The 288,358-nt window shown below is 37.7% G+C and overlaps 1 protein-coding gene across 1 annotated transcript; it reads right to left on the bottom strand.

Moving 5' to 3' along the window:
* Window positions 1-112,744: 112,744 nt before the first annotated feature.
* Window positions 112,745-247,958, bottom strand: PDGFC (platelet derived growth factor C). The gene is made up of 6 exons (XM_074865085.1): window positions 247,608-247,958; window positions 168,895-169,090; window positions 150,346-150,526; window positions 120,255-120,462; window positions 115,095-115,312; window positions 112,745-114,397 (listed from the first exon to the last, which is right to left on the bottom strand). The coding sequence occupies exons 1-6, from the start codon at window positions 247,723-247,725 to the stop codon at window positions 114,281-114,283; spliced, it is 1,038 nt and encodes a 345-aa protein (XP_074721186.1). The 5' UTR covers window positions 247,726-247,958; the 3' UTR covers window positions 112,745-114,280.
* Window positions 247,959-288,358: the final 40,400 nt, after the last annotated feature.

Below are 288,358 nucleotides of genomic sequence, written 5' to 3'. Positions count from 1 at the left end.
GTAACTGTCCTTCTGTCATTCAAATAGTTTTCATAGCTCAAGTGAACCATAAAAGACAGACCTCTTACATGATCCGCAGTGTAACTTTGATTGATTTACATGGTTGAGTCATTGATCTGACTTACAGTTACTTGAGGCTTGATGTACAACAATGAACGGAGAATAATTGAACTGAAGGCAGTGGAACTGTTATAACAATAGATATGGACGACTAATGAAGTCCAGGAAACCAGAATGCATCAAAACTTTGAAAAACATAAGGCTGAACAAAATTCTCTTGGATAAGAATTCGGCCAAACTGTTCCTCTAAGACTCTTGTGTGGCCACAGCCAAAGAAATGGTAATTTTTGCCTTAGTCATGAGTTTATAGTGTGGTACTTTTAATGCTAAATATATAGAGAGATATTTAGCATATATATATATCTATCTCATATATGTAAGAGTAGTTTTGTATAATGTATTGTGCTATTATAGCAGAAAGTTTAATCCTGACCAGGACTGGCAGACTCAAAGATGGATTCACAATAGATTATCTTTTTTCCTCCTCTAAAGATTTTGATCGAATGTCAAATTTTCAATCACTAACAAACCACTTCTTTGATTATTTAAAATTTGGAAAATAGAACAGGACTGGCAGAAACTGATTTTAGTGAGGGGATGCAGTATTCTTAACAAACATCTGAGATGTTACCTTTTTCCCTTGTGTGTTTCCTTGTATATAAATAAATTTAACTGATCATCACCATATTTTTAATCTACGGTTTTATAGACATTGTCTGTATTTCAATTAAGGGATTAGAGGAATATGAAAGACTCTCTTCTGGAATGTTCCCAAATTTTATTGTATCACAAAGTGCTTAAGTGTAATGTTTCCATATGTTTTGTAGCATTTTGCATCTTAAATAACCTGAATGATAATCAGCCATTGCCGTGATATCATTGCTTCATGACTCATTTCCTATAAGTGAAACTGTGACCAGGTGGTAATTTATTTAAAGAAAAATACTGTTAAGCTCTCAATTCAGTCATGTCCTGAGAATGTATTAAATTCATTCTTCTTGCATATACCTACATACCTGCTTAATATAATGTATTCTTAAATCATGCCTGGGGTTTTTTTTGTGGTTTACATTAAAAATTCACCAAAGCTATAGGCTTTTTAAGCCCATAGTCTCTTTTAACTAGTGAGTTATGTGTATTACTCTTTAGAGAACAGTGTATTTTTTTTATTTTTTTTTTTTATTTAAAGGCCACAAGACCTAATTTTAAAAGTTTCTTGTGCAGTTTCTTGTGAGCCATTGCAGTTTTTTGCTCCATTTCCAGGAAAACAACTTCAATAAATGTCAGTTGTAGAATGCCATGACATGTAATGACACTGCTGTAGCAAAGTTTGTAGATTTGTCACTCTTGCCTTAGACCATTGTCGCCAAAAATACCTGGTGAAAAAAAAATCCAGTGTGGTTTTCAATCCTGTTGTGTCTTTTGGAGACCATGCCTAATTCTTCTCTCTAATATGTTAAGATAAATGAAGACTGAACTGATCAGTGTCATAGCTGTAACAGTGTTGCCCTTGTTGAAGAAGAAAGGCTTTTGCCTGAGAATTGTGATAGTTCAGCATTGGGTACTTATTCCACAACAGTGGCTTTTGGTTGTTGTGTTTTGTTTTGGGTTTGTGGAGGGTGGGGTGGTGTTTTTGTTTGTTTTTTGAGAAGCCTCTGCTGTACTGATGCATCTAGGGTAGGATTCATAATAATCAGCATGATTCCTACGTGATGACTGATGTTCTTAGAACTTAATGTAAAAATTTTAGCTAGAGCAATACTAAGCCACATATTAGCAGTTTCCATGTGCACTTAGAATGTAACATTCAGTAGTTTTCAAAATGTAAATGGTGTTGTATTTTTGCATGGGATTTTCAGTTTGGGATACTTCAGCCTTGTTAATTGCACTGGATCTTCCATCATATATTAGTCATCCTCAGTGTATTAAAACCTTTAGAGGCACTATGACAGTACCTCAAGTTGATGTTTAGTGTGATTATTTGAAATGAGTCCTGAAAATGAAATTTGAGTAAAAATTATGACTTTTAAAAGTCTCATTTTGAGAAACTCATGAAAGAAAAATTGTCATTGAAAATAATTTTTAAAATGACAGAATTCTTGTCAGACAGGTGCACTTTATTGCCAAGTCATAAGATTTTCTTACCAGGAGGAAATATTTCTTTTCACTTAAGAAGTGAAGGGAGACAGTCCTGCAGGTATTCCTATTTCCTCTTTCATAGAATATCCATGGGGAATAAAGCCATGTCTGTCCACGGTGACACAGAACTTCCTGGGATCTGCAAAAATATGCCAATTTCTTGTATTTTCTTTCCCTTTTAGGGCCCTCATCTTGGCTTTAATAAAAGGCCAAAGCACCATGCTAAAGCTAATATCCTAATATCCTAAGGATATAAGGATATAAAGCTAATATCCTAAGGAATCAGAAATTTTGTTCTATTTGGAAATGTTATGACATCTTGTTGCTGTGTTGTAGCATTTTGAAAAAAAAAAAACAACACTACTTTAATGAGTAAAATATCACAAAGCTTAAGTAGAAGTTCATGATGTGTAGGCCACTTCTGACTTTTAAAAGGCAACACTGATCTTTATGGAAAAATGAATGAATAGGTAAGAACTTTGCTTCAATTTCATGTCCTGACAGTGAAAAGAGCTCCATGTGCATGGAAACTTCAGTGAATATCACTCCTTGTCAGGGTTTGCCAAAACATTTCTAAACATGTTCTAAATGTACTTGGCAACTTCTACTGAGAATTTGTAACAAGACTGAAGCAAGAATTTTTTAAAATTAAGTCAACCTTGACATACAGTTGGCACATCATGGAGAAAATGTATCAGAGCTCTGGATTAGTAATTTTCTACAGAGAAAAGGTAGATTTAAGGTTTCACAGATCCAGCTTTGAGAAGACCCAAATATGCATTTTCATATTAATTCAACCTGATTAAGATGATTGGTATGCACAAGCTTACCTAAGGTAAGAACATGCCCTTATATCATCAGGGAAATTATTTGTGGAGGCAGCTTGTTTTATTCAGTAATAACCAGCTTTTCTATATCGAACCATGTCAACAACCAGGAGTTCCTTCTATCTCTGTGTATTCAACATTGTATTCCCTTTTGTGCCTTCTCAAAAATAAAAGTCCAGCATCAGTCACTTGGAACAAATCTTAGTGATTTCTATTTGGTGCAAGCAGTGCAAACATGGATCATGTTTACTCTGACCTGTTGTGTATTCTGAAGTTACATATGAATGACTTAAGGATCAATTTGATCATTCAAGAGTTCATCAAAGGAACTAATGACTACAGCCACCATTTAGATATCCCCAACTGCCTCAGAATAGTTGCTGAGACATCCATCTAGTGCTGCTATGCATGAATTTCGGTGCCTTCATTGTGGTCTACTAATAACCAAGTGACAAACTGTTTAAGTAATGCTTTTGCCTCTGATCTTGGAAGAGGAGCTTTCACAATGTGTCCGTGCCTCATACTTTCAGGGAGGTGGAAGTGACAAGAGGTAATGGCCTCAAATTGCGCCAGGGAAGGTTTAGACTGGATATTAGGAAGCATTTCTTTACAGAACGGGTTGTTAGGCGTTGGAATGGGCTGCCCAGGGAGGTGGTGGAGTCCCCATCCCTGGAGGTGTTTAAGAGTCGGGTCAACACAGCGCTGAGGGATCTGGTGTAGTTGGGAACTGTCAGTGTTAGTTAATGGTTGGACTGGATGATCTTCAAGGTCTTTTCCAACCTAGATGATTCTGTGATTCTGTGACAGTGAACAGAACAGTGAATCCTTTTGATAGATGAAGAGGAAAAGGGGGAGTTTGTCCTGCTGCAGAGGGCCTGGTTAGAATATTTACCAGTGTTCTGGGATATCAATATTCCATCTCTGAAGCTATTCTAAAATTAAGAGTATTGGCTACTCTTGGTGCAGGTTGTAGAAAAGCATAAATGTAAGTATGTTTTAGTTTATGTATATCAATGCTACCACCTTACTTCGTGCCAAGCTGGTGATCAGCCTCTGGGGTTCCCACTGCATCTGTTTCAGGGATTTTTTTTTTTTTTTAATTTTTAAATATATATATATATATATATGTATGTGGACAGTCTCCTCCCTTAGTTTTATGGGCAGCTGTAGCACTTCTGTAGTGCCTGAAAAGTCTGTTAGGTACCTAAGATGCCAAAAAACTGTATGTTACAATATGAAGTATTGTATTACTTAAGGCTATAGACCCTGTCTCAGGGAAACAACCTTTTGATCCCAATAGAGCTTTTGGTAAAGCTGAGTTGGAGCTTTGTTACCCATCTTTTTGAGGTACTTAGAATAAGGCAAGACACTCTTTTTTTCTGAAGCTACTGAAAATTTTTCTGCTCAGTAGGACTCTGTGTACCTGTTACAGACCTGCTGAGCTAGTCAGGCCTCAGATGCCAACCAGGAGCTAATCTGGTGTGTTGTATCAAACCTGAAAAGGGACTCTCCAGGCCTCACAAAGGAATTTGAGAGATGTTACACGTTGGCATAGCTGAAGGCTGAAAGCAAAATTCACTCACAGTCCAGCCCAGATCACAGTTAGCTGTTTGAACGGCCCCTGTCCTAGAATCCTATGCTTAATTTGTACTAAGTTTTGCTTTTCTCATTAGTCCTCAGGATTTATGCCAGCAATAACAGCCAAAAGATTTTGCCTCCAATAGCTAGTTTGGATTATGCATTTATTTGCCAGCTGAGCATCCCATTATTACAGTTTACCCCTCCCCCATTGTGTTTTTAGCCTATCTGCAAATGTCACAGTTACTCCATTTCTTCTACTGTGGAAAAATGAGCATAATGTAAGGCTGGTTTTCCTGACCTTCCTAATCATGGCTTCACATGATTTTTCCCTGTAGAGTTGCCATGGTAACACTGGTCCTTTTAAAATTGATAGTTGCATTTACTAATAGTTGCTATTTATGCGGTCATTTGAGATGCTAGTAGAGAGGAAACAAGTACATTCACTAAATAAAACCTTATTTGCACAATCCACATGCTCAATAGAACTTTGTTTCCTATATTACTAACATTTATTGTGTCTTGTAATTTTCCATTTGACTTACTCTGTTAATTTGTTAAAAGCCAGTTTCTTCAGCTTTTTTTCACATCCTTGTTTCCAGAGCACTAGCAATTCAAATGCTGTATGAAGTTTCTGTTCTGTTTCTGCCACAGAAGGCACACAATCCACTTCACCTTTTCTTTTATAATTGGATTTGTAAATGAGTATAAATTTAAAGGACTTTCTCACAGTGCAGTAACAACCATGTGCTTACCCAGTAGCAAAATTTTGATAAAGCTTACTACTAAAGTAATTAATAGTTTAAAAAAAGGTAATGCCTTGAGATCTGTTCAACAAACAAAACATATGGTATTAATTTCTAGTTTACTTGTAGGAATGGGTGATACTGGAAAATAATCTAGAACAAGAATGTAGAATGAAGAATTAATATTCTTGTCATCTCCACAAATGAATGTGAAGTTTTCAAATTGTATAATGTACCATGGTAGAGGGATTTTAATACTTGGTATCTATTTACTTGAGGGTCAGCCTTGCGCAACTTAGATGTCTCTTGTCCTTGGACTCTTCACAGAAATGTGTATAAATAGCTGCCTGCAATGTTTACAGTAACTATGTATGGCAGTCGCATTCATGTGGAGTAAGGGAGGGCTTTCTGCTGCAGATTTACTACAACTGTTTCTCAGACCTTGAGAACTTCTCCTTTGTTATCCCTACTTGACTCATTTGTCTCCCCCCCCCCCCCAATTAAAATAGGTTGTTTTGTTGGTTTTAATAAAGTATTGTAAGCGCAATGTGATCAGCTCAGCATGGAATAAGAAAAGCATATGCCAGTAGGCAAAATAGAGGCAGATCTTCATTGCATACTATCAGTGATGGGGGTTTATGCCTCTTGGAATTACAAATGAGATTATGAACTTGTTAGTAAAAATATTTTAAAGGGCAGGAAATAGTGAGTGTACAAATTAGAAAATGGGTTCCAGCCAAAGGTGATCATATAAGACAAGACATGGAAGTAAATGTTGAGAGAGGAAGACAGGAAAATGAAGGGAAGGAAATGTTTTCTTGAATTCATAAATCTAAAGAACTGATACTGAATCATCCTGTAATGTATCAAAATACATTGATCTCATGTCTCTGTAACAAAATATTTTGGATTTTGGCATGAAACTACTTAAAAGCAAAATCATGCTGAAAAGCAGTAACGGCCAGAGGGAATTCTTTAAAACAAAGTACATGAATGAATATATGAGCCAGAGTCACACAACAGTGAATGCCAAGACTAACTATTACTGTGTCTGTCAAGTTGGGGAATGTAAATATCATGCCAAAAATGGAAGAAACCTTCACAAAGGAGTAAGAAATTTCACTGTTGTCAGAGCTACACAGAAGTTCATTTAGATACATCACAAAGTTGCACCAGGATAATTAGTGGTGAGAATTTATAAAATATGAAAGTTGTGACTATAGAGGAAAATAAATAATCACCTGAGAAGAAGGCCTAAAAGCAATCTAATGAGCAAGCAACTAAACAACAGTAGAGATTTTACCTGGGATGTTTGCTACAAAAGACATCTTACAGTTCATTTCTCAGTTACCTGGAAGTTAGAATGAGTTCAGAACACAGCAGGGATGTGACTGGTTTGAGTTTTGCATTTGCCTGCCTCTAGTGGGTTTGGGGATGGTGCTTACCTCTGCTTTCACACATTCACTTCTGGAACCTGGAAGTCTGTGTTGGGATTTGGGGAGGAGGGCAGGAGGGTTGTGCATATGTGTGTGTGACTTTTCTCCTCTAAAATACAGACTTCTGAAATTCACAGAGGAGGACTGGGAGAGATGGAAAGGTAGAACTTAAAATAACACGCAGGTAGCATTTCTGTCGCATGAAACAAATTTTATTCCACAGCAGGCTTAGTGTTGATGCAGAAAAGAAACCACCATTCAGAAATACTACTATTGAGACCTTCTTGATTCTTTGCAGGATTGCTCAACCTCCTCAAATCAGGTTGTTAGTCCACAATCATACCTCATTTAACCCTAATACAGTGTGTATATATATATATATATGAAGCTGTATAAAGATGGTAGCACATGTGTAATGCGGGAGTAAATACGATAGTCTAAAATACCATGCTGTGTGATTAGCCTTTCAATATCTTATATCTGGTTGATATTGTGAACTGTTGTTTTCCCACACCTGAGCCTAGTATGTTTAAATCATAATTTGACTTAACACAGAAATCTAGCATGAGGGAGCAGGTGGAAGAGGGAGCAAAAAAAATGTAGCAGTACATTGGCAATTAGTATTTATACTTCCCAGTTAATAATGAGTTTTTATTCTTCAGTGAACAAAAAGCAAGTGAAATTAGAAACAAATGAAAAGCATTTAAAACTTTTCAACTGTGCAACATGACTGCATCCACTGAGGAACAAGATCAAAGGAGGTGCTTGGACTAGTCTCTCTCTGAAGGCTGCTCAGTCCCAGCCTTGCTTGTTGGAACACAGAGCTTTGAATCCCAGCTCAGCTCTGGCAGCTGGCAGCAGTTTATACGGCTGCGTTTTAACCCTCCATCTGCCTTCCCAGTGCTATCTTTGGTCTGGCTCCATGGTATCTCAAGGATTAGCTGCGTGCATGCTCCAACAGCTTTGCATGTCTCTTGGCAATATCTAGCTTTAAACTTAATACAGTGGGAGGTCATTCTTCCCATTGCTATGCTTCTTATTTGTTTAGATTTCATTCAGTCGCTGGATCTGCCGCAAGCTTTGAATTCTTGCGTACTTGGTTGGCTAGTAAGTGCACGTGTGTAATTTACTGATAAGTGACACATTTTTGTCATTGTTTCCAGGCTGGTATAGTTGTTACGCTTGCCTTGTGTGTGCAGTTTTGTGTTCAGTGGTAATCTCTTTCAGATGTTGTATGCTAATGTAACTTAATAAACTATTACTTCAGACAAAGTACCTGAATAATTTCATTATGCTTGTATAAATAAACATCTTTGTTGTTTTAACCCTTATCTTTCTAAGCGGAGATGTTAAGGCATAGTTGAGATAAGAACGCAGTAAACCAGTTTCCAGGACTCAGCATCATAATGGCTAGATACATACCCACCACCTTCATTACACTGGTGCCCGGTGACGGTAATGGTGCAAGGGTCACCAAATGAAGCACAGAGTTGCCATTGCCTTAAGGATTTCCATTGTGTAAGGATGTCTGGGAAGCTTTATTTACTTGGCTTTGCACTTACTGGAGGAAAAAAAAAGATATTTCTCAACAGGAAAAAGGGCAATTGTCTTCTGTGATATCCCTAGGTACTATAAAGAGGCTTATGGCATCACCAGGAATTTTGACTCTGATCTGAGAAATAAAATGAGACAAATGGAAACTGACAAGCAATCAATATTCCCTTTTTGTTTCACTTGCCAAAAGTCCTAAAAATCTAACACCAAAAATCTGTGCTGCAGTGCTCTTGCTTGTTTCCCTTAAAATAGTTCATTTCTTATTATTCTTTAGAAAATATTATCATATCATTTTTGGCTAGGCTATTACTGAAGAAAATCTCTGCTCTGACTCATATGATGCTTAAGCAGAACAAAATAAGTGGCAAAAAGCTCTTAACTCTTACTGATGTTCAGTCACCAATTAACTTTCTAGAGCATGATGCCTTGTTTGACATTCGAGGATTTATTGAAACATTGTTACTGTTTTACTTTGTTCAAAGTTTTTTTAAGCACAACAATGTATGTCTCTACTTTGGATTTCTTCATCCTATAACTTAAAACTAAATAAATGCATTTTAGTCTTGTAACTTTTAAGAATAAACTAATCTCCCTGCCTTGGAATAGCAGTTTATGCCTTAATCCTGAACCTGCACAGTCATACTTTGGAAATGCCAGTCACCTAGTGCTCACCGGTTTCAGAATGAAACACAGAATAAAACAAAAAATTTCATTTTGAGAACTCTGAAACCATTAGTTTTTACTTCTATACAGTTGTATAGAAAAAAGAAAAATTGTCCAAAACACTGTGTATTACTTACTCAAACTGTGTATGTATATTTGAATTTTACGCAGGGTTTTCCTGTGTTTTGCAGATTCCTATGAAGAATTTCCAGCTGATACCTGGCTGTAACAGTGATGGCTCCTACCCCTGAGACCAAGGAGCAAGGCTGGAGGGCCAGAAGAAGGCCTTGCTGTTCGTTTTTGTGGCCACCGGGTGTCATCCTAGGAGCAGACTTTGGCCCGCCTGGGAGCACTACTATGGCAGCAATACTGGAGGCTTCACACGGTAAGTTGCCTTGCACCAAATCAGCCTGTAAAGCAATGATTATTCACCTTTTCTATCTTTTTTTTTTTTTTTTTAAGAAAATAATTATTCTAAAGGATAAACAGTATTATTGCTTTCCATTTCTGCATTCAGAATGTGAAACGCTGGAATGTAGCATAAAATACTGAGGGAGTTAAAGGTTTTTGTGTTAAGATGTTCTGTAAATGCTACATATGCAGCTTTGGAAACTTTTGCATCTAGACATCAAATTTGCATAAGCTTAAACACAGCATTTCTGAAGATGTTAATAACTATTTTTAATAATTACTTGATTAGTAGTTGGTTTGAATTTGTACGTAACTGACATTTTACAATTAAAGTGTGGAAAGAATGGGGAAGCAGAATGATTTCTAACAGAACCAAGTAAACTCTTTCCAGGTGGGTTTCTTCCTAACTCATGTCCAACAAAGAGGAAGTCATAGAAAAGACCCACAGCACCATGTAAAGCACCAGTATGGGCTTAGCTTGGTGTTACACTGAACAAAACTTACTGAATTCAGTGTTTAACATATCTTGCTGGTCTTGTTTTAAACAATTTTTATGAGGGGTTTGTGTGGGAGAATCAGCAAGTAGGTGCACTGAATACATTCAAGAACAGGAATAGGGGCATGAAAAAAGCATGTGAAGGAGATGAAAGGTTTAATGAAGTGGAGCAAGGTCCATAGTACATGAAGCGATAAGGAGAGATTTTGGTAGAGCAGAGATTTATGGAGCCTTAAAAGTGAAGATGTGAAGCCTGACCTTAAAGGGGAAGGGCACTGTAAGAAAACTGAGATGCAAGCAGGAGTAACAGTAAGGATTTTGGAGAGCACTTTCAACATACTGAAATGAGAGAGAAAAAAGGGATTTTTGTCCAATTACGTGTATGGTTATCTTCAGCTTAGCATATTTGCGTCTTTAAGTGATAAAATACCACTAAATTGGAAGCATTGGTGTCAATCCAGATAAATTAATCTGGACACCTATGCAGAATGCTACTAAGTTGCTGAGAAATTATTCAAGAAAACTGGGAACAGGCTGATAGTGAAGCTTCACAAGTAACATATACCAGAATCTAAGATAGTCCTGGAATTCTTGTTCCATGTGATGCTTAAAAAATAATTACACATACCATATGTAATGGTAATTCTCATTTGTTCCATTGCCATCCAACCCTCAACAAAGACACTTGATGTTTAAATTTTAAATACATTTGTGTGTATACATATAAATATATATATTTAAATGGTGTTTCTCCTAAATGGCACATGGAGAACTGTCAGCGCCATCTCGACCTACAGAATACCCAGAACCTACCAGGGAGCAGATACATTAGGACTTCCTGCTAAGCTGAGAGCAAGTTTTGTGGTGTGTTTATATGATGCAGGGTTTTTTGGGGTTGGGTGGAGGGGAGCAGACACATTTGTCCTGTTTGTGAAGGCTGATGCTTCTCCTGCCATCTTAGAGCTGGAATATTTCTCATATTTAGAATTCCCAAATGAAGAATGTTCATTAAGAGGACAAGCTGCAAAAACTGGCAGGATAAATAATGAAGAAATCGTTCATGGTTCTTGTTTTCTATGCTTCTGAACAGTCTCAGCCTGGCTTACTCATAACTTGGGAACCTTTTTTTCTTGACTGTATGGGAATCCTGTCATGAATGTCGTCCTTACAACTATTGATGTAAAAATTTTTTTGAAGCAGTTGGACAACTTGTGTTTATCAGATAGATGAAATACAAACTTTGTTTTCATTGGGTCAGACACAGGAACACTTAATTTTTTGTTATTCCACTATGGTTGCATTTCTAGTAGTGTCAGAACTTGAAAACTTGCTTCTTTTCAAACCAATAGCTGTTTCAAAGACTGTCACATCTACTGCCAGTAAGCTTTCTTGTGAAGGTAATTCCATGAAGAATATAGTCAGGCCTCTCAAAAGATTTGGGCTTTACCTGAGCTGTTTTTACATTAGGAAATTAGTCCTTTTTAAATGCCACATAAAGTTGTGCCCTTGTTGTTCTGTGTGGTACGGTCGACACGCTGGAGGGAAGGGATGTGCCATCCAGAGGGACCTGGACAGGCTTGAGAGGTGGGGCCATGCAAAACTCATGAAGTTCAACAAGGCCAAGTGCAAGGCCCTGCACATGGGTCGGGGTAATCCCAAGCACAAATACAGGCTGGGAGATGAGTGGATTGAGAGCAGCTCTGTGGAGAAGGACTTGGGGGTATTAGTAGATGGAAAATTGACCATGAGCCAGCAATGTGCGCTCACAGCCCAGAAAGCCAGCCATATCCTGGGCTGCATCAAGAGAAGTGTGGCCAGAAGGTCAAGGGAGAGGATTCTTTCCCTTCACTCTTGTGAGACCCACCTGCAGTGCTGTGTCCAGCTCTGAGGCCCCCAACATAAGAAGAACATGAACCTGCTCAAGACAGTCCAGAGGAGGCAAAGATGATCGGGGGCTGGAGCACCTCCCCTGTGAGGACAGGTGAGAGAGTTGGGGTTGTTCAGCCCAGATAAGAGAAAGCTTCAGGGAGACCTTATAGCAGCCTTCCAGTACTTAAAGGGCACCTACAGGAAAAATGGGGAAGGACACTTTATCAGGGAGTGTAAGGATAGGATGAGGGGTAATGGTTTTAAACTGAAAGAGGATAGATTTAGGTTAGGTATAAGGAAGAAATTCTTTATTGTGAGAGTGGTGAGACACTGGAACAGGTTTCCCAGAGAAGTTGTAGATGCCCCTTCCTTGGAAGTGTTCAAGGCCAGGTTGGACAGGGCTTTGAGCAACCTTGTCTAGTGGAAGGTGTCCCTGCCCACTCCGGGGGACAATGCAGGGGAGTTGGAACTGGATGATCGTTAAGGTCGCTTTCAACCCAAACCATTCTATGATTCTGTGATGATTGTCTCTACCATGCTGTCTGAGCATCTGCTAGTATTAGGTTAATTAAGGTGACAGGTCTCTCACATGATGCTTTCCTTTCTCTTCCCTCTTGCCCCTCAAATTTTTCTCCAGGAAGAGAATGCTGTATATTATGTGCTGTATGTATGGTTGAAAGGGCTTTTATACACATGCTACTGTGCAGGTGTTAGAGACAGCAAAGCCAAACTAGTGTGCAAGTTCAGTTCAGAAGAGACATGCCTTGCAGTAGTTGCTCACATGAGGAAATGCCGGTTTTTTAATTTGGGCTGGAATCTGCTTTCTGAGGGGTTTGTCCGTTTTCTGTGTTAGGCTTTTGATGACTTGGAAGAAAAAGTCAGGAGACTTGAATCCAGCTGGACGATAGGGTATCTCCTAACAACTGAAAATAGCCAAACTGTTAAATGTACAAGTTAAGCAGGAGCATAATGTCAGTGAAACCTGAGAGATAGTAGGTTGAATCAGCCAAGTGTGGCTGAGCAGTTTAAAACTCAATGGTACAGCACTGTGCTACCAACTCCTCTAAATCCTTTCCTGTGCATGATAGCATATTCTTCTGCTTCAACTAGCTGATTTTAATTAAGAGCTAAGTCATTCAAGTATTGCTTTGGCAAAAGTTAATATGATCAGAGATTGTGAATGATCTTACTGTTGTTATTTTTCACGTTTTAGTGCTCTATTAAAAACCATTTTCTGTCATTTCTAATCACTGCTTTAAAGATTGTCACTTCTATTGCCAATAAGCTTGCTTACTGGAATAATACCATGAAGAAAATATAAGCCATGTCCATTCAGTGGCTAGATGTAGATATCGGAGGTGGATTTCAGACTTTAAAATAAATGGTGTTGTTCCCATTCCTAAAAGGGCCCTTAACGTTTTAGTGTGTTCTTCTGGATGCGTGCCACCTGTTTGGGAATGAAAGTTATGTCATTTGTCAGCTTCGTTTTGCCTGGGGTTATAATAATATGCAGTTCACGTAGAACCGTTGGTATGTCTCTCAACCACCTTTTCTTTGCAGCAGAGTATTTATTGATTTATACCTGCCTGAGGGAGCTTCTTCCCAGAAGCTGTCACTGGTGGTACAAGTCCCACCCGGGCTCTTTACAGGCTGATCCTTGACAGGAAACACTCCTTAGCCCCTGGATGCTGTTAAGAACCTCAGTTTTCTTCTGATTCATCTCCCATCTTCCTCCTCCTCTTCCCTACCCTAGCTCTACACAGGCTTAACAGTGAAACAAGAGTGTCTATTTAGCAAGCATTTACAATCAGGATTTTAGGTAAAGGATTGGAAACAAAGATACATGTAAAAAGCTTTAAGATAGGATTGTGTTTTATAGCTCAGATCTGTAGCTGTCTAGTTTGCTTAACCTACTTTCTACCCCAGCATCAGTGCTAGGAATTCAGTGTGTAGTGACACCGTATTTCCCAAATGCTGCAGTCACTTCTGAATTTCCTTCCAGTGACTCTTGCCTTGGTGGTAAATTTTAGGAAAGAGATGAACTGTCATGAAGAACAATGACACCTAAAAGTAGAAAAGCTGGGTACTTTATAGAGATTTCTGCTACCTTAACTGATACCCAGTTTATTGGGACCTCAATGAAGCACTTCTTTTGACTGGATAGTTTGGTTTCTTAAGAGCCACTCATGTTTTAGCCAGTTGGAGGGATTGCACAGCGGCTCTTGGCTTTGACTTTCTACACTTAATAGTTTCATTTATATTAAATGTCGCCACACACATATTCTATGAAGTCTGTGATTTCTAAACAATCACCAAATTTGTCTTGTAGTGCACATGATCCTATTGACACAGATAACTGATCTAGCCACATACTGTTTGGCTTAGGTGTATCTGTGAGATCAGGTCTTGATTTGTGCAAGTGTGTTCCCAATGTGTCATCTTAATCCTGTATTGGAGACAAAGTTTTGATTTTATTTTTATATCTTTTATAAGAAGTTACAATAAACAGTTTGGGGGCTTGCATGAGATCTAATTATACTATTGGGTTCTTAACGAGACAGAAAAATAGTATGTTGCATACAGCTAGTAATTACTGGGAGACTCAGAAGATATATTTGAAAAAGATCTAGTGGTAACTGCTTAAAATATTGCAGCTGCTGCAGAGTTTGCTTTTAATGTTAGGTTGGGTATATATTCATACAGAGTACATCTAGTTACCAAGTCTGACTTAACTAGTAGTTGTCTTGTTTGTAATGTTGAGCAATCAAAAAAATACCACGACTTCCTGTTTTTTAGTTTGGAACTTGGGTTCTCTTTCTTTTTAAAGGAATTTTTCTGGAATATCTAAGAACTACAGGGATTGAATGTATTGTCTTGAGCTCAGTACTACCAAGCTGAGTTTCACCACCTGTGCATTCTACCCTTTCAATGTGGAACGTGTTTAGAAGAGGGGGAAAAAAGAGAGATCATAGTTTGCCAGAAGAGAATATTCTCCCCAAATGTCTGCCTATATAGAGTCACGTAGAGAGAAACATGGGCTGCTTCTGCAGTGATATCATCCTCTTCTTGGATATTTAGGTACCACAAAGACCACAGAATAAGGGAGGGAGTCTACACAGGCCCCGTTATGACTGAATTGCCAGGTTTAGACCAAGTTTCTTCTCAGGAGCACTGGAAAGTGAGTTTTACCTTCTAGCTCCAAAAAACTTTCTTGTTTTCATTTTGGTAGTATGATTCTAAGTTGAGAACCTTCAGCTGTGCATGCATGGCCTGATCTCTTCTTAAAATACAGAAGTTTGTATGTCTTCCTCAGTCGGAGAAAACTCTATTTGCTGTTGTTTACTGTTGCATGGGATGGGATGTTCTTGGTAATCCAGTCTGGTGCACTGTTTCAAGTATTAGCCATCTTTAACTCTGCTCAAATTTGTCTAAAGAAGAGAGGATGTGACTTGAAGCATGAAAATGCTGGAATCCAGCAATAACCACTTGTGCTTATTTGGAAAACAAGAAGTAGATTTGTTCCGTCCTTTTGCCCTTTTTTGGGGTGTCAGCCATAGATCAATCAAGTAAGATAGATTAAATCAAAGTAAGAGCTGGAACTTAAAGTTAAAATTGAGTTATTCCTCCTTCCACCAGCTCAGAAGACAATACTTGGGTCATGTAACAGCACTAAAGCATGGAACTTTGTACTTTTTGGGAAAATGGTATTCGGTGAAAGTCTTTGTCTCCCTTCAGGTATAAATTAACTATGTTAGCTAATGAACATAGGCAACAAAGTTCTATTCAGATAGTATATAAAATAGCTGCATTTACTAATAATAATAGTGTGTAAATATCTCCAACAATTAACCAAGATATGAAAATATCTCTAGTTTAAATATTACTTTGTGTGGTCTTAGTTCACTCCAGCTCTCTCCAAGGCTTTTACTTCTATCTCCAGCAAACACCCAGAATCAATATGCACTGTGATATCATCAGATCTGCACTTCCAACACAGAAACTTAATGGTGACCTGATATGATTATAGCAATAATAACAGATCAGCATGCTTCACAGTAGCGCAATTCATGTCTTTTATGATTTATTTTGCCCTAATCCCACTAAGTGTGTGCAATATTTGTAGAGAGCTACTGAGTGACTGGAAGGCAACAAGTTCAGTTACATGTAGCTCCCATTTTGGAATTGATTTAGCTCTCTGGAGATGTTAAGTGAAGCTTTATTAAGGGTAGATACAAATCCCCTTTGACTTAAGGGTTGATTGTTTAGCAACATAGAAATTGAGTGGTACTTGTTTTATGTTCCAGAAGGTTACAGATTCTTAATTATTTTGTAACACTACCTTTTTCTGTCACTTTATTGAAATAGCTACTCTATTTCATTATCCTTATAGGTCTAGAGTTTCAGATGAACTGTTTCACCGACTGACTTTTCTCAAAAATCTGTAAAATCGTACTAGTTCTTTTGGCTTTGACAGTTTATGTAACAATCATGGCACACCCACAAGGTCAGCTATAATTCTTTGGAAATGAGGCCAGGAACATTCCTTTAAATTGCGTTCTAGCAGTGTACAAAGAAACATTATGTCCTTATATCAAATGTTTCAATTAGACAAGACTTGATTTCTGAGGCTCTGGTTGGAAATCATCACAATTTATGTGGCTGAGGTGTGGAGAGCCTAAATCTGATTCTAGAACCAGATGTTTTTAGCAGACCACCAATTTTTAAACTTCAGATGCAAACCAATAATGTAACATATATGGGAGTGAGGGTGGAGGAGAACTCCCTCAAACCTTATGTAAAAAGGTAGCTGGAATTGATGATGTTGAAATAGTGAAACAAATATACAATTAAATGGAATTGATCAAGATTTCTTCATTGAACCTGTTTCTTTATTGAAGTCACCACTTGTATATTAGAATAGAAATTCGGCCTGTAGGTTTTTGTATGCACTGCCATTTTGGGAAGCTCTCTGAGACTTAAGGTGCAACCACACACATTTTGGATTTCCCCCCCCCCGCCCCCCGCTGTGATCACTTGTGACTGAGACAAAATGTGTTCTTTAACATCATTGATTGTTCTAGCAAACAATAATAAGCTAGGTATTGCTTTCTTCCATCTAATTTGTATCTGTGTTTAAAATGCTTTTTCTGGTTGAGGACTAGGTCATATCGCTGCTAAAATTCTAAGTCTTTGCTGAAGGAACCCCCAAATCAATGTTTTGGGAGAATAAGGGTGAAGGAGTGGGTACGCTTTAAAGTATTTTGTTGGGGGAGAGGGTAGATGCAGAGAGGGAGCAGAATTATTACCCCTTCTCTCTAGAAAGCTATTAATTTTTCAAACAGCATGATGCATGCTTTGACTTCCTATGTATAGACTCTAGTAAAACCGAAAAGAAACCCACAGAGTTGTCTTTTACAATACAGAATTAATCTTTGGGACTTCCCAACGAGGCCAAGAACTTATTTTTGTTTCTTTGGAAGGAACTAAATAGATAATTCTGTGGATGAAACTTCTATGAGTATATTGGAATAAAACCTGGTTTGATTTAGATGGATATAGAAACATGAATACCCCCTAGTCAGTGTAAGCTTGATTTTATTTTATTTTTTTTTCTGCAAGTAGTTTCTAGGACTGGTTAAAGAAACCTATGAATGACAGTTTCAGATATGGGGAATCTAGAGTTCAGTGACTTATGGCTCTCAGAATAAAATGCAGCTTTCTACAGTAGTCGCATTTCAGTGTAGTAAAATGTGGAACACTGAGTTTTTCTATAGCTATTGCAAACATTTGATGGGGTGGCTGGCTTGTTCATGCAAACCACAATACCAGCTGCATAGAATGATATTGACACTTGTGTAGGGACAGGTAAAAACATTTGTTATGTTTTGCACTTGTACACAAATACCACACTATGCATAAAAATTTAAAAAGCTAAAATTCTCCCCGGGTTAAGTCCCACTCTGTGTTAGTATAGGTGTGTCCTTTTACAAGCCAATCTTTAGTGCTTTGATTGTTGTATTCTTAAAAGGCAAACACTACTCCCTTTGGAGGCAGTTTCATAATCAATAGACTTCATTACAGGCAATGTTTTCCCTTACTTTGTTCATTTTATTAACCCTAAATGACTCTTGCAATCTCTCAGGAATCTAATCCTAACTCTGTTTGGATCACTCCTGTCCCCAGCCCCCACCCTTACCCCACGTACTTCAGAGATACTACACAATGCCTCCTAGCAAAAACTTTCAGGAATTAACTTCTCTTTGCACTGCTGAGCAAAGAGTGCACATAATTATTCATCTGATATACCTTCCAAAACTTTTTTTTTAATTACTTTTCTTCCTATTCTGTTTTACCACCTGGTCCCATTAAGAACAAAATTAGAACTAATTTTATTTCAAATGTTTGGGAAATCAGAATGGGGTGCAAGTCTAGGTTTGGAGAGTGCAATAAACATACAGCTGTGAAGGATGTTAAACTTCCAGTTGCCTTCCTAACCAGCACTTAAAAGCTCTTTGAGATGAGAGGGATATACAGGTTAAACTGATGCAACATAGTGGAATATACAAATTAACCTTTTTCTTTTATATACTTTATCTGCATAAATTGATGGAATAGGTCCTTTTACAAGTACAAGATTAACAGGTGGTGATCCCCTATCAGTGTGAAGTTAGAGATTTTAATTTTTTCCTCAAGAGTGCAGTAAACAGGGCATGGTATACAAGGATTAGCTTAACCTGGTATGTCTCCATTTATGAAAGGTCCTTCAAAGGAAAATCCTGATGTAGTTTGACATAAAAATGCTGTCAGCAAGAAGTGGGTTAAGCAATTTACTTTCCAATTAGAATATATTTATTGCTTACATGGGCCAAAATATTTGCAGAAACATGTTGAAACTCTTGTTCTTTTTCTAACTTGCCTTAAAATCATATCTCGGTATAATCTTATTCACAGCTTCTTTTCTTTAATAGTATTTTTTTCAGTCCATTTAAACCAAAAGCTATTATATCTTTTCTGATGGTGGGAAAGCTTTCTATGGTAGAGTACAGCTAAAAACAGAAACTGAAATGCTTGAATGTTCACCAAGATGGAACAAATTATTGGCATCTTTTTCTTTTGCAATTAGAATGTAAATATCAAACCTTGTGAGAGGTGAGTGTATAAGAAAATTAAAAAGCAGATTTCTTTCATTTTACTTGCTTCTGATCAGGTCAGAAAATGGCATAAGCTTTTCGTTGTCTGGCAGAGTAGGACAAAAAACAGTGAATGAACCTGAACAATTACTGATGATGTCTGAAACATTGTATAGTTACCACAGACCTATCATGGCATTGTTCCAGAAAAGGGCAAGCAGTTGTCTTATCCAGCACTACCAAACAGGGCCAAAGCCTTTAAACTCTGCCCCTTGAAAGCAGATTTTACAGTTTTTAACATAATAGTGATTTGTGGTTCTTGTAACTCTTTATATCATCACAAAAGCAAAATTTAATACTACAGAGGAATTAAAATAAACCCTCCATGCTCTTGCCATATCCTGAACTATTCGTATCCCTGGACCTGAAAGGATGAGCACACAAGATTCTGCCTACAGTGTGCGGTGCCCACAGGTTATGAGTATTTAGTAAGAACCATGCCTATTTCATACTTTACTGCTTTCTAATGAAAAAGATAAAATTCTATGAGCATAACTATAGCAGCATGATAACGAGGAGAGTACTATGGCTACCAAGTTCCTATTGTACAATAAACCAATATTTACTGCTAATTTCAAAGTTTCCCTCTTGCTTAGAAATATGCATAAGCCTCATCTTGCTCAGTTATTTGCAGATTGTTTCATTGGGCAGGAAAGTAAAACAGTTAAAATATGCCCTTAATGTGGGATTTCATACTTAGGCCATTATTCCAAAAAGTCACTGGTAAATTTTCCTTCAAAGACCAATCTGCCCCTCAGCGACTGAAACCAAACAAAAGTCAGTCAAGATCCTGTAGTAAGCTGTGTGTATTAATCCTGTTCATAAGCTTGTATAAAATATGATTCAGTATGTATGCTCCCATGAAATACATGATTAATTGTGTGGAAAGCCTTCACCCTGAAATCTGAACACTGCTGTGTGATGCAGGAAAGAGCATTTTATCTCACTGTGGGCTAATGATTTATTTAGAGCTTGGTGAAACATCTGTTTGAGGACAGCAGATGACCACGGCTCGTACAGCCATGGGATATTAGCATTTCTAAGGAGGTGGAAGCAGTTTTATATTCCAAAGAAGAATTTAAACTGTTTCATGAATTAAATAACTGGTACCAGTTTTAGGTAGGTATCTCTCTTTCCTAATGGAGCCCTGTGGGAGAACTTGGGCTTTTGAAAACAGACGACAAAAAGAGAGGTGGGGAGGTTGGGGGGGTGAAGTATTTGTGACCAAAATAGGATTCTGTTTGCTGCCAGAAAACTTGAAGACAAAGATCTTACAGTACGGGGGATTGAGTTTACATGATTGAAAAACATCATAGCAGCTTTACAGCTCAGTACCACAATGTGAGAGAAGTCCCTGGGCTGTGATCCAAAAATCTTAGCATGATTTTTTTTTTTTTTAATACCCTTGGTTTACCTGCCTTTGTAATACATTGTATATGTTTTGGATTGCTAATGGATAGTTTATTCTTTATCTAAGCCTTTTATGTAAGGTCCCTTCAGAGTAAGTGTAGCGCACATGATTCTATTCTACTGGATGAGACAATTAAAAAAACAGGATAGTTGGGTAACTTTTATAGAGATCTGCAAAAATTGTGAACTCCTTTGTGAAGCTGAACGTACAGGTATGGAAGTTTATAAATACATCCATGTAGGAGACATTTGTGGTGACCAGAAATATACTTGGCATAAAACAAGCCAATGGGGAGAACAACAAAATGTTTTTCACATCTGTTTTGCAAGAACTAGGAAAGATATTTTTGTTATTGTAGGGTTTTTTGTTTGTATGCGTGTGTGTTTGTTTTCAACTTTCAGTTTGATATCACAAAGGAGAAATACTGCCTTTGCCAGACTATTATTTTTTCTAGACTCTTCCCTTACAGCTAATCCATAAGTGTGAGTTCCAGAAGGGACAATTATGATTTATTTCTTCTTGGCACAAGCATTGTGACTGTCATGCAAGTCTCCTGGAGACTGCAGCTGAACACTTCTCTAAGGTTTATACTGCTTCTAGCTTGTAATTATTAAGGTCCAAAGGGAATAGGGCACTCAACTACAAGCTATTTCTATAACATGTACCTCCTCTAGACCACTTCGACAACCTGAATTTCAGCTCTATAGCCTACCATTCTAATTGGATGCTTCATCTTTCAAAGTGAGATGATAAATATTGTAGTTTTAATGTATAGCACTTCTGATTGTCCTGCTTTTCAGTAGCCTGTTCTATTCCAGCTGAGAGAGGAAGGAAAAAAAAAAAAACCAAACAAATTTGAACAGCCATGTTTGCAGTCCATTCCTATTGTATTAAATAAATCCTGTTTTGAAGATTATTTAATTATCATAATCACTGGTGACACTAGAAATGCAAACAAGTGCTCTGGGAAAGCTGGTGAATGAGTTGCGATTAGAGAAGTTTATCAGTTTGGGATTTTTTTTCGCTTCTGTGTACCTTATGTTAAACTGATTGTATGATTCTATAATCACACAAAATATTTTTTGTTTGAATTCTCTGTGAATATCAAGTATTTGTACTACCAGGATATTGTCTTAATATCTCTATGTAGTCTGAATCACTGGTAAACTGTCAGACTGAATATTCAAAATATGTATCATAAAAGAACAGAGTGGACCTACATATTGGAATTTTACACACCTATATCTCATCTCTCTCAGCAAACTGTTCCCATTTAACTCTCATGATATATACTCCCCCTTGCAGCATCATGTGGTATGTGCACATTGTATATTTTCTCAGGAAAATATCTGAAAATAATTCTGCAATTGCAAGCTGAGAATATGCCATTCACCCTCTGCCTTCTACATCTCAATTTTCCCTCGATTGCCAGAGTCATCTCTGTTGTCACTACGAGCAATGCATTGATTTTTCCCTTCAGATCAATTATTACACCACTTCTACAGTAAAAAGAGAGGATGAGTCTGTGCATTTGCTAGGAGTTGGGGCTCCAAGATTTATATCAATATAAGATAGAAGAAGCTATATTTCTGGGAGAGGGCAGAGCAGCAGGAGCTGCTATAATAGTTAAAAAGAAGTAAGTTATGTACTCCTACCAGTGCTAACTTCAAGAGGTAAGCCAATAAAAAGCAGAGCCCTGGCTCTGGATGCAGAAGACATGCACCTGACACAGGAATTTCTGCCAGCAGCACAATTTGGTTTTCCTATGTAGTCAGGAAGTCAAGCAGCTGCTTTATGATTACCTTGAGCACACATGCTCTAAGGGAGCAGCTACTGTTGGTTCTTTCAGGTATGTCCAAGTAGGAAAAGTCAGTACTTGGGCCTCTGTGTAGACAACCTGTAGATTTGCTGTGACTTACTGTACATTTTCTGCTTTTAAGATAAATGCTGAACCCCAGAGCAGTGTACAAACTTTGAAAAATAGTTGCATAATAAACTTAGTACTCCCTGTAGGCCTAGGCAGTACAGTATCTATTCTTGAGTTTCCTTTTTTCAGATTCATAGTGGATTGTTTAGGTTTGGTTCTTACATTCAATAAATTATCCAGGCTAGTGGTTGCTGCAGCTGTCAGTCCACTCTGCCCTGACAGATATGAAAGCAGAGCTCTTGAACTTTACATATTCAACTGCATCAAAGGAGTTCTCACTATGCCAAGCTGTGTAAGACGTGATTTTACATATAATGTATTAAAAAAAAATGGTTCTATCATTCTTTCTTCTCTCTATTATTAATTTTATCTGTTTTTATCAAGGATTAGCAAAATACAGACCTGGAAAGTATAGAATACTGTCTACTGTTTTGAAAAGATTCCCTCTGAGAAGAATACTTTAGAATTTCTCCACAGCCTATAAAACCTACATAAAATCATAAATTTTCTTTGGCAATCTTTCATTTTAACTGAAGGAAAGTAAACTAAAGATAATTTAAATTGAAAAAAAAAAAAAGAAAATGGTGGCCTCATGGGGTTTAATGGAGAAAGCAGATTATAAAGCTTGCTTTGGATCAGCTAAAATAGATTTCCTGACTGTTCCTAAACGGTTGTCTACTTGCATTCCTTTTTGAGAATTTTTTGCCTTGTTCCAGATTGGATATTGCATATTCATAGGACTATTTTAAAAAGCAGAGATGATTTAGAAATTTTTGCCTTGCAGAAACAGTCATAATTGGTTCCTTTCTCCCTCAGTTACTTACCGTTTTTTTTTTTTCTTTTTTTAACTCTTAGGTGGCTAAGCTGCCAAGAGTATGCACATTACACATCCTGATTCTGGGTTTTGATAAACCAGACTGTAAGTTGGTAAATCTCTTCTCTGCAGTGAGAATCTAGATCTATAGGGAACAGAGAATTGAGCCTAGGCATATCGTATTCCAGGTAGTGTCTTAGGTACCCAGCTGTAAACATTCTTTGTTACCTGTCTCTTTGAGGAGACTCCAGCTAGCTTTGATATGTCTGGGTATGAGGAATACCCCCAGTAAGAAAGGCAGAGGAACACCTCATTTGTGAATCTCATCCAAACCCGCACAGATGCAGCCTGAAGGGGGTTCAAGGTAGTCTGAACTGTGGGGCACTGGCAGAACCTCATCAGCTCCTCTGTGGTTAGATGGCATGTTGCTCTTCATGAAGGTCTTTGATGCCTGCATGGTAGAATCAGACCCCATGAGACAGAAGTAGGTGCCTGGTATCTGCTGAGGATCTAAGCCTTGACATCTGTATAAGAATAATATTTGTGGCAGCGCAAACTGTATGTACAATCTGATACAGATTAAGTGGTAAAATTTATTGAAGGGTCTTGACAGACATGTTAGGGTGTATTCATCATGTGCTTCAGTTCTATTGGAAAATGTTAAATGTATCTTGTCAAGACGTGCATCTCTATTTGGTTCCATCCCTCTTCTGAAGTTTTGAATTTTTCATGTTACTGCAATCTGGATTTGCACTAATGTTACCTGGTAAGCAGATAATTCCCAAAAGGTAGACTGCAAGTGTAGATGAATATTGAAAGACTGAACCTATGTAAATGTGAATTCTTCAGGAAGTGACTGACCCAGGAAAGTTCAAACCTAATTCTTGACCTGAATTAAGACCTCTTTCTGTTGAAGCCCATGGGGGACTGCTCCCACGTTCTCCATTGCTACTTCTGCTGTGCCATTTAGTTTTCCTAATACATTGTTAGTGATTGACATTGTAGAACTATCCTCTCCCCTTATCTATTCATAGTGCTCTGCTGGCATACATTTTTCTTTTAAAAATGGTGTTGATCTGCTGATAACGTGCTAGGTCTGTCAGTACTGCAGGAACTACAGGCTATGCTAAGTCTGACAGTACTGTTTAAAGTCAGGACTTCAAACTCTGTAGTCTCAAACAGTTCACTACTTCCCTTTTTATCTCCATATACTCCTCTTTACTTCTTTTCTGGTGTGTTTCTTAATAAATGGAGTCCTCACCTTGACTGCGCGGGAACTGAATCAGTCACAGGAGAATATGCACTAAAATCAGTTTTTAGACAGAAACATCAAGAAGTGAAAGGATGTTGTAAGCTCTGCACGGTAAAAGAAAGCTGAAGACATCTTTTACAGTCAGCAAACTTGGTAGTGAAGTTGGAGGAAATCCCCAAAGAGAATGTAATGGGAAAGGTAACTGGAAACAGAATAGTGAAAGAAGCTGATAGGAGAGGCTGGAAGTCCCCTGACTCAAAACAGTTAGTCAAAAAGTATTTAAAACAATAAAAAATACCAAAAAAAACATGGACTGCAAGTAATAAGGGGAATTTGTTGTCAGTTTGCCATGTAATTCTGGGCTTATTTGTCTTCTTCATGTGATGAATCTGCTCCATTCAACTTTATCAAGTTGAAAATTTGGAGGATTTCATTTAATTTCCCAGAAAATGAAATTGTATTGGAGATTTCACAGCAGTTCTGAAGTTATTAAACTGGTTTCAAAATGAGAACCAGTTAGATTTTGTTTCAAAAAGGAGCACGGGAAAAGGCAGACCCTTTTAAATAGTCTCTGCTACAAGCATTTCTTAAAACTGTAAAGAGCTAGCTAGATCCTGGAACTGAGAAAGGAAAAGGGCACATTTGAAAGGTGTTTCTCCACCTCTCATGTGGATAGACCGTATTTCGTCATCCTTGGAGTCACTGTAATAGGAGATCTGTTTCTGGAGAGGAGTATGAGATATGGAAGAACAGGACAGGCAAATCAGCCTCTTGGAAAAGAAATATCAGCAGTGAAGGGAGAACAATTGACATCATCATTTCACTTAGACTCCAAGCTTGCTAGCTTCTTCAATTGTGTAAAAACTTCCGGGATTATGGTTAAAATTACTGAATATACTTGCATAGGGCTAGCTAAAACATCACCCCATCTTGCCAAGACCCATGTTATAAAGTAGCAGATGCAGTACTAGAAATGAAAGAAAGAGTAATTAAGGTTATGTAAGGGTGAGAAATGCAGACTCCACACAGGCAGCAGCTGCTAATTGTGGCAGTCATGTAGGACAGTGGTCTGAGAGATGGCTGTGTAGCCATTTCTGAATTAGGTTACCCTTTGGAGAGGATGTTTTGGATGGGTTTGAGTGTGCTATATCATATCTTTGGATCTGTGGCATGACAAGTTCTAAAGGGAATATGTCATTACAGAAGAACTAATATTTTTTTTTATATACCTACATAGCATACTGTAAGATTCTGATCTTTTATCAGCAGAGGTAACCCTAGTAGTGCTCAAGATTCTGAACACAAGCAAGGAAAATTGATTTACCAGACATTCTGAAAATAGGAGAAAATGACAGTGATGATACATGTTGCTGCAGGATGCTACAGCATAAGTTTTCACAGGTCCTTTAAAAACCCAAGCACAGGGCATTTCTTTGGTATCCCTAACGTTAAAAGATTTAAAGTAAGATTAACACTGGTGGGTTGCAGTACTACTGCATAGTTAGTTCTGAGCATAAACTACAACTTCCTCAAGCCAATACACAAAACCAGAGTTTTTAATCTTATGCCTTTAGGCCTTGTATAGGAATAGAAACTGGCAAAGTCAGTTTTTCCACGACTGAATCAATGTCTTCACTTGGAAAGTCTGCCTCATTCATATTCTGAGTAAATTGTGGTTACATCATATACTATACCAGTGTCTGTTTTTGTCAGTTCAGTAATATAAGTACCAGCATCGAAATGTGTAGTTGAGTATGAAGATCTGCAAGGTAGAGACCTATGAGGTAGGCTTTTTCTGCATCTTATTGCATATGCCAGACTATTTCCTACAATCTGTACAATTACATTTTTCTGAAAAGAAGGTAGTAGAAAAAAAAGTCTAAATCTGCATTTAAACTTACAATTGCGTAAGATATAGATATCAAAGATCTTTATTAGCAGTAGCCAGTTCTTGCTCAACTTGTTAAATCTATGCACTGTGACCTCTGAAGTCAGTTTGCTCATGTCCCTCCTTCCCTCCCTGGCACCTAGCTACCTGTTCAGTCTTGCTTGGGACAGGTTTTTCAGATGGAGCTGTAACTTTAACCACTTCCACTGAGACTGGACATATCAGGGAGTGAATTTTTCTTGAATCCTGGTGCTTTCCATGCTGTGGAGTGCACTGTGCCTGGAGTGGATCAGAAAAGCTGTAGCACTTGGCTGCTGGATGTGTAGCCAAAAAGAAAAGGAATTTGCTAGTAATAGTGCCTGAAATCTGTTAATTGAAGAGAATAAATACATAATGAAGAATCCAGGAAGGTAAGTGATTGTTGAAGCTTGTTAATGTATAGGAAATAAGAAATGATGTAACATAAATAGCAGTGCTGAGGGAAAAGTCTTATGAGCAGAGTTCATTTGAGAAGCTTTATGCCTTATACTCACAGAAATTAAAATAAATTTGTGTAGAGTACAAAATACTTACACTTAGCGATTCAGTCACACCTGAAGTCTTCTTAATATGAATCAATCATGGTGACCTAATACTTAGTATTTCTAAGTCACAAAGCACACTGTATATCTGTAGAGGAACAGTTGTTCAGCAAAAAGAAATATGTAGATAACACAGGTCTAGAAAAATGTTTTATTCTGTTCTTAATATATGGGTGATCAGATAAAAGGCTTTTTAATCAGAAATGTTAGAGGTTGTACTACTTTTATCTATTTAAAAATGAAAACAACAGAATAACCTGTTGCTAGGCAACATCATGCAATAAGTTAAAAGTTGGCAAAAATAATTACTACAAAAGATGTGACTAAGCATGCTGTGTATGAGGCCTGTCCTGAGCCGCTTTAGCTGACTCTCATAAAACACAAATTTAACCATGGAAGTATTTAGTGTGCATTTGGGCAACACTTACACAATAATTGGTCCTGAAAATTCTTCTTGCTAATGAGTTTTATGTCACTTGATGTGGTTGTGTCTGTATTTTAATATCCTCTGTGCTTTAGGACATCCTGGATGTACCAAAGTAATGCTGACAAATCAGATTATTCAACTGTTAAGTTTTCCTTGTGATCCCTGCTTCTCCATTATGGCTTACATTATCACAGTACTTCTAATTTAAGCTCTCACATTTGTTTAGAGGGGAATGAGATTGCAGAAATATTGCTGTCTTAAATTATATAGCCCAGAGGTAAGGAAAATAAGCATGGGATAAAGCAGGATCTAAAGCACGCAACCACTACTGCTAATTGTTTCTATATAAATAGCAGAAGATGGGCATGGGTTATTGGAGGCGTCACAAGGTAACTGTGAGGACAGCTGCTTAATTGTTGTTAAATACATTGAAGATTCTAAAGTAAAGAAATGTTTGAAAATGTTCAACAGATTTGGAGGGGGGCAGTTTTTTTTTTTTTCTTCAGATAGAAAGAGAAAGGACGATACCATCCAAGTAAAATAGTCCCACCATATGTGTAAAAGAAAGAGAGAAAAGGGGATTTTTATAGTTTCCCATTTTAAAGCAATATTACAGATTAGGCTACCAAGTCTCTTGTAGTGACTGTATAAGTGTTTGGCACAAAACACAGCTAACCAAATAACTATCAGAACATAATTTCAGTGTGTGCTATTAAATATGAGTAAGTATGCTTGAGGGCAGCTCAGAACTCATTTTCACTAGTATTAGCAAGAGCTTACAGAATACAGTAACAGAAACAACACTAGAAAAAGGGACATCTTCCTAGGATAAGAAGGTTTGTAAGGAGTCAGTGCTGGAAACAGAGCGCTTTCCTCTTCTGCCTTTGCCCCCATTTGGCTGGAGGGTTTTGCCAAAACAATTAAGATAGTAACAGGGAACTCTTTACTAGCCCAGCAAAACGTTTATCTTGAGATTTAGAGTCAGCTAAAGTGGTAGTTGACCATAGGGTCTCTATCAAGCTCATATTCCTGTGATTATTCTGCCTGGTAGCCATGTACTGTCACTGCTTACAACCTAAACCATTGCAATGAGTGAAAATGGCTAAAATGTATAAAAGAAAAAACACAAAACCAAAACCAACTCTTTCTGTAAAGCCTGACTATAAATGACTTGCAGTTGAAAGTAGTAGAGGATCCTACATAGAGCCAGCACTAGCTGGTGTATTAGTGCAGGATACTGATACATAAGCTAGAGCAACTGCGAAGCCAGTAGCTGATACTGATCCTACCAAAGCCCAAGTGAGTTCAGCATTAGAGCTTCTCTTCCATTACCACTACTGCCAGCCCCGCAGGTGATCTTTTTGCATCATGAAATTACTGAATTAAGAAAGAGAAAGTAGAGCTACTTCTGTGTGCTGTATAATTACAGTATTTCTATCACAGGATGTGCTAGAGCTGCAAAAATGTTGTAGTAAAACTGAGGGGCAACCTCATTGCTCTCTACAGCTTCCTGAGGAGGGGAAGTGGAGAGGGAGGTGCTGATCTCCCTGGAATCCAATGACAGGATGTGTGGGAATGGTTCAAATCTGCACCAGGGGAGGTTTAGACTGGACATTAGGAAGCAGTTCTTTACCAAGAGGGGGGTCAAGCACTGCAAAAGGCTTCCTAGAGAGCTGGTTGATATCCCCAGCCTGTCAGTGTTTAAAAGGCATTTGGACAATGCCCTTAACAACATGCTTTAACTTTTGGTCAGCCCGGAATTGGTCAGGTAGTTAGACTAGATGATCATTGTAGGTCTCTTCCAACTGAAATAGTCTGTTCTATTCTATTCTAAACTGGGTAAGGAAAAGGGTGTGTCTATGCAATGCTGTAGATGACACTGTCACATGCAGTGATAATCAGGAAGAATGGAAGGGCACCCGCCCAGAGAGCAAGAAGATCAAAAGATCCTCACTAAGTAGCCTAGGCCAACTAGCTTTCCCACCAATAGACTGTTGCTTCTGCATGATGCAGGAAGCAGGATTCCAGAATCTTAGTGCAGGTTGGATGCAAACTATTGAAAAATTCCCAGAGAACAATCTGGTCTGGACCTTTATCAAAGCAAACATGCAGAAGCTGATATTTTGCAAGCTTTCATTGATCTGACAAAAGCACTGGATGTGGTAAGTTGCTATGGTCTTTGCAGCCTCACAGAAAGTCCTTATCTGTTTAAGAAAATTACAGTAGACGTTAGAACTGCTTCATATAATAAAAAATTAAGTTCAACAGAATGATACTTTCCATAGAACAACTCAAAGAGTACATCTTAGAACTAGTCTTGTTCATGCCATTCAGTAAAGTGATGTATATGATCACTGCGATCTTAAAATGAGCATTTGGATTTTTGAAATTCAGGACTGTCACTTATTCTCTCCAGATAGTCTAGTGGGTCTAAAAAAGCTAAATGGGCCAGATAAGAATTCTTGATTACAGCTACACATGGGTTATCCACTCCAATTTCTGATTTACAACTGTTGGGACAGAAATGTATTCTTCTACAGACAGCTTTTGATTTGGCCCTCAGATGAAAAATTAGGGCTGCTTGAGGGAACAACAACAACAAAAAAAGTGTCTGTTGCCCCCTGAACTGAACTCCTCGTTTGAGAGCTGCTTAGTTTTGGGATGCTTCTGAGTGATAGTGAATGCCAACTGAGAAATGGACTCTGAGAAGGCCACCATCACTAACAGGCACTTTCAAGAAAATAGTATCACAGAATCAACTAGGTTGGAAAGGACCTTGAAGATCATCTAGTCCAACCATTAACCTAGCACTGCCAGTTCCCATCTACACCATATCTCTCAGCGCCATGTCGACCCTACTCTTAAACACCTCCAGGGATGGGGACTCCACCACCTCCCTGGGCAGCCCATTCCACTGCCTAATAACCCGTTCTGTAAAGAAATACTTCCGGACATCTAGTCTAAACCTTCCCTGGCGCAACTTGAGGCCATTCCCTCTTGTCCTATCACTTGTTACTTGGTTAAAGAGACTCATCCCCAGCTCTCTGCAACCTCCTTGCAAGTAGTTGTAGAGGGCGATGAGGTCTCCCCTCAGCCTCCTCTTCTCCAGGCTAAACAACCCCAGTTCCCTCAGCCGCTCCTCATACGTAGTTTGGCATCAGGCTCTCCACCAGGTGTATTAAGGTTTTGTGCTTTTTTTGTCATGCAGGGTAAGTCTTTAGAAGCTGGACAGAAGATAGGTCTGTGGACTAGAGGAGTTCTGCTATAGACACCAGCTTTCCCTACTCTGGAGGACCCTGTGATAAGTTGATCACTGGCAGTGTTCTGAATGTATGTTCACCAAGGCATTCTGAGTAAAGTCCAGCTGTGACAGGCCAGAGGTATTATCCATTTGATCTAAATATGAGCACCCCGTTCCTGTGTGGTGAGCTCAAATGGGGTTACAGGAAGTACAGTTACTGCCTGAGGGGCTTCTGAGGCTGTAAACATGCTCCTGTCTGCTTGCAACATAGTGCCTGACTCTTCAAGATCTCAGCCACGTGTAACAGTACAGGTAGGCTGCCATTTTGAGGGAAGACACAGGTCTATCCAAACTCTTTGGCTGGAAAAGCATTCAAGTCAAAGGATGTACCTGGCAGCAACAGCACATTGGCACACATACTGACTGGCAGTGTAGATCATTTACTACCTGTGGGTCTGTGTGCACCCCTAGCCTTGATTCACCTATGCCTCATAACACTGCCGTCCTCAGCTTTGAGGAATTTGCACTAGTGACACCAAGAATGATGTTAAATGTTATATTGTCTCTAATGTTAAACTTATATCGTACTGTAAATAATGAGCTTTTGACTGCTTGAGTCAGAGGTGAACCTGTCAAAACCACATTTGCTTACAATCTAAACAGGATTAAAGTTCTGTGCTCCCACATGCACACACAGAAATTTCAGAGGTGGAAAAGAAATGTGAAAATGAGATGAAATTAAAGAGGATTCTCTGATGGATGTGGGTGTGGCTGTTTTGAGAGTTTAGTGACCTGAATTATTCATTTTTCCTCACATCAGGACAACAGAACAACACACACACTTACTTTAATATGGTAATTGGCAGCATGAATAATTAAGTTAAACTGACAGTGAATGTAAATGTGTGTTAAGATTATACTGTGTAAGGCAGACCCAGGATGTTCATTTTATGTGGACAATTGTCTGCAGGAAAGGGGCAGTATGAGGTGATTCAACAGCATCAGTGTTTTTGAAGTGTTACAGCCAAAGCTTGCCTGTCTGAGACCTAGGTCTCACAAAAATTACTTTGCCTCCCCAGCTGCATTTCTTTATAGCAGTATAAATCCCGAGAATGTCCTTTTATACCTTAGACTTTTTTTTCCCTGTGCTTACAGCTTAAAACATCTTAAATTTTACATAGCGCTCTCTAATAGAATGAGATTTAAATCCTCCTACTAATTCTAATATTAATACTTTTATGCATACATTAATATCGTGTAATATGAATGTGAAACGATGCACAGCATTGTTCAAACAGGAGAAAAGTTACGGTCCGTACCTTCAGGCATTTATAATCTTTGGGCCTCTTCCCTCCTGAAACAAAGAGAAGTTCTACAGTTGTCTGTAAAAGATGCAGGACTAGATTCTAAATCATCTTACAAAGCATTAAGGCTCTATTAAAGAAATGTACTTTCACTAAGGAGCTGAAGAAAAAGCTGCCAGTCTAACTTATTCCGTATAACCAAGAGGGTGATTAAATGTTCCAAGTATGCAGAAGTCAAATGTCCCATTTCTGCTTTAAATCTTTTCCTTTTATAGGCTGTGGGTTATACTCCCTGCTTTGAAAACCTGTGCTGTTTAGGAACAAGAATTTATTTACAGTTTTAAAAACTTGCAACTAATCTTGGATGAATAGTCTAAATTAACCTTTGGCAGAGAAGTTGTAATTTCTAAGCCAACACATAACTGCATTTTGCATTAGTTCGGGAATATTGGGTACTTTGAGGGGTTAAGAAAGAAATATTTTCCATGATTCATATCTCTCTTAGCTTGAAAAGTCAACAACTCAGTTCCAATGTAGCCAAAAGGGTTTTTCAGTCCAGAATGTATCGTTGCTTGCAATTAATTTGGGTTCTTGCAGTTAGGGTTTTGTATCACAATGCATTAATGCATGAAAGCAGCTGCACAATGAGTAGTGCCACATGCTTGAACTAAAAATAATCTGTGTATATTGTTGCTGCACAAACAGTTGTATATTTTGGTCACTGAAGATAATCTCCGTGTTAGAACAGTGGAGAGGCATATGGCAGAATCAGATGCTTATTGTAGAATGGTGAGGGGACGTTTGCGTGTGCCTGCTTGTGCCACATAACTACACCCCGTCCTTTTCTGTCTTAGCAAGGATGCTGAGTCCTATTATTTAAATTCATGAAAAAGCACAACAAAACTTTTAGTGATAAATATACTTAGGCAAATGGAAACAACTTCTATTTTCCCTGAAATAAGGATTTTGGAACTTAGACAACTGACGTGGTGCTTTAGGGAGGGGGAAAAAAGTCTTATGCTAGTTTAGAATTAATTCTGTCTTGCAGACATATCTATGAGGGAAACAATAAAAAGCCCAACTGAAAATGGTATGCCTTCCAACTTGCTGAGCTCAATTCTTCTTCCACTTACAGGTCAGTGTTTTGTGGCCTCACTGAAGACTCTGTGCCTTTCAAGAAACTCCAGAAAATTAAATCTGATCCCCATCCTGCTAAGGTACATAGAGTGGCTTCCCAATGGATGACTCCTCATCCAAATTTAGAGTAACCTTTGGGTCTCAAAAGCACTTGCTTCTACTTCCAGCCTTGCACCTTAATCTCTGCTCTCCATTCTAAAGTAAATTGTACAGAGGAAGAGTTAAAGATTATGTCTAAGTTTTTCTTTTGTTCCTATGTGAAACCAGTTCTGTGGCCTACATCTCCTACTATGTGCAATAGTAGCTCTCCAGTGCAATATTGCACTACACTAGAGCCCAGGTCTTCATACATGCTGGGAACTGCTGGTGAAGTGCGACATAATGGAGCAGATAATACCAATTTCCATTAGAAGATAGCAGGGCTCCTAACTATCACCGCTTAATAGCCACTGACATCTTAGGTGTGTTGTCTGTCTTTATTTTCTAAGCTTCAGTACAGTGCAATGTGTTTAACTGTCAACAGCCACAACTGACCGGCTTTGGTTGCTGCCACTTGCAACCTTTCAGCTGGGACCAATGTCTCCAGTCAACAAGATTGGATTATAAATTGCCAGCGGAAATGATGAAGCTCCGTTCCTGCAAGTAAGTCTTGATCTCATCTGATGGGATGCAGTTGCAGGTGGTTGTTGATTACCAAGTGAAACCCATACAGTATGTGCCCTGTCTGAAAATAACAGAGTGGTCATATGGTTGAAAAAACATACCCAGTTATAGTACTAGCAGATAATTTATAATAGAGCGTATTATAATTGTGGTTTATAAACCAGGCGCTTAAACCATTTACCTATCATTATGTAAATGTCTAGTGTTTTCAGTAGTTCTCTTATGTCTGTTATATAGGTTAATGATGATATATTATCGAGCTGATATATGTACTTGCTGGTTGTCTTTCTTCCAAAATGAAACAGCAATTGCATACTGACAGTGGAGAAAGGGGGGCTGGGATCATGCAGCTGAGCACGCAGAAAAGGCAGAAGAGTCAGAGAAGTGTTCAGGTCCCCATTAGGAAGAAGCCAAGAGAGGGAGTTTAAGTCCAGAGGATTAGCTATAAAGAGACTTTGATTTGTGATTAAAGAAACTGACCGCTGTTGCATCTATTCCTGAGAAAATGGGATATGAAAATGGATATGTTCTCTCAAATTACAGCTAAACTTAACTACTTCTAAAAGTGAAGAACTTGACTATTGACTGAACCAGAAAGAGTGATGGTATTTGAGTACTACTTTTTTTTTTTTATTTCAAACATAGTTTCTGCTTTTAACTGTGTGTGCCTTTGTCCCTTTTCTTTTTCTTTTTTTTTTTGTTTTGAGAGTGAGATAATAGTAATATGTGCTGATGGAAGAACTCGCAATGTACAAGGACTTCCACTCTATATTCGCAGGCAAGTAGATGCAGTTCTGGCATCTCATTTGTGCTCACTAGACCTATACTGACAGTAAACAAACAAAAAAACCTGTGTGCTAGCAAAGTTTTTATTTGTAATTTTGCCAAGATGTGCTTGTTTGTGCACTCTCTCTGTGCCAAGATTTTCAATAACAATGGCGTTAAAATGTACCCTCTTCTCCTTTCTGTTATAACTACTAAGCTCATTTATTTTTCTTTAAATTGGCTATTTTAGAAATGCTGTTATCAGTTAAAACAGCTTCTTTTTTTTCTAGAATAATAGCATAGCTGTTTGTGTAAACCAAAAGTTCAGACTACAAAAAGCTGTTGTGATGTGGAGCTAGAGAAAAAGATACGCTACTTTCATATTATATTAAAGACTTCTACATTTCTCCCTCTCTTTACCACAGTAATTTGTTTGGACTAATTTTAATGTACTGTTTTGCCCTAGAAATTTCCAGGTTCTGAATTCTGGATTTTTTTTTGAGAAACTGCCTAAAGCCAGCATCCCTGTACCTAAGATTTCTTTCTTAAACTTTATTTTATAGCACATGAACAAGGGACCTAAAATATTCATAAGCACAGAAAAAGGATTAGGATTCTTCAAGAATATCTAGGACTGCACATTATGTGTCTTCCAAGAAAATAAGTGGTAACTATAAACCCCTGAGAACGTCTTTATTGATTTATATAGAAAGTTTAACAACTAACCCCTAGGCTTCAAAGCCTACCTTCAAACCCATGTACACTGTGGGCAGTGCTCTGGAAGGTTTGGTGACTAAAATGGAATCCAAATGTTTAGGTTTCAAAGCAGGCATCTAAATGCAGCCAGTTAATAAGCTGCATCATTATTTTTTTGCATCTAATCCTTCCCTTCTCCTAGGTTTAAGTGTCTCTCTTTTCACTCAGAATCCACAGTCTAGAACCCTCTCTTTGTAGATGATGGAAAGAATGGAAATCAGGTTTTGTATATAAAAACCTTCTTGACTAGGCTGCCTGTCCAGCAGGTGGGGGAATTTCCTTCTAAGCCTGAAGAGTGACTGAACCAGAAGGATACAGTCTATCTTGGAAAGGGGGCACTATTTTTCTTTTGAAAGCTGTCCCAGGCTTCAGGGTATGAAAAAAAAATGCATCGTTCAGTAAACCCGAGGGTAAGCATCAGAACGTATGTGACAATTTATTAGTTTATTGGTTGTTATCTGTCTGGGATTGAGAATACCCCAACTATGTCAGCATTTCATATTAAATAGTAGCTAAAGTACTATATTTAGTGTTGGGAGCTGGAACTGAAAACTAGTGCTTGCACCATTACCATTCCTGGATGACAATTTATCACTTTGTTTCCATTGCTTACTGTTCCTCAGGCTGTATGCATCTAACATTCACTGTTGCAAAGACACTCCACCTCAACAGCAGAAACAGAATATCCTCCACCTATCCTCATTTTTGCACAAGAGCTGTGGTCTGACCACAGACACCAAATCAAACTTTCAGGGTCTTACATTTGGGGAAAACTTATTTGTCAATCCCGAGCCACCTCGTACATGGAATAATCAAGCAGGTTTGGAGCTCAGTCAGTATATTGATGCTTTAGGCTAGTCTCAATTATGGGATATTTTTAGTCATCATTTTAGCTTTGCTAGTAAAAAAAATAAAGGCGTGTGTTCACTTCTAATTGCTTAAACATATTAGTTACTCTTTTTACATCTCTACTGTTTTCACTGCCTTGGACTTCAATGTCTATATGCTATCATTTAATGTGCTCTTTTTCTTCCTTCTTTTCCCCTATCCTTGGGAAACTCAGCCCTTAGAAAATGAGATGCATCTGTGAAACTTTCAAAAGCTAAGATTCAGACAAAAACTTTGAAGGGGAAGGCTAAGGACGAAGGCATTTAAGGTTCCAAGATAAAACAGAGTAATACAGGGTTTTGAAAAATTTCCCGTTTGGATTCAAACACCTAAATTTCATTTCATGCTCATGTTAGGCACCTAAGTCAGTCTTGCTTTTTCCTTTCATTTTAAACAAGCCTATTGAGTCCAGACATTGTAATGCTCATGATTTTGTGTGTACTTGAGAATTGTTTAGGGATAGTTACTGTACCCAGTTGAGATAAGGCTGAAATGCATTCCCACACAACGGCATGTGTTGTCTTTCTGTAGATGCACTCTGTAAAGTAGCATAAGGAACAGGAATGAAGATGATGGGAGAGCTGAGGCAGAAAAAGGTATGAGAAAAGGGGGCTCTGGGCCTTTACCTTCTCTGTTTAAGGTGTCAGAAAGAGCATGTGTCATTTATTCATCAAGATTAGGTTTGTTTTTCAGTTTTACAAATATAATCTACAGAAGTGGTCCTTGTACAGGTAACAACCATTCCTTTTGTTAGTGCTCATGAAAACATCACAATGACCACTGTGAAATGTGGGAGATAATTAGCAGCCTATCAAATAAACACAAAACAAAAAAATAAATGGAGCTCTGACCTGCTGGTTCATTTACACTTTCAGAAAGCTGTAGCTTTCTCATAAAAATGTGTACTGTTCATACTGATTTGCACTAAAATGATGTTCATGTAGCTCAACTGCAGCACGAGACATTTCTCTCCCATAAGAAAATGTAGATACCTAAATCCAGAACTGAGTCTGTAACTTGGCTGCTACAGACTAACACTTATTCCCTCATGATATGCAGTAATGTGGCTGGGGAAGTATTAGCTAATTGAGAGCTTTCTGAAAAAGGAGCTGTGGCAAGAAGCAGAGGTGTGAGAAATCACAAGACAGCAATGGAAGTCATTGGCCAAAGCCCACTAGAAGAGAGGAGACTGAGTGATCAAAGAGGAGCTCCCAGAAAGCTGTGAGTACAGTCCTGCATCCTGTGCTGAACAGGAACGCTTAGGCAGTGTGCTGCAAGCTCCTGGTGAATTAAACAAGCGGTACTGGAACAAGAGAGACAAATAATGCAGACGTCAAAGTAAGCAGTTCTGCTGTGTACTGGCACTATTAAAATATGATGCAAAGAGTTGGAAATGGAAGACTGTTCAAACCAGTGTATCAGTGCCAGAGATACTTGTTTGTATCCCACTTCAGGAACTTAGGAAAAAAAAGACTGGAAAGCAGCGTATGTAAAGAAAGAGAAAAGGGGTGAGTTTAAAAGGCACAGAACTATTTAATTTTTTTTGCACTTAAAAAGTTTAATAAACAATGGGCACCATGTGATCAACCTGTGAATATGAGCTGAAGCTCCTCTCTGCATTTAGATAAGACATGCTAAAAAAAAAAAAAGTGGATCTGCTGTGTCTGAACCACCTAGAAATGATGCTTAGGAGTATGAATTTGACCAAGAAGTAGGAAAACTAGTCTTCTAAATCATGAAAAAGTCTGGCTAGGTGAAATAGGACACTAAAGATCAATCTCGATTTCACAATGGCAAATAACTGCTTAATCAATAGCATGGAAGGCTGTTAATTGTGTGTGTTTGTTCAAGTGAAATAAATTATTTGCAGGCAATGGGTTTGCAGTAAACAAGTTTGTTTCTATGCACAAACAAATGAGAAGAGCATTCTTCGCAGCAGCTCTTCACAGAGGACAGTTTGGGGGGGGTTGTTTTGTTTATTTGTTTTTTTCCACTAGCAGTCCTAAAGGGATCTAAACATAGTGTGGATCTGAATCAAAAATGGTTTCTTCTCAGTTTGTTGAATTGACAAGCTGCAAACAATTTACAAAAAAAAAGGCATTTTAAATCTAAAATATAAACTAGTCAATCTAGTGAAACCTGGTTTGTGAAAAAGGGATGAAAGCAAACATGGAGTTCCATAAGGAATATATACGGGGAAGAACAGAATTGTGTAGACTAATTAGGAAAAAGTAACTGCAAATGAATTATATAGTAGTACTAGAGTATTAATGGTTTGTTTAGTTTAAAACTTGAAAAGATTAGTGCTTTGTACAAAAACACTAGTGGCTTTCTCCTGAGATACCTTGTGGCCTGAGCATGGTTTCAGTTAGCCTAGATTGTGCCCATCCCTTCCTGGGGGCTGGCAACATGTACTGCTCCCTTTTCCTTGCTCATGTTCTCTACCGATGGCACTTCTGAACTCCAGGCTGCTAGGTTCAAATGATGTGTTACAAGGGTAACAGGATAAAGGGTCTGTTTGTTCCTTTTTGTATTTGGAAAAGCAGAATGAGAAAAATGTGAAAATATCTGGAAAGTCTATTTTATGTTTAATATAGCTTCTGTCATTCTTAGAAAATAAGTACCCATATCTGATAAGAATATTGTACTTAAAATGCAAGTTGAGTTTATCCCAGTTTTGAAGTGCTGTTTCCACTTAGTGTAGTCTGCAAAGCTAGAAAAAAATAAATAGGACCAAGTTAACACGAAAAAAAAAATTACTTAGCTAACAGAGATGAAGACTGTTGTAGGGGGTCAGGTCGGTGTTGTTTTGAGCCATTAGCAGAAACTGGTGTTTTCAAAGATGATGTAAGTTAGTCCTCCTCCATGTTTAGAAATCAGTATAATGTAGGTCAGGTGCAGATTTCTTCTTCCTGTTTCCTCACCAACGTACAAAGAGAAGGGCAGTGGATTGAACAGGTCTGTAAAAGCAGCATTCTGTTGGCCAGAACAGCTCATATGATACTGTGCATTCCTCCAGTTAAGTGTAGCTGACAAGTCAGTTCTGAATACTAAAGTCAACATCTTCTGTGCTTTTGGGGATATGCAGCTATGGTGAAAGTGCTGCTGCAAGTTTTTAAACTAATTTCTATTTTGCTTTGGAAAAAGTATATGGCTCAGAAATGCAGTTTTGGTGTCAAAGAGCTAGGCAAGTGCAAAATAATTATTCTTCATAATAGGTACAGCCTTTCTATGTATTATTGTGTATTAAATTATTAGTAAAATAAGTGGTAATTAACCATTAATATTCCAAATGCTAGTTGGCTTACAAATTTAGGTCTGGCAAATGGATTTGGAAGTGACAAGGTAACACACACCTAAAGAAGCCTGGGCACTGAATTTAGTAGTAGAGGTTGTTGCATCCCAGTCTTCACTGCAATTCCCTGTGGCTTACCCATGTAGGTACTCTTAATATTCTGATTTGCTGTCCACAAGAGAGTACAGAGGAACACAATTCTAACCTTTTATTCTGAAGTCCTTTTTGTAAATATAGCTAATCAATTCTTAGTATTAATGATACATAAATATGTTGTGAAAGTATGTATTATTTCATGTTAACTCCATTCTCAGTATTGTACTGAACAACGTGCTAACTTTGTGTAGCAAAAGGCAAGATGAAGGTAGGTCTCCTGCAAGGTCTTCCTTTTACAGAAGTACACTTCAACAGCTGGAGCTATTTTACATAGGATTTGAACAACAGTAAATAAAAGACAGACTAGAGATGCTGTTAAAGCCTTATTCACAACAGGAACTCAGTTTACCACCAATTTTATGATCTGTCTGCCACTGTCTAAGCTTTCAGAAGACCAGAAGGGGCAGGGTTTTTGGATTGAGAGGCTAGATAACTATAATGCTTGGAGAGTCTGAATATTTCACAGCCACTAGGAAGTATAATCCTTAATCCCTCTAGAAATCTTGTCCCAAAAATTGAATGCAGCTATCAGGTCCCCTAACATGGGAATAGGGTCTCCTCTTCTTCCCCCTCCAAAGATGCCTGAGCTACCACCCTCTTGTCAGCTTTGTAAGACTCTGAACATAAAACACCCGCACACAAGTAATTACTGAAGGGTTTAAGTCAGTCACACAGAGCTAAGGTATCCACTAGAAACAGAACAGGACCCATGTACTCGTCTCAGACCACTGCTCCCACATGGATTTGGTCTGAGAAATACACACCTCTGCTGGTGGGTGTGGAGGGCATCTGAGCAGGCTGGTGATGGACACCGGCAGGAACTCACACTAGAAAGCAGGTAAGTCTAATTTCAGGCCCTGAATGTATGTACTGATACATCTAAATCCCTTTTTGTATATAACTGTATTCTGCAGCCTGCAGACACAGTAAGTTGCCTGTCACCATCCACTCAAATGATTTCTCATATTTGTTTTCTTCACTGTGATTGAAGCATCAGCATTCTACTAGTACAATTTGAAAATCAAGTCTCATTTTCAAGTTTAAACATTATAAATCCTCTCATCTTCTTCCTAGTCAGAGAAAAATGCATTTCTTACTCAAGCAATATTTTAGGAACCTGAATTCATTCACATATCCTAGTTCATTTTATTAACTGAGTATTATCGCAGCAGTAGTAAAAAGAAAAAGCAGGATAAAGGCATTTACATAGGTTATTATAACATGTTTTGTTAATGGAAAGCTCCTGTATGAAACTGAGAAGCTTAAAACATTTTTAGTATAAAAAGCTGTGGAACTGCAAAATTGAGTAGAAAAGAACTTGCAGAAATATATACCATAGATTTTGTGTTACAACTACCATGCATCAACTAACACTTCATGCAGCATTTCCTTCATCATTTAATTACGGATGTTGGTTACATATACACTCAACTCTGGGCAATGCTACAAAACATAAACTTGATGTTACTTTTTTTTTTTAAAAAAATAAAGCCAACTTAGTGATCAGAACCTATAAATAGTATTTCACACATTAAAATGCAAGCAAATTATGTGCTTTGGCTTATGTATACTTCTCCAAAAAGGATGGGATTAACAAGGAAAAAGAGAGGATGAACAACTTTGTGACTGACATAGTAACTCATTTGGGAGAATAGTTTATCCAATATCAATTTAACAGGAGGAGCCCAGACTAGCATCTGTAATATCTTAGCTCCCACTTGCACCTTTCCTGGGGCTATACATATGTGTGCATTTACTGTTGAATGCTCTGGCCCTATATGCTATAACATCAACCTGGGGTCTACTCCTTCCTTTGGTTTGCCACTAAAATGAACTTTGCTCATCCCTTTCTGAAGTGGGAGAAATGAGAAATCCTCATTGAGAAGGTAAAAGTGGAGCAGTTCAAAGTGGGTAATTATTATACCTAACAATAGTTGCTTTTTTTTTTTTTTTTTTTAAATATCCACACTGATATTGAAATACAAAGCCCAGGTTATTCAAATGAGACTAAAAGGTAGAGGAAGCTGACCCTTTAGGGATGCTACTTATAATTAAGTACCAAAAGAAATGCTCACATAAAAATTCAGTTTATAAGTCTTGCTACAGACTGATATTTCAGTCCTTTGAGTCCCATCCTTTCAAATTATATTTGTGTTGGCACTTTATTGGCCTTTCCCACTCAGCCTCACTAGGGTTGTTGGGAACTGATGTTATTTGGGAGAGTTTATTTCTTAAAATATCTTCCTCTGTAACGAAGCTCATAACATAACGGTAGGCCAAGCCAAGAAAACTAGTCTAGTTAGAAAAGAAAGCAGGGTAGAGGAAGTCACAGTCAGTACTTGTGTACACACTCTGGCTGTGGTAATTGGGACACTTTTCCTTTTGAGAGGTTTTGTGGCTTTGAGCAGGTTAAATGGAACACCCCTCTGTTATAGGACTATGAAAAAAACCATAGAAAACTGTTCTGGTGCACCTTTCTCAACACTAGGTGCTCTACAGTCAAACAGCAAATATAAACAGGATTTAGAAAAGATCATTTTGACTATACACATTACACAGGCAGGAGAATATTAGACTAAACAAAAACTCAGCCCCATGGAAACCACTAAATAAATGTTTCCATCAAGGGGAAATGTATTCCACTTACAGCTTTCAACACTATATCTTTTTTTCAAATCAAATCTTTTTTCCTTTGCATACAGAATAAAAATGAAAGAGTAAATAAATAAATATGGGAAGGTTTCTCCATCAAAACATTGCCAGTGACAGTGACTCTGTCATCCTCAACAGAATTATTTTCATGATGTTCTTTGCAAGCATGGAGAACAAATTCATGAGAAGACCATCTGTTCCTGTGTAGTGCTGCACCTGCTTATCTGTCTTCTGCTGTACAATATAAAAAACTAAATGTCATAATTGGTATTGCAATTGAAACAATAAAAGTGGCAAAGACTGAAATGAAAGTTTGTACTGAAGCTTTAATCTACATGTAAAACACAAAGTTTTCTTCTGGAAACTGATGGGGAAATGTTTCCCTCAGCTTGAAACCTCATCCCTTTCTCTAAAGCCTCTAACCATTCAAGTAACTGTTGGTCTGGTGACCTATGGCTTCTTTTGTTGTAGTGCTACAGAGTGAATTGTGATGATTTCATTTTTGAAGTATCATGTTCTTAAAACCAGCATTTATATGGAAGAAAAAAAGAAGCAGTAGTGTTACAGCATATCACGTAAGATGCGCATCTTAGGGTAGCTAACTTGCAAGGTGCTCTCATCATCTGTACCTTCCCTCCACCCCAAACTTCATTACAAATAGCTGAAAAGAGTCACTGTTCCTTCTATGTTCAGTCAGAAAGCCACACAATGAGACTGGGCTGCTCCTTGTCAAGAACCTCCTACAGTGCATTAGCATGCCCCACGACAAGTGAAGACCAAGAGACCATGCACACAGGAAGATAATTAGACTATGGTAAAAGAGTGACTGCCCTGAGGGAGTATGCAAATATAGTAGTGTCTATAATCTCTCAGAAGTCAATAACATCATAAATTAGGCATATGCTATGTTTACAGTTGTTTTTAATTTACCCACTGTAAAATAATATTAAGATGAGATGTATAAGAGAACAGAATTTCACCATAGGCATTTCTTTTCTAGTATTGAGATATATGTGGATAATGCTTCCCTTATGAGAATGCACATACACAGAACTGTTTCACATCCTAGCAGATAGATAAAAATACACCTACTTACTGACACAGTTTATACAAGTGTTACTCTTCTGTCTCTCCTCTCACCTTCCCACTATGTGAACGCATGTCAGAGCAGATTATAAATAGATGTTTCATTATTATTCTCATAGTGAAAGATTGCATTCAACATTAGCTTTTAACAAAAATGATGTTCTCTTTTTTCTGTTGTTCTTTCCTTGGCCATTTCCTATCTCATTTGTTGGTTTTGACTACAAATGCAAACCCCAAACTTCTACTTCACAGCATATAATAGGACAGATTTTGGTGACAGAAGTCTGAGTGCCCAAACTGAATTATGAACTGCATTTTGTGATCAGTATGCAACTGTTAAGTCTTTGTTGTAGAGCTGGCTAAAGCTACAATGCCCAAGGAAGGATGTCAGTTTAGTGTCTTCCTTCTCAGTCCTCCTTGGTGGTAGAAAAGGTGGCAAGATTTGCTACCAGCAACCTCAGGGGCTTTCCCTTATACAGCAACCACTGGTCAGGCAGGAATGAGCGGGCAAATAACAGTGACTTTCACAGCTGGAAAGAGAGAGTGAAGTGTGGCACAGAAAGTGTATTCAGTGCCAGACACATCCAGGCAGGGAAGATGGAAACACATCAAACGAAGCCTCATACCTCACCCACACAACCAGCTTTTGCTCATATCCTTATGATTTTGAATTACTGGATTCTTACTCAGTCTTTGAATTCACAGTTAATTTTCTGAAAGGCTGAATTAGTTCCATGGGAAGTCATACTTTTCCAGGAGGTATAGGCATAGGCTAGAACAGACCAGTTCACCGTTCCGAAGGCACTAAGAATGCACTAGGCTAATAGTTACCACATGCACATACAAATCCCAAGACCCATTTCCCTCATCACTGAAAAAATACTGGGGAGAAGAAGAAAAAAAAAAAAAAAAAAGAGAGATACTGAAAAAAAAAATGCTGAAAAAGCTTTAGTCTCTGACAGCACAAACATTAAGCTGTTTTCCTGATGTGAATGATCTTGGGGAGAAGAGAACATGAAGCTGCATCAACCACATCTTACAGAAGGTCTTAAACATTGTGCCCCTTGGTATAAGCAGAGGAGGAAGAACAAGCATCAATACACACAAGGCCTATTGCCATAAGCATTTTCTAAAACCTAGAATGGTGAGTTAGAAAATCCATTTTGATTTTATTCTGATGCTTCTGAAAGTCTTCGTCAGCTCTCTGTTGAGCTTCTGCACTCGTGACTCCAGCCAAAATGGAACATCTAATTTTGCAAGTCTTGATTTTGGTATAATTTCTTCCCTATTAAGAAATCAAACAACAGAAAACTAAGCCAATCTCCTGCATACTGATGAGACCCTCACAACAGATTTTTGAACTCTGTTAAACTGTAATTTCAGATCACAATTAAGTAATTCTGGGAACCCAATGAAGTGCATTACTGATATACTGATATAGTATGGGAGTGCTACGGTCCCTTGCTCCATAGCCACGAAGGGCCTTTACACCATGAATGGAAAACAAAGTCACAGAAACCTTTGATATCATTCCAATAAACCCTCACCACATTCATAGCCTCATAAATTCTGTTACTTGAAAAGCAACAGAACATACTCACATTGCTTTCAGTAGAGGAGGTGCTGGAAAGGACTTTCTTGTTTCAAGAACTTTTGTAGAGGGAGTTATAAAAACAATGGTAAATCTTCCCTTTGTATCCATCAGAGTACAAAACACTATTATCTAATTTCTGTCCATGCAATGGCATTGCCTTTCCAGCAAAGTTAGTGAAAGCAACAAAGTGGTAGGGAAAAAAATAAATTTAAAAATCACTCTTGTGAACAAGCTCTGAATGCAGAAAGAAGCAAGAATTGAGGTTTCCTCTCCTAGATTTAGTGAAATGAGATTTGATTCTCAACAAAATACAATATGGAAGGCAAGAAAGGGTTGTGTTTAACATGCTGCTCACATCTCGTTCCTCACTCTAGCAGAGAATTTAGATTTAATTCACTTAGTTATCTGAGAAATTGGTATCTCTCTAGAGCTACCTGAAAGTCTGTTGTTACTGTGAATAACGGGAGGTGTATTACAATTTTGTTTTCCAACGGTTTTTGTATTTACTGAAAAAACTTCTACATCTTGTGGGGTCTAGAAAACTGGTGAAAATGGAGACAACTCCCCTAACTACTGAAAATAACATTTTAAAAACTACAATCAGCCAGTGAAAAAACTTCACAAACCTAGAAGCATTTGAGTTTCCTTACTTATTTTTACTGGTATATCTTTTGATACAGCCAGTGCACAAAGCTACTTCAATGGTATCTATAATAGGTTCTCAATATTAATATTCCTATCATTTATTAGATGCTTGTTTCTCCATCACTTTTAGAGGCTTTTATAGCTAGATGTATGATATGAAAAGCAATTCAGAAAATGTCTTTTGCAGCTTTAAATATCAAACACACTACTAGGGAGATAGATTCACCTTCTGAACCAGGAAGCAAAAGAAACAGATAAAACACAGAACTGATAGCAGAAGGATCTTCAAGAAGTCATAAATAGAAATTATTATTTTCTCAACACCTTTCACTGCTTTCTTTTCTGGACAGCCAGACATGGGGGCTTGCTGCTATACCATCCCTACACTGGAGGCAGATTGAAAGCTTTCATTCGTGAAGAAACTGATGCATGGCAACACGCATCAGGTTTTGCTAATGAACCCTATAAAGCAAGGTTCATTTATATTCAGAAATAAACACCTTTATAACATTACAGACATTATCTATACTTGATACATTTGTCCACTTCACAGGTGCACAAGACAAAATGAAGTCTAGTGCTTTTAGCAATTTTTAGTCTTGGAATAAACATCAAAAAGTCTGTTCCCTTATTTTATTCTGTAAAACATGTTATAAAGTTGCAGCCACTCATTTCTTTTCAGAAGAAACCTGAAACTTTTCTGAGATTTAGCTATACATTCACTCAGTGTAAGTTGTGCAGGCAGTCTGCCTTTATACAGAAATATATAGTAACGTATCATACCTACAGCTGAGCTTATCACCTACAGCTCAACAGCAGCACTTCCACGATCAGAGTGTCTGTTTACAACCTACTGCTCATCTGATTTATACCACTAGAAATCTAAGACAAGGCTTTAAAAAAATGCATTTAAAAATAAGAAATGCAAGGTTAAAAAAGGGAAGGGAGCTTAATCCAGCTTTTCTTGCTGTTTGGGGTGACTTGGCTTGATTGCAATATTCATGGAGTGACACAGTAATGTTTGTAAGATGGCAAAGACTATATAACACCATTTGAGTTTTCTGAGCCTGACCACCATTTGGGGCTACAGTGTTCCAGAAACACAGACAGAATCCAAAGCTCCACTTCTGACACAGAATTTCACCTGATTGATGCACTTCGACGGCTAACTTGATGCTTGTCTGAGGTAAAAATCACTTTTCAGGCCTGCTCTAGTCTTTGGCTTTGCATACCTTACATGTCCCTGTAAAGCATATTTTATACAATGGGCCTTTATGTAGTTTTCAGTAAGGTTCCAAGGACATGGCTGTATGTTTTTTTTCTTTTCTTTCTAAATTTAGTTTGGTCAGGTTAATCTTTAAAGTTTACTTTGTTCCAAAGGGTCTGTAAGGATGCATGTTTGATTACAGTGTTTGAAAGCTCTTAACCATTTCCTTATTTGCGCAGGAAAAAAAAAAAATTAAAAATATTCTTTTAATGAGACATTTCCCACAATGAGAGTATTTTGAAGAGTTGCATACCATTGCTGTAACAGTGGCATAAGTCAAACCATACATCAAATGTTTCACAATTTGTAGTTTCCTTTACTAAGCATAAGGATCATCATTGAGCATAATACCTTATTCTGTCTGGAGTTCAAAACACTTTTCTAATATGTTAGGCCACTTCCCACAAACTTCAGTCTCAGGAAGTTTGAACTGGCTGCTTTTCCAAGGAGGTTTGAAGGATGCCAGTGTTCTCAGCTTTGTAAACTCAAAATGAACTTGTATTCATGTTTCAGATCAAATGAAGGGCTCAAGTTTTGTATTTTATTTTTTAATCACTGCGGTAGCACTTTGGAATCCAAATATCCAGTTCTTTTTTTTTTTTCCCTTTGTAAGGGCCCACTCTGGTATTTTGCCTAGTCCATCTGCCAGAATCATTATCTTCAGACTTTTCACAGCAAAAGTAGGCAAACACAGATACTGCATTTCTAAATCAGAGGCTAGAGGAGAACTCAGAAAGGCTCCATAACAATAAACAAAACAAATATTAATGATTAACTGAAATAGCCAATACAGAGTGGTCTCTCCAAGCACCTGAACAGATCCAGTGGAACACGTCTCATACATTTATTTTTCTTTTTAGATGATGCTTATTAAATATATAAGCCTTAAATATTTTGGAGTTGAGTAGTATATTAAATAGTGGTAATAATAGCACTAGCAGGAGCAACATTCTTTTCTTAGCTCTGGAGGAAAACAAACCAACCCAATCAACCAAAGGAAACAAAACAAACAAACAAAATATCCCAACCCACTCATTATCCCAAGGACTTCTAGAGGAGTATCAGTTCAAAAGTAAATTTTGAAGTGCAGCCACTCACAGGTATAATACAAAACAATTTTTACAAATACCCTACACAAATGGTGAGCAAAAAGAAACTAATAATACAAAAGAAAACACATTTGACTAGTAACTAAAAGTCTTAGGCCCAAATTCTAGCACAGCCCTATGGACCACTACTCAGGCTGTAGATTTGAGAGGGCTATCTCAGGCCCAACCAAGGACAGTCTATTATTGTCTGCAGGTAGCTTTTTCCTTGAGAATACCATTAACATTTCCCTCCAAGTTTTAATCTGTGCTCATCACTATCAGATACATATTGGACTACTTCCAGGAAGACATCCTTCCAGTAGTCATTCAGAAAACCATAGGAGTCCACTGATATCAAACAAGGGTCAGATCCAGTAGATATATAGGCTTGTCAGCCGAGGGGGCCATCCTCTACGCAGAAATACTGTGAAGCAGCCATAGTTCCTATTTTTAGCCATGAACTAACTGAAGACAAGGGTGGCTAACATTTATAACCACTTACTGAATTGCACTACAGCAGTTTACTCTTCTGCAAGAGCAGGAATCTTCAATTTCAACCTCCTTTCAGCTCTTCTCCTCTCCTACTTATGAGTGGTTTCACCTTCTGAAACAAAAGTCAGTATGACCCAACTGTCAGATGTGGATTTAAGAGAATACAGGATTTCCATTCAGTCGCTAGATAAGGTTCTTTAAAATAGGATGTGGAAAAATGTTCAGAATGAAAAAAGCACACGGAGCCAATGCTGCTGCCTACTGGTTGTCAGCTGGTGTACACAGCCCACTGCACTGTTGGAGGGAGCATAACAAACTTCTCCCAGTGACTGGAAGTGAGCAGCTCAGCTGAATATATTGGTTTTGCCTTCATGCCTCACGTGCACCAAACACCACCCTGACACAGCCAAAGACGACATCCTTCTGAAACATATTTAGATTTAGCAAATTAATTACAGTGTATCGCAACAAATGTCTATACCTACAAATCGGACTGAAAGTCTTTCAGGAGCTTGAAGTGTCTTCTCAATTACTACATTATTGAAAGAACTGTAGGCAATAATGTTTTACACGTTTTCTGTGTTTATTCATTTGAAGGGTTGAATGTTTGGGTGCTTTAAAAAAAATGCTTTAGAAGAAATGAAACCTTAGAAGTCTTCAAAGAAACGCTGCTACTACCAAATGTAAAACAGCACTATAAAACAGTCACAGTCACATCATTTAAAATTTGTTTTGCACGTAAGTGAGCTGCACTACAATAAATATTCTGGACAGTAGATGTCCTAATTGTAATTTGGCAACACCCTTTGGCTGCACCAATGTAGTTAAATAAAGTAGGTGTCTAACAATTACTGAGTAAAATCTGCCTTATAGGGCAAAGAAAATACTTTAATCTGAGATGTGTAACAAGCAAGAAACATATATTAGGTTTTTCTTTTGAGTTAAGCATAACAAATGTTTTTCTGCTCAAAGTTTCACAGTCTTTTGGGCTTTCTAGTGTTTCTTGTTTTGTTGGGGGGTTTTTTGTTTGTTTTTTGTTGTTGTTGGGATTTTTTGTTTGTTTGCTTGGGTTTTTTTAATATTTGTGAGGGTTTGCTTGGCTTAATGACATGGACAGTTAAAACAATCCCTGAACCATGTTAATGTGATGTGCCCAGTCAGGGAATATATCAATAAAACTAGTGAATTCATTCACAAGATAAAAATAATGATACAGTTAGGAAGATCAAAGATAACCTTCATCACTGATCAGTGTTTGAAAGGCAGATACATTATACTGTGTAAACACAAAGGTCAGATAAGCCTTTTTTTTTTTTATATAAACAATAGGCAAAAGTGCTCTAAGACACAGAGAGCCTACACATTTGAGACAATATATATAAATGGATGCAAGTTGTCTCCATCTACATCCAGTCAATCAATCCTACCCTCCAGTCTCAAGCTTTGTTGGCCAAATAAATGCAAACAGTGATTTTATTTACTCTATGGTAAGGGAGAAGAAGGTAAAGCGGGAAGAAATGGTACAATTCAGCGTCCAAACTATAAATAGCTTTAGGTTTTAGAAAAATATAAACCAAGGAACTGAGCATTTCTGGATAGCAAACACAAGGACTGGTTTTAGAAAAATGCATGCAGTAGGTCTTAAAATAAAACTACAAAGTAAAACTGTCAGTTATTTCACTGTTTTTCCAAGCTATTTTGAAATCTGTCTTCTCTGTAGAGAATAAATTTCAGTTGCAAGAAAAAATTTGTTCCATCACTGCACAGGTCTTTTCGATAACAAGAGACAAACCTAAGCGTATTCAGAGTATCAGCTTATCATTTTCTAAAATTATCCAATATATCCAAGAGAATTTAAGTGAGTTAAAAATGTCATAGAAATAAACAATTGCTCAAAATTTGAGAACTCCTTGCTCCTGGAAAATACCAGAGGTGCCAAAACAGCTTACACAGGTCAGCAGCAAAAATTCAATGAATTTATTCTTGATACGGAAACACTATAACAAATGAAGAGTCAGATTTCTTGTCTGACAGATCCCAGAAATACAGGGAAACAAAGGTATTTGAATACAGACCATCAAATTATTTTAAAAAAAAAATCAATTAAAATATATGTCAGAGTTGGTACTACATTTCAGACCAAGATTTAGGGGTCAGGAAAGTAGTGAGAGCAGACATACCATCTGTTTATCTTAACCAACTGCTCAGAATTTGTTCACATCTAAGTAGTTGTCTCCAACTACTAATATAACTTCAGTCTAAAGCTCACACCAAATGCGCAGTAGTCGGCATATGTTAAATGAAGAAGTTTCTGCTCTGTACTGTTGAATTGTTTGACTACATCCCTCCATACAAATACCTATAAGGGTTATTAACTGAAGAAAAGCATGGTCTGAAAGAGGAATTACTGTTATTAGATCAGAGCAAGGTTACTAGGATCTTTTCTTCTGAATCCAGCGTAAATGAAACCATACAAGAGGGCCATGTTATGATGCCTGTTTTGAAACCTTACAGATTCTGGATGTTAATTCAGAAAAACACCCATTATAAAAGAAAATAGCAAAATGTAGGCTGCAGCTTTTGGACCACAGATGCTATGTTTGTCAGATTATACTCAGTATTTCAGGCTGGTAAGACTTATCAGCTGAGATGAACAGATTCAGGGGGACTGGGGGTGGTGGAAAAGGGAAACACACTACTATGATCTTACCATCCCTTCCAGTTATGTCCTTGCAGATAAACAGTTCTCTTTCAGTAAGGCACATGGCAGATGTTAGCTGTTAACCCAGTTCAAACTATTTTTATTTCTTTTCCAGTACGTTCCGATCAGCGGCATGAACCACAAATAGTGCCCAGCAACTGGTGAGTGGCAGATGCCCGAACACCACGTTTTTCATCTCTTTTCAATACCCTTGACTCATGCATCCTGTCTGAGCTAATGTTAGTTTCCTGATTGCAGTGTGTCTGCACCCTTGGACTCTCAACAAGGGCCTGAGCCATCCCAGAAAGCTCGCTGTTCCTCTCTAGACTTCAGCTTCCCTGTGCTTTTAGAGACTGTCACTCAAATCTACCTTGTTATGCCAATCCACATCTGTAATCTCTGGATTTAAACTGATAGAGCAGTCCACTGCTTTTCCTCTGTTTTTAAAATAATTCTAGTCCGTCACATAAAAATACCATTCAGTTCTGACTTATTTGACCTCTAAGAATAAAATGAGCTACCACCACCACCAATTATACTCATCTGTCCTGGTTTAGCTAGGATAGGGTTAAGTTTCCCCAGCAGTGGTGGGGGAGCTCTAGCTGGGTTATTCAGATACCATGCTGATGTCATCTCCTGGCTCCAAGCAAGAGGGGTCGGTTAACACCTGTGTTATGCCATCGTGCTTCTCACTGCTGTACTGGTAGATATTTTGCTCTGTTCATTGTTATTACTGTTATTCTTATTGTTATTGTTGCTGTTTGTTGTGTTGCTGTTGCTCTGTTGTATTAAACCTCTCCTTATCTCAGTCTCGGGGCTTTGTATTTCACTCCCTTTGTGGGGGAGGGGCAGCGGCCGCGTGGTCTCAGACCCTGGCAGGGACTAAACCATCACATCATCCTACCACCATTATTACATAATCACATTCTCCCATTTGAAAAAAATGCCCCCCAAACAGATCTGAACCAGAATAGACCCATTCCTTGGTTTTAAGGTACTTATGGCTTTATTTCCCTCATGCTCTGAAATTCTCCTCTCCAAATTGCTGTCATGTTCTAGATACTGTAGCAGTGATTTCACATTGCTTATGACCATTTATATTTCTACAAGTATGAAGATAAATTATGAAGTGTAATGAGGACTAGTCCAAGGTGCTGAGCTTTGAAAGTAAAATGATGCCTGTTAGAACAGAAAGAAAAATGGAAAAAAAAAAAAAAAAAAAAAAGATTTATTTTTAGCTCTGATTCAGGAACAGCAGCCAGGAACAGAAAGAAAAGAACAGAGTTGCCAGGTAGCAAATTTTCATGAGCAAGTACCCTAGCTGTGATTAAAGGACAAAGAGTTGCAGTTGTGTTGCAAACTCATTAATAGCATTAACCAGGGATGCTAAACAGTTGTCTTTTTTCTCCTTTTAAGCTACAAAGTTAATGCAAAACTCAAATTCTGGTCATAGCTTTTATTTTTACATGCCACAGCAACAGGCCAAGTAAAAATACATGACAGAGTTGAACAAATGCTTTATTAAACTACTGATTTCAAACTTTAGTTATGTTTATCTGCATGATCATTTATTTACCACAAAGTGCTTTTTCCTTATCATTAAACCCACTATTTCCCTACCATCAAAAATATTTCCCCCCAGATCTTGTGACAGGGCAATATTCTTACCTCTGATTTACAGAGGAAGGAACCAAGATACAAGGTCCATACAGGACGTCTGTGGTCCAGCCAAGACTCCAGGTCTCCTGAGACTCAGTCCAACACTTTGACCACAAAGTCAAGCACTATATCCTCTGCAGTCTTTTGATCTTTTATTTCCATCATGAATGACTAATCTATAAGGAATCTTTGTCTAAAGAGCAGACTTTAAGAATGAGTACACACTTAAGATTATTTGCAAAAACTAATCAAACATGCTTTTTAAGCAAGACTTGAGTCTTGCCCAATTCCAACTAGGTATTCAAAGCATGCAAGCTTATATGGAACTATAGACACCTAATGTTGTAAACATGTTCAAAAGTTTTAACAAATACAAACTCAGGGCCAATGAACTGTGCTCAAACAGCCCACAAAGAAACATACCACATAACCATCTTCAGTTTTCAAAAGACCAGTGCATGTACATTATTTGGGCAATGAGGGAATGTACAAGGCCAGAAGTCTACAGGGTCCCAATTCAAATTTATTTGCTTAAGTAATGGACTATTCATCTAAGCAATAATTACCTCTATAATTAAGTGGGTGGAGGGCAGTGTCTCACCTTAAACCATGACAGCAAGGGAAGAAATAGTAACAGTAGTAGCAGCTGCATACTCTAACACTTTGAGTAGGAGATTTACTTAACTTGAGGCAACAGATACAGGTTTAGTTGGCTGGTTGTTTTTTTCAAATCAAGAAAAATGCTGTTATCCCAAGGTGGTGTCCACGCTAAAGAAAAACTCAAAAGATGAGGAACCTGAAGGGTAAACATGAAGGAAGGAAGCAGCAAAGCAGGAAAAGGGATTCAAATGTCAAAGATCATGTTTAGTAAGGTATAAATCATACCTTACTACATCATAAACTTCTGTCCTCCTGGTTGGGGAAGAAAGTTATCATATTTTCCTTCTTCCATGGGCTACTTCTGCTGATTACTCACAGTGTTTACTCTACCTACCAACAGGCTGTGAAGGCATTAGCTGCTCTACCATCAGGCATGCCACACACAGAGCAGAATCCTGCTGCAGAGTTTGGGTTGAACAAGACTTCCTCTTCTGCACCAAAGAAATCCAGTAGTAATGCTACTACTGGGATGTTCAAAACAAGTACTAGTCATCTTCTAGTGATGCTGTGATAACCATGATTAAGTAGCTCTTCCTCAGTTCTGTTTTTAAGCACTGGGCACTCTCCTTTATTTGTGAAACAATAAAATCAACTTTCAAATAGTACCATTTGTTTCTGGTTGCTCTCCTTTTATAATATAATATAAAATTACTGATGAGGCAGATCACTTTACAATAATGCAGTTCAACACTGAAGAAACGTTGAATAAAGTAAGATGATAAATATCACAACCCTGTTCACCCCAAGAAATTGCATGGGGTGTGCAATGCACAGCTGATTTCTGCTGTGATTTTCACACTCTACTGTTGAAAAGTTACAGTGAAAAAAAGAAATTGGTGGTTTGCATTCTGATTTGAAATTGTTCAGAAAAGTCTATACTGGAATCCATGCTGTGCATCTGAATTATTCAGATGGAGTTTAATTGCCCACTTACTTTGTGAAAGGATAGCTTATAGCCCCTTTGATAGCTGAAAGGAAGCTATCAAAGATGTAGGAGAAAGAATTCATTATATTCCTCACAGTATTTTTAAACTTCCCTATTCTTGAACCAAAGCATAGACTGCTTGATTATCTGTTCAGACCGTTTATAATGAATGTGTGCAGATTAATACAAGAAATCTCTTCTTCCCGACTGTACAAACACTGATCACAACAGCAGTCCCTAAGACCCATAATTTTCAGCTTCATTCCAGAAGTTTTGCAAAGCTGTATTTAACAGATCTCATAGCTATACACAGCAGAAGTTGATCCTTTCCCCTCTGAAGTGAACACCGGGGGGGGGGGGGGGGGGGGGCAGGGGGGAGTCTTCCCCAAAAATAAATGCTTTTTAAAAAAAAAAACAAAACCACTTTTTTTTTTTTTTTTTAAATCTGATTTCATGGCTTAACTGAGAAGTAACTATAATGCTACATTTTATATAAAACTGCTTTGATATAGGTGTGATTATCTACATATCTTATTGTATAGGTTTAACATGACAGGTGTGACACCAGATTGGATATGAAATCCACAGAAATTAAACATCTTGCCTATGATTTGTTGGCATGGGTTTTTTTGGGGTGTGTGTGTGTGTGTGTGTGTTTGTGCCTTTATTGACTGTGGTTTTTGAAAACCACTGCTATACAACCTTGATCATTATTAGCCAAATTTTTTCCAAAATATCTGTTCAAAAATTGCCCTTTAGATGTAAAAGTGTTTTGAATTAAGCATTTTGTGATTAAGAACATCACAATTTTAGTTCTTGGACATATCAGACATTCATTCATATTACGTCTAATCAAGGGTCAATAGTTTCTCCTTGGAAACTATTCCTGGTAGAGTTTTTCAGGAACTGAGTTGTGATGCTATTATATGGATATTTCTCCATATAAAATATGGTTAAAATATTCAGACTAGCTAAGAACCTGATTCAAATCTGCTGTTGCAAAATGACAGGAAGTGACAAAGTGTGATGTTTTACATGAGCTGAACTCACAACATAGAGCACATCCGAAATTATTCTGAAACAGTCTGAATATTAGAACTGATTACGGTTATTTGTATTATCACTAGCATTTATAGGTATATTTTATGTTGCACTTATTGGAGAAAGCAACTGTATGATGATGCAGAATGCCCACATTCATCATATTCAAAGAGCTTACAGTATCTATTTCTGTGGGTGGTTATGAAATATTTATTGCTGCACACAGCTGATCTGATTGTTGTTAGCAAATCATACTGATAAATTTATTATGGGAGACTGGTGGCAGTAGCATATATAAGACTGAGAAAAGCTTACTGGTTTATGTATTCACATGATACCGTATGCAACACTTGTTTAATCAGTAAAAGCCAAAACAGGCCTGAATACAAACTGCTGTTTTCAACTTAGTCCCAAGAATGTAAAGAATTTACTTTTTAAGATTTATACATCTGTCTTGTCCACAGGGAGAACAAGCCCTAGCAGTCTATTGCTCTAAATTCAAAGACTGATCTCATATCATCTTATTAATAAAACTGTCAGTCACAACACTGATCTTAGTTTTTTATAGATTTCTTCTTTATTTTTCTATGTCAAGAAGCTCACAAAGACTTTTAGTTGATTACTTACTGTATTAAGAATAAAACAATACCTGCCCAAGAGAAAAAAAGTGCATTTAAAAGCAAGTTATATTTTAAGATGTTTCAGGGAAAAAAAAAAAAACCCAAACATGAACTGGTTTGAGAAAATGGAAGCTGCTATAGCACATGGCAAAGACTACCTATGGTTGGTATCTGATATACCGTTGTTTATCACCAAGTTCAGATGGGGTCCTGTAAAAACAAAGGTCTACATGTGAATGTCGGTAAAGCCATACCAATAATTATCTTCTGGAAGAACAAAATAAAAAGTGTGTTCACCATTCCATAACATATGGGACTTGGCAAATGGAGTCAGGCAAATCTTAAAAACAAGGGAAAAATATTTATTTGCTATTATGCCTTAGTCACATCACATTTTGCTAAAGCTATATCCTGGTTGATCATGTATGAACACTTCGCAGCAGTACTTAAAAGCCTGAACTGAACATCTCACCACAGTGCCTGGAATTTTATTCACAGCAGCAGAGTTTGGATCTTCATTACCTCTCTGCACATTATGCTGCAGGACAATGATGATTTCTTTCAATCTGCTGGAAGTTTTTGTTACTGTGGTGGTGAACTCAGTTCAGGTTTATATTTACCAACATCATTCAGGACAGCATATTTTCTGGTGGAGTCAAGTTAGGTTCCCAGTAGTCTTGTTTTGAGCAGTCTTCCCGCTAATCTTGAGCGCCTACTCCAGTAGAGCCCCGATTCTGTACAGATACTTCCTTTTTTATATTCTACATAGTCTCACTTGAATTTGAAGAAACCTAAATTTCTGCAGTTATTGCCATATCCTCTCACCTCAGATATTTTACAACCAGTTCAACTGTGATTTTATTTTCTTTAAAACAGTCATAACAGTCATAAACTTTTAATTAGGCTAAATAAAATCAATTGGTATAGACAACGGCATAGAAAACCTAAGATGTTTCCTATGGCAGGAAAAGTAATACAGAAAGCAGTAGTACATATCAATTTTTAAGACAGTCTAAGTACCTCAACTAGGCCAAGTCAGCAACATATCCAAGATTTCCTATCCAAGATAGGAACAAATGCATAGGCAAAAATAGATGAATATTTGTTAGACATGTCCTCCATCTCACATGGCTGGCATACAGACTTAAAAATGTAACAACGGATTTGAATCTGAATAGGACACCGTTTGGTCTACTCTCAATACTCTGAGGTATCTGGTCTTCCAAGTCCTCTTCTCTCCACAACATTTACAAATCACTCCATCAGAACCTCCCTCATTTAGGGGGGAGGAACAGGAGATAAATGTTTAGGAAGTTATCACTGTGCAAATTAGCTGTATTTCACAATTAATTTGGCTTGTGAAACTGAAGAGACTCCACCTACCCCTTTCCCCACACAGTAATGACAGCCTACTTTCCTAAGCATGTGTACCTATCTAAAGTTTCACAGCTCAAGCCCCAACTGTTCTTTGTATACAACTAAGCCAAGGTTCATGACTTCAAGACTTCAGTGACACCCACTGAATAGCCCAAAAGCCAAAAGTGCAATCATCATTCAGTTACTGTGAGGAAGAAGCAGAAGATTCAGTTCACTACAGTCTATGAGATTTTCAAGACAGCGTGATGAAGTTACATAGACAACTTGGACTTATTTTCAGTGGGGATGAATGCAGAACTTCCGTAGAAAGGGGTAGGCAAAGTCTTAGGGACTGGGAATTACCTGCTATATTAGCCCTATACCTATTCTTTCAAGAAGAAAAGCATTAGTTTTGTTCTATACAGGTGGATGCGCATGAAAACCTAAGCACATTTAGAAGCTTACCCACAATAATGAAAGTAATACCAAGGATGTTCTGAGCACTGTTTATCTACTGTTTCTGTATGAGAAGAAATGGCATGGTTACACAGAATGGGGAAATGAAATCTACCTCCCTTAAAAATAGTTCTTAACCAAATATGTACACGGCAATACTCTGTAGATGTTATTAGGAAACTTATGTCTTGATTTGTTATTTATCACTGCTGGAATGAAGTCATGCTTTTTCCTTTCAAGCCTCAAAAGACACTGTCAACACCAAATTGTTTTTGTTGCTTAAAGAATTAAACCATTTACACAATTCATTATTACTATTTTGAAGAAATTGAATTTTAATTTGAAGCCAAGTGTGGAAGCTTTGGCTTGGTTTTTTGGGGGGTTGTGTTGTTTTTTTGGTTTGTTTTTTTTTTTTTTCAGTCTAGTGCTGACACAAGCAATCAATCCATTTCTGTTCCGTCTTATTTCCATTCTCATCAAACCTCCCTAGCTCCTGACTGAGAGTAATTTCTTACTGAAAGACTGTTCCCTGTGCTGTGCCTGTGACTTCTGTGAGGAAGCCACAATAGTTTCTGGATAAGAACTAACCCTAAATGTTGTGCTATTCTCAAAGTCACTGCAGTGGGCTGCATTGCCTGAATCTGTTTAACAACAAAGTCTAAACATATCGTCAAGTGAATAATATAATTATACCAGAAACATCTACAACATTTTCTGTGGAGCTAGCTGAATTACAATCCTAGTATGACATGTCTACAAAATTTGCTAAATTTTCCAAATATTATCACGTTCGGGATTTTTTTGTTTTGTTTTTTGCAAGGGTGAAACTGTAAAATCATTTACATATAAAGTGCAGAATATCAGCAAATAATAGAAACTATGAATTTCAATGAAGCAATATCCATTAAGAAGGATCCTGTCCCTGTCTATTAGTTCAGCATACCTACTGTAAATGAACTCGGAGTGTAACACATTTTGAAGCAATGGAAGTTTTATATACTATCTTCTCTTACAAAGTTGCCAGCTTCCAATATACTTTACAATAAATATAATGATTCCTATGCCATTCTCGGAAACCTTTGTAAGTTTGATTTTGAGCTCTAAGAATTAGTATTTTAGCCATTCTTAGCAAGTTTCTTGCTGTTCTGTTTGCTGTACACATCATGCATCTTTAAAGCCTCAAGCCTTCAGCCACAACACATCATCAAACCTGGCAAGACTATTGTTGATCCCACACATCTGGAAACCATAGCTTCAGAAAAATAAAAAAAAAACCCCAAACCAAAAAACAAGAAACTAACAAACCAACAAAAACCCCCTGAACAACCAGAAATTCTCACTGCTAATTTTATTTGATCATACACACTATACGTTTAAAAGTAATTTTTTATATAAAGATTACACTGCTAACTGCAGTTCATTCTTATTTTTTTATATACTATGCTCAATACTGATTCAAATTCTTTCCTTTAAATAAACTGAAAACCCCCAATTTTCTGTCCAAAAAAAAAAAAAAAAAGAGTGTGTTTTCTGCAAGTAATACAGACTTTAAACGATAATAATTTTGGTTTCTAGTGATTCTTTCCAAAATAACTTTTCATTTAAAAAAGCAGAAATTTAAAGCACTGGAAGGTGTTTATTTTCATCTAACTTATAAATGACAGAGGCAAAAGAAATCCAGACAGTCCCCTTATTCTTTTTTGGTACTGTTTAAGAGTATGTTGTATTCTTAGACTGTAAGATCAGAATGGCAAGAACATTTTAATTTCCACTAGCGAACGCTATTACTGAGAAGGAGGAACAGGAAAAAACTCCTTGCACTGCTGTAGCATTCTGCATCACAGATCCACGCATCACTGGTCAAATGACCATAGGTCTGGATTTGATTAAGTATTTTTCTGTGGAGTATTTTGATTGTTCCCTCTCACTGTGGTGCTTGTGAATGGCCTAACAAGTGCCATGCTGGTCCATAAATTACCTGACTAAAAACCCTAAAACTAAGTTCTGATAGATACTGTAGCCTGCTTTTTCAGAAAATACAAGCAGATAATTTCCATATGCTGTGCTAAATAAACTAGCAGTTGATTAGCTCTGACACCTCAATGGTTGGTAGAAATACATGCAGAAGTAGTCTCTGCCACCAAAAGCCATAGAAAAGTCTATATATTCAAGACATAAGACAACAGATGGATGCATATAGATACATTCCCTGCTGGCTGTCATTCAGGGTTATTATGTGGTGCAGGAGCCAACCTCCATAGCTAACCAGCTTCCCTTTGCTGTATTTATTCAGTAACGTCAGCCCCATGTTTGAGCTAGGAGCCTCTAATGTGGCAGCAACTGTGTCATTGTTAAATAAGTCAGGCACGGTTAATTACCAGTGTGTTTATGTATAAAGATGATCTGTGACAAGAAAGACAACTCAGGAAGAGTACAGTGTGATTAAATACAGGTAAAACACCAGGTTGTTTGTTTAAGCTTTTCATCACTGTAGAAGTAATTTTCTATCTCATGAGCACAGCTTTTTCTTTTAGTCAAGAGGCCAATTCACTTAAAAGTTACCTTATTTAATAATAAAAAAAAAAAAAATCAGCATCCCTACAGCACATTTTTTCCCCTCATAGGCTATCTATGTTGCTAAGTTGGGCAGTAACTGAATAGCTCTCACATGCAGATGTATTACAGACCTATAAAACATTACCACAATTTACAGAGCCTGGTGGGGATGCTTTTGTTACAGCTTTTGTTTTAAATCCAGTACTCTGTCTGCCTCCTAGACCCATGAAGTAAGTCTCTTTAAAAAGAGCTACAGATTTATTCTTCCACTTTGAATAAGTGAAAATGTGTTTTGTTGAAACCTCCTGAGAGTAAATGGATTTCCTATAGAATCCTCTTTTGTTTATGGGTTTGATGAAAGCATTTGGCACTTAATGGTTCCCAGGCTATTCCCAGTTTAAAAAAGAAGAAATCAAGTGTGCTGAGTGTTAAAATGTTTTCCACTAACCTCAAAGCAAACTTAATATAAAGACTTGCTTCAGGTGTCAAATTAGTGTGGAAGGGTAGTGCTTACTGTCTTGCCTCTTCAACATTTAAACTCCATATGATGTCATATTTTGTTCTTAAAACAGAGCTAAGGGGTGAACCTATCCAGGTAGCCATCTGAAATCCAAACCTTTTCCTCTCAGTCTTATCATCTGCTACTCCCATTACAAAAAAGTGATTGAGATTACAGGCAGGTGCTAACTCCCCACAACCAGCCCTATAACAGAAAGAACTGCAGATTGAAATTTATTTAAACGCAATGAACTTCCATTAGATTATTAAACTCCTCCTAAGAGATTGTTTCATATTCCACCACCAAAGTTGTTCAATGAACAAAATTTCTAACAGAGAGCTACCGACACTGTACATACACATACTAATTGTATACACATTGATACTAATTACTCATAATAAATTACAAGGAATTAACAAACTCTTTAACACAGAATACATCACCTACAAATCTCAGAACTACTTAGTCCCATTTGGAATAGTCAGGAATTTTTCAACATAAATATTTAAAATGTAAGCCACCTAAATTTTCTCAGAAACTACCAGCCATGTGCCATCCTAGATAACCGGTTTCTAAGAAAAGCTCAGCCATAACTTGCTTATCTTAGCCTATTCTCTAGCCAACATATTTCTCCCTTTCAGCACTTGCTCCTCCTTGTCAGCCTCTTGGAACTCTGCTCTTAGTATCAGATTGGTCATATTCCTCAAATTCAAAGCATTTACTTACAGAAACTGCAAGACATATCCATGTTCATGCAGAGTACAATGTATGATGTGCTAGTTATTACTATATTAGTTATTCTCAGTCTAGAAGGACATCTATAGAAAAAAAATCTCTAAGGTCATTCAACAGTTTATATCCTTTTTCACAAAGGCAGTTCAAAGGGCTTTCAGTTAGTCCCCTTCCCCATAATAAATCTACTTTAAATTTTTTCCTTTCAGGGGAACAAACTTCGTACTGAAGACATCTATATAAGTTGTTATTTGAATGGATCCTTCAACAGGAAGAAGACAGACACCATATAACATGACTAGGCACGCAGAATCACTCTGCCAAAGAAGTTATTCTGTCTCTAAAAAAAAATTCAACAAAAAACACACAAAAAAAACCCAAACAGAAAAAGAATAAGGATAATCATTGCGTCCTAAAGTTCTTTCTTCTATCATGGATAGCTTTAGTCTATTCCCTCAAATGAATTGTTGTCAACAAACTACTAATGGAGACTGTGAGGAATAAACAGATATACATTTATATAGTTCTGTGATTTCATCACAACTTTCTTCAGTCACTACATACATCTAAAATCCAAGAGCTACTGAATGTTGAAGATACAGCAGATTTGGCTATCCAAACACACTTCTTCAGCTTGGCAAAAAGTTCCTCAGCTCTAAAGGGAAAAACTGCTACATTAAACTCTCAAGGTAATCATCCTTTGAAACCTGAAATTCTTGGAATCTTGGCCTTTTTGCTTCTATTCCACACACAAAAAGGGGTCTACAGTGAGAAACCTTTGAAGTACCTCAGGATATTTCTTACATATAATCCATTAATTATTTTGAGAAAGCCAATCATTATAATTCTAACACATTGGACTTAGCTTGTGTCTTGCTCCATTTATTATTGTTCTTTTAAAAAGATACAGTGTAGTGATGGCAAATCCATCCTAATTAGCAGACAATCACCTGCCACTGACCAGTCAAAACAGCCTTGTTCCCTTGTTCAAAGTCATCAGTTGCAGAGCCATTTGCAAAATTGCCACAGTCTTATGATCTCTTGTTTGGGGAAAGTTTCTAAACTCCAGTTATCCCCTGCTCTATATCTAAAATAACCTTTCCTTTCATGTACGTTGAAACATGGCAGCATAACTAAGGCAGAATAATTTCCAAACTACAAGAAAGCAGCAAAATAAGCATCATTTTTGGTCTGGGTAACATCATTTCACCCTCACAATTGCCTCCTTTGACAGTTTAAACCTGCGGGTTACAGACCACTGACAGGCCCCAACTTGGGAGTAAGAGACATGCAAGAGTGAATCATAATTGCAGTTTTATGTGCATGAGCCATTAGACTGGCCCAGTTTAAAAGGACTTAACTCCTTCCCTTTGGACATTTTGGGTTCCCATTGCTCCCCTCCGTGAATCACTAAGTCAGATATTGTGTAAAATTACTTCTCTATTTCTTTAGCTTCATTTTCTATTATACCAAGAAGTAAAAGGAGCTCACACAAAGAGTCTATGCACCATTCCTGACACAAGCAAGTGATGAGAGTAGCACTTCTTATTTACAATGGCAGTGAAATTAATTGATTGTATAATTCTGTAAAATACAGTAAGAGAAGAAAAGCAAGCCAGCATCTTAAGGGTACAGTAAACAATCCTATGAAGACATCAGCTCAGTATAAAATAAGCCTACATTTTTGTTTTGAAGTGAAAGTACAAGTGACATTATTATGGAGAGAATAACAAGTTTAGCACAGCTCTGATTTACTCTGGAAATGTTGCTCTTCTGTAAACTCACTGTCAGCAGACCTATGCAGAGAAAAGTGTGTTCTCGCTGGGGGGCATCTTCAAATCTGAAAATCAACAATCTAGCTGCTGAAATCAACAATCAACAAAAGCTACTGACTGAAGCAAAGCTCTTAAGGAACATAAATTTTTTGCATCATCTTAACAAACCTTTATTACTAATGTTTCCTTTTTCCTCATTTTTTTTTACCGTTTGCTCTTAACCATCAAAAAAGATGGCTCATGCTACTAATAGTCAGATAATGGGCAACCACCATCCTTTCCCTTCCCCAGTGAAACAGCAGAATCCCAGTAATTTTTCTTCTTTCCTGTCGCTTTATGCATCTTGGTTAACCATTGCACCATCCAAATTACTAAAACAGTTATAAAATTTAGGATAACATACATCTTGGCAAATTGCATCCCAGGAAACCTTAATTCACAGGAGATTCCCTGAAGCTTTATCACAGACTGATGGTGTCTACGGAAGCATAAAACCACCTACGCGACAGAAGATATATTCTCTTCCACTTAAAAATTGATCTGGAATATAATTCCTTGTAAGTAGCTGTCTCAAAATCAGTAATGTTTTCCTGGAAATGACACTGTGTTAACCACTATACCTGAATAAGCACAGTCCTTTGCTGGGACTCCATCTCTGTTCCAGATGCTGAATGCCTGTATGGTTCTCTGAGTTGCAAAAGGATTGCATATTTTATGTTAAGATCATGTTAAATAAGATAACAAATCCTCTTTTGTTTGGTAAATTAGTTGCCATCTGTGGCAAGTGGAAAGAGGTCAATACAAAGTTTTTACAAAAATAAAAATGCTGTCACTGGTCAACAAGCATTTAACATAATTCAGGAAAGAAAAAAGCAAGACATCCTATTGCACATTACATAAGAGAAGTCACCTTCAGTTTTCTCCAAAGTAAAGCAAGGTATAGGGGAAGTCATCAAAACAGTTTCCCTTTCTTTTCCCACTACCAGATACATGCTTCCACAATATACCTGTGCTGGCTGTAGTACTCACTGAATTCAACTCCAGGATTGGTTTAACTCACCAACCTTGTGGAAAGAAATGCCATTTCCAGTCATTACAACCCAGATTATAATTTGTCGCATTTCAGATTATAATTTGTCGTATTTTATGAGTTGATTCAATTTGCCAAGGTTACATAAGCAAATAGTACAAATGACCAGTATAGTTCAGAACAGCTTGTACTGAAAACCTGACAGCCATACATGTGTCAACATTTTACCTCACGTCTACTTTAGTGCAAGTCTGGTCCCAGGAACTAATTCGCCATTAACATTTGAACTTTAATTTATGTGCCCTTCTAGATGGCATTTCTCATGTTAATTTAGTATGATGGGAACCTATTTTGTGTGCTTGAAGACCCCTCCATAATATGGTCCAAAGCAAATCAGAACAATCCAGAGATTTGCTTCAAAAGCACATCCCTGACTTGAGCTAAAATGCTAATGCAGAGGCAGCCCTATAGGTCCCATCAGCATCAGGGCCATTACAAAACAGGACCATAAGAAAATAAGGAAAGGGGTTAGAGGACACAAAATCATACTCTTTAAATAACAGTGAACCAACTCAGATACTCAAGAAACCACAGCCAGTGCTGTTCTGTAACCTAGTTCTTACATTTTATGTTCAAACAGCCAGGAAGCAAAACTAGGAGCAGGCATATTCTGTGGTATACATGCAAATATCTCAGCAAAGGGAGGAATACGAGCATTGCTCTTTTAGGAATACTCTTGCTTCTGGCAGCAAAGGAGTGTGAATAGGTCACTGGCACTTGCTCACTCACTTGTCCCAACATTACAGAGGACAAAGACAAGCCAAAACAGAAGGTGAACTTTTTACTTCATCTATTATTTTATGTTTTGCATTAAGGATAGTGTTTTAAAGGAAATTGGATAGGAATTTTTTTCCTCCACTTTAAACCAGTACTGAGTAGCATTTCAATCTTAGTACCTGCTTAACCGTATTTTGAAAGAATATGGCAGTATAACTTCAGACAATGTTTAACAAACATTACCTTCATGAATCAGGCTAGTAGCCAGCATATTTTATCTACTGATGATTAAAATTGGATGTTTCTGAGGAAGGCACAAACTGGATACTTACAGAATATCATGTTCACAAGAGAAGACTTTCCCTGAGCCCTATTAACATTTCAGCACTTAAAACCTAAATCATTTCTGTTCTGTGCCCCTTTGCCAAGTACCTCTGGCACTTTCATACCTTAGCATGAGCTAAAGCAAAGTTACTGGCTACTTTCCAGATTAATGAGTTTCCAGTCTCTAATGAAAAGACTAAAGAGAAACTGTAAGAAGTGCTTGCAAACAACTCAAGTAGTTTGCTGCACTAGCAGCGCATCTGCCTGGGGAGCAGCAGCCATCAGACCACATTTGTCTATTCTGGCATCCCATCTCTCCTGACTCCTTTCCTGCCATCACTTTTTCCCACCTAAGAAGAGTGCCAATATCAGCCTAACTTAAAAAATTAACTCCCATAACATCTTCTTGCCCTTCATGCTGTTCCTGTCTCCTCTTTCTCCATTTGGTTCTGGAGATCAACATGACAACAACAGCAGCAGCTGCATACGTTAGCTGAAAACATTTCAGCTGTAACTGATCTGAGACATCATAACTGTACTAAAGTTCTCATTGTTAATTTGTAGTGCTCTCGTCAGTGCTTCAGACACAAAAAGAGATTTTTGCAATTGTACAAGTGAATTCATTCCAGTCTTGGCATAACTTTCTAAGTGGTTTCAGAAGTCAGTCAGTACATTCACTGAGGTAAATCCTAGTACACAGCATTAGTCATAAGAAGAGAAGAACCATCGTAACAAATACAGGAGCAAAGGAAACACAAATATCCCATATAGCAGGAATACTCCTTTCCAATACAGAAACTGCAAGATAACCACAAGTTTTAACAGTCTCAAGATATAAAGTGCTACTTGTAATCATCTGCCTGCTCACTGATATAAGGCTTTCCAGGCAGTTCTTGGTTTCTGACTGTCATGCTGGGCCTACTGCATGTGTGAGACATATTAAAGCAATTTTCTCCTAAAATCACTGCAGTGATGTTAAATTTAATGCATTCTCTATTTTGTTACACTTATCATTAAGCACAGCTACTGCTCATCCTGTATCGGTACCCATCTTCTTAAAACATGATAACCACAGACCTATTACCAGACTATTTCTGGATCACTCAAGTCCGCATTCACTACACACAGTTGTCATGGCAGAACAAGTTCAAGGTATAATACCACAACATGAACATGACATGAAGGTAAGAAATTCAGAGTGCCTGTGAAAAAAGAATATCTGGGAATGTTAGAAATTTATCACCAACATGAAAGAGTGATCACTTTATAGTCTTTAGAGGGGAAAAAAAACCCAACAACTCTTTTATACAGCACCCAGGAACTGTTCTTGGAATAAGTGCAAAGACAGAATACAATCCTATATTGTACAATTCCTAACTCTCCTATACAATTGCCAAAAACCAGCAGTTACTTCTTCACATGCTTCGTAACAGTTCCAGGAGTTCTGGGTAAGAACTCTGCTGGCATGTCATGCTCACTCAAAATTTCATAGAGGCAGTGGGGAGAGAACATTCAGACTCTCTCCTTCTACAACTAGCAGCTGCAATAACAAAAGCTACCCAGGACTTTCATTTTATGGGTCTGCATCAATCCCACTGAACAAGACTTGCTGCATTCTCTATGCATATATATATATATGCCAGCAAGCTCATTCGCTTGTTTTGAACTGCAAGAAATGGTAAGCCAATTCTCCTCTATTAAATTGATGTAAAGAAGGAAAAACTCAAATTAAAGAGCTTTATTGCCTTTTGCTTGTGTGTGCTTGTCTGCAAGTTTCAATGGATCCTAGGCTGGAATGTGTACGATTTTATCACAAAGAAAGTGTGATGGTATTATTCATGTTCACCTCTACTGGGATACAGAGTCCAGCCAACAGGAATGCCTGCAGTTTTGGGAAAACATAGGAAGCAAGTAGGAAAAATTTCCCCTCTTGCTCCAGAGAGGCAGCAGAAACCCTATTTTCACTATTTTAGAGAACTCCCCTCTCTCCTCTCTCCCCATGCACATGACAATCCTACCTGCACCCAGCAGCAGGGCAGCCAGGGACAGCCCCATTGATGAAGACATTCACTTCGACCAAACTGAATCAGTTCCACTGTCAGGGAAAATGGCCCTGCTTCACTCTCAGAAAACCTACACCAGTGCCTAGGCCTCCTTGTCCAGACATGAAAGAGAAGTGCCACAGCTGGTTAAATAATTCTGCTCAGAAGACTAAGTATGTAACGCAGGCTGTCATGCTTTCTGTTGTTCTGATAACCGTGCACTTTACGAAAGATGCCAAGTGCTATTGCAAACACAGTTTCTACTTCCATGACAGTAAGTGCTTCTCTGCTCCTTTTCATTGCCACAAACCAGCGCTTTTGATCCATCAGCAGTGCTCAACGCACATTCCCAGGGGAAATTCTTTGAAATGTACCTTCATCTTGATCACCAACCTCAAGCTGGTCCATACCATAAGCACTAGTGCAGAGCTGAAGTTGCTTTGTGCAGAACTTTATCTGATTACCAGATTTCAAAGCAGCTAAACCCAGGCTAATCCACCACATAAAAGAGTCAAACTATTTTTAATGCAGGTTCTTTCTTTCAGAACCCAACAAGGGGCCTAAAATTCAGACCAAAATTTAGCATAGCTTTTTTCTGTCCCAGACCAGTCTGCTAGTTTATCATGAAAGATTATATTGTATTAAAAATATTATCCTAGAAATAATAGAGCATTAGAAATACTTAGGAAAATCAAACATACATACAGATCCAAGAAAATGTTATGAATACAACCCCCCCAAATACATGCAGAAGGTGAAAATGGAACAGCTTCATCTATTCATAAGCAATTAGCAATTATTAGTTTATTCTGATACTACTAATATATACTACAAGGACCTCAATGGTTTATATTTTGCTCAAAATAATGACTAACAAAGACTGCACATAAAGACTAATTCATTTATCTACTCCATTTGACACAGAAGTCACTTCATAGTAAGCTGTGTCAATTCTTTTTAAAAACACATAACATCTGCACCACTTAAAAATATATATATATATGCTTAGGGATTGGGAGTTCCAGCTGCTGTGAGAATGAAGGAATCCTTATGACATCAGAAAGCAGGAATTATATTTCATTCACCCTTTTTGCCATGGTGAAATAAGAGTCAACATGATCCAGATGTTTGTTCTGGGTGTTAAAGAGCGTCTACTTGGTAATTATTGTCCGAGACACAAGCTTCTCCTTTATAATGCTGAAATAATTGATTTGATCCAGAAGAACTCAGAAATACAGCAACCTTCTTCCATTACCCTTCAGGGTAGAGGATATAGTTTAATATTTTTTCACATTTTGGTACCTAACACGAAGTCACATGAATTTACCCAGTGGCCAAACAAATCAAAATAACATTCTAATCCAATGAGTATGTAAGAATAATAATTATATTAGTAAATAATGATGTAGTAGAATGGCAAGTTAGGTTTCCTACCAAGTCACATGAAATCCTGTTTTTTGGCAATTCATGTTATTTGTCAATAAAATTACAACAATTTGTAATTATTTTCAGCTCTATGCGAGAATGATTCTGCTTTTCTTCTCAACAGGGAGAGAAACTGAAGTTTTGAGTGCAAGGCATATTGCAACTACCCAAAATAATTTCTTTTTCTTTTAAACCTTGGGCACTTACTTGCATCAAAACCACTATCTCTGAGCTCAAACTCCCGAATCCACTCCTAGGAGCGTGTATAAATATGGAGGAGCCAAGCATCCAGGGAGAAGAGAGCTGTCTCATCACAGGCCTAGCACGACTCCAGTGAGGTGACAAGCTGTAAAAGCACCCTGCTCCTCTAGACCAGCTCAGGCTTTTGTAAATACACCCAGCAGAGTCAGAGGTTTAAATCAGTCATCAGAATAGACACTTAGGCCTACATTACAACAGAGCATTAATATCACTGCTCTCAGAAGCATCAGGTGAAATGACAAGTATTCCTGTGTAACAGAAAAGAGAGGAGCAGTAAATAGCTACAAAAGCTTGCATAGAAGTTCCCATCATTAAATTACAGGAGAATGATATAGTATATATTTACAGCACATCCCCTTTCTTAACCTGTTTTACAATACCAGCTGTAAGGAAAAAAAAAAAAAGAAAATCACATTTCCTTATTTCCCTAACTGATGATCAGTGCTTCTCTGACACAGACAACCGTCATGTTGCACAACCTATGCAAATTCAACAGCAGCATAAATACAATTATACTTGCAAAATTATTAGAACTCTTAAAACAAAATACAGTATTTTTGTAACAGGACTGCTTCCTCTCAAGCAGGCTTAGAATAAAATGGAATTTTATTCAGCTGCAGAACCCAGATAGATCTAGTAACAAGCACACAGGGAATGCTCTGGCCTTGCCTCTTTTTGCTTTAGTCTTCGTGCCATTACCTTAACAACACAGGCATCACAGGTATAAATTAAAAGCCTCACAGGTAATAACTGCACAATTCTCATCTCTATAGTGAACAATCCACTGTGATGTCTGTAAAGCCTTCTAAACTCCTGCATATTGACAGTACAGTGCAAATAATTAATTAACCGATCAATCAGGCTGATGCCAACCTTACATGTAACACCTGACTTCAGAGACTCCATCAGCTGGAAAAAGATAATGTGAGCCATATAATGAAGAAATTTACAGCTCCAGTTAACTGAGTCTTTATAGACAAAAGGTATACGCTCCTTGTGGACCTGTATTATGTACCAAACAGAAATTAGTCAGAAATGCTGGTCTTCAGATACTGCTTAAGGGAACACACTTGCAATGGGCATTTATTTTACAAAGCATAATTTATTGCCAAATGCTGCAGATCCATACAAGCTGTGACCATGTTTGCCCACATCCGACTTGTAGTATTGGAATTAATCATGTGTTGCTGCAAAGCCTGAAATATATCTGGATTCCTCTGTAAAGAGGTAGCATATATGGCACAAAACTTAAAAGCCTCTGGAACAGGTCCTACTGAAACTTCCCTGAGGTGATCAGGAAACGATAAACTACAGTGAGGCTTTAATCTCTATCGCCCACCATGTTCGTGATTTAGCAATGAGAGGAGCTGTTCTAGGAAGACAGATGCTGACTGACATCTCTTTTGGTACAGAATGGCTGTAAGATCACACTGAAGTTTGACAGGGGGCAGGGTAGGAATGAACCCAGAATACTGGCACCAGGTTTAGGAAGCTGTCTGGAAGTGCACAATTCAGCTAGGATACAGGACATTTCAGGAAAAGTAGCTAAAGCACAGATGAAAATCAAGTCATAATGTTCATGAATATGTTGCAAAAAAGATATCCTCTGAAAAAAAAGTTAGGATTTCAAGCACGTTCTTGAATAAACTTCCAAAACAAACAAAAAAAACCAACAAGCAAATAGAACACATTTAAGTGAAATCCTATTAATTTTTAAGGATTTCAAGAATGCGTTGAACTGTTTTGTTGTCTAATGATTTCTTCAGAGCTTTGTAGATGAGGAAAACTTGGGCTCAATCTGTTATACCCATTAAAAAAAAAAAAATCCAGTTTGTAACAGTCTGTGCATATGTATAAGGTGAAGAATGAAGGAAAAAACAAACAAACAAACCCCAATACCTAGAATGATTTAACAAACTACTTTTGCCCATATCATTCTAACCATTTCTAACATTTTTAAGGAGAGTGGGGCAGTTTTATGGAGAGTGGGGTGAAGAAAAACATCCCTATTTTTTAGAAGACTGAAACTTCTAATTAAACTATTTATGCAAGCACCCTACTTCCAGTGGTAGCAGCTAACACATCAAGACAAACTTTTTTTTAAACCTGATTGGTAACATGAATCCAGTAAGTTCCTTACACAGTCAATGTCCCCCATGCAATGATATGCATGAGTAGCATGTTCAGAAATGACTTGAAAACAGAAACCCCATTTCTTTCAGTAGTACCTCAATATTTGTAGCTGTATTTGATGACATCTTCAGACACTGAAACACCTTAAAATCAGGAAAGGTTTTGGTCTTAATCTTTCTGTATCTTAGATCTCCACTTGCAGCTAAAAGACCAGGATGCTGTTGCTTTGACTACCACTGTAACATGTTAACGTGGAGTTAGTCGGCAACAAGGGTTTAATCAATTTTTTTAATTTTTTTTAAATGAAACGTAAACTGGCAGTGAAGTACCCTGGATGTGATCTAGACAGGTACATTTAGTGACATAATCTCCCTTTACAGACAATAGGAAGAAATATTTCTAGGAAATAATTCATTTTGCCACTAATAAGGCATCTGAAATAGGTCAGAAGAATCACCCCCTAAAGTTCTCTCTTTCTCTTCGAACATTTTAAAAGGAACTTAATGAGCAGCTAAGGGGCAGGCACCTACATCAGGAAAGTCCCATGTCCAGTTCCTGGCAAAGTTTCTAGGGTTGGTGTCATCTTAGCACTTAGGTGCAAGAATCACACTATTATAATTTCAGGATTTTTTTTTTTTTTAAAATATGAACACAAGCCATTTTAGTGCCACTACAAACATTTCATATCCTGTTTTTCTCTCCAGAAGTCAAAAAAAACCCCTGCTTGACAAGTAGAGCATAAGAAGTGTGTTCAGAGCACGTTGCAACAGAATAAAAATTTCCCAGAAAAACAGGACTCCCTTCTCTCTTTTTCTTCCCTGTTAACAGATCAGTAGTAGCCTCTGATTACTCTGCCACAAAAGTTAACTGGTGGTTTAGAGGACTTTATGTGTTGCAAGACAGAGATTCTGTTTCAACATACAAAATCTTCTCTGGAATGAAAGAGGTTAAAACATATGCTTAAGTTAATGAAATTCCCAAAATGAATATTTACACAAGTGAAGATAAGTCTTCATGCATGTTTAACTTTGCAGCAGCCTGGGGAAAAAACAGAAGCATATTTTGTGCCAAACTAGACATCTCATTGTGTTTTTGTGGAAGTCATCACCCATATTCCCCATCCTAACTGCTAATATAGGGCCTACCTACCTTGGCAGGAAGAAAGAGAAGTCAAGGAAAAAAAACAAACTACATTTAGGCTCCATAAAAACAATAAGGTACAGGAAGTTCCCTTTTCACTTCAATTGGACTGAAATTCGTCAGGATCATTAGTGTTGTATCTCATGTTCTTGAGGCTACTCACAGACTAACCCCATTTTCCTTGTTTAGCCTAATTATTCAGCATCTCCTATAGACCAGCAGGCACGTGAGCAAATCAGGGAAACCACATGGTCAGGCTGAGCTCAGTCCTTGTGAATCAGTAACTGTTACTTTGTTTAACATAGTTGTGAAGGCCACATACCACAGCCTCAGAGTCCAGAGCATGGAAACCGCCATCCTAGCCCTTCATTATAAATACCACAGTTATCAAATATAGCCAGTACTGAACTTCACAATAGACCACAAAATTATACTTGCTGCAAAAGCCAGAGTGGTCCTCCATTTCCACACACACCTGTTTTTGATCAGTATATTTGCATGGAGTTTTGGCTACTTGAAGCAACGTACTGGAGATGATACTATACATGGCACACAATCCTGGAACAGGGAACCACAGAAGCAGCAGCCCCGTGTGCCAGCACTGCACTCCCCGCCTACCTTCCCACACTGGTAGCTTTGTGCTGAAACACAGGGGATTTTTTCCTCCCCTCATTCACATAGGTAACGAACAGGAATTCTGTATGTAGAAGTCCAAAGAAAACATGGTCATGTTAACTAGTCAACTATCAAGGAGAGTATCATGCAGTATATTATTAAAAAGCAAGCATGCAATTAACAAAGGAGATATTGTAGGCAGGGAAGAAATACTAAACAATAAGAAAGTGAAATAAGCCAGGGACAAATAAGGCAACTCACTAGAATCTAATCAAGTTTGCTGCAAATATATTTCAACATCACTTTTGCACCTTTATATTGTTAGCATGCACAGACAGATTCTTCGGGGAGTTTCATTCAAAAAATGCGCACCTTAATTCTTAGAAAATGCGGATGTAACATACATGGCAGCAGGGGTGGTGTGAGAAAAGAAGGAGGAGGAGGAAGAATGGAGGCAAAGCTCCCAATTATTTCTAAACAGTCAGGAGAAGATATGTTGCAGTCTCCACCACCAGCATAACTTTGGGGTTAAACAGCAAGGGGTTCATCAGTTGCCAACAGAGGAGAAACCCAAGACCAAGGTGATAGAAATGCCAAGGTTGCCCCAGTCCTGCAAGCACCTTCTCTTGGCTGTTGACTATTTTGGGACTCTTAGCCTCTGTCCTGCCAGGACACAGGTTCTTTTCCCACCTAATGTCCTGGCTGGCCTAGAGCTTTATGGGTGATGTTAGGTCTTGCGACTTGGTCACAAAAAAATTCTTATTTGTAAGTTCATCTACTGTTTATCTGTTCTTTTGAGTTGCCCAGGCCTTTGGCACTGCTCAATGCATGTATTCAGGAGAGAACAGCATCAGACATACCAGTTGACCCCAACACTATTCTAAAAGTTAGAAGATTAGGAGTGCTTTCTGTCTTCTCATGCATTTTGACAACTTCTAATTAAAGCAAGGTAACAATAAGTAAAAAGGAGTTTAAACTACTTCTGATGGTTTTCAAACTGTATGTTATTCTACTGTTGCAAAAGCATCTGAAGTTTGATTGTAAATAACATGTGTCACTGAATGGATGTACCGTACTCACGCAAGATTTTGTAAAAGGTGAGAATAAATTTCTCTTTTCCATCCTAATAAAAATTATAAGTGTCACATAAGATCACAGACAACTTTTCATACATATTATTGTAATGTTGATACTGGCTCCAAACAATATAAAACCATATCATTATGGTTTACTAGAGCACAGGAGTGGAGGACAAACCACACCTTACTTCATCATCCTGCCGTTTCAAGGAGTTAAACAGTTTTGGTTTTTTTTCAAACCGCTTTGGTTGAAGAAGCAATAGAAGACAAAGAGAAAAGCATCTATATAACAGAGGAGAGATGCTTGCTTAGGAAGCAGATTGAACAAGCACAGTCCTTATATTCTTTTTAGTAAAATACAGATGTATGCACCTACTTTGCAGCCAACGTTAAAAACAGAAAAAAAAAAAAAAAATCTGCAATTTTGCACCTAATTTGACCATATTAAAAAGGAATAACATCCCAGGTAATTACAATCATACTAATGTACAGGTGGGTTGAAACGATTGTGAGAAGTACCAATTCAGCAAAACTCATTTTTCTTTTCATTTACTTGGAAATAGGTATTATCTTAATTACCTATCATTAAAATAAAGCACATGTCATGGATTTATTTTTAGTAGTTCATAAGATTCTTAGATTTAAAGTGCTGCTTTTAAATATTTAAAATGAACTATTTTTCCAGATTTTGATACTGGAGAATCAAAACATTTTCTTCTTTAGAAAAACATTTTTTGCAAAGTTATTTGGTCTCATGTAAACAATATTGGATTAATGCTTGTAAATGGTTTTTGTTGGCATCCTTGTAATATTGCTCTGGTGTCCAAAACGTAATGACATTTTGTACATTTAAAAGATGGTGTTTTATTATGCCTAATATAACATATGAATCTGTAGATATATCTGAAGACAGATACTGAAATGAATAAACTTGAACAAGCACCCATTTGCAGTTTCAACTGGTGATTGATTACTTTCTTCTGAAATACTGTCAGACAAATCATTCCAAGTACGCAATGCTGTACACAGCACGGCACATCAGATCTGTGCAGACAGAAGTACTTTGCTTGTAGAACAGGAGCAGCTTAGAAATAGCCATGCATTTATAGGCTCCCCCAAACCACTACACTTGTTTCTATGCTTAACCAGTAACTAACATGAAAACATCCCTATTGAGCTGTCAGTGTTTGCAGAAACAGTGTTTTACTCACCAACTCTTATGTATTTACCTCATTTTAGAAAGCCACAATTAGTGATGACAGTTTGGAGTTAGCATAAATGTATTCAGGCAACTTGAACACATCAGCCTGAAAATTTCATTCTCAGAAATCTTGTTTGGCTCCCACCTACCCTCTGAGGTACCTATATTTCTTGAAGGGGTTAAGCAGGTGGCTGAGACTCTTTCTGCACAAAGAGAAATATTTGCTTCTGGGCTTGCCCATAACTGCCCAAATTTTGGCAGAGCTAAACAAAGAGCACAGGCCCAAGCCCTGCCAGGATCTGCAAAGGAGGCGATCCCCTCCCTTGCCAGGCTTTCTCAGCCTATGAAGTGTACTTTTTTTCTTATCATTCATATTTGTATTCTTCAAAAAAACCCCACCAATCCTCACTCTAAATCTCACCTATCTGAGAGGGAAGGGAGGGATCTCCTCTACCCCAGCACCACCATTACTGGAGCACCTGGCCAAGGAACAAAACATGGCTTTAAATTCCCATCTCTGCTGAAGGTGATAGGACATGAAAAGTAAACTCTACAGGTTTACAGGGCTCTCTGTCATCTTTCTCCACAGAGGTAATTCTGCTTGTGTGGAAAGATTACATCCTTCCCAGGTCAGTGAGAACAAGAAAGAAAAAAATCGTAAGCCATTTTATAGTCCAGAGAGTGCGTAACCTAAGAGTTAGAGAATTTATTCAGGAGAGGGACAACTGGCCAACCATGCTTCATATTTTACATTAAACATGCCATCATTTCAATGGCTAATTGAAGCAAAATTGAGTGCTCCATCACAGAATACTTTTCCACTCCATGGCTTAAAGCATTCCCACTGGAGATAACTAAGTAGAGTTCAAACCTTTCAATTAGAGAAGGGACTTCAGCCTTAGTTTTTCAAAGCCTAAGCAAATATTCTAACCTCTAACTAGATTTTTATTTTGCTTTTAAGAGGTTATTGTTCCAACAATGTTTTCTTTCCAAGAAGCTTATAAGGAATACAATCTACTGATGGGATGGATATACTACGGCCACATTTTGTGGGAACAATAGTTGGTTCTTTTAAAACAAGCATCTGTGGTTTGTGTCTTTGGAACAGAAAGGAATTTAAACACAGCTCAGTATCCCATTAAATATCTGATTAGCTGTACTTGCCAGATTATCACATTTACTGACACCAGATTTATTAAATTTGATGAAACCAAATAAAGCAGGTTGGAAAAGGAGTGCCAGAAAACAGTACCTGCCTGTGTCTTACAGTGCTTCTTCCTTAAGGGCAACCGGAGGCTGCTGCAGTTTCAAAACTGCCATTTCAAAACTTTCTGGATCTTGGCCACAGAACATTCTTTTCAAAATTGCCATAGACACAGATCACTCAGATATGGGACACACAGAGACAAAACAAAAAGCCAGAGAGATACATAGCTGCACATAAGCAGTTGCTGACTTCTGAAACAGGTCACAAGTGGACTATCCATAGGCCTAGCAATAATATTCTTTGTCCTTCAGCCCCCATTAGACATAAAAACTACAAAAACATTAAAGTATCTCTTAATTTTCTCAGCAGCTACATAAATACTTTAAACATTTGTAGTCTACTGTGCTTTTTCCTAGCCTTCTACACACTACAGATTTTCTTAAAGTATACTCTTACCCTTTGTGACAATGAAGATCACAGTTCAGCAACTTGCTTCTTTAAAAGACAAACGCCTGACTGCCACAGGAACACAAAAGAAAAGAAAAATAGCAAAGTTCACAACTCTAAGCACACTGGAAGACCTCCATGCTAGTGCAAACACACTAAAGTACACACAGAGGCTCAGCTTGCAGAAATTGCACAAGCAGAAAGCACAACAGGTGTCTGCAATTGTTACCAGCTGAAGAGCAACAGCAAAATGTAATTGCACCCAACTGCTGGATACTGCTCCAGAACTCCCACCTGCCTCTGTCCGGCTGCTTTTGGAAGAGCAGGCCTGCAAAAAATACACTCCTGCAAAGAAGTGGGGGAGAGAATAACATAGGGAGTGAGTATCAATGCCTTTTCTTGTTAGATTAGTATATTAATTACTATTATATCAGGTGGGCACCATTTCTGGCACCATCTTTGTTTTAAAAATCCCCAACCAACAAAAAATGACACACATGTCCTCCCCGAAGTGATATGAATCATTTAATAAGAAACAGCCCTTTTGAGATTTTGTCAGTGCCTGTAGGCATTCCCTGTGAGTATGCAACAGATCAGCAGGACTGCCAGGAGCAGTGCAGCCAGTGCCCAGATTCCGGTGAAGGTGAAGAGGCCAGCTGCTCGCATCCCCCAGGCAAGGACAGCCTGGCCCAGCACAGAAACACATCTGCAAGGCCCTAAGAAGCACCTGGGGAGGGGAGGCAGGTGTTGCAAATTCAACCTTAGGTGCCACACAAAGAGGATATTTTACTTTTTGATAAATACTTTGAACATCCTAAATCCTTCTAAGGTCTCCTCTGGAGTGGGCCACAGTTGAAAAACTTGGTGTTACTTAATTTGCTTTCCAATTAATATGGATAAGGGAAAATATGAACCGCAGAAAATTGATACACAAACATTCTTAGCTGTCAGAGATCTGGTAAGGTTTATCCATGACATTTTTTTACTACACAGACAATGAAATGATTTACATAATAGTTACACTTTTTTATATCTCGCAAATCCTGAAAATATGTAACAAGCAAGTCTTAAAATAAGAATTGTGGAAGGGGGATTTCCATCTCAGAAATAAATTATTGACAGAAAGACAATATTTCATATAATGATGTTACCTTACATTTTGTTAAGTGTTTTAGCAACAGTATTACTATATCCCTTCTCCATTTGCAGTTCACTTACGTGTTCCTCATGTCTTTGTGTATGGTTACTAGGTATGCCTGTTTTAAGAATTTAATGCAATCTTGAGCCATTTCCATATTAGAAAATCCCAATGCCAACCTGCCAACTTTTCATGAAATGAGTGTATCTGTGTCTTGATATTCCAGTACTTAAAATAGAGATGAGTTTCAGATCCATTAACTCTTATACCATATATTAACCAGTAATTGTAATGCAAATAAGTGGGTTTTCAGCTTAAAAGCGGTGGAATTAATAACTATTAGTTTCCTAGGTGCTAAGAAGTGCAAAAGATGCATATTTTTGTGACAAATGTTTGGCATTGATTGATGGTTCAATTTTCTGTTTGAAAAATATAGTTGCTGAAACACAGGTAAAATGACATTATTTTGCATCTTCCAACTTCAGTAAATTAATCTGCTTTGTTATTCTTGTGAAAGCTGTAAGGTCATACAGTTTTACAAAGTGAAACATCTGATACAGGAAAATTTCTGCTTCATCAGGGTAAAAAAGTAAAACAAAATATTAAAGCCAATTTTCAAGAGAAAAAAAATAGTCTGTATAAACATCAATTGTAATAACTTAAAAAAGAACAAGAAACAAAATTGGAACACAGAACTGTTATTGCATACTGTAACTGTATTTCAGGTTGTTACTCTATGTTGCCAGAAAGAACAAGCAGATAGTTTGGGTTCTTTTCTTACAATCATTGCTATGATTTTAAGAACATGGGAATCTTTTAACTTTTCTTTCATATTTTCAATGATATTCATAACTTTTTTCTAGCAATTAATTTCTGCTTAACACAAATAAGCAACAGGATTTAATTTTGATCACAGGACCTTAACCTTTTCATAGAATCATAGAATGGTTTGGGTCAGAAGGGACTTTAAAGATCATCTAGTTCCAACCCCCCTGCCATGGGCAGGGACACCTTCCACTACACCAGGTTGCTCAAAGCCCCGTCCAACCTGGCCTTGAACACTTCCAGGGAGGGGGCAGCCACAGCTTCTCTGGGCAACCTGTTGCAGTGTCTTACCACCTTCACAGTGAAGAATTTCCTCTTTATATCTAATCTAAATCTGCCCACTTCCAGTTTAAAACTATTACCCCTCATCCTGTCACTACACTCCCTGGTAGAGAGTCCCTCCCCATCTTTCCTGTAGGCCCCCTTTAAGTACTGGAAGGCCACTATAAGGTCTCCCTAGAGCCTTCTCTTCTCCAGGCTGAACAACCCCAACTCTCAGCCTGTCCTCATACAGGAGGTGCTCCAGCCCCCTGATGATCTTTGTGGCCTCCTCTGGACCCGCTTGGGCAGGTCCATGTCCTTCTTATGTTGGGGGCCCCAGAGCTGGACACAGCACTGCAGGTGGGGTCTCAGGAGAGCAGAGCAGAAGGGGAGAACCACCTCCCTTGACCTGCTGGCCACTGTGGTGGTACAATTCTTACCCCTCCCCACCTCTCCTTGTTGGGCTGCTTGGTGCTAGGTGTGATTCCACCCACCTCCCCCAAGCTATACACCAATCTGTGGAGATAAGAACTGATAACATTAAGGTGCCCCCTTAACGAGCCTGGCTCCTGCCCCTCCCGATCATCTCCTAATGGCTTGGCACACCTGTGCCTGGGATGTGGTCAAATGGGAACAATAACAGAGTTGCACATTCATCAAGTTCTTGTGCAACTGCTGGAAGGCACCAGAAGGTATCTGACAAAAGTCAATTATCTTAGACCCTATAAACTGCGACCACAAGGGAGACCCTTTGAGCTTTCCTGGATTGCAGGGGGCCTGTAACCAGTATCTCCCCTGAGCTGGGACACCTCTCAGGTATCAAAACCCTTAAGGTGTTGTCTGCTGACAGAAGGCCAGGGCAAAGTCAACCTGCTCGAGTCTCAATTATCACCCATTGAGGAATGCCAAGGCATTGTGAGTATTTGCTCTAAACTTGAGAAGAGGGAAATTTTCTTTGAGCTAGCTTCTCTTTCACCTGTTCTTTCTCTGTTTATTGGTGTGTGGGTACGTACTTCATTTTATTGGATCCAAATACTTTTGTTTCTGTGTGTGTGTTTGTACATTTTGTGTTCATTCTACTGGATCCAAATACTTTTGTTTCTGTGTGTGTTTGTACATTTTGTGTATGTGCATGTATATATGTATAAATTAAGGTACTGTTAAGTAAGTTAGTGTGAATCTTGTCATTTTAGAATCTGTAAATAAGTTGATTTTCTTTCTTTCAACATTTTGGAATTATTTTGTAGTGATAAATTGCTGTTAGTTGTTAATAAATCTAGATTTCCTACTAAATCATTACCATGTCAATACTTTCATCTGTGACAGCCACACTTCTCTTGATGCAGCCCAGGATATGACCACAGGTGGCTTTTTATTGCATTCTCTGCTGCAAAAACAAGTTGTTAGTGTTGAGTCTGTACACCTTGCCAACCAGTATCCTTAGCAAAAAGAATGCAGATTTATTTTAAAAGCAATCTTAAAATCATACTACTACCTCTGAGATGAATAATCACAGTTTGCACAGCATAAACAAATCAAGTCTATTCCTAGCTTTGTAATTTTTCAAGTTTGTGTGATGTTCCATTTTAATTTCAATCATCCAAACATTAGAAAGTCAGGTAAAAAGTTTCATTGCGGTTGCTCTTGCTGATAAAGTGTTTGTCTGGGGTTTTTTGAACTGCATTTTATTTATCCTGGAAGAGAAAGCTTACACTTCTAAAACATGCACAGAAAGTTATGCACCATCTTTGAAAGCCACATGTAAAGCTTAGAGACCTCTGAAAATGCTTAACTGGTTTCCTGAAGAATTAAAAATATTATTCATTGAAATATTAGTTCACCACCTTTCTTGTAGGAGCCAGAAAAACCCATGAAGCAGCAGAAAAATATAAACTACAATTTATGTGTTGATTCCAGAAAAAAATTAAAAAGTTAAAAATAGATTGACTATTTACATGTAAAAGAGTGGCAGCATCTTACTCATGAAGACAGTGAGTGGCAGTGGATGGTACTTCTCCAGAGAGTAAAATTGCTGGTGAAGAAAATGAAGGTTGTTTTGAGTGACAGACAAACAAATCCTGCAGGTTAGGGTAGCAGAGGTAGAAATGTGGCCTGCCATGGTAGTAAGGGACTCAGTGTGCCACATGGACCTTTACACATTTGCTCTCATCTATCCTCCAGCTCCCTGTGGCAGTCAGTGAGTGACATGAAAAGACCAGTAAACTCACTCTTACTGGTTCCTGTCTCAGCACATACACAACGCTGCTTGTGCATGACACAGTTGCTTGTACAATGGCCCAGGCAGCATGTGAGGAGAGACCTCTTTCTCTGCAGGGATCATATTACTGCCTAAAGCATGAAGTTCAGTTTCCCTTATCCAGCCATATATTTTGTGTGCAAGACACTTTGTATTAACGAGGACAAAGAAGTAAACTGTGAAATACCCCTCTGTGCTACCACGAAAAATGTGAACAAGTTCTCCTAACAGGAAACCTGTTACCTGATATATCTTGCACTGCATGTGATTAAAATCAAGCAATTTTGAGGTAGATTCTTAGTTGCGATATGGCTGCTTTTTGCCACCCTGCACTGCTGCACTTCTGGCCAATGACTGCAGTCAAGGCAAAGTTTAAACAAAGCCTAAATCAGGGCAGTCCTCAAGTTGTTTTATGGCTTGTGGAAAGCAGCCCAGTCTGCAGGGGACCACACAGCTGCAGGAATACAGGAAGTGAAAAAATAGGCCACTGTTAAAAACTTGGTGATTCTGAGCATGCATGAGAGTAACTGCAAACTGGCTTAACATGGAACCATCTATCTTCACTTATCCATTTGAAGAGTCAAGGAATTTAAGGTGTCTTTGGAAGTAAGAAGGAACTTGGCTCTTTTCTCCCAGGAGCTTCAAAGTGAGTAGCTCTGATGATGGGAGTAATATTATTTCAAATTTACAGTGGTGCAAGTAAGAAAGCAACAGAGGCTGGCTTCCTGCCCCTTTTTATTTGCATTCCAGAAACCATTTTTGCACCATCTGTGATCCTGTTGATGTATCTACGTGGGAATAAATATTACCTTCAGACTTTATCACAGATAAGACCACACATGGCAGAAGGCATGAAGAATGAGCTCCCTGGGGCCCTATTCCCAGATGTGGCTGAGTCTCCTCCTCTCATGGGTAACCAGCTGATCAGCTGCTGTATGGGCAGCTCCCCCAATTCCTGCTGTCTACATAACTGGGGGCAGCAGGGATTCAGTCATTCTCCCTACTGAGCAAGGAGCCGAAAGGAAGATTTTAATGGTCAGCCTTCTGTAATACATGAATATGCTTCCACGCTCCCAGAAGAGAGATAATTTGGCTGTACAACCACTTTGTACCAGACCAGAACAACACAATAAATCAGCAATGCTTTGTCAGGGCTGGGGACGTGAACTGTGGTGCTTGGTTCAGGTGTTTCTCAGCAGCTTTCAATATAATGTGCAAAGAAAATGCCTGCCTGGAGATGCATCTATAAAGCCAGCCTGTTCGTTGCCCATGGGAAGCAGGCACCTCTCATATCACCCTTCTTTCCCTCACAGTGCTTTGATTTTAGTAGTATGCCAAAACATCAGGCCCATCTATATTCAGGCACAGCTTTTGCATGGAAACCTCTGTATAGTGGGCAGCTTTCTGGCTTGTTTTTCATCACAAATCTTATAGAAGAGCAGCAGTTTCAAAGACTTTTACAAGGAAGCCTCGGGGCTTGTTTGCCAGACTTCAATGGATATGTTTGGAGCATGGTATATGGACGTTGAACTGCCTGACTCCCATTAACATTAATAGAGTCAGGAGGTGCCTGTGCACCATTCTGATGGCATACCCACAGTGTCTGGCAAGTAGCCTGCTGCCATTTCTAAGTGCTTTTGGATATGATGCTTCCCTCATCTATATCAAGGTGGCAAAATGAAACAAAGAGGGACAGCCTAGTTTTCTTCAGCTAACACATTCCACACAGCACAATAACCGTGGGTGTTTTGCCTCGATTTTAGTGACCTTCCACTTGCATATGAACTTCCTTATGTATAAGGTATCTAACAGCATTACAAAAACTGATTTAAAAACCCCATAGCAAACATAGACAACAAACTGCTAGCAACCTATTGGTTTAATATGAAAGGGTAGGCTAGCAGTTACCCAGGATTCATGGTCCCACCAAAATTCTAGGGTATTTGGATTATATGAGCTCCTTGAAAATTATAGATAAAGGAGGTACTTTTCTGGGATCAAACATAAGGCTGTTGCACAGCTGAATCAAGTAGCTAATTTAAAATTTAACCTGTATTTTTTTTTAAAGATCCTTCATTCTCTGTTTATGAACACCTGCAGTTTATGTCACACACATTTTCATTGGAAACAATCTGTTAAATCTGTAAAATTATTATAGTGTAGTCCCATAGTATGTCACACTGTGGCAGTACCTTTGATCTCAGCCCCTGGGAAACATTTTTTCATGTGGGCAGCAGCAGCAGCTGTAAATACAATGTTAATACTATTGGGGTATTAAATTTCCCTTTTATTTTGCTGGCTGAAGTCTGAGGCCCTATGCAGTACTACACTTCCCATATAACATGCTTTCAAGTTTCTGAAGTTTCAAGATAATCTAGTAAATGGACTGTCTTAGATACTTTTACAGTGGTGTTACAAGTGAAAAAAAGAACCTCCCTGTTTCTTTCAAATCTGGGAAAATATACTTTGGTGATAAATCTTAATCTCTCAACATCTTGATCCTCCCCTCAATTGCCTCACAATTCACAGCTTTTCTGCTTTAACCTGATTAGAAACAACCTGCTGGCTAAATTACTCTCTTACAACCTACAGATATCCTGTATGTTTGAGTTTTTCACATGTGTAGTCCTACTTTAATGAAAAAAAGTCTCTTATTAAAATGTTATCTCTGTCCCTGATGGTTGTCTCGTCACAACGGTAAAATTCTAGATCATATGCTGACTTTGCCATGCAAAACAGCACAAAAATCTGCCCTTAGCTTGCCACCCTGCTATGTAGCCTATCACCCATCACCATCACCACACACCCATCCCAACTACTCCTGAAGTCTATGGAATAAAGATTAGATAATGCTCTGAGCAGTGTAAAGAATAACTTGAGCTAGCCCTTATTCAGAGAGCTAGATTAATGCCACTCTAAACCCTACAATTTTATTCTGATGTAGTTGCTTTGCAATAAGAGCTTGCTTGTTCAAGTTTTATACTGGGAAAGTTATAAAGATTAGGCACTTCTTTTATCTTCCATGTACTGAGGGTACTTCTTTAGGAAGAATATTTATTAAACAACATTTAAAAAAAACCAAACAGCACAGACATTCTGTTAAGCAAAAATTTACATTTATACACATATCAGTAATTCAAGTGCCATTTGCCTTTCAAGAACATTTACATTAAAAAGGTTTTAAGAAAAGTAATTCTACCAAATGGCATGCGAACACTCTGAAGTGTCCAAATTATCTTGATTTAGCCTCTGCTATTCAGTGCTTTGCATTCTGAATGAGACACACAAGCCACAAGACCTGTTCTTCTTTGCATGGTCTGTACAGCTGCTGTCAAACGTGCATAATGACATCCATTTTTGTTCATTTTCAAATACCACTGTAATAGCCAGTTGTTTGCACACAAAGCTTTTCAAATGGGTATGTTGGGTTCTGTGCCTTAGGGCAAATCTCATTTTATGCTCTTTAGTATCAGTATAGTTTGGGAATGCAAGGACTGAAGCCTAAATTCAGGGTCTAAATCCAGAAAAAGACATAAAATACCTGTTAGAGAGAGGGGGAGAGAGAGAGAGGCAAGCAGGCAAGTACACTTCCTACCAAGGCAGGTACATCCCTTTCCTCTTCAATGTTTGAGTATCCTTAGGCATCCAGTTGAGATTTACAACAGCCAGGAGGCTAACGTTCATGAATTTTTTTGTTAATCAGTCATCAGGTAAAGCTTTTAAATAACCACTAGCAAGGACTAGAAGTGATCCCTCTCCCTTTCCCAGGCAAGAGCTCTAACTGCCCCAGGACACCAAAATAACGTGACTATTCTGGCACAAATTCTGTGCATGCTCCTTCCTACCTCCCCCAACTTTCAGTTTACTTATGGAAATAAGTACAGATGCCTTTAAAATGCAGAGCTGTTTCACAGAGGAAAGCCATATTAGAATAGCTTTTAAATGGAAGATTGGGGTGAAAGGTGGGTATAAACCCTTCTGCCAAGCAGAGATTGAACCCAGGCTGCCCACATTGCCTACTCATACTCCTGTCAGAGGAATGAATGAGGACTCCCATCACCTCCTGCTGCTGCTGTACTTCAAGCACAGCCTGCACCATTAGTCATGCTAAGAGCATGCCAGCTGGATAGAGCCCCTCAGGTGAAACAGACTGAGGAATGCCTTGCTTATGAATCCAAATTAGGCTTAAATGTAAATTATGGCTGGGCCACTCTACACTAAGCTAGTTCTGGGATGCCCAGGAAAAAATTTACAGCGTTCAGGAAATACTGGGGTTTTTACATGGACTGGTGGCTAAAGACAGCTGCAGGTTCAGTCTGCACTCCCTCCAACCCAGCTCCACCTAAGCCTGCTTCATTTGAGAAGCTGGACAGCCATGCCAGTGTGGCAACACGCTGAGGGCTCGGAAAAGTGCAGGACAATTAAAGAATTCAGGTGGCTCCAAATTCATGCAGTCACTTAGGGGAGTTCTAAAGGCTGCAGTTTGGGTCACAGAGCCTTAAAGCAAGTATGAGGTGCCTTTGTTCTTTCAGGTTTGTCCTCTCTTGACTTTTTTCTGATTATTTATATGTTGGAAAATCCTGGTAAAAGAAATTCAGAATTTTAGGAAGGAAAATTTCACATGACTTCAAAAGTCTCAGAGGAAAGAATTACACAATCACACTGCAAAAGAAGGTGGTGCAGAAGAGAACAACCTGACAGAAGTGAGCAAAGAATGGAAAAGAAGGTGAAATACATGCTTCTGCAATGGAGAGACAGTCTAAAGCCTAAACAGATTCTAACAATTTACAGGAGAAGGCCTGAAACAATACAGAAGGCTCAGTGAAAGTATTTATATGGACTTCACTGTGAAAACAGTCAGTCCCAACATTTGGAAAGCTTTTTAAGAAAGTAAAATATAAGATTGGTAGTGATATTAAGGAAGAATAATGAAATTATTCTCTAAATTAAAAAAGGAACAAATACATAAATATTTGTGTGGTATATAAATGGTAAATTGAGATGTTTATTTTGATAGAACTCTTAAGCTACCAGTGAAAGATTTGGTTTAGGGCTTTTCATATAAAGAAATTTTTACCTCGAACTGAGGATTTTTTAAAATGATAAAGCTATAGTTCTCATGTAATTTTGCATTCCTTCATTTTGACACAATCTATGCCAGATTCAATAAGCTATGCTCCCCTTATTGAAGTGTTTGGTTAAGAAAAGAAAAGCTATTTCAGGTAGCGACGTATATCATGTGAAAAGAAAGAAAAGCTTTAAGAGTGAAACAGTAGGGCAAATATAGAAAATGCTCCTGAAAAAAGAAGAATAAGAGACATATTAAAGAAAGTGTTGTCAGTGTTCAGAAATCCCTCTCCTGGGAATTTCACTGTGGCTTGCTGAAGCCAAATATTTGGGGTGATTGCAATCTGAGACTGGTAAGCTTGGACCTCTGATGAGTGGGCAGCAGCACTTCTTGTGCTTCTCAGTCGTTTGTGGAATGCTGCTGAACCTACCTGACTCACCTATGCAGGTACCAGCTCTTGTTTGGTGGGGAAGATGGGGAAGAGAGGATATTTTCCAAGTTTCCAGTCACCTGATCTAAAACAGGCACATTGCACGAGGGGCTCAGTATGAATGTATGACAGCCTCCAGTGGCCCAAATCTATTTGTCTGCACTGAGAAAGCTGGCTCTTGGGCCACTCACTGCAGCCTGGCTCTGGGTCACAACTGCAAGTGCCTTTAACTGTGGTGGTAAAGAAAACTGTATAAGAACAAAGAAGACAAGAAGGAGAGGTGTCTCTTTATAACTTGGAAAACCTATCCTGCCTGTCATATCAAATACTGTAGGGCTCCCACCTCAAAAAGTGCACAGGTTATCTCCCAAGCCAAAACTCCCATTCCCTAATCTCTTCTGTGTTACACACCTATACAGTTTTACAGACTGATAGGAAAAAAATAAATAGATTTGAATCAAAATAATTCTCAAAAATACTGTGATCAATGACAGGATGATGTATTTGTTATGGTACTTTTAAACTATGATAATGACATGTTCTTTGAGTACAGTTCTGCTATTTCTCACTCTTGTTGCTATACTAGACAGAGAGGAAACACTGTGCTATTTATTCTATAGAAATCAACAAACTGCATTATATACAATGTGCGAAAAACTTAAATCACTTTTGTCAGAGTAAACATTTATAGATCTGTGACTTTAAAATATTGCAGTATTGTTTAGTAAAGAGTTTTTTCTGTAGTTCAGAAATATGAATTCTGGTCAAGAAAATATCTAGAAGTACTCTTTCCCACAGCATCCTGCTACCTGAGTTGGAACATAATTGGTGGTGGCTCTGGATGGGTGGTCTACTAGATGGGTGAAAACCTGTCTGGGCCCTGAAGCCCAAAGGGTGGGTGGTTAATGGAGCATCTTCTACCTAGAGGCCAGTTATGATTTTTTTAAGGGGTTGTCCAGTGGTCCCTTGGACCTCCATCTAATGTCTTTTTCAGTGACCTGGAGGAGATGTCAGAGTTCGACTTCATTGAACTTTCAGATGACACCTAGTCGGTACATGCAGCCAGTCTGCTTGAAGGCATGGCCGCCATCCAGAAGCACCTAGGCAGGCTGGAGGGATGGGCTGACAGGAACCATAAGAAACAATGCAAGGACAAATGTAAAGTTGTGTACCTTGGATGGATGAAGGCCTTGCACTGGTACAGACTGGAGACCGCCTGGCTGTGGAGCAGCTCTGTAGAGAAGATCCTAGTGGACCACAAGCTAAAGTTGAACACGCTCTGGCAGTAATGGAGGGTAGCAGCGTTTGGGCTGTATCATCAGGAACATACATGGTGGCAAGGTGTCTATTCCCTTTACTTAGCACTTGTTAGATCATATCTAGGATAACTGTGTTCTGTTGTGGGCCTCTTGAACACGAAGGGAAGATATTGATAAACTGGAGCAAGTTTAGTGGAAAGCTGCCAAGATGGTTGGGGGCTAGAGCAGGTGTGCAGGTGTCCTGTGAGGAGAGGCTGAGGCTTGTTCAGCTGGGAGAAGGGATTGCTTCAGGGGGACCCAACAGCAGCCCCCCAGTGCCTATGGTAAGTTTAGCAAGACAACACAGTCCATGCAGGAGGGTGAGAGACAGCAGACAAACTGAAACAGGGAAGGTCCCACTGGAAATAGGAAGATGCTCTTTCACTATGATGGCAGTCAAGCAGTGGAACAGGCTGCCCAAAGAGGCTGTGCAGTCTCCAGACTTGGAGGCTTTCAGGACCCAACTGGATCAAGGCCTGAGCAACCTGGGCTGACCTCAGGACTGACTCTGCTTTGAGCAGCAAGCTGAACTAGAAACCTCCTGGGGCAATTTCGAACCTGAATTAATCTATGATTCATTATACATTTTAAGACCTTTCCCAGAGCTCCTTAATCACTACCTTCGTTAACTTTTTTTTGCTTTAGCATGAAAATCTGTTAAACTATTTTTAAAAGTACATCCCTCAAAATAACTATTCTATTCTAGATAAGTACTTTCATTATGTGTATATATATATTTAAATTCTGAATACTTCAGCTCATTTTGAAGGCCTCTTCATAAAATAATGAAAGCAAAAACAAGCCTTTTAAAATGAAATGTAGATGAGCTATGTAAGAATAACTTAATGCCTAAGGATATTCTGTCATATTTAAATCTAGGAAAGTATAATTACAAGTGCTACAGGTATAAAACAGAGCTTCTTAGACAGAGAAATTAAGACTTATTTAAGAAAAATAAAAGGAACTGCAAATGCCTGGGTGACTTCGGTTTCCTTCTTTTGTTACTATGGCTACAATAAAGAATTACCAATGGAGAGAATTGGATTGGTACGGTATTAAAGATTTGGCATGCTAATTAGTATTCTCCTTTTATTACTCTGATGGCCACATAATCCAAAGCCACTTTTTCTAAATCACTTAACTTGGAATACTTTTTAGCATTGTTTTGCAAGTAAATGCCAAAGCTATTTCTTACACATTTGCCTGTATTAAAAAAAAAAAAAAGACCTCTTTCAATTAACATAGTTTTGAAGTCTAGACTTCACCATTTTTTAAATACTCCAGACAGCCATTTATTATCAACTTTCTAGTGATTTTCTCTTGCACAAGTATATTATACAGTATGTTTCCTCTGATATATAACCATTTATGTGGTGCCTCTACACTTCTGGCTACACAAAACTGTATGTGTATTTGAATGTAAGCTTTCTCTATCCAAAAAGTACCTGTTTTAAACTGAAACACATTCAGTTTTTGTACCACTTTAATTACATATTTTTATAATATTTTTCTAACATTGTAAAATTATATTTAAAGCCACGCTGTCTATTCTGTGCTTGAAAACTGGTACACTACATTTTTCATCTGAACCTATATTCCTGTCTGATTTTGCAAGATGTACATACACAAATAAAAAGAAAAGCATGCAAAGCTGTTTACAAATAAAAACAAAAGAAAGAAATAAGATACTTTTCTTGGGCACAGTTATATATTCAAATGTCAAACCAGTTAGTGAAAAAGAACATTAAATGGAAAAATCAAGAGGTGAGTTATTTCTATGTGTTAGGAGCTGAGCTTGGACTCAGATTTTGATCATTCTTTGCTCTGTCACAGACATGATAATGGACAAGCTATCTAATCTCCTTTCTGCCTGAGGCGGTAGTTCCTAAAGCTGATCTGCCTGCTGGCTGTCTCAGTCCTGCCGTCCTCCCTGTTTCAGCTCTGACCCTGGCTGAGCCATTTCGGTATGGAAGGCTATATGAAAGGGTTTTGTTCTCCCCTCCCTGCTTTTCAGGTTAGTTTTCTATAGCTCTAAGGCACTGAAACAGCCCAAAGCAAGGCTGGACAAACATTAGAACTAGTGTGACAAGAGGATTGCCAGCAAAGACAAATATGAACAGCAACAGCCCTAAGTGAGACTTAGTTACACTGCATGGGACAGCCGCTTCAGTTTCTCTGCCTCTAACATTGGTTTAGCATTGGTTCCCTCTTTCCTCCTTATTTTTCCTAATTTGTTACCTGTAGCTTTTTTTTTTTTTTTAAGAGTGAGCCATCTTAGGTTAGTCCTGAAAATATTTGTGGACACTTACTACCTATACAGAAAGACCAAATGCATAAAAGCACTAAAGGAATGATGTTAGAGGCAACAAAAGGAGGCAACAAATGGATTTCTGCCAATAATGTGTTAAAATTAAAGGCTTCTGGGAATGTGTTTCAGCAGATGTGTAAGAGTATGATAAATATTTGAAAGCACTGGAGGACAGTTATACTCTCAGTCTTCATCATTACTATTAATAGGTATTTTTATAGATGCATTAACAGCACAATCTGCAATAATAAGACCAAGCAAATCACAGGGGCTTCCTTAAAAACCTTTCTGACCCAAAGATGGAACTAGAGGTCACCAGTGCTTTGCCACATTTTCATCACAAAGTGATTTGTTTGCTGTTATGTCTGGTCTGGAAAGAACATTCTGCTCCAGAAATGGTAAATTGGACAAGTTTATCCAATCCGTTCTGCTTACTATTTGAGCAGACAATAATTGCATTTGGCCATGCCTAGGTGACATTAACATTTTTTTCCAAAGCAAAAGGAACAATTGAGGATTTGACTGAAAGAAGGGTCAAACTATCTTTTAATAATTAAGGGTTACAAAACTTATGTAGGGGAAAGAATTGGAAAATATTTAAATCTGAACAAAACCCCACTGCTTCCCAAGAAATAATGGGACAGAAGATACTCATATTTCTCCTTTTGCAAACTGTCTGGGGACACAAGGTGTGAGGTAGGACAGTGCTACTGATCATGTGCTTCAGAAGAATGCTAGTTTTTTAACATGGGGTGGATAGGTGCAGCCTAGAAATCCCCCAAATCTGTGGGCATGGATGTCCATATTACATGTGACCCGAGAATAGTTTTTTTACAATGCTCATCCTCCTTGCAGAGTTCACTGAAATATCTGAACAGCAAGGAGGCACACCTCGATTATCTTCATGGGTGGACAAGACAAAAACATGTGTGAAAGAGCAGACAGATAACACAGGGGTCTGGGTATCTTCCAGTTAGCAACATAAGCCAGATAAGCTCCCTCACAGTAGCGGTCCTTACAAAGAAAAATGCTGTGTATAAAAACATGTATATTCAGATAATTTTTAAAGTAACCTTCTTTAAAAGCTTATACCGGCACTTCATGTACATAAGAGGTCTCATTGACTATAGCAGGACTACTCATGTATGTTAAACTGAGCCCATCTATAAGCCTTTGCAGAAGAAAGCTCTTGGCACGTATGTGAAACATGCTGGTGAGAATGAGCTGACAACAGTGAAGTTCTTTAAGAAACTCAGATCAGACCTGAGCATTAGGAGAAATTCACTGGGGAAAGGACTGGTGATCAAATGCTGTGCTACCCAGCTGCTACCAACAGATGGGTAGCAGTCCTGGCACACAGAGCAGCTTTTACAATGCTACAGTAAGAACTGGGGGTAGGAAAGGGGACACAGGTAGTAAAAACATGGAAGCAAAGTGGCAGGGGAAGTTACTGTGAATTTTTGCATAAACAGCAATGATCTCATACGAGAGGTTTTTTTCATTCCTTCACAATCTTCTAGTAACTAACAAGCACTGAAAACCAACACTAGGTACAAGATGGGTATTTGGCAGCTACTGCTGTAGCATCAATCACTTGACACGCAGAGTGAAATATCAGAAGAGAAGGACCCAGAGTAAACAACCTTCAAAATATATTCTTCCATTACTAATGGCTTTATAGAGCTATCAGAGCTGCAAGAATTCTGCAATATAAAGAGGTTCACCAAAACCCATACATAATCCTTACGAGGAACTTAAAACCAGCCTGGGAAGTTTGGTGTCAGTGGCTACTTTGCATGTCCTTCACCTCAGGATAAGCAGCTACAGAATCTTTGAAGAAAAACAATAAATAAATTAGTAAAGCACTAGAACTGTGATCTGCTTGGGGAGTCTGTACAACAAATCAAGGTGGATTCTTTGTTGTTAGCACCATTGTCAATACTCTTGTGTGCAGGAGACAAAGAGAAGCCTCTGTCAGAGGACAGCACGCAGATCTAGACCTCACCATCTATAGAAAACTTTGCACAGCTTTCTTTGAAAGAGCCTTGCCAACATCAGTGACACTCACAATTCAAGTGCTACATTTATTACCACCATGTGACAACCCTGTCTCCCTGCCCTATGGAAACAAGATAACAAGCAGAGTTCTGGAACTGTCAAGAGTATTTGGAATTATTTTAAGGTCCACATCAGGCTTTTCTGTTCATTTTGTGTGCAAGATGCTCAAGTGTTACAGGGATGAGCTACAATAAAAAAAGCAACAAAGTTCCAGATAAACTTCATTTCAGTGACTTGCAAAATAACAATACCACCACCACACTGACAGAAATAATTCTAATAAGTTTTAATGTAAAAAATAGATGTAAAAACACAAGGATTTTATGACTCACCTGATGATACATCACATCTTAAAGGGATGTAAATAACACTTTAACAATCAAACATTTGGTCTTAATTTGATGCTATTATTGGGCATGAAATGGCACACAAGCACAAACATGATAATTGTTATGTGGCATTTATTACTTACATCACATAATGATCTCTAGAACAGAAATTCAAGAAACTGCAGTACAGACCCTGTGCTTTCCATCGAATTTCCTCGAACCCATGTCAATCTGTAAATAGAACTGTGAGGGAATTATTTGCATCTAATGTGTGCTGTTCATGGTTACCAGTGAGACAGATATTCTATTAAGTCTTTGATGAAGGTGGGTTTTTCAATATCTAGGTTGCGTATTGAAATACTGCCATCAGAAGAAATCAGTTGTCTCTGGTATAATCACTTTGATAGGAAAAAGGCATTGGCATGGCACTGATATATCATGTAGGCACAGCAGAATCTCATCATAACTCGGAACGGCTAAAGCATTTTTCACTTCTGAAGCTAGAAGCTCTTACAATTACGTTTTTCTCTTCTCTAAATGTAATTTCTCCTAAGGAGTGATAAAAATAAGTGCAAGAAGAAAGGAAAACATCCCTCATAAATTCTTATAAAATTCTTGTTTGCAAATAGTTTTCAGATCAATGTCTATAATAATTCCAATCTCTTCACAATATAATTGAATGAGTATTGACTCATTTTAGAAAAAAAAATATTTCCTCCATTTGTCTTAAGACTTGTCCCATATCTTATTTCTGAGTATCTTTACCATTTTAAATAGAGAAAAATGTATTAGATTTATTCATAGGTAAATAAATGTTAATTGTAAATAAATAAAATATAAATACTAAAACCTTTATTTCATGATCACAGCTACAACAGAAATTATGTGCATGATTTTCAGTACTGGCCTATTCTGATTCCTTACAAAAGGAATTTCACTTCTTTGGACATAAAATTATGACTGATAAAAACTTTTGCAAACCACATTGACATGCATGCTTACCTACATAATCTGTTCAGTTATTAATTTACTGAATGTCTCTTAAAAATTCCTAAGTGTTCACTGATCATATCAATTATTAATATATAATATACATGCGTAAAATTTGTCCTATATATTTTACTGTCATTTAAGCTTTCTCTCAGTTGCCTTAGGGTATCAGTCAATCTCCCCTGTCCCCTTAAACTCATGATTTTATCTTCAAAAAAGGCAAACAAGTAAAGGGAAGCAGAATCTGACATATGCATTATTCAGTCAACTTCCTGTGTTATTCTTCCCTTTAAGTGGTTCACTGAAAAGTGCACCACTGTGCATAACAAGGTTATAGCACCTAGTCAAAGAAAATACATTTAAGAACCACTATTTCTTTCCCAAACTTTCCACTGAGACCATTCTTCACCTGAAATAGTTTGCATTTCTAGATTTTATCTGTTTAGTCTGATTACTTATAAATTTTATTACGTATAAAATATAGGCAGAGGAGCAATCAGTCTTAAGGAATCTGACAGTATAACGCTCAGACACAACAATGACACAATACATCAATGACTCAGTCTCCAAAGAGGCCTGGTCTTAAGTAGCTTGAAGGGTACCGTTATTATATCCCTGTATTTATTAATTATTAATAAATTGAATACATTGATTGATAATACTGTGTGACCTTCAGGCTTTAGCATATGTTAATCAAGAATCTAGATATTTAAGTACGGTCACTTGAAATTTCAGGGCTATAATATTAGCAGTTGATAAAAAAGGAACATGCAGAAATGTCTGTGGAAATACGCTTGCTGGAGGTTCTGCTGGTTATTACTTCTTTATAGTGCAATCACGTCATGCATATTACTTAGGGTGTACTTTCATTGTTCAGTTAATGTGTCTGCACACGTAAATGGGCAAGGGTTGTGTATTATGGAATGTTGAAAGGAGTACTGCATTTGCCAAGTCGAACAAATACGAGTGCTATTCAGTCAGCTAAAGATGGCCCACATGTACAACTCACAAATTGTCAGCTGTCTGTCCCTAATTAAATTCAGCCAACTCTTGCAATTTGGAAATGAAGGCATGAACAGCTCCAGTATCGGGCCAGTCATCTAAACATCTAGTGCCTCTTCCGTCTTCTTGTATCCTAAGTGTAGAAGAATGTTATTTATAGCCCAGTACTCCTTGAGTCATTTCTTGGAATAACTGCTAAAAAGGGAACTCTGGGAATTAAAAGCAGCAGGAAAGGACACTTTACCCATCTCCCCTCTTTGTACAAACTTTCACAGTATACATCTTAAATGCACAGTTTCTTAACAGGAATTTCATATATACCTATATACCTGTACAAGAACAATAAAACCTGTCCACCTTGATCTTCCTGATAGTGTTTGTGAGATACCTGAGGTTTTTTTCACATTTTCTGTGAGGATTCAGTCTTTCCATTCCTTACAATAAAGCTTCTCTCTAGTCTGCTCAGGTCCAGCAACTGAAAAGGACCTATAGAAAAATATGGGAGAACCAAATTATTCAGTTCAGCCTCTTTCCTGTAAGTAAAAGGCATGTTAATTAATGTCTTCTATGATGTTCCTGCAACTATTTTCAGACAAGATAAGAAACAGTTACTTCTAGCCAGTGTCTGATTCGAAACACAAGGAGTTAAAGCTGTACACTGGGCTAATATATGGAAGTTGTTTTTACACATAGTGAAATTCTTTGTGGGTGAAAACGCATATACCCCGTCCAAGAAAGTGGTACATCATGATTCACACAAGAATGAGGGCTCAAAGATTGTACCTGTTGGAATCAGAAAATAATAAAATAATAGAAACATAGTTCAGGTCTCACACATTTGAGAGATAGATCTAAAGGTGCCATTCAGAGAAGGCTTTTGTCTCTTTTTTCCAAAAAACTAACAATAGGATTACATCAAATTGACTTTCTTTTCCAAATCAAGGGTCACTTCAATCAAATCAAGCTGTACTGAAGTCCCACCCTTAATTTGATTTAAAATCAATAGACTTCAGAACATGCCTAAGATTTCAAAGCTTCCAGAGATTTACACAACAAATCTGTACCACACCATGCAGATCTTTTCGTTTCTGAGCCAACCAGCTGAGAGATGGTGCACATTACCTCTCATGCAGCACTATGCAAATATGCTCAAACTACATCTCCCTTCACCTATGGCGTCTTCTCACAGCTTTTCCTAGCACTTTTATTTCCGTGTTTAAAGTGGCTCGATGGGATCAGCTCAAAATTTTCAACCCCTGCTGACTCAGGCATGTCCTTAGACTTTGACACACCGAAGACTCAAGTGTACAAAAGTGTTTGGGTTCCTAAGTGCATGGGCTAGACAGAATTTCAGTACCTAATTACAAGAGAGCAATTCACACAAAAGAAACTTGCCTCCTACTTGGGCAGCGATGAGCCTGGAGAACCTGAATTTTCCAGCATCCCCACTGGCTACAAAGACCCTAGGCTCAGCCTACACAGCAGTCTGTGGGACAGGCACAGCAGCAGTGCCTCAGGTGCCTCTGTCACACAGGCCACACCAGCGTCACATACAGGGGCTCTGGCTCCTCTGCTCTTCAGGAGGCTCAGCCTAGCAGGGCTGAGGTGCACAGCCTACTTTGAGGCAAGAATGATTTCACAAAAGGCTAAAGGCAAGGATCCAAATCCAGGACTCCCATCTTCCTAGCTAAATGTCACTAGCATTGCTCTTGTGTTTAGTTTTACCTTGTAGCCCAGGAGTTTTTTCTTTAATGGAATGGGAATATAGATTCAGCTGAAATAGCAGAGTGCAACTTCACCCTGCATTTCCCGTTAGCCTTGGGATTTAGGGCAGCATCAGAGAAGCAGTTAGATAATGAAGCTGAAACCATTCATGTTTAGGAAGACATGGGATCTAGGCTCTTACTATTTGGTTGAATGACCTGCCTTAGTCAAAAATAATATAGACATATCAGCATGGCCCTGTTCCTAGTTAATAAGCCTTACCTCTGGCCATATTAGCTCAGATTTAGTGTCACATTAATGTACTCACACTGTTTCGAGACCCACAACAGTGACTGCACTGACATCATATGGCCAGTTAGGTGCTAAATCAGACCTAACTGGCCTTTTTCCACCATGCTCCATCACAAAACAGATGGATAATGTCAAGTAACTAACACTGGGGACCTGATGCTGAATCCTTTTGTGGATGTGGCCTTATACAACTTCTGAAAGTTATCCGGTTCACTTTAGTCTTTGGAATTTACCTTTCATCAGTTTTTCTAGTACAAATGTGAGCCTCATCAGTCAAACAAGGGATAAAAAATACATGACTGGTACCATATTAACTGAGCAGGCTCACTTGAATGTTCTTGAAATTTCTACTTTTCTTGTGACTTAGTGAAATCACCTAGAATATTTCTTTATATATGTCTGTTTAACAATGAGTTCAAGGCAAAACAAGGAAGGGGGAGGGTGGGGGAAGAATGCCTCCTGAGAAAAGGGGAAGATTCCTGGAAGCAAAAGTAACACTCTCAAAACATATGCCACTTTTAAGAAGTAATTACTGTGAGGAGTTTGTGTGATAGTCTAGTTATTCTTTACTTCACTTGCTTTCCAGAGACTCTACAGTCTATAAAAGGACTGGAAATTCCTATAATGAATACTACAATGGAATTTATTATGCCAGCAGAATTAAGCTGATGTCAACACTTCCATTATAAAATCTTGCTTTTAAGAGTTTGTAACTTGTCTCTATAAATACTGCATGCTCCACTTTATTTCTGAATAAGTCAAGATAGTATTGTCTCACAACATAACACTGTTGCAGTGACATTATTGACTTTAAATGAACAAAGGTGTTGATTAACAAAGATGAAAGAGGGAAAATAACCTTATTGCTTTATCACTAAGCTGTTTATTTTTGCAACAGCGTGTTTGAATTTTAAAATGTATAACATTGGTTTGGTGTTTTTGTTTCTTTGTTTTGTTTCCTTTTATAATTTAATGCACCACCACTCAGATTCTTTCTGTGAAGAAGACTAGGTTGTTTTTTTGTTGTGGGTTTGTTGTTCTTTTTTTTTTCCCAAACCCATGTCAGTTACAAAATTATGTATTAGTCCCAATTTGAAAAATGACACTCTACAATTAGTGTGGGAGATGAAGGAGAAAACAGTCCTCATACATCTGCAGAAGCAGATTAAATGGCATAAATGGTATGAGAACAGATGTACCATCCTTTCTCTGTTCTACCTTACATGCCTTCTATTCACTGCGACAACAGCAAATCTGATGTTGCACAGGAACAAAGCAATGTTCAAAGCTTTTGAGTTAATACTTGCTGGATTTATGGATTTACTTCAGAAATCCTAACTTTGAAAGGAGAGAAGAAACCAGGTGCTGTAAGAGCTCATGGTAATTAGACTGGGGGTAGGGAGCAGTTTTCCTGTTGTCGCAAGTGTAAGTGTAAAATATACACCACTGAAGGCTTCTGTGTTTAAGACATTACTTTCTGTGTAATTTTCTCTCTTTAGCACTCATTCTCTTGTTAATATTTGTATGTTTTTTGTTTTCATGAAGCTACCAACACGCTAGGAATGGCAGCATAGCAATTAATAAAAATATGTATATGACACACAAGAATATACGTTAGGAAGACAGAGCTAATTTCATATAAAAGGTAACCGCTGAAACAGATGCACATGAAACCAATGCACATGCAACCAGGGATGTTTTTACATTAAATGAACAAGGTTTAGCCTATGAATGCACAAATAAAGAAATGCACATATAAAGAAGTATCAATTTTAGTTTTGAAACATCAATACTAGACCCAAGAGATTTTCAATAAACCAGTGCCAATCTAGAGCCACATTATTAATTTCATGTAGTTTTAGGCCTTTTTTGAATTATACCAATTTAGATAATCTGTCTCAAATTTTTTATTCTTACTGATAAGTTTTTACATCTGTAGCTGCCAAAAGAAGTATAAATTGGGATTTCTTGCAATATGAGGAGTGAGAAAGAAGAAAAATATATTCAAAAAAGCATTTGAATACTCTAAGATATTTTAGGTTATAAAGAAGCACGTCATGTCTATAAAGAAGATTGAGTAGTATAAAATTCTCCCAGCTACTTCAGAAACAGTTCTTAAAAACAGAAGAAAGTACCATTAGCAAATTGAACCAAACATTAAAATGGCTGCTAGTGAAATATTGAACATGGTTTTCTAATATATCAAATACGCAGTAAAGTGAGGGAAAGATATCTGATCTGGTTTCTTTCAGAATTCTGAGCGATGACCAGATGAGCGAAACAAGTAATTTCAATTCCATTAACCTGCACATGTCCAAATGATACATAGACAGTAAAATAATTTCCTTATTATCCTTCAAGCTATAGGTGGCAAGAAACAACTGCAAGGAAGACACAACCACTAAAAGAACAATTATTCCCCTAGTCCTGGCTTTTCAGGTAATTGACTCTGTAAAACCAATCTTTGCTGGGCTATGTTGTCTCTAAAGCAGTGGAGTCACAGACAAAACCACAAATTTGTGGAATCCATTGTAATCTTTAAATAGCAGTCCTGCTAATTTGGGAAGAAAGTTGCATTAATGAAGATATGTTAAAAAAACAATCAAAACAAAAAAGTATTAGAACTGTTTTAATGCATACCTGAGTTACTGTGAGAAAGCAGAAGTTTCAACGTTATGAATGCAACACTGTGGAATAATTACCTGGGTGAACCACAGTCCTCCTCTCATGTGGCAATGCAATTACATGCCAGGAACTTCTGCAATTCCATTTCTTTTTCCTTTTGTATACCCCTGGGTCCATCTATGTGGTATTATTCCAAACAGCCTCATAACAAATAAAGTTGTATTCAATATTGCATTTTGTGTTCCATATTCAGAATTCAAAGTGCCTTGTAAAAAGAAGGTACCATCACCTACATCCAACAGGGTAAATTAAGAAAGGGAGAGTGACTTGCTCAGCATTACATTTGGCATCAGTGGCAGTGCCAGGATTATAATGCTGATTTCTAGTCTGACACGTTCCCAACTTGAAGGAAGGGGAGGATGAGATGATATTATTATGTTAAACCTGGAAGCATAGTCTTTGCTTATAATAACACAGAATCTGTAGTTCCAAATAGCAGTCTCAACTTCTCTGTTTTCTTGTAATGCATGAAATCCTTAGTGATCTGGTCTGAAAAAAAAGGAGATTTCCCATGTAAACTGAAAGGGAAGATCATTACTATGTAATCTATTTATCTGTCAGTTCATTAAAGGCATTTCTGGAATATCACAAGATACAAAATATGCACACATTTTAGTTCAGAATATGTCTCTATCATCAAAGAAAATTCAATTTTAAAATCACTTGAAGCTCATAATAATCTACCTGCAACCTTGGCAGAGAGTACATTAAGCAAAGATCAGTATTAATTTGGACAATTCTTCCTTTTTCATGCTAGTAAGAAAAGATTACCATTAAAAGGAGCTATTTTAAACAAGTATTCATACTGGTAGTCTTCCATCTTTTGTGCACATACAATTGTGAAGGAGGTATACAGGTGGAGCATGATGTAAACAGTGTGATCTGCTGTGCACAATCTATATGTTTAGGTATTTACATGCATTCCTGCTTAAAGAGTGCACTGTGCAGACACATCCATAGAAGACCATGTGGGCAACTTAGCAGCTGACAGACTGTTTGATGGGACACCATCCACTTCTTAAAAATAGAAGAATATAAGATGATTTGGATATCTGCACATTAGGGAAAATGTCAATATAAAGGGACAGTAAAAGCATGGAGCTAAGAGGTCTCCAGCCCAGGTCTCCCAGACTGAAGGAGCACATTGTAATAACACTAAAATTTCACTTTGCTTCAGTGGTGTCATGCACCAGAGGTGACGAGGTGCACGGGTCAGGCAGCACCTCCCAGCACACAGCCCTTCCCTCTGCGGCTGCCCAGTGTGCTCTGCCGCCTATCCAGCAGTAAAGAGGATCTGTCTGTGTTTGCTGTTGGGTGAATGAAGCCATATTCATACGGCTAATACAACTGAACTGACAGTCAACATACTTGCAAATGGTCTTAAGTTCTCTTTTAGTGTCCTGTGAAAAGACAAAGGTATTAGGCAAAAAACCTCAATGCATATGTCATAAAGTTTGCTAACTTTGGTGAAAGGCTGAATATTCCACAATAAATAAAAAAAGTAATTTTAAAGATCTCTTGCAGAATGAACACATCACATTATTTTCCTGTTCTTCCCACATGAACCAATTTATTTCACCAAAGGAAAGCTCAGGAAAATGTACTTAACAGTATGTAGCTCCAGTAAACAACTTTGCTGGAGCTCCAATAAAAAGAAGTAGTTTAAAAGAGTACAAAATTAAACATAATGCCTCCGCTTACCAAAAATACTACACCCACAGTAAAAATGAGATCAAGCACAATAGGCTAAGGGAACACCAAGGAACTTAGCAAAGAGAAGACTAAACTTTCAAAGTAAAGATATTCTTGATTGCACAGTGGGAGATTGCCAAGAGATGTACCCAAGCTAGCTTTTTAAAAAAATTAATTTCCCGCTTGCTAGACTTGAAGCTCAAAGTACTCATGTCACATAAATGACCACTGCAGCAGCTCACTCCAGGTGCAGATGTTTAGGATTTGCTGAATTAAATAGTAAGAGACTGGAGCTGAAGAAGACATGCTACAAGAATTAGGAAATAGCCAATACATTGAAACTTTTTTTTTTTTTGTTTAAAGCTAAATATTAGCCAGCTCAAGTCACAGTAAACTTATATCACAGGTCTGATTCTAAGTTTTTATGCATATTGTATATTTTAAGCAAATGCTCAGCCTCTTGAAGTCTTCCTCAGTCATGTGCAACCACAATCAGCTCTTGTCATTACACTCTTGAATGGCTTTTCAGAAAAGAGCAGACAGCCTTTCTAAATCCCTGCGCCACCTTGCAATGTTTTCCTCTATGCTTTGCAGATAATAAGCAAAACACAACACGAAACAGGAACAGTTGGAGTATTTGGTTCATTCAATTTAAACACAATGCATGTCTCCTTTTAATCTATTAAATGCACATTCCACAGTCAGCTTAAATCTGCTACAAAAGCTGTTCATTTTTTTCCTTGCTGCAGTTCAGGTACCCATTATACAGCTTTTCAAGCCAAAGAAACAATATGTTGGCCAGTCCTCCAAGAATTACACCTTACCCTCTCCAAAGTAAATCTGCTCGCACAGGACAGATTATTTCTGCTCAGAGGCTGTGAAAGCTTTATGCCTATAGACGTCATGAACCCTCTTTTCCTTCTCCTCCATAACAGTATCTATGATAAGACCCATGGATCACAGAATGTTGCTATAACTATAGAAAAGTTCACTTTTTAATTTACTAGGTCAAAATTCAGGTTCAGCAAACAAAAATCAAACAATAAATATTGTCTGTAATCCCACTATATAATCCCAGAGTCAGAAGCTTGTGTAACATGACAAAATTAAATATTTTCAAGTATCCAGGTGGTAGTAACTCCCACTACTGCATTTCTTTAAGATGGAAGTAACCATCTACTGCTTCACAGATGGGCTGTCCCTTCCAGGCTGTAGCCTTCCTCTCCACACTCTTTCTCCACAGTCCCAACTCACTGACTGATGTCTCTGAGCTACAAACTTTCCCATTCAACTCCAAAAGCACTTGGCTTCCTGATCTCTGAATATTTCCCCCCTACAAGAAGCACACCACAGCTTAGTCCCACCAAAGCCCCACTTCATTTCACTGTCTCAATAGTTCAGTCCCTCCGCATCCAAGCTTGCAGTTGCCAACAGCAGGTAGTGGTTGACAGGCACTCTCTGCATTGCCTGCTCTTCCTCCTGCACTCTCTTTACGCTGCCTTTAAAAACAATCAGGTTTTGGCAACTGACCAAGTTACCAATGGACAAATTAATATCCCTCAACTGAGGTATATGGGACCCTGGATGCACCTGTAGTTAGCACTGATGCAAAATGAAATGCACTAGCTTGAGCCACCATTACAGCTGAGGCTTACTACTAGTAGCTGCAGCCCAGACCACTGATACACTCTTTCTGATGGCAGGATGGCAAAGACAGTAAAACATACAATGAAAAGAAGAAAAGGCCAAGATAATATTCTGATAAAACCTACTTCTTTTATGACCTGACAAAGTAATGATGACTTTGAATGTGAATGAATGAAGTGTGGGAGCTGAGTTTCCTTCTACAGCCTGAGAGAAGCCATACCACGCAACGCATGCAAAAAAACATCGCACAAGACAGCACATTTGGCACCCAGGTGTGAAGGCATGGAAGATCTCTCACAGTACAGCATATCCTCTGCCAAGATCCTCTCTGTCCCTGAGGGCATACCCTCACAAAGGCAGTCAAGAGTGCTCCTGCTTTAGTAGCCTTTGTGTAGACTTTTATGTAGGTGGAGGTGAGCTCCCTTCAGCCTGCCTGAGTCAAGGTGCCCGTTAACAGGTAGGTCTCTGCCACCCTTGTTTTTAGCATCTTACACTGCCAGGAAGACTCAGAGCAGTGTAAAACTCAACTCATCCACCTGCAACTGAGAGGCGCACCCGTGCCCTTCAGAGCTCATCAAACAACGAACACCATCCGTTCGCAAACATGGTTATCTTCCTTTGCATCACCACCCTTAGTCTTGTGTTTAGTTTCTTCAGTCTTCCTGCACCCGGGTCCCTTTTCAAAGATATGTTCCTACCCTCATTTTCCTTTTGCTCAAAGGGGAGATTTTCAAAGGCCGTAATAAAGTGAGACCCTGCAGCCCACTGGTTCCCAAGAGGTGCTAGGTGCTTACCTTAAATTTGTGTCCATAAAAAGAGTTCCTCTTCCTCCTTCATTTTTCATCTGTAGAGATCCCGAGCTTATTTATTTGCACAGACTAACTGCTCTTCTCTGCTTACTAGTCCTACTGCTTAACTACGCTAACACTGATCTGAAACATCCAAAAAGACTGCATGCTTCCACTTTCTGGGGTCCATTAGCACAGCTTGAAGGCAAGGAGAAAATACATAGGCTCAGGTGGTCTAGATTCACTGCTTGTATTGCAGAAGAACATGTACAAAAAGAATATATGAAAGTGAATAAAGCTACATATTAGATTATAGGATACTTATTTTAATCTTCTTATATTTTCCTGTGAGAGGGAAGGAAATTTAAGTTTTAAGAGACAAAATAATCCTAGCTGAGGAATGGGAATCCTCTTTCTGCCAATTGGGAATGATTTCTCTAGCCGTTTTCCTGAAACTTAAAAATAAATCTGTGCCTGGCCTCTTCTCCTGAGTTTAAATAAGAGTGCTTTCATGACCTCACTGCTTAAAACTGTCCCACAGGTCACAGAGATTTTTCACTGCAGCCATTGCTCAGAGCAACCTTCAAGGAGACTACGAGAGCAGCCAAAATTCTAAAATCCATTAAGACTGCTTAAAATAGTTGAAAACTAAGCTACCATATTTAAGGCAACAATTTTACCCCACCACACAAAGTGGTTTAACATGATTGAGTGTGGTTAGTATAGCAGCGATATGTTAATGCAGGTACTTTGTAGAGTAAATTATTTATATAGAGGATCTTGTTCACTGCTTTCACACTGGAAAGAATGCTGCTCTTACTGATTTAAATGCCACCCTGGAGCATGGGTAAGGGAAACTGCAGCACTGCTTAAATAAATACTCTATTTGTCATTTCACATTCCCATGGGGCACAAAGAATTTATAAGTATCAGGATAGTTTAACTAGCTCTTCATTCCTTCTTTTCCAGGAAGAGACTAGGATGATATCATTTGCCTTTACATATTCTCTCAAACAGAATAACCAGGATAAGTCAGTCTTTGAAGAAGTGGATGCTTTCCACAGTTGACTCCCAGGGGTACTGGTCCCCAACACTGCATCCTGTGGGTATTTACATACTGGACTATGTGTGAGCTGGTGATTATCATCATCCTGTGTGGCACCGTTCCTGGCATTGCTGCCTCTGGGCAACATGCCATAAAGTTGCTCTGATGTCATTTCCTGAATGACTAGCAACTCCTGATCTCTATTTGCACTTATGAGGTAGGTACCTTTTGTCACGGCAAAGTACCGTTACCAAGTCTGAGAGAAAAATGGCTATGTTCTTATGCACTATGTAAAGCTAAACTAAAACACAGAAGGACTATTAGGTAAGCTATTTGGTAACAGTTCAAAGGCTATCACTTATACAAGAAACTTGATCTTACTTGAAAAATAAAGGTGTGATTTCACACAGGATATTGGCCTAGATATAGGCCTTTTCCGATCTCATAACATATGACTATTTCACATTCTTATCTTCAGTTTTTAATTTGAAAGTAATAATTAACAAAGCAGATATGAACCCTTAGAAGCCTATTCTGGGAGAAACTGAAGTAAAAGAACTTGTCATCTATCAGATTGTAAACATTACGAGGCAGTTTGATGCCTAGGTATATCCTTTACGGTGTGAGGAAATACATGACTCTCTGCTTATTAATTCTTAATTCTATGACGATTTGAATATCTCTGTGTTAAGATGTAGATTTAATGTTGGTGGACATTGTATGTGTGCTAAACACAGAATGGCTGAGGTTGGAAGGGACCTCTGGAAATCATCTGGACCAACCCCTCTGATCAAGCTGGGCCACCTACAGTCAGTTGCCGAGGGCCATGTCCAGATGGTTTTTGAATATCTCCAAGGAGGGAGATTCCACAATCTTTCCGGGCAAACCAAACTCTGCCAGTGCTAGTCACCCTCACAGTAAGAAAATGTTTCCTGATGTTCAGAGGGAAAGTCCTGCTTTTCAGCTCATGCCCATTGCCTCTGGTCCTGTCACTGGGCATCACTGAAAAGAGCCTGGCTCCGTCCTCTTTGCACCCTCCCTTCAGGTGTTTATAAACATTGATGAGATCCCCCCAAGCCCTCTCTTCTCTAGGCTGAACAGTCCCAGCTCTCTCAGCCTTTTCTCATATGAGAGATTCTCCAGTCCCTTAATCAACTTAGTGGACTTTTGCTGCACTCTCTCCGGTATGTCCATGTCTCTATTGTACTGAGGAGCCCAGAAGTAGACACGGCACTTCAGGTGTGACCTCAGCATTGCTGAGTAGAGAGAAGGGTTCACCTCCTTCGACATGCTGGCAACACTCCTCCTAATGCAGCCCAGGACATCACTGGCCGCCTTTGCCACAGGCACACATTGCTGGCTCATGTTCAACTTGGTGGCCAGCAGGACCCCCAGGTCATTTATTTCAAAGCTGCTTTCCAGCTGGGTGGCCCCAGCATGTACTGGTGCCTAGGGCTGTTCCTCCACAGATGGAGGACTTTGCACTTCACCTTGTTGAAGTTCATGAGGTTCCTGTCAGCCCATTCCTTCAGCCTGTTCAGGTTTCTCTGTATGGCAGTGCAACCCTCTGATGTATCAGCCACTCCTCCCATTTTTGTGTCATCTGCAAACTTGCTGAGGGTGCACTCACTCTGCCCCAACAGCCAGATCATTAATGAAGATATTGAACAGGATTGGGCCCACTATTGACCCTAGGGGTACACAGCTAATTACTGGCATCCAACTAGTTTGTTCCACTGACCACCTCTGGGCCTGACCATTCACCCAGTTTTCAATCCATCTCACTGCCAGCTCATCCAGCCCACACTTCATCAGCTTCTCTAATGTAGCTGTCTAGCTTAGTTTCACAAACTGCATGGAATAAATCCTTATTTTTACAAGTAGAAAAAGAGCTATATTACTTTGGCATTAATGTGCCACACTGCTAAACTACTAGAAATGTAAAATTGCCAAGGTAACTGAAAGGAAATCCTCACAGACCACATTTCCATTGTGGTTTAGGCCATAATTTTGTCTCTTTTATTTGAGGTGTTAACGACTCATCTCTGTTTAGAGATGGCTATGCTTTAAAGTTCTTGAATTATTGTTACCAATAGTAAAAGCTTCAGTTCCAAAAAAAATGCTAAAATTTTAATTTATCTGAAACTGATGAAGAAAAAGTATGAAAAATGTATGAAAAAAGGTTGCCCAACCTGAGCAGTGTCTTAGGGGTAATTACATGTATAGGAGGAAAGCATATATAGCACATTGACAGTGCTTTGTTACAGAAAGTAAATAGTCTGTATGACACTACTGCTTTTATTGAACACTTCATAATGCATGCAAGAAACGTGTTGCTTTTCTTGTGTAAATCTATTCTTCATTATCCCCCTGCCCTTCTGGTAGTGAAACAGCTAATCTGCCCCTTTTGAACACGTTAAGCTCAGGTGTGGCAAAGGAAACCAAGCTTGTGACACAATAACCATCTCTCTGTTAGGCAGGGCCTGTGCTGAATTTCAGCTCTCTCCGATCACATCATACAGAAGACACATTCATTTATTTAAAGGGGTTGTGTTTTACAGTTGCTGCTGAGGATGTTATGGCCTGTAATTCAAACTCTGGCTAAAGGAGTCCCAAACTACTGATTTGTGGAATTTGGAAAGCGTAGTGTATTTGTACGCTTTCACTGACCATTGCCATGAATAGAGACAAAAACACTGAACTAGATGAACATCTGGTCTAAAGCAACACAGACCTTTCACTTCTTTTCTTATTCACAGACTCCTAATTCTTCATAATCCATAACCAGTTTTCTAAGTGGAAGCCAGCATGTGGCCAAGGACCACATGCAGATCATATCTCTCAGCAACATGTACAGAATGCTCCCCAAAGAGCCAGATACCATAAAGCAGTCAAGAAAGGATGCCCTCTCACCCTACCCCCACAACCAAGAGGTGATTGTTCCTGCCTGTATCAAAAATTTGTGTTTAAACTCTGAGATTTCAGTACAAAACATAACATGGAATGAGACTGTTGTTATGGTTTACTGAATGAATCAGAGCTCTAGTTACATAAGCCTCTGGCTGAAAAAGCTTTCTCATAGCTCAGATATACATTGCCTTTCAACACTCTATCTTCAACATGAGACATGAAAAGTAACTAAGTGGGTCACATGTAAACAAACTTATTTTTGAGGCTTTGCATGTAGGGCATATCCTTTCTGGAGAACAGTGGTGGAATTTTGTTCATTTGAATTCCATACACCCTTCAGCGATATCAAGCCTGCTATGACTTCACAATTATGTGAAGCCCCCCAAAAAGCCAATTTCTGCATAGCGCCTCATTTGTATAAGTATGCCAGAAGTCAGCTTAGGCACGCATGCATAAAGATGCTATTTGGTAGATAGGTCACCTACTTTTCCTCACTGAAGAGTCTATTCACAAATAAGAGATGTCACCCTGAAGGCAGAAAGAATTGGAGGGGGACCCAGCATTTTAACACCTGAGGAGATAGAGAGCTATGAGTTTATTTTACTGTTTTTGAGGGAAATTACTCAATTTATGACAAAAGCATACAGAATAGAAAGCAATTAGTCAGGGTGAAAAGCAGCCCCTCTTCTGAAATTGTGGAAAAACTTGAAAAGAGTGAAATGAAAGCTTAAACATCATTTTCTTCTCATCACTCTGTAAATGAAGCCTTTTAAACAAAGTGGTGCAGTTAATTTTATCATCTTTCAATTCACAAAGTTGCTAACTGTACTGATCACTGTGTGATGCTGTTCTTTAAAAAAGAACCCTAAACATCATGGCCTTCACTGGCCTTCTGTTTTAAATGAGTTTCATGTAGGTCTCTCTGAGAGGCAGAGACAACTGAAGCAGGACAAAGTGAGACAGATAAACAAGTTTTCTTACCAACCTTGTTAACTTTTTGGGATTCTGCACAGTGAATGAAAAACAAGTTCACTAAGAGAGAAGTGGTTTGTCACTTACTCCGAACAGAAGAGACACCAGAACCAAGCTGGCTTGCATCTGTCTTCAGTGCTGCAGAATCTGAGGAAGGCAGCATGGGCTTGAGTCAAACTGGCACTTCTGTCTTTACTTCACTAGGGAAAATAAAAACTTGCCAACTCAGCTGTATGGAAAACCATTCCAGACTGCAGAACTTCTTGAGATTCTTCTTTGAGAAATTTGTTCAGAAAACAGGCCTGTAAACGGGGTATTCCCATTGATTAACCTCATGCATCTAACAGAGCTGCCTCAACCAGGAGGGCCAGACTTCGACTCTACACTCGATGAAGACAAACGAGCTCAATGAAGACTGACACAGAGCATGATTCAGAGCAGGAATCTAGCTTACGTGCTCTGAATCACACTTTCAAAAAAGCTGTCATCTTTCTCCCTTGACTGAGCTGTAAACCTGTTTTTCTTTCAACAACCTAGGGGAGTTTCAGTAAGGCAACAGGCAAACTGTCTTCTCTGAAACACTTTGTCCAATTTATGCTGAAAAAAGTAGCCCTATTTTTACTCTGTGATTTTGGCAGACAAACAAAAACACTATCCCTGGGTTTAAAAGGGGCTGAAAGGACTTTGAAAGGCAAGTTGTCTGATAAAGCATCCCAATGCAAAAAATATGAAAAGCAAACTTACTGAAAGGATTTTAAATATCATATCACAAGCAGCATCAGAAAAGTAAGTTGGTCTACTTAGCTTCAGAGCTTGGTTTGAATGAGAATCTTGCAATCATGATTTTATGAGAGAGCTTTTAACAGTAGCACTACTACCATGTCTTCAGAAGTCAAAGAGAAAGTAAATGTTTCCAATTTTTATTTCCAGAGTTTGGTGCAATCAAAGTGAGACTATTTAAGCAGCTAGTATCTGAATTGCAGATTTATAAGGGTTTCAACACAGTTCTCTGTTAGAAAGGACATCGGGTAACAGCTTACATTAGCTGATGCAGTAGCTACTAAATAAGGTAGCTTTGTGCTTCTGTCTGTCTTTCCCTTCCACACACTCTGTTGTATCGTCCACAAATTTTTTCTCCTCTTCTGATGAAAAGGAGCTGTGAGCCTGTGCAACCGGGCAGACAAAGAGCAAGGAAACTTAAAAGAGTTTAAGAGCCAACAGATCTGCAGTTAACGCCCTTGGTGACTAAAGTTTTGGTGCTGCTCCACATCACTCCCATGCTGGCCATGGCTGACAGGAGGGTTCCAGGAATGTGAATATCTACAGAATCCATAAAAACAAGGCTCACCATCAGTCGGCAGCTCCCCACCTATTCCTCTGGGGGAAATAATTACTTTTAGCCAAAGCCATTTATTTGGAATATGATAAAACCTACAAAATACAGCCTACACTACTTGGACTTTGTGTGTTTACAGGAGCTACTTTATTTCACTCAGCTGTTTCCACAGCTTAGGCCCATTGGAAACAGTCATTTCACTCTTTATTCCCAAACACTGATGCTTACATTAGTGCAGTTCAGCAACTCACGGCTTAAAATAGACAGCAACAATTTAAAAAAAACTCCACAAAGATGCAAGATCAAACTTACAACTTCTATTCCACATAGAAACCCACAGGCTTTCTACCCACTGGTGTCAATCTTTTTCTACACATACGGCATCCTTGGCATTCGGCTGCGATGACGTGTAACTGTGAAAGGCACCGTTGTTTGCTTGTTAGTAATTCATGATTAATATCTTCGTTAGTTTTTACCATGCTTTTTGCTCAGAAAAAACAGAACATAAATAATATTAATGAAACAAAACCCTGAGAGGAACGTTTCCTGGATACTGTGTGTAACTGTAGGTATAACAAGCCTTGGCTCACCTCGAGGCTGCAAGAAGTTAATGCTTCTCAAACACCTGACTGAAAAATTTCACCTTTGGGTAAGAAAATCTTCTGAGGGAGAAATTAAAACCTCTCAGTGGAGGAATTTTAAGTAAATTAGGAGAGGTAAAGTTAGGCAATTGTTTCTCTAAGTATAGTGTGAAATAATTCCTTTATGCTAAAACTGTACCTACCGTAATTGCTACATTTATTACATGTAGTTCTAAAGTTTTAAATCAAGTATATTTTTCAAAGTTTAAGACCAAATCCTGGCAATGTTCAAGGCATCCTAATTAAACCCAGAGCCATGCGTCTCCCTGGTTCATCCCTTCTGCCGGCTGGCACCGTCCCCGCACTGCCTGCTGAGGACAGCCTTGCACCTGGGGCTGACAAAACCTCCCAAGGGAGGAAGGTGTCAGGGAGCTACAGGCCTCACGGTGGGGGAGCTGTCAGCAAATTAGGAGACTATGGTCATTAGCACCGTTTCTCTCTTGTCCTTTTCTGCTATATTTGCCCCCAGCAGCCCTGGCCTGGACCAGCCCACCCATGTCCCCTCACCCTTCTTTGCCTTGTCCCGCATATTTTACCTCACCTTACCCTTTCCCACCAACAGGAAGTCACCAACATGATTTATTGTTGTGACAGCAGCTCCCCTGAGCTGTCACAAGGACATCTTCAAAACATTTTAATGCTCTTCTGGATGCAAAGAGCACAGAAAACTGCAGGAGACCAAGCCTACCGCACACAGGCAGGACGCAGTATGGGTGTGTCCCGCCAGATCACCAGCAGTAGTTGCCCGCTGCTGGGGGCAGCTGCTCTACCCAGGAGGACAGAGGAGGTAGCACAAAGCAGAACTGCACTCTTCATTGCTTCGCTCGGTTGGTATCTTTCCCAAATCCTGCCCTTTAATACAACTGAGCCTGTCCATACTCTTTAAGCTAGGGAAGAGGTGGAGTGCTAAATCCCCTGAATATCTGAGGGCAAGTGGAAAAACAAAGTCCAGGCAGTGGTAGTGAGAAGACACAGCTTCAGCATGGAGCTGAGGAGGAGGGAAAGAGGTTATGATGCTCGGCAAGAGGATGGCAAACAGAAGGGATGGTGATTTTGGATCAGATGAAAAAGAGCACTGTGAAGGGGGGATGTAAAGAGCAAAGGGATAAGGACTTCAGCTGCAGGTTTATAGCAAGCAATTGGGAACGAAACTGGTGCAAGAAATTGGGAAGGAAGAAAACGAGCCAAAGCCGGGGGGGAAATAGAAGAAATACTTGTGACCTTTGGAAAACATTACGCTACATACCCTGTATGGTTCCAGAAACTCCCCATTCCTCTGCTGCCACCAAATACCTAGCCCAAAATGCATGTCGTGCCTTCTTCCACTATCAAGTCCACAGAGAGGATGAGACCTCCTGCATCTCCTACAGCAGAAATTTCTGTAACCAAATTACATTTTAAAATTCTTCTGCTAAAGTATGATGCCAGAGACTATGATTTCTCAACTCTTTTATCTCGACTTGCTTTTCAAAAGCTCTTTAAATCACAAAAAAGGACAATATTAATGCAGAAAAATCCTCAACATCCCTGCAAAACACTTTTTATTCTGATCAAAGACTCAAAATTCAGTAAACCAGGTTTCTTGTGTGACCATAATTCTGCATTCTGATATAGGGTTAATATTCAGACTGGATAATTATATGTCACATTTACACCAGACATTTTTCTGTTTGGTAGGAGGTGAAGGGTGGGGCAAAACAGACCAGCTAAGACAGAATCAGAAGCCACCTGAGAATGTGCCAGAACTGATATCAGAAAGTCATGCCAACTTAGAAAAACCTCCACATTTTCGTCAGAACTCATTTTCACAATGGAAAAAATAACAGAAGATGTTATTTCAATTTGATGGCTTCTCATCCACACAATTTTGAACATTTTGAATGTTTATACAAAGAGCATTCCTTCTTTCCCCTTTTTCTTCTTGTGGATTTACAGTAAAGCAGAATTAATAAGGCAAGCGGAAGTCCTGGTAACAGAAGACATTTGTTTTCATAACTGACTTTCAAAATGGTAAGTGGAAGATCACCCTCTTTAACTTCTCCTGTTATTGTATATTGAACAGATACAAGTATGCAACCACACAAAAACATTTTTTCTCCCCAAATTAGCATTATTACTTTATTTGGTGATTCATTACAATCTGCAAATCCAATAGTCAAAAAAATAAACTAGGCATAATGTTAAAGCATTTTACAAGCAAAATACTTTACTGTTTCTTTTTCAATTTGCATAGGGTGGGATAAGTGTATTGGTTAAAGAATACAACCTACAGAAGAACAAAACCATAGTTCATCAAACTGTACCGAAGGGTGTTATGATCCTGTGAGTGAACAGTACTTAAACAGCTATAACCGTCAATGGAAAACAATACACTTGAACATTAACAAGGCTGCCTCCCCATGACCATGATGCATCATCAAGGCTGCAAGCCACTGGGCTTCTTTTCTTATGTTGTAGATCATCCTACTTTAAAGAAATTAAAGAGTTAAACAAGCCAGAATGCATCTACCTATGTTCATTTCTTTTCTACCTGAACAAAGGCCAGTATGAAGAGAGGGAATTTTTAAAGTCCACTTCTGAAACTACTTATAATAATGTCTGTCTCTCATATTTTCTGTCATGGAGATAGCAAACTTAGAGCTTCATGCACACATCTCTGTTTATTATTACTGTGCATCCAGGTAAAAAACCTTTTTTTTTTTTTCACTGTGTAGCAACAAACTGCAAAGAGATCAGGCTCCTTTCCCATTGTAACTACATCTCTGTTCCTCCAACTGTATAAATCTGGCTTTGAAGCCTCACAAAACTAAAAAATAGTTGATCTAGGCTGTAATAAAAAAAGAATATTAAATACCTTTGGTAAAAATAGATATATTTAAACAAGTTTAGAAAAGCAAATAGTTATATTGTCAAAAGGAGAGTATAAAAATGTACACGATAAAAAAAATAACAAACAAACAAAAAATCATCAGCCATAGTAGTAAGAATAAAGGCGCTGTTCTTTTCAATGTTTGCTTCCTTAGCTCACGATATTGTCCAGTCTTCTTTCTAAAAGGCAGGAGCTTTACTAGAGCATATGGAAAAATCCAGTCCTTCCTACCAGCATTAGACAAATTAAGTTTAATTCAGAACAAGACAGTCTGTTTTAAACCAAGTTTATACAACAGAGAATGCTTCGATTTAGAGTACATAGGAGTAGTTGAACACAGAAAGAAAGATTTCAGGTGTTTTCAACCAGAGGCCAGATGTACTGGAGCTGTAGAAATGAGACAGCCAGCAGGATCAAGTCTCCATGATGTGAGCCTTCTAACTTTATTTTTACTCCTACATTATAAATCCATGTATTGTCAAGAAAATTGTGGGGGACAAAAACAATACATCTATTTTAAATCCCTCATTGATGCCTTTCTCCCATCCTTTCACTGGGCCTCCAAACAGAGCTGTCACACAACATATAATCCCAGTTTGGCTTCTCCTCTTTTTAGAGATCACTGTAAATCTTGAAGATGGAAGATCCCCAAAGCAAACAACTGAGATTACAGAAGGAGATAATGCACAAGCCCCATAATAGAATCAGCCATTGATTGAATGTGCTTTGAAAGAAAACAGCACAATTAAATCATGTTTATCCTTCAGTATTCCCTTTGCACACACAGTCACACTCCTCGTGGTGTTCCAAGGGTACATCTGTCAATGATTTATGCAATCCTCGGACGCCAATCCTTGGCTTCAGCTGAAGAACCTAAAGGAGAAGCAGCCAAGCATCAAGAAAACAGCAAGTGCTTCATCACACACCTAGACTATGAGATAGATTGCACTGGAAACACACTGGATGACAGGAAGCATATTAAAAGAAATAGGCTTTCCTCAGCTGAATTTCTTCATTTATTCTACCCACTAATCATTATTTTTGCTTTTACCTCAAGCCCTTTACAAAATTGATTAAAACATGTTGAACAAATACTTGCTTTTATCAAAGAAGAGAGTCTTGCAGTTTCATATTTCTACTTAATTTTATTTAAGGGCTAATATTATAGTTAACCCAATGGAATTCTTAGATAATTCTATATTAAATAATTTAGCTATAGATTTGTAACAATGGAAATGGACAGATATCTGTTCCTTCATAAAGTTCACATCTACCACTAGAGAAAGCTGAACAAGGAGGTGTGGTTGTGATGTGTCTGAACTGCACCAGTAAACAAATACCTCAGGAATGACTTAATAGTTCCACAGAAAAGTACTTTAATAAGGAAGATATTACTTTTTTTATGTAACACCTCATTAAAATGATAAAAAAAATTTACAAGTCCAATATAAAAAATTTTAAAATATTAATATTGGTAATATTTTAAAATTGGTAATTAATAATAGTAAAAATAAATTCCTTAATTGGCTTTCAGTATTTCTAAACATGCAAATGTAAAAAAAGCGCGTACCTCATGGTATTTTTTGGTGACTTTTGTTGGTACACATTGGCACTCATTGCAACTCTGGTGACAACAGGCACAGTTTCCACCACAACGTTTCACCAGGAGACACAATGGCCAGAAGATGGTGTCAGTTCGCTTCAGCTCCTCCCTCAGTGACACTGAGAAATTGCGAGGAGTACAACTGTACAGCCGCACCTCCTCCTTTAGGAGGTTGAGATCGACCACTGCAAAAAGACAAACAAACTGGTGCTTTTCTGATTTGTAATCCAACTTAATTGGTGGTAAATCAACTTCAGCAGTGCAGAACCTTTGAGGAAAGTTCATTTTTGCACAGGGGGTACAGGTTCAGCACACAAGTATAACACTACAGTTACATGAATACCATGAAATCTAAATGAAATGATCGTTGCACAGGAATATTCACCAATTATTTTATAACTCTGGCAGAGTTGGTTCAAAGTAAACAAAGCAAGCTTTGGCTACTATGTTCCCATTAATGTTTTATCAAATCAAGCCTAATGTAGTTCCCTTTGTTCATGCTCATCCTCTGAGCTCTAGTATTGTTGCTATTCTACATTAATTTTGGATTGGAGAAAAGCACACAACAATTAAGGATCCTGCAAACCTCCAAACACATTTTCACTTATTTGCATAAAGCATTCAATCTTCTCTCCAAACGTACCACCATTAAGGAACAGAAGTAATGTGTAATTCACAGGGGTATTCTATCTGATAAAAAAAAAAAGAAAACCCTATGATAATATGGCTACTGAGACAACTGAAATAGAGGTCTCAAACAAAGCAGCAAAGAGCTTTAAACCAACTGTTTTTGAGCTAAATCAAGAAGAAACTAGGGAAAAAAAACCCACAGTGCATTGATGTTACTTGCCAATTATTTTATAGTTATTGCTAGCAGTTTGGAAATAAAAAGATATAAAATAAAGCTAAAATACATCCTTGATCTGAATCACCCTCTAGAGAAATACCGCTTTTCCCCCCTCTACTGACTATGTAAAGAGCCTCTAGAGCTCACCAAGGAGAACTTCAGCCTATCAAGGCAAGATAAGACCTCTGAATTCTATTTAAACATGTAAGAAATAAAGAGAACTTAGAAGTTGCATTTCTCTAGTAGAAATGCTCACTAGTACTGTCCCAGGAGATCTTTGGGCAGCAATTTCATGCCGTGTTTCTTCAAACATTTCTTTTGCAGACCATACCCATATACTGGCATCCATAAGTAAGGGGTTTTGCTGTGAAAGGTCAGTTAAACACACTGAAGCTTTTTCTCTGTTTGCACTTACAGTGAATGCCAAGCTGGGGCACTTCATTCCATCACTATCAGGTTAACATAGGCTCCTAAATAAACAATCTGATTTTTAAAAGCAAGGAGTGTGTAATAACTCCAATAAAGTTAATGATAGGACGCCAGCCTGCCTCCCACACTGCAAGAGCATTCCTTGGAGAAAGCTGAGAAGGGAACAGAGGGAAAGAGAGACAAAACTTCCGGGGGAGAGATTCACTGTGAGAAATTAGAAATGATTTAAGCTCTTGTGATCAGCTAATAGCTCTAGGCTGAGTCATTTAGAGGGTGGACATGTCTACCTCCATTAATCAAGGACTGCGAATAGGAATGGAGTACTTCTTTCTCCTGTTATGTTTCAAACATATAAGTAGTGAACTGACTGAATAAGGATAAAATGCCTAAAGCACAATGAGAGAAATGCTAGTCCTGCTAATACTTTCTACTGGTATATTTCTACAGAGACTGACGTGCTTGGTACAGTGAATATCAAGATAAGCCTATGCGTCCTAACACGATTGCTGCTCAGCCCTTCACCATGAGAAACTGAAAAGGGAATCTGGGCACTGATGCCTCTTCCAGCAAGCTCACCGGCCAGTGGGAGAGAGATGCCTGTACGGTGCTGTGCTTCTCCATTACCTCCTGCCTACTGGCAGCAGCAGAGGAATGCATCCATTTCCCAGTACTAGCCATAGTTATAACATTGAGAAAAGGGCAATGCACTAAAATGAGCAGCAAGTGTATTATGCATTTTGTCACAAAATTGGAATGAATTTGACCTGAACCCCTCAGACCTGCAGACCCAAATTTTAGAAAGGTTCTGTGGAAGAACACGCAATCAGGTCTTATCATGTATTTTTAGTGTGCCTTACTGGTACAACAGGCTTCAGGAGAGATGAAAAAATGTCATGTTTGGTTTCCATGCTTTACAATGTACTAAGGCATATTGCTATTATACCTCACAATGAACCCTTGCCCTACCTTATGTAATTCAATTTCATTAAAAGGTCTGTGGCAAATTTATCTAGTGCTTATATAATCACTTCTTTGAAGTGTGTGAATGAAGCTGTTATTTTTTCAAAGAATATCTGTCTGTCCAAAATTTATTTTAACACACTGTGGGCACGAAGCTAGATGAGAGAATGTATATATTCCCTTAAAAGTGTTTACTTAACCACAATAAAAGGTTATGTGGATTTCCCAAGTGCACTGAGTTACAGTACCTGTTATAATGTGAACATTTAAACACTCCTTCAACTTGGCTTCCACTCATGTATCATGTTTGACACAACAGTCAAAGGTCTTTTGTCTAGCACTAGCTCAGGAGGAATGGAAGGCTCTGCAGTAGCACATGAATGGGAAACACTAAAATAAAAATAAGGGGAAAAGGAAGAAAAGGGAGAAAAAATGTAGATGCAGGCAGGTCTACAGTAAAGGCTATTTCAAAAGTGTGCCTTCACTGGCACATACAACTGAAGTAATCCATGTTCACACCAGCCTGAAAGTAACTGCTCTGCAATTGGCAGTGCAACTGTCCGGCATCTTCTGGGGGCGTGTATCAAGTACCACAGGGAACCCTCTTTCTCAAACATTTTTTAGCTGAATGCTGCTCTCAAAGTCAATGAAACAAATTAAATGATGGTTGGGGTACTTGTGTGTGGGCACAGATAGTCACAGGATGGTTTTCATTCCTAAGAACCTTGGAGATGTTCCTAGAAGTGTAAGTTTACTGACAACAGGACAGGGCTATTACAAAACCCCAAATGAGAAGTTAAAAAAAAAAAAAAAAAAAAAAAAAGTCACATAACCATATGAGAAAAGCATCTATTAAGGACTATGGTTGGATTGTGACTCTTTTCTTCTTAAGCAGACTTCAGAATATGGTCTAATGATTATGCACAGATTTCTGTGGGAAGCAATGGGATTATTTTTTTGCACAGCAAAACATATTTTTAAGGATGTTTAATATTATAAAAGAATTTAGGACTATATGTAGACATCAAAGCCTCTGAACTTGGTGTTTCTTCTTTCCTGGCTAGAAGGTTTTGGAAGCATTTTATCCAGAGAAAACATCAGACACAGAAGTTCTGTGGAATTTAGGTTGTCTAAATATAGGCTTTTTCATATGAATTATTAAGTAGGAGTAGAGGACAATACTTTTCTCTACATAAAATAACATACACTTTTAATTACATTTTCATTTAATCTAGATGTAAACTGATGTTTGTCTATGAAAGCAGGACATTTAGCTTTTACACTGAAATATTGCAAAAAACCCCCTGATCTAATAATAGAATCAAAGAGTTTGAAAAAACCAAACATTTTAGGGCATGCACTTCTCCCAAACATTTGTTAAAAAGGTTTTTAAATACAGCAAACATTCTACTAGAAGGAATAAGATTTAAAAAGAAGAAAAAAAAAAAAGAAAAAAAAAAAAAGGTTTGCTCTCTTTATCTATTGAGCAGACCTAAAAGTTAATACTATGTCAGCTCAAGTGGACATATTTTCCACCTCAGGCTATTACATTACACACTCAGTAATGCAGTCTGAGGGTGGTCTCTTAAAGATAAATGTGGCAATACTGTGATATGTTTATTCAGTGAAAAAATCTGTTTCAGCATCTAATTAGAAGTCTTTAAAAGATTTACTCTGATAGTTTCTTTCTAAGATATGTCTTGCAGGGAGTTCCTTTTGTCTACATAGATGTTATCCAACACCTGCATTTTAGTTTATGTAAGGTTTCACAAATTACATTTTGTTTTTCTCCCACTTACTGTATGCTTATGGCATACATTTGGAAAATACTGAATCTCTTTAATTAGGAAAGTGTTAAATGACTATCTGAAAGGCATGGTCCATTGCTGAAAGCTTTTAAAAAGATTTCCTCCTCTTTGACTCTTGATTTAGTTGCTGTGTGCATAGTTGTAGCAATACAGATAGGGTAGAAGGGTTGATTTTTAGGCTCTGATCCAAGAATTAGCTATCAAAAACTTAAATTTGAGTTATGAAAGGCTTTACTTCCTCCCTTTTCTTGCTGATCAGATGATAGACTAGTTTACATCTGTCAACAGAAGAGTCTATTCAGTTATGCTCATATATTTTCATTTTCATGCTGTATGGTGGGCAAGGAAGAAGGTATTGCCTGAATGCTATCCATCCACATGAAATCCATAAACATGAAATAGTGGGTGGCATCTGGATGATATGCAGTAGAAAATTCATGAATGTCAAATGTAGATGGAACAAAATGACTTGCTGAACAAGAAATAGCTCCACAAGTCTTGAAATACATCATCTACTTTACATCTGATTAAGTTGACAACTGCATGATCAGACTGGACATGGACAGAGGAATTTCATGAGGTATCATGGAAGAGAAATATTTAGTTAATCGCTCTCAATTCATATGGTGTAGAGACTGGAACAATTCTAATGAAATAAACCAACTGTTCACATGATACAGTAAGTGTAAGAAATTACCTACCCCAAACAAAAAATAAAGTTTTTGCCCTCCATAGAAAAAGAAACCCACAAAGTTAGATTATGTCACCCATCCAAGATGCCCTGCTACTTTGTGGAAATAAAGATCTCCCAGGTTCCCTAGAGAAAACTATCAGCTTCTATTTTTTTTTTTTTCCTTTTGTAACTTTATCCTGCTAAATTCCTTTAAGTTTTGAGTTTAGTTTGTTGTCATTTTTCAACAATGTAATGGTGAGAATAGCTAACAACAGTGATCTCTGCTGTATTTCTAACATATTCCTTTCTTGGAACCAAAATTCAAGGTGAAGAATGCTCTTAATTACTGTTTCTTTGTTAAGAAAACATACCCGTAGAAAGCTGCTAGGCCAGACAGAAGAGTAATTTACCTCTTGATTTTCTCCCATGAATATATGCCTTTCCAAGAAGTTGCCACGTTGGCCTGTACAAATCTTCCAAATCCAGTTGCCACCGATCTGGTTCAAGGTACCGGATAAGTTCTTCCACAGTACTAAATCCAGCAACGGCATTGTTTAATACATCTAATGGTAAAGCTGATGGGGGTAGCAATGATGGGCTGGGTGCTTCTGTGTGGTGCTGCAATCAAAGCCAAGAGAAGAGTACCAGTCAGAGGGTTAATGGATCTGCTTTGATGAAGTGCTCTACTTTATGAAGTTACATAGCTGGGAAAGTTTATAAGTGGCTAGCTTGTTTCCAATGTACAGTTTACCTAATAAGACAAATGACAAGAGTCAAAAAGTACCTAATTATTCTTCAGCGATAATTGTAAACAAACTTCCACTAGACAGAGTTTTCCCACTTCTTACGTTTCTGGCCTTGAAGATAGCATGCCACTATACCTGTCTTTGAAGAAGTTCACTGAGGGACAAGATTTTAGAAATGGAACAACGAGTGACTTGAAAATATGGTTCCATTACAGGCAATTAGTGTAAACCTCTAGAAATCTGAGGAAACACACATTTCACATGCTGCCTTTCCTCTGAAACAGCCACAATCTTTGTCTTGTCTTTCAATGTAAAATATGCACATACCCTAGCACAAAGATAGCAAATATTCCTGCTCTCTTCTATAGATGAAAAAAAAAAATCACCAATTGTGTTTCAGACAGTACTAAGAATTAAGTTTCTAATTAAACAATAATGAACAGAGCAATAACAACATCTGGCATTACTGTAATTATTTCTCCCTTAAGAAGAAAAAAATCCATGTTCCCAAAGATATCAAAAGTAGTTAAATGGTGAAACTGAGTACTGAAAAAGTCTATTTACTTTCCCACAGCACAAATCTCACTGACAAACTCACTGGATCAGGGGTACTCAGTCACAGGCAATTCAAGCAAAGTGAGACTTCTGGTTTTGCTCACTCTACAATCTGTTCAAAAATTATGGATTGATTCGTATTTTCAGAAGAATAAAAAAAGGCAGGAAGGGAAACCTAAGCAGGAAGCTGTTGCTGCATCACTGTAACTTTCTTTAGGCTTTTAAATAGGCAGATATCACTACAGACATTATGTCCACAGTACTACACTAGAGCAATTTATCTGGACCATGTAAGAAGGATGAGGAAAGATTTGAACATTTCCCTGATTTAGGGGATGGGAAGGATGAGAAATCTTGAACTTAAATGCGTAGTGCTACATGCATCACTGCTCTCAAGTGTAGTCTATATAAGATTTAGGGAAAATTTATTCACTGTAAGTACAGTCAGGATTCAGAAAAAGTTGCCCAGAGAGGTTGCACAATATCCATCATTGGAGGCTTTCAATACATGACTGGATAAAGCCCTGAGCAATGATTTGACCTCAGAACTGACCCTACCCTGAGCAGAAGGTTAAACTAGAGACCTCCTGAGGTCCCTTGCTGAATTTTCCTACAACATAGTATTAAGAATGAAGGACTGAATGTTCCTTCAGTAAGTGAACTAACACGCTTCTTGTCCCTTCCCTGTGCAGTGCCTGTTAGTACTGCACCAACATTTACATACACATATCTATATTTATTAGTATGTATTTATAAATATTCAAAAATCCTCATACCACTTAGTGCCAAACAGCACTCTCAGTACGCTGTGAAGTGTATATATATTGTAACTTTTTCATCAATAATGTCAGATCAATTGTATTCATTTAACTTTTCAAAATGATCAGAGAAATTGATGAGAAATGTAACAGTTATGCAGTAAAAAATTATGTAATAAAATAATCCTTGCAACACTACATACTAACCAACAGTTTTCTAAAATAAATATGCCTGTGATAGCTGTATTTCATACCTATAAATATATTTTAATTTTTGTGCTCTCAATTTATTAAATGTGCATTTTTGGTTTCAGCTAAATGTGTGGTAGAAGGGGCAGCAAATGGAAGTAACAACCATGCCCTTCCTATTTTTTGCTTCAAGGTTTTTTCTCTCTCTGTCTTCAAGAAATGCAGTCACTAGAATGATTTGTGCTGCTTTTTAACTGGGAATCTTACAAAGATAATACAAAACATAGATCTAGTGTGCTGCTACTGTTAACTTTACCGTATTTTCATCTTGCAAATCTATCATCATTTCCAATAGAGTGAGTGAAATAGTTGCTTCCCATTCTGGATGAATGTGGATTTCAAAAAGTTAAAATATTTCTTTTCCTCTTCTCTCCACTGCCCACATTAAAAATAATAACATGTTGATCCATCTATTAGGTTATGATAATAAAGCAACAGATTGTGGTCTATAATTTAAATATTTGCTCTTAGCAAAATATGCTACTCAGCAAAGTTTCAAAATAGTGCTGTGACACTATAATTCAGATGGTCAAAAAAATAATTCCAAAATTTTTCTTCCTGTTTTTCTCCACAATGATGTATTTATAACAGTCACATTTCCCAGTTGAATGTGTAGGGTTTTGCTAAGGTGAAAAACAAAATAAGGATCAAATAGTAGAACTAGTACCTGGAGAAAAAAAAAAAAAAAATCTTCTATTTTGTTTCCAGCTGAAGAATTTACTTTGGTGTCTCACTTCTACTGGGATTTTTTTTTGTTGCCAATGAAATAGATGGATTCCAGATGAAAATCCATTGGTCTAGAATCTATTTCCACATTTCCACTAATTCATCGATTTGTGTCATTCTGGATTCAGTAGGCATTTGCCTGAGTTAAAATATTATGAGGATATCATGAATCATTGCACTTAATGGTAACACAATTAAAGTTGTCATCACTTTCTAATTATTCTCACATTTCTCTAAAGAAAAAGCAATTGAAACAGCAAAATTGCACAACTTCGAAGATGTTTTAGAATAAAGTAGTTAAAATCAAGATTGAGAATGTTGTTTCTAATAATGTCTTAATTTAGTCAATTTAAATGACAGTTAAAATGTACCAAAGATTAAAGATAATTGATATCATAAACCTATAAATGCTGTAATTTATATTTATAACATAATAACCTTTATGAAATATCTATTCAATAAATTGTTTAATATAAATAGTAATTCAAATTATACTCTACAATACTATTACTTGCTAATAGGTACTACTTATTTTATAATTTAAATCTTTTGGACAGAATGTCTGGGGCAGCATAAATGGTACTCCTTCCTTAGACTAAAATTGTATCTTGGAATTTTATACAGTTTATAATTTCACCTGGCTTTCTCAGTTTTATTTTGTGTTCTATAGGCAATGTTTACACCCGCAGTAAAATGACTTAATGCAAGAAATTAAAACTCCACTGATGGACCATACCTTTTAGAAGCAGCAAATACAAAACTTCATCATAACTCTGAGATGTAGCATCATAGTCGCAACTTCAAAATGTTGAAATGCTCCTTAAATGGAGCTCTCCCTCACTTTATTGCAAGTCCATCACTTCCATTATAATTCCTTCCAGTTAAATAATCTCAGATAAAAATCCACATGCCTAGAATTTAATCTACATCTCTCTTGATATTCCTACTCTGACCCTTGCATCCACCTACATGCCTGACACAAACTGGTGTTGTCAAGCCACTCTCTGTGCAGCGTTACCGACATCCATACTCAGTAGGTCTGAGAGATGCAATTTCACTGCAGAACGGTGGCGTGAAAGCCTCACAGGAGAACCACCAATAAGCTCTAGCTGTTTTGCTGCACAGTGTTGATGGAGACAGTGAAGATGATCTTACAATGAAGTAGCTATCCGTCAACTGTACATCTGTAGCTGGCATCATCTAACTTACTCCACAGAACTATAATCATGCCTCCCTTCGCAGGTCAGCTAGCACATAATCAACGTTTGATGTAACAGTCATCTCTTTATCTAACAGGGAAGACATAACCAAAGACAGCAGACACTTGCTTAAGTACAGCAGCTATCCAAAATAGCTTTCCTGATGGAGACCACTTACTGGGAAGTGATGTTCTCCAAGCTTTTCTACAATAAATACAGACAGTAAACACTTTTTCTGTCATAGCAGCACATCCTCAATTAATAACCAATGTTTTTGGTTTGAGACCACCTTCTTTGTTTTTTTTGCCTGAGCATGAATAATTTCTGTCAAGACAGATTTGAAAAATACATCAACAAGCTCTGTATTTTAATGTGACTCCTCTAGTAAACAAAACACACTATGGCTTTTGTGCCCAGGAAACAATTTCAATTTACTTTAATAAGAACAAACATGTTTAAAACCAAGATAGAGCCAAACAGTTGCATCTTTACTGTTAGTTAAAATGATTCAGGATAAAAAACAGAGCAGAAAACATAGGGCTTCTGCTGCCCTGTAGAACAGCCAAGAATGACAATTGGTGTTGGATCAAACAGAATTTTCATTAGGTCTGTTTATATTGTATTTCTGTATGTGTACTTCACTCTATCAAAACAAATACCTTATAGAAATTCCCTAAGGTGTTTACAAGTGTAAAAGACAGGAAAATAGACCAAATTTAGGCAACAGTTTAAGATATAGATTTGGAAAAAAGGAAGGAAATAATGTAAATACCAACTTCACAAAACTATCCAGCCCTGAAGATTATACAAAACAACAGTACCTCAGAAAAAACTTAGGGAGTAAAATGCATTTTAGGGTGCTCACAATGGTGGGTGTGCCCTATTAAAGGAATCAAAGCTACTCCATCTAGCCTCTTTCTCAAAGGGGAAAGGATAAGGCACTCTTATAAGCAGAATAAGCAGGTGACCATCAGTGCAGCAGTAAATCTGAACAAAAACTGCAACAAATGAGTTTGAAATAACATAGTTGAAGCTCAGGCCTAAAGGACAATTTAGTATGTAGCCTAACTTGAAGACTTGTGATTAATTTCTTGCTCTGACACATATTTCCTATGTGATCCTGAGCACAGTATTTAGGCCACAGCTTCATGGTGTAAAGCATCTGGCAGTAGCATTTCCTTGCTATGCCAGCATGACTGTGTATGTGGCTGCATCATAAACAGAAAGCATTCTTTCTGAAAAAGAATATTTCTCATTTCCTTTTTTCTTTAACCGCAACCTTATTCACAGTGCAGACCTCCAAAGGCTTATAAGGCATCACAACCAAAAGCACAGAGGCTGCTAACACAAATATTTTTAGATTCATTCTGGCACCAGGAATTTCATAGCATGCAGGTTTGTAACACAGCCTTATCAAATCTGTAAAATGAACAGAAAGGCAATTCCTTGATCTCAATTTCTGTGAGAGAATGAATATAACAACCATGTATTAGATGATCATTACTGGTTTACTTGAAGAATCCAGAAGTAATTTAGATAGATAAAAGGTAAAACTTTGAATACGAGACTGTATGGTATGACCCTTCCTGGTCTGCCACTATCCATCTGTTCTTTCCTTGCACTGAACCTGCTCCAAGGATAAGCAATTCAGAACAAACCAGCACTCACCTACAATCTACACAAGATCAGCTCTTAAGCACCATCATGATCTAAGCAAATCCTTCCTTTTGCTCCTGTCTCATAGGGTAGGACTGTCAAGGTACTGACACTACCCTCTTCCAGTTAAAGGAGAGGCAAAAAGTAATTTTGTTGGTTTGCTGCAGCCAAGAGCGAGGAATTTCATGTTTAATAACGCAATCACTGAGTTAAGACTGGAACAACAAAAACAAGTGAGTCAAATACTTGGCATGACAGAACACTTACAAGTAGTGAATAATATGTCTAAAATAATTCCCTCCCCACAAAAGAAATCCCCATTTTTTAATTTCTTGTCTTGAAGAAAACATTGTCAAGCAGTTTGAGTGAAAACCCATTCATCAGTTGGCAGAGTTTGGAGAAACTGTTAAACATCAGCATGGTTTAATCAGACTAGAAGGGACTCTGTAACAAAGAAAACCTCAGAGGAACCTCCCCTCCTCCAAAAAACAACTAGGATCAGTTCTTTGAAAGAAATAACATATTTCTTCTAATGAAATACCCTCACAACTTTTTTTTTTTTTTTTTTTTTTTTTAATTATTATTGTACAGGAACGCTCCAAGTCCTGCTTAGATTTAGAGATACGTTCTTGAAACTAATAGTACATGCACATTCTTGTAACACTCACAATAAAGAAAGCCTGTTTTCTTCCTTTATAATCACAAGTAGCCCTCCTATTAGCATCATTAGAAGCTACTGAGGGAAAACAGATATACAAGTCTTTCTGAGTTTGCCCTGAGGACATAGAAGCTTCTTGGCATAACAATAGTTCTTTCTTTTCTCCCATAAATACATGCGTTAATAACTGTGAAAAGCCTCTAGAAACCCTGACCTACCTGAAAAAGAACAAACTTTTACTTGCTGGCATGTATGCAGTACAAAAAAGCTAATCCACTCCTGAAAGTCTGTCACTTGTAAAGACATCATTAACCTGCACCACTGCTATGCAAAACGTTAGTCCTGTTCAAGTAGTAATGTAGGAGGAATAGAAATGATCTGTAGCTGGGCCTCTGTGCAACCACCTAAGTAGAGATATCAAGTTCCAGGATCCTCCTCTTGTACCTCCAAGAAAAGAAATGAAAAAAAAAGAGGAACAAAAGCAGATAATCAATTTAGACTGCCAAAGCTGGGGAATAAGGCAAAGATATTTACTTGCATGTGATGGGGATGGAAGCCAGGAAGGCCGGCGCAGTTCCCATCCATTGCAGCACTTCTTACTTCTTTAGCTGAAGTTACTGTCACAGAAGCAAGGGTGGTTGCATGAGACACACAGCAGCTCCAGGGCTGCTAAGTACGTAGGTCTGGTACATTAAGCTCCAGTGCCACTGAAGTAAACATAGATCTTGTTCAGCTATCACTTCAGTGACATAACTTCTGCCAGTCAGTTGACATACAGGTAGGGGTACCAACCCTCCCCAATTTATTCAGCTACTGCACACAAGATCCAGAATGCAGGATGACAGCACCTTCTTTCCTTACTGGGCCTCTAGCTCTCTCTCTTTCATAGGCTCCCTAAATTTTCTGTTCTTATATTGTGCTACAACTGCTTATCAAAATCTTGTCCAGCCGCTCTTCATATGCATGCAGGGCTTTCCTTTTATCTCACTGAGAATCTTACTTGCGGAGGAGTATCCATGTGCTTGCATCAATTTACACCTTAAAGCCAGACAGAGATGGCTTTCCAAACTCTACATCTGGTATTTTTGTTACAGCACTTTGGGGAATGCTTCCCAAATTGTGCATTATTTCTACTTCCCTTTCTGTAACTGCTAACAGGAAAAAGGTCACAAGGGTCAAGGGGAATGTGTCCGTGCCTTTCTGTCTTTGCCTGTCACAGGTGTGAATAAAAGAATAAAGATGTACAGAAGTAGTGTTGGGAGCAGCCTAAGATTTCCTCAGGTTAAAGTTTTGAGATAAAATGTATTTTTTGAAAAGTTTTAAATATTCCCCCAAACAGAGTTTCTGTACAGTTCACAGAGAAGACCTGGAATTCTAATTGTGCTGAAAACAACTGGGAGATGCTCACAAGGAAATCAGCAGCATGGAAATAGCACAGGATGTCTCTAACCAGCAGCTTTCTTCTGGCAAATTGAAGTTTTTTGCATGAAGCCTGTGTACCCTGACATCCTTTGAAATACACAGCATAGGTGTGAGAGCTACTGTTGTGAGGACGAAGATGACACATATCTAGAGCAAGTCTCTCTCAGAGAATGCGATCAATAGCAATAATCTCTGGATTATTTTTCAAATCATTTTCAAAAAACTAGTGATTTGGTTAGTTATTGTCATAAATATGTATAATCAGATACGTGTACACATCTATATGTGTGTTTATATACATATAAAAATACATTTTGCTTTTTCCTGTGATCACATGTATCAGTAATAATCCACAGTAATTAATTTTAAAAGCAAAAAGAAGAAAACTAATGCTCACAGTACTGTATTGTATGGAAGACCTTATTGTCAATAGACTTCATCATGATGGTCATAGTGTTTTCTATTCCTAGGAAATATATACACACAGAGAACTATCTTTCTTGGATGCAGTTGCATGGAATTATTGATTTTTTCAGTGCATCTGGTAAGTTTCACTGAAGCAGTGCAAATTACTTCATCAGGATTTCATAAGCACTACAAAATTACAAAATTTCTCTCTCCTGTCTCTCCTCTACTGAAAGTATTTGTTATTCTACAAAATGATTCTTGTATTCTTTTGGGCAAGAACTTTAATGCACTGATTTATTCTTTCAGTTAATTAAGGAGAGAAGAGGTATATACAATTCTGCTTGAAGCTGTGTCACCAGCATCTCTGGCAACTGCAGAGGCCTCAAACCATGAAGCGTACAGTCCCTGCAACCCCTAGAATCGACAAAGCTTGCAGATTCAGCCTGCTAGTTGCAAGAGAAGTCAAGTTTTGATGCCTTTCTACCTTTGCCATGGGTTTTTACTATATTTCCTTACATTAGGAGTTTGTGGCCATAGTACTGAATTACAGGATTCTAGATAGATGATTCAAAGAAATGCAAGACCTCTCATGACTTGGACACATTTTGATTCAGTGGCCAAATACTCAGCCTTGTTCTGAAAGCATGCCCTGACATACTGAGTTGAACAGGGAGCATTTAAAAGCAAATACTTAGTCTGTAATGAATCAGGTCTAATAGCATAGAGCAAGTTATGGCATAGACAATCTCCATGACAAAAACTTTCAAAGTGAAACCAGTATGTCAGTTTTCATCCAGAGTCCCTTCCTCAAATAATTTGTCTTTTTGTTGTTTTCAGATTACTGTAGATATGCAAACTAATTTTAGGTATATGATCCTTGAGTTTTGGTTCCCATAAAGTGTACTTGTGACAGAGAAATATCTAAACCATAACTACTTCCAAAACTTTAATTTTTAGTGACCACTATCTTCTTGTTTATCCATCTCTCTCTTCTAAATGAGACTTTAAACAAAATTTAGTGAGCTCTCCCCACTCCATACAGTTGTATATATATGCAATAAGAAAAAGTAAGTCTACCTTTTGTATCCTAGTAACAAATGCAAAATATTTTGATTTCTGAACTTCAGAGAAACTTGCCTTATAACGTCCTCAAACCAAACATACGCGATACATTGAAAACTAACTACATATTTACCTCATGCATGTGCACATAGAGTGACTATAACTGCACTTTAAAAAGTTAAAATCCAGTAGATAATTTTCTTTCTTGTATTATTTGAATGCTTAATAAAAACATTTAGTCTAGTTCGGATCATGGGCAATACTAATATCTGTATACACATTTTAAAGAGCACAAAGTATGTGTTTATGCAGACGAAGTACCTGCTGAAAACAACTGAAAATAGACTGTGTATAGGCAAAATGAAGTCCCAAAGTAATTTACTTAAGTACAGTTTCTCCTATCCCAGTCTCATAAAATCTTTGTCTGGAGAAAGCCCTGCAATGTGTCTTGTGCTTGCAGTATGGTGCTAAAACAAGTGAACGTCTAAGAAATCATCATCTTCAAGTCTGATAGCATTTTTTTCTGTATTCACAGAACTATCTAAAACAAGTTAACAGCTGCAATGAATCATTTCAGTGTGTGGAACGTGTGAGGGAATGCTCGTCTTTTATAAGTGTTTGCTAAAAGTTTGGTTGAATCACTTGTAATGGATGTTGGCAGCAGTCTTTTGCCTTGATGAACCTCTGTTCAGGACAGTTGGGTATTCACACCATGTGGGACTGCTTCTGATTTCTGGATGTTAAGTTTTGAAAACACAAAGTATTTTCTTAAACAGTAAATCTGTCCTGCGTATCTTAGCACCTTCCTATCAACTCTTCCTTACTATACTAACTACTCGTCATAGTATTCAAGAACATTTAAAGTTTATCCCCTGCTTATCTATCATCTCTCGTTGTTAAAAGGCCATCTGGAGTCTCATGCCCATTTCCAGGGCAGAACTCGATATTGCTTACTTCCTGTATTTCTAATAAATGTGATGTTTTCTCCTCATATTGCTCTCACTGAGGAGCTAAAGTAGGACTCTAAAGAGACCCTTCTAAAACTACCTCTTCATGATTTCATTGCTTTGTGCCTTTCTGAATATATCCAGTATTGCCTTTTTATATTTCAGCTATAAGCTCTAGAGGTAACTTGGTTTTTGTTTTATGCTTGAATTGTGCTGTGATTAAGGCAGTAGGGTACTTCATGACTGTTTTAACAGTAATAACAAGACTTTGCACTAAAATATTCTTTGATGGATGTCCAAAGATACTTGAATGAATGTATGAGTAGATAGCTGAATAAGAAGTGTTTTTCAAATGCTGGTATAAACAAACCCTTTACCTTCTTTTTGTGAATATAAACTTAAATGCAAAAATGTGTAGGGTCAATAACAGAGATGTATAAATATTATATACCCTATCCAACACTTAATTCTATTGGATGAATTAGATTATTTCTTCTTTATATATAGTACAGTAGCATTGCAACTGATATATTTTGTCCATTAAATGATATTTTCTAGAACATCTTATTTTGATTAATATTGTGTCACATTTGCAATTCCTTTCTAGAAGGGAAACTTTATAAAGAATTATATATCAAACACTGCAAGCGAGAAAGAGAATCCCTCTTCTCAGTATTTACAATGAGATCCTAATAAATTTTTTTACACTTCAGATCAAAAGACATATTTAGTGTACAAATATAGAAAGGGAGAAACAAAAGAATCCCACCACAGATTAACAACTTTCACTGAAACTTTGATACTATGCAAGCCCTGTATTCACATATGTTGTAGGCTGAAATGTGGAATAGCTTTTACTTCAGTTAGGAGAAGTATTTGCAACAGAACAATCTGAATTATGCTTAAAATGTGAAATTATCATCTAAAAGGAGGAATATCATTGTAATTGAACAAGCAGTAATATAAGACCCTCAGTGCACAAACGAGCCAATGCAAAAAGAGATTCCCACAACCAGACTGCAGTGAGCACAGAGATATAGTCCAATGAATGTTTGCTCATATCTTACGGCAAGTGGGGTTACCATGATTATTAATCACTGCATTCATAGACACACCTGAAATTCATAAAGGAAACACACTTGTATCTGTTACATTTATGATTTAGAGAAGGATTTTTTGTTGTTGTTGTTCTGTACACAAAGCTCTAGTTCTTACTTGACAGACAGTAGTTCATAAGGAATAAACAGCCAGCATAAATGCAGCTGTTCTATATAGAAAAAAGTTTTTGTACGTTCTATAACAGGGGATGTGGTCAGCTATAATTAAAGGACATCATGTTTGCAGACCTTTTTTAAAATTACTCATTTTTCTCAAAATACATGAATACTTATAAAAAGCTTAACCAAATGGAACAACAGCAAGTGTTTGGAGTCAAAGAATGAACTGCTCTAAGTTCCCTCTAGGTATTAGAGATGGGTAGTTGTTGTTAACAAAATGTTTACTTATCCCAGTAGGTTCACAGGAGGTTCATCAAACATTAAACCCTAGGAATGACTGTTTATTACAACTGGAAAGTGTATTTGGCAAGGATGATGAAAATTACTTCTACAGTGCATGCAATTTTAATTTGATCCTTCAGCATACATGTCGAATTGCATTCCACAACAGGTTTCTGTTCATTTCATATCACAATAAAAGGAACACACCCAACATTCCTGTACAGCAGACATTGCAAATCAGAGCTTGTCCTGCCTTGAAGGTAGAAAGTCCTTGAACAAAACATTACTTTACAGGGAAGGACCCTCAGCTCTGTCCTCACATATCTGTTCTTAGTGTCATCAAACATATTAGAGTTTTACCATAATTTAAGATTTGTGAAGAAAAGTATTTTGTACTGTTTACTTGTCATATTTAAATTTGCTTTACACGTAGCATACACATCACAACCCAAAAAGCATGGTAGAGACTATGGCTACATTGCCCACATTAAGATTCTCACACTGTTTGAGCAAGCCAAATTTAGAATTTTTGAGCTAGTTTTTACAGCCCTATACTGCTAACCATAATGTTGTCCTAACATACTTTTAACGTGCATTACTCGTTAGCAGTATCCCTTCTACCTACATATTTTCCACTGTCTTTATCTCCTAATTTCTATCTCATGTTGCCTCATTATACTTTCATATATATAATACACACAAGTATAGTGTATGTGATTACACAACAACTGAAGATTAATCAGGAAAGTATGCTTAATAAGAGAAATTTAAGGAAAACATTTTAAAACCCCTTGCATTTAAAAGTAAAACATTAAAAGCATAAATGCACAAAATAAAGTGTTACAGGGGACCAAAACCTCAACAGGGGACAATGTGATCCTGTTATGAAAAAGGCATATCTCATTCAGATAGATTCAGAACAGCACCATAAAACCAGACCAGTGAGCTGCCAGAGGTCTCAGCTGAAATGCAGTGTTCAGATTTATCTCCAGCACTTTTAAGATATAGGCAGAGAGAAAAAGAATATTCAGAGGAAAGAGCAAGAAGAAAGAAAATATGAACTATGATAAAAGATTGAGTGATACAAGTTTCTTTAATCTTGACAAGACTAGGCTGACAGGAGATGTGATAACTAACATGTAAGACAGCATCAGATGATCAGCTGTTCCCTAGTCCATCAATGACAGGAAAGATTTATGTTACGTCTTAGAAAACAATTTCATACTATGTAAAGCAGTGCAACAGATGATCGGGAAAATCTCGGAAGTCTTCATCCCTGAACTTCAGGAACAGGACAAATATCTAGCAAGAATGAGCTTGGTCTATCTACACCCTGCTTAGGTCAGAACAATGGCTCAGAAAAGATCCCACTGAATTCCCTTCCACCCCTGCATTTCTATGATTGCATTACACAGCTTCAAACTGGAAACCTCATTGTTTCTAGAAAATATGTAAAATTATGATGAGGGAAATGCTGAATTCTAGAAACAAATTAATTTAAATAATTTTAAAATCTGCGCTGTTGCCTAGCTATGCCCCAAATTCTTCTGTACACATAACCAGTCTAATACACCTTTTTCCTCAGTGATTATTTCTCCATTTGTACATTTTAACCCTCTAGATCTATTCTATTAATGCTGTAATAAAAATCAATAACTGCATGCCTGTATACCGAGATATGGAATATTTAGTAGAAAAATATGTTGGGGTTTTTTTGGTGCATGTCAACCCACAAGCCCTTAACTAACAGGAGAATATGAAAATTAATGATACTCCAATTTTGGACTTTAATTTAACTGCTTTCTCTTGAAGAAAAGTAGGAAGTCACAGGCTTTTAATAAAATTTTGTTCCTTGGGAGCAGCAGAAGTTCCTTTGGCAGTATCATTTACAATTTCTTTGAAGCCTCAAAATAGTATGTAATATAAACCTTTTAAGAAGATGGTTTTTGCATCAGCTATAAAATAAGAGTAGACGCATGTCTGCCATGCTCTACTTTTTCAATCTCTATGACTGCTATTTAATATGGATCTTTCAAAGATGGTTTGAAAGCAGATTACTTCATTCTATTTCTGGTACACTCCCATGAAATTTTGTGCTGCTTACAGCATTAAAATATAACACGTTGAATTTGAAGGCACCACTACAAGTGCTTCGGCCTGATTCTTGGTGTTATTAAAAAAAGTATCTTTGAAACAGTCTAATTACTTTTATTATAATGAATAAATATGTTTTCCTGTGCACATGCAATTCCTTCTCAGCCCTTTCCTTCACACATGTAAAAAGGACAGAAAGAAAGATTAAATCTGCCAAGTAATAAACCCATAGTATTAACAAATCTAGTTACTGACATCATCTACCTGGACTTGTGCAAAGCATTTGACACTATCATCTCACACAACATCCTTGTCTCTAAATTGGAGAGACATGGATGTGATGGATGGACCATTCAGTGGATAAGGAATTGGCTGGATGGTTGCAAAGAGTTGCGGTCAACAGCTCCATGAGTGGAGAGCAGTGACGAGTAGTGTTCCTCAGGGGTGGGTATTGGGACCGGTGCTGTTTAACATCTTTGTTGGTGACATGGACAGTGGGATCGAGTGCACCCTCAGGAAGTTTGCCCACAACACCAAGCTGTGTGGTGTGGCTGACACACTGGAGGGAAGGGATGCCATCCAGAGGGACCTGGACAAGATTGAGAGGTGGGCCTGCGTGAACCTCATGAAATTCAACAAGGCCCAGTGCAAGGTCCTGCACATGGGTCGGGGCAATCCCAAGCACAAATACAGGCTGGGCAATGAGTTGATTGAGAGCAGCCCTGCGGAGAAGGACTTGGGGGTAGTAGTGGATGGAAAACTGACTATGAGCCAGCAATGTGTGCTCACAGCCCAGAAAGCCAACAGTATCCTGGGCTGCATCCAGAGAAATGTGGCCAGCAGGTCAAGGGAGAGGATTCTCCCCATCTACTACACTCCTGAGACCCCACCTGCAGTGCTGTGTCCAGCTCTAGGACTCACCACATAAAAAGGACATGGACCTGCTCAAGTAGGTCCAGAGAAGGACCATGATCAGGGGGCTGGAGCACCTCCCCTGTGAGGACAGGCTGAGAGAGTTGGGGTTGTTCAGTCTGAAGAAGAGAAGGCTCCAGGGAGACCTTATAGTGGCCTTCCAGTACTTAAAGGGGGCCTACAGGAAAGATGGGGAGGGACTCTTTACCATGGAGTGTAGGGATAGGACGAGGGGTAATGGTTTTAAACTGAAAGAGGGTAGATTTATGTTAGATATAAGGAAGAAATTCTTCACTGTGAGAGTGGTGAGACACTGGAACAGGTTGCCCAGAGAAGCTGTGGCTGCCCCCTCCCTGGCAGCGTTCAAGGCCAGGTTGGACGGGGCTTTGAGAAACCTGGTCTAGTGGAAGGTGTCCCTGCCCATGGCAGGGGGGTTGGAACTAGATGATCTTTAAGGTCCCTTACAACCCAAACCTTTGTACAATTCTGTGTCGTAGAGGAAATCTCATTCTCCTAAAGACTGCTAGTAAATCAACCGACTTCCATTAAGTCTGAAAGAGCTTCAGTTATAACACTATCACTGTCCACAGATGTGGCCAAATTATGTCTAACTAATCTGGTCAACTAGATCAGCTTTATATATATATAGGTATATATGTATTTAATGTCATTAAATTGGGCTCGTTAATATAATATGAGTAATGGTGGCACTCTAACAGAAATGATGGAAAAATCATAGTGACTTATGTTCTCAACCAGTCCATTAATCTTCCTTGTAATGTTTTAGGCAAGTTTATTCAGGCACTGATTATGCCCTCAATCCTGTAGCCAGAACTTCTAACACTATCACACTGATATAAAGGGACTTCTTTCTGTGTGCACATAGCTGCATCTTTCACATTGCTTCTCTGCTCTTGCACGTTCACCATGCTCTAAAGCTACAAAGTCAAAATGCTTATCTGCACAAGAAAGGAAGTGCCACAGAGTAACGCTGCACTAATCTTAAGCCATTTACAAACTAGTGTTCTACCTTACTATTACATTTAAATGTGAGGTGTGGGGTGTTTTTTATTTCAAAAGCATGATTTTAAAGAGTTTTAAAGCCTTCTGCAGAGGCACTGTTCATTCTATTTCTCAGATGTACCTTTTTTTAAAAAAGAGTTTTTAACACCCATTTGAAAATGAATATTTACACACTGAAACATATTTTTCTGCTTGTATTTATACTTAAAATATTTTCTCCCTCAGTCTCTTATTTTCCTGTTCACTGATTCAGGAATACTGGGTGTTTCTGATGATTTCATGTAGACTATATGGAACTAATTACAGAAACAGACATCAAAAACTGTGGTTTTCTAAGCTTTAATTAATTGTGGTTTCACAGGCTGCTATTCATTGCAATCTAGGAAGTGGTTAGATGCGGGGTTTATTATCAGTTTAAATAAAGAGCCAAAGTGTGAAGCACTGGTTCCACCTGAATTTTCCAGCCCATAAAAAAAATATGATTTTCTGTGAACTGCAGACATTGTTTTCATTCTGTTGAACCCAGCCTTACACAAAGTTATTTGCTGCATTAACCTACTAGACTGAAAGATACCAGCAACCACAAGTTTATCAAGATAGAAAGCGTGCCTCAAAACTGTATGATTGAAAATGCTCATTTGGATGCTTGACAAAGCACTGTTTCACAAATAAGCCAAATAAGATAAATTAAGATGATATTAAAAAGACATTATTTACAAGCATTGATCACTGAGTATATATCTTAGTATGTTTTTTCCTGGGCATGAGGGACAGACATTACAATCAGCTGCAGAAGAGGGGGAAAAAAAGAAGTGGGGAAAAAAAAGCAACTTTGTAAGGAAACGCTGGTCAAGAACCTTCATTGAAGAGATCTGTGTGGCTACTTCTGGTGGGATTTTCTTCCACCTGCCCCGCACAGTGAAGCCCCATTAGATGATCCTTTTGTTTAAATAAGAATAGAAACCCATTCTGAAAGTTCTCAATACAAGACTGAAATGTAATTGAGATGTACTGCATAAATTACACATATGAAGCAATGTCAAACAAGTCGGGTAAATTGACTGTGATGACTGCTATGCTTTGCCAAAGAGTCAATATAGTATTTGGAGAAAATCTTTTCTATTTTTGTAAATGGTTATACATTTAAGATACCTAATTGCCAAGAAGATAGTAATATAATGTTCTTAGAGTTCTTCCACTATTTACTATTTAATTTGAGGCAGGTTTGCATCTTTCAGATTATCTGTCCAGTCGCACTGGACAAACATGAGGATATAAATGAACAAATTCGGATGTGTGAGCACAAACCACTTGCGGAATGGGAGGGGAGACAAATTGTTGTTTCAAGTACATCACCATAAACTTGATATAATTTGACTGAATTTAGATGAGTAAAAATTGCCTTTTTAAGTTTATATAGCAGTTAAAAGTTCAGAAGAGGACATTTTGCTATTTAACAATTAAGGTTATCTTTTCTCCTTAACACTATGTTAGTATTAGATATGGGTTACCTTTGCAACTACTACGTGTTATAAAAGAGAATTGTCCGAAACATGTTTTAGTAAGCAACTAAAATACTGACACCTCTTTTCCTTTTTTCTCCCACAGAAAATTAAACTAATTTTTTGAGATAAACACTGATTTTGATCTCGGAATGATAACATCAATACTACTTTTAACCCAATTACCATCAAAGTTAAATTCTTCCAGGCAGTCTTTACTTCATTGCTGAAACTGGTCCATGGTATATAATTCACTCAATTTGAAAATTAGAGGAATAGGTAGCAACTGTGAAATAAGATCTCACTGGGCAGAACATTATTCTCAGTGTAATAAATGCACATAGAGAAACAATTATTTGCCAATTAATTTATAAATATATTTTAAAAAACAATAATCTGCTTAAACTTGGATAACGTGGCCATTTTTTTGATGATGTGGTCATTGTTTTTCAGACTCCAATACCTAATATTTCCTGTTGAAGGCAATGGTAACTGCTTGTTTAAAAATCTGTCACCAGTCCCACTGTCTGTATGCAAAGAAGAACTAGAATCAGAACATCCAAAGATTTCAAGAAGTCTATAAATTGGAAAGTATAACATTATCTATTATTGCACTTTCAATAGTGTGCTTTTCACTATATAAATAGAAATGAACATTGAAATTGCATGCAATAATAAATTCGAGTTGATGCATTGTTAGAATAACTTTAAAATACAATTATTCTACTGACAAAAACCACAGGAATACCATTTGCAAACAGAATGATTCAACCATGACAGTTTGGCACTATAACTATTGCCAGTTACTACCCCTCAGGTAACCTGACTATTATTTTCTCTTTCTCCTCTAAACCTCAACACACATCAGAAAACAGAAAACAGCTGCCATCCTTTTCCTGCAGCAAAAAATATCAGTGGAAGGTACAAGTGCCTGACTGCAAGGAAGCCATGGCCTATGACAGACTGTTACTGGAGACAGAACACTATGTGACAGAGCAGGGTACAATATACCCAGGTGTGCCCTGTGCAAGATGTGTTTCTTCCTGGTTCTCTTTGGGGATTCTCTAATTGCTTCATATTAGGAGATTATTTTTTGTAAGTATTTAATTAAAGAAAGAACAGTGTGGAATCCTTCATAAGTAAGTATATTCTCACACTTTATTAAGGAATTATATTTAAAGAAAAATAAAGATGGAAAATTTTTTTCTCTTAAAACTCTGTTGCTAAAATTATTTTCCTCTGGTTTCAGATTTTTATGATGACATCACCTTAGTATTTTGCCACTCTTCCAAGTATTAACCACAAAATTTAGTCCAGTCCCTATCTATACATTATCCACTGGCATTTTTGTGTGGCACTAGCTTTGTAAATTATAGCTTTGTACGGCTTGCTTAATGACACTCCTTAGGCTCACGTAATTGTTTTTAAAATTAAACAGCCTGCAGAAAAAAGTTGGTTCTGTTCACACTTGGGCAGCTTTTAATTTATTGATTTTCCAAATTCCCCTAGAATTTGTAAGCAGTTTCAGGTAATAAAATATCAAACCTTATCATGTAAATGTTATGATTTTTTTTTCTTCTATAACAGCATGGCAACTCTCTTTTCCAATTTAAAGTAGTGCCTTCCCAATGTAGTTTTTAAAAATATTAAATGTACTAGTAAGAGATACATAGTTCATAGAAAAGGAGTCAATAAGTGACAAAATATACAACAATATAAAACAATGGACAGCAACCACAGTCTCGGAAAATGATCACAAAAGTCCATGGAAGTGTACCTATTATCTAAAGGAACAACTGCAAAACCCCCTCACTATTTACTAACACTGTTACATTCAAACATTAGGAGTTAGAATTAAGACTAAACAGAAGAAGAGAAACTAAGAAAATGTATAAATTCCTGAACTACATAGAGATACCTGCTAGTAGCTTGCAAAAGTAACAGCTGATTTTACTTTGCTCTTCAGTCATGACATTACCTCAAAGGTGTTCTTAGGCTTTAACTTAAGTAGGAATATAGCACTGGCTCTGCAGTATGTAACCAGAACAGTTCGGTTCACTACGGCAGAGCAGAAGGCTTCTGTGGGGTTGACAGCTGCCCAAAGACCTGCACTTGTGCTTCACCTCCATACAGTGGGCTTTGCACAGGATTCAGGTTCACCTGTCTCACATTTGCAAAATACCAGACATTCCATCTGATCACCTCTATCACATCAAAGATGTGCAGGTTTTTTCCTTAAGTTCTAATATTTTTAGATATGTTTTGTTAGCAAAGTAGTAAATTACTTCCAAATTTTATATTGTCTTTCATCCATGTAAATACCTAGCTGTAAAAGTAATTATTTTTTTTTATTCTTAACGACAATTTGGAACATAATTGAAAAACTCTGACAATTTTTCATTTGTCTTTACACTGTTGACTTGACCATTTATCTTTGATTTTTTGATGAAAAGCTAGGCTGTACTCTGAAGTGTTTTATATCAGCAAACAGTTTCAAGACACTCTTATGAACCTTAATTCTACATTTATGGTGCATCAAAAGATGTACTGCTATTTTAGGCACCTAATCACAAGGGTTTTTTCTACATGAAAGGTGCCTATGACTTTCTTAAGCAGAAAGGCAATCAAAAAAAAGTAAATACAGTATTTAAAGTTATATATATTTATGGAGCGCAAACAAGAAGAGATCAATTACAGAATTTACTTTGACTAAAAGACAAGAATTACAAGCCAACAAGGCATTACACAGATGACTCAAGAATGGGAAGTATTTTATTATTAACTTTTGATTACCCAGAACACCTCACATTGAAAAGCCCAAAGACAAATATGCACACACAAGTCAGAAGAGTTCAGAAGATCAGAGTGATTTTCAGAAGATAAGCAAGGGCAACCCTATTAACAGCTTACGTATTAAAAGCCTACATATATGTGGCTCACTGTCCTGCCAGTTATCAAGTTAAAAACGATTTGGCATTTGGCCCTTTCCCCCAAGAAACACAGATGATGACTGAGTGACTTTGACAATTTGGCTCAACTTAGTTATCTTACTCCTTGGCTACCTAGTTATTTTGGTCATGTCAGCCAGCAGGTAAATTCAGGGTCAGTTGCACCGAGTTAGCAAAATTTGTCTACAAAACAATTTTAGATTTTAGATGTTTTGAAGTTTCAAAAATAGTGACCTTTTTATATTCACATGCAGGCATAATAAAGAAAAATACTGAAAATAAAAAGTGAAAATTCAAATTTAAGAAACTATCTTTACTATGCCAACTATTCACAAAACCATGAGGATACTGATTTCTAACAAAATGACCTTAGCACAGCATCTGTCTTGTTAAAGACAGTAATGCTGTTTAAAGGGTATTTATCACACTGTTAGAAGAACATCTAGAACAAGAGATGTCTACTGAGAAACTTAAGTGCTACCAAAAGACACCAGGGCTACATATGGGACAATAAAGTGTCAAATGATTTCATTTTCTACACCACTACACTGAAATTCCCCATACCACCTAACAGACTTACTCAGATGAGATCCGAGAACTGTTGTATGTGGTGTCAGGGTAGAGTTAGTATGGAGTTCCCCTAAGGAATCCTTTTGCAGCTGAAAGGGAAGGGCTGTCAGGAACCACCAACTTCAGTGTCTGTAGGATTACATGCAAACTTTCTTCCAAAGGCTGTGCCATCTGCCTTCACACCTCCACTTTTCAAGTGCCTTTGAAACTGGTCTTTCATGCACTAAATCACTGCCTTCAATTTGAAGCCCAGCATTTTAGTTCTCCTAAATGATTCTTAATATTTTTCTTCCTACGATTTATTTCATAGCTCAAAAGCAAAGTGAAATGAATACTCAAACAGCCCGAGTACTCTGCCTCTGGAAATGTCTTTTGCCAAACAAATTGCCCTCCACTTTCACATGCAAGGTTTTGTTAATTTAGTTTTCTTTTTTTAAACAATTACAGTTCTTTGACAACATGCACCAGCTATCAGGAGCAAACATGGAAGCAACTCTCTGAATTCCTTCTCCACCACCCTAGCCAGAGATAATTGAAAGAACAGATGTAACTGAAAACTTTTCAACAAAAATCCTGGCTTCTTCAGCCAAACCTTTCATCATCATCATTAAAAAAGTTTTGAGTACTTATGAGAAGCTAACAACTGACAGCTCATAATCCCCATCTGTAACACCAGAGGCCAGGTACCACAAAGACAAGACAGGTGCAAGTTTTGGTATTCCCATAGTGCTTATTATCTATCCCTTTTTAGAAACAAAAGGATTTCTCTTAACACCACTACCAATACCCCACATTAATCTTTCCACAAGCAAACTCTTACCCTGAAGCTACAATACAGTGTTATTACTCTGTCAAGAATTTTTTCTCCTGAATTTAAAGAGGTGCTTCCACTAGTCTGTGGAGTTAGACAGTGCAGTCAGTCATCTACAGAAGCTGCTCTGCAGCTGATTTGATCTCAAATGTCTGGAGCTGCACCCATCATTCCATTTTTTTCCATGCAGTTCTGATGTTCCTAAGAGCCTTTCAGATCTGGACCATATGTTAAAAAATTAGACAAGTTGCACTGATTAAGTCTGTTCTGTCCCAAATTCTTTCCTTTCGTTCCTGTTTTCACCTTTTTCTACCAGAATTATGGCAAGAAAAATTAGCACAGTACACACCACTCTAATTAGTTACTGCCTGTTTCTTTGGGGTGAGGTAAGGGATAGGACTGCAGCATGACTAAGATATTAATAATGGATAGGGACATGACATGAATGTAGCTAAAACAGCATAATTGAAAATTATGGTGCTGCCTGCAACCTAGTATCAAATATATATTTGCTTACCTTTTTTTCCACTAGCAAGCATGTCAGACACAACGTCTCAGTATTTGAAAGCACAAAAAATTTAGGACTGTGCCAGTTACACAGGGGATTACTTTGAACATAGGACAGAGTCACTTTGCTTTGGAATTTGTAGAGAAGCCACCAGCATGCTTTCTCAAAAAGCTGTGAATAACATGTTGATCCTGGAAATTGGAAAAGGGATAGTCAACTAGACAATTATGTAATACTTAAAACATAAAAAATAAAGGTAGCTAAAAAACAACAGGCCACCCCAGTAGAGCTAAAGGGACCTGGGAGAACAGGAAGGTGGTGTTGGAGGGGTTTTTTTTTGTTTGGTGGTGGTTTGGGTTTTGTTTTGTGGGGTTTTTTTGTTTGGTTGTTTTTTGGGGGTGGGGGGGTGGTTTGGGTTTTTTTTTAAGCAAACATATAAGTGAAAAGTAGCTTATATAACATTTAGTAAAGGTTTAAATAAAAAAAAAAGTCACAGACAAATAACTGAAACATTGCACTCTTCAGAATGGATGTGACCTATAAGAGCGAACAAATAAATTTGAAACATAACTACAGAATAATTTTAAAAGACTAAAGGAACATTTGAACATCATTATAGAATATTTATGTTGAGGTAGCATCCAACAGCTCCAATTACATGAGATCAGTGAGTTTACAGTTTGAGTGACACGTTTTTATATATATATATATATATATCCCTCTAAAGTAAAGGAGTTTGAAGTTTGTGTTCTGTGAGGTGCCTATACAATCTGATTAGAGCAAAGGATGTTGTGAAGGCATGAAGTTTACCTGGGTTCAAGGGGTACATGGACAATTATTTGCAAGGAACATCTGTTACAGATTACTAAATAGACAAAGCACACAGGCTCAGGGAATCCCCCTCCTGCAGAAAGTAGCTGGTAAGTGGGCGAGTACAGGAGGGGTGAAGAATCACATCTGTTTGACCTCCTCCCAGTGCTCCCTGCCATCCATTTATGAACACCACTGGTTGCAGGCTCCTGGGCTAGAGAACCTTGTGTTTGTTTCAAGGCAGCCTGACACTTGGGAAACTGGGAAGGCAATTGGAAAGGCTTAGAAACTTGACATGACCTGTTGAGTAATAAATTTTCAAATTCACATGCCAATATACATAACACATTAAATACTTTACTGTAGTAGTACTGACAGATAAAGACTAACCAGCTTGATCTGATCCTCATTCATTTATAAAGAACCATTTTAGAAGTGAGATTTTGAGAAGCAAGAGAGAATCTCTCTGAAGATCAGTTGGTACAAGTAGAGAATAACATTTTAGGCTAATATTTAGAGTTGCTACAGAGTGGCAGTATTATTCTTTTATTAATTTCTTCTGTGTAATTACACTGATTAGACCTAACTCAGTCCTCCTTGAGGGAACGTAATGAAAGAAACCAAACCAAAAAGACTCAAATACTACTTGAAAAAATTTTATCAGTTAGTATAATGGTAGCCATTTCATTAAGTAAAAAACTCACAATTTGAAATGTCCTGCAAACTCTGATGTCAAAATGCAATAAAAGACATACTTATTTTTAAATCTTGAGTTTTGATATTTGTGTTTTACAATAATGACGCACTATCATAATGAGGACTCCCAGAATATACTCAGGACTACAATATTAAAATGTAACGGTTGAAAGTTGTTTTCATTAGGTGATGTGTTCCCTGCTTATTAGCAGGTGTAAATTTTAGTGTCTATTAAGTCAAGTTGAATGAAAAAAGTAACACCCAAGGTAACTGCTGTGGTAATCCACAAGGCTGGTAATTCACCCCAGTCCACTTTCCTCATGTACCATGTATTCTATTCCTTGCATCATTACTGCAGATTGGATTTTCCACATTACTGTCTTTCCTGGATTTGTACACATTTTTTTTTCTTTTTTTATTTTCTCATCAGTTGGCAAAATATACTTCTTTCAGATTGTTCCCAAACAGAAATAATGTTACTTAAGATCCCACATACAGCAGTGAGACCACTCCCAGAGTCATGACATTGCAAGAGACTTTTTAAATTGCTCAAGACAAAACCACTCTTCTATCTTTAACTTTTGTAGATTTTTTGTAAACAACCGAGCGCACGTTAAAACTTATACATGCAGAATTTGTTTCAGAACACTAAGAATAAATGATAGACCATGTAATAGTAACACTAATTTTCAAATTAAATAAATACGCATCAACTTCCAATGAAAATGCTGAGACACACTAATAAAGCTTCCAAATAATAAAAAAGTCCCTGACAACACAAATACTTATTAATAAATAGAAACCTAAGAGAAGCTTTTACTTATTTACAGAAATTAAAGAAAAGAAATTGTCTCATATATTTGAAATACTTTTCCAATATGTTTTCTAAACTTTTTTACTTTTTAGGGTATTTAAAGAGGTTAAACATTGTTTGCACTGAATCATCCTACTAACTGCTTTTATGTGGGAATAGAGGGTTAATGTGTGATCAAAGACATCTTTTGGGAAAAGGAGCAAAAGGGGCTGTCTGCTTTTTCTTGACAGTTGCAGTACCCCATCTCTTGTTTATGGCAATAATTTCTGCTTGAAACAGGTTGCCAGAGTGATCTAACTTGGACATAATGCTATTGATGACTAAAAGGAGAGCTGTTTCCACAAGCTCTTCTCTACCTCACTTTTTATTTCCCCTCAATACTCTCTTTCAAAAATACAGTTTAAGACTTACGTGAATGCTCCATAACCAGTATCAGTTATGTTACTTGTTGAACACTCCTGAACTTTTCAGGAAGAAATTCTACTGAAGTTGTTGAATAGAAAAAACAAAGCATGATATTTGAGGTGTGGTAACATAATTGCGTTTAATTTTGAAATTATTGTTACTTATTTAGAAATAAAATCAGCTGATTTTTTATATCTTTTGCCACAGTGAAACGGGGTGGGATATACAATAAACTTCCAAAATCAATTAAAATCTTAGTCAAATATACAATGAATTTGTAAAAATAAAGTCTATACAAGAAGACAAAATTACTACTTCCTACATAGTCAGTGAAATGATTTCTGATTCGTTTCAGCCTGAGCCACTGTAAAACTATCAGGAAAATACAACAGAAATGGTATATACTACATGAGAAACTACATGCAAATTTTGGTCAGAGGGAAAGGAACCTAGTCTTTCAGAGTACAAACCTTGCTATCATATATGCATATTCATTCCTTTTAAGAACTAAATGACAACCAGTTTGGTTCAAAATGTGTCTCTTCAGAGAAAATCCACACTGACCTCCCAGGTTGTGCAGGTCAAGGACACACTTCCACGGACTTCTGCACAGGCCCACAATTTTGCTAGATTCATTTCTAACCCCGTCTCTCTGTGAGGCTACTTCAGAAACACAGATTTTAAAATTTTCTATGATGTCTAAGTGACAGAATGAGATATGGTCGCAGGAAAACAAGATGTTTTGATTTTATTAGGAAATATCCTTCAGAGATTCTTTCTGCTTCTCCTCTCATTGTAGTCCCATGGATAACAGCCATCCTCAGTTTTGTACTTTTTGTAGTTTTTTGATTAACCTGAAGCATGTCGCTCCTATCTATGTATTTTGGGGTGATAGGTCTCATTTAAGAAATTTTAAAGGAATTTCTCCTTAGACCTCAAGCACAAATTTAATGCAAAATGAATTCTTCAAGGAAAGAATTAGTCCAAAAACCTCTCTGATTTACAATTTACTTTTTGCCACACAAAAAAAATTTGAATGCTTGAATCTGCAAGCTGGAGCATCTTTAGTAGTTTTTTGATTTATCCAGGCTTAGGTTTCACTATACCTAATCACTGGAAACTCTGAAGTTTCATTTAAGAGTCCTTCCCATCATATGAAGGATTTTCACAGTCCTTTTTCACTTCATGTAGCATTGCAAAGTGCTAAATAACACTTGTACGCTCTCCTACTGCTTCAAACCACCTTGGCTTAAACAACCCCGAAATTGTATTATTTCCAAAATCTTTTAATTACTTCTTAAGACAGTGTAGAAAAACCTTTGTTTAGGAGATCAATAATGTCCTTTATGATGTTTCTGGATGGATTTTTAGCGACTCCAGCCAGAGTTAAGCCTCTCGGGCTTTGGTACTGACATGTGAGATACACACCTGATATCTGTGAAATCTGTGGACTTTTGAAAGGAAGGGAACGTTAGGTAAGAGCTTTCCTTTCTCTGTTCTGTTAGTATGCACTTCTATTAGTATTTAAATTTTACTTGTCTTTTCCATTAAAAAAGCTCAATTAAAAAGGTTCCACAAGCAAAATTAATATGCTCAACCCTAAAAGAGCAATTTGGGTGAAATAAAGGAACAATTATTAGATAGCCCTGAACAGATTATCTGCACAGTATCAAATTTAATCTTCATTAGTGTTAATAGCAAGAGTACTACTAACAGCATCTCTGCATCAAAAAAAAAACCAAACCACAAACCCCTCTTGGATTGAAATCCAGGTAGCCATACATGTACTGCACCAAAATCACAAAACACCTGCCACATCACTTTTAAACCAGGTCAGTCTTTATGCAACTTCTTGGATTTTCCTCTTCATCTTTACTTGCATAGAAGAGGGTTAAGTCTGTTCTTTGCAAAGATCTTTGGCATGATCTTTGATGACAAATGACATGCTACCATATGCCAAAAAAGAAGGGGAATACAGTCACCCCCAGCTTCAACTTTAACTGGAGCTGCTTTGTTCTGAGTGCCCTGAATAATTAATAACTACTTTGGCAATCAGTCATGCATTCCTTAATGGCACCTCAGGCATCAAGTATCCCATTCACCCACTCCCCAAGTAACAATGGACTTTATTACATCAAGTTTTCTCTGCCAAACTTGTAACTGACATAATTTAAACTAAACAAGTCACTAGGAAGACTGAAGCCCAAACATATATTATAAGCATTTATAAGGTTTCTCTCAATTGCATGTGGCTACTATATGGATTAGAGCTCTAACTGGGGGAAAGTAAGAAGAAGGGGAAAAGAAATGAAATATGGATTGTTTTTGCAATAAAGTTCTAGGAGGGTTTAGGTGGTATAGTGCTGCCAAAACCAGGACTTTTAATAAATGCATAGCTGAACAGTCAAAATGCAGAACAACCGCTAAGCAGCCCTTAGTGAATAAAGCAGCTCACCAGTAAGCACAGACTAAGTGACAGGGCAGAGCATGAAAAGAGTGACTAAGAATAACAGCTGTGCTGAAAGTAGCATAATAATTTTGAAATAACACAAACTACATTTTCTTAGTAAGAATAAGCTTTTTCAACACTTCCTTTCACTTTATCATATTGCAGACAAAATTAACTTGCAACTATAGAACAGAGGAAAGGAAGGTGGGGTTAGACCAGAATTAAAGAATGTTCTAGATGTATCCAGGGTACACAATTTAAAATGGAAGAAATTCAAATTATTAAACTGTAATTAGCTAGAATCTGATGAAAAGCTTCATGTTTTTCTCACGGAGCGTTCTGCTTGTGTACAGTACATGCACTGCTTTTATACAGTGCCTTACAATCCTATGGCAAACCTTTCTAAAAAATTATGTTGCATCTATTGACATTGGAACTGCTGTGAGTCCTTCTGAGTGACTAAATCTTAGAAGTAATCAGATCAATAGCCATTCTCCCCTGACTTATTCATCATGTGAAAAGTTGGTTTGAAATATAATATACAAAGTAAAAAATATATATACACGATAAATTACAGCAGATTTAAACAAAGCCATTTCTCTTGCTCTTTAGAAGACCTGAAAATGTGTCCAGTCCCCCTCTCTGTGTGTGGCCTCCAAATACAGAAACAAGCTTGCACTGTTTTATTTCAGTTTTGCTTCATTTCTCCCCAAACAATCTCTCATTGCTAGTCTACCAGGCATCTCCCCCTCCCCCTCTTGTAAAAAAATTAGGAAAAAAAAAAATTTTTAACTGTTTAGGACCAATTCATTGAAGTGAATCACTAAGTGAATCAGTTATGTTTCTGCAAGAATTATTTAAAATTTACACCCATTCCTATAGCTGACATCTTTTTTGTGGAGAGGTGGGAGGGGAGGCTGTAAATTTTCATTTCTTTTGAAATGTTGTGTGAGATAGCATTATAGTTTTAAAGAACAACACTTTTTTTTTTGCATCAGTTTTCAATTGCTTTAGGTACAAGAAACAGGTCTAATCCTGAAACTCAGCAATACAGATTTCATTTACAGTCTGCAGTCTGAAATGTGAAATTGTATTTTGCATGGCTTATTAAGACATAATTTTTGATGAAAAAGGTCACAGCCCTTTTAAAGAGAGGTTTGAAAATTAATACTCACAAACCAATGAGTAGTTGTTATGCTGCACATTCTGGGGCTAGTTCTGAATTCCATATGTGAGAGATAACATACTTGGTTTCTAAAACACTCTGTATGTATACTTCTTATGCCATATGAGCTTTGTTAATGGAGAAAAACAGGGAACTAAAAAGGCATCCTATGATGTCAACTCTGTTTTTGTCTATTGAATAAGTGATGTAAATATTTTGAAGATTAGAGAGTTGTTTTTCAAGCGTTGATAACTTAAATTTATAACCAGTTTTCCCCATCAAATGTCAGGGAAAAAACTCAGTCCATTTGTACAGCATGGCATAAAGATAATTATACATACACTCTGATATTTTTAGGTGCCTTTGTTTAATTCATTCCACAGAAATTGGATCATACGTAAGTCAGATAGATATGTAGCAGGTAGGATGTAATACTAGAGCTGCAACAACGAAATTTGGCATCAGCCCACAAATACATCTATTTAGGGATTTTCTTTTACCATTTTCTAAAAGTAAACATACTTATTACATTCTGCCCTCGGGTGTACAAAAGTTTAAACCTGGCCATATTTCAAGTTGGTTTGGAGACTGATTGACATTTTATTTAATTTCAAAATTCATCGTTATTAGGTCACACTATTGTACTAACAAAAGGGTCTAACTCACAAGAGAGTCAAATATTCAGATCAAACTTTTAATTGCTTTAGGAATAGTTCTTAGTTAGGCCTAAATATTTAAAAATACTTACAGGAAAACTACAGAAAATAACATACATATATATGTGTGTGTACATACACACTACTACACTTCACTGACATCATCATCAGTATGCTAAATGTATTATGTAGAAGATTATGTATTGTTGAAAAGATACATGGAATTGTTCTTTGCTTTTCAGTAACTGAAGTTTTGCAAACGGGGAGAAGAGGCAAAAATGGCAAAAGCAATAAGCAAGCCAAATGCATTTTGAGTGAAGTGCGTGTCAGTGGGGTTACAACATGGATTCTTTTGATCAATTTTTTTATTGAGCTTGCAGATATTTTCCACCAACAAAATACCACAGACCACAGAACTACTTCAGAGATTCACAAAGTGAATTATGAGGAATTTAACAAAAGTACTCCTTACTCTCTTTAATATGGAATACCTATTCTAAATCAAGTCAACCCTTGTTCTGCTCCACTCTAATGTTTCAGAACATCTCATCCTTAAAAATCTATAAACACTGTTTTGCTATCACAGATCTTTCATTTGATGAAAAAAGGTAACAGAAATCTGTTGACAGTGAAAATAGTCACATTTTAGACAATGACTATTGTTTAATATCTGCAATTTACAAGCATTAAAAAACACTCAAGAGAAGTCTAAAGTACAGTTTCCAGGGAAAATGCAGTAGAAAATGAGTACTGTGCATTGTCTGCTTTGTCACTATAATAAAACAGTCAAGAAGCATAAGGACATTTCTGGTTTTGAACTAGGTATAATCATTTGGCTGTGTATGTCTAATAGCAGCTGACTATTAAAAACATTAATTTCTTCAATCTTTTAACTTCTTGATGCTCTTTCAATGCCACACAGCTGATTCTTATGCTGATTTTTCTTTTCAAAACTAGAAAAAAAAGGGGTTTTGCGACTGTACTGTATTAGGAATGCAAACATTTTATTGAAGTTTCCACACAAACAACTGAGCCCACAACTTCCCAGTCCAAAGCCATCCAAGAACCACCACAAGAACACTCAGTTAGTTAAAAAACAGGAACAAAATGTACAATTCTGGAAGACAGATTTATTATTATTATTATTAAGAAATAAACCATAATTAATCCTAAACTATTAAAAGATTATTTTGAGCTACCACTTCAAAGATTTTGTCTTCCTGAAATGCTCCAATCTGAAACATGTTACTTACTGGCATAAGAAGTGTATAATGGATGCAGAATCCAGGTTCAGAAGGAAAATATTCATCAGACACAAATCTTATTCTGATCTGGTTTCCTTTGGAGATTTGTCTGCTTGGCACACTACTGGAACCACACCAGCGCCCTAAAACAGTGCCATCACTAGGCTCTTCAACTTCTACAAAGTCATACCTGAACACAAAAGAAAATAAAATGTTTATTTACTGATAACATTTCTATAAAATTCCTGCTTTAATCAATAAACTGACTCAGCAATTTGCAATTTTTTTTTTTTTTAATTTAAATGCTAAAAGTATGCTACCAAAGCCAGCTATTTTAAACTTAGCTTCCAAGTTGCTACTGGCTTAAATACATAATAAAATCATGCAGTGAAGTTAAAAAAATAAAAGCAGAGTTAGCATTTTGAAAAGACCCAGGAGTATGGTTTTGTTTGCTCCTTTTATGGAAAGCAATTACAACATGTGGGACAGGGCAGAACAAAGTCAAAGAAAAAAGACTGAAATTGCCTAAGCATGGCACAGTAATTTGTACTGCAGTATCACTAGCAGTATACTGCATGTCACCAGTGAAAGTTCAGGAGCTTTCTGGCATGGAAAACTTGCCCTCTTGAAATACCAGCTCCTGAAGGTTCAGATGGCGTAGGGAAACTTGGAAGCGCATTTAGAGTTTAGGCATATCCCAATGAGACGTTTGTTGAGCAAAGACCTAGACATACTGTGTGTCAGAAAGAACCTGATATTTTGGTAATACGAACAAGAGAGATATGGGTTGGGAGCTTTGAGAGAATGAAACATATTGAGTTTGATTTAGTTTCACTGGTTTTTAACATGTGGTCTGGGTATCCCTGGGGATCTGTGAACAACCTCAAATAGATCCATGAAAGGTAACTAAGAAACGCCAGTCAATTGTCATCTATAAGCTTCAACATGCCCCACAAGGTCCTTGCTTCCACTGGAAATGTTTAGGGGGTTCCCAAGTCATAAAAACATTGAAAGCCACTGCTCTAGAAGGTACGTCTGGTTTCAGTGTTTTAACCTGTTTCATGTCAGCTCCCCGGCTGCCCACTGACAGAATAAACACTAAGCATTTCAGCTGGATTTCCCCTGCTGCAGCTTGAAACCCTCCAAGCCCCAGCAGCAGCACAGCTCAGTGCTTTGGGAAGGTGAGAGTGCGTCAGTTAAAGCATGGCAAGCATTTGGAAGTTCACAGCTGCAGCTTTCCGAGTCACAATTTTACTTTTAAACCACAATTTGTATTCTAAGCACAAGCATAACACACCTCTGAGAAAGTTTCAAAGTTTCTGATATTTTTAATGTTCTGTTACACATGTAGTCATATACTAAATACATCTCATGCAAATCTAAATTGGTAAATAGCATTGAATCCTTTTCAAGGGTGTAAACAGCTCTACTTCTGATGATAGAAAATACTCATATTTTAGAAGACACGCACACACACTCTACCAAACATGCCAAGCAATATTTAATGTGAAAATTATTACCTCATAAAAATTTTCTACTAAAGCTTTTTCTAGATTTTTTTTCAGTAAAGCTAATCTTTATAATGATTCCCAGTTCCCTAGTTAGACAGCAGGCAATAAATTCTTGTGTTGCATGTTTGTGCAAGACTGACTTGCACATTTATTATCTCCATTTAAAGGACCAGTATTTTTTCCACTTAATTAGAAATGAATGCAATGAATATGCTCATTAACTGTGTTCAAAATCCATTACTGCCATGTACCACAGGTTTAAATCTTTGTTGAACTTATGATACTAATTACTTTATCACCATCTTTTTTCCCCTCAAACACTAATTCCTTTAACTGGTCCACCAGTGTTTTTACTTTATGAGCAGGTATACAACTTATTACAAAGGCAATGTGTACATTAATTGTACTAAGACTTCAGGGCTCAGCACATTTATCAAATTGATTCTGAACACTGAATCTTTTTTTTTTTTTTTTTTAAGATCAGTTTATGAAGTTTCTAAAGATAACCTTTTTTGTTTTTTTTTTTAGTTAAGAATATGAAATAATTATCTACTTTTCAGATTTGTAAAGAGTGAATAAGAATCATTACATTTATTGACTTAGGCTTAAGATGTCTGGGGGGTCAGGCATAGTATAGGTGTTAGTGCTTCTACATAACTTTCAGAGTACTTTCTATTGCACCTTTTGGTCTCCAGGAACCCCTGAAGTAAAAGAGAAACTCAAATTCCATAGTTTAAATCCTAGACCCTTAAAATAAATGCTAATTCATTCCATTAGTTGAGAGGTAAAATGGAGGGAAATAAGTATGCTGAAAAACCCAAATAAAATTCAGCTTCCTGATGTACATGGCAGATCCACATAATTCTGTTTGTTGGGGTGTTTCTTCTGTATTCAGTTCTTTCCTCTTTGATCTTTATATGTGATATTTGTAATCAAAATAATTTCTGATTTTTCAGTGTGTTATCAATGTTACCTTGATTGAGAGCTTTCTCAATCATTCTTCCCCCACCCTAATACCATTCTGGTCATCAGACATCCCCCTGTTTCCAAGTGATGAATCCGGAAGCAGTCTAATCAATATACAGCACTTGCTAGTACCGCATTGCAGTGTGCACAATTACCATTATCACTACTTAAGGGATTTATTAAAACTTATTTTATAAGTCAGTTGAACTTTCTCATTTCAACATGGTACAGTACATGCGGCATGGTTTATAATGATTACTCATTCTTTTATATTCAACAAACAAGTCTGGTGTTGTAGAAGATTTCTGTTTTCATAAGCAAATATAGGAAATATAATTATTGGTTTCTTACTGTTGAACACAGATGTAGGTGGAGCTCACTGCACAATATAGATATTTCACCATCAGCAAGTGGAATCTTTAGAAATTTTGTCTACATCAACAGAAAAAAGTCCTTCACATGTTTCCTGTACATAATGACATTTTTAGCCAGTAACTTTATTCCTGTCAGTTATCTAGGCTGAATGTGCTGCAAGAGCCTGCCGAAAGAATCTTCTGTGCAACTAAAATTCCTTGCATTGCACATCTGGACTGAAGTCTGAACTTGCTGTGAAAAGTAACAAAACAAAAGTGGTTCAGATACTTCAGGCATTTACAAGATTGTGCTACATAATTCTGCAACTTCACGTCACAGGGCTAAAGAGCAGCAGGGACAATAGCACAGCCAACCCAAATTATTTCCTCTTCAAGAGAAGCTTGTACTTGAAATGCAAGAAAACCAGGATAAATAACCAAGAACTGAGAAGCTATTTTCCATCTGCAATGCAATAAAAAATGTTAAACTGCACATTGAACCAAACAAAGAATCTTTCTTTTCTGTGCAGTGTAAAAAGGAGCAAACACAACCCTCTTTGACAACGACTAAAGAAATGCTCTGGTGGTGTATCTATGTTCAATACATTATTCAAATACTACTTAAGTACAATTTATGACAAAGAGGTAGTCCAATCTCCTCTCCTGGGATGAAAGATGTTTTTGCCTTTAGTCATGATGCCCACAATGTCTTCCGTTATACCTGCTGCAGAACATGTATTCCTCTTCCCCATGGCCTAAGGTGCCTGGGACCGTGGATTGAATTAGCAGTCTGAACAAAGACAATTCATTGGAAAAGAGCAGGGAAGCAACAGAAGCGACTCTAAACTTCAATGCCTTTCCAACCAGGAAATGTATTTTCCAGAGGAATAAGTTTTCCTCTCCTTTCTGTATTTTTTCTGTGGTTTACACTGTCGTTTGCTAAACATACTCTGACAGGCTGTTTACCTTGGCTTGCAGTTTTGTGACCTTTTTGTGCCTTCCCTCTGCCTTTGGAATTCCACAAATATGTCAATGAATGTAAGAAGCAGAAACCCATGGGGTAAAATGCTTTGTCACATCAGTGATGTTGGACATTTCCATCTGTACATAGATGCGTGCTAGACAAAATCTAGCACACCCATTAAAACAGCTTGAGAAAGGTGAAATAGATTTTCCTTCTGCCTTTGATAAGAACTCGTTTCAATTTTTTTGTTTGTTTTGGTTTTTTTGGGGGGGCAGTTGGGATTTGTTTTGGGTTTTTTTAAGTGAAGAAATAGGAAGTTGATAACTTTCCTTGTGCCGACATAGCACACTAAAATAACTACCTCAGCTGCAGATCAAAAGCATTCAAAGTCCCCTGGCAGTTCACCAGACAAACTGTTATTTAATAGAACTTAGATAGCTTATATTTGGACAGCTTCAATTCTGGAAACATTGGAAACTACTAAAAAACTGTCATAATGAAAAGATAATTTTGATCTTTTTCTAAGCAAAATTTTAACACCATCATTCTAAAGGAAAATTTCCTCTCCCTCTTCCAGCTCCATTTGAAATAATTTTCATTTTTGCTACCGAAATATTTAAATTTCCCTATGGAACAAAATGTTTGGTTTCCATAATTTGACTTAGCTGTGTATTTGTATAGACAAAACTGTAAGGGTATTTGTGACACCTTACATAGTCTTCATTTCTTAGATCACTTTTAAATCACATCTGAAAGTAATCATATTGCTCTTTGTGAAATAAATATCTTTACATATAGAGGTAAGTAAGGCTAAGTATTTAACTTGAAGACATTTTTTTCAATGCTTGTCAGCCTCACTTGCAATAGATTTTGGAGGCCTCCTCCAATCAACTCAACTCTCTAGTAATGCTCTGATGAGCAGATTCATGCTTATCTGAGTGGAAAAGAATCACAGAATCATCTAGGTTGGAAAAGACCTTGAAGATCACCTAGTCCAACCGTTAGAGGGAACACTAGAGCATAACAGAGGCACTGAAATCCATGGTATCTAATGGCAGACCCAATGTGTTTAACCAACCTTGTTATTCCCATGTTGTACAGCCTCCAGCAAAAATCCATGATGGGGCAAGGAGAATGCAAAGTTTATGACAAAGGGCAGGAAAATGGGAGGACCCCAGGAAGGAAGAAGGCAGAAAAGGAGAGAGTGGCATGCTTGATTAGAGAAATAAGTGGATTTCAGGCAAACCACAAGCCTACAGATGTAGCAATATAGTTGTTAAGAGTGTACTGCATCGTTCATTCAATAGAAAAGAAGAAAGTTCTCCACCTATTACCAGTACTGCCTCTCTCACTGAGGCTAAACTTTCCCTCAAAGACCAAGGCACAGAGAGAAAAGACACATCATGTGAGATGAAAATCAAAATGTCCCAAAAATTAAATAATTGGTAATAATGAAACTGCAGATACTTGTGCACTATTTTGCAGTTTATGTAATAGGAAATCTTACTTTTGATGTTATCTTTTTTGCCCTCCCATATGGCCAGGCCAGGCAGTATAATCACCTACCACCCAAGTTTACAAGCTTCAGAACAGCTGTTTAATTAATTCCTTTGCCTTTCAAATGCATTAATTTACATCATATTGCTTTGTATTTTTTGCCAGACAACAATATCTATATGAACCTCAGACTGGGAAAGATTGGCCCATTCAGTCCAGTCCTCCATTCAGCCCAGTAGATACAAGATTCCTGAAGCCACAAACTGCTAGCAGTGCACATCAGTAAAAGTTAGCTATTAATAACTCCACTTGTCAGCCAGGTGGCAGAGAAAAAAAAAATCTCAAATGATACAGAAAGCCAATTTCCTGGAGGAATGGAAGGGAGAAGGCACCTTGGCTGAAATGTTGACCCTGTGACAGCACCAGCAAATACTCCATGCAGGGTAAAAGTTCAATAAAAATCATTCCACACGATGTTGTCAGAAATGTTTGACTGGGGCTACTCTGAGTGACAGTAAAGTCAGGATACTGGAAGAAAACTGTTTTTCTAAAACTACGTGATATAAGATTTTAATAATTTAAAATATTCCCCCGGGATTTTGCCTTTCCAAAGGAGTTTCTGAAAAAAGTTACTCAGAGTCATTTAACTCCACTTCCTGAGGTTCACAGCATGAGCAAGTCACCCCTAGAATTCATCCTCTTTAAGAGGATTTGGCAGTGTCTTCCAATATAAGAGGAAAGGCCTTTGGATTGTCCAAAAATTGAGAAAAGAGTTACATTCTGTGTTTTCTGTCATGCTTGATGTTTTAATGTTAAAAAAAAAAAAAGAGAGAAAAGATGATGGAACAGCAATGATTTGACATGAAATAAATTTCCATAGTAGTACCTGTATCTGCTGATCCTACACACAAGAAACAGCACACCCAGATATAATCCGAATACAAAACTGATGAGGTCAGTTTTTTGTACTCAGAAAATGATGCTTAATTATACACAAATATCACTTCCAGCAACAGACATCACTTCAAGCCAATAGACCCAATGGAGCATAAAACCCCCAAGTATCCTGCCATGTCTACATTTTCTATGAAATAAAGATATTCAAGGTATAAACAGAACATTTCTAACTGCCATTCACCAAATATGGATTGTAGTCTTTGCGCCAACCTACTTTGAATGCATCTATTTTAGAATATGTAGTACTGCACATTAGGAACTGCCTTATGGAAACACAGATTCATTCACAAATGTTAGATGGTTGCCATGGTTCTCTCTATTTAATCTTTCCTCATACTGATTAGTAACAGCCTGAGGCTTCTAACACAACCGCACAACTCTCTCTGTATTTCTACCTTGTTATTTAGGATACACAAAAAAAAAGTTTAATCCTTAGATTTCAGTTTTCTTCCCCTTCATTCACTGTAAGCCACTTTGATCATAAATACACATTTACAACACTAAGTGAAAGGGAAAAACAAGACAGAGTTCAAACCCCTAAATTCTACCCTTCAAAGATTTGAAAACTTTTCATGAAAAGGATGCGCTGGTTATGATTTGGAGAAGTTAACTGTTGCATCACTACTCTCCAGTCTACCAGAAAACATATTTCCATTTTCTGTGGATCTGCTGAAAAGTTGAGGCACCATGTGAAGCTGAGACATACACATTTTGCATAGTAGCTTTTGTCACCTGGTGAACTAGAGTCAAAGAACTGTATGCAAAAATAAGAAATCCAAAGAAATGTATCTCTTCACCCTCCTCCCCAAAACTCTCCTTTCTATCACAAGTTTACTTCAGTGCCAATTGAGTATTGCTGAAAACATATCCTTTCCTTGATGACTAGTAAATTGGCACACAAACACCTCCAGGAAATAAAACATCATGACCGGTGTCTGAGTGCACTGGTAAGCACTTAAGTATCCTCATCTTAAGCACATGAATATCCCATAGTCTCTGAAAGTAACTTCTGCCTTGTGGGAAGGAAGGGGCATTAACTCTTCCACAAGAATGATAAATTGTAAACTAGATACATTGGTAAACGTACTTCAGGCTCTAAAACAAAACAATTCTATATTCAGACAGCAACCCTGTAATTATTTAAGCATATGTTAAACGACTGATATGGATAAAGCATGTAAATAAGTATTTTCTGGAATACAGCAACCACAGAAATCAGTCCTGTTCAGTCTGTGTTAATGAACTAATTTATATTGGTATAACTTCTGTTGATACATTATTTCAAGCACTTGAATAAGAATCTTATAGAAAGAGACATTATAATCCTGCAGATCAAAAGTGGAGGTAAGAAGGGAAGAAGACGGTTTCCCAAACTCCTCCTTTTAAAAGGCCAACTGCCAAATTTCTTAGAAGCCACCTATACTTATCTTCTTTATATCAAAGAATGGCAGGTAGTCCTAATGTCTGTCAGGATAAGAAATGTGTTTAGCTCTCTTTAAATAAGTGTTAAATTTGGTCTAAAAATGGCACATTATGAGTACAACAGAGATAAAAACCAAAAAAGTGCATGAAATTTCATACCAACATTACTATTAATCGAATACAAAGATGAATTTGGGAATATTGGAAAGCTTGGAAAAACATACTAACACATGTGAACCAGCTTGCAAATGATGCTCCAGTCCATTTACTTACCTTGGCCTTCATCTTAAAATGCAAAGGAAGTTCCACAGGCAGTTTGGAAAACTCCTGTGAGTTTCCATCACCTAGGGTTACTATGCTATGCTTACCTTTTTCCTATTTGACTATATATTCTCCTGTAGCTATATAAAATATAGTGAGTAAAAAAGATTTTCCACAAAACTAAGAAGTCACTTGGAAAGGTTATTTTTCAAGGACTAGAAAATGGATAACATCTACATGAAACATTTTCTTGTACTGTTTCACCACCAATCTGTCTGCTTTCTGCTACTGACTGCATGTATGGACCACAGATTTCTTTAGTATCCTGCGCAACTTATGACTTGAAATAACAATGCATATAACAAAAATGGTAGGAAGAATGTTCTTATTGTGCTGCACACTAGTACTCCTATTCTTCATCATCCTTCCCCCGCCCCTGCAAAGGAATACCCATACAATTTGTTATTATTATGTACTTACAGTACAGCACAATGTGGAAAAGGCCATCAGAATTCAGGGTCCTGCTGCACTGGACACTATACTCTCCAAAGCACATTTCCCATCAAAAAGAGACCGCCCATTGCTCCCAGACAACGTACCAGCTCAGTAAGTATCCTACGTCATGCAGTACTACACTCTCCAGATTTTAGAGAATGAAATGCCTTACCAACTCTTTCCCAGTACTTCTCTGTAAAGTCTGGTATATTTTACCTTTGGAATTACAGTGATCATAATAAATCATATGTTCCTACTGTACAGATCAATATTTTGTAGAAAACCAAAAACATTAGTGAAGCTCAGAGTTCAGATCAACAGCCAAGGTTGTAAAGCATTCTTCCTAACCCACCATAAAATTTCTACTTCTACTCACACTGTTCATGGTGGTCAATGTATCTGTTCCAGCTTCTGTGAATCCATAATCATGTTTTTACCACTGTTTTTCAAGCAGCATTTTAAATATTTATTCTAGTATCCCAAATGGTAATTCTTTCTCTATGCACATTCCTTATATCCTGGAATGTAGCGATGGCTCCAGTCAACAATGAAAACTACCGGCTAAGCAATTTCCTAGTAATATTCAAAGGCATATTTTGGAAAACAAACAAACAAGAAATTCCTAAGGGGCATTTTCAGCATGTGAAGATTCACCCAGGGCAGTGCAGGCAGCACCCCTTCCCCTCAAGCACCATCTGATGATATAGCAGCATTACACACCTGGTCATTTCCCCTACTCCTTTTCCCTCTCTCCTGCCTACCTCAATGGAGATTGGGGCTCCTATCTATGTTTATTTAAATTAAAACACCTTTATTTCTTTAGTTCAACGACACAATAACATATGGTCTCTTGTCTGCTACACTAGCACACAGGATTTACCAATCCAGGACAGACCATTTGTCATGAAGTCCAATATCCTGCTTCAGGACAGGCTAGTAATTGCTATTTGAACAGAGAGTGAAAAATCCCTATAACGTAACCGAGCAGCCGCATAACACCACATGAGGCAGAAACAATGTGTTCCCAACCCTAGCAGGAGATTAGTTTTCACCTGAAGAGTGTAAGGAGTTTCCTCTCACTTCAGTTTACCTAGTTATAAATTCACCGTCATCAAATTATGCAAACCTATTTTTAATCCAGTCACAGCATATAAATCAAAGGCTGGTCTGAAGCAGTACTTTGTAATTGCTGCTAGTTTACTGGTCTCCCCCTTCTCATGTTACTGTCAGAAAAGGAAAAGATCTATTTATTTTGTCTTACAAAACCCCTAGGACACTCCCACAGGACCATCAAACTTTTTTTTATAGTAAGTAATCTTCCTTTTTGGAGTTTCTTATGCATACGTATCTTCTCAGATACCCTGATGATTGGATGAGAACAGATTAATGTAAATTGCTTTACATTTCACTTGTACTTTATCCTAATGGAGCAGCACCAAGTGCAAGACAGAAGTGTTACTGATTTGTCTGACAATATTTGCTAGCAATGCTACTACAATTTCATGTGAGCAACATACGTTGTTAAAAGGCTGATGATACACATAAAGAAGCAACCACAGCATCTAGTGCTAGAGAGGGAGAGAGGAAAGGAAGAGGACAAGGGGAGGAAGAGAAAAAAAAAAAAGCTGTGTAACAGGTGAAGAAACACAACTGTCCATCTAGGAATAGGACAGTTGGTATGTCTGCTATTCCTGCTGATTAAAAAGGAGAAAGCTTCTTATAAACCTGACGGTGATCCTATGGGCTTAACTGTACTTAGACTTTCAGTAACAAGAAAACATCAGGGAGGAGTGCGTGCTATGTATAGACTGGAATATTTAGACACCACACAGGGTAACTTTAGATTATGTTGCTGGGCCTGCCTTTGCAGCTTGCATTTCTCTTGACATCAGGACTTAAGAGAGACACACCAGAAACTGCAGGTGGCTACAGGGCCTGTCTATACCCCTGAGCTCAGGTGGTGGTGGCACATGGTGTGTTTTTGTGCCCCCTTATAGTAGACGTTTACTTCTATCTTTTAATAAGTGGTGGGCTGGGAGCAGCAGAACTTCATTGATAACAACTGTTTCCAGAGTACCTGAGACAGAAGAAAGACCCAGCAGTGCCACACTCAAAGAAAATAACTTCAGTCTACACCACTGGAAACACAGCCAACTACAGTAACATGAAACAATTTTAGAAGCAATAAATTAGGATTAGGACCGTTTACGAAAATATTTTGATACCGTGGACATAGTTTACTTTATTCAAAGAGCTTGCTTGAGACTGAGAGGACTGGGAAGGAATTTTAAGGAGCCTAAAATGTTTTTTAAGTCAATGAATGTAGCCTCTGGTGTGAAAAAGGAGTAAGGGATTATGTCATCTGCCCACTCATCAGCAATCACTCTCCTAACACTCATCTGGGCTGTGTAAATAGATGTTAAATTACTTGCAAAATAATTGCATTATAGTGTCCTTCAGCAACAACGGATACTAAAAATGAATGCTGGATTTACTATAAAGGAGGAAAAAGTAGGTAGGCAAGAATGTACTGATAACCCCTAAATTTGTGCAGCATGTTCTTCTGATCACATCGTATAGGCTATGATGTCCTCCCATTCCCCTCAGAGCAGCATCTCCTTCTCTTCCCTTTTCTTATGGTTCACTCTGATTTGCTTAGAGTACAATTTTGCATCTATATACCCTTTCTGCAAAACTGAGTTTACTCTTTTTGAAGCTTAAGAAGTGTATGTTACAGAGTAGTCTCAGTTATAACCATACTGCATTTTGGTTTCCTAATTTTTAATCTTCTTTGACTGCCTGCGATATTTGTTTTGTCACACGTACAAAACTGCTATCATGAGAATGGTATTATGCAACTTCTAATAAGCAATAGAGAACCCAAAGGAATGTGTATACTTCTGGATATAGTACACACCTCTGCCACAGTGTGAACTATGGACAGCAGCTAAACCAGCAGAATGGGACCTGCTGAAAGATGAATTAGTGTTCCAATCATTTGGTAATCAAAGAATCAATTTTTTCTGGACTCCTGGAAAGTTGAAAAGAAAGAGCTTTCTTAAAAAAATGAAATAACAATGAAAAAAGAAAAACAAGGAACCTCTATTTTCTTCAATGAAATCAGAATTGAAAGGAAACAAATCCAGATACTTATTTTGATGCAAAAAACTACTTATTTTTTCTTCAAAACATAAGAAAGCAGGATGCATGAATTTACTGGACTCTTCTGCATTCATTAAACTGGAATAATATTGTTACAACTGAACTCATGTGGAAGAAATAACCTTGTAGTATTAATCGTTTTTCTTTAAAAGAACAATTTTTAGATAACCAAAGGACTCTGGTCCTAAATTAATCTAACTTCTTAAAAACTTTGATCTCCATCCGCTACTCTCATCCTCCATTTAAATCCACTTCAGCATTTAAACCTCTCTTGAACTGGTATCACTAATTGTCTTGCAAATGGATTGAGCAACTAAAAATCAAAACCAACAAAACCAACCCCATAAACACCAGAAGAAATTACTCCATCAGCTGCCTTAACACAAGTTTTATGGCATTTTCTACACACTGCTCCTAAAATGCCACCGTCCTGCCACCAGTAATCAATGTTCCTACTAAGGACTTCAGCTTAAATTAGCTATTTCATAATAATTCTTTCCTATCAGTATTTCAATCAATCTAAGGCATTGAATGCTAGAACTCATCCCAGCCATTTAAATTATAAGATCTCCTTTCAGACTCTGAATAAAAATGATTAACAAGTAATTTATGTGTTGGGAAAAAAAAAAAAAAACAAACAGTAAAAAAGAAATTGTGAACTGAGGAATGAGAGTTCATATACTTTTTATAATTCCATATACTAATGAAATCAATCCTATCCAAATGGATCTGACTTGCAGAACAGAGCTATAATAAAATTTAACTTCAGTATGATTTCACTTTTGCTGAAGAAGTTACAGCCAATGATGAAAGAGTCATTTAAGTATCACTGATATGTAAAGTCACCTAAACAGAGCCCAGCCCAACTTTATGTGCAACATCTCATAAAAAACAGGTGGCCTAAATGAAACACACTGAAATTCTAAAGCAACAGCTGTAAGAAAAGAGCTTTAAGGACTGGTCTTCACTGTAACATTAATTTCTGCTCTCAGAGTCTGTGGGTTTTGGTGCTCACTGTATTTTTTCCAATTTGAAGCCATAGAAATTTTGGGGACTCCTCACTGTTTTCTGAATTTTCAAATAGAGGTGGCAGCAGCAACCCCCTGCATCTTCAGAAGGGAAGGGGTGGTGGGGGTGGAGGTGGAAGAAGCACAAATGCCACCAGCCCAGCTACTTAGTGACATGAGTCGCCATGAACACTGTCTGCACCAGTTCCTCTTTAAATACAGAGTTCATTTAAAGGTCTTTGTCCAGTTATTCAAAGCCAACTTGAACTTTGTACTTACCCAAGAGATAACTTCACCCTCTGTAACCACAGTCCACAAGAAGCATTTAAGACTGTCTGACAGTAAGGACAGCCCACCAGTTGTCCAGAAAAGAATTTTCTTAGGAACTAGACCTTGATAAGGAACTCACTGCCCTCAAAAGCCCCAGAATTAATTCTTATTTTACATGAAGTTATATATTTTTCCTGAATCTATGCTTGATATTAGTATGTTCTTCACACATTATCAATATTGCCTCTATAATGTACTCAAGGCAAAACAAAAAAATTTATTTTTTTTTCTCTGCGGGGCAGGGTGTGGGTTGGAATTTCATCTTTCTAAAAGAAAAACATACTGACATTATTCTTTCATGCATATGCACTGTTGATGCTGTAAGGTGCTTCCATGACAAGGGGCCAAACAGAAGCAAAGTATCTGTCCACTTTTTTACTGAAGCACTCAGGGGTTGCAGTTATGCATCTGTATTTTACTCCACATGCTAGATGCACAGATATATAGTAATTACAAGAAAGGAAGCTCTACATGTTGAAAGTTACTCATTGTGCCTTATATTACACAGAAAGGTCTCTTTAGAAAATTACATAACAAAATGTTTAGCCTTTTTATTGTGTTTACCATAACTTATCACTCCATAGTATGCATTTGACACAATTTATGTCAAAGAAAAAAAAAAAAGACACCTAAGCAAATATTTTCCTTCTTCATAGCCACTGACTAAAGACAGCGCCTGTATGTTTCCTCTTAATACACTTGTTTTAGCCTTGTCAGACTGAGCCAAATCTTCTAATTTTTTAGCCCTTGTCAACAATTTCCTAACAATACATTCATTAGCAATCCATGACTGTTGAAGCTGGTTGGACTATGGTTTCTACCACAGAACCTTGGTGTTTCCTGAATGGAAGGGAATAGCTTGGGCACAGTTCAGTCACAACAAATCTGAAGTGAAGGCACGTAGCTTATAGAAACATTAGGGAAAAAGGAGGTAGTAAATTTAATGCATGTGGCTTTGTATCATGAAGCATCATCGTAAGAATCTTCAGAGGAAGAACATGTCTGATATTAAGAGTTAAGTATTTAATTTGATGTGAAGAGGAAAAAAAGTCACTACTCACATAGATTTTACCCCATGTTAGCACTGACAGCTGCCTTGAGCTTAACCAATTTTCTTCAGACAAAAATTCTACATATTGCACATATTAACTAGACAAGCTTTAGGAATTCTTTCAAAACATTATAGATAAATGCTTCACATCTACAACTACATGAACAGATTCACATATGCAGCTGCTAAAAGCCTCTCCACACCCCAAAAAAACAACAAAAAAACCAACCCACAAAACAGACCATAGCTCATAATTTAAATTATTAGAGGACTGAAGAGAGTTGGAAATGAGTACAGCTATCATAGTATGAAGATGATAGTCAAATGACATCTATTATTCAATTATTGTTTGGTTCCACATTCTTTTACTCATGTATTTTATCCTTATCATCTTATCTACAGTAATTGGACTTTGGATTTGTGACACATTTCTGCGTTTTATTATATATAATAAAAGTCAAACAGTCTGTAAACATCTGATGATTAAAAAGACCAGCTGCAACCACCACTAAGATGAACTAGAGCCATTCTGTGCACAGGGAGAGAGAGAGTTTGACACATGCTACTAATGTAAGAAAGGGTTTTTTGGGGGGGGGGGGGGGGGGGTTGGTTTGTTTGTTTGTTTTTTTCCTGTGCAGCCTTGCACTGTAATGCTCCAATGTACAACCTATTCACAACATCAGACTGCCTTCTAAAGGGAGCTGTAGCATCCATGTTCTTCCTGGAAGAAAGCTAAATCTATGTCTTCCTGTCACAGAGTTTATCACGGAGCTCTTATCACTGCATGTTCTCAGAGACAGAAAGCAACGAATTTGGACAACAAGCAACAACTGAACAAAAATCAGTCCCTTTAGGTCAAGAAGAGTTATGGCATCTCCCTGATGGTAGGAGCTGTCAGGCGCAGAAGTCTAATGGCTTCATGATTAAAACAGCGTTGAGGGGTTAGCATCATGAAAATAATGACCTGTCATATCAGCTATCATATCAGCAGAAGAAAAGCTGCTTCTTTTCTTCATCACAAAGGGTGAACATACAGAATGTAAATCCACTATGCCTCTGTTAGCTAGAAACCCCCTTATGTAAGGAAAATTCACTGTCAGTTCTATCATCTGAACAGTACCACACAAAACAGCCAGGAGATTGCATCCTTCCCCTTTTTTGTTTGTTTGGTTTGCTGGGGGAATCTTTTTGTTTGTAACCTTTTTCTTTTTCAAGTCACAAATTAAATCAAACAAAGTGTACAAGACTGAAATTACTGCAATATTGCAGAGATTTGCATATTCCTATTATCAAGCAAATAACCTAAATCTCTTCTGAGATACATGCATGGACCTAATTTCCACATAAATTGGAATTTGCGTTCACTTTGGAAAGGACACGCTAGGATTCTTAACATTTTGATGATAGAAAGGATGCAGTGCAGATGAAGTAGAACTATTGTTAAAAAAATCATTAGCTGTATTTTAAGCAATCACAATTCTACAACCCGGACAAAAAACACCTAGAGAAATGCAGGCAAATTATCAGAAGTTTATTCTAAAAACCTGCAATTTAAACTTTGTTTCCAGAACATACAGAACACAGCAATCATGCTTAAGACTGGTGAGAATTAGCACAACTATTAGGACTATGCATTTTAATGCTGTTCCAGGTAAGGCTGGGTCAGGGTGGCTGGTCATAAACACAGAATTTGCTGTGATGCAAATGCTCTATCTTAATAAATACTGTAAGTTGAATTGCAAGTAAAGACAGAGTGGGAATAAAAGCCATGCAGGATCACACTGATTCAGATTCAGGCAAGTATTTAAAGTGGAGACTAGACTGGTACGTTCATCGTATCTGTAAAATGTGATATTACTTCTAAATGAAAAGACATCACAGAATAGCTTGAAATGTCAGAACTGACTTTGGAGAAATCCAAGTGTGGAGGTCAGATCAGCCAGATTCAGGCAAAAACTTGCCATACCTTCAGGATACAAGGACATTTCTTACCACTCCCATTGTTTTCCTGTTATAGAACTATGTTAAACAAAAAAAGTCTTAATATACCTGGATATGTTTTTGGAAACAATGTGTGAGCAATATTTGAATTACTATGGGATTTAAAAGCTGCTAATTATCCTAAGCTAATATACTCCACCGTATTCTCTCATTGGCCCAGTGAGCTGACACTACAGGGCATTACAGCCTATAGTGATGGTAGAGAAAACTCTGTTATTGCACAGAATGTGCAGCTTAAGAAGCAGGTAGAGGAACTGAAAACTGTGACAGTTACCACAGCAGGTAATTCATGAGGTCCTCTCATACACTAGAGAAGAGAAAAAGATGTCCTGGTATGAAGTGTATGCTGTTGCATAGAAGGTCTAATGTTACCAGGCTGCAGTTTTTACCTAGTTTCAGTCATAGGTCAGAACTAAAGGATCAGGTCACTGTAAGGTATAAAGTTATAATTTCATGTCATATTTTATTCTGTCCTTTGTCATATAAACTTGCCTTTGAAAAAACTGTCAAGTATTCTACAGCAACAATACTGATTCGGGTGTTTCAAGATGGCAGAAACACAGTGGAGTAATAAAGAGTATGGGATGCAGTCAATAACAATCCTTAGCTTTTCTACAGAAGGTAGTGGAAAGAAGATGAAATAATTTTATTAAGAACAATGAGAGATAAGAAATGCAAGACATTACTTATAAAGAGATATTACTCTGATAACTGGTAACTTACTTGGGCTGTGTAAAATTGTTTTACATAACTAAAACACAGAGACTTTAACTAATTCCTCAACTTGTCAATTATTTATACTCCCTTCACATCAAACAACGTACACTTTCTCTTTCTTTACTTTGTTACTGAATTTAAATTTCATAGGAACCCTAGCTATGTTTTTTTCTTTTACTTAAAAACAACAATATAACTCTCTTTTTCAGCGAGTCATATCTTCCAAGCCAAAAAGCCCAATGTGTCCTCAAAAGTGCATCTATCAGGAATTGCATTCATACAACCTCCTGGTATCCCTGCACAAATACAAGCATGATGAGTTTACGACTGAGTGAAGATTATGAGGGAGCAGTACTTTTGTATTCAGCACATTGCTTACTTAAAATAAATGTACTCCCATTAAAATACTATTCTAGTTATAATATTAAAAATATTTTAACTTATCTTACTTTTTTCTTTGCAAGTGGACGAATGAGTCACCCTACCTGGATTTTCTTTCACTTGCCACTTCACTCTGCCATATGCAAAGAAAAGAAAAAGCAAGCTAAGTTTTCATTTAAAGAAAAGAATCATTGTGCAAAGGGAGTGCACTCATCTGAGCAAACATATGTTTATAGTACTTAGTATTTATATTTGACATGGCCTTGACAATTACTCCTTTCAGAATTATGAAATATCTGCCCATCTATTATGAACCTCAGCTCCCAAATTAAGGATAAGTGCAAAAGTAGCCTCTAAGAAATTCAAATTTGCTATCAAAAGTTGCTACAAGGTATAAAAACAACTGAATTGTAATTAATTAGAAAAACTGAAAGCAAGAATCAAATTGAATGTATGTACAAGGTACTTAAAAATAAAACCCCAAACACAACAACAAAACAAACCAAAAAACTACTTTGAAAGAAAAATCTTCTGTGAAGTACCTCTCCAGGAACACATCAAAGGAGGAAATGACATATTTTATCTGTAACTTAATTTACTGAAAAGAGTTCAGACAACACACCACTATTCACACATTAGGTTTTTTTATGATGTGTTGCTGTGATGGCAGATACAGGATACAAGAGTTTAGGATCTCTCCCCTTCCACTCACCCACAGGTAGCGTATATATAATGCCAGCCCCTGCTGCCCCACAAAATATGCAAAACGTAATCAATCAGATGGCTCGGTTCAGAACTACATTCCTTCTGATGCCTGTTATGTCATGCTGTCTCTCTCCCGAGCTACAGAATCTTCAGCTGCAAATCATAGGAAGGAAATACAGATTCCACAGGTCCTACAAAAACCTGTGCAGTGACTGAGCAGCCAGAATACTTGTAGTCGCGAAAAGAGAATATGACTGAAGAATGTCAGTTAATGCAATACTGTAAGTGCTGTTTTTCATAGAAAACTGAAAAACTTGACCATTAAAGGCCATTTAAATATCCTGCAGTAGGGTGTTGGTATTTTTTTGAACAGGGATGTTGTATGGTGGTGTGACCTGAATTCCACTTCAGGTAACTTGCTTACCTAAATTTTCTCTGTAAAAATTAAACATGCATTCCCCTAACATTCTGTCAAGAATATCTTCTCAGATGTCAAAACTTTTATTTGAGAGATTAAATATTTCTTCTTTTTGTATCATAAAATATCTGTGGCCCAGACACTGAATGCAGAAGGAAAAATGAGGGGCTCCCAAAGCTTTCAAGTATGAAATCCTTTTCTAGCACTGCAAAAGAAAATAATAAACTAATATTTTAAAAGATGCATTTTATAAATACATTGACATGTGGGTGTCACATTTTTGCAAAACTCGAGCAACACTTTTATTCCAATCCGCACACCTCCGTTCAATTTTTGTAAGTTAAAGGAAAGGTAACTTACTTGCAAATGTCATCTTCTGGGTCCTCAAGCCCAAATCTTTCATCAAAAGTAAGCTGTATCCATACATTTTCATCTACTGCTACTAATCTCCACACTAGTACAGTATTGCGTGGGTACGTGTGTGGAAACTTGGGGCTGTGAATACTTCCGTTAGTAGTCACAGTAATTATCTTCTCATGCTGAGGATCCTGCACGCCTGTAGTAAAGACAGAAAACAGATGCATCAATATTCATTTTTTCTCCTTTTCCTGAAGTGTTTGCATAGTATGCACAGATAAAGATACTTCTGTTTGTTTGCTTTTCTTCATCTTGCAGGGAATTTCTGCTTGGAAAATCTATATAGTAACAACTACCCAAAAGTGATAAGTATTACTTTGTTGGCAAAAAGTTATTCAAACCCAAGTCTCAATTGTTATTCAGAAAGCAGAACAGAAGTTCAAGTGGAGATAAGAGAAACGTGACTGCAAACACCTAAATGCAAGACTGGACTCCTGATACGAGCCCAGCAGCCCAAGGGACTACATCATGCAGCCTGCTGATGGTTTCAGTTCTTTATTACTGGAGATTGCAGAGAGATCACACACAAGTACAGGGAGAGGTTTGCTCACACCTACCACAAAAGGGATGGTTTAAATTTGTCTCTTGTTAATGGAGACTGCCCTACATTTATTGAGTCCAGTGATGGCTGCCTCCTTCCTGAGGGCTGTATCAGAACAAAGTTATCCCAATACAGGAATGAAACTAGGACATGCTTGGGAAACCTGGGAAAGTCACCAAGTGTAAGAAATCAGGTGTTTACTGACGGGCTTCAAGTGAGGGTGTTCCTCCAAATTCTTCACAGCATTGTTGGATGAAAAACATGTAAAATTAAATGAAAGTCTTACAATGAGGCAGTAAATTAATTCAAAAGAAATAAGCCAAGTATAGTTGATTTTTAAAGCACACAGTAACACTGAAACTACTGAAAAGACTCTTCAGGTTATGAATTTATAACTGTGAGGAGTTACCAAAAGGAAAGGACTCAGTGAGCAGCAGATGTGCCTTTCAGAGTCCCAACAACTCTCTTCACAGTAACTCAAGAACTTCATTCTCAAGTGCCCAGTATTAACAGGAATTCACATTCAGCAGCTGGACTCAGCTCATATTGGGTATTTAGCTGCAAAAAACAGAAACTGACCTAATCTGGATACATTTTAACACTGTAACATAAAATGAGATCTCTAAACTACAAAAGTTAATTCCACAAGCACATCAAATGAAAAAAACACCCCTCCTTATGCTATAGCACATGACTTTTACTATCTTTGTTTTTTTTTCTAAAAATCTGTATACAGTCATGTTTGACATTTCAGTCAGTGAACCACAGGAATTCTCAGAGGTACCTATTAATAACTTTAGTAACAAAATAAGTTTGTAGTTTTGTGCTGGAGAGTTGTTACTTTTTTTTTTTTTCTTTTTTTTTTTTTTCAGCTATTCATCGTCTCTTTCAGTTAAATACTTTATCTTACTTTTCTAATTGTTTTATAACCAGCATTATGATGAACATTTATTTGAAGCTATATAAGACATATATGCTTCAGTCTGCAATGAAAATATAAGCTGCAATTGTACCTTATTATAGCTACATGTAAAGACTGACAGCTAAATGAATGCAGTGCAAGAAGGCCACAGAAACAACATTGCTATTTTAAAATAATTAATCTATACTTAAATATAATTTAAAGTCTGACAGACTTTTGCCTTCTATACTGATAGACTTGTGCCTTCTACTTGTGGTATGAAAATGGTAAATTTTCTTTCAACTGGAATTACTGCTAATATAAAACTGATGGAGTTTGGTCTTGCCAGCATCCACACACAGATGCAGAGGACTGTCTTGTGTACAAATAAGAGACAGCATGCAGTAATAATAAAAAAAAGCACAAAAAGACACAAAAACCAGATTCCTAATTTAGACACTTCATTGGGTTTTTGTTAGCTGAGTCACAAGCATTTTTCTATAATGTATAGTATGTCAGCTGAGAGCTGCATGCTAAACACAGGAGCCAACAATAATAAAAATTACTTTCCCAGAGATTAGTACACCAGAGTGCTATTTCCAAAGTATGCAAAGGACCACCAGTTCAGACAAACATGTCAAACTGTGGTGTCTGACAACACTATATTCAGTGGTTCATTTTGTCTTTAAAAGCACACACTGAATTACAAACCATGTTATATTTCACAACATATTAAGAAAGTGTTTTCTTTTGTATCAGGACAATGTTAACAACAGCACTGCAAGGACTGTAAATAGTCCAGGCATATCAAATGAGAAGTCAGTAAAAAGGGGCAAAGGAAAGAAAATGCATGTGGCAATTTAGTGAACAGAATTTGCAGCATCTCCAGTACCTTCAGCTCCTTCATTTGTAAAGGAAAAATATCTATTTACTTTAGCACACAACAGTGTTCCATGAACATATCAAATTCCCACACATCACTTGCTCCATTTCAAATATTTGCTCTTGAACAGTGGAATTTCTTCTCTTACAAAAGAATTATTTTGTATGACTACAAAGGCAAGTAATTGCTGTCACTGGAGAATGAAGCTTGCTATTTGTCTTCAGATAAGCCGCAATATTCTTTTTTATTCATTCTACATAAATTGTACCATTGTACCTCAAAAATCTAGCCTTCTTCTACTAAGTCCATGCATGTTCTGAAAATTTCTTTCAAGTAAACTGTGTGAAGAGCACAGCTACCCAAACGTGGCTAAGATGAGACTATAGTCTCTACCCTTTGTGGATTTTAGGGATATTTTAGGAATAAATCAGTCCAAGTTACACTTAAAAGGGAGTAACAAGTTCAGTCAGATTTACTGCAGTCAGCTGTCTAACTCCAAAGCCATATATATTGCTATATACATTGCTGCCGTGATGTCTGCCTTCCTATTAACAACCATTCTCCCCACCCTCCTCCCAAAAAAAGAAGATGATAAAATTATTACTGTACAGACAGCCTGAACAACACTGAAGAATCAGTTCAGGCAAGGACTGAGGTAGGCAAGGCACCATTTCAGCCAGGGAGCAACAACACCACACAAGGGAAACGGGGACAGACAAGGATCACAACAATGTATTTGCATCTTCAGTAAAAAGCTTTATCAGCAGATGGGCAACTGAGATCACCTGTAGGAGAAACTCCTGGAAACAGGGCACACTAGATGGGAAAAATCCCTAAGCTGAACCAGGGATATGACACGGTTACACTTACTAGGAAAGGACAGCACACACTTAACACAGCCTGAAGTTGAAGAATGAGTTGCCGCAGCTGTCTTTGATGTGGTACAAGATGCTATCACCAGATTTATATATCTATCAAGGTAGAAAGTCTGCCCCTGAAAATTACAAGATTCCAGGCATTCTGAAAGCACTGCAGTGCCTAACCCTTCCACCAATGTGGTAACGCAGATGAAAAATCACGGTATCACCAAACAGATCAGCAGATGCCACTGTAAACTGAAATTAAACCCACTGACTAGACAAGCTCATTCCTGCCTACTTCAAAGTAGATCTCTTCCCCCATGGGCACAACACATCTCACAAAGATCAGCACTGACACTTTTTAAATATAGCAAATACCTCTTTCCTAGTATATCATAATCACTACATTTTAGCGAGGGTCATCGGTAAAACTCTGAGAAATCACATACAGTTCAGGAGACAGACGAGGAGCTGCAAAAGAAGAGAGGAGCACCATGGGTGGAGTAACAGCCTCAGCACTGATTCACTTAAAAGGCTGATTCACTTAAGAGGTCACAAGTACTAGTAGAATTTTTAAAACTTTTTGCTAAACCTACGCTAATTTCACAACAGGAGAATATGAGAGTACTGCTAATCATGCACTGTTAGTATATTATTTGGTTAAGTTCATTCAGTAGCCCTTAATCATGAAAATCAACTTTTAGGCCTTCAGAAACAGCATTGGCTCATGTGTGGCTATCACTGCTCTTAAAAAAAAAAAAAGCCAAATTCAAACCCAAAAAAGTTTCAACTCTAAATATTTACCAGTTAATACTAGAGCTTTTTCAGATATACAGTAATATTGTAAGTATGTGTGAGTCCTCTGCTTTAAACTCAGAAACAGAAGATGACAGTAACTAGTTATTCATTACCACAGAACTTCAAAGAGAAGCAGGTTTTTTTAATTAAAGTAATGGAAAGGATTTCCTGAAAACATTCCCATATAATTTTTACAACACTTCACATATGTACAGAAACTGAGACTTTGCAGAAGAAATTCTTTGAAATGTAACATAACATGACATTTCTTCCTCTTTCACCAGACTTTCAAAAAGCGGTAAGTCTACTTTCAAAAGTAGTAACTTTAGACATAAAGGGGTATCCCTTTCTGTCCTCTGTCTTTGTTTCACTTGCCTCCAGGCACTTCTTAGCTATTATCTGAATTTAACAGTCAAAATGAAATTTAACTCTTTTGCTGGGTACAAAGGAAAATCTGGAAAATCGTCTGTTATTGGCAGAAAATTGAAGACAAATAGCTCTGTTCAATATTGTTCATATATAAAATGAATATCAGGGCAAAGCTCCTCAAGATCATACAAATACTGCTTTGAAGAGTCCTCTGGAGAATTCCAGTCCCAGCTTGTCCTTGGGTTACAATTCCCGCTCACACTACAGCAGGTCAGCCATTTGAGGGTTAGCATTTTCTAGCCAATACTCAACTCCCTCACAGATGGAAACTCCACAGTGTCTTGGGATAACCTGTTCCAGTGCTGTACTATCTCCCAAGGAAGATGTTTTTCCTAATGTCCAATCTGAACCTCTCAAGATGCAATTTCCAGCCATGGGTTTTTCAGGGTTTGTTTTGTTTTTACACTCTGTGACCCTAGCAGGAAGAGTTTAACTTGGTCACCCTTGCAACTGCTTTTCAGACAACTGGGGGCTGCTACTAGAGTTCCCCACAGCCTTCTCTTCCCCGGACTAAACATGCCCAATCTCCTCACCCTCCACTCACTGCCTGCCACCAAATAGATGCTGAGCCTTCAAGCCTGGCCATCCAGCCAATTTTCAACCTACCTAACAAGGAGTCTGTTCTTCCCAATCACTGTGCCTCAAGTACCACAAGAAATGCTTTTGAAGCACCCAGGGTCTGTTTTCATCATCAAATTTTCAAGTAGTGAGAAAATAAAACTTCATACAGGCTTGCTATCTCCTGAGATAGCTTTCCTAAGTGGTATGGTTTGTGGCTTTTCTGGGTTAAATCTCTGAGACACATCTAGCCTTCTGTGGATTTGCCATTTTGAGTTGCTTCTATGCTTTGATATAGCTACCTATTTGAAATCTTGACATGATTCTTCGGGTATTAATATGAAATAACGTAGAGAGATCTGCACATATCCATAGTACACACACATAATATACACATATGACCTGTCAACTATTGTAGCGTAATAAATTCAACTTCTGACTAGAAATCTGCTAGTTTACACAGGTATTTGTGTGTAAATTAGCAAACATAATAAATACAACATATAAAGTTGTAAATATGGATGTAAAGTAACAAAGTAGAAACATGCAGGAGAACTATTACATCTTGTTTAGATTATTCCTCCCTCTGACACATACTTACCTCACACACTTGAAAAGGCATGTAAAAAAATTCCAGTTCACACAACTCAAGATGAATGTACAGAGGATTGTATTTGGTTTTTGGTTTGTTTTTGTTTTTGTTTTGGTTTTTTTTTGTTGTTTTTTTTTTTTTTTAATTCTACAGTTTAACCTATTCCTTTTTTCTTCAGTTACTATTTTGAGTTCAAATTTGTACTGCTACCTTAGGCACTGAATATCATACACTATTTAACTGCTGGCTAAAGGTCTTTCTGCTGAAGCAACAACGTAAAGAACATTATGTGAAGGACTGCACACAGATGAAGTGAGCAGAGAAGAAAAAGCTTTCTAACCAGTCTTCAGGAACCCTTAGTTTTGGCAGTTGTCCCAGCAGAGAAGGACAAAAGGAAGAAAAATAAAGCAAAAATAAAAAGAAGAAAAAAAATACATCATTGGAGAACAGAGCATGGAACTGTAGCAAGAGATTTAATAAAGTTTCCAAACAGCTGCATGACTTAACGTCTTGCAGAAGATAATCATGACTAATCATCCACTAACAAACCTTCTTTGATTCCAAATTGCATCAAGAAACAAAAATGAGTTTATACTTTTACTTTACAAGTTTATACTTTATAACCTTCAAGTATTCTGCCAGTGCTTTGCCTAGTACTCTGGCTTCTGCTCAAAGAAGAGGATGGCAATTAAACAGGGTCTTTTGTGCATGGTAAATCTTCTTGCAGTAAAAGTAACCTCTATTGAGATCTGTTTTCAGACCAAACTCTTTTGGAAGGCAGTCTTGGTCCTGCACTTCTCAATATCTTTTAAAACTAGATAAATACTACATTTTAGCCAAGATAAAGAATTCCTTTTGTTAAATGTTAGATGAGGTAACTTTCTGGTGTTATCACATGCTTTAAGATCTAATTGTTCTGGAGTGTTTCAATAAGCATTTATTCCAACGTCCACAGGTAAAGTCTTGGCTGCACTGGAATAAATATTAAAGCTCCTGCTGACTGGAATATAAAAGAAATTCCATCTATATTAAGTACATAAAGCTGTTGGAATAATTATTTTATAATGGACTGAAATATTGTCTTCTTTTTTTCAGTCACAGGCCAATAATTATCCTGAATTAAATAGGATTATTAGTATGTTCCATATTTGTAAACTAAATATATATTCCAGTCATTCAAAAATTAACAAAAAGCTCTGCAATATGACAATTAGAAAAACTGACTATAGCAATATAGTTTTTTCTCTTATGGATAAAACAAATGTCAATGTGGTCCTTTTCATAATATTTTTTCACATCTTTTCTTAGCTTTTTCCTAATAACAATATTATATGGTAAGTAAACATCACATAACATACAGACTCTAAGTCAAGGACTGATCCTTATCTCTGTCTTCTTCCATTAAACTGTTAGCTTGAGTGACCCGAGTCATATGAGACAGAAAAGGCATCACTTAAGGAAATAAAGTTCTGGCCTCTTCCCACACCCAAAACTATTTAGATATTTAATGAATTAATCCAGAATCATGAGTTGTTCTGGAGGTGCAAGTGAAGAGGCAAGCATGTAACATTTCCAGCAGAAAGTGCTGTGGAAGTTTTATAGGCACTATATTATAGTTAATTCCAGCAAGAACAGAATTATTTGTAGGTGCACTGCTATATGGAAGCACAGAAGTATTGATAACTGTAAGAGCATACATATTTAAAAGATTACAGACTGGATATAAAAGAGTCTCCTTGCCAGATACAGGCAGAATAAAAGAAGCTGAGAAGCTAATCTGATACCACATCTGTACTTTGTAAGCAAGAAGAAAACACATCAGGCTATCGCCAGTGCACACATTTTTAGTTTTTAATGCTATTGTCTGAAGAAATATTGTTCAAGAAAATAATTCTTATTCTCTATTTTTCATTAGTCATATATGGTTTAGATAACAGCCAGGCATTTGACTCCCATCTATATGCCATTACTGTATTAGATACAGTAGAAGAATCATTCAAAGTTCAGCAGCCAGGATGAATGAGATAGAAATAAAAATACCTGTTGTATGCACAGCAAAAGAACAGCTGTTTATACCCCTATTTTTCTTCCCTTTAAATGATTTATGATTCATTTATATTTACAGTATGGTCTCTAAATGCTGAAGTTGTATCTGGAACTGTGATGACAAAAAAAAGCCATAACAAAACATGTAACTACTCAAACTATTTTTTTAGTTCCTAAAGGGGGAGGGATAGAAGGAGAAAGAGTGGAAAGGAGAGGAGAGAGAGGAAAAGAAAAGTAAAAAAGAGAAAAACACACCATTCTGAGTGAATCACTCCCCCTGCCTGTTCAAGGATGGACAGATAGTAAACAGCTCCACAATCTATAGTATCAAGGGCCGATAACAGATATAATCAGCCTAAACACCTGACCTTCACCCATCAAAAGCATGAGGTCATCACCACTTCCTCACCTTCCTACAACAAAACCTTTTCTTCCACTTTGTCATCTTTCTACAAAACCTTTCTAAACATTTTTATTTTCTGCTATATTCCAGACCATCAATCCATTACACAATATTTTTTGTTTTCTGTATCCTATTTTCTCTTCCCCTGCGGAAGGGGGAAGTGTTTTACATATTCTGCACTCACAAGTCCCTCTATACAAAATGATGTGAAGAGATACTGAAAACTGTCAAAGTTGAAACAAAGCCTAACAGTATGCAGCAATGGATCCATTTTCCAGGTGTATCTAGTGGAAGACCAGAACCGCAGGAGGTTCAGTCTTATTTAACAGCGAACAGGTAAAAGGAGAAATCCTCAATGCTAATGAGCTCTGAAAGGGATGGGCTTTTGAAAACTACTTACCCAGGTTTTAACAAACACGTCATTAAAACAGTCTGAGATAAGAATTGTAAGTCTCCTTGGAAACGTACAACTTACGATACATGAAAACTGTTGTCAATAGAAAAGACATGCTGTAAGATTCAATGATGAGAGAGACAAGGAAGCAAGAACAAACAGTAAACCAGGAAAAGGGTTGCCCAGCTGGAGATATTTACACCTATTAAGAGATAACAAAGTTACTTTATTAAAAAAAAATGCATTTTTAAAATCTTAGGTGTTTGGGAGGTTGCATGGAAAAAGTTAGTGAATATTTTCAAATATGTAATCTTCCCAATTCTTCTGCTACTCAAAATACTTCACGTGTTTGTGTTTGGGTTTTTTTTTTTCCCCTACGGGAAACTGATTTAGCAAAGCTTTGAAAAACCTTAACTAAATTCTTAAAGGTAACAAACATGAACATAAATTATAACTAAAAATAGTATCTATGGCAACAACAGAAACTCAAGCGAATGTGAAAAACATCACATGTAAATGTTCAAACCCAGCACCTCCAATTTGTTTTCAATTTTACGACAAGAGCATTTACAAGCTACATCCAAAATTAGTTCTGTTAGTACTAGAGACCACACACATGCCCAGACAGTATCAGTCAGTCTGTTTTGAAAGACTGTACAAACCAGCCAAGGTAGTAAGGGATAGGGAAACAGAATAGTATTACCCCAATTTTCCAGACTGTGCATAGCACAGAGTGGTTACAAGTGCAAGAAGATAACTTCAACAAAACCATGACATGAACGTGGATCTCCCTTCATCTCAGTTAAAAGCATTAGGTTTCAATGTCATCTCTTAAAACCTACTTGTATTTCATTTTCTATGGCTCCCTGTATGCTTTTAAATGCATGTTATTCATGCCCTTTACAGAAAAATTCTTTAAAATCTGACCCATTTGAAAATTTCATTTCTTGGTCTTAAGTCAGACTTTGTTGAAAAGCAAGGCTTAATTTTATTATGCTCCTTTTCTTTACAGTTCCTTCAGTTTATATTGTGCAGCACTTCTTAAGAGCAGATACTAGTAAACATTTGAGGAAAAGATTATCCATGGTCCATGTGGAATTCAGTCTGAATAAATAGACTCTATGGATACGGTATGTGTTAAACAGCTACATCTCAATCCTGTCCTGATAGTGTTTCAAGAGGGGAAAAATAAAATAAATAAATAAAAACACTACACTAATCTTTAGAAATACCAGTCCTGAAATGTTTTGATTTGCTTTTTCCATTGCTTTGCTATTTGTGTGGATTTTATTTTTTGAATTCTTCACACACTAGAGTGTTATAATGATAGCAATTCAAACATTTATGAAGATCATCAGTCATATTTCAAGTTTTTAAAAGGAAGTGTTGTTCAAGACAATTTTGAAAAGTGTTACTGCTTAGCTATATGAAAATATAACTCCGGTTAACATTTTTAGTCAGAAAATTACAGTGAAGAAGTTATGTAAGAGGAGACATAAAAGGAAACCACAGACTTAAGGGGTTTGTACACTACAATTGAAGGTGTGACTGCAGCACATGTAGGGCTAGTTTTAACTATAGAGCAAGAGTAACACTAAACTCAATGTGGCATTCAGTTCAGTGTCAAAAATGCAGAGGGTCCTAGGCAAACTACAACTTTGTGCCAAACTTTTGGTACAGAAATAAACATTGCTACTGGAAAATCCAAAGATCAGGTTAAAGCTGCCCCAGGCTTACATTACATATACAGAAAATGTACCTCCAGCATATCCTTATGTTAAAAAGGCAAGAGAAACAAAGAAAGTACCATAAAGAAATTATCTGGCATCTGTTCATGTATTTTCTGAACTGGACTACATTAGAATTACAAATTCAGAGACAAAAAAAAATTACATCTTTAATATCCATTAAAGCAAAAAAGATTTTAGCTGGTTACCTGCTAAAACAATGCTTTTGGAAAATTATAATGACTTCATCTCATTAAAATTTGATTGCTAGAAGATGAGTTGGCAGAAAGTAGTCATGCAGTATCAATACTGATCTGCAGAGATGAATGCAATGCAACTGTTACTGAATGGGAGGAACTTCAAGCATACAGAACTCAGCACAAAATCAAATTTGAAACACTCATTTCGAGTATCTTTGCATGGAAGATGAAATCATGCAACACCCTAGAAAAGTCCAGAAGCAATTTAGAAAGGAAGCACATGTCCAGCTACAAAAGACAGTCTGTCTTCCTGCAAGGAGAAAATGAGAAGGTTTTGTACAGTATAAAAACTGCCATATGGGGGAATAATAGGTTTTACAACTCCTTCTGCTAACATGCATCTCTGATCCTGCTGGTTATTGAACTCACATGTACATGAACACCAAAGGATATCTTTTATAGACAGGCCATGATGACAAACAATCAATACTTAGAATAACTGATGAGAATTTTCTTAGGATAAGACAAAATTTCTAGCTTCAGTGACAGAACTCTTTCCATTCTCTCTAACTTAAGTGTAATACATGCCATTTTCAGTCAATTGCAAGTGGTATGAGCCTACCTGATCTTTCAGCCTTTATTCACACCAGGGACTTTATGGAAGTCAGATGAACAATCTTCTCACATTTGTACGCAATTTATTCTTACTTTACTCTGACCTTTCTATTTTTCCAAAGACAGACCATAAAGGCACACTAGAGCAGCCATAAGAGACCTATGTCCCATAGCACATGTAATACAGCAGCCTATTTTAAGTAAAACTGCTTCCAAAAGACCCTTTTGCCAAGTACAGCAAGTGTCCTTGAGGAGGGCTAACCTTGAGGACCATCAGTCACAATTTATGTCACTGAAAAGATTATATGCAGTGTTACGGTCTTCAGAAATCTATTGGTATACCAATTTAGTCTTCATTCCCCAGTGCTGCAGTTGTTCACCTTATTTCACGTGTTAACTTATGATTTTATTTATTCACATACAATTTGTTACTTATTTCACAGGTGAAGCTCAAGCTTTTACCATTAGATCTTTTTCTGCCTACTTTTAATATAAAAATCTTCTTACAGAGGTATGTTTAACCCAAGATGAAGCAGCCTTACAGGGGATCACCTGAAAAAGTGCCACAGCTGCAAAATGAACTGAGATTTAAAACTCAAGTCTCTCCAATATCCTCAGCTTCAGGTAAGTTTGCCATTTGTCAACCTTTTTAAAACTACGCAAGAGAACCATCTCTGGTGTTCTCAAGGGTCTTGGCAATGCTGTACAGAGATGTATTCCTTTAACATAATTCTCTCAATCACAGCATTGCACCAAAAGCTACTGTTCAGTTTGAAATCCAGCATTCCAGGTATGCTGCTCTCCACAACAGCATTCTCCTCAGTGTTATTCAGGATCACATTTAAGTAACAGATCAGTACTCAGCCAGATCTGTCACTTTACCTTTTTTAAAGCTTTAACACTTGCCAAACCATCTATAACATTCTTCAGTACTCTTCAAATTCTTTGGAAAACACGTATAGGCATATGGGAGGATTAGGGGAAATTGAGGGTTAAAATGCATTTTGCACAATTCCCCTGCACTTCTGGAGAACAAGCAAACGGTGTAAAATGAAATGAGACCCTTAGTCTTAGTAGCGCAGCTTGACAACTGCCCCGAGGAGACTGGCTTCAGTTTAGACAACATAGCTTTGGTTTAAGATTCAATGGTAGAACAAATAGTGATACTCCTCAGTAGAGGTCTCTTGCCCAATATGGATATTGGAAGCCCATCCGTCCACCAATAAATAAGAGCTGCTTCACTGATAATTTATCCTAGCCTAGGTCAACTGTAAACTAGGCTGGGATATTTGATGAAAACCACTGTCCAGTAGCTTCACACACCTTTCAGAAGGTGTTTTGGATGCCTGCTATGGCTGAACCTATATCCTCACTTGAACTCCTTAAGGTGGAACTATTCATTTCACAGGCACAGCACTGCATTTGTTAACTGTAGTTTGGACAAGTTGAATTCAAAGTTCACATCACATCGCATGAGTCTCAAGAAATTAAATCCCAGGACTCTATTTACTAAAACAAGTAAAATAAAAAGGATTTTGCCCTAGTTACACTTGAAATCACTACAGAATGACTTGAGTGTTAATCCCCATGCTGTAATTGTAAAAGGGAATTATATACTTTAAAATAGAAGAAAAGTGTAGCAATTTCAGTGAATTGAAATTGTGCCTTATATTAAGGCACAGCATTTTTCCAGGGCATAGCAGCAGGTTACTACAAAGAAGAGAACAGCTTTTATGAATAACCACATCTTGATGCACATTTCATTTATAATTTTATGGTTAAGCATTCCAATGTGTTCCCAACACAAGGCATTTATCAATGGTTTCAACACTAGTAGATGAAGCTGGTAATTCAACTGCAAAACAAACGAGATAGGAACATCAAGCCCTCAAGATTATGCTCTCATGTAAATTAGAAAACAATATATGTATAATCTAATCCAGCACCACAATTAATGGGGTATTTGAATCACCTGGTGATAAACGGTCTACAATAGCTAAATGTGCATATCTCAAGCACATGATGGCTGAAGTAAATATTTTTCATATCTAATCAGTTCCCCTCTGCAGAATTTCAATAATATTAGTGTCTACAAACTTTGATGGTCCATAATTTTGTTTACTTAGTCCACCATAGCATTGCATGGAAAAGAATTCTATACACACAGTATGTCTAAAACTAATCTGAAATTTGTTAATTCAGTCCTTATTGAAATGTCTAGCCAAGTTAATCTTCTCTTCTTATTTCTAGGCACCTTAGCTGAAGTCTATTTTATGAAAATCTTGTACAGATAAAAAAAAAGGCCAAAGTGCTATAGCAGCTGTTTGATTGAAACTGAGGGCTTGAAGTTAGGATTATAATATGCCACAGGTAAAGTATTATCTGCACATCAAAGCCTCACTGCCATAAAGAAATATGAAGCACTGGATGCCAAATGTTGACTGCCTCCATTCTGAAGCTGAAGAAGCGAGCAAAGATTTCTGAGTGAAAATCAACTAAGAACTTTTTTTTTTCTTTTGAGGGGTGGTGGTGTTGTCTTGTTCTTATCATTGGGGTTTTTTAATACAGCATATTAACATTTTAAAAAGATTTCAGGAACTAAGTGCAGTTTTGGTCTTCTGCAAAAGAAGACAAGTTAAATAATGTCACAATGTCCTTTCTAAACCTGTCTTGATGACTGGTGATTTTACTGTTTGAGGACTCCTTCCTCACTGGCCAGATTTGAGAGAAGTAATTGATTTGCCTCTTGCTGGTTGCAATTTAAATTAACACAATTTATTTGTGTAGTGACAGAATGGTGAAGTTAGCTTCTGGCAACATTATTCTCTCAGAAGACTGTTTTAAAACATGGGCATTACATGCAATTTTCCTGGGCATGCTCAAAAAAAAAGAAAATAAAAAAATTCAAGCAAAGTTCCAAGTAATTTTTTTAAATCCAGAGATGTCTTAAGTTCACCTCACTTAGTGTAGGTCTTCAGCAAGCATTAGGGCATGAGAGGGTAAAAAGCAGAAAGAGGAGGATTGGTATTTCATGGTATTACCTATTTACATAGAACCAAATGTTACTGGAACAGTTGATTTCACTGCAAGTGTAATAGTTTCTCTGCAGTGAGAAAAGTTTTCAAAATAACCTTTAACTTGAGGTGCACTGTTAAAAGAAGAAAGGCTGGACCACAAAGGATGAAAAACCATATTTCACTTTAAAACAGGACTTCTCTTTTAAAGCTAGTAAATACAGACTTGCTAACAGATATGCTTTCCTTCATATGGTATTAACTTTACTCTGGCTTCAAATTTCATTTCCACCAAAACATTACTTTAGAAAGAATTGGAGTTCACTCTCTATTAACAGTAATTAGACTAACTATGAACTATGCTGCAGTAGGAAACACATGCTGATACATAAAGAACTGATATTTTTTATTATTATTAGAATCTACAAAGTGGAAAAAATCCCTACGTACAAAACTTTCACCTAAACTGTTTAAACATTCTTGGATAAAGAACAGGAGGCTTTATGAGTTGCATTGCTGCAAAAACAAACCACATGCATCCATATGCAGGCATTTATTGAAGAACTGATGAAAAAAAATCTGAGCTCTTCCATCAATTAAGAATATTTGTTACGTCACAGTTCAACAGTAGCAGCTCTGTGGTCTGTAAAGTATTTTCAGGTTTCACTCTGTGGTTTACAAAAAAAAAAAGTTTTCTTGGAATAAGATCTCATCCTAATCTTTTCAATTTTTATGGCATGTCTAATTACTGCTAAGTGCTCTTCTGGAAGTAACATCAAATCTACTTGTAAGATCCAGGGAGTTCACAGCACAAGTGAAAGTGAGAAAATAATTAAAAAGAACAACAACAAAATAAGTCATCATCTCATTTTGAAATTGGCCAAATCTGATGAAGGCTAAAGTGATCACACACTCTCAGCTCATGGGAATGCAGATTTGCCTCTGGAAGATTCTTGTTTTCCCCAATTGGAAGAGGAGAGCAAAAACTGTTTCTGATATCTTTGAAGACCAGCTGCAGGCCTAAAACTAATAAAGATTAAAGTCTTTGTGCCCACTTCAGAAGAGATGGATGTGAAATATATCAAATATCAGAGGCATACATGAAATCAACAATGCTAACAGCCATGTTAAAATAAGTCCATACTATTAGAATCGTTACTAGCAGAAAAAACAATTAAGGGTAGAAATTCAAAATGTGGCCAGATTCAGACTGCCTCATTCCCCAGGATTTTTCAAATTATAATCCAAGTATATCCTCGAATCAACATTAACGAGTCTAATCATTCCACTGTCTTGGTGTGGAAACATTAAAAACATGCTCCAGTTCAGCAGGGACTTTGAGAGACATTAAATATACTTTAAGTGTGACAAAAATGGTTAAAGATCTCATCGCCAGGAGCCCAGGTGATTCCATGAATCAAAAGCACAGAAAGCGTCCTCCTCGCCTCCTGCAAGTTTAATTTCCCATTTGCTCCATCTTTCTACCAGGATTTAACTGCAGCTCTGAAAATTCCAGTGGTGGGGCCCTTCCCCAGTGTGCGGGAGGCGAGTTCACCACAGCACAGTGCTGATGATGCTGCTTTCTCATATCATCGTCATTAGAGCCAAGCCTGGAACTAGTTGCACTACAGAACTTCTGGCTTTAAAGTAGTTCCCATCTCTTTGGGATACCATATATGCACACCATCAGAAAGCCACTAATATCTTCCTTTTCATACGCGTCAATATCTTTTCATACACTGGTAGAAAGCAATTTCTTTAAGTTTGCTGGTCAAAGTGGAGAAAACAGAACACCCTGTTTATATGGATATTCATTCTCTCACGCACAGATATTCTGGGTGCAGTTTTCCTGAACCACATCATGACCATCTAATGTATTAAAAGAATGGTACTTATCTGTGAGATAACAGACAGAAGAATGAATGTATATTAGGGCATTTCAGACATTTGCTGTACTGATAGGATTTCCTTTGGGAGACTTCCCATAAGGACTGGAAGTTTCCATAGGGGTCTGCATTTGCACTTTGTCCAGTGTTGCTTATTATCCTTACTACTTCTAGAGACTGGTCTAGGAAAACGTTAGGCAAAAGCCCAACTGAAACAAAGTAACCTTTGTAAAGTAAAAATAGTATAGATTAATAAAGGGGCTGGAAGCACAGTTTCTTTCTTTATTTTGGCATTTTTTCACATACAACTCCCTCTAACCCCCACCAGTTGGAAAATTGGGTTTCAATCCATTTTCTGGTACATCCTGCAGACGACAGTAAACCTGCTTTATCCATTTGAGAAATCACTTGCTTTCCTTGCAATTGCTGTTAAAATTCAAGCTGATAACAAAAACACTCCCTTACTCACAGACACACGTGCCATTCCCCCAGCCCATACCCTTCAAGTTCTAACGCCCACTGCAGGACGAGATCACTTTGGAGAAGTCGTCAGCAAAACCGGACATCTACTCACAGCTAAGCCCAAAGTCATTCATTAAGACCATATTCTTGGATTCACCGAAGGCATTTAGTTACATCCGTTCAGGTTTCCTATTCTAATTCTCTTCACAGGACCACTTTTTTTTTTTTTTTTCCCCCCTATTAGTGCTACTGGAAAATAATGCCATATGAATATAAAAGCAACATGGATACTCATCAGCAATTCCCAATTAAATAGCCCAAGGACTTGTTTAATTCGTCTTCTAAAGTTTTAACTTTTACAGTTACTGTAATAAGAGGAGAGAAAAAGCCACTTCTTTATTTGTGTTATGTCATTTTAATAATATTCATTCAAATTCTGGTTACAAGCCAAAATAATTGTGCCTCAATATGAAAAGGCAGGAGTTAAAATAACAAGTTTAAGGGCATTTTGTGTAAATATAAATGAAAAAAAGCAACTTGTGATAAATACTTGCTGTGTCTATCTACTCTTGGAGATAAATCCTGAAAGATGATGAGAACCATCCCTTTTTTCAACAAAGTACGTAATTATCTTTTCACCAGGCTCATATTACCAACCAGTCTGGGCTAGAAGACCAGTCTTAGATTGCTAACATAACAAAACCTTACACTTTTAGTACAAATTTATCTTAAATCAAAGCAAAAATTAACCTAAAACATTTGATGACCTCCAAAGCTAAAGAAAACCCATAAGTGCACTAAACAGTTCACCATTAAAGTCTAGATTTTAGTATTATCTTGATATCAGAATATCAGAAATTCATTAAATCTTCCTTTATAATTATTATCGTTATTTATTATTATTATTGGGGGGTGAGAGCAGGGAGTTGTTTGCTTTTTATTTTTTTTCCTTTAAATTCAGAGTACTGTACCACTATTAATACCTGAATGTTTGAATGTTTAAATTAGCCATAGTCATTTGATGACACAATCTACTGGAATCCTTCTCATCTGCTCTTTCCCTCTTTTATTCCATGTACGTTACAGCTGGTAACGTGGATGAAATCCAGATGTTATGTAAAACAGCTGCAAATATGTGCTTCTATCTAAGCCTCCAGTGCTTTTACTCATACACAGAAAATGCTTATACTGTCAGTGTCTGTGAGATCAGTTGACTGAAAAAGAATTAAGTCAGCTGCTATGCCTCATTAACAAAAGTCAAAAAGAACCCCCAGCTAAACTCAGTTCTTGACTTAAATTTGTACACCAGTTGGTTATTAAGTTATTCAGTCAATGACAAAATGTACCATTTTGTGCATCAGTTTTGTGGTTCTTTCCCTATAAATTCATTATTCATTTCATTTTACTTTTTAATGTTGATCCACACATACATAACAGCACTATATAAAAGCTGATTATCTGTTCTCCGAGATTCATCAGTCTTATCTAAATCTGCAGTCCTAGTTCATTAATGAAAATGAAAGCTCTAATTTTTATCCCACTCCATTGCTTTAATGCAGAATCATATTATTTCTATTCACAACACACTTTTTAGGCAAACTAAGTGGAAATATTGCTTGATCACAGTAGAAAAACAAAGAAAAATAAACTCAAGCAATATGTGCATAGAATACAACCATAATAAGCACAGTTTATAGAAAAGAAAAAAAAAAAAAGAACGAAGAGAGAGACATGGATGGGTTGTATTTTAGTCTCATGTAAATACCAGATTTGTGAACTTGAATATGAAGTATCAAATATCAGTGTTTGTATACATGTTATATAATGAAAAATTATATTTGTCCAACACGGAATTAGAAGGTAAACTGATGACAAATTATGAAATGATCCTGTTAAACCAGCTATATTAACAGTCTGTATCAAGACAGTAAAAAAAAAAAAAAAAAAAAAATCTGTTCCAATTTTTTTCTCTACACACACACAAGATGATACTGTCCTAATGCTAATGCAGTCACAGAAGATGGAAGAAAAAGAACTAATATCCACTTTTGATTAAGCAATTTCATCTTGAAAGGCAATACAGAATCCTCTTTTTAACTACCTACAAGGCTGTAAAATTTTAATCATTAGTCATCATTCCAGACTTGTTCCCAAGACTGGTGTCTTTGCAAGGAAAGGAGAGGAAGTAACCCGCAAACCTTTTCTGTCATTTATGATGCAGAACCCAGTATATTATTTTGACCAAATTAAGAGATATTATTTTTATTTTTCTATATATCCATATACATACACACATATACATATAGATACATATGCACACATAAAGGACATTTAAAGAATCGTGTTTGTGAGGATGCCTGTTGGGATGTACGGTGTCCTGGGAAATGTACCCAGTTCTGTCTAAATTCTAGCTCAGGAAGAATTACCTACCTGCCTCAGCATACTTAGCACACATGAGAAATTCTGAGCAAGACATCATGCAGGGACTCTCTGGAACACAACAATAGCTAACTGCCCAACTCTGTATCACCAGTTCCCATTTTTTACTGTGGAGGGGTCTTCCAGAATTTTAGCATTAATAAGCAGCTGAGCACAGTCTGAAACAGCTGAATAATAAAGATGCGAGCATGAATGCAAGAAATAGTAAACCAGTTGCTCACTATGAGGCTGCAGAGAAGTTCTGAACACTCAGTACTGGTCTAAGATTACAGGAAGAGAACACTGAGAGCATTTCTACAAACGGAGTGCTGCAATATCCTACTACTGTAAGACTAAAGAAGAAAACTTAAAGATTAAAGAAAACTTTGATAGGTATGTATCTCCTCATTACTGGGGATGTAAGAAAAAATAAATGCTTCCAATGAGTTAAGAATAATGTGTGTCACAAAGCACAAAAAGAGGCTGACAGTGCAGTGCTGAAACAGCTAGGGTAATAACTACCTACAGTTTCTCATTTCCATGGGTCTCCATGCAGCAGGACTGTGCAAGGAGCACAGATGTAATTTGTCTCAAGTTATTTCTTTTTCCCTTTGTCAGATCATAATTTTGCTGGGTTTGTTTGGGTTTGCAACAGACGATTGCAAAGATTTTCTACTGGGAAAACTATTCCACAGATATCGAGTGTTCTCAATTTTCCCACCACAGCAACAAAACTGGGTAGTGCCCTTCCAGGACACTGCTTAACAAGTACTAACTGACCACTTACCATAATTGATTATAGACTGGATTATACCTTAACACATTACAGTAAAATATAAGTGAGATTATCAATATGGGCACCAGTTTAGTTCACAGAGTAATGGCTTACTGATGATTGTATTCCAGAAGAAACAGTAAAAATGCGAAAACCTAACTCAACATTCATAAAATTCTGTATTCATGATTAGTCACCAGTTTTAACTGGGAAAAATAACTTATCATTTTCATTCCATATTATTCTAGGCTTTTTGATTCTCCATTTTTTACAACAAAATGCCATTTCACATGACATAATTCAGTATCGGCTGCAGTCAGACACTGACAGTAGTGCTAAGAAGTGGTAAAACCTTTAAGTACATGTATCCCAAATAAAAGACCTTTTTTCTCCCAAAACTATACTCCTTCATATCCCATTACTCACACTTTCCACTTCCATTTCCAAAGGCAGGAGTTTAAATTTCTTACATATCAAAGATGAAGCTTTACATTTTCTTCTTATTTTATTACGTTTATGATTTTCCCCATCCTTTCAATTTTGGAAAATTATGAAGTGAACAAGGAGGAAAAAAGGTCAGTTCTGGAAAAGAAATCTCTGCTTTGTTTTTGGAAAAAAAAAAAATTAAAAAAAGATTTTCACCAAACACTACTACTTCTTCCCTCCCTTCCTCAATGAATCAATAAGAAAATAAGTACAAACCTTTTAATAAGTAATTAATAATTTTTACAAGTTGAAACACTTTTGATTTGTAAGATAACTGCTTCAAAATTTAGGTATAAATCTCATTACATTTGTTACCTTCCATTTACATGGATAAATTAAAAGTTTTCTGCACAGAGCTTAGAAAATCACAGATATTATGCAAACAGATATTATCCAAACTTATGCAAACAAAATGAGAGTTCTACTATCCTACCTTATGCAGATTAACCCTATTTTCCAAAATAAAAACCCCTCAAGTTGCTTTTGATTCTTTTAGCAGATTCATTCAAGCTACTTTCATCTCTCTAGAAAGATAAAAATCTAGATAACAGTAGAACATAGATCAAAAAGCCTTTGCCTATCATAAACAACTTCAAATTAATGGCTCATAAAACAATAACACTCCAAAGTTTACTCACTGTGTCTGTTTCAGAAAGGTGTTTTTAGACATTTTTCCTGTAAGTTCACCTTCTTTCTTCCTTCTATGTGACTACCACTATTATACTGATAAGTCTAAGAATGTAGAGAAACAAAACTATTTCTAAGAATTAGAAATACTAGCATAGATGTCTTACAAGATCAGAATGGAGGATTACTACATACATGCACATGTACAGCTGTTTAATATTTCTTAATTTAATACTATCTGTGTGCTTCTGCAGCCACCAAGAAGGTGCTGTGAGTGCTTTCTGGAGAGATACAAAGATGAAACATTTTGATACCAGGTGCCTCCTTCCAGAAGGACAGGCTACCCCATGTGTGTGTAGTTAGGGAACAGGCAAGCTAAACAAACTCATTTTAAAGCTTATCCTTGCAGCTGTCTTCATTCTCTTAGTACAGCTGTGCAAGCTATGAAAAGCCTACGTCATAATTAACTATTTTGTTTTCACTTTTCATCTCCTCCATAAAAGACATATAATCAGTCATTTTTATGCTGAAGCTTGTAATATACATAAGTATAATTACCATTATGATAATTAAACCAAACTTAACAAGTGCTATTTAGTCAGAATCATAATGGCATTTACAGTGTTAACTAATGTCTGCTGCTAGTGACAAATTACTCTCAGTATGTACTTCATACAGCAAACGTCATTTCTCTTTCGGCTGCATTACTACTGGATAAAGAGATCACTTTTCTTTTTTTTTGAAAAATAGTTCTCAGCAGAGAAAAACCCAAACTCCCAAACTTAATTTGGGATTAGTTATAGGATGCTTATGTCCTGTTTTGCATTGGTGTTGTTCCTGTGCTCTAACACGGGTAATCTAGTAGGATTCTAACATCCTGCTGTTACCTCCTTTTTTCTGTCAGACTATATGTAAATATTCATAATTTTTGATAGCTGTATTATGTAAATACACTTTTTTAAAAAGTCTGTATAAAATATCTGAGAGCTTTTCCAGTCTAAATACTACCCCAGTATTTATTCTCACTACTATTTGTGAGGTCTCTGATTTCTGTAATCACTCTTGCAACTTACAACACTCACCAAGATCTAAATGACGCACAAAGAAACAGCTTCTGCCATCTCCCTGAGGACTACACTCAGAATAATACATTATTCATAATGATTAAGTCCAGTGGGATGCACTCCTCAGGAATACCAGACAGGCTGAATTAGCAGCATCTTCAAAGAAAAAAGTCTTCAGAGTAAAACTATTTTTTCAGTCTACCTCTGTTTGAAGCCCAACATAAGTCTAACAAAATAAAATAATTCTGTGTTTGCATGGCTCACAAGTGGTAAGAGTCAACTTTTGTCTCACAGAATCCAAGTTACAGTCAGGAACGTTATTAAGAGCACACTTGCCATCTGTACTCAAACGCTAATGGCGCAACTGGATTGACTGTATATGGACAGAAATGGTCTCAGAAAGATTTGGATTACAAAGCAGATAAAATATAACAGATGTGCCCATCAGCAGGCAGGCTGGCATTCGCTCCACAGCAGCTGAAGCTTCCAAGAGTTAGCATACTGGAGTAATTCATCTGTTTTGAGCTTTCAAGTCACAAAAAAGCACAAGTTCAAAAGTACCCTAAATGGGGGGGGGGGGGGAAGGGGGGGGAAGAGATTTCTTTCTTGGACCATGGATGATAAACAAGCTCTAGCTCTAAACCCTGTAGTACTGTTCTACTCTGGATCCAGCCTCAGCCAAATCATTCTGCAATTCCCACATGTGCCCTGACTCTATGGAGAGCTGGGCAGACCAGCTCCTTGTCCACAGGGACTCCAGGCACATCAGAAATGGGGTAAAATGAGAGCAAACACCGTGATGCAAACCTGCAATGAGCAATCTTGCATTACCCACTTGACTCATGTAGGTTTAAGTGTTGCAATGTCCACAAGCTCCAGTACACCCACGCTAAGCAAAAGTCCATGGAGAAAAGCAGATTGCTTTGAAGAGTGGTCCTTCCCCACGGGGGAGGGCACTGCCTAAAGCTCACTAAGGGAGGCACTAAGCACAATGTTATACAGCCAAACTTGGGCTCAAACTTGAACCAGACCTAAGCATTACGCACTTCTATCAGCATCAAAAGTCTGCCTTCCTCATGGGAAAACAGAGATGTTTGAAAATCCTGGGAAAATCTCCTCAGGCTAGGAACTGATCAGTTTCCCAAATCCCAAGCAAGCCTGTTAAGGCAAAGAGAAGGGAACCACCACCACCTCTTCTTGTAATCTTGTTTCTAAGTTACCAAAGCCAGTAACAGATTTACACTACAATTTTTTTTTTTTCGCAGTATGTTCAGATGGTGTTCCACTTGCAAAGACCATAATTTATTTTGTATGTCACCATGTTCAAGGGGAATTTTTTTTTTTAAATTCCATCTTTAAATATTTGCCAAGATTCTACCAGAGTGGCAGGCATATCTGACAAAGTTTTATCCTACTTCACTAGTTCTGGAAAAAATGCAATAGATAGAAATACTGTTTCCAAATTGAAAGACAGCATTTTGGAAGAAGCCCAATTTTCTTCCACTCTACTGATCTGAGAATGACATAATGACCTGATGAAGTCAACTGCCAAATACTTCTGAGGCAGGCTTCAGGAGCACCAGATGGCATTATTCAGAAGTTCTTGTCAGTCCTGGTCCTACTGGCTGCCTCAACGGCATTAAAAAAAATTATTTTCCATATGAAATCCTACTTCTGACCAAAGTAATATTTCCACTACAAAAAGGTTACATGCTTAGAAGTGACACAAGGCAGACTGCGTTTTGTCTCCAACCTTCAACTGAAATTAATATGTAGTAAAGCAGCAGAATAAGTTAAAAATCAATACTGTATCTATACTAAAAGTCTAAACAAAACACAATTGAAAATTAGATCTTGCAGATTATATGCATCCCAACCTTGTCTTGCCAGTTCCAACTTTGAAAAATTCAAGTTCTCAGATCATTCAATGCCAACAGAGCTTCTAGTTTTATATGAGCACTTTATTATACCTACTTTTTTTGTCTCACTTGTAAGCATAATTTTAAGAAAAAGCATCCAAGTCTCTACAAAAGATTCTCCAAAGGTTAGCAAAAATACTGTCTATAGAAGATCTGAACGTCAGCCTCATGTCAGAATTTAAGCATCATAGGAATTTGCATTAAAAGCAGCACAGATCTCAGTTTTCAACACAACAGGACATAACTGAGAGGATGTTATTATCCTATATAAAGAGATGCTTCCAAACAAAATAATAGTATAATCCACTTTGTTGTAACAGGAACTGGGCTGGCAGAATAAATGCCAGGTGTATGAGCTGCAGCATTTGATTTTCAGTTGTTTTTTTGGGAGGTCTGGTCAATTGCTTTAAAAAAAAAAAAAAAAAAAAAAAAAAAAAAAAGACTACCAGCTAATAATGGTGCTGGCTACTACCACCCCATCCTGCATATCATCTTTGAGAATCAGTACATAAAGATACAGAATAAGAATTCAAGTATACCTGATTTACAAAAGTCATTAATTAGCAATTATTTTTTAATGAGCCTGTTATACAAAGAGAGGGCAACAAAAAGAAAGGTTAATGACAATGCTCTGGCTGTGAAAGAGTTCCCCTCCTATTTGTCCTCCCTCTTTCCTCTTCAACTTGAGTGAAAAGTTTAAGTTTGACCTGCCAACAATTATGCCCTCATTGCCACAAAATCTGATCTTATTTCAACATTACTAACTTTACTTTGCTCAGATTTCTGGTGGGCATTTATAAAACAGCACAAATCAACAGTCAGGATCAGAATTAGCAGGCTAGCTGAACAACATGAAAATATCTTCAAACATATGGTCTCCAGAAGGCTGCACGTGAACCCAACTGCCATTTCCCAAAACAGCCAATGGTACATGAGGCAGATATTTGCTTCTAAAGAGACTGATGTTGGGCTGCCGGTGAAAGCACAAAGTAGTGTAATATCTTCAGTATGAGGTAACAATTAAGAAAAGACCAAAACACAGACAAAGAACAGTTAGACCAAAAATATCAAACATTATTGGAAATGTTTTAGTTATTTATACAAAATACCCAACAACGTCTTTGAAAGTTACTGAAATAAATTAATATTGAGGCATGCAGCAGCTGAAAGTCTGGTATTTAGTAAGGAATCCTCATTTGCAGGACTTATTTCTCTAAAGTCAGCATGAGCAAAAGGCAGTGCAGGTTTTTGTTCTTTGAAGATTATTCTGCACTCTTAATTTTGATCATTCTGAAATAAGAAAACAGTGTTGCAATGCCTTGGTATGTTAATGGCAACTTTAATAAGTTATTTACGTGAACTGTAAATTTACAAAATCCCTCAAAACAAACAAACAAAAAACCACATCAATGAGACACATTTCTCCCTGTGAAACAGCTTATTATTTACAACCTCAATTTTGAAAACACTTATTCATGTGCTTAATGTTAAAGACTGCAGTTAGTACCATAGAGGTCAATGAAATCGTATAAGTAAATTTATACCTACACAAAAAGCATGCACATAAATGAGTAAAGTGTTTTTAATGGAATTTTTTGTTTTAATAGAAGTTATGTAGAAACCTTTATTTTTTATTGTTTTTAGATGACATTTATAAGAGTGCCTTAGGTCAGAAGTGGATTCCCCAAAGACTAATAACTGGTAAAATACAGAAAATGAAGGGCAGGTATGTATTTTGAGGGTGTTTTGTTTGGTTTGGGTTTTTGTTGTTTTGTGGGTTTTTTTTAAAGAGACAATCAATGTAGTCCTTCAAGAAACAGTGCTGCGACTACTGTTGTTGGTGTGTTTGTGATTTTAGAAAGTAGCAGAAAAGTGAAACAACAAAAAAGTTAATTAGAATGCTCATCTCTAAGGAATCCATGAGAAGCTGAAAGAAGAGTTCACAACAGCAACTGATAAAACTGCATCTGCAACGAGCACCAAGGTACACTTAGGAACAAATCATTCAGAGACCCTCTGAAACTATCAGGTCAAACTTCAGCTGTGATCAGAAACTGAAATATAAGATTGTTATGCCAGAAAAAAAAAGGCAAGGAGGAGGATCCAGGGGATGACAGTCAGTCTCAGTTCAATTCCGGGGCAGCAAACAGAGTAAGTCCTAACTGAAACTATCTCCAAGCACAAGAAGAGCAAGGACATGACATACAGAAGCCACCACTTACTTGCTCTTCATCAACCCATCTTCTGTCATGAGATGGCTGACTCTGTGGGTGATCAGACAGCAGCCCATTTCATTTACCTTGACTTTAGCAAGGCTTTCAGCACTCCAACATCAAATATCCCATCACTTGTCTGTGTAGCCAAACTGAGGAGATACGGACTGGATGGGTAGACTTCAAGGTGGGTGAAAAACTGACTGGACCATCAGGCTCATAAGGTAGTGGTCAACGGTTTGAAGGAGTTTGTATTGGGACTGATGCTGTCTAATATTCTTACCAGTAACCTAGTCAAAAGGAAGAAACACAAACTCCCTATGTCTGAAAGTGAGAAGAAAAAGGGGGACAGGCTGGAGGGCAAGGCTGCTGCACAAAGGGATCTTGGCGGGCTACAGAAGCAGCTTCTCAGGAGCCTGCAGAGGGTCAGCCCAGGGCAAGGCAGCTGCCGGCAAGGACCAGGGCAGGCGAGGGCAGCTGCTGACAAGGTGGCAGCTCTGCAGGGAAGGTCCTGGGGGTCCTGGTGGGCGTAAAATGAACAAGTCAGCAGTGCACCCTTGCGGCAACGAGGCCTAAACACACACCCGGCTGCACACGCCACCGGATGATGGAACTGATCACTCCTGAGGCTGTATGAAGAGACCTGTGCCCAGCCCGAGAGAGGTGAACAAACTGGAGGCAGTTCAGTGGAGAGCCACCCAAAGTGCTCAGGTTTTTGCAGCAAATGATGCAGGAGGAAGGACTGAAGGACCTGGGTTTGTCTAGCCTGGAGAAGAGAAGGCTAAGGATGCATCTCATAGCAGGCTTCTACCACCTAAATAGGGGTCAAAGAAGAAACAGTCTAACTCGGGGCGCAAACACCAGGACAAAAGCCAGTGGTTGCAAGCTGCAGCAAGACAAGGTCTGACTGAACACAGGGATGACAAGTCTTCACACAGAGCAGTCAAGCACTGGGACAGGCTCCCAAGTAGGCTGCAAATCTCCATCCTTAGAGACTTTCAAAATTCAGCTGGGTAAGACCCTGAGCAGCCTCACCTAACAGCCTTGCTGTGAGGAGGAGGCTGGACAAGGTGACCTCCAGAGTTCCTCTCCAGACTAAGTTAGTGTATGACTCCAGGATGACTGGTGTGCAACAGCTTCGTTGTGATTCAGTGAAGCTGGAAAACAGTCAAACTGCAAGTCCAAAGACTACAAATGGACTTGTCATACTCATTAATAAAACACAGTGATTTCTTTAAACTCCAAATACTCCAAAGAACCTCGCATGTGGTTGCACTTGAAGTCTGTTCTTGACCTGGATTCTGCGTCACATATTACATTACCTCCATGCAGATGCAGGCTGGCTCCTAACAAACTCAGTGCTCCAGGCACACGGACAAAGATCTGCAACATACGGTGGTTAAATAAGTGATGGAATGCAAGACCAGGTCTTTTCTTGTGTACTCCTTTATGATAACTACCTGGAGCACTGAGGGCAATCCAGAACAGAAAAACATTCACAAGCATTACTTTTGTGTGTGTGCAGAACTACTGAGAAAAATACATTTAAGATTAATGTAGAGCTAGATTACCTTTAACATTAATCCTATAAAGTTTAAAACTGTTTCAACTTCAAATTATATAATTACTCCACAGAAAACAATGCAACAAAAAATAAAACTTGTTGGTAACTTACATGTTATCCTAAAACATTAGGATAACTTCACTACAAAAAGAACAAGACACATTCTCTAACAGTCTAATCTAAAACACACATACAGGGAATTCAAGTAGTGAATCCCAAAAGTCAAGGTACCAAAAAGACCATGTACCATGGGTACTGATTCTTTTATCCTTATCAGCAAAAATAGAAAATGTATGCCTACGTATCAATGATATGCACTAGCAACTGTCAAATGCAGTTTCTTTTCAGGAACGTGGTGGAGTGTTTCAACTTCTCACTCTACAGACAGACAGAGTAGAATGGAAAGCAAAGCATTTTCTGATGTATGCAACAATATTACCTACATTAAAAAGAAAAACTATAAAATCTCATAACTTTTGTCCATACGAAAGCCAATCTGCTGGAATTATTATATGTTCATGAAAGAAATCTGAAGTCTTTAACAGAACTGTACTTATCAAAAAACATCAAGTGCAGTTTTCCCAAAATAAAAGCTTTTCTTCCAAAAGTAATAAAAAACCCATTAAACAAGAAATTTAGGGCCACCTTCTTTTAAAAATTGGAACCAAACTCTCTCTCCCTCTCTATTTTATAACTCTACACAACAATAAATTTGATTCAGCTTTTGGAAATAAACTAAAGATACAAAAGTTGCTTTTCCTAAATATATTTATTAGTAAATGTACCTGTCCCTCTGATAAGAAAAGCAGGTGTTGCTTATGCTATGTGAATGACAGTAGAATGGTATTTCCTGCATTAGTAGCATTCTGCTTAATTGTTAAGTGTTTGTAATTTTGCACAAACAGGATTTACAATTGAACCAAATATTGAGAAAGTTAGAAAAAGATGTGTCATAGAAAGACAATTTTTAAAACTGCAAGTACAAGACAGTCATTCCCATTTAAGACGATGCTATCTCATGCAGCAACATGCATGGCTGTCCTGCAAGATATTCTGTAAAATTGTCCTAAACAGTAAAGAAACTGCTAAAAAAAAAAATATTGAAATGCAACAGCTTTGAAATCTGCTTCACAAATTGAACTAGGTAGAAGAGATTTTACACAGAGAAGAAAAAGAGTAAGAAAATGCGTACCCACAGAATTTCTCCTTCATAAACTCAAGAATACATCTGCAGAAATTCACACACAGATTTTGCTATGTACATTCAACGTGAAAGTGAACACAAACCTCATGATTAAACCTCACAGATTTTTTAAGTAAGCAACATGCTTTGATTCAGCATTATGACCAATTCCGCAAACCAACACACTCACCAGGGTTATAAAATTATTCTGAAAGTGTGCCAAAAAGACATCCTTTAAGAAAAGAACTCTTTCTCTGGAAATGATAAGACTTACTATGAGTTGCAAGAAATGAAGTGTTCCTTGCACCAGCAATGTCCCAGAGCATGCTGCTTAGAACTGATATAGACACATTCACCAAACACTCACAGTTAGGACAAAGAGGAGAAGTTCCACACTGTATGGAATTCATAAATGTATGTGCTATAGAAATGTTTTAATGAAACAAAAGGATGATTGTATTGGTTCCACCAGACAAAAAGACTTCTACCTACATAACAATACTAAAACATTCCCTAAAAGCTGGTTGCATAAATGGGTATTCAGTAAGACTGCAGAAGAAATGAATACACCTAACTTGGCCTTTCCTGACACCACTCCAACTCCACACAAAAGAAGATACATATTAGTGATTTTTTTTTAAATGTAATGTGATTTAATTATGCTTTTCCTTTAAGTTATTGTATTTTTCTGCTCATTCTCTACATGGCTTTTGCATTTAACTTGGCCTGACTACAAAAACAGATATTTGGTTGCGTCTGAAAGCATATAAGAGGAGGAAAAAAAAAGGCTCTTTTTCTCTCTGTTGTCTCATTAGGCATGTAGCTTCTTCAGCTGAAATGAGAGGTTGGGTGGGGTGGTGTAAAAATCTTAGTCTGCATAAGCAGTCATCTTTCTATGCTCAAATTTTTTTTGAGAAATTGGACTAGCAGTCACCAAAGTGTATGTGCAAATCCAGTAGATTACAAGTGAAACATCTATGGCTCAATCAGTTTCTTAACATAAATGGAATGAGCCAGAGAAGGTAAATTTACTTCCTCCAATCACTTATATCTAATTTAACACCTATCACCACAAACATTTACTGTCAGCTGTTGTTACAACACTATTCTCACAAGTTAATTTCTACAAGAACAGGTCCTTAGATAACAATGATAAACTGTAAAGTAATTGTACAGTGCCACAAACTTTATGACTCTCTAGGCAATCTTAGGAATAATCAATAAATCAGTAATTGTGCAGCTTATCAAAGGCACTGAAAATACAGAACACAGGGCTGAAGAAAAATTAAAATAGCAATAAAAGTATAAAGTAACAAAGATTCTCTTTACTAATTCAGAGGACTCAGTGGCAATGGTGGAGTCCTCTAGATTGACCATACTAAATTTACTGTTCCGCACTGCCAACCAGAAATAGTATCGTTCTTTGGACTCCTCTCTTTTTCTACGCTATGCCCAGCTAGCTGGCAGTAAAGTAGATTTATAGAATAAAAACAAATGGTTATTATTTCTTCCTGACTCTTGTTTTCTTCTGATTATCTTCTGAAAGCTTTGTAACAGAGCCAAAGGTAATTTATAGCCAAAGTTAAATGAAATGAATAACAGGAAACTGCAAAGTGTTAGATTTCTTTATAGGGTAGCACTCCAAACGGTAGACAAAACAAACTGGCTTAGGGAGGCAGCTATAGTAAACTACGCTTCATTAAACACATGAAGAGTTTAATTCTGTTCAATAAGCTTTTGTTAAATTTCTGCTTCCTTGAAATCAAATTGGTCATAAAAAAGAAAAAGTGAGGTAACTTTAAAGGATTATAGCAGGAAGGCATCTGTTGTCCCACAGACATTCAATGCATTCATACTGTATTAGTGAAAGGGCTGAGAAAAGTGACGGAAACTCCAATTTCACAGCACTACAAAGTATAGTGCTCTTCAAGCTGTCCTTCAGTGGGCTGGCCAAATGAGGTTAATGATTCGAACTTTGAACATGCTTCCCCAAAAACCATGCTGTGATCATTGCTCCTGGGACCAGCACTGCAGGAAAAGCATTGCCACCAAATTTTCTGCTATGAATGACTGAAGAAATGGACCAGACAACACAATCGTACAACAGTTCACACAAACCATTCACAAACTCCACTTTTTAATACATATTACAAACACAGGAAATTCCCTCTACAAAATTACCACTACAGTGCTTCAGCCATTCTCACCCAAGGTAATCAGCAAGCTTTCAAGGACATTTACTCCTACATTCACTCTTCACAGCACCTCCATTAGCTGTTCACAAATCAAACCTCTTAAATTAACATCTACTTTCACTAACCTCACATTTCTTCCCAACGAGCCACAAAAACCATTCACTTATATCTGCATGTCCAACCAGATTGACAAATAAGTCTGTAGAAAAAAAATGCTAGGAATGCCCTTTTTTTTCTTCCTCTCAAGGGCCACACTAGGTCAGTCACTTCAAAGGTTAAGCTGGAAGTGACCAAAATTCTGCAGAACAAGGTCAGTACACAGGAACACCACATAGGCAGCTAAGAGGATGGCAGGGTTCACATCCTTCAGGTACTCCCATTTCTACAGTTACAGTTCTTACCAATAGTATTGGGTTTGTGTGGCAAGGTTTTGGTAGCAGGGGGGCTACAGGGGTGGCTTCTGTGAGAAGCTGCTAGAAGCTTCCTCCGTGTCTGATGGAGCCAATGTCAGACAGCTCCAAGATGGACCTACCGCTGGCCAAGGCCGAGCCCATCAGCAATGGTGGTAGCGCCTCTGGATAACTTATTAGAGAAGGTGAAAAAATGTGCTGTGCAACAGCAAGCAGGAGAGAGGAGTGAGAATATGTGAGTGACAACTCTGCAGACACCAAGGTCAGTGAAAAAGGAGAGGGAGGAGGTGCTCCGGGCACCGGAGCAGAGATTCACCTGCAGCCCGTGGTGCAGACCATGGTGAGGCAGGCTGTGCCCCTGCACCCATGGAGGTCCATGGTGGAGTAGACATCCACCTGCAGCCTGCGGAGGACCTTACGCCAAAGCAGGTGGATGCCTGAAGAAGGCTGTGACCCCTTGGAGAACCCGCGCTGGAGCAGGCTCCTGGCAGGACCTGTGGACCCATGGAGAAAGAAGCCCACGCTGGAGCAGGTTTGCTGGTAGAACTTGTGACCACGTGGGGGACCCACCCTGGAGCAGTTCATGAAGAACTGCAGCCCGTGGGAAGGACTCATATTGGAGAAGTTCATGGAGGACTGTCTCCCATGGGAGGGACCCCATGCTAGAGCAGGGGAAGAAAGTGAGGAGGAAGGACCAGCAGAGACAACATGTGATAAACTGATCACAACCCCCATGCCCCATCCCCTGTGCCACTGGTTGGGAGGAGGTAGAGAAGTTGAGTCTGGGAAGAAGAGAGGTCAGGGGGAAGGTGTTTTAAGATTTGGTTTTATTTCTCATTATCCTACTCTGATTTTGACTGGCTATCAATTAAACTATTTTCCTCAAGTCGAGTCTGTTTTGCCCATGATGTTAATTGCTGAGTGATCTCCCTGTCCTTATCTTGACCCACGAGCCTTTCACCATATTTTCTCTCCCCTATCAAGCTGAGGAGTGATTGACTGGCTTGGTGGGCACCTGCCTTCCAGCCAGGGTCAACCTACCACACCAGTATTAAGGACTATATTCAGCCCACACGAGGAGCATATATGGTGGCTTGTCCTGAGGCTCTAGATGCACAGCTGGGAGCCAGAGTCCACTATGGCTCCTGTCTTACCAGTGTGCTTCAATGTCAAAAATGGTTTAGAAAAGGCAAGAAGAATGACATAGATAGGAAATATCTTCTATTCAAGGAACAAGTAATCAATCTACAGTTCTTGCCTGGAAACAGCAGGACAAAGGGGTAGTTTCACAGGCATCTCTCAGAGCACAGGGTTCACAGAGAAAGGTGAGTGGGAAGAGGTCCAACCACTGAGGAACCGCAAATACAACCAGTGAATACTGGGCTCAAAACAAAAGAAAGTAATTATTTACAAAAATACATGACTAACCTGTAAACATTTTTACAAGACACTACTGTGGCTGCTGAAAATATACACAGATTGAAGGGGAAGCTGGACATGTTACCAGAATAGAAGTTCACTGTGCATAGAAACTGCCTCTGACTCATGAAGTCTCTGAATAACAGACAACTGCAGCCTGGGGGAGAATTCATGGATTGTATATGCTTATTCTCTTATATATTTACCAATCTGTTTACATTTGTCCACTTCTCAGCCAGGGAACACTGGCCTATACAGACTTCTGAACATGCCTACGCTCATGTTTTACAGAAAATAAAGTTACGTGTGTATTTGCAGGCTTTTCTTTTAATGTCTTCCAATATTCCACATTTTCATCATCAAAAACATAATCCTAAATGACAGACTAATGTAATGGATAATAATGGTATTGATTTTTACATTAGTAATTGCTTTGGATCGAATTGTAATTAGAGAGTACCTTATCCTTATTCGGTACAATTTGGCACAATAACATGGGAAAATTCAGAAAAAGGATAATTATTGGGTTAGTAAAATAATGTCTTCTAAACTGCATCACAGTTAGAGATGTAACTATCTAGTCATGTTACAGTTCCTCCAAGGCACATAAATCAATCTTGTCTTGAATTATCAAAAATATCTGATTTGCCCAATCTGCACACTATGATTTTTTTTAAAAAAACAATAAATGCAGTGAAGTAATTTAAATATTTAACACACAACAAAATACTATGTTGCTAACAGTAATAAACCAAGAATTTGGATTTTGATACTCTGACACAGGCTACAGCTTAGTCTACCCAACCTGTATGACCAGACACTCTCCAAGATTCCAAAAGAGTATTTTGAAAGAAATATCTTGCAATCCGAGCTTTCTATCAGGAACACAGGATGTTTAAACACAAAAGTTAGGAGCCTACTAAGTTTTTAATACAAACTCCCTAAACACTCCCTTCAAAGAGTGTTTTCTTTACCCTTCCTCAGGAGCAGAGCTCCTTCCTCTCTGCTCTCCCTCCAGGTGCTGTAACGTTGCATTCTTTATTGCCCGTATCACATTCTCAGGAAGAGGGATGAAGAGTGCTCCTATTCTCATTTGTATACAACCTGGTATCTTCTGGGATGCAAAAACAGCTGAGGAGAGCTCAGAACTACCCCCCTCATTCTTGGATGAATACTCTGAATAGTAGGCTACCATGGCAAAAACATGAGAGATGGGACCACCACTTTTTCCAGCCTTCTCTCTTTCAGGAAGAAATAAGGTAACTTGCATATAAGACTGCCTCACATGCCAAGGTAGGCATCCAACCCTTGCTAAATTTTACATAGGTTATCATTCCTGTAGAGTCAATGCACTAATTTTTTGACTCTGGAGAGAAAGGAGATCAGGAACAGTAAAGAAATAATTGATTGGTCCTATTTTTACCCAGGCAGGGCAGACACTGTGCCTGTTCTTTTTCAGTTTGATGCAGATAACTAACTACATATTTTCCGCTGCCTATGATAAAAAAATATAAAAGAAAGAGCACATTACTTAACCACAAAAACACATCCAGTGTTGACAAGAAATTGAGATACAATTTGCAAACAAAATGTGATACACATGACTTTGGTTTCCTTCACTGACATTTAGCTGCCAGTATATGAAAAGGTCCTAAAAACTAACTAGAGAGACTGTAGGCTAAGAAACATCTGTTTAAAAAGGCACTTTATTTATAGCTTATTAATTTCAGGCAGATGGCCCTGGATCAATATTTATAGTATTTTTAACCAACAGTTGTTTAAAATAAATTATTTAATTCAAAACCTATTAAAAATAAATCCCACAGGGTTGCAACCTCTGCAGTTTTACCACTGCAGCACCAAACGATTGGTAGCAATGTGAGGAATGCAGGTGTTGAAGAAGACTGCAGATGGAAATACAGCCCTTCAGAGAGTTTCCCTCAAATCTATTCCAAGCTTTGAAGATAAGGATATTTCAAACCTTCTCCGAATGGGGGAAGGGGGACAACAAACAGTCTTTACTCCTCTCTTTCAACAACTGTTTGACTAATAGGGGTGGTGGTCTCCTGTGCAAACTTAATATTTGAGCCTGGGTTCAAAGTATTCTCAGGAATACACGGGCTCCTTTTATACAGAACAGACTAGGTCTGCTCTGGTAGTTGAGTATACAGAGCCCTGTATTAACTTCTCAGAAGGGCAAACTAGCCCATGCAGAAAATCCTGGTCCCAAGACTCCTGGATAATGCTGCACAGAGTGGAAATAAAGCCCTTGTATCCCTACTGAAACACTCCATAGATTCATGTTGCTTTAAAACAAAACAAAAAACCCCAAACACCCCAAAAACCCTTCTGCCATCCAACTATGCTGAAAAGACTTAGCTCTGCCAACATGCATGGGAAATAGTGCTTTCTCATTTTTTCTTGTCTCCTTAAAAGGAGATTTTTTTTTTTTTTGTCTTAAAGAACATTATCTACATGTTCCTAATAAGTCACGGAAACCAAAGTCTGAATAAAGCAAAATGTTATTTTGGATGTTAATGTATTATTTTATTTTCTAATTTAAACAGTTATAAGAAGCACCAAGTTCAGATTTGGTATAAACACATCCAATGCCATTTAATATAAACATCTTCCTTACAGTCAGTAAGGATCAGCATGCCATCTTCAAATATATCAAGCCTGTGCACCCTGACCACAAACATCCATTCTTAGCCTAAACTACTGAAGTCCTTCTTTCCACCATAAGCAATGACTACATTGCCACACACTCTTCAAACAGTAAACTCTCCCATCTCAGATACTTCTAATTAGAGGACAAAACTAAGCTGCTGTCTAAATTTAACAGGGAAGGCCAGAGTTGAGGATCGTAATTCTGGCCTCAAGGGCATTCCAGTCACATCCACCACCTCCAGTCAGAGCCCACAACTCTCACATTCTCCAGCTAAGTTGGTAACACAACTTGAGAAAGCTCTACCTCCTCTGTCTGCAAGGCACCACTCTGCAGAAAAAACTGTTCTCATTAGTTCTTCAAAAGACATGCAACAGAAATCCAAGTCACTGGACCATGTTTTTGCAATTTTCCTCATCATCCCCAAATATATGTAAAATTCCTAAATGAATCCCTGCAGAAAGAAGTCTCAAGAAGCGTGTCTTGTTCTAGCCACCACATATACATATGTAATTCAGAAAATGTTGAATGTTGAGTACTGTTTTCCTACCTCCCTTGCCCTTTATCCTCAGTTACAGCAAAAAATTGGTAGAACTTGAGAAAGAAAAAAAAAGTTACAACACAAAAAAATGCAATTAGTAGCAATCACTGCATCTTATTCTAGATGGTTTGTAACCTACCTGAAAGGCAGTTTTCAAACTTCTCAGGAAGAGTTGTTTGTGGGTGTATATGAAAAGATGTGCTTATAACCCATCAGCATGATTTGTGATATACAACTTCTCATTTGAGAGCTGCAGCCTCACAGACACTGTCTTGCTTACCATATATCAGACAAAGAAAACATTATGTAAAAAACTGAATTTATATCACAGAACTTTCCAAAATAAGGAAAAAAAAGCATATCTGCAAAACATTTAAGTCTGAAAGGAAAACAAATTTACTGGAAAAAGTTTTGGACTGACTGCTTGTATCAGGCACAGTAGTTAAAACATGGTTGTTAAAAACAAATTAAAGAACAGAAATACAGTACCACTAGAAAGTTTAGAGTTGGATTATCAGTTTTGAACTATATACCATCACATAAAGTCCTTTTAAACTGCCTTTTAAATGCTTGTTTCCACACTGAGTTTTTGACTGATCTGCTTATAGTCCAGAATCATTTCGTTATCAGTCACAGTGATTATTCATTTTATTTCATCTACATTTGAAGAAATGCTCCTCCTTAAAGGATGTAATTTCTCAAGGGAGAGGTGTGTTTCACACACCCTCATCCTGGCAACGTGCCTCAAGTTCCCTAAGGCCAGTGATCTTTGGATTCTACTCACTGGTCAAACTGATGTAACTTCCAGTGTTACCAGAAACACAGTATCTTAAGCAGTATCTGAAGTCCATTACCTCCTATGCTTAGCTTAGCATCTATAAATATATTCAGGAATTAGTTGTAAAACCCACATTATAATCATTAAGCCCAAAAATTTACAGGAAATATTTAATAAAACCAAATAGTCTTTCGGGAAGCTGAAAACACTTTCCAGCCCCCAAACAACTTGAGACACAGTTTAAAAACGACTGCCCATCTCATGCACAGGAAAAAAAAAAATCATTGTTCTGCAGATTTACCAATGATGAGGATTACAGCATTGCCAGGAAAATTAAGTATCTAGAAGACCGAGTGTTTCTGTTTTCACATTAAATTATCAGCTCACACCTCTAACATATTTGTTTTAAAAAACCTGCAAGACTACAAAATTTTTCCTTAGACTCAAAAGTACATTTAGAGAGAGAGAGAAACTCAAAATTTGGTATTTTTAAGTGTTACATTTATATTTCAAAATATTTTCTCAAATTCTATATATTCTAAACTGGAAGGAACTATCCACAACAATTCAGGTTTTCCCAAACTGCACACAAGCATCACACATTTCTAAATGGAAGAGGCAAGAAGCAAGGTAAATTCCTTAAACTCAGCTGCATGATAATTAAACATGGTGTGCAGTTGTAACAAAAAATGTAGGAAAGATGGGTTGATTTATAGCTATTAAAATTTGAGAGGAGGACAAAGGTTTTTCTTTGAAGTTTGAGGAACGCAGATGTCACTTCAAGGTTGACTTCCGTAACTCCTGCTTTGCTATAAGCAGCCATATTTGTCTTACAAGTCAGTCTTAGTGTATCTAAGCATTTTACTGATAAAAGGTCAGATAACCTGAAATTGTTCAAATTAAATTTGAATGGTCCACTGAACCCTTAATGATGTCTAATCCCTTCTTTTTTTGAGATTGTGGATGTATTTTCCAAAAGGCTGTTGAAAAGACTATCTTCAAATAAGCCTGAGAAGCTTCTTAAGTCTCAAAGAGATTCGGAACAAGAGAGTAACCGGATCCAACTTAAAACCAGGAAAAAATTGTAGTGAATAATTCCACTTAAAGTTAGTATAAAACACACAAAAACTTAAGTCTTGAAAATGAAACAGTATGGTTTATACACATGAAGTTTGTGCCATGATTTAAATATCTATTTCACAAAACATTCCTAATTATTAATTTGCATTACCAGGATCTGAACATCTGGTAAATGTATTAAAAAAGCTTTTCGACTGAAAACCTTCTGAATACTTTTGCTGACTGCAATGTCAAAATAGTCACTAAACACTCCTAGTTCTAGTCACAAACTTAGCATTAATTATTAACAACCTTGTTTAGAAAACTTCACATTTCAAAAATAGAGAACCATTGATTTGTAAACAGATTTGAATCCATGTATATGCTTGCACATGCAGCATAAGCAATAATCTAAATTACACACAGCTTTAAAGACAAAATTAAATGTCTTCACTCCACCAGTTAATAGCTCATAAGACTGAAAAGCACACACTAAATTAATCCAACACATGCATTTTACTACTTAATAATATTACTTGATAGCATCCAAGAAACTCTTATTTTAATGTTCTTGGAGAGGCAATTAGAGGCAGCATTGCTGAAAAGAGGAAAATATAAATATCCCCTGTACATATTTGGCTGCTGAAATAATAAAACAACCACATCAGAATTTATTCCAAATGACCATGAACTCAACTACGCTTGAAAAGAGAAAAAACCAAAGAAGAAAAAAAGACAATCTAAATATCAACGGTTGTTATTATAGGCATAAGCTTTGCAATGAAGTTTCCTACACAGGGAATTCTCACTAGGATACTGACACAAATTTCTTTACTGAAAGTTTCAGCTTACTTAGCAGACAGTAAGAGAATCATATTATACTACAGATATTGTACTCCGAATTCCAATGTACACCTACCTTAGGTTTTTATGCTAACTATATTGCTTAATTGTGATTTTAATAGCTGTATATTGTTTTACATACAATAATGCATATATTTATAATTTTAAAATATTTTTTTGTAGCAGGAAAAGGGGCTAAGCTCCTCTTAACCAGATTTTAAATATGCAGCAATTTATCCTATCACTTTTGAAAAATGTGTTTGTACAAATCACTTCAGCTACTGCTGAGCTTTCACAAAACAAGCATAGAATTGAGATTTAAACATTCCTGAAATCATTTTACAGGTTAGAAAATGGGATTGTCAGTAGCCAGTTTCTCTAAGGCAAGATTTCTCATGATGTGAATTTTAGTCCAACTATATTCAACAAGTGGTTCAGATGCACCTTACACTTGGTTCAGTGCACATGGAGAAAGGTTGAACATCAATAAATTATCTCTGCTGTTTTCTTACAAAAAAGACAATGTCCTGCTTGCTCAGACCATGAGTAGTCCCAGCACTATCAGCTGACGACTACTGAAATTGCAGCAACCACTATAATGGCTCACTCTTGTGTTATTTTTATGAAAACTTGATGACTTATCATGAAACAGGGATGAATACCAAGAGCAACAGCACAGTATTTTGCATTTTTCTAATTAACTGTATTTGAACATTAAGAGTGACATAAGCTTAAAGTAAACAGAAAGTTGTAATTCTTTCATAGTGCCCTAGGGACCAAGGCCTCAACAGATGTGACTTTTACTGCAAGGAAAACTGTTGGTTCTTCAGATACTGTGTCTTGTGGCTACTGATTTTCTTTTTTTAATATTTGGCCGTTTTATATTCTACAGCATCTTTCACCAAATCTCTAAAGGGGGTGTGTTAACAAGATGCTCAGCTGCCTGTATTGCCTAAACTGTACATGCAAATACCATTCTGAACTGTGTTTAACAAACATGGTATATTTTAGATTTTCCCCACTCTCGGAAGAGAGTGGTTAAAACGTCGGTCTTAGAACAGATGCTGTAATATGGTATTCAAAGGACTTAGCATAACTGTGCACAGTTTGTTTTGATGAAGATTGTCTCACACTCTACATTTCTAAAATTTATACCATTGTAGAAAGCTAGGTAATTCTGACTATTTACGGGAATCTCAAGGGAATCACATAAACTAGTAATCTCTCATGACATACACCTGTCCTACTGTGAGATCCTTAAATAATTATCAGCAGCTTCACTGAAAGCAACAGTTGATAAAAAGGGAAAGCTGATGTATATTCCACTACTTTACAAGGGGAATAAATTTTCTGTAAGGTCACGTTACATTTTAAAATCTGTCTTGGAAAAAAAAAAAATGGCATTCACAATTTTCACCATCTGCTTAATATTCTTTAAAACTTTTTTTTTTTTTAATTTAATAATGCAGGACTTCCTTAACCTCCAAAGAGTAAGAGTCAATCCTGAGAAAAATAAACATTTTCCTCATTTAAAAATATGCTTGTTTGCCACTCCCTTAATTATCATTCTCCTACTGCAGCTCACCAGGAACTTTCAACAGACAAACCTTGCAATGTTAATCAAAAGGTTTAAAACCAGTCTACAGTAGAGAACTCAACCAAGAATTGTCTGTTGGTCCGCTAGCCGACTCAAGACCACTTCTGAGCAGCACACAGCAGGAGAAAGCAGTGTTGTTGGAACAAACATGCAAGCAGGGAAGCTTAAAGCTTTCACAGAGCTACTGCACAAGTTAAAACTGCTCATAGTCACCAGTTCAATTTTTCCCTAAACAGAAAGAACTTTGAAATGCATTCATGTAAATTAGCTTGAATTTTAATGAATAAAAACTGTTTAGAAATCAATAGGAGTTGGAGGGGAAATCAATGAGGTTTTAAGGTTGGGCGAGGCCACTGAACCCAGACAGCCCAATGCATGATGTGCATCTTCAATCTGCCACTCACCAATCTCAGTTCTTCCCAGGTGGATTGAGCAGATGAACTGGATAAACTGTCCCTTTTCAAGTTGCTGAACACCGATAGAGTGAACTACACTTGTTTAAGATCTAAGTTCTCTGGGCCTTTTTAAATAGCTATGCATTATTTTGCAGACTTAGAAAGTGAAGTGCCAAGTATTAATACATTACATTTTGAGATAAAGACAACTGAACTTGTCCCTCTAACATCAGAAGGCAGAACAACAGAGTTGCTCTCATTTTTTTTTTTTTTTTTTTCAGGCAAAATGGAAGTAAGGAGAAAGAGTAGGTGAAAAGCACGTGCAGCTTCAAATTCCTCCAGTAAATAGTTTTTTCATTGCACTCAGAAAACTACCATATTATTTCATGTATTTTTTCAAATTTCACTTTATTCCTCATAACCAGATTTTTCTTTTTTCTTCCTCTTTGAATGCCTGTCTAGCTACCATTTCTTCTCACACCCTCCTAAATATTTTTTCCCTTAGAACTTAAGCAATTTCAATTGGTTTAAGGTTTATTACATTTGCCTTAGATATTGCTTAGCTAAAATACACATATTCAGCTCATAATTTGCTATAAATAACTCTGCAACTTTCCTTTGAGCTTTATCCAAGTCAGAACAGTATCTAGCTCCAAAAACAAGCTCATTGGAGTCCTATACTTTAGAGGAGGGAAGTTACAACTGCCCAGCATCTCTGGTTTTCATACAATAAGTTGAAAGAGTCTTTCTTTGCTACCACATGGCCTCACAGGTTTTCACTTCACTCCTCACAGTCCTCTCTGACGCCACTACTTTCACTAGTTCTTCCTTGGATTGAATTTCCATGTTCCAGTGGTATCAAAGTAATAATATTATCTTGTATCTTGTATCCATATTTCTTGGTTCTTGGCTTTTTGGTATTCATTTTTTTATCTGCCCATGAACAAATATTCAGAGAAATTATTCCCTCTTGATTCTGGTGTAAGTTTTGTTTTTGTGGTTTTCATAATTTGCAGCACACATTTTTCACCTCTTTTTCTGCTAAAGATAACAATATCAAGAAACCATAATACAATGTTACCACTGTGCTGCAGCCTTGCCCTTCTCAGATTCAAGCGAAATGAAGTCAGGACTTCTGAATTTCAATTCCCTTCTAATGAAAATATTGCATGAAGTAAAGTCAGCTCACCATCAAAGTTTTACTGTACTTCCTTATGCCCCTACTCATACTTTCCCTCTCCCTTTAGTCTTCTAACAGGAATTTCAGAGACAAAAACCCCCAAAGAAACAAAACACTCTGATGCTTTTAAAGATGGAGTTTGATCAATTTATGAAACATACTGTTCCTTCTAAACTGCACAGTCTGGGGCATCCAGTTCCTTGCCTCTATTTAAATAAGTTGCTTTTTAACCACTAAAATTTACAACCGTAGAGCATTCAATGTTGAGATACACAATGTTCAACCACAGTAACAGTGAGGAGCTGTGTCTCTAGAAATACTTTTTCTACTGCTCTATGCCACAATGAGAATGAGGATCCAACTGAAAGGCATCATGGACAATCCCCAAACAAGCTATAATTTAAGGTAAAGGCACTAAGAATACATGTGGAGACTGCACATTTAAAACCCAAGAATCCACAATACAAAGAAAAATAATTTATTTTTTTCCCTTTTGCCCTACTGGTATTCTTCTATTCCAGTCAACTTACCTAAAATTAATTATAATTTTTAAGAGGTACAGATTTGTGGGGCTGTTTGAGTTATATTTCCATTAGAGACCCACCACAAAAATAAAGTGAACATGCACGGAGTTCTCTTGTGGATACAAGTTGTACATAGCTGACATCCTACACTGGACAAGAGGAATTCCCCAGGCAGTACTCAAAAAACCCTCCCAAAATCAACACAGAAAGTAACCCTGAACAACTAAAACCAAAGATACTTATTCTGACTCCTGGCTTAGCCATAGAGATCTTTTGAATCTTTCCATATGGCCATGCTACATACACAGTTTCTAACAAAGAGCTGAGAATTTGACCTAGGAAGGGGCAAATACCCAGAGGATACACCAGATTTCATGCTGTGAAAGCTATTCTTTCTCCCCTTCTTCTGCCAGATAGGTGTACGTTTATTTGTACACACACATACACATGCATGCACTTCCACTTACCCCTTCAGCCCCTGAGTTTGCTTCTGTTATCTTTAGCAATGAGGGAAAACTGTCACTTTAGAGTGGAAAGTTGCATTAGTTCTTACAAAGCGGTATAGATTTTTATTTCAGGGCCACCATTTTAATATGGCTGTGTGAAACATACAACACTCTCCTATTTAGATGAGGAATGGGTATAAATATCTCAAATATGAGGTTACACAAGGAATTATTAAATACTCTGCATCATATGAGTGAGTCATGTTGGAATAAAATCCCAAACTATTTAAAAAACATATTTCCATTTAAAAGTACAGATTATCTACCAGCCCCAGATATTAAAAGACAAATTAAAAAAATGTAAGATTATCCTACAAAAAGGTGTGAGTTGATCATTAACAGAGTGCTATACTTCAGTTAAACAAACCCCCATCCTTGCAGATGCATAACCTATCAGTGTTTTGCTCAAAATAACTACTTCATGAAAATTTCTAACTATGAAACTTTATAGTGTTACTGTTCTAAACGGCATCTAATGCAACCAAAGTAGTCCTTTTACATGAACTTCTGTTGTCACCAGCCCAAGATCTAATCCTGCATTCAGTGAATTCAGACACTGTTTTGAACTTGCTTTTAAAGCAACTAATTTGCTTTTTCAAGAATTAACCAAAAAACCCAGTACACAGGCATTTTTCTTACCTATGGGTAAAAATGGGTTAAAAAGTATCATAAACCATCATTATCTCATTTATATGTCCACAACTATGCAAATACAAATCTAACAGTTCACTTCACATGGGACTGTATGGCATTAGGACTGAGCAATACATCAGTGCTAACAGTTTTAAAACTGTGTATTTAAAATTTTGTTGTGACTGACAAAGTTCTACCAGAAAAGCTGGCAGAAGGCATCCTAACTGATTGTATTTGCAGGTTATCGAATTTCTTTCCATACATATTGTGGAGTTCATAGAAAAAGACCCAACAGTATAAATACATAGCAACAAGACATCCTCAATAGCAACTAGAGCTTCGAAAGAAAAGTCATCCTATGGAAACAACTTTTTTTTTTTTTTTTAGGAAAATTTTAGATGTTAAACAAAAATACATACATATCTATCTATCTATCTTCCAAATCCTTCTCTTGCATATAAATACTTCAGCCAAAAGTTTTGCCCTAGTACAGATGAATGGTTTACATTAGTTGAACTTTGGAGCCTTTCAAGACTAAACAACACTTGTGAGTCTACTCTGAGGTAACACTTTGCCATAATCCAAGATTAGGACTGCAACTGGAACGTACAATCTTGAATGCCCCAGAAATTTGCTCGTCTCCACATTCTGACTTTACTGTAGTGTTCATTATCCTTGTCCTACAGTAGTTACTTTTGTGATCTCTGGACTGTAGGCCTAACCCACAGAAAGAAAAACAATTGTCAACACAGTAGAGAAAAACTAATCACACAAATCCCCCCCCCCCCCCCCCGTGTTGTTATATTTATATAAATTTATAAACAATTTATAAAAATAAATTGTTGATAAAATACTGTGAGCACTAAACCCAACAAGAAATATCACTGCTACTTTAGGTGTGTTTCCCAGTATCCCATGTTCCTGGAAATGTCAAAAAGATACAGATTCATTCAAATGTTGCCAAGAAACAAGTGCATCTCAAACAGCAGTTCTGAAAGAAAGGAAGCTCAAATTTACAATGTCACACAACACTACACAAGCACATTTCCTCCACATACCAGGTGTATCTAGCAAAAATACAGATACATTGGAATAGCAGGTGGTCTGCATTAGAGACAATTTAACAGACATGTTCCAGTGCCAAAAACCCATTTTCTTACTGCTGCGAATAACTGGTTGACATTCTGAGGAAATTATAAACTATATTCCATTTTTAAAATCTGTGTTATTCAGAAAATTTCTACATGTGTACCACAATACAGAGAAAATTACATATTGTTTAAAAATACTGAATAACAATAATAATAATAACTGAATTACATGTCAAACCACTCATAGTTCTTGCTTGTTTCTGCAAAAAGGTCTAAACAAAAGAGAAAAAGCAGGCTTAATAGTATTTGCAATACGAAGACACTGAAGCATTAAGCAATGTGTAAAATGCCTTTTTAGCACAATCTATTTTATCTTCTCAAAATGGGCTCTGACAATGGGCTGCTTCAGAGTATAGCAGCATACTTGCTTTTTCCTTGCTTTGGCTTACACTAACCACAGGCTTAGGCTGAATGACACCAAACTATTTCAATCAGTTTCAGTCTCATATTAGCCACTACAGTTTATCTAGTATTCTGTCTTTCCCAAGCAGATGTATTTATCACCTTCCTCATCTGGTCTTCTGTATGTGCCATTTCTTTCATTTTTCGATTCCTCCACAGGAAAGGAACTGATAAACCTTTCCACTTCCCTTATTTCCACATCCTCTAGGATCAGTTCTTACATTCCTTTCCATCTCAGTTTTTTCCTACTTATTCCCTGTCTATATCCTTCTATATATGAAGGCATAGGAACCATATTCAACCACCACAGTACCACTTGCTAATACACTCTTCTCTAGAAATTTTTCCTGCTGTGAATTCATCTTAGTTCTTCTTAAGCACTTTGGAATTCAGAACCAAATCTCTAGTAAGCAAGCTCACAAAATTCTTCAAGCAACTACCTTATAGCACACCAAAATTTCCCAATACATTATTTGGGAAAAATATATATATATATATATTTTAAATCTTCATCTAATGTAACAAAGAGACAAAGATGTCCTTCAAATCCTGTGCTATTGGCTGTTGGAAATGAGTAATGAATAGCAGGAACAAGGATGGATAAGAATACAGTGTTATGAAAAAACGAAACAAATTGAATTATTTAGCAGTTTAACATTGGACCTGGACCATGTTAATAAGGAACACCACAAACACACACCTCATGAAGCAGAGTGAGAGAATCCTGTGTTTGCATGAGGAAGTCACAGAGTTGGAGCTTAACACACTCTTTAGCTGAAACGTTTATCTATAGAACTTCAGATTTATGCAGAGATTAAATCTATTACTTAAGAACACTCAACCACTGCTTCTCCATGGGAGGCCTGTTATTAAGATGTACGTGGTGGGTTTCTGCTGTGAAAACAGCTGATGACAACAGTTAGGTCAAAGAAGTCAACTTCACACACTACCAAAAGGAGTTGAGCACCACTATCTATCTAAGGCTCGCCAACACACACGGAGATTAAATGCCAACTTCTATCCTTCCAGCTTTGTTTAATAAAAAAGACTGCCTGGGATCTTTAAGGGAAAAATGTTTTCAAGAAACATTTTCTGTGTCTCTCTTTCCTGAGAGATACACTAGCAGGGACTCCTTGGTCAGAGCCATGTTCTGAGAAGAGGTCCAAACTAGTATAAAGCAGGATCACTCATTCACTGGGGTCAAGGAAAATATTCCCGATGACTTCAGCAGGCACCAAGATGGGTTCTCTGTGTCCACAATCATTGTACACAGCTGATAGCTTGATTGCAGTCTTTTTTATTTATTTGTTTGTTTTTTAAAGCACTTGTCTAAGATTAATTACAGCTTTAAAAAAACATAGTCTTTGAGACATACAGTTAAGGAAGGGAAGAGAAGGCACACAGCCCAGCAAAGTGAAATACAGTTTTGCAGGCCAGCTAAGAACACAGTCTTGCATTACCACATCTTCCAAAGAGAGAATTAACTCCAATTTCACATACTCATGTGAACTACTAGGTGAACTACAGCCTAAAATCAAGAAAGGTATACATTGCAATAGTCAGAAGTTTGTCATTGATTCAATAGTCAAGTACACACAATTTTGAGCATTTTATCATTAGCAGGAAATGTCATACAGGCATGTTACAGTGGGTGACACTGAAATTATCAGGCCTCTTGAGGAAAAAAAGTCAAATTAAAAAACAACCAAAACACTGCAACTTTGTAACGAGCCTGAAATTACATGGAAACACCAGGTTTAACTCTAAAATGACAAAAAAAGCATCAAACCAAGACATTCATTCCATGTTCTACTCTGCAAAGGTGACAAGGATGCTGTTTGTTCACTGTGAGCTGCTGAGACAGCGAGGTTAAGCCAGGTGTCCTTGACACTGCTTCTGGCCTTTGTCATTTAAACCCTTCAGGGAAGGGCTGCTCCTATAGGAGCTAGAGCAGGGTACAACAGTACCAAGTCAAAAAAGATTAACACCCATTATTGTATCTGTCGTGCTTTGCAGATTTTATGTCACACATTAATTATGAGAGCTATACTTTTCAAGTCACCTCATTAAGCCTGAAACTTAACATAGTCCATTGTGATGATTATCTGATGATGGAGCAGGAGTTCTGAAGTCATTAGGATGATTTTAATGCTATAAAGAGATCCTCATGCAGAATGGGTGTAGAATGCAACCTCAGCCACTAAACAAAGTGAAAGAACAACTCATCTTTGCAGCCATTGGTGAGGGAATTGGCTTTATGAATGCCTGGCACAGACCTGCAACTCTTTTTTGCTTGCCATGACTCATGAGACTCCTGACAGACCAGACACAGTCATAGACCTACAGGATTTGGCCAGGTAAATGGTGAAACTGCTGCTTTGTGGCCAGAGCAATTTTACACAAGCAGAGCAGCAGATGACAGAAAAAACCTATGCTTTTATTTTCTGGGAAAGAGTTATCTCTACATTTTCCACATCAAATCAGTATCAGACCTAAATCCCAAGTAATGGAGTATATAATGTGACAACAGCACTTTACTGAAAGCTGAGATTAATGTAGACAAATAAAAATTTAAAACCAGTTCAAAATATTCTTAACCAGCCTTTCACTATTTTGCTAGATTTTGCAGGGTTTTCTTCTTTTCCTTTTTTTCCTTTTTTAAAAAAAAAAAAAAAAAGAAGCAGTAAGGCTTCTCATATCAGCTTTTGGGAAAAGCGTTTATGAGATTCAGTGTTTGCAGTCCAGTGTGAAGTTTTGAACAGAGCAATGTTAAGCTGATAAATGTGTGACTAATTCACGGATTATTTAAATAGCATGCACAATATTACATGGGTACTGCTCAGATTTCTAGTGCTAAAGATCTGACCATGTTCTTTCAGTAAATTCCTGCTTTTACAGGGATAGAGATTAATATTTTGTAACCAATCTGGAATGGAATGGTTTACAATGTTTAATTTCAAAAGCATAACTAGGTTTGTGTGTGTTTACATATTTATAGGGCTGAAGATTCAACCATATGCATAAATTTAAGTTTATGTGTCTCAAAATTTGTAGTACATTACACATCACCTGTCACTTCACCACATTTGTCATTTCTGAAAACTTTGCTTGGTTCTAGCCATCTTCAAAGGTTTTCCTTCAAAACCACCAGCTAAACACCGAGTTTTGCTGTTACAGCATTTTCCATAAAAATATTTCATATACGTATATATGCTTTTATCTGTTTTCACATACATACAAATACCTCCCCATCAAGGAAAAAAATCCAGGCCTCATTTTATTATGTCTTTGTCCAAAACCAAAACACTGCTTCCTAAGAACAAACTAAAAATGTGTTTTGTTCTGTTTTGTTTTCAGGACAATTATGCTTTAGAATGTCTCTTGCTTTATTTTCTGTTGGGTGTCAGCTTCAAAACTGATCTGTATCTCTCAAGCTCCACCACAGTCAGGCAACTGCAACACTGCTTCTTGATGTATCCACAATCAAGACAAAGCACTGCGCATAAAAGTGAAGTAGCGTGGTCTGCTCATGTTATCAGTTTCATGGACTTTCAGTATCTGCAGGCTACTATCCTTGATTTTTCACTCATCCAAGCTATTCTACATTGCAAGACCACTCCATCAGCACAGTTTCTTAACTTCCCATTATTTTCCGCATTTATGAAGAACATGTCCAACAGCTTTTTTCACAATTTTTTAAAATATAGACTTCACTGACAGCAAAAATGTAAAAACACAAAACCAGATTTTTAACACAAGCTCATGGGCCACAGAATATACACATTATAAGTTAAGCATGTTATTAATTAACAGTTTAAAGAGAATGTGTGGGATGGAAATTTATATCTCCACAAGTTTCAAATTTTACTTTTAAGTTAGGAAAGTTGTTAGGGCTGGAAATGGAACTCCATTAGCCACTGGTTACATGATCCTCAGGGACCATTCAACAAGCTTTACCCAAAGAAATAATATGTAAAGTAAACTATCACCATTATTAAAGGGTAAACAACAAAGATTGATGAAGCAATTTGCCAGATACCTTAGAAACATACCCCTCACGGGAAAATTTGTGCTGCCAACTGATCTCATATCCCAGAATGTTTTACAAGTTACATGTAATTTATTGCTTTCTTGCATACATCCTATCTGAGGGCTTTAAGCAAGATCAGCCCTAAATGTAAAAACCAGCATTATTCAGGCAGTCTCCTCATAGTGCTCGAGCAGCCACTTTTATAGCCTGAGAGGACCACCTGTGTGAGCTTAACTTTTAGTAATAAAACTAGCATTAAAAAAAATACAGGGAAAGAAACATAGGAAACATGGAGAGGGGACAGGACGGACACTGGAGGGAAGATGAGAGTCCTGTGATTAATTTTGTACATGCAAAAACATCATCCAATTTGTAATCAGCTCTAATTATTCAATGGTTTCTCACCAGCAAAGGATAGAATTTCAGGACTCCAGTCATACTATAAAGCCTACTGATTTAGAAAAGGTAATAATAATGTCAACAAGAAGCACTAAACATAACACTTCAGTGTATTCACCTTCCTGCAGAGAAAAAGAAACTCATCTCATACATAACATCAGACCTTTTAAGATCTGCAGGCATTCTGAACTGTTTCTTCACTAACTGCCTAATCTTGTAGGGTAGACATGACCTTACAGAGCACAACACACATGAGATATATTCTAGATACATGGATATAGAACATGATCACAATTTGCCAGTATAGCAATTAAATAAGCTCTAAGCCAGACATTTCATTGGGATCAACTCCACAGGCTGTGAACAATCCCACTACTTGTGTAAGGCTGTATGCAAAAGATCAGAGGCTGATTCTACCTAAATATGCACGCCCAACAGGGTCTCATTCCTGTTTTATTATAGAGGAGAACAAAGGTTGAACGGAACAGTGCTTCACTGCTTCGCATGCAGGGGACAACATTCACCCTTCTCTTGTGTCAACGCAATATTTTAGCACTGACAGCATGTCTTTGATGATAAACTAAAAGGCTTTTCAATTTTACATCTCTCTCTTTTTATCTCTCTGGTTTAACATCTCCTCAGTTTAAAGCACGAGAACTCTCCTTTTATGGTATGATACAATGGGCTTATGTAATAAATGGCTTCCACGAGAACTTGGGTATAATGGCCTTCAACAACTTGCTTACATGAAAATTCTGGTTTTCATATACTTGTCATGCAATTAGAGTTTTGTGGTCACTGAAGATCTATGTGTTTATCCATGCTCCAGTCCTTAATAGGACCATCATACTAACAGTACACTTTTCTACTTACGAAACAGACCAAACAAGACAACAATATTGGTACAGACTTGTATGTGGAGAAAAAAAAGGAGAAAAAAACCATCTAGAATTATCTTAGAAGTCAGTGATATTTACATCAAGGCAAACTGGGCAATTTGAAAGCAACAACTGGAAATTGGAGATACACATCACCTTTACCAGAAGTTGCAACTCTCTTATTTATATATACACTGAGCTTTTAAAATTTCTGGCAACTAATTTCAAATTTAAATTGGGATAACATTATGACAGTCAAACTCAACCCTGAGTTCAGTTGAACTGGGTGTGTTTCCAACTTCACATTAACTGCAAAATCAAAATCTCAAAAGCCCTAATCAGAATGGTCTCAGTTTACCTTTCTTCCACTTAGGTAAGGCCAAAAATGTTTTTTGCAGAATGAAAATAGATCACCAGAAAAACCATCAAGTCACAGTTTCCAGAACATCATTTTATAGGTCTGTCCTCCAGCTGGTACACGTATTGAAGTTGATATGTTATAATGCTGTTTATCCACATTTACATTTGTGAGTTTACAAGACTCACACATTGTATTACAACATGTTCATACAACAGATAAACAAGACTACATTTGCCGCTTCATTTCCACTAGGTATCTAAACAAGAGGACTTAATTATTTTACATTCAAATTTATAATACCTCTTTAAAAGGTATCATATGCATCCTAATATTAAGTATAGAATTATTATTTCATACTCTCATAGTAGCATCCAAATCGTTATAAATACACTTACTGTACTTCATAGATTTATTTTGCTCACATGTTTCCAGAAACCAAAGCTGTATCAAATTCTCTTGCAAATTTGATGACTTGGGACAAATACTGAGTCTCTGAAGATAGTAAACTTTAAGCATTAAGTAGTGTTTATTACCTGTTGCACAGGCAAAATTCTCTAGGTTTTGTACTTTAGGGTTTTTTTAATAAAGCATAAAGGATCAGTTATAAAACAGATTTCTGGAAATCTCCCAGTCAATGGGCCTCAGGTTACAGTTCACTGGAGGCTTTAGTCAAACAAGAGAAAAAAAAAGGTGACTAGGGGAAAGAGAAATAATGGTGAAATGAGGAAATCAAGAAGCTGACTTGACTGACCATCTCTGACTAGAGTACAGCTATTTTCTTAAGTTTGTATTTATCAAGTGGAATAAGATGATCAAAAAAGCAGCCCATCAACAGGAATACTTGCTATCTATCTATTGATACTGAAATGTGAATTATCAAAGTTTAAATTTTTAAATACAATGAACCCTATTGTATATTTTCACAAGCTCCTTGAAAACCAAGATCTTAAAGCCATGTTCCACAGATCTGCACTTTTTCTCTCCTCAGTACAGACTGTTCTTTCAACAGATTAGCATTCACTTACATAGCAATGAAACATGTAGATTTTCATTTTACCCAAAATCATGCCATAGAAGTGCGGTTTGGGTTTTTTTGGTTTTATTTGTTTTTTTGAAAGTAGACAATTATCAATTTTTAGAAGAACCATAGAAAAATCAGAATTTCACAGTATGAAAATATAAAAGGAAAGTTACAAAAAAAAAAAATCCCATAGGTGCTGCCATATCTAAATACTGGGTGCGTGGTTTCCAAGTAAATCAGGAAACCTGTACTAAGTCCCTGGTGGGGGTGGGGGGGGGGTGGGGGGAGGATTTAAACAACAAAAACCCACACTCCCACCAGTTCAAATCAGTATGTGTACACTGGAAAGACTTAAAGCAGACTTAAGAAAATAAAACATTATGGCGGAGGAATATGTGGGGTTTTGGGGGGACTTTTTTTTTGTGTGGTTTTTTTTTTTTTTTAAAGAAGTCCCCCTTCTTTCAAAGGCCTCAGTACCCCACTCAAAGTTGATCTATGTAGATCTGTAAGTCAGAATCTACTTCCAAAGTTCTTAAGGTGCTCATTTCTTTTTTAAAACCAAGCAGAAAGGAAAAGAAATGGGCAATTCTGCAACCCCACTTCATAAGCAACAGCCTCGTAACTTAACAAACACCAGGACTATTCAAGCCTTGGTTCAATTTCACTCAGAGACGTGTTCTAATTTATCAAATGGCATACTCTTGGAGGGATCCTTAAATGCCACACTACAGCTTTTCTCCAGAAATGTCAGATACAAGGTTTGAAATCCCTCAGAAAAAGGAAAAACCCTGTGCCTCTTCTGTCAAGAGCTAAGCTTGAGAAAAGAACAGTGGATTTCTTTACTGCAAGCAAGAGGCACTGTCACTGTGCTTTGTGGGGAGCATATTTATGTAAATGTGTATAAAGTACAGTCTGATTCCCAATTAAAGCCCAGCTGGGAACTTCAGCAGAAGACCGTCATCTGCATTTGGAGACACCTCACATGATGACAAAGCATCACCTCAGCTTGCCAAGAGTGGAGTATTTCTGGATATACATAAAAGCTGAGCTTTTTAGGTAGGCAGCAGTACTAATAGGAAGAGTATCAAGAGATGTTAGCTCTTTCCACGGTTAGATTATATCTCAGGAGCCAAACGTAGGACAGTCATTTTATGATGGTGAAGGTGATACTTGAATGACCATAAGTACCTAGCCCAGAATCACAAAAGAAAAACCCTGGGAAACCTAGAGATTGAATTAGACTTCCAAACCAAGGTCAAATGCCTTAAATACAACAAAACATCACCTTTCCTCATGTCCATTCTGTGCACTGTATGCACTTTAACAAAGAAAGACAAAGAAAATGCCTCCGGCAATTACTTCAAGTATGAATTATGTCAGTTCAAAAATATTCTTATTTCATTATAACTTTAATTAATAATTTTAGCCCTGAACTTGAGCAGTAACTGAAGATACTATTACAAATATAAAATTGGCAATAAAATCTACTTTAGCTGAGTCTAACCTACTAATAACCAAACTCAGTGTACCATTCCCCACCTCATCACTTTAAAAACAGTACTTCAATTTTCCTGTCCAAAAGGTTCGAAATCTTATTTTCACACTGTTTTTCTGTATCCTGTTTAAAAAAAACAAACTCACCAAAAAAGCCCACCCACACCGCAAAAACCAAACCCAATCACTATCTGCTGGGGGTGCAAGAAAGGTTGACTCTAAACAGACAAAACTGAAAGGAGTTGTGAAAGCAAAGGATGCAACAGCTCCACAGTTCTGACCTTTAGAAGAACCCAGCTTTTCAGCAGACATGAATTATTTTGTATTGGAGGTGAAATGGCAAATATTTCCTGTTATTAAGGAAGGTTTTGGATTACCTTCTCCCCACTCAAATGCAAGACTTCTGATAAGTAACCACAATGACAATAGACTGTTAAGACTATCCTGAAGCTGTGCCAAAAAGCATATCACAATGTTGTTGGAAAGAACAATAAAATTGTACACATGGTCATCACAAAAATTGCATTAAGCTTTTTTGATGGTGTAAACAATTTCAGGGCTCTGACAGCTAAGAATTATTCCTCTCCTAATTTCAGGTACAAAACAACAACCATGGAACATAAAAACTAATGACCTGCTGCTTTAAAGGTGGAGAGATCAGAAAATAAAGACTGAACTTTAACCCTTTGGTGCCACCACAACCACAGATCCCACAAATATCCCAGGCTTACAAATAGAGCCTTTCTATCAGCTTAGGTCAGAAAGAGCCACAGGAATTTGAATCACAGAAAGGTTTTGTCTTTGGAGCTTTTCACTGATGATTCCACAACTGCAGAGTTTTGTTCGTTTCTTCTCTATATACCATGTTTTCAGCTTCAATGGTAACAGAGGATGCCATCTGCTTCATTATCGTTCAAAGCAAGAGGTGGCCTTTAAGTAACCAAACACACTTTTGTGTGGTTCAGAGCAACAACTGATGTTACATGCAGACAGACCATAAAAAGCACAGATAAGATGCAAAAACAACAGGGCCCTCCGGTTTAATATGCAATCTGATACTTTGCATAGGTAATCAGGTTCAAATTACTATTTTGTAGCATCTATTTCTGATGTATTTGACTATGCGGGTATAATTCACGTGTTTCTATTTCAAAACACCATATTGTAACGAACCTTTACATTTTAAGCATCACTGCCCACTGGATCAGAAGAAATAGATCTGAAACTACAAGACACTCAACACTGACCCTGATCTAGCAAAGCACCTGAGCAGCAGCTGAACTTTTAGCACAGAGTCCTTCTGAAGAGCTTCCTGGTAAGGATCAAAGTGCTCACTATATCCAACACAAGAGAATCACCTCCTATCTATTAAGTCATGGATGTGATTCTCACCTAAAACATTAATTAGCTCCGTGATACTGTGTATGTCTAACTGGGGAAAAAGTTTAATATACAGCACAGGAAAGAGATAGAATAAGACCTTTGAGAAGTCACCTAGGTCATCCTCCTGCCTTCAGTAATGACATCATTAACCAACATCAACTACAAAATTACACAGAAGAGAAAATAACTCTTATAATGGGCTACCAATAATTATTGTAAAAGGTTTGAAATGGAAAAACAGTACAAAAGGTAATTAGTCTGATATGAGGAGACAGGAAGAAACAAAAACCAAAGAAAAAAGAAAAATAGCAAAATGGTGTCCTGGTTTGTAGAGTGAGACTTCACAGAAGACATATTTTAGTCTAACATCAACAAAAAGGCAGCTTTAACTCAAAAATTTGCAGATTAGTTATTTGTAACTCCAGATAATTGCACATGGCATGCCCTGTGAATTAAGAGATTATTAAACACATTAAGTGACAACAATTGAGTTCTAAGAATACACTTGATCCCCTTGAGGCCCAATTTTCTCTGTTCTAATCCTGCTCACTTATTTCCACTTAAGTAATAGCTTTGCTTGCCTCTGGCTGAGCAAAACTCAGGATTACGCCACTAATTAACTAGTGGCACTGGGATTTCTAGGCCTATACAAAACAATGAAGAGCTAAATTAAGAAAGTGCCCCAGAAAGTCTATTATGCCACTGATTTTTACTTCTTTGGAATAGCAATTACTTTCTTGGCTCATCTTAAGGCAACAGATGATCACATAACTGTTTTCTCATTCATACAACTTTCCTGACTTCCACACAGGTAAATTAAGCAAGAATATGAGTTACCAACTCCTTCATAAACAAGAGATGGCAAGTGGCAGCTGAAAGTTCACCTGAAAGTAAAGCATCAACAGTATAGATTTGGCAAATTCATTCCTCTTGTGTGTCATATTATCACTTCTCTGTCCCCCCTCCCTTTTTTTTCCCCTTGTTCAGTAAACCCCTCATGACACGTTATCCCAAAAAGTTAATTTTACAACCAATTCTTTATTCCTTATTAGGAAAAAACCTACAGTACCACAAAACTTGAGAGTTTTGCCTGTGCAAGAACTAATAAATACAAGTACTACCTAATTCTTGAGAACTGTTTTACTACATGTTTTCAAAGATTACATAAACACTGGTTAATGCAAGAACATGACCTTGGAGAGAAAGGTCCCTATATTAGAAAAGCATCTGCAAGATGACCTTAATTCTTGTCTGAATTCCTACTTGTATGGACTGATTCAGAGAACTTAAGTCACATCCCCCCATAAAATTTTAAGCTAAATCCTTTATGGATGTCTTCACTGACTGCAAATTTAGACTTCTGTGTTCTAAACTGAAGAATACACCAATTCTACCTTTGCAGAATGATATGACCAAAGGCAGCCTAAGTGAAAAGGAACTGGCTATCACATACAATCCATCCTTTCCAAATAGAAAAAAAGCAAGCTTCCCAAACACTTGAATTGTAACCATGTAAAACGCATAAAAGCACTATAATTCAAAATATATTCTTGTAATTTATAATGACACAATGTTATTATAATGTTCAGCTTGCTGCGATTTTATTTTGACCTAATTAAGCAGTCTAGAAATTGAAAAACACTTCAATGGCAAGGCTCACATATTTCAGTGAAATGCATTTTTGGGAAACTAAGTGAAAATTTTGAAACCTATCCGTTTTTGTAATCAGCAAGTGATTATTCTTTTTCCTGTAGGCATTCTTCTTTTTCAGCAAGTATTAAAGATTTTTCTGTTTAATCTGAAGACAGCAAGCAACTGGTTTAAAGAAAAGCTATTTAAAACCTCTTAGTATAATAGCCAGAGTTAAATACTGTGTGCATCGTGGCATAAATTCTAAAAACATTTTTTTAATAGCTAAAAAAGCTATAGCTCTTGTAGTGTATTTCAAGTGTTCCAAATTGTCCAACTTCAGATTATTTGCAGTCTTCGAAGCTCTGATGATCAGAAGTGATACAGTTGGTGGAAAATTAAACCCCACCTGAACACATATTTTGTACTGCACACTACAGTTTCCCTAAAACAGTTCACCATTTCACATGAAAAAGATAACAGATGTAATATGCTCTCTGCAGCTAAATTGCTTCATAAGTAAACTACTGCATTTGTGCCTTCTATATTAACTCAATACAACAGTACTTTTTAATAGCAGTGACATTTAAGTGTTCTGTATTCATCTCACAGTGTTGGAGATCAGTCAAATTGAATGAAAATTTTCTTTGATAAGTGAAAAAATAGACCTGAGAGTAGCTACTATTTTTGAAATATTTTCACGTCACCTAGATGGGTTTTTGTTTTGGTTTGGTTTTGTTTTTTTTTTTTTTTTAAAAAAAACCCCACAAAATCAATTATTCTAAGAATATTATTGCTAGAGTATGTTGATCTATTTTATTGCTAGAGTATGTTGATCTATTATGATCAACTGACACTGAATATACAGAAAGAGTTCTGGATAAATTCTGGATATTCCAATAAACTATTATCGACTGAATCTCTCTTGATAAACAGATATTTTGAGAAGAAGAGACATAGTCATGAGAGCTGGATCTAAGTGTTATTTTTAGAAGTGAATCTGAATAAGGCAATTCAGCTTAGCAAGGACATCAACATCAAAACCTGTTTTTTTTTATCCTAAAGTATATTTCCACTGGAAAAAGAGAAAAATTACTTTTTGCCTTTAATCCCCCAAACGTCTTTATTTAAACTCAAGTTTACAAAGCATCATCTGTAAGTTTCTGAACTGCATACTTGGAAATGTGTAGTTCTCTGGATAGCTCACAGAGGGAAACACCCCCTCCTGACCATAAAAGGTCCGAGTGTATGTTCTCAAGCGGAAAACGTGTGGGATCTTATTTACAAATGTATAAATACATGCCATTCCTTTGCGCTCACAGGCACAGTTGAAAGCAAGCCAGAAAAGGAAGTACTAGCAACTTGATCTGAGATTTCCATTACATTTCACCTAGCATGGTATCACTTCAGCCTATATTTTCCTAAAAGCCTAATTATTTTAGTGAATAAAGCCACATAATATTCTCTAAATAAAGAAAAATATGAATCATTTTTATAAGCATTTTTCAGTTTGTGTACTGAACATCCATTTCTCTTCTTTCCTTCCCCTATACCTTTAGGCCCTCCTACGGCAGAATCAGGAGACTGGGGAAAAAGGCCCAGGTGATCGGTACTGGATCCAGCAGCAACCAAGAAACACATCTCTCAGCCAGCACCTTCTTCCTGTGAAAGGAATTCCCACAGACAAGAACTGCTGGTGAGCAGCATGCCACTGACACCATCCTCAGGGACACCAGTCCTTGCTGTTAATGCTGCCCACAAAGAACCAGGCTTGGATCACTACAGGCTTTACTTAACAAGGACATCCAATACTACTGAAGACAAAGAAAAAATTTCTGCAGAGTATGCATTAGGCTGTTCATGACTGCAGAATTCATTCCTCCTCTCTGAATCCATCGAAAAAAACCAAACCAAACCAAAAAACAGGACATCTAATAGTTCAATTGCTAGGCTATCTTTAAACATAACAGGCAATCTTGAAATTTATTTCTTGTAAGTCATCTCAAACACAAAAATGCTTACCAAATAACTTACCAGGGTAAATTTAAAGCTGACTTTCAATTACGCAATTTAAACATAACAGTGCCATGTCACCAACATTAACCTCATCAGGTAGAGGTGACAAGATAAGTACTAGATAGTAGCAGCTACTTTTTTTCTGGTAGTATTTTTATTTTTAAAACCTGCAGTTCTAGAGTTAATAAGGATTATCAATTAAGTAGGTGTTATTTATTGTGTGCATACTAACCAGAACTTCAGAGCACAGAAGCCATCAGAGGTACACAAGTTCTCTCTTTAATATACTTTTCTATGAACAAATATTTTCTATTTATGTTTCAGTCAAAAAACACATTCCTAAATGCAGAATAGCATCCAATTGCTGAGTCAAGAGAAACTAGAAACATACAGTCTGGCGAAGCATCCGGTACTCTGAAGGGTATGGTTTTCTTCATTTAAAAATAATTAAGAAACTGTAGAAAATATTCCGTTTAAAAAGGAAGGGCCAGGGGAAATCAATCACTATCGTACACAAGATAGACAAAGAAATGGGGTTACCTGTGAAATTCACTGGCAAACTTTGTTACAAATAAAATTCAAGTCAGAAAGAGGGCAAGGAAAAGGATGGGAGACTAGCAACTCCTCTGCAAGATCTAAATATCATTGGCTACACTGAAGAACCTCACTGAAGAACCTGCTTACTTCTAGGGCAGGTTCCCCTTCAACTGGGGAGCTAAAATAACCAGCAAGGACAATTTACTGTCATTATGATGCTCAGAAAAACATCTCTAGATCTAATGCAAAACAAACTTTTCTACATGTACATGTCCTTCCCTCACATGAATGGCAAACAGATCACAGTTTTCACAGCCTCCATGCCACTTTCAGAAAGCTGTGATTTGATGATGACAGTACTGAAAAAAGCTCTTCACATAAACTCAGTAACTAGACTTGTTCCTTTTTCAGGTTGGTAAAGTAGAAGGAAAAGTCTCTGTTCCTCTTAGGCAGAGGCCTAATGAAGGAGTAGAATCCGGTCCTGAAGGTTTGCAAACCAAAAAAAAAAAAGTTTGTGGAAAGAAAACCAAGGCCAAAACAAACAGAACACCACTTGACACCATAACCTAATGCTCAGGAAAGAACACTTAAGAAAGTTTACTTCCCATTTTTACAGTCACCACCTGAATGACAACATCTTTTACCCGTATTAACAACAATATATTTGAAGTGGAACATGGAAACAGCTTGCTCCTGGGAAATTTACGGCTTCATCTCACTGCAGTTCCCACCACTCCCAGATCTGAACACAACACAAAGCAATTTCTCAGTGTCTTTCTCATGTGCAGAGCTGTGATTGGACTGGAACAGGATTACACCGCCAAGAAAAAAACTTGAATATTAAGAACCTGCAGCAAAAGCACAGAGAACGAGAGAAAACACTATCACTGTATAAATCCACGGTGTATCATCTCAAATACTGCTTACCAATACTTTCGATACTTGGAATACCAGAAGATACATACATATGCATTTTTATTCATATCTCCTATACCACACACATACATATGTGCATAGACATAGACGCAAACACTATACAGGAGAACAACATGGAAGATCCAAAGACTGAAGAAGCTCTTAGGTGAGGCTCCACAATAGCTGGTCAAATCTAAAAATCATAGGCAAAACCAAAGAATTAGATGACACTGAATAAAATGATCCAATAGTGCATGTGAAACAACCAAAAGAAGATATTTATCTGTTACACAGTTAAACTTTCTCATCACTACAAACTGTAAATAGCAAGAGTTTACAAGGTTTCAAAATGCTATTGGACTACCAAACCCCAAAATTCTGCCTGCACCTTAAAAAAAATTCTGACTACTGAAATTCTAGAAGGCAGGAGAGTAGATCAGGGAATCATCATTACGTTCCTTAATGTCCTGTCAGACACAACACGCTGAGTTAAACAGGCCCTTCATTTGGCCTGGAATGGCTGCTATTACCTTCTAGATATTTCTCAGGGAGTTGCTTTGGCACACAGGCTACATTACTAGTGCTTTCTTTTAATCTACAGTATTGTAGATCACAGCTTTATACTTAACCTTATCTCTTCCTTTTGGCCTCATTACCATGGAAGATATTCAAAATGCACATATTATTCCATATCTTTAATTACCTCTCCTTGACTACCTTTAAGAAAATTGTCTTATCTCAAATACAAAACACTTTTTTTTGAGTACGATCAAGAATATTTTTCTTGAATTCTCCTCAGCCTAATATTTAATAAGCTAATTAACCCTAAGTTTTACATCTTTAAAAATTTCCAGATTTAGAATGTAATTTGGTAATTCATAACTGAAGTTTTCTTGGTAAACTGGTGTCATGTTTGAGTCAGCTTTGTAATTGTTCTGCCCATAACTCCGTTCAGTTTCCCTTCTCTTTCTTAAAGATTTCAGCTGTGCTTTCAAACCCCAGTGCCACAACTGCTACAGTTTTTCTTCCTGCAGTTTCCACAAGTTAAAAATGAAACATAAGAAACCATCATTTTGTCACATCTTTCATGTAAAGATCCCAAACAATACTAAAATATATCCAAAGTTGTGTAAGACTGGGCAACAGAATGACAATTACATTATTATAGATCCAAATAGGGGATAAACAACGCAAAAAGTAGCTAAGTAGCTGCTGCTCTACACTGAAGGGATTATTGTAAAGCAAGAAAATTAAGTGTTTAGGAAGGAATTTATGGGGACCAAGAGCAATCCTCTGATTTGAATTTGGTCAAAGCAGCGTGTTATTCCTGTAGCAACTGATAGGTGATTTCAGCCACCATCTCAATCCTCCAACATGAGTAGGGGGAAAAGAAAAATCTAGAACAAAACAAACAGCAAAAAGCTCACAAACAATTACAGGAGTAGCATCATGTCACATTCAGTACCAATACAAATGGAAGACTACCACACTGTCTCCAAACCCTCTTCATCTAACACTTTGCATATCTTTGGAAGCCTACTCAAGTAGTGGCTAAACCTAATTTCAAGTAAACTGCAAGAACAGAACAGGATAAATAGCTAGAGCTTGTGCTCTCAATTGTTCATGCTTTATTACTACCTGAATGATGCCATGATATTAAGAAATATAACTGAAGTGTTACACTGATAGGCTGTCATTATTAAGTGAAGTACCCGGCAATATTTTTGCATTAGAGAAGCAATAAAAAGGTCTTCATGATCCTGGAAGATTTCTGCAGGTACTTCAAGAAAGTTGTTAACACTGTTGAAAGCCTATCATATAGCTACAGCTTGAAAAGTTATAAAGCGATTGTTGGAGGTGGAATTATCATCATTAGGTAACCCTCTGCAGTTATATTAAGATGTTAAAATTTTAAAGTCAGGTCTTTAAGCAATTCATGTGTTTATGAGAAAGCTATGGAAAGAAAACAGAAACATATCAAGCCTGAGAAATTAACAACATAGAAATATTTTTTGCACTGTAAGAAAGGTGATGAGGTATCTGAAGCTATTTAGAGAGTTATTTTATGGACACAGTGTCTTTGAACGTAATATTGCTTATTTGAACTGGTAAATTTGTAAATAGATGTTTGAAGAAGCAAGGAAAAAAAAATGTACCCAGAACCAATGAACCAGGTACTCTTTTATCAAGGAAGAAAATTCATGAAAGCTGAATTACATACAGAAGACTTCAGTTCTGGAAGGGAAGGAAATTCCAGAGCAGCAAGAATTTTAAGATGAGGGCACCTATCCTAAAAACAAAACACAAAAATAATTGTCAGAGATTGAAAGCAGATTCCTTGAGCTGCATCTTGTTTGCTTAAAGACATTCTTAAATTTTTTATAATATTATTACTTTTGCCTTGCTTCTGTCACTGTCTTCTGTGGTTCCATAAATACTGTCTTGAAATAGAACTATCTTAATAGCATCTCTTCCTACACTGCAGAGAAAGTACCTGTTTACATTACCTAGGTGAAAACCATCAGTATCTTTCATGGAAAAGATCCGGAGCAAAATTGCTTGCCAAACATGGCAAACATTTCACCTTATTTTTTTTTTTTTATTAAGACCATGTTCTAATTTTGCTCTGATCGTTGTAATTCTTTTTTAACAAACTATGGAGTTTCTCTACTGTTTGCTACAAAAGGTAGCAGTAACATTAACAGCTTGATCCTTTGAGCAAACGATCTCATTATGTTTACGGTGTGTTCTTTGTAATCAAGTGATATTGAAGAGAAGGACTGATTCAGTTTTGATTGGGTTTTTTTTGTTCAGTTTTCAGGAGCTGAATCACAGTCCACTCCAGCCACATGCAAGATTTCACAGAATTTTCACAGAATCATCTAGGTTGGAAAGGACCTTGAAGATCATCCAGTCCAACCATTAACCTAACACTGACAGTTCCCAACTACACCAGATCCCTCAGCGCTATGTCAACCCGACTCTTAAACACCTCCAGGGATGGGGACTCCACCACCTCCCTGGGCAGCCTATTCCAACGCCTAACAACCCGTTCTGTAAAGAAATGCTTCCTAATATCTAAACCTTCCCTGGTGCAACTTGAGGGGAAGATCATTCCCTTTAGCCCTTCTCTAACTGTGACAGAAAGCAGATGCTAGCTGAGAACTTAAAGCCTCATGTTGACCACCATTTTATTTCTGCAAAAGGTGACTCCAGGGGCTCCAGGGCTGTTCACAGACAGAGAAATTACCAAAGGTCCGCTTCCTCCTGCTTTCCCCATCCATACATAAATACACATCTAACCACTTCTGACTGAAATCTCTTGGGCAGGTGCAAGCTGCTGACCTTTCCACTCGAACATCAACACTGTAACCACTGTCTGGATCACACCCCTTTTCCTTAGGGCTCAGTTTATTTAAAAAAAAAATAAAAATAAAACCCCCTCAAAAACACAGATTCATTAAGGCTAAAGCCACTGCTTTTCCAACAGCTGCAAAATGGTTCCCCTTGTATTTCTTTTACTTCATTTTCCTTCTCCCATCATCTTACCACAGGAATGCACTTGTTTTCCACTACTCCCTCTTTAACCAAACCACCCATTGACTTTTATAGTCATTTGGTACATCACAACCAGGAGAGTGCTTTCAATCACAAATGAAGTCAGACTCACATTGTCCCTTCTTTTGAGAGAACATAATTTAAAACTTTCTATTAGATACTCTTGTTACTTTTGAAAAAAATCCACTTTTAAGATATAATACAGGAAGTTAGACCAACTGGCTGCCTACATATCTAGATACTCTTGTGTAATGCACCTGTCAGGATACCAACACAACGGACACTCAATGCTCATTTTGACGAAACAACTACTGTTACAATTTTCAGTAATTAGTTTGATTTACCTCCTCATGAGCTTCTCTGTGCCCACCAAATAGCAATTATTTATTTCCATGAAGACTGCCTCCTCGTGGTTTATAAACATAGGCTCTCTTAACTGTAAACACAACTCTTGAAGGAGGGCATAACGTTATGTTCCTCCTATTTTGGTTTTTTTTCAGTACACACACACAAAATTTATGTCTTACCAGTACGATGTTTAACACAAGCTCTAAGCAGAGCTCCTCAACCCATACAAATAATTAAAAGTTAAGGGAAAAGAAGAAAGAAAGGGGTCTTGGTGTCAATCTTGTTTCTCCTCAGAAACATTTCAGGCGTTATGAAATCATTCTTTCCAAAAGTGCCAGGAATAACAAAAAAAACCCCATAGTTGCACTAAATCTATTCTGGCACCAAGGTGCCATTGCGCAGTTTGTTACGTTCTCTCCTCTTGCTTTAAGGATCAAGTTCCTAGTGGCAACGTAACCATGTGCCAGAAAATAAAGTATACTAAGAATTTTCAGAGAAACATATGATTTTTCCATTTACATTAAGCTTTATTTTTTAAATACTTGAAATAATACTTGAAACTATTATCATTGCTCTTGTTTAAAGTAATGAAAATTATTGGTACAAAGCTGTCTCTTAAAACCACACTTACTAGCCACACAAAAGAGAAGCAATTCAAAAGGCCATGTCTGACATTTTGATTTTGGTGCACAAGGAGAAAACAGAGAAAAAATAGAGATTGCTTATGTTGAGAATCCAATACCAATAAAAAGCCTAAGAATCTGATACTTTTCTCTATACATCCTCAGACATATAAATGCTTACATGACACTGAAGAATGTTTTAGGATGAAAAACTATCACAGCTGAAGATTGGTTTCTCTCTTCACTCCCTGGATATGAACTCTGATAAACGCGAAGTGAGAGAGAAAATGGCACAGTATTCATGTCTTTCTCTGAAAAAGTAAACCTCCAGTCACATTGATCATTACAGATTAATAACATAAATACAAAGCCAATGACTTACCAATACTGCTTTGTAACAGGCCAACCTCAGGACATATTTAATGAAGCACTAGCAGCTTGCCTACCAGAAGTTTAGCTGAATGACAGTAAAGACCTACCTGTTCAAACAACCACCACCAAAACACACATATTCTATATTTTGAGGAACAGCACTTCAAAAAGACCTCCAGTCGTGCTGTAGAAGGACAAACGAAGCCACTATATAATAGTGTTCATGAAAACTAGATTGCAGTCTTTGCTGTTTACAGCTTCATATCTTGACTGTTACAGTGAAAAAATCTCTCAAACACCCCTTTTCAATACCTTTACATGATGTAAAAATCAGGTGATAACTATGTAGCAGACTTATAAAATAAGATTTTCATGCACAACAATATGAAAAAAAATTTAACCGCATTTGGTAATCACCAAAGAAGGGTTACTGTGCTGGAGCCCTTTTCTTCAGCCTTCTACTACAGAAAGAAAACAGATACACAGAAAGACACTTTCTATGCAGTGGGTTTCACTCATAAGATTTTTTTTTTTTTCCTATAGATGGCTTTCAACACTGTTCTCCTTTTGACATTTCTGTCTTTACTTCTCAATGTGTACCACTTCTCTATATTATAATACATCCAACATTGCTCAACTATTCCATGAGCTGTGGAAAAGAACATTTCTCTCTTAGCATAAAGGCAGAAGCATTTCTGTTACAGTTCTCATCAAATTATTTTTAAATTCTTATCAACAGCACAGATTTCCATATCGGTCCATCAATATTTTACTGTAAATGGGGTAGAAATCCTGTTGTTCTACATGCAGCTTGGATTCCTTAGCTTAGGAAAGGCACTGAATTAAAGAGAACTATAAAAGAAAATAATGCTCAAAATATGAAAGTATGATTAGCTTTTATCTTTCAAAAAATACTTTCCATAAATAAACTTTATTACGCTTCAACCATTATTAATTTCATTTTTTTCCAGATAAGAAAGCAATTCACATGCAGTAAATGATTTTTATAGCTAGACAGGCACAACTATCATAGCAAACATGAATACAATTGCTGAGCTTAATTGCACATTTTATGGACATAATCAAAAGTCTGAAAAAGAAGTCTTCTTGCTAGATATTTCCTTTTTCCAAGCTTCAAATTAATGACAATGGCTTGCTCTTGCAAATGTGCATCATGTAATTTTTTTCCTAGTAATTAGATCCAGTCACTTCTCAACTTCAGTGGAATTCCTCATACACAGTGAAAACTTTTTGGATACCTTAGTGAAAAACTGCTCAATATAGCTTTGCATCTTTTACACCTATCCAAAGTACTGTCATTGGGGAAGTTTAGGGATTAGAACTAGTCAACTAGTAACGCACTATTTATAAGGAAGTATTCATGCTTATAAAATCACTTGTACATAGAATAGTGTGCATTATAATAAGCAGCAAGTTTAGAAAACTGCCTTTATATTAAAGATTTGACTAAAGCAGGGGCAGGAATTAACTAAATGCAACCTATTACCACAAATGTTAAATACTTTACAAAATGTCTGTTAGGGTAGAATTCAAGCTTCAAAGCAATGAATATCCTGCAAATTGATATTGGAAAGAAGTCTTAAGCCAGCCAAGGGAATGCGGTAGAGGCAATAAGAAAAAAAAGGGGAATGCTGCAACTCATTTATAAAACCGTTCACTTAAAAAACATATTCCAGAGTTGCCTTCTAAGATCCTGAAGAAGGGCTGGTGTGACAGAACTCAGAAATCAATACCTACTCTATTTCATATTCAGGGGCAACATCGGGGTGCACATGCACATTCCAAAACAGGATGGCATAAACCAGCTGCACCCACACAGATGAGACATTATCCCCCTGCGGAGCATATTAGCCACATCCAAGCTGTATGTTGGGCTATGATCCACATGTTCAGCAACCTCTATTGTCTGGAATTAAATGAATGTAAGAACAGCTGACATGTAGAAGAGCAAGGAAGACCCCTTTTTTCCCAAACCCGAGAAAATGAAACTGAAATGTAAATATTATTTGTCATGTTACCTAACATTAGTTGATCTTCATATATGCATACAAGATTATTATTTAAACTATATACTATTTCATTTGTTGAACATCTGGGGACCCATTTAACGTACTGCTAAACCGCATTTAATTTAGTCAGAATAGTTTTAGCTCCAATATTCACCATCGCATGTCCAAACCAACTCAAAACTAGGGATTCTTGCTTTTTAAAAAACTACAGAGAATATATTCTCATCTGAAATGTGAACAGTGAACATAAAGTTTACCAAGTACTTTCTGAAAGTGAAATAATCAGAACAAGTCAATCTATCTCAAGAATATACCTCAATAAACAGAATTAGAACAAACATACATGAAGCATCCACATACATAAAAGTGTCAGAATAAACCACATAGAAGTGCACATTATAAATCTGAGTAATTAAAGACCATCTATTAAGCAACTGCTTCTAGAAATAAATGTTGTGCTGTTAAAATTGTCCAAAAGAAAACTAAGCCTCCATTTTATGGTGAAATATTTTAAACTGATTCAGATGAATCAGAACCATTAAAAAGGTTTGGGTTTTTTTCAATAATGAGCAAGGGAAATCAGCTTTATTCAAGGGCATTGATACAACCTTGAAACAGTATTCTTAATTATAACATTGTAGAGTCTCAGAGTTAATCTCAAAGAGAAGGTAAAGATCCTGTAAAACTAGCAGGCAGTGTTAGATATAGTACAGGCACATCATCAGTTTCTTTCCCTAATGCAAAGAACTAACCAGCTCTAAATTTTGGTAATGTAATTACATTAAAAGCAGTAACAATACAGAAGCATATCACAACTGTTTCATTAGGTATTATCACTACACAGTACCTTCACATGCATCTTGACTAATGAGGCCAGAGTTTTGTGAGATTCTCGCTGATAAGGCAAACATGTGCTTTAGAAACATATTTATATTTCTACTTGTCAACTATACAAAACCCTCTTTCCCCTCACAAGCAGTAAGATAAATTCACAAATCTGGTAGATATTTAAGTAACAGAGCTCTCTTTACTGGTACACTCACTTTTCTGAGGTGTGGCACTCTTCAGGTGTTAGGTAAGATCGAAGACAATCTCAATGGTATCTCTTGAGATGACAGTTAATGAGCTCAAAAACTCGCTGCCAGTCTTGTTTGGACTCAGTCTCAGACACCCCCTTCCCCACACACATACTACTTCTTGCTGTTACTGAGAACAGGTATAAAATAAAGATGCCGAATGAAAAAAGAAAAAAAAAAAAAAATATGGCGGTTCTCAGCATCTTATGTCAATCTTCATAAAAGATTTTATGAAAATAGGTAAATATTGCTTAAAGACACTACTGGCAAAGACCCTTAGTGGTAATGATACTGTTCATCACAAATTAAAACTCCACTTCAGAAGGAATAACTACAAGGCTGCATTAGCACTAGAGCTAAGTACTTTGTGAACTCCTATACCAGCAAGTACTATGAGAAATACACTGTTTAGCAGAAATTTCTAGAGTATTTCAAGTTTTAGACTCTAGTCTGACTATAGACATGCAGTGCTCCCGGGGACTGGGTATTTTTTGAATGACACAAAAAAAAAAAAAAAAAAAAAAAAAGCAGGCCCAACAAGAATCCTTAGCCATATCTTAAAAAGTAGCAGGTAAGGTCATATACAAGAGTTTCATCTCCTTGTCTAGAAATCATGTCTGTTTTGGAGACACTACTTTTTAGCTGTCAATTACGGGACTTCACTTTCAGGTCCACTATAGTTACACAAGCAACAACCTGTTTGCAGGTATGGATCTCCCTGTGTAACAACAGACACACTAAGTAGTAAGGCACTGAAGTCTTACGATATTAAGGTAGATCACTTCCCAAAATTGTATTTTTAAAACACAAATTGCCAATAATATAAATAAAAACCTTTTGCAATTGACACTGTACAATGCAACATTCATTTGAATCACTTTCTGAAGGACTTCTTCAAATACTGTATAATCACACATATATGCTTCCCAAGTAACAACTATTATTTTCACAGGCACAGTATCAATCATCTAAAAGAGAAGTCAACAGTTCATTATTTAGCGCTGTACCTACAAATAGGTAGTTTCACCCATGTACAGATAATTACAACTAACTCCAAACTTTTGCTGAGTATAAAGTTATTTGCATTCTGAAATGATCTGCAGATTTTAGTGCATGAAGAGTTATATAAGGTAGTTGAAGTTGCATTGGTAATAGCAGAGCTGAGCAACCACGTCTCTCGAGAAAGAAAGCACCCCATAGTAGCTAACACCAATGCCCCTTCCCCAAACTTGGGAAAATTGTCCATACATAAGCTTACATTCACATTGAAGCATATAAATTACCCTACAGAATGTATTTTAACATGCAAAAGGATTAGTTATCCTCTTTTTCATTCCACTTTTTCAGGACTCTCTGACAAATGATGAAATGAGTCACAAGGGTCTTGTGAGCTGACACACCATAGATGTGTGTTCAATGCTTCAATTAGATCCAACGTAAGTTTCTGAGACTAGCGCAGTTTAACTTGGATCACAGTTGCTGCTGTTCTGTGCAAACCTATTTATACAAACACAGCAGAGAGCCAAAACGGTTGCTTTGTAATTAGTTCAGGCATGTTTGAATCCAGAAAGGAAACTCTTTTGGTTTATTTTGCCCGGGAACGCTACAAAGTTCCACTACGGCTTTGCAGTGTAACCACGTGGATCAAGAAAGACCCCTCATTCACCTAGAGAAAGAACAAATTATACTACAGAATTGTTCATCCATTTCTCAGCTTTAGTCTGAATGCACTGAAATGTTTGAAAACACCATTTCTGAGAATTTGTCATCTGTAGTGTCAATGGCATTCCTGGCAGAAAAATAAAGTCTTGTTGAGGGCAAAATTCAGTCAAGATGACTGTAAAACCTAATCCACACCTTTGAATTTGGACTGAATCTCCATCACTTAAACATCTTGTAAATGACCCAATTTGTTTACACGGCCCTGCACCATTTTATGACTTTTCCATAAAGAAGTTATTACATCCATTCCTTTTATTTTGTTTTAGAGCATTTGAATGAGCCCCAGAACCACAAGCAAGTGAAACAGACTCTCTGCAGATGGAAGTGGCCTCATATAATTCACCACTACCAGAGAAATAGTCAGAACAACACTTTCAGTTTGGAAATGCCATACCTTCACACACAGCAAAAGAATTTCCTGTGCCATATGTCTTTTTTAATGTTTAACTATTGTATAAAGTGAGTGCCGGTTTCCTGTCAATCCAGGGAGGAACATGGAGCCCCTAGGACTCGTGCCTCTGACTGTTTTGAACAAGGGTGAAGGCACTCAGAGGGTTACGTGCTGAAATACACTGGGGGGAAAAAAAAAAGATTAAAAAAAAAATAAAATCAAACTTCTTAAATATTCTAGCTGCTATCATACAATGGCTCATCCAATGAAGCTCTCCAGATAACAGTTTAATAAAAGACTGGGCAACTTAATTCTGTGGAAAAGACTATAGCTAAAGATAACAATGAAAACAAGCAATATTATGCAGTGTTTCACAAATCAGTACCTCTTCCAGTAAATCCATTTTCGCACTTCAAGTGCTTTTAAACAAATGATGCTTAAAAAGTGGCATAGAGAGATTAACAGCTATGGATTGACATGAAAGGTGTGCTAAGAGTGTCTCCAAAATGATTTTTCCAGTGTAAACCACTCTTCAAATATGACACTCCCTCGTCTTTTACACCTGGACTTATCCTTCACAGAAAATTACGACTTTGCTGATACGTGCCAAACTGAGTAATGGTTTAAAGATGTAGAATAGAATATCAAAACTACAAAAAGGGCACTACTCCTTTACCTTTTACTGCCTGAACCTAGTTTGAAGCCCATTTATCAGATTACAGGACCCATTCCCTAATTAACTGCAGTATCTAACCTCCTGCCCCCCCACCTTCTTACATAATTTATTGCCAGTTCATAAGAATATTACAGCAGAAGTAATGCAAAAAGGAATTATACAGGAAACACAAGCAGCATTTTCTCCTTTTCCCAAGACATTCTTTGCTTTTTCTGAGACAGACTTAATATTTCAAGAAATGCCACGTAAAGGTGATAAGGGAGTTTAAATCTAGCACTCAAATGTTATCACCGGCTGCGCCAGGCATTTGCTGAAAACTTGGAAGACCTCCCTTGTTTTCCTTTAGTAGAGCTGCAATATCATAGGGAACATAACAGGATAGCTACCCAACTAATGCCACTGTTCATCTAGAAGACAGAGTACGAAAAATTTCAAAACAAAGATTTCTACTTCCAGCCACAATGCTGGCAAGGCGCATGACCAGAGGAAAGCCTTGGCCTCCCTGCTGCTGCCTGGTCCTTCACCTGGCTTTATTCAGAACCAGTGCATTCCTTGCACATCATGTAAAGAAATCAGTAGAACAGTGATCAAAGTGAGCCATGCCTCCATACTATTTTAATACAGTTAATAATCAGTTTTAACAAACTCAAGGAGAAATTTCAGTGTTTTGGGCTTTCCGGGTATAGAGGAATAGAAGTGCTCTTCGCCCTAGAAGAATCTCCTTAAAACATCTGTGTTTATAATGATACTTTGAATGAATTCATCATAAAGCGCGAGATTAATGAATAATTTATGAGGATTAGTTCACAGAAAGGCACGTTGCCACTGAAAAAAGGTGTTACTGGTTACTCCCTTGCAACTCTTCCATTCTCACTCTATAAAAGGATGCCACTACATGGTAAATAACCTTTGAACATTTTCTTATTTCATGTGCAAATGCTGTTTCTGCGTGTATCATGTTCTTTCATATTCTTTTTCCTCAGCCCCAAACAGCTGTACATGAAAATGGCAGTAAGAAAACAAAACAAAAGCAGCAACTAGCACTGTGAACATCTTCACTGCAGACTTAACCTGCATAGTCTCAAATTAGACTGAATTAGATTGAATGAGAACAGCCACACAGGGAAATAATAATCCAGCGGCTCAAAGAGACTTAACTAAACAGCTGATGAGCTCTTTTAACTTGAGTTGCAGCCAGCTCATCTGAAGGTAACAGCACATTGACACAGGTTGAGGGGTGCCACACACTCACAGGACTTCAGGGGAATTCACAACGATAAGAAGCCAAGCAGCCTACGATCCCAGTGCAAATGTATCGTCATGCCTATACAAGATGAATGTCAAAGTCCAAAATTGTGGGTGTGTTTAACAAAGATGGAGTATTTGGAATAGAACTAATTAAACTCAGAAGACAGACAGCCCTTGCTAACCCTAATGCAGAAGGCCTGCAGGAGATCAAGAAATTAGCTGGGCTCTTTCCTCTCATTTATATTAATTTTTTAATAGTTCTTATACTGTCTGTGTATAAGACTTTCTCTGTGAGGGTCTAGAGTCCTGCCCTGTCTCACCCAGCCCACCACCTTCTCTAGAAACTGATTAGCTCATAAAAACGTGTAGAGGTGCTATTTTACATGTGCTTTGTAAGATGGGGTACCTTACATAAAAGAAAACTGCTAAATATTCTGTAGGATCATGAAATTAAGCACAAATAACCCAATGTAACACTGGGGATACGTTTATAAAATCTCAGCAGAAGAATGTTGAGAAGATCAGAAGACAGATGAACTCTAAGGCTAGGATGTCTCCGGATGGAGCCACCAATTTCCTGGAATTGCCACCTTAAAATAACATCCTACAATTTAATGAAGCCTCTAGAAAACACAAATTTATATTTTAGATTTACAATAGCACATTATGAATTTTCACTCACCTACCTGAATAAAAGCATTTTCTATTCAAACACAAGCTGCAAAAGTCTTCCCCAAAAGGGAATGACAGGGCTGAGTAAGTTTTAACGTACAATTAATTTCTCAGAAACTCCAAAACAACTAAGCACTCATACAGATACTTAAGTTCTGCTAAAATAACTGCATTTCTACATGTTAGCTTATTCATTTTCTGTTCTGTAACTTTTTCTAAGTCCTACAGGTTCCTGCTAAAAGACTACTTATGTACAGGCCAATTCCCAAGAAGCTTACATACCGGGAAGTGTATTTTCTATGGCACACACTTTGTGACTAAAAAGCAAAAGCATGGCTCTCCGGTAAAGCCAAGAGCTATCTATAAAGCAATTGAAGAGGCTCATTTCCAGCTAAGGGAAGTGGGCTTGCACAGCATGTCCTCTTTCTAGTAATCAGGAACTGCCAGACAGCAAAAACCAAAAGCAGCAACTACCCAACAGCAACAAGAACCCCCAAAACCACTCTGCTATAATGCACCACCACCTCTGTAGGATGCAGACCAGTACTTCACTATTACATGTTGAATATGTAATAATTAGATTCAAAGGGTATGGATAAAGTTATAAGAAATAAAAGACAATATATTTATGTGAAGACAAAGCTCAACATAAGCCCTTTGGTAATATAGCTGTCAGCGTCTCAAGGTATGCCGTGTGTTTCTTCTCCATTATAAAACCCTGTATCTCACTGAAAGACAAACTAAAACCCCCTAAACAACATGCTATAAAGCTTTAAAGTTTGACCTGCAAACCTAGTAAGAACTAGTTACCACAAAACTAAGATGTTACATGTTTCTCCCTGAAATTCTATTCAAGATATTTTACAAAGGCACAGGAAGGTTGGAGTGCCTACATATCTGGGACAAGTAGCAAATGGTCTGTGCTTTTAAAACCCTTGCTTTTACTTAACAGAAGAAACCAAGAGAATCAGCAGGACTAAGAAGTCCCAAGCAGCACTCTGCTGAATGGCAGACAATATGCCAGATGCCAACTACAAAGACAAAAAAACGGTTTTAAAAATTTTCTTCCCCTACAATTTATTACAATGCTGACAAAGTTCTCTAATTTGCCACAATCTTTTGCTTAAAGTCAAAAGAGGATGTGGTGCAATTCTTCACTCTCCAGGAAAAGGGCTTTAAAACATTTCAAAACAAGTCTTGGACTAAACAGAAATAGATTAAACTTGAGAAAAAATGCATTGCTATCAAGTTTCTCTTTAGATGACACATGCTCATATTTTATACTTCCTTATCTTCTCAAAATGAAGAAAATTTCTGCTACACAGCAGTAGTCAACAGACTGTACTGCTACTCATCAATTCAACAAGAGTCAGTGGAGGTACTGCTTTAAAGTATATTGGTTTATAAGAGAAAACTTTGCAGTCAAATGACTGCACTCAAGCAAAAGCATTGACATCCCCATCTGCAAGGATTCAATGCACTGCATCACTTGGACACCCACACCTTCTTTCAGGTGTTCAGCCTGAGTTAAATGAACTTACTCATAAACTCTACATTGTGATGCTGTCCCCACCCTTGAATAAGCTGAAAGCTCCCTTTGGAGATGCATGAACCAGCAATGTGCGCTTGCAGCTCAGAAACCCAACCGCATCCTAGGCTGCATCCAGAGAAACGTGGCCAGCAGGTCCAAGGCAGGTGATTCTCCCCCTCTACTCCACTCTCCTGAGACCCCACCTGCAGCGCTGTGTCCAGCTCTGGGGCCCCCAACATAAGAAGGACATGGACCTGCTCGAGTGGGTCCAGAGGAGGCCACGAAGATGATCAGGGGGCTGGAGCACCTCCCCTGTGAGGACAGGCTGAGAGAGTTGGGGTTGTTCAACCTGGAGAAGAGAAGGCTCCAGGGAGACCTTATAGCGGCCTTCCAGTACTTAAAGGGGGCCTGCAGGGAAGATGGGGAGGGACTCTTTGTCAGGGCATGTAGGGATAGGACGAGGGGTAATGGCTTTAAACTGAAAGAGGGTAGATTTAAGTTAGATGTAAGAAAGAAATTCTTCACTGTGAGGGTGCTGAGACACTGGAACAGGTTGCCCAGAGAAGCTGTGGTTGCCCCCTCCCTGGAAGTGTTCAAGGCCAGGTTGAACGGGGCTTTGAGCAACCTGGTCTAGTGGAAGGTGTCCCTGCCCATGATGGCAAGGGGGTTGGAACTAGATGATCTTTAAGGCCCCTTCCAACCCAAACCATTCTATGAGTCTATGAATCCTCTAGGTGGTTGTGTGAGGCCACGCACACGCTGAGGTGTTGAGAGAAGCTCCCTCTGACACTTCAGCTACTCGCTCAATTCCAGCTGCATCCACCAACTTTTCCAAAGGATGGTCTGAGATACAAAAGTCTCAAACTCCAGCTCAAGGTGTCCTGCTTGGTTTTCTTTTTAAGTGACATAAATCTTGCCCATTTCAGAAGATTTAAGAAATACATTATGAAGTGATCAATTAGTGAAACTTACCATTAAGAGTTTCTATTCATGCGGTGGAAGGAAAAAAAAACACCAACCCCTTAAAAGATTAAGATCTATCAAAAGACAGATCATCACCAGTATATTACCTGCCCTGCAGGACTGACAGAAATAAATTAAGTACTTTGGTTTTCTAAGATTTACTTCGGCAACTCTATTTATTGCTGTTCATTCACACTTGAAACTGACTGCGGAAAAATTAATGCTTCTAACTAGTTGGTCCTGGTGAGTTGCTAACTGACCTCAGTTTCTTGTCCTTCTGTAGTCATTCATTACTACATTTTAAATGTACATGCCACATAAGCTATACACTTCATTACTTATGGCACACAATAGTAGTTTTTATTATTTTCTATGAAGACTTCCTCATATTTCTCACAGAAATCATAATAGCTGATATCTTAGAAAACTTACTTTAAGCATTTATCACATCTTGTCTTAAGACACCCAAGAAAACAGAACTGATTCTCCTGCCATCTCATGTTGTAATCAAATATAGATTAAACTAATAATATCATGTAAGCAGATGCACTCAGACCACCAGAGTTAAGACATCAGAATTAAGTCATTCACATCACTCAATCCACCAATATCTTCCTCAGACATTGCTGAAGCTACAGAAACAGGATGAAGATAATACCTAAAAACCCCAGTCAAAAGTAGATGAAAAGTAGCAAGAACTATAACAGAAAGAATAAATAACTAAACCATCCAAGTAATCAAATTCAATATGCAAGCGCTTCAGTTTTGTTCCTCAAAAGAAACTGAGTGATCAATTTTTCTTGACTCTTTACTTCTATATGGAAAAATGGTTATAAATACGTCAGACAGCCATAAGAGAACTGATAAAGCCACCTAAGTATGAAAAAGCCTTCGAAGCCTAATCTGGTTTTCAACATGACAAAGAATTGTGGCAATGAAATCCATCCAGGTAAATAGGACCCATCACTACACACACCATTTACTGCTACTTCAGTTTCCAGAAAATTGTTGCGTAAACTTCTTTGATACTCCAGATGAACATTTACTCGGTTGAATAAAATAAAAACATTAAAGATAAATATGAATTTTTCAAGGAAATCACATAAAACCCCTTACTGTCAAGCAGAGTTACAAATAAAACCTGTTCTTAAAGAAAATCTGACTATAACAGCGGGCCAATAAAAACAAGGAGGTGATTTTAAGTGGTTTCAAATGGAGCTACACCAGCCCCACAACAACCATCACACTGAATTCCTAGCAGGTAGCAGCAAAATACTGTGTTCTAGGAATATATAATTTACAATTACAAAGAAGTATTTACACTAGGAAATTGCCACCTAAAATGACACTCACTATGCAGCAGAAATAAGAGAACTCCTTATGTCAACATTTAGTAAATAAATGAGTCAAATTGTAATTTTGAAGTTAATAATCATTTAGCTAATAAATAAATAAATGCCAATTATGAAAAAATAAATCCTTAAGCACATGCTTACCCTTTGTAACACAAGTAGTCCCCCTGATTTAATAACTGGTCATAGACATCTTCAGTATCACCTCGAAGCAATAGCTACAGCACCCACGTGTGTAGCTGAGTAACACTGTAATCCATTCTACTGCAAAACTTCTTGGCCATTTAGCAGTTTTACAAGTAGAGGACAGAATTTTTATTTGTAGACTGCGTGAGTGAAAAATCTCCCTCTCCTGACCAAAGATTATTTGGCATGCAAACAGCAATATCTCATTCTCATACTCCAGGGAGTTTTAACCTGCCTCTAGCTAAAAGCTATACAATCTTTAGATTGCAGCAGAGTGTAAAAATCACTCTAATTAAATCAAGTAAGAACTGGTTTGACCAGTGTTACTGATCCCCCAAATAATTAAAATCATTTAAGAAAATTCAGGGGTTGGTACTTAGCAGTACCTGAACTTGTGCTAATTTTTAAAACAATTTTTGCAACTGAACAACTGGGAAGAAAACTTGATGGAAGCTACAAGAAGAACCTGGACTGTTATGAGTATAAAGTACCACAGAATGCAGTTTCAGGGCACTTTAAAAAAAAAAAAAAAAAAAAAAAAATTCTCCTGCCTTTGCATTTGTTCTAAGATGTAGTGACTGTATCTTAGAGCATGCCAAATTGCGTTGCAAACCAGTTGAAGCCTGACCTAAGGCAGCTGCATTTCTGATATATGTGAACAGAATCTAGTTTCTGTTGCTGCGTATATCTATCAGTTTTGTTTCTGTGCCATACGATCTACCTTTTACATTGTTGCACTCATTGTTATGTTGGACCCTGGTGGTCCTTCAGGACCCTGCTGCGTTACCCTGTAACAAACCTCTTAGGGCAAACTGACAGCATAACAGGTTTCTTTCCAGTCCTGACAAAGTTAAAGCAAAGCAATGCTAACTCTCTGTGTCGATATGCTTCATACGCACACCATGCAAATTTAACAGAAGGCAGCATAACAGCATGAGACTTTAGTATTTTAGTGCCAAGTCCATTTTGTCACAAACTGGTGCCCTAAAGCCTCTAAACACCAGGTAAGCTGGGAAGGGGTAGAAAGCAAGTGATTTCTTTTCTCACACAGAGCAGATAATTTCCTGTACTATGCACCAAGTCTGATTGGTTTCCTGTCAGAATAGCCGGGTCTCTGAGTCTTTTGATCACTTTCCTCTGGCCCTTCACAGTTGCTCTGATTAGAGATTGATCCCCATGCTGCTCTTTGATCAGCAGCTCCGGCAGTCCACAGGTGCCATATATCATCACATTAGCAGGCCACAGCAGTATTAATCTCCCCCTGCTAAACTTGCTAGCGCACTGCATATTCCACCCATCCACAGAGGTCTCCGAAACTTTGCTTTCTATTAAAAGATATGACGTAGAATACTTTTATCTGGGGAGTCCCAAGTTCAAAGTTGAGAGAATTGAATTAGCCTCGAATCCGCGTTTCTGCTTTATTTCATTACAGTTCAGAGTGTTTTGAGAGCTCCCAGCTTGGCCTTTTGTGTTGATTTGTGCCCAGGGAGAAAGCTTGTTCTAGCTGACATGCAAAGTACTAAATTTTTCAAACACCCCCACCCCCTCCTGTACATTAAGCACCAGGGTTTCCATGAATGTATGCTAACAGCCTTAATTTTTGATATTCTACACTAAGTGTGGTTTCATGCAGTATATAACGTTTCAGTTTGTAAAATATTCTTTAAAATGACTTCATAATAGCAGATCAAGAGGCAAGGCGCTTAAAAATCTGAATAATGTAAATCATATGGAGTTCAGAGGCTAAGCAAATTACACACCCCGAAGCTGCCCTTGCTGTATGAAAGGAGCCTTTCTCCAGCTCTGCGCAGCCCCAGCCCAAGGGAACTTGCATTTGAGAGTTTTCTAAACATTTCAGGTACACTTGAAAGTTGAAAGTAATTCTCATTTCCTATGCAGGATTAGCTCGTTTCCAGCCCGTACAAAACACCACTCATTGAGGCACAGACACAAAAACCCACACCCCCCTAGAGTTAAGAATTTAGGGCACAAAGGTGCGCGGGGTCGTTGCTTGCTTTTTTTTGGGGGGGGGAAGGGAACATTCTGCACCTCCGACCGCAGAGGAGGGAGCCCCCGAGCCGGCGCTGGGCTCCCTGCAGCCGCCTGACCGCTGCCCTTTTACCCACAGCGCTCCCCGAACGCGGCGGGCGAACACCGGCTGCCCAGCCCCGCTCCTGCCGGCCCGGCCACGGCGCTTCCCACCCCACACGCACCCCCCACCCGCAACCGCCGCCCCGCGCGGGGCCGCGCTCCCTCCGCGGAGCCGGGCAGCCCCGCAGGCGAGGGAGCTCCGCGCCGCTCCGCGCCGGCCGGGCGCCCGCCCCCGCCCTGCCCCTGCCCCGGGCTGCGCGGCGGCGGCAGCGGAGCTCCTGCTCCTGCTCCTTACCGTTCTGCTCCTTGGCGCCGGAGAAGGCGAACTTGGTGCTGAGGTCGGACTCGGCGGCGGCCCCCTGCCTCCGGCCGGCCAGGGCAGATGTCAGCAGGAGCAGCCCGAAGAGGAGCATTGGGCCGGCGGGGCGAGGGGCTGCGGCACGGCAGGCGCTGGCTGCGCGGCACCGAGGCCCGGGCGTCTCTCAGCAGCGCCCGGCGCGGGCTGCGCCGCTGGGGAGAAGGCAGCACTGAGCCTGCTCTGGCAGCAGAGAATTGCAGGGTAGTTTCCACATAATCCCATCCAAAACTTTTTCCTAGAGCCCTTTTCTGTGTCTCCAGGTTTTGTTTTTCTTTGGCGCTTTTTTTTTTTTTTTCCTCTCTTAAAAAAAAAAAAAAAAAAGGATCAAAGCAAAATCTGGACTCAGACCAGCTTCCCAAGGACTAAACAATCCGGGTCCGTGCCGGGCGGGGGCCGGAGAAGCCGGGGCTGGTGAGGGCGCGGGGCACGCAGAGGGGCCGAGAGAGGCGGGGGCGAGCGGGGCCGCTGCTGCCGCGGAGGAGCGCGCACCTGTCAGCCGGCAACCGGCGGCGGGGCGGGGGTAGGGCGGAGGGGGGGCGGGCCGGCGGGCAGGAGGCAGGCCGGGCAGGAGGCAGGCAGGCCGGGCGGGGAGGAGGCCGGGCCGCGCTCCCACAGAACCACCTTCTTCACCCTCAACTCAGCTGCCAACTCGGGCCGCGGCTCCTGCCCGCCGTCCCCTTCGTGGTGAGGGCGGCACCTGGCGCGGCCGTTTAACGCCCCGGGAAGTTGTCGGTGGGGAAGAAGGAGGCGACGGGGCGGCCTTCGCCGCTGCCCCCTCTCTCACTGCCAAATGGCGGCGCAACAGGTGCCGGGGCGGCGGTGCGCGGGCTGCCGCTGCCCCCGCGGGGAGGGACACTGCCCCCCCCCGCGTACCGCCGCCCCAGCCAGCAACCGATGTCCACGAACGGGTCTGGGGCCGATTTCTGGGTTTGGTAACGGGGGTGAGACGTTGTGCCGCCTTAACGGTGTTTATTTACCGGGTTGTTCTTATGGTAATTGGGTTCGCGCTTGAAAATTTGATGCTTAAGCTTTTCACCTGAAGCACGGCCGTGATACTGAGAACTAACACACGGAGAGGAGCCTTTTAAAAGACTCTGGATGCAGGTTATTTTTCTTTTGACAGAACTTGCTGTTTTGGCTACCCTGAAATGAGACCCCTGGTATTTACATAACCAGCTGGAAACACAGGTTCAACTTACTATAACTGCCCCTTGCTTGCTGAAATGCTGTGCGGTAGGTACTCCGTGAGGTGGTATCCCTAAAGCAGATAGGGTTGGGTTTCTTTTTGCTGTTTCACCAGAAATCGGAACTGAATTTATGGTGAAGAGTATCCTCCATTAACACTGGTGAGAACTGGAAAGACTCTTGATATTCAACATCCATTAAGATGATGGTGTGTTCAAGCTTGTCTGCTAGAGCTGTCATTTCTAGATCCATTGGAGGAGGGTTTGAACCGTCACTACGTGATGGGTCTGGGTAACAAAACTGAATGCTAACTAGATACCAGGAGGGCAAAAGAAGCAGTAGGAAGGACAAATCTTTTTCTCTTGACTGAGAAGGTTTGGGAGAGTTTTTAAATGGTGACTTTAGCCCCCATGGCTCTGAGGTGCTTTTGAGGATGGATAAGACCTGTATAGCCGTGGTCTCGCTCGCTGTCTGTGCAAGATACGCAAGAGCGAAACTGAGTCTGCACTGCTGGAGTCTTGAGCACACACTATACAAATCTCTTATCCTTTGACCCAGCTCTTTCCATTATATAACTGAGCTGTTTCTTTGCCTCAGCCAAAGTAACCCTTGAGACAGTGATAAACATCCCTTCTGTTCCTAATAAGTGACATATTTCTAGTAGCAACTGAAAACTGTCCAGCCAAGCTGGGCTGTCTTCTGAAAGGCAGACTTGGAGCATACTGTAAATAGCAACCATTCCCTTACAGAGCATGAAGAAACAAATGTACTGCACAAAGCAGACTATGTAGTTACTTTTATTATTGTTATCATTATTATTATGATTATTTGGTTTTCAATAATATTTTAAAATGGAAATAAAACCAGCATGCACTGCTTTTGCATGTCTTCCACTGATGATCACAAGCCGTGGGGAAAGTAAAGAAAGCATTGCACTGTAACTTATCCTTAGTTGTCTGAGGATTTTGTGGGATTCTTTGTATTTTGGGGAATTGATGACAGGTTACCCCTGAAAAACGGACATAATGCCTCACACTATTAACATGAAAAGTAAAGCATCCTTCGTCTCCCATTGCTTTGAAAACCTAGGCTGCATGAGACCAGTGTTTCATCTGGCATCCTGGCTCTGACTTTTCAAAGGAAAATGCAAGAACCCACATAGTGGATGAATATGGAATAACACTGCCAGGAGAGGAAGCTTTAATTCTAAACCTCCTGTAATTAAAGATCAGGGTATATTTTCTATCATCAAGGCTCTACTTCTTTTCAGAAATGCTTTTGTTGTTAATCCTATCCAAAATATTGTGCATGGTAATCCCTATCCTTATAAATGTCCAATCTTCTCTGAAGTTCATGCTAAGCATTTATCACCAGCGTTCTATTTTTAATGTTACTGCTCTCCAGTTTCATCAGGTATATGTATGTGTTTGAATTATGAAAATAGGTAAATAGAAATGATTTAACTTTTCTACCTAGTCCATTTTCTGTGTTAGAGCCCTCTCGGATCCTTTCCCAGCTAGGCATTTTTAATACATTTTTCATCTGAATATCTCTGTGCCTCTAAGCTTTTCAGAGTCACATCTATTTTTGTTATGTTTTATTTGGAGTGGGACAAACAGAACATGACATTCCAAGTCAAGGCCTAATCTTAATGTGTATAGTGAAGATAGAATGTTTGACTGTATATAGTATTTCTTATGCATGCCTTCATCTCTTTATTGGATCTACTCATGCAACAATCCACAGAAGTACTGACATTGAAAAATATTCTGAATGGTCAGATAATTGCAACAAGCTAATGTATGTGTAGTTGAGATTGTTCCTGCCAGTGCACGTTGCATTGCCAATACTGAATTTCACTTGGGACCACAATGCCGATGCATCTAAGAGTTCTGGTGACTCCAGTGCCCGGTACAGATTTCCCTGGATAACATCAAGACTCATCTGTATTTTGCTACTACAGTGTTCACATTCTTTTCTACATCTATAATAAATATTTTTAACTACACAAAGCTTTGTATTCCTAACTTTTCTCCATGCTGAGAATTGCACTTCAGTCTTTGTCTTTTGTATCAGTCATCATGCTGTATCTCATCTCACAATTACTTAGTTTACACTATGTAGTCTTTTTGATGGTGTATCAAAGACTTTTTTTCCCCAAAGGTTTTGTAATATGATCTAGAAAATTGTGTATCAAGTGGTTTTTAACTTAAATATTGCACAGACATTTGTCCATTAATTGCCATCTTCAAATAGTTTGAGACACAGACTTTGTTCTGTAGAATAGCTATGCTGATTTGACACATTTTCAGATTTTTATGACTTTTTTTTCATCATCCCCATTTAGAACATTTTGAAGCAGTTTTGCTTGTACTTGAATAAAATTTAAATTATCTGGATTATTCCACAGGAATTTATTGTTATTGAGACCCAGCCACCAGAGAAGGCAATGGAAATTTGGCCTGTTAGGACTCCAGAGACTTACTGGGGTAGTGTATAGCCTTTGTACTCCTGAACTATAAATATCCTTGAAATGAAAAGGCTTTCTCTGTGATTTATTAACTTATGGAGTTACCATTAAAATACACATTCATCACACAATCTTCACAAACTTCACTTATGACACCAGAAAGAATTCCCTGCACCAAAATCAAAATAACATCATCACAGCAGTGACAGAAGTGGATGGTTTACACACGCTTCACCCTTTGTGCCTTCATCACTTTACAACAACAAAGATGCCCCACAGTTACTTGTGGCAATGGGCTGGAACTGACAAGGCGCATAGGTGTTCACAGGCCGCTCTTTATGATTTGAACTGATACCAAGAGATCTCGACTGACTGCAGGGGGCTCTAGATATCCCAAGCAAGTTCTGCAAGGAAGCATACTATTTCCTTTTCCTATATGCTGTCATCAGAAAGACATTTTCCCCCCTTCATAAGGTATGTTAGCGAGATAAGCATTTCTCTCCTGAGGAGGATTAGGGTGAGGAATGCAATATTTGGGGGGAAAATAGGAAAAGGCTGAGATAGAAACACATTTTAGACATGATGTACAACCAAAGGGAAATGCTTCTGGAGATATGTAGCCCCACAAACGCAATTGTTTCTATCAAATTCATGTCTCGCAACAGTTAGAGCTAGGCATTTACATAACTTTACAAGATCAGACCCACTGTTAGACAAAGAAGATCGAGACCCTTCTCTCCCCATGGCTTGTTTCACTTCCTATTATGAATGAGGAAAAAAAATTACACATATACTTTTATATTCCCATATATTCTGAATGTACCTGTAGAATCCTTGTGAGATCACACTAAGGAAAGAAAAGTATTTTGTAAAGCTTAGCATGTAATTTAAAACTATTAAATATTTGCTCATCCAGACACACAGGCAGATGTCTGCTTTCGTACAAGGTGCTCTTGATTTCAGTGTAGTTACGTATTAATTGTTTGCTGGTATAACAGGGTTGGGGTTTAAATGCTTATGTTCACATTATGGAGTTATTTTTAACTTTGCAAAGAAGTCTTAAACAGTTATTGAATATTATGTTTGTACAAAATCTTTTATGGATGAGTGATAAATATGAAAACAGAAATTGCAGTAGAAACACTAATTGTCTTTTAGAAAAGCAACAATATGATATTCTGCTCTTATGACCACGGAGCAATAAAAAAAGAGGCATTTGTACAAATAAACATGACTCTTGTAATCTTACTAATATGAGGTAAAGAAGCTACATATGGAATTGAACAGAAAATAATTCCTGCATTAGAAAGTACTCCTGTAAATGAGGTAGTGCTAAATTTTAGTATGTCAGCCTTACTGTCCATTTCTACTGAATTTGTAACCAAGTTGAAGATTTGTGATCCTATTGCGTTCAAAAATATAATGAAGAAAAAGAGTAAAGTCCAAAGAGGCTTCAATTATGTTGATGCTTGTACAGTATGGACTGCTCAGACACAACCAGACAAGAAGGAGCTCCAAACATACTTTGGTCACTTGGATCACAACTCTAAATAAAGTGCCATTTATATTTTGCAGATCCTAAAATGAGGCATGGGACTTATAAATACACCTAAAGAAAAGCATTTGAACACAGACTTCTAAATACACCGATGTTGTTCTGCTCAACATTGCGTAGCTTAAACAATAATTTTTCAAATCGAGTCAAACATTTGAGAACCAAAGTCCTTATTGTATTTTTGTGTGATTTCCACTTATAATTATTGCTTTAGAGCAGTCACATTTAATAATTCCAATTATTTTATCATCTACTACGTACACATACATAGTCCAAGCTACGTGCCAGTGCAACTTTGCTTTACGTAGTCTGTGGGAGATACAGTGCAACAGAAGACAAGGAAGGAGGCCCACTAGAGGTCTCCCAAACTATTTAAAAGAATACTACCCACTTCTGGCACCTGGTAGCTCATTTGGGTCTTGATGGGCTTGCAAAGTCAACATGTGAAAAGTGGAACGTAACTAAGTCACTTAGGCCTTGTAACATGTTCGCTGAACTTAAGCGTGGACTACACTGAGGCCTAAAAGGGCAGCAGTAGCCAGTCTTGAAGTTGGCATTTTCACATGGGGTACGTAGGATTGTTCTGGGTACAAGGGTACTCTCTCAAGGCATTCACTTTCTTCTGTATGCTTTCAGAATAGATCCTATGATCTCTTAAGGCTTATACCCCAGTTCGGATGCCCCTCAGTATTCAAACACCCTATGCTCTTAAGAACATACTTGAGTAGGTGCATGAAAGTCTGTGCCCAGATGACAGGCTTGCTCCGGTACACATGAATGTTTGCTTATTTATGACTATGTGTGCGATGACTTTGTTTATGTCAGAAGCTGGATAAGCTTTCTGGCTGCTTTTTAATCAGATGACGTCAATTATGGATCAATAATGTCTTAGGTTCTATCAGCATGCATGAAATCCTGTCATGATTACAACTGAAGATGGCATGTCTCTATGTCAGCTCTAAGTAACTATTGAATTCTGAATAACTATTGAATTTGGTCTTCCAGCCTGTCGCCCTTTCACTGAGCATTGCAAGATACAGGTTTGTAATCAGAATACAAATTTTGGTTAGTATTTCCAAGCATTACTAACCACTGCTATTTCAAAAAATACTATGTATCACATAGTTATAAAATTGGATAGTTCTATCCAGATTCCGTAAAGTTTAGGATACACTGTATTATCCAAAACACATATAAACAGATTATTTCATACACTGGTAAAAAACACTAGTAGCATTACAAGATTTTTTTTTTATTTTCATACCAAAATATTTCTAAACTATTTATGTATGAATATTCTATGGCTTTGAAACTGCTCTTCAGAGAAATGCTCAGGTATTTATGGGATGGCAGCATAATTTTGCTACCAATATTTGCAACGTACCTAGCAGTTAACTGAGTTAACAGTCTGAATGCAGACTGTCTATCGAATAGAGATACTTAGCTATTTGAGTTGAATATTTACATTTATTGTGTTTGGAGTAGAAAAATAACACTTCTTGATTTACTTTGATGTCACAGGTATTTTATGTTTACTAAAGAATATTATTGATACTAAGAACTTTGGCTCATGACTATGTTTAATTGAACTAAATTTTTTTATATACCTGTGGCACTTCAGCTTTAGTCTTCCCGTACTCCAGGTCACACAGAGCAGGAGTAATGCTGAGACAATTACATTACAAGTTATGAGCCTTCGCTTAAGTTGAAATTCAGCAGAAGAGAACAGGAATCATATTGACAGCACCAGCCTCCACAGAGCATTGTCTTAAAGCTAAACTGAGATTACAGTTTAGTTGATTAATGAAATCCATCTAAGGAGATATTGCAAGCAAGTTCGTAGGTTAGCAGAACTTCAGAAATCTAACAAGAGTAGAGGAGTAATCGGGAACCAAAGAGCAGACACAACAAACCAGGAATGATGAGGCACTGGAGCAAATGTGCTTCTGCTATGTATGCAGTATCTGTCCTCCCTAACCCTGACTCACCACCTTACGTTTCTTCTCATTTGTGCTTGTCCTGTCTCTTCCCTAGTCTTCCTCTCTTTTACCTCTTCCGTTTCACCTTTCTTAATTAATTAGCTACCACTTCTACAGCTCTAATTATTTTATTAAAGTGTTTACCTCCTAATCGTATTTCTCCACACTTGATTTAAGTACTAGCTTTCCTAATACACCTCCTTGGCTTCATAATTGGTCTTCTGATACTCCCTTGCACTAAGATTTGTCTGCTCTTAGTACTTTGCCTTGTCTTATTTCCTGTCACTCTCCAGTCCAGATTTGCTTACCATGAGAAACCTTTTTTCCCCTTATCATCTCACAGAACGAGACTTTCCCAGAACTTTACTCAGAGCTTTCATTTGTTCCACATAGGCTAGAGGGATGAATCAGTTGGTGCGACAGACCCAGCATCCACACTGTGGATATTTTGGAGGAGATCTTTTAGTATACTTCCATAAGAAAGTTCAAATTCTGCAAGACAACTGTGAGATGATAATCAATGCTAAGAGATGTGCTTCAAAAGGTATCTTTCTTATCCAAACTAAAACCCTAATGTAAACATATCCACTATCTTGTCTGCCCATCATTTATGACATTCTTCCCAGATCGCTCTTCTTTTAATCCATGGTACATACATCTCCTTATTGACAAAATCTCTCTACCTATGAATGAGGCAGCTTCCTGGTTCTGCACTGTGTGGAGTCAACTGGAGAGAACGTATGCTAACAATTCAGCCCGATCTGGAACATCATCTACTGAAACACCAAAGTTTTATTCACGCCATCTGGAGCTTTTCCAGGGGAGAAATTAAGAGCTTCCAAGGAACCAATCTGTAAAATTTAAGACTTTACTGATCACATGCAAATTGTAATTTTCCAGGTTTCTTAAATTTGAGTAGTTTATGTAAAATAAAAGCAGCAGGCATATGTTCGACAAAATAGTTAATACAACTTTCTAAAACCTGGACTCAGTAGAAATTCGGAAAAAAGCTTTAACATGGGGGGCATAAAAAATCATAAACACTGAGTTTCTCATTAGTTGCCTCATTCACAGAACTATCTGAATTATTTTGGCAGAAATAAGGTTCAGAATGGAACATGGAGGCTTTCATCCCATGCATTTTTCCAAACTCAGAAATAGGAAAAGTCTTTTAAAATATCGGGTCACCTTAGTAGATGGCAACAGTTCTCATATTTTTAGAATTCTTAAACAGATTCATTCATTAATATGTTTTAAAAGAAAAAAAGATTCTACAGGAATCTTTTTCATGAGAAAAAATGTTATTGCCAATGCCTTAGGAGCCTAATTCTACCAAATTCTTTCCACCTTTCTACATATAGGTAGTATTTCTGCAGTTTATAAATATATTAGAATAATCTGATATGCTAAAGAGCAGTTAAATGTTTACTGAGATTCACTGCAGAAGAACATAGACAAAAGCCTACTTTAGTATTAATATTTCAAATTATACATTAGTTTTTATATCTGGAAATCCAGGTATGCTGCAGCAAACTTAAAACTTAAGGGAATCAAGGACTGCCAGTTGGATAAGAGTATAAAAAATGTACAAATGACACATGATTCATACCAGTAAATTCTCATTGTTATTTCCTTGCCAATCCACAGAATGGGAATATACTACAAAGGAAAATAATTTTAAAGCTTTTTCCAGTAATTTTCAAAGCTATCCCACTATTAATCATTGAAGTTTGCGTCATCCAGTTAAGAATGCACAATATTCCAAAGTATTGCCAACATTTTTCTTTATTGATCAAACACTGGCATCGAATCACAGTATCTCATTCCCACAGCACCGTGAAGAAAAAAGAACTTCAGCTTCACTACCATCTGGATCACAGATCATCCCATAAAATCTGTTCAGGTTGACAGTAGGCCTTTGAAGTACTTATTTCATATTATGTTTCTGATACTGTTATATGTTGTGCCCTGTCACAATCCATTTTGAAACAAATAACACTCCATTAATGTTCAAGTTTATAAAAAATACTATTTTCTCCTTAGACAATAATCTATGTCTAGTTAGGTATTCAGGGTGGATTTGTAGACATAAACAATGATATTGTTATTCCCTAGTGCTCTCTCGGCATGCTGGTTACTGTCAATAGCCTGCAATTTAACCAGGAGCTGAAGGTGCTGAAGATGCTGAAGTTATCAGCATCTTTTTGGGTGGCACTCAGTACCTCACAGGTTTAGGCTCCCATTCAGAAAGCACGTCAGCAAAGCCCAGAATTAATTGTGTGATTAGAGGTGGGCCTAAAGAAGCCCTTAACCAATGAAAAATATGAATGTTATTACAAGGACCTATTTTGAAAGTGTAAACCAGTTTGGGGATGATATTTCTTAATCTACACAAAGGATGCTAATCTAAATGGATTTGTAGGATCAGATTCCTAATCCTGCCCACTACACTACTGGATGAGAGCCTAAAAACTCTTCTGCACGAGGAGTCCTATCACACACATAGAATGAGTAAGCCTGTTCATGCCTAAATAAAGCAAATATGACTTGATCCTCTGTAGCTCAGCACATTTCTGCTCAATCCTGTGAACCACTGAACTGAGTAATGTTAATTTCATTATATTCATTAAAAAATCAAAAACAAAGCTAAGAAAGAGTGCTCAGTCCTTCATGTAATTGGAAATTAATGAGAAAGATAGTTCAACAGTGGGTTCTCTGCATTCAGCTCAACAGTCCTGCTCACAGCCTGAATGGATTTTGGTCTTTTTTGATGAAGAAAATAATGAAAGCTCTATTTTCAGTGCTACACCTAGTCATGACCAGCTAAATCATACTAAAGCAGAATGGTCATTCTGAGGGCTGGGTAAAGCTACAGAAGCTGAGTTGTTTCCTTTTTTGTTGTCCAGTTTGTATCTCCCTGCTCAGTGTTCAGGACTCACATATTTCTATTCTTTTTCACCCATCTTCTTATTAAGTGCATGATTGTGTACTTGTTACTACCTACAAAAATATTTTATCATATAAATTTACTTCTTATGTTTCATATATTTCAAGGAGAAACGTTCTGTGTGCAGTAAGTTTTAAGAAGTAATTACAGTAATAGCTTTTCCATGAGTGTCTTATATCTTATGAAGACAGTAGGAATTTTACTTTACCAAAGACAGCAGAGGACAACCAGTAGGCTGTCCTTTTTATCATGGTGTAGATGCTGTAGTGCAGCAGAATTCTGCTGATGGAAAGAGAAATTAGTGCTGGTTTTATAGTGGAGACTAATTATTATCACAGAATCACAGAATCATTCAGGTTGGAAAAGACCCTTGGGATCATCGAGTCATCAACCATCAGCCCTACTCTACAAAGTTCTCCCTTACACCATATCCCCCAACATCTCATCCAAATGACTCTTAAACACATCCAGGGATGGTGACTCCACCACCTCCCTGGGCAGCCTATTCCACTGTCTGACCACTCTTTCTGTGAAAAATTTTTTCCTAATGTCCAGTCTGAACCTCCCCTGTTGCAGTTTAAAGCCATTCCCTCTTGTTCTATTGCTAATTACCTGTGAGAAGAGACCAGCACCAACCTCTCTACAATGTCCTTTCAGGTAGCTGTATAGAGTGATGAGGTCTCCCCTCAGCCTTCTCTTCCTCAAACTGAACAGTCCCAGCTCCCTCAATCTCTCATCATATGATTTGTTCTCCAGGCCCTTCACCAGCTTCGTTGCCCTCCTCTGCACTCGCTCCAGCACCTCGATATCCCTCTCGTATTGAGGTGCCCAAAACTGGACACAATACTCAAGGTGTGGCCTCACCAGTGCAGAGTACAGGGGGACTATCACTTCCCTACTTCTGCTGGTCACACTATTCCTAATACAAGCCAGGATGCCATTGGCTTTCTTGGCCACCCAGGCACACTGCTGGCTCATGTTCAGCTGCTTGTCAATTAGAACCCCCAGATCCTTTTCTTTTTTTTTTTTTTTTTTTTTTTTAAGGTCATTGTAAATCTCTTCTACCAGTTTTATAGGCATGGACCATTTTTATTCTTCCAGCAGTCTTAGGTCCTCATATTTATGGGAGAGCTGTTTGTGAGGGCAATTCTGTCAAATTACGACTACTCTAGTCACTGAAAGAAGATCATTCAGTCACCATGCTCTTTCTTCCTGCAAACCATAGGCAGTCAAAAGTCCTTGTACTACAAGTGCCCACTTATTGCAAATGTACTTTTAACGTCTGCAATTTTAGTTGAGACTAATATATGGCTTTAAGTAACTTAGAGAGATTAATACTAATTGAATAGATGAGAATAATATTATTCATTGCACAGAATAATTCAAAACTGCTAATGCAGTTATCAGACTGAAGTTAGATTTGTTGTATCGGTTAATTCTTATATGAATATTATGGTATTGAGAATAGCTGCTTCATGTTGAAACAGTGGAAAATTCTAAATGCTTTTTGCAAACCTGTTCCATTTCTTTTTCCAAGGTTGTTAGCTTTGATTTGTAGTTTTTCATCTAATACTGAATTAATTTTTTTTTGCAGGACAAAGTGCATTAATGGCTTAGGGCAATATTATGAGTTATTTTAGGTAAATCTGCTCATAGAACAATGTTTACAGCTGCTAAATAATACCATTTTGGTTTTCAAGGTTATTAAATCAGGTTCTAACTTGTAATGACACCATGCAAAGAAAATAAGCAATATAATAAACTATATATTATTTTGGAAATTAATAAGCTTGAGAATCTGTCAAGTATTCAGTGTATAAAATAAGCATTCACTCCTCAATTTGCAGATGTGAACTTGTTCATTTTAATATATAGCAGGTTGCAACATCCAGAAGGGAAAAAGAAAAAAACAAAAAACCTTCCAGCAACACATTCCCTTTCTGTAGTCACTCATCACTCATCCCTGATATATCAGGGACAGAAAGTGAAGTGAGTGAAATATAAGAACCACCAAGTGACATCTGACATATATTCGCTCAGAACTGCTGAAACAGCTGCAAAAAAGAAAGCAGAATGGAAATTTTCACTCCAGAGAAATCACTATGGGAATTAACCAAGGGCTAACTGAATTGCATGCAAATTGTGCTAGCATGGCCATGCTACTTTTAGGATGTGAGCTTGTATATCTTTGCAGTGCTGCATTCTGCCTTCAGGAGGTATCAGTCCTCTCAGATAGCTTGAGTTTTTTCATCTTGGACCAGATGTTCAACTTAAATCCAGCCTGATCATGTGCCTCCCTGCAGCGGGTTCCTCTGGATTCTCAGTTTGAAGATTACAACGATGGCACTATTGCGGGGCAGTGGAATCATATATTTGTCAACTCCATGTAAGTTTAGATTACCGTCATCTAAATTATGCCACAGAATGCTTATATTCCAGCCTACTCAATTCTCCTGATACTCACATCAGCTGAAAAATAAATGCTTCTGCAGTTATGGAAAAGTCTGTTAATACGGCATCTCCTATGGAGATTATATGCTTTCTATTCCAAAAGTAGCTGAGGAGACTGGTAAGCAGCAGCTACTAAAAATAACCATCTAAGGAAGCAGGTCTTACTGACTTGCACCTGACCCAAGAAACTTGTCTCAAGGGAATTTAAATATTTGTGTTAATTTTTGGTAAAGCTTGGTCTAATAGTTCTATAGAACTGGGAAAAGCAAGTGATTATAGCTCCACCTTAATGAGAGTGGGATATAACAGTCATTGCCACCTCATGTTCTGTGCCAAACTAAATTTAAAGTTCTTATCAGCAAATCCCCAGTTACTTAAAAAGGGAGACTAGAATGATCCAAGTCAGAAGAGATGTGTTAGCCTGACTTTGATAAATTAATGGAGAACTAAAGGTGATCATGTTTCTATTCATTAGTTGAAGTCATTCAGCACTGTTTATGGCAGATAGAATTTGCCTTTTTTTTTTTTTTTTTTTTTTTAGTGAGATTACACACTTAACTGTTAAAAGTAATAGTGTTGATGTAAAACGCCTCATAGAAATTTGAGTGTATGATGTGATACAACATAGCTTGTTGGTTAAAAACTGGAACATAAAATCAACAAGGAATGGAAGGTAGAGTTGTTTGGAGCCCTAAGGGCAGAAGGCAAGAGCAGTATCTTAGAACAAGTGCTCAGCTTCATGATTCAGGAGATGTGTAAGAACTCAGAGGAGCAATGCTACGTGATGCCATTTAAAGTCTGACCCTTGAAGGAGTAGGTGAGGAACCTTGCTTTCACTGACACTACTAAAAAGCTAGAATTGATTTATTTACAGCTGTGACATGAGGACAGGATATGTCCCAGTGCGCATTGAGAAATAGAATATAATACAAACTTGCAATGAGATCTCCAACCAGCTGGCAAATTTTAATTAATTGGAATCACATTAGACCTCCAAATTAGGATAATATTAAAATGCATTGATTCTCTGCAAATCGTGAGAACAAAGCCTCCTACTAAATGTCTACTTATCAAAAGAGTGCCCCAAGGGACAGCTGCCTCCCCAGCAAATAGAAGGTTTATTATGATGAACCACCTCTGTTATCTTACATCCTCAGTGAAATCCTTCAGACCTGACTTTGGCTGTATGACCACCAACTGTGGTGCTGTGAATCTTGCTAATTTGAAGTCAAAGAGTGAGTGGACAATTTAAAAAATTGGTGTCCTGGTGCCCCCTTTCTCACAATACCTAGAAGCCCTTTAGTCCAGAATACAGGTTTGAACCTGCCTCTCAAGAGCACCTTCATGAGAAAAAACACTTCTTTGCCAAAAAAGCCTTGCCTAATATTTAAAGCTCTGTAGTGGGAAGCATAGATCAAAACTTAGTAAGGCTGAGAAACATGCTAAACCTGGGTTTCTGTGCAGTGTGTGGTGGCAGTAACCACTGTTACTGAGCAGAATGTAGAAGCAACTACTCTTCCATCTATCATTTAAATGTATGTGCAGTTAAACAAAGAGATTCTAGGCCCTAAGAAGACTTTCTTTATATGAAGATATTTTCAGCTGTAAATGCACCTACCTGACATGCTATATACAGGCAGGGGGAAATCTTACATGACTGTGGATTTACCTCCTAGCTATTTCTCAGAACATACACTGTTGAGAATCCAAATTTTAATGTGGCAGTTCTTATATATCATGCAGGGGAGCCTTTGTACTTAACTCAGGGCTGTAAAGACCACCAGACGACACAACATTTAAATAAGGTGCTGCAATACTCAATTCTATTATGAATCTTCTTCTAAAAATAATACTTTGCCTGATTAGCAGGTCATTCTAAGTTACATCACAATGTGACCATGGAGATCAGGCATCATGTACTTATTTAAGCTGACATCTGAAGGTTTTTCTAAAAATAAGCTTCCACTTTGCAGAGAGGATTTCTCAATCACCTTAATCTTTTGTGGTACTTGGGGATAAAAAGATGCTCCAATGGCTGGAAGATTTCCAAAAGGATGTCTGGAAAATTGCAAAGAAGTCATATGGTTTATGAATTGGCCATTCATTCAGGAGATTATCCTGTCATACTTTCTAGCTGAGGGCTGAAGGAAGCAGGCACTGGGTCATTCAACTTTCAGGCTCTTTGTCTCCGTGTATTAGATCCCTCCCTGGTACATCAGGAGGTGTCCTCCTACCATGTGAATCACCCATAAAGGATGCGCCTGCCCCATAGGGAGCCCCCTCCACTGCTGGCTTAGTGTTTGAGTACTTAGTAAAGAGAAAAACTGGGTTTAATTATCTCCTCAAGCTGATGGTGGCCTACTCACATGTCCTCCTCTGAGAGGCTATGAGGAAGACACATCCTCTACATGACCAGTTAAAGTGATATTAATGTTTAGTATGAAATCCCAGTTTCACTTGATGAGAGGAAGAAAGCACTGGCTCACTCAGCCTAGTTAACATTGCTTAGTGTGGACAAGGGAATACTAAACCCCTACTCATGTATTTCTTCCTAGAGTTTGGTGGAAACTACATCAAACTAGGATTTCCCAACTCAATTTTCCCTCTTCAGTGCCCTAACAGGTAGATAGTAGAATCATGTTCCTGTTTTATTCTCTTATGTAATCTTGCATTTTTTGCACAGTGACACATATTCAACAGGAAAGGCTTACGATATTTCTGTAGTTTCTGTAGTTTTGCATTGGAAAAGACTCATATTGTAAGTGTAGACTGGGAATTCCCTAAAAACATCCTATGTACTGGGCCCCTTCTGTTTTTTTCTGGAGAAACACTTAGTCTCCTGACTATTCTCCTGGGAGCCCATCAACCTGCCCAGTCCAGAGTGGTTCTGGACAGAAACAATACCCTGGGCATCTGAAGTACTTCAAGGCTCATGAAAGGAGACAACAGTAAGTTTAGGAGCTGCCAATGCCTAGACTAAAGCTAGATGGTTTTGTTTTCTTCAGTTGTAGTATCAGGCAGTCATGAGTCATGATATTGGACAAAGGGAGAGCAAAGTGTGCTTAATTCATCATTCAGACTGATGAGTATTTAATTAGCTTAATTACATTTACAAAACTGGGAAAATAACTTTGTTGTTTCTCAGATGGGGAAACTGATGCATAAAGAAAATAAGGAGTTATTTTGATATCGGTGTTACCTGCTCCCTAGCTGAAGTCAGAAGGCCAAATGTATTTTCCCCTGCTTTTCTGGACAGGCTTTTAGTGAAGATTAAATAATGAAATTGTAGTGAAGTTTGCCAAGAGTTATAGAAATTAGTACCTAGAAGAGACTTCCTGCATTATTGAGACCTCCCTTACCTGAAGGCTGCATTTTAGAATTATTTTTCTGGAATATTGCCCACAGTATTCCAGATGAGATTTTCACTTGATTTAATGCTTCTCCATCACTGCTTGAAATACTAAATCTAGTTGGAAACCTTATAAACTGCTAGCCCTCAATGCCACTAATGTATTTGTATCTCTGCTGTGTGGCAAATCCTAATAGACCTAATCCTAATAGGCTCATAGGAGAAATTCTTATTATTAATATCTTTTTGTCTGAATTTAAGTTTCATACTATTTTCCATTTCACTATTATTTTTCAAAGACTCACAATCATTCTTCATGTAAAATAAGCTGTTCTCTCCTTTCTTCATAATTCTCCCAAGCTCCACCATCAGAAAATTTTGCTAACACAGCAAAGCCATTAAGGAAATAGAGATCACTTAAGGGAAATATTAATTAAAAATCTGATTGAAGCACATGTTCAAAGGTAGTTTAAGACAGTATAGGATAAATAATTATCTCTTTAACCTCCTGCCACTCACCAGATTATGTTCCACTTGTGGGATGGATTTAATCAGGATGGTTACCACCATATCTTGGAATCTTGAAATGAGCTACACATAATTAATATTCCAGGAGCCCCATACTGCTGTTCAGAAGGGTATATTTGGATGTTTCTTGTTTGGGAAAACCAAAACAAAACCAAACACAGCAGTATATACCAGATTATTATTATTATGTTAAAAACCACATATAACTACAAAAACAGAAGAAGAAAAAAATTGTTGGTCCTAAAGTGCTCATAATTTAATAAGAAGCAAAACTGGGTTAGACAAAAATGTGGAAAAGTAGTGTCATAACTACTGCGTGATACAGTCATTCTTAAAAAACCAAGCCAATAATGAACTCACCTGCCTATCAACTTGCTGCTTATGCTACTGAAAAGATGTTTCAGAGAGAACTGAAAGAACCGGAGGGAATGTTTCTGAGAGACCAAATTTTCCTTTATCCAATATTTTGAAGAGAGGTGCAAACGTGATTTAGGTACTTGACTTTCATTTAAGATGGATTGATATTTTCTCACCAAAACTAAGCAACTTTCCTAATTTCTTGCTGAAACTATATACACTTTACTGAACTTTAGTCAAGTAGATAGTTAACTGAGTTCCTGTGGGGCATGCCAGGCAGGCAGATTGGCAAGAGCAATACATATGTATCCCTGATATTTTCACAGGGGGTTTGGGTTTCCACAGCCCAGAGGTCTGAAGCAGATCTAACCAGGCTGTGTTCAAGTGCTGAAGAACCATAAAACCTTACCCCAGCTGTGAATATCTTAGCTTCAAAGAGGGAATTGGAAAGCTGTGTCTGACCAACGCAGCAGGTTACATTGCAAACTGGTGCCAGCTTGGGTTCATCTTCAGCTGTAATCTGCAGCAGGTCAGAAGTACTCTGCGTTAAGGTTCAGCCTCTCTCTGCTTGTTGTAGAAATGAAGAGTAGGTGAACACATGAGGAGAAAGAGAGTCTGTCACCTCTGCCTCTGAGCAACCACTCTGAAAGCCCAAACCCCATGAGGGCTCAGTCAGGAAACAAAATATTGATGGAGTGCAGCTGGCTTACTGTGCACGGTGTTCTCAAACACCACAAACACAGTTTCCAGTAGGGAACTTTCTTGGAATTTCTGGTTGCAGGTCACTGGAATGAAGTTAAAGTTACAAAATATTGGAATTTCCCAGTTTTACTCACAGTAGCAGATCCCAAAAGTACAGTTAGAAAGAAACCTCTTTTGCAGTATTTGTTAGTAAAAGATTACTTTTTTTTCCCCCTTCCAGAATGCCAATAAATAAAAATGTTATACAGAGATCTGGAGCTGAAAGATTAATGAGAGTTAAGGCCTCACATCAGCATCTACATCATGTCTTTTGTCCAAGCTCAGCCTGGAAATGGCATTGCCTCATGGCCAGATATTAGATTACTAGTAGATCACCTACTTCTCAGCAGTTCTGTCTCTCTTATTCTCTAGTTCTGTAGTCACATAACATCAACCCTGTTGCCATTTTCTCACACCTTTTTTTTTTTTAAGATGTTCAATTTAACACTGTCAACCTTCACCAAAAGTGGTTTTTGTTGTTGTTAAGATAATGTGCAAAACATCTCATAACAGAATATGTATTTTAATATTAATGTTTAGAAATAATATAAAACAACCTAGGTTGTTTGACAACATTGAGAGGTAACCTGTTTGACAATATTACCATGTTACGTGTGTGCCAGCCTGAATGCCATTCGAAACAGGGAAAATGGGTTGAGTGGCCACATGGCAGGATTCAGCACTATGCCTCCTGGGACCATAAAAGTAGACAACTCTTGGATACATTTATAGAGGACTTTCTTTTTGGTTCATTTCCCTTCATATAGTCCAAAAAAATAGGTAGGTGCTCAAGATCCTGTCTATTGTGTAATACGATTTTAAAATAACTCAAAATAAGGGTTTTTTTTATTTTTATTTTTTATGTTAAACAACTTTGCGAGCGTTTTCTGATATTTTGCTAACATCTTCTCAACCCTTTAAGAATCCCCAAGATTCAAAATTGTGAGATGATCTACTTTGTATAAGATGCATCCTGCAATGAACGTCTCTAGTGAAGAAGGCTATTTGTGAGAATGCTGGTGCTAGGGACTGCTGCAAATAACCTTGTTATGCCTATAGGTCGTCAGGAATCTTCTGACAGAGTAGCTTTTGCTTAAAATCCCAAAAAACTGAGCTGTTTTGTGAAAATACTAATTATCTCTTGCTGACACAGTACAGGCTCCTTTGCCTGATTAATGTCTGTCTGTGATTATAACTCAAGCATCCATGTGAGTAACCTTAGGTACACAAATGAGCAGAAGGTGACCCGTTGGACTTGTCCTTCTTGGTGTGTCTGGTTTTATTTGTCTTTGTTCTTGTTTCACAAATCTTCAAGCCTCCTTTCCTAAGCCTGGGTTTTCTGGAGACTGTTTTTTGAAAAACCAGATTTTGCAGGAATTTGTAACCTAAGGATCTGGGCTCTTCCTTGTGATCTCAGAGACGTGGGTACAGGTCCTCTGCTGCAGCTCAACAGACCTGATACCTGAACTTGTATGTCTGCGTTCCCAGCAGAGTGGCCTGGACTTGGAGTTTCCCATGACAAAAATGCACGTTCTCTTCTGAGATTTCCTTCTTCGTAAATCTTGCTAAAACTAATGCTGTCCTGATAAAGTTTGATAACAGAATATTCTAAACTGGCTCCACCTGTAATCACTGATTTGAGGTCAAGGTGTGATGACTTCTACAGTTTGGGAGAAGAAACACTGACACTGTTCCCATTTCATTTTGAAGAGTAGAATGTGAGTCATTTAGGAAGTCTCTGTTTGAAATTCAGAGCCCCTAAGAAGAAAACTAATAAGAAGATACCTGAGTGACAAGTCCTTCTTAATCAACAAAGCACAGACCATGGCAGCACTGAACAGTGGATTGTGTGTGGCCATCTAGTTACACACAAACGTAAATTGTTTAATCACTAGAGACATGGCTGTGGGTAGCTTATGTGAACTAACTTGCATACTTGCATTTGATTCATATTGAATCTCCACATCACAAAATCTATGTCCAAATTATAGAATTATAAATGATTTTCCCCGACACAGAATGTTTTACCAAAGCACCTTCAGATGTTTAACAAACATCAGTCAGAGAGGTCTACTTAGGTGGTGAATTTTCCTTCATTTGCTCTTCCTACATATTCTGTGCATAACATATTTCTTTGACTTTATTTCTCTAGGTCATGTATGAAATAGATCCTGCAAATATTCTGTGTTTAAAATGTGCCTATTTGTTTTGACTGAACAAGCACTTCAATCTTGTTATTTTTCCCTGCCGTGATTTGAAACTGGCCTTCCATACCCATTTTAGAAATGTGCATTTCTACAACTGTTCTTACCACACACCTTCACTCTCATTTTAGAAAGAATAGAAGCAAAAGTGATATATGTATGGCCAAAACTAATTTTGTGAAATAATGCTTTTCTCTCCCTGTTCTTAACAGCTTTTTTTGGTTTGGCTTTTTGCTTTTTTTTTTTTTTCCTTGGTAAACATAACCATGTTTCCATTGCCTTTTGGACTGAGATGCAAGTCGGTACCAGAACTGCAAACAGAATGCAGAAAACCTACATGTTGTTTCTCTGGTGTTGTAGTCAGAAAAAAAAAAAAAAAGTCAGTAATTGACTTAACATTCATAACATACAGTGCATTTATGTTGGTAATCACTTCACTTAAACTCTGAACTCTAAACCGTAAGGATACAAGAATAAACTTTAAATATAAAACTTTTAAAATATGTTTTCTGAGTCTCTCTCTTCTCATTGAGACCTTTTCTAAGTTCTTTAAAAGATTTCAGACAAGAGACGGTAATTGGATTTCCAGACCTGTCTTTTATTACTTGAGCTAGAAAGAGACGTCCAGAGTGAAATGGTCTAACTTCTTGCCAGAATGGATTCATAACTAATACAAACTGGCTCTGCTTTTTGCTTCCCTAGGGAAAAGAGCCCTCTCATATTTATGCATTTAAAAAGAGTCTGATGGTCTTTAGAGATGTAAAAAGAAAAGTATTAGCATTAATTGCATCCTGATCTGCAACAATTATGTATATGCTGATTCAGAATTTAAAAAAAAAAAAAAAAGCAAGACTGAGAGTAAAATGAGTATTAATGGCTTTTAAAAATGTGTAAATTTTTTTGTTGTTGTTTTTAACATTATCTTTTTCTATGCTAGAAACATTCTTTCCAAAAGCATACTCAGTCTGACATTCTGGTACTTTATTTTTCAGCAAACCTGCTGCTGTCTCAAAGTAGCAGAAATCTGTCTCCTTCTTTTTCCATCAGAGGTTTCCTAAGAATTTCCTAAGAACTAGGAATTCATTTTGGACAGAAAAGATGCCACCAACTCCATTACAAAAAAAAAAAAAAAAAAAAAAAAAAAAGATCTTGTTTTAGATGCATCTTTCTTTGACATTCTGAAATTGAAAACACCTGGGAAATTTTAAATGCATGCATAAACATTCTTTTCTATGTATACAAAATAAATTACTTCCTTAGATTTTCTGTATACTGAACTGATATATATAGGATATATAAGTAGTTCTTTATAATGCAGTGTTGAATGGCTATAGGTTCCTTCTTATATTGAGAACAAGGCATTGTTTCAGACTGAGCTTGTATTGCTATCTCAGGATGTTTCTAACATGTCCACTATAGGGCAATACCCTCAAGGGAAATGGCTCTGACATTTTGGAGATTCTGTAGAACTGGACACCTGAATGTCAGTGGCTTCATGTTCAAACTGTTTGCTACTATGGGAATTTCTCCATTCAGTCTCTCACCAAATCCTACACGGACTGAAGTCAAGTGGTGGTTTTGGCTCAGATATCATTAGATCATGAAACAGATACCTCCAAGTTTAAAGTGTTGGTAGGCATGACTATACTGCTAAACTAATTCTGTGGATGGAATAGATGTCAGAGGAAAATTTAATTTATTTGCTCAGATTGGTCTGTTATACTAACCAGATCAATGTGCAGTCAGAAAAGTAAATGCATGTTTTAATTCTGATTACACCTGGGGATACATCTTTATAGTAGATGGTGCCAATTTTATATGACTGTGAATACCCTTTGAGATTATGGATGGGCATAATTTGGGTTTCAAATCTATTTTTTTAAACATATTCTTTGTACCTTGTTTCATTTCCATCCTTAGATTAAGAATATAATTTTTTTACCCTGAAAAACCTTAAGAAAGACATACTGCAATTGTGGCAGAGAAATGTGGCATAAATGCTGGAGAGATAATGAAAGGCTGTTCCCACAGGTTTCTAGCCCACATCAATTTGCATGACCTTTGACTAATTCAAGTAAACCTCAAATAATCCTGCTTCTTCAAATTAAATGTAAACTTTGAACCTCTTAGAACTGCCTAGAAAAAAATATCCTGGAAATTAATACTACGTGATCCTCTATTTAAGCGTATTAATTGCACTGACCAGTGTCCAGAGAAATGACTTTTAATCTGCTCTGCTCCAAGTCAAGCATAACTACAGTGAGAGTACTGTATTCACAACAACTTGAAGTTAGCATGATACGCTAAAAATATCTTCAGACTTCCTTTCTCTCCACCCACAGCTATGGGCCTGATTATAGTGTCCTTAAATCCTGTCTGAATTTCTGCTAATTTTGCCAAAAGAACTGATTATGAAGCAATATTGAGTCACGCTGTATATCTAGGGAAGCTGTAAAATATAATTGCAATTATGTGCTGACCCCTTGGTGAAAGTATGAGGTCATATATAACATATAAATGGTATCAAAACTTAAAACCAAAGTACTAACAGAAACAACGGTGGCAGTCAGATTTTTTTTCCCCCTTCTTGGATGAAGACATTCAAATGACTAGAAAATACATTTGCTCCCATTTTGCACATGCCTGAATTGTGCCTGAAAACCAGATGAACTGAGAAAGCAACTTTGCTGGGATGTGACAATCTTTAGATAGTTTACCTAATTTGAACATAAATTTATAAACAATCTCCATGATGCCTTTCATGCTGTTTTAATCTAGTTGTATTTGTAACCTCTTTCTTATTTTCTAACTTTTCCTGGTAAAAAGTCACTATAGGACAATTTAACCTACACAGAATGAATGGTTCTGGGGATAGTTGCAATCAGATGCACATACGGAGACAAACTGCCTGCTGACCTTAAGGGTTTTGGTATGAGATCTCAGCTTCAGTGCCCTGTTTCTAATTGCCCAAAAGGAGATTCCATTCCAAAAGGCAAGTAAAGGAAAAACAAGGATGCTCATGACTCAGCAGATAATAGCATATATTGTAGGAATTCCTGGCTGAGGAAATCAAACCTGGTCAGTCTCTGTGATGCCCCTGAACTGGAATGAAAAAGAAGGATGTGTATCAGTACAAAGCCTAGCATTTCTAACACCTGGCCTATGAGCTGAAATTCTTTCAGCAGGAGCAGCTTTGTTTTACATAAGTGAGAGAAGGATTATGACTCCTCAGCTTCCATACCAGCATTTGCTCTTCCATATTTCAAGATATTTTATTCTAGTTGCAGTGTTTTATTGTACTCTGCCAGTTTTTGTAATTCAAATCCTCAAAGGTTCTTGGGTCTGCAATGAATTGTAAGACTACAGAAAATACATTTCCTGGCTAATTAAAAGATTTGCAGGGAATCTTTTACCTAGTTATAGAACAAGGCTTGCTATTCAGTCCATCACTGTTAAAAGAAAGTCCTGGTCCTCCCTTTGTTCATGGCTTGCTATTCAAAATAGGACTGTGCTTTTTGGGGTTGAGTGAACTTTTTGTCCTCTTTTGTTTCTTGTGTATTTAGAAATCATCCTTGAACAAATCTCCCTGAGGAAGAGGCCCATGTGATAGCAACCTGAAACTGAACCCTGGAATGAAATGACATTTAAAATTAAATTACATATTCGTTTACAGAAATGCTGACTGATTAAATGCCTTAGGACTGCCAAGGTTCCCCTATGTTGTTAAAATGATTTTAGAAAAATGGTGGTTACATAACATCTGCTTGCTCCCGTCTGTTCATGTCCAGCCTGGTCTGTCAGGAGAGCCCTCCCGAGCCTCCTGCAGCCGGTGCTCATTTATTTGTTGAGGAGCCCCCCTGTTCCAAATAAAAGCACAAGGTGGTTAGCGTGGCCTAGAAAGGAGTGTGACTGCTGGTGACAGATGTGGCACCAGAGGAATCTGTGTTGTTCTTGGCTGCAGCCACTTCCAGGCAGGAAAACAATAGCTTGTTTTCTTCCTTCATCTCACAACCCCCGGCTTTCAGGACAGGAATTTCATTATACTTTGGATGGGTGGAAAAGCTATAGAAAAATGCCTGTGGCAGGTAGACAGGAAGTTTGCAATAGGCTATCAAAGCAGAGGGAGCAAGAAAAAGACCTTAAAGTTTCAAGAAAAACAAAACTTTTTCAAAGTGTGTTTTAGGGAACAGCACCTATTGTAGCTCAATCAGCACTCCTGGGGTTGATGGCTCTGCAGTCATCCCTGCTGTCAGGAGAGGAGTGAGAAGTCAGGAGGAGAGATTAGCTATGTCTGTCATGTGAAATACCAGGAAGAAATTGCTTTGTGTTCTCAAACCACAATGTCAAATATTTGTTAAAATGAAAATCCTAGAAAAAGTGAGTAGAGGACTTGACTCTTTTAAGCGATCTACTTTAAAGTTTTCCAAGCATACCTAGCGTTTTGTAACTGTTAAACCCAGCGTGAGTCAGAATAGGACATACACATCTAATAGAAACGCACAAATTTAACTTCAGTTTTCTTTGAAAGTTGTTGGTAGGGTCTTATGTTTATTTTAATTACTGTTTTCCTTGCAAACATCCTAACTTTTCTCTCAAGCAAAAAAAGATGTAGTAAACTCCAGTACTGAAATGAAAAATAAAAAAAGAAAGCAACTGGGAGCACTTGGTTGAAAGTGAATGTTTCTGCATGTGCTTGTATCTGACTTTAAGCAGGGAGCCAAGGCCTGGCTTGATGCTGTTTTACATGAGCAACCTCACAGATAACCCTCCAGAGGAGAACAAAGTTCTGCATCCTCTGGCCTCTCAGCTCTTCATGAAGCACACTAGTGAGTTACCGGCTCTTCTGCAATCCCTCCAAAAGCCTACTAAAATAGGAAAAGACCAAAGAAGAAACTTACTCTCCATTAGACTTTAAGTACTGTATGATGGTGCATTTTCTATGGCATGCCTATGCAGCATGGTGGAGGCCTCTTCCATGACGGAAGGTCTGTGAGCCTCTGCTGAAAGAAAATAATGTTCTCATAGACATTTTGGGTTACAAGCATTTCTAATGGCAAATTTTATGTGGTAAACTTTTTTTTTAAAAGACAAATTTCAGTTGTTTGAGTTTAATGCTTTGAAACCTAGAAGAACCTGCAAGTTATTTAAATGTGAGCTGCCAGTTTTCATTAAAGAATGGGAAAACTTCTAAAAGTAACAAACATTTTAAACAGAAAGTAACCCCTGTGTCTTGTTCAATATAGGTTTGTTGTACTCATAAGGCTAATCTCATAAAACTTAGTTCTGAAATTATGGATATGATTTGTATTATGTGCCTTAAAGCTCTAAAATAGATTGCATAGAGGCCAGCTTCCAAGTTTCTATGTAAACAAAAATATAACAGCATCCTTGCTTAGACGGGAGACCAACATTCTCATCTAATTCTTAACAACCCTCTGGACACTTCTTTGTTAATTTCTTTTTCTCCTTGAAATATATAACTATAACACTATATAACACTGACTTCAACTAGGAGTGAGATAGAACTGTGTTTGTTACAGACACATAGTCCAGTAGTGCTAATATTGACATGTGTGTCTGAACTTCTTCATGTAAGTAATCCCACCGAGGTCATCACCGAGGACAAGAATACGCTAACAGCAGTAAATGCAGAGCCAATATATTCTCACAAAATACCTTCCCTCTCTGATTTGAATATACTTTAAAAAAATGCACTTTATGCTTTTATGTTAAGAATCACTTTACAAGTTTAAATATTCACAATTATAAATACAGTATTCAATTAGAAAAGGAATAACCATGACCCAAACTTTTAAGAAGAATTAACCCTTTCATCCTGAAGTCTTTCATCTAGTTTATACCAGTGAGTGTCTCTGAAACTTTTACTTAAAATAAAAAATTAAAAAAAAGCATCGGAATACCTTTTCTTCCGACATAGAAAAACATATTCAGTAGATATCGGAATATTTCTTCAAGTTGGTAGTCTAAAGACGTTGTTTCCAACAAGCTTTCCTGTCTGCTTGTTTGCCTTTATTGCTCTACAGGGATAAACTGGTTTACTTTTAGTAACTTTTACAATTGTTTAGTCTGAGTTCTTGTGAAGTGATTCAGTCTTAAGGAAACAGATTAAACCAATGCTCTTTTTAATTTTTTTTTTTTTTTTCAGAAAGCTTCCGAAAAGTCTTGTTGACCAGGAAATTTCTGAAGGGTTGGGTAAGGTTATGAAGTCAATAGCCTAAAGAGGAAACTGCTGCTGGCAGTTCTGGATATATTGAGCAATTGCATTTTCGAGTAATCCTTGTTTGTTTTTAGCTTTTATGGTAACCTTTCATGAGGCTTCATGTGGCCGGTGTTTCTGGTGTAAGCGCAAAACCTGGCTGAGAGATTTATTTTTCTTTTTAAAATCCTTTCTTCTTTTAGAACTGGAAAGTAAATAATAATTACTTGTGTAAGCACAATGACGCAGGAGTTCAATACTAAAAGTAGGGAATTGCAGAGTACTCATGCGTGTGGATATCAGGAATATATGCAATTTGTCAGTAGTGATGGGAATTTGGCAAACACTTTTAATTTTTCTCACATCCTTTTCCTTTCATGATGTTCCTTTGGGAGTTGCTCATAAAAAACTCTGGGCAAAATTTCCCTGAAGTCCCTCACAACATTTCAGTTTGGACTAAAGATTATGCTTGGCATCAAGTCCACAACCAGTAATGAACACTAGGATGGACTGCTCAATATACATAGCTATTTATCAAGGTTACAAAGTCAGCCAGCCTCCAATATAACAGAAATCTGAGATTATACTTTTATCTATCAGTTTCAAATAATTTAAATTCAAAGATTTATGCCAATGTGGATCTCTGAAATGCGTGTGTGATAAAAGTGAGCTTGGGTTTTTCTGTTTAAAGAGAACTAATTCTAACAGAATTTCAGCACTGAATATTTATTTTATTACTTGTGGATGTGATCTCAACTAAAGATAACCTGGAAGATATAGACAAAAACATACTTTAAATTCCCGTATCAGTAGAAACTGTTCTTCAGAATTTGTAAGCTTTTGAATAAAGCAAATCAAGTCATGTTAAATGCAAAATTAGACTTCATAAGGGATATGTCCATCACTGTAATCTTTCAAAAGCTCCTTTAGCTTATGAAACCCAGAAAATGTGTGGCTAAATTCTCTGTGTGGCTCTGAAAATGTTACCTTGTAGTTTAAAAACCACTGGAGTAAGATAGTATTTCCATATGGAAAAGTTCTGTCACTGATGGGGCCTTGTGTCATTCATCACTTTATTTTTCTCCGTGGAAAACAAGAAGAGGTAAGGAGGGTTGCTTGGTCTGTATAGGAGGAAAGGATAAATGTAATGCCCAAATAAGAAAGAGGTGGGACATACACTGATATAATATGTACTTTCTATTTAATACGTACTGTCTATTAAATATGTGCAGCCAAACTCAGTCCTAGCAGCAAGCAAAATGTTTTTCATTTTAAGCAAAAGAAATAGGTTAGAAATCAAGGAGAAAGAGTTAGTGGCTCAAAAGAAAATATAACACCATTAAAAAGTGAATTATCACTGGATAAATTAAACTAGCTGATGAAACACAACTCTTGAAAGTGAGAAAATCCATCAGCCAGGATGACAGCCCAAACAATAATGCTTTCTGCCTGAGTAGAACTTATCTCTAATTGGGGTCTAGTTTCTTTTGAATTCCATTCAAGACAGAAGTCAGAAGATTTGGTAACTTGAACTGGTAGACTCCCATTTTGGAGGTCAATGACATATCTTATCACCATCATGACAACTGCCTGAAAATGTCTTTCTCAGCCTGCAGTCCTGTAGGTAGGTATTCTGAAAAGTATTTCTAAACTGTGGTTCTGTCAAAGCTCTTTCTCATTCTTTTCCTGGGAAAGGTATGTATTCTTTATTCCTTAGGGTTTATGTAACTAGTGATTAATACCCAGGGGGAAAAAAAATAATCCCACAACTGATATTTCATTCTGATGTTTCTGTCACTTATTTAATTATTAAAATCCTTTGAAATACAACTAAAAAAAATTTCCAGGAGCCTTGTCAAACATGCTCTTACCCCTATAAGTCAGCAGTAAGCATTTCAGAAGAGCCTCTTGTGCAGTCCCGTTTTCAAAATTACTAAAATGTGGCTGTGTTTGTCTCTGAAATGTCGTAACTGGATCCACTGGAGCCTGGAAGGTCTGAACTGAAACTATCCAGAGGATAGGGACTGCACACTGGCCATACGGCTGTGCCAGGCATTGTTGGAGTTAGGTGGATGGCGTTGTGAGCAGGCATGGCTTTCTTTAACAAAATCCATTCTTGTTGTTCACACAAAAGGACTAGTAAGGCCATAGAGAAAAGGTCATCTCCTCTGTGTATACTCTTCCTGGTTGATCTACCAATACTTACAACTCCCATGGAAACCAACAGGAGTTGCCTCAGCTCAGGAGCAGAAAAAAGAGCAGTGAAGGAAAAGTTAGGGGCTTATTTTCTCTTATTTCATTTATCCCTGTTTGAAAGCAGGCCCTTATCACATTGTGTTTTGAGAACCCTTTAACAGATAAATGTAGAACAATACAGGAAGAATCTGTTGGTGAAGATATATTCTTAAGGATGGAAGAAAGTATTTGCTTGTGCCTCTTTGCTAAGTGAAAGGATTACAGATTAATCAGTGCCTGCCCACCTCGGAGGCCTGCTCTTCTGTCAGCTCATCTGCCACACCAGTTTCCATTTTACGTGTGATTTCTATAATATCTTCTTTCCTGTAAGTGGCCATTTCTTTAAACTCTACCATTCCTCATTGTATAAGCTGCATGTTATGCAAGAGACAGTCAAAACTGTTCTCTGTATCCTCATATATGGAAGAGACAACAAAACAGAGTTCATAAGTGCCATTATTTTCCTGTGAGACATCAGATTTTTTTATGGCAATTATTGTTCAAAGAGGAACTCAGAGAATGAAGGAGATCTGGGAATGAAACAACACTTTATTGGTCTGTTGCCAATGATTTTATTTCATAAAGTTTATAAAATTGGGAAACTTATTATCAAGCTTTCTAGATGCAAAACATGAGAACTAACTAACGACAAAAAGAAATTTTGGGAGAGAATAGAGGAGAAAGGAAATTTTACGAGGTGCTGGACTGTCTTTTCCCTTTTTTTGAGGTAGCTGGAGTGAGGTCACTGTCAATGCTCACCCTGTTCTCAGCCACAGGGGTTTTTTTGTCATTTTTATGTGTGAGGAATTGTGTAGAAAACTGCCATTATTTGAAAACTGAACAGATTGTCATTCTTGCTTTTAAAGCATTCTGCTGTGTAAGCCATTGTCATAATCCACCTGTATGTCAAATTCAGGGATTGTGTTATAATATCATTAGATACATGGAGACGCCAGGGACTCTGCAAAATTATCTTTACTTTGCCAAAGCAAATAAATGAAGGGAAATCCCCAAGGGTAAGGGATGAACGGAACAGATGTGATAGCTTTACTTCACATTCACTCTGCCTCATATATAGGTGCCACGTAAGAGGTATAGTTTGAGTGTTGTTATACTTAACCAATAGTCAGCAATAGAAAAGTCTCTTTTAGTATGTGGGCAGCTGAATTTAAGTCATATCAACCCTAAGGCTGCTGCAAATTATTCAAGATGCTGAACTCAGGATAATTTACAAATCTCCTTTTGAGTTGAGGCATACCAATCACTTGAAAAGAGAATTGCAGTTTCATCCTTGTAATCTTGCTCTTCTACCCTTTACACCTTAATAAAGTGGGATTTTTTTTCTGCTGCAAAACACAAAAGAGAAGGAAAGAAAAAAAAAAGTTGCCAACTGGCTGATTTCCAATTTACATGGGTATAACTGAATACAGAATCAGTCCAGTAATTGGCTTTATTTAGAAACACATGCCTTTGTCCAGATCCCATTAAGACTGATGAAAAATGCACTTCATTGATTTCACTGACAGTGGATTGAGCCCATTAAGAAAAATGAGTTTGGTGTCAGGGTAGCGACAGTTTCTGTGTAAACTGGAATGGATGTAATCATATGTAGACCAAAAAAACATATTTTCACAACTTTAATATGAATTCCAAACAAATGCATTGGTTGAAAAATAATTCAGAGTGAAGCTAGTGCCTGTGCACAGTTGTGTTTTTCTTACTGAGCAACACTGCTGGAGGAGTATAATATGTCTCTTGGTTATCCATCAAAAGGAAAACAAAAGTATTTGCAAAGACTGGGATTATATTCCTAACATATCGATCACTGTGGATGTACTAACTTTAAAGAGAAAACCATTAGCTGTGATAGACTTCTAATAGATGACTCCTATCCCACAGTCTAGGGAGAAACAGATAAAGAACTGATATTTTCTTTTACTGACACTAAATGGCTAATGTGAAGTTAACTCAAAACGACTGTTTTGCTCTGGGGGAAGAATAGCTGCACATTTGTGATTTAGAGTACCAGAGGGGTTGAATTTGCCTTGCACTTACAGTTGGAGTCTTGCAGGATGTGTCAGAGCGTGTGACTGCTGTGCTGGGAAACGGTTTCCCTCCTGGTGGAACCAAGGTTGAAGCCACTCATTAGAGTGCCCTTGACTCACCTCACTTGCAACATTACCTCTTCATGCATGTGTGGTGTGTGCCTACAGTCAGATATTTGCACAAATATAATTTTTGGTAAAGACATCATATGCATATACAGTCCTAGGACCATACAGAATTATAACACAACAAACCCTTATTCCATCTGTTTCACTCTGCACCACTTAGTAATGTCAATGCAATCCTAGTGCCTGTTAAAATAGAATTTTCTCTTAAGCCACCAGAAGAACAACATGTCTAAAGAATCTCTCCAATTTGCATCAGCCTAACAGTGAAGCCCAAATCTCAGCCTAGTCCATGCCCATGAATGGAGATCTATACTGTGTCAGATATAAGGAAATGCCTCAGTTCCTTAAAGAGAACAAGAGCATGTGGGGAGATATATTACGGGAAAGGTAACATTTTAATTTTTTTCTCCAGCAACACTATGTTCTTATGACACACTGAGTTTATTGCTTTTTGAAGAATGTATGCTCCCTGAGGCAGTGAAAGCAAGGTGAGTCTCATGGAAGTGCTGGAGAGATTTTACTAGAGAAAAATCTAATAGTAACTTCACTGCTACCTCATCGCAGAAAAAAAAAAAAACCACAAACAGGCTTGGCAGGGGCCCAAGCCTCTCTCTCCATTAATGTGGATAGCCACACCCGTCAAGTCAAGAGGAAAAAGGGCAAATACAGGGGCTTCATTTATATTCAAGAGTCCTTTCGAAGAAGGGTGTTTTTTTACCCATTCCTTCTCTTTTTTCTTTTCCTTTTTTGTGCTTTTTTCTTTTTTTTTTTTTTTTTCCTTTTAATGTGTTTTTCCCTTTGCAGTTTCTTTGTTGTTGGTGGTTTTTTTTTTTTCCTTTTTCTTTACTGTCTAAATCAGATCCCGTCTAGGGTTCAAGTTCATTCAGGATATGATAAAACCTGACCTCACTTCAGGGCTGAATTCACTGCTGGGATATATGATGTTGCAACTCTGTCCCAAGGCAAAGTCAAACAGCTTAGTTTTGTGTGGTTTTCCCCTGGCACAGAGGAAGGAAGCAGTGCTTTCAGAGCTAGGAATCATCTCTTGCTAAATATCAGTGGCCAGCAGCACTGGCTCCCAGCAGATCTGGATGGGAGACACCTGGGTGGAAAGAGCTGGAGCTGCTTTGGATGGCTGGGTCTCCTTTCACAAAATTGCCACGTGGTCAGAGCAGGCCAAGGTGTGGGCCAGTTTTGGGTGTTTTGTCAATCAAAATTCAAATGCAGCTCATATTTGGACTGAATCATCAGTAAACATCAGTGGCTAGTTTTATGGAAAAAATACATTTTTAAAATAAAGATCTTTTATGTGGCCTATTTTCTGGTTCGTCTAATAAAAGGTTTTGGCTACATTTCTTCATGCTTCTATTTGCATTTGTTTATTTTCCACCACTTTAATAACAAAACTACTGCTCTGAACTTTTGTTGTAAATAGCTGACTGGCAACAAAGTTGTTTTGAAAGACAAGAAAAACAATAAAAAAATCCTTTAATCTACACTGCCAATAATATTCTGTAACTAGGACTTCAAAATCCTGGTTCACATGAACTAAAAGGGAATGTGACTGAGCAAGAACTGTCCATGCTTTTGAACTAGTCAACAGGTCTCTTTTTATTTTGGTTTGTTAGGAGAGTTCGCTGGAGCATTTCAGGGATAATGGTAACAGGTTGCGTAGAGAAAGATCATTTATATGTGGCTTTTTCATTCTTAGCAAATCACAATGAGCATCTCAAGATTTCTATGTTTTGCTGTGATCTGTATCTCTATAAAACTCCAAGCCAAGGTACTTATTAAAGGGAAACATTTAGTTAATTTTAATGCCTTTAATAAAATAAACAGCAGAGTTAAGCATTGTTACAGTGGTCTTAAATCCATTTTATGGAAAAGGCCCAGTACCTGAAGTGATTTAAGAAGACTGTAAAAAAGGAAGTCACCTCATTTTTGGAGTGATCAATCTAGCTACTGATCTGAAAATTCAGAGAATCCCCTGATTATTAGTATTTGTGGAAATTAGCCACAAGTTTAGAGACAGGAAAGGAGATACTGGTTATACAATGCTGGAAGTTTGAACCTGATGCTGGTTCAATTTTATTAAATTATGAAAAGAGAGGAAAGAAGGAATGTGAAATTCTAGAAAGGGAAAGGGCATAACATATTTCTTTTATAAAATTGTATGCACCTAAAAGATGATGTGCTAAGAAGCATACAATATGGGCTTGTCAAAACACACCAAGTGAACCACCCTTTTACAGCACAGCTAGTCTACTCTATAAGTGAATAAAGTAGGTGTGAAATAATTTGACTTTAGTAAGGCTGAGCTTTGTTATCTATCTCAGCATAGACAAACAAGGAAATGTGGTCTAGTTTGAACCTTATTGATGCTAATTTAACATTCTTATCATCAGCTTTTAGCTCAACATAACCACACTTTGTTCCCTCTCCCTTAGGCAGCATTCCTGATTCCCAGTGCACTTCAGTCACCATTCAACTGGGAAGGTCTCTATCTTGTGACTGCCAGCCTAAACATCTAACCTAAGCGGTGTGACTCATCTCCTTTATGCCACTTGTCTAAAACTGTTTTATCTAGAGGTCCTTAATTCCAACTGAGGCTTCACTGATGAGCCCACCCAGGCAGTTTGCAACCGAGTCCCCCTCACTGGGAATGGGTGAGAGAGCCCTGATATCGCCCACATGCTCTGCGTTAGTGTCCAGGCCCTCATGCAAGAATTGGAGAGTGGGATTGGACTGTCTGACGGTACTCATTAAAATCAGATTAGAGTGGGTGCTGAGAGGCTGGACTGGGAAACTCCGTAACAGGAATTGGGTGAAGAATATAGTGAGACCACAGTGACTGCAGCAGAGACTAAAGTAAGGACAGTTTGTGTAGTAAACAAGGTCCAGGCAATCTGGTGTCAGAGACACCAGGGTCTAGCTAGGGATGTGTATCTGAGATGTGGAGATGTAAAGGCTGGAAACAGCTCTGGACAGCACGCTGCTGTGTTTACTTTACACCGTGCTGCAGCATGCTGCTGCAGTGAAGAACCATGGCAAAACATTTGAGAGGAGGCTAAATGGCAGCAAAACATCTCCTGTGATCTGTCTTCCCGAGTTTCATAGCTGACACATAAATTGAGAAGTGTAACTGCAACACCGATAGTACGTATTCCTTGTGTGACTTTGAGACCAGTTGTCTCCAAAGCATTTTATTTATGCTATCACTTTTCCAGCAGGAAACATCACGCTCAGCATCTAGGCCATTAAGTGGCCAGTGAATGATGTCAGTAATTCAGAGCCTCCAGATTCTCACTGACTGTAAGGAGCTAGACCAGATGAGCCACCAGAAAAGAGGCTTCCCTGGGTATTAGGGAAAGTTGATGGGACTTATGAATGCTGTAAAGCCCATTAGAGATACACTTCTGTCATCATTGCTGCCAGCAGATGCATATAAAGGCTATGGTGGCTATCCCTAGTGTCACTGTACAGTTTGCTGACATCTTTACCCAGTTCATTATGTTGGTATATGAATACCATGACTTGGTCTCAGCTTCTGGTTCACATACCAGCCACAAAGAGATTGTCCAGGTCCTTTGTAAGTGTAGTCTCAGCGGTCTCTGTGGCCTTTCGCTGGTCAGCTGCACTTCCAGCAGCAAGGAACTCTAATGAGACAGGAAACAGTTTCTGGAGACTGGTCCCTGAGAGGTACTCAGGACAGCTTCAGTCACATTCTCCTAGGCATTGGACTGGAAACCAGAAACAGTCACTGTCTGGTCTGTCTTCAGACAGATCTTCACTTGGAACCTATATGTTTGGGTCCAGACACTGGCATGCTAACCTAAGACCTTTCTTCACAAACTGTTGTTAGGCAGACCAGAGTGAAGCAGGGAAGGATTAGGATAAGGCAGGATAAGGACTGGAAAATCACTTCTACTTGCAAGCCTGAGTGATTTTTGGTTTTATGAAACAAGGAAAATGGGGAAAAACTGTGTTCCTGTGCACAATGGGGCAAATATACTGCATGTATACTCCTAGCCAAAGGAAAACAATGACATAAAGGGCCTGGGGTTTCTGGCTGTTATTTACCCAGTTATTCTGTCCTACATCAGAAGGAATTTGGTCCTTGGAGCTGAACCATCATGCTAGACTTGACAGCTGTGACAGCCAGTCTCAGGCTATTTCTCTGCAGTCTGACAGTTCCTCTGTACACCCAGACTGCCCCATATTCTTCTAATTTTGAAGGAGCAGGGCAGCAGTACCCTTGATATGTGCATTGTTTTAATATACTAAGGTCTATGTACTTTCACAACAATATTAAGAAATCCCGAGTTGAAAATGGATTTAGAGTTTGGAAAGGTATTTGGGTAAAATATAACATCTGCTGGTCCTGTTCATACTCTTCCATAAGCATCTGCCTGTGGCCACTGTTTCAGACAGGATGTTGTGCTATGGGGTCCAGTGGTCTGAAGTAACATGGCTGCTTTTATGCAGTCATTTGACAATCTTCATCAAATATTTAATGTCTGCAGGGTCTTCATATGAACAGTACTGCAATTATATTGCATACAGAAAAACAGAATGGTACTTTGACACAATATATATGTCTTTGCAGGCAAGCCCCAGTCCTAGTCCTTTAGATGTTCAAAATGGGAGTATTTCCATTGAGTTCTGCATTCAGAGTGACTGCAGGATCTACGATTTTAACTACAGCATTCAAGAGAAGCACTAACATAAATGCAGACCTTTAATCAAAGTATTTCAAATCACACTTAAGGACACTAATAATACTACTAAAGGCAATGGCTCTGCTGACTGGCCTAAGTTGATATCATAATCAACCTATGTAAAGGCAAAAATATAACAGTAGTCAGAAATAACCTGAAAAGAAGAATCTATTTTTTTAAAAATTAGGTTGTTTCCAGCATAAATATAGTTCTCTCTAACAGCACTGACATCAGATCCATTAGTTTATATCTGTCTCGCCTGGTTCAAGACAGGAATGTCTTAGAAGAAAGAAAATCATGCTAAGGATGCAGTAAAAGGTCAGTATGTTCTTTAATACCAAATGACCACAAATGCTAAAACCTCTGGCATCTCTGTTCACAGTTAGACATAAAAAAAAGAAGTGGCAGCACAAGAGTTTTCACCAAAGCTTCTTGAACTTTCAGTGCTAAATTAATTTTTTATGTTGATGTAAGGTACGTAATTTACACTGTGAATTTCAGGCATAATGTGTAAAATATTTGTTTCCATAACAAGTTGTCATTGTAGGATGAATGGGATTTCTACAGGGATTTCTCTGTAACGTATTTTTGGAAGTTTCTATTTTGGAAATTAGTAATTGCTATTACAATTTCTGAGAAACCATGTAGTGTAATAACTAGGCACCAAGTATATAATTATGATTACTCTGAAGTGTGTTTTTCAAACTAGGAGGACACAGCCTTTCTTGCATGCTTAGTTGTATTCAGACCTTTCAGAAGTATGTTCAGTCAAGAGGGTTCATATAACAGTGATTGCTCCAACCCCTAATTTTCTCCAACATCCCCTATTCTTGAAAAATATCTCCTTAAATTGTGTGTCACATACCTGCATCTGTGCCTCAGGCACCTGTTCTTCTTACTGAGTTCGTTCATTCTCCAGGACTTCCAGTGCTCTATAAATAATGGTTCTTCTACATTTTACAGTCTTTATTTCACTCCTTACCCAAAGAATCAGCAGTCAGGCATCACCCATTCTTTGGGTTTTCTGAAATAAAAGTAGCAGAACTTTAATTTCAGGGTAAATTTAATAGTGCCTTTTAGGATCTTCTAAGTCAGATTCGTTAAACTGCATGGATTCTTCCCACTGGTGTTAAGGGTGAATATCCAGACATTCTCATGGAAACTACATTTATTAGGATGGTGTCCCTTTTCTGAATTGTTGAATCTGAATGAGGAAACAGATCCTAAAGTTATGACTTATTATAGCACAAATGTAGAGAATATCAGGTTTTTAGACTAAGAGCCAAACTAAGCCCTTATACTGAGATTCTGCTGAAATAGCTGTCTTAAAGGTAAAAAGGATCTGTTTTCTTTAGGTAGCAGGCATATGATGAATTTTGGGGCTCATGTCGAGTTTGGAGTTGGAGCCCGGGATAGGCACAATTCCTTATTACACAATGACAGTGTGCTAGAAGTGTTCCAAAGACTGTGACTGAGCATTTTGTGGGTTGTAAGAAATTTGCCCTGCGGGCCTTTGGCACCATATGTCTAGCAGGTAGCTGACAGCTGTTCAGACTGAGTGCAAATCAAGAAGAATTTAAGTAAAAAGCAGATACTATAGTAAAGCACATCAGCAGTGTGATTTAGGCAGGATGCATGAGCTATGGTGAGCAAAAAGGAAATCTGAATGTGACATTGCAGGCTGTCCTCACTTCTGTCCTCAGGAACATCGAGGTATCTTTCCAACATAGTCAGCCAGGAGGAATCCTGGTTCAGACTTAAAACTCTTATTAGCTGGAATTGCCTTGACTTGCACAACAAGGCATCTGTCTCTTCTCCTCTTTTTATTATGTAAGTAGAGGAAATAAAGACAGGTACTTAATCCTGTGTAGCACTTTGCATGCAATAAGTGCCTTTAGAAAGTGTTTATGTTGCAGAAAGTATAGAACGTGTTGTTGAATGACATTTCAACTGTCTTCCTGGTTATTTTCAAGGTACAGCTATATTGTTTGTTGATTTGTATAGAAATAGCTGTGGTACAGTTATTCATCAGGCATGCAGTTCATGCCTGTAGCATGTTGATAACAATTACTAATCATGCATTAACTCTTCACAAGTCATTTACATCTACCATTTATGCATGAACAAACACTGCCTCTTAAGAACTTTGAAGCTGACAGACTAATCCTTTTCACCACTGACTTGCATCTCAATTCTTAAATGACAGTATAATCCACAAAAGAAATAACATTGGCACTAAATGTGTTCAGGCAATTAATTACCTAGTTTTATTGAAACACAGGGGTTAAATGTGAGCATATGGATTAAATGCGGATGCATACAAATAGGCATCTTTTGACTTGTTATTTTTTTTCCCCAAAACTAGTGTGACAATCTTTCTGAACTTTCCAGATTATTTTACAGGTAGAAAACGAGCCTGAGTAATTTTTAAGAGAGGTTTAGTTGGTCTTTTAACACTATTATAGGTATATGATTGTGTGCAAAACTTTTTTTAAAGGTACTATGCTGACTGTGGGTGTTACAAGGTGCAACAAGAGTTTAAAGTTACTGCAATGTCACTGATAAAATACTCCAACACAAGGAGAGGTGTTTCAGATGAGAGAACACTTTTTTTGACAGTTAATACATTTCTCAGGCTGATTAACCTGTTTTTTAGGAACATGCAGAACTTCACATAGTAATATTATTAATACCAGGTTGTAGACTTATTTGCATGACAACAGCAGTTTGGGGACTGTTTTTTAGGTTGAAACCTCCATAAGAGTTTTTCACCCACTGATATCAGCAATGTAAATCTTACCAGCTTCGGTGGTTTAAGATTAAACTTTAATCTCTTTGGCAATGACATTAGAGAACTGCAGAATCAACTGCTATTCACATACTCCTCCCTCTTTCGTCTCTCCATACAGCATATGGATATCTGTATTCTAGTATGGATACCCCTGCTTTTCATATTGATCAGCATGTGTACTCTGTTGTGTTGGTTTTTTTCTCAGCTTTGGGGTCATTGCTACAGTATTTTCATTTTGGCAATAAGAGAACAGGGGAAAAAAATCTTGAAGTCATACACACAGTGTATGACAGTGCTTTTCACGTGGAGATCTGAGCATAGGCATAGTTACATAGAAAATGCAAGTATTAAAATGCATAATCCTGCAAGGAACATATATTTTGGGCATCTTGTATGATCCAAATTTTCTGTATATCCATGACAGTGATCAGATGTGGCTGCTTCCTGTGAAATACAGGCATTATTAATATGATTATGTCTATTATGACCAATGTATGCCATTGCTGTTTTGACAAGCTATTTACATAAAGCCTAATATAGCCCAGGCTTATTATACTTACCATCAACACCATGTTTGAAGGGGCACATGCTTCTAATCATTTTCTCATTTAATTTTAATAAATGAGACACTTCATTGTGCATGCAGCTCTCTCTAAGGCCTTCATTTTAGAGACTCCACCAAGGCAAAATAATCTGAATTTGCCAGCATTCAGATCGACCCTGTAAGGATCATCTGTCACACTCAGTATCTGTAGAGGAGAGAGAGATGAGGGAACTGGAACATTAAGGAGGACAGACTATAATTTTCTTCATCTGATGGTTCATCTGTTTGTTATTTTGTTCACTGCCGAGTTTGCTACTTAAGCTTCTGTATTTCAAAACGGAATGAAAATCACTAGTCTTTTCAGAAGGAAGGAGATCAAGTACCTTCCACAATTCTGGTCATTGGTACCAGAAGGGAGAAACATTTTATACCAAACACCTATTTTGTCCCTACTTCCTACAATGACCTGAGGATATATACCTCTTTACAATAGTAGAAAAGGAAAGAAGACCAAGGAGTTTTCAGCATCCTTTAAAAACTGGTCTTTCTTAGACCTGTAAACCTCTATACCTTCTGGATGATCACCAAAGCCATCAAGATGTGACAGGTGATTGAAATCAAAAACATCTGTAATTACAGAGGTGGCAGAACATGAAATCCTTTTTAGAATTATGTTTTCTAATTGTGTGAATTAAATCAACTCAATTTATAAGAAAAACTAGTTTGGCAAACATTGAAACTAATGAATTCTGATTCCCAATAGATGTGGGTCTTTGGCTGTCTGGCTTTTTAACTGAATTAATCTGAAAGCTAAGGCATGGGTTTTTCTGTTAATAGAAATTTAAAAATACATATCAGCTTTCCTGAAAAAGGCTTGGTAAAGACTTTAATAAAATTTTTTCAGCTATTTGACATGAGAAGTTCTGTTTTTCAGTCATAATTCCTCCTCTAGTAAAGCAGATACTATATGGATTAAATGTTTGTGTTTAAAGAATTTATAATAACTTTCTCCCAGGTGAGTTTTCTAATGTCTAATCTCTCATGCCAGTCTGCTTTCTTTCTCACTTTTTTCCCTTCTGCAGGAACATTAGCTCAATCTGTCTTCCCAGCCAGCTGTCTTTACAAAACACTCAGGACTTAATATCTCTGAGCTCTCTGCCTTTTTTTTTTTTTTTTAAAATGTGGTATCAGTCAGTTGGAAAAAATCAAAGGTTTGCAACAAGCTGTTTGAAACATGAACAGAGTGTTATTACACAAAACTCCTTACCTTAAGAAAGTAGACTAAAAAGAGCAATAAAACCAAAGAATTTCTATCTTACGCAGATATGAATGATCTTTTGTGTGATTGAGCAGCAGAGCTGGACTGCTGGATCTTCAGTCTCCATGTTTCACTACTGCAAACTAAAGAAAGGATTAATGTAATGTCCCTGGGCTGATCACTAGGAGAGGTCTTGTTATATTTAACTATTATATAACTATTTAACTATATATATAGTTATATATATTGTGTTATATATAACATATAAGTATATTTAACTATAAATAACTATTTTCTAGTGATCAGGATAATGTCTGAGATCAGGATTCCTGGGAATTATTCCTGAATCAGAGAAACAAGCATGGTTAGATATTCCCAACAGTGGACACAGCAGGAGTTGTAAGCAGAGAAAAGACAGCGAAGTCCATCCCTGTACTCTGAGATACAATGAATGCTGAGACGGAGGTGGATCTCCCCTTATATGTTCATTTACTAGTAAAACTTCTACTTCGTTGTCTTACTTCTCTTCAATAGGATGTCTGAAATTCAAAACACCGCTAAAACCAATCAGCAGAACCTGGCCCATTACTCGTGATCAACCGACTTGCCGGTACAAGGCTTTTATAGGAGGCTTTTTTCTCCAGTCCTTCCCATTTGGGCATTGCTAAATCAGCTGGCACTGCAATAGGACACCTGAATGGCATTCAGGCTGTCCTTCTAAGTCCTGCACGCATGACAGCTCTGGCTTCTTCTGTCAAGTGCCAAGCAAGGGGGTGGTGTGAGCAGTATGATTACTGTGTCCCTGCTGGCCTGCCAAGAAGGTGCTGCCAGCTAAGAAAGCAGCTGTCTGTGACCTTGCCCAGCTTTTATATGGTGAGAGGTGGGAGAGGAGGCCTTTTGCCACAGATCCTTGACTGTCAGAACTCGCTTGAGAGCTGACACCCATTTAAGTGCATTAAAAAAAAAGTCAAGCATTATTGAAATA

Source organism: Strix uralensis, chromosome 4 (assembly GCF_047716275.1).
Source record: "Strix uralensis isolate ZFMK-TIS-50842 chromosome 4, bStrUra1, whole genome shotgun sequence".
NCBI lineage: Eukaryota > Metazoa > Chordata > Aves > Strigiformes > Strigidae > Strix > Strix uralensis.
This window is presented reverse-complemented; position numbering and strand designations above follow the sequence as displayed.

Excerpts from the sequence above, each read along its gene's own strand:
- PDGFC (XM_074865085.1), bottom strand. The coding sequence starts at position 247,725 with ATGCTCCTCTTCGGGCTGCTCCTGCTGACATCTGCCCTGGCCGGCCGG. Across the intron at positions 115,313-120,254 it reads TCATGGGAGAAAATCAAGAG|TGGTCGATCTCAACCTCCTA; the intron begins GTAAATTACTCT and ends GTCTTTTTGCAG. Across the intron at positions 114,398-115,094 it reads TCACCAAAAAATACCATGAG|GTTCTTCAGCTGAAGCCAAG; the intron begins GTACGCGCTTTT and ends CTTCTCCTTTAG.